General features: G+C 41.1%; 15 protein-coding genes across 30 annotated transcripts in view; 10 read left to right on the top strand and 5 right to left on the bottom strand.

Moving 5' to 3' along the window:
• The window catches only part of grin2ba (glutamate receptor, ionotropic, N-methyl D-aspartate 2B, genome duplicate a), a 100,636-nt gene extending 35,247 nt beyond the window's left edge, over window positions 1-65,389 (top strand). For both annotated transcript variants that reach the window (XM_088316333.1, XM_088316332.1), the window contains 13 exons: window positions 26,107-26,250; window positions 26,818-27,088; window positions 31,687-31,879; window positions 41,411-41,525; window positions 44,463-44,671; window positions 44,848-45,019; window positions 49,266-49,419; window positions 49,964-50,089; window positions 52,694-52,923; window positions 53,018-53,178; window positions 54,651-54,838; window positions 58,158-58,396; window positions 62,332-65,389. In XM_088316333.1, coding sequence (XP_088172459.1) covers window positions 26,107-26,250; window positions 26,818-27,088; window positions 31,687-31,879; window positions 41,411-41,525; window positions 44,463-44,671; window positions 44,848-45,019; window positions 49,266-49,419; window positions 49,964-50,089; window positions 52,694-52,923; window positions 53,018-53,178; window positions 54,651-54,838; window positions 58,158-58,396; window positions 62,332-64,590 — 4,461 coding nt within the window. In that variant the 3' untranslated portion in view covers window positions 64,591-65,389. The remainder of the gene's footprint in view (window positions 1-26,106; window positions 26,251-26,817; window positions 27,089-31,686; window positions 31,880-41,410; window positions 41,526-44,462; window positions 44,672-44,847; window positions 45,020-49,265; window positions 49,420-49,963; window positions 50,090-52,693; window positions 52,924-53,017; window positions 53,179-54,650; window positions 54,839-58,157; window positions 58,397-62,331) is intronic.
• Window positions 65,390-81,637: 16,248 nt separating this feature from the next.
• On the top strand, window positions 81,638-97,360 carry tcf20 (transcription factor 20). 2 transcript variants are annotated; one of them, XM_088316053.1, is made up of 6 exons: window positions 81,638-82,188; window positions 84,697-92,681; window positions 92,828-92,921; window positions 93,073-93,122; window positions 94,056-94,136; window positions 95,910-97,360. In XM_088316053.1, exons 2-5 carry the CDS (start codon window positions 85,731-85,733, stop codon window positions 94,113-94,115), a joined length of 7,155 nt encoding a protein of 2,384 aa, XP_088172179.1. In that variant the 5' UTR covers window positions 81,638-82,188; window positions 84,697-85,730; the 3' UTR covers window positions 94,116-94,136; window positions 95,910-97,360. The 2 variants fall into 2 exon arrangements, with proteins under 2 accessions (XP_088172179.1, XP_088172180.1); XM_088316054.1 differs by having other exon boundaries at window positions 81,640-81,732.
• Window positions 97,361-97,509: 149 nt separating this feature from the next.
• gsg1 (germ cell associated 1) lies at window positions 97,510-104,557 on the top strand. Of its 2 annotated transcripts, XM_088316058.1 has the most exons (7): window positions 97,510-98,950; window positions 99,060-99,171; window positions 100,069-100,368; window positions 101,976-102,023; window positions 102,116-102,280; window positions 102,386-102,497; window positions 103,673-104,557. In XM_088316058.1, exons 3-7 carry the CDS (start codon window positions 100,071-100,073, stop codon window positions 104,139-104,141), a joined length of 1,092 nt encoding a protein of 363 aa, XP_088172184.1. In that variant the 5' UTR covers window positions 97,510-98,950; window positions 99,060-99,171; window positions 100,069-100,070; the 3' UTR covers window positions 104,142-104,557. The 2 variants fall into 2 exon arrangements, with proteins under 2 accessions (XP_088172184.1, XP_088172181.1); XM_088316055.1 differs by having other exon boundaries at window positions 97,510-99,171.
• A 466-nt stretch (window positions 104,558-105,023) lies between these two features.
• Window positions 105,024-109,704, bottom strand: emp1b (epithelial membrane protein 1b). The gene is made up of 5 exons (XM_088316059.1): window positions 109,567-109,704; window positions 108,115-108,202; window positions 106,775-106,883; window positions 106,183-106,323; window positions 105,024-106,095 (listed from the first exon to the last, which is right to left on the bottom strand). Exons 2-5 carry the CDS (start codon window positions 108,190-108,192, stop codon window positions 105,935-105,937), a joined length of 489 nt encoding a protein of 162 aa, XP_088172185.1. The 5' UTR covers window positions 108,193-108,202; window positions 109,567-109,704; the 3' UTR covers window positions 105,024-105,934.
• An 8,561-nt stretch (window positions 109,705-118,265) lies between these two features.
• cd9r (CD9 molecule related) lies at window positions 118,266-125,047 on the bottom strand. 3 transcript variants are annotated; one of them, XM_088317651.1, is made up of 9 exons: window positions 124,880-125,047; window positions 124,629-124,683; window positions 122,945-123,050; window positions 122,646-122,743; window positions 121,382-121,456; window positions 121,186-121,287; window positions 120,448-120,543; window positions 120,275-120,358; window positions 118,266-119,579 (listed from the first exon to the last, which is right to left on the bottom strand). In XM_088317651.1, exons 2-9 carry the CDS (start codon window positions 124,644-124,646, stop codon window positions 119,373-119,375), a joined length of 786 nt encoding a protein of 261 aa, XP_088173777.1. In that variant the 5' UTR covers window positions 124,647-124,683; window positions 124,880-125,047; the 3' UTR covers window positions 118,266-119,372. The 3 variants fall into 3 exon arrangements, with proteins under 3 accessions (XP_088173777.1, XP_088173775.1, XP_088173778.1); XM_088317649.1 differs by having other exon boundaries at window positions 124,595-124,683; window positions 124,880-125,035; XM_088317652.1 differs by having other exon boundaries at window positions 118,266-118,964; window positions 124,595-124,683; window positions 124,880-125,023.
• Window positions 125,048-128,076: 3,029 nt separating this feature from the next.
• On the top strand, window positions 128,077-165,121 carry LOC148322818 (RNA binding protein fox-1 homolog 2-like). 8 transcript variants are annotated; one of them, XR_015846598.1, is made up of 13 exons: window positions 128,077-129,043; window positions 141,267-141,317; window positions 148,651-148,851; window positions 149,168-149,341; window positions 149,713-149,766; window positions 149,978-150,070; window positions 157,405-157,492; window positions 157,654-157,710; window positions 158,021-158,174; window positions 160,226-160,268; window positions 160,689-160,731; window positions 161,944-162,047; window positions 162,392-162,431. XR_015846598.1 is itself a non-coding variant. In XM_088316242.1 (13 exons), exons 1-13 carry the CDS (start codon window positions 128,789-128,791, stop codon window positions 163,041-163,043), a joined length of 1,395 nt encoding a protein of 464 aa, XP_088172368.1. In that variant the 5' UTR covers window positions 128,078-128,788; the 3' UTR covers window positions 163,044-165,121. The 8 variants fall into 8 exon arrangements, 6 of the variants coding, with proteins under 6 accessions (XP_088172368.1, XP_088172369.1, XP_088172372.1 ...); XM_088316242.1 differs by lacking the exon at window positions 160,226-160,268 and adding an exon at window positions 162,999-165,121 and having other exon boundaries at window positions 128,078-129,043; window positions 162,392-162,467; XM_088316243.1 differs by lacking the exon at window positions 160,689-160,731 and adding an exon at window positions 162,999-165,121 and having other exon boundaries at window positions 128,081-129,043; window positions 157,657-157,710; window positions 162,392-162,467.
• Window positions 165,122-167,363: 2,242 nt separating this feature from the next.
• On the bottom strand, window positions 167,364-173,595 carry LOC148322817 (G protein-coupled receptor family C group 5 member D). The gene is made up of 4 exons (XM_088317457.1): window positions 173,349-173,595; window positions 169,440-170,624; window positions 168,513-168,568; window positions 167,364-168,355 (listed from the first exon to the last, which is right to left on the bottom strand). The coding sequence occupies exons 2-4, from the start codon at window positions 170,563-170,565 to the stop codon at window positions 168,266-168,268; spliced, it is 1,272 nt and encodes a 423-aa protein (XP_088173583.1). The 5' UTR covers window positions 170,566-170,624; window positions 173,349-173,595; the 3' UTR covers window positions 167,364-168,265.
• On the top strand, window positions 172,634-204,459 carry mgp (matrix Gla protein). Of its 3 annotated transcripts, XM_088317459.1 has the most exons (7): window positions 172,634-172,749; window positions 179,085-179,177; window positions 196,955-197,139; window positions 203,065-203,175; window positions 203,253-203,282; window positions 203,728-203,830; window positions 203,956-204,459. In XM_088317459.1, exons 3-7 carry the CDS (start codon window positions 197,103-197,105, stop codon window positions 204,113-204,115), a joined length of 441 nt encoding a protein of 146 aa, XP_088173585.1. In that variant the 5' UTR covers window positions 172,634-172,749; window positions 179,085-179,177; window positions 196,955-197,102; the 3' UTR covers window positions 204,116-204,459. The 3 variants fall into 3 exon arrangements, with proteins under 3 accessions (XP_088173585.1, XP_088173584.1, XP_088173586.1); XM_088317458.1 differs by lacking the exons at window positions 172,634-172,749; window positions 179,085-179,177 and adding an exon at window positions 189,989-190,138; XM_088317460.1 differs by lacking the exons at window positions 172,634-172,749; window positions 179,085-179,177; window positions 196,955-197,139 and adding an exon at window positions 201,858-201,964.
• On the bottom strand, window positions 175,128-177,437 carry pde6hb (phosphodiesterase 6H, cGMP-specific, cone, gamma, paralog b). The gene is made up of 3 exons (XM_088317464.1): window positions 177,276-177,437; window positions 176,251-176,399; window positions 175,128-175,881 (listed from the first exon to the last, which is right to left on the bottom strand). The coding sequence occupies exons 2-3, from the start codon at window positions 176,391-176,393 to the stop codon at window positions 175,764-175,766; spliced, it is 261 nt and encodes an 86-aa protein (XP_088173590.1). The 5' UTR covers window positions 176,394-176,399; window positions 177,276-177,437; the 3' UTR covers window positions 175,128-175,763.
• Window positions 204,460-205,629: 1,170 nt separating the features above from the next.
• bglap (bone gamma-carboxyglutamate protein) lies at window positions 205,630-206,734 on the top strand. Its single transcript, XM_088317637.1, has 4 exons — window positions 205,630-205,726; window positions 205,986-206,237; window positions 206,422-206,503; window positions 206,632-206,734. Exons 1-4 carry the CDS (start codon window positions 205,669-205,671, stop codon window positions 206,732-206,734), a joined length of 495 nt encoding a protein of 164 aa, XP_088173763.1. The 5' UTR covers window positions 205,630-205,668.
• Window positions 206,735-208,231: 1,497 nt separating this feature from the next.
• Window positions 208,232-214,237, top strand: wbp11 (WW domain binding protein 11). The gene is made up of 12 exons (XM_088317992.1): window positions 208,232-208,439; window positions 208,856-208,941; window positions 209,035-209,066; window positions 209,157-209,250; window positions 209,378-209,574; window positions 209,703-209,836; window positions 211,235-211,395; window positions 211,512-211,700; window positions 211,965-212,090; window positions 212,178-212,447; window positions 212,689-212,871; window positions 213,107-214,237. Exons 2-12 carry the CDS (start codon window positions 208,878-208,880, stop codon window positions 213,751-213,753), a joined length of 2,097 nt encoding a protein of 698 aa, XP_088174118.1. The 5' UTR covers window positions 208,232-208,439; window positions 208,856-208,877; the 3' UTR covers window positions 213,754-214,237.
• Window positions 214,238-214,778: 541 nt separating this feature from the next.
• ddx47 (DEAD (Asp-Glu-Ala-Asp) box polypeptide 47) lies at window positions 214,779-219,208 on the top strand. The gene is made up of 12 exons (XM_088317929.1): window positions 214,779-214,978; window positions 215,172-215,265; window positions 215,779-215,967; window positions 216,046-216,117; window positions 216,461-216,579; window positions 216,723-216,794; window positions 216,872-216,988; window positions 217,121-217,267; window positions 218,109-218,246; window positions 218,342-218,412; window positions 218,525-218,654; window positions 218,975-219,208. The coding sequence occupies exons 1-12, from the start codon at window positions 214,844-214,846 to the stop codon at window positions 219,140-219,142; spliced, it is 1,452 nt and encodes a 483-aa protein (XP_088174055.1). The 5' UTR covers window positions 214,779-214,843; the 3' UTR covers window positions 219,143-219,208.
• A 1,417-nt stretch (window positions 219,209-220,625) lies between these two features.
• LOC148322811 (myosin-10) lies at window positions 220,626-261,919 on the top strand. Of its 2 annotated transcripts, XM_088317281.1 has the most exons (42): window positions 220,626-220,825; window positions 222,621-222,998; window positions 228,151-228,307; window positions 240,821-240,848; window positions 243,668-243,770; window positions 244,072-244,101; window positions 246,786-246,878; window positions 247,709-247,772; window positions 248,053-248,151; window positions 248,780-248,923; window positions 249,039-249,134; window positions 249,559-249,677; window positions 249,812-249,964; window positions 250,046-250,219; window positions 250,300-250,473; window positions 251,468-251,582; window positions 252,856-253,049; window positions 253,456-253,577; window positions 253,714-253,783; window positions 253,867-254,027; window positions 254,129-254,237; window positions 254,336-254,467; window positions 254,534-254,740; window positions 255,101-255,238; window positions 255,379-255,502; window positions 255,591-255,762; window positions 256,810-257,022; window positions 257,099-257,243; window positions 257,342-257,548; window positions 257,750-257,854; window positions 257,940-258,092; window positions 258,167-258,415; window positions 258,531-258,743; window positions 258,817-259,029; window positions 259,119-259,280; window positions 259,357-259,485; window positions 259,572-259,660; window positions 260,129-260,252; window positions 260,332-260,540; window positions 260,637-260,745; window positions 260,861-261,033; window positions 261,340-261,919. In XM_088317281.1, the coding sequence occupies exons 2-42, from the start codon at window positions 222,654-222,656 to the stop codon at window positions 261,491-261,493; spliced, it is 5,970 nt and encodes a 1,989-aa protein (XP_088173407.1). In that variant the 5' UTR covers window positions 220,626-220,825; window positions 222,621-222,653; the 3' UTR covers window positions 261,494-261,919. The 2 variants fall into 2 exon arrangements, with proteins under 2 accessions (XP_088173407.1, XP_088173409.1); XM_088317283.1 differs by lacking the exon at window positions 244,072-244,101.
• A 664-nt stretch (window positions 261,920-262,583) lies between these two features.
• On the top strand, window positions 262,584-266,580 carry LOC148322810 (serotonin N-acetyltransferase-like). Its single transcript, XM_088317284.1, has 4 exons — window positions 262,584-262,750; window positions 263,225-263,431; window positions 264,760-264,914; window positions 265,846-266,580. The coding sequence occupies exons 2-4, from the start codon at window positions 263,278-263,280 to the stop codon at window positions 266,212-266,214; spliced, it is 678 nt and encodes a 225-aa protein (XP_088173410.1). The 5' UTR covers window positions 262,584-262,750; window positions 263,225-263,277; the 3' UTR covers window positions 266,215-266,580.
• Window positions 266,581-270,385: 3,805 nt separating this feature from the next.
• LOC148322809 (envoplakin-like) lies at window positions 270,386-286,444 on the bottom strand. Its single transcript, XM_088316461.1, has 22 exons — window positions 286,285-286,444; window positions 283,057-283,156; window positions 282,832-282,986; window positions 282,248-282,371; window positions 282,025-282,156; window positions 281,208-281,249; window positions 280,948-281,109; window positions 279,510-279,617; window positions 279,330-279,425; window positions 279,151-279,261; window positions 278,190-278,336; window positions 277,909-278,063; window positions 277,726-277,823; window positions 277,471-277,643; window positions 276,775-276,953; window positions 276,548-276,686; window positions 276,046-276,239; window positions 275,097-275,247; window positions 274,940-275,023; window positions 274,722-274,859; window positions 274,539-274,631; window positions 270,386-274,246 (listed from the first exon to the last, which is right to left on the bottom strand). Exons 1-22 carry the CDS (start codon window positions 286,323-286,325, stop codon window positions 270,737-270,739), a joined length of 6,132 nt encoding a protein of 2,043 aa, XP_088172587.1. The 5' UTR covers window positions 286,326-286,444; the 3' UTR covers window positions 270,386-270,736.
• Between the last annotated feature and the right edge of the window lie 415 nt (window positions 286,445-286,859).

Here is a 286,859-nt window from a genome sequence, read left to right as displayed (position 1 = left end):
ACTATGTCATGATGCGGTTTCCTGCTTGCCTTCTTATTTTTTTGTTCCATGTCTGCTTTCGAGTTTATTTGAATTTTCTCAAATGTGCGTCGCATATTCTAACACACGTTCACACTATCAAATTGTTATAATTGCGTAATAATAATTTCAAATTTGCGAAATCTTTCAATTGAGTCATGAGTCTGGAAAAAAAAGGCAAAGCAAGGGAAGGGATGAAGTCGGAAATTTGTCTTTTGCTCCAGAGTGGAAAAGCTGCTCCTTGCTCAATAAGTGTGGGGTAAAATGATGGCTGATAGCGTGTCGTGCAGCTGTGCTCATAAAATAGTACGAGATTGGGAACTAATCCAACAGTTTAGGGGCGTGCATGTCCTTGTTCAACTTTGTGTTTAATACAAATCGTTTCGTTATTATTTCCTTGCCAGCGTGGCTGGAGTTGCCAATCTGTAAACCGTGGTGGTTTCCAGCACCAGTCTGCATTTTGTCCCGTTAATAGCGTGTGCGCATGGGCGTCAACAATCAGCATATCGAAAGCTGATGACTAATGCTCATATTAGCAAAAACATGCTTAGCCATTTTTCCTTGGCGTGCCTCGAAGGTAAAGACGGCTTTGTAATGGTACAAATAGCTGCAGTTGTCGCCGATCACCCCGAGGCCACCGCATTATATGAACAAGCCAGCTCATCTACGAGCGGCTGCCGCTGGAGGGTGCAGATAGCATCCACTCCTTCATATGCTTTAAACGCAGGATTGTCAGCAATTAAGATTAAAAAAAAATAAAATAAAAAATAAAGCAGTCAGCCGTGATGACCTGAAGGAAACCGTAATGTAATATGAATCATAAATGCATGCATGCAAATACGTGCCAACAGACGAGATCAGCGCTGACATGCACCCACACGTCCACACGCATATTCAATGAGTATACGGAAAAATGTGTGTTTGGAGCGTTGTGTGTCAATTTGGAGGAGATGCAACAGAAATTAGTTGTCTTCTTTTTCTTGAGGTTACTCGCACGTGTTCCACTAGTATGCGTTCGGCGCAGCAAGATGCGATCGCTTAACATTTGCCCAAATAGCTTTGACTTTTTTTTTTTTTTTTAAGTGGCCCTTTATCTGGCAGTTGCCCACATAGCTTCTGGAGTGTATATTTGTTGATTGTCAATCTCGTTTTCTCTTTGTTCGTTATATTTTTCCATTTGAGGTACTTTCACCACACTCCCTGTTTTTCCCTGTGGGTCTGAATTTAAATGTCTGCGCGTATTTTCCCCCCAATTAATGTCCTACAATAGAACCCATTGTTGTGGTAATCACTGAAGTACTGAACTCATTTAATATTTTGTATAACGTGTCTCCTGCTCGGCACCGCCTCGTACTTTGCTTAAGCAGACACAATTAGCCGCATTTGTAGCTGATAAGAGTTCCTTCTGCGCTTTTTTTTTTTTTTTTTAGTTTTTCGTGTCCCGCTCTCGGTTCTCGTTCTGGTCCTATCTCCATTACCCGCTCGTTCAGTCCATTTGGTGTGCTTTGTCTTGTTCTCTGAAGAGTGTCATAAACCCGCACAGAAAGTGTATCTTAAGCCTGGCTGCAACGCGTCTCCCGTTTTCGGATTTTCAATTAGTCCAATCTTCTCCATGACTTTATTTTTGTGGTCGGACACTATGACCACATGCGCACGTATGAAATATTCTGCCCTTTGCAATCGTAATCATGCTTTGAGTTTTGATTGATATTGTCAGAGAGGTGGTTAACAATACTGTATGTTCATTTGTTTTATTCCAGTTTTGAGTGGTGCGAAGCTGTGTGCAATTTTAATTCTTTCATGTAGCTGAATGTGGTAACCATGTTATTGGAAGCAGCTTCTACACTACGTAGGTGTTTCGGAATTTTTACAACATTCTTTGATAATTTTTTTTTTCGTTTGTTAGTAAGTAATTTTTTTCGATTTAATTTTTTTATTATTAATACTTCCATTTGTAAACTCTACCAAAAAAGACACGTTTGAAACAAATGTCAAAAGGAGAATGGAGCAAAAATTAATAGTTATAAAAAATTCTAAAAAATAAAGTGTAAAGTGCGGACTTTGAGGAACAGGATTGAGCCACCCTGCTTTAGCTATTTCACCAAACAGCTACATATGAAATTCAAATGTCAAACATGAAAGGTTTTATGAGGACATAAACTGGATCCTGGAACAGAATATTATTTCCATTTGACGAGACGGTGTTAATGTTTAGTGAGAACCTTGTTGATAGAAAAGCACTATAAGTGAAAGCCTGTTTTCCATTTCCATTAATTCCACATCCCCAATAGATTGTGTTTGACCGTAGTGGTGTGATTATGTCTTGAAACCAAATCTAAATTGTCCCTTGGTGTGAGTATGAGTGGGAATGATTGTTTGTTTATTTGTGCCCTGTGATTGAGTGCCAGTGAGTACCTGGAATGCTTCCCAAAGTCAGCAGGGATCAGCTGCAGCTCACCCACGACCCTGCCGTAATTAGGACAAGCGCTAGAGACATGAATGGATTTTTGTCAACACATTTCTGAATAGAAACCTGAGAAGTTTCCAAAGCGGGTCCAACATCATACTGTAAACCACTTAAGCCGGTGATCCAGGATCAATATTCTTCCTTCTACTGTCCAGATGATTTTATAATCCTGATTTGAAGATGAAAGAATTACTCATTATTTTGGGGAGAATTATTTTTTTTTTTTATCCTTTGGCTGCAAGGCTCGTATTGTCCTGGTTTAGAAAATGTTGACAGCCCACTCTGTTTTCCCCTTTCCTGGAAAAAGAGTTTCTAAAATGAAGTCAGAGTCCTAAATAGATGTGGCCTATTTTCTAACCCTGTTGGTCTCAATTTACGCCGGTCATTTAGAACGTGGCCATTTTGAAACTCACCCGATAACTTTTTTTTTTTTATATCGCCACTTCACTCGGTGCAGTCTTTTGTTTCTCTCTTATTGCTTGAAATCGGAACGAGTGAGTGCTCCCATGCAATTGATGTGATGCCGGCTCTTGGAATGGATGTGCTCTTTTGGAGATGAGAAAACGACAATAAACCAAATAGAAAACGTGCGATAAAATTAAACCGTGTCTATATTCAATTACTGACCAGAACTTTTTCTACATTGACACACTAATGAGCTGACATTAAAACGTACCTTAGTTTCATGCGGCAAAGTTTAATTTGAAGTAATTACAGCTCATTCATATGAACATCACATTTTTATTTCCTGTCCATTGCAAACAAAATCACCCCAAACTGCTTCGCGGACAGCCGTAACGTGGAATAGGACCAAATACAAAAAAGTCATAGGGATCCTTTCATAATTATTTACTGAGTGATTAATGAGCTAAGTTGGCAGCATTGAGTTGCCGCTCGCTTCGTCATCTCGAAGCTCCATCTTCTCTACCAGACGCCGTACTTTGCAATTTCCTGCGCTAGAACTGAAACCCTGCTTGGCTTTTTCCTTTTTCTTCACATTCCCCAAATCCACCGCCAAGTCCTTCTCCTGCTAAGGTCTGGTTCATGTTGGGGCATCTCACAGGAGGCAGACAGAGCGATTTGCAGCACATGTGCGAGTGTTAATTCACTCTTCACCACCCACCCAACCGACCCACACACTCTCAGCCTCCCTCTCCATATTGCTCCGCCATGTTCACATGCCAGTAGAAGAACAATAGATTGGAATACATTTTGTCAGGAGTGAATTCTTCACACAAAGAGGCTGTGTAAATCTTAACCAGCAGACATTTTTTTTTTCCCCTTCCGAGGCATGGTCTGACTCTCTTTTCTTTTCCATCATTCTTTCTCAGAATCTCCCGAACCCATAGCACCCGCTACACCCCCCAAAATGCCACTCCATCCCATCCCGTGTCTCGGGTCTCCCTGTGGACATGCACTTACTCCACACTCTGCTCACACACTCCTTCTTTTTCACCACATGAAAAGGTCTCCTCTTACTCCTCCTTCACCTCTCATCCCACAAGAGGCTGAATATATCAGTTGCTTCCTTTTGCACCCGTCTGCGCCCCCCTGCAGAGACCCTCGCCACCCATAAAACTAACAGCACCAATATCGACAAGCAGAATCACTCATCTCCCCCTGCCATGTCCAGAGGCGGGGAAGGCGATCGGGACACATCTACAGCAGTGGTGCCCAGCTTTTTTTCTGCGGCAGACCGGTTCTTAAAACTCCGTAACTTTTGCAGACCGGGTGCTGGTGGCAAAGTGAGACGAACGGGGGAGAGGCGCTCGCCGCTCTAATTGACGAGCGGGCTATGGACGTGCTATCGTTAGTCGTTTCGTGAGCTTGTGTGTTTAACATTAGCGTAATGTGAACGAAACAATTAGCACCCTGATATACGTCAATTTTTTTTTACTACTACTTTTAACACACTGTTTTAAAGTCCAGAACTTTTAAATAAAGTAGCACCTACAATTTGACAACAACGTTTGTAATGCATGGCCGCTGTAGTCAAATCTGTGACTTCTTCTCAAGAATCTTTTGTCACAAAATGGCACAGAGTCAGCAAAACATAAAATCAATGAAATACTTTGATGTTAACTGAACTGAGCTCTTGTGAGGTGCGCTGAGGTCTCACGTGGCGGGAATTCGATATCGAGTTTGTGAGCCTTTCAAGGAATGTTTCCCTAAAAAATAGTTATAAAAGAAATTTGAATTTAATTACACATGCTTTGACATGAGAGGTTGCACTGCACATGTTTTAGGTTATAAACTGTATGCAGCAATATTTTTCTCCGCCTCATAGTGATTTTAACCCACTCCTCCATTTTATGGGACTTAGATGTAATGTTGGCGTGCTGATGTGATATAAAAAAAAAAATAAGAAAATACATTTAAATTCAATGATTGATTCTTTTTTTTTTTGCTCTCCTCACTATTTTACATTCTTTGCTGATTATGGCTGAAAGCAAATTTATAATACACTTACAATGCACTCAATGGTGCTCGGTGGTTCGTTTTTTTATTTATTTATTTATTTTTTGGACCTCCCATTCTATCCCTCACGAGCCAATTAATGAGATTCTAATACAACAGCTGTATTAAAGATAATGCCGTCACAAAAATAATAATAATTAAGTTTGATTGGCACTCACAGAGAAGTATTAATTAGACTCATTAACATTTTCGGTAAAAACTGAACCGATGAACAGAAAAAAAAACATTGTCAGACTATGAAAATAATGTGGAGCAGTGGGACAAATTGACAGAAGCAGAGAAAATAGAGAATTGCAACAGAAGAAGCAGGCAGAGGTGTGAATGAAGACGGCAATCTGCCTAATTCACATTTATTTATTTTTTGCCAAAATTGATGTCGTCTGATACGCACAACAGCACGAGCGCTCACGACGGCTTTCACAGAATGCACTTCTGTATTTTCACGAGCTGCGTCTCCTGACATATGCAATGGCATGTACAGTTATTCCAGGCGACTCTAAGGTCTATATGCCGGTGTTGGAGCCTGTTTTCCGGAGAGGTGTGCTTGTTAGCACGAATACTTTTCAACCCGAGACAGATGGCAGGTGTGAAAACAGGCCAGTGGTCCAACTGCAACACCACTCGCTCTGTCATTCTTGCAATGACGACTAAATAACAAGATGTACGATAAAGTATGTGGCGATATTTTGTACTGCAGTCAGGCCCGTTTGTTTCCCTTGCATTTTCATTTGGCCTAGAATAAACCCAGCGCAACTGCAACCCTAATGATTTTAGTGATATTAGTTAGATAAATTGTACATTAATAATAAATAAAACAGGTGGAATCCAATAAAATCAGAACAATATCATGATTATGGCTCGTGAAATGAAATGGTATGTAATATTTTGGCTTGTGAGATACTTTTATATTTGTTGTCGTTCCCCAACTTAACCTCGGGTAACGTCCGACTGCAGAATAAAGTATCGGCCCGCCACATCACCCCGTTTCCCACTTTTATCTCAAGTTACAATATTAGGTTGTTCCCATCCAAAGGATATTTCATGTTTCCCTTTTGTAAATTCAGATTGTGTTTATCAATTCATCACCACAAAGGTATTCCAAGGGAAAAAAAAACAAGTACTGTAACACAGAAAAGATCTTTTGGCTCAACCCCATTCTGTCTCATTGCATCTCTCGTCTTTTTTTTTTTTTTTTATCTTGGCTGCAGCTTCTCTCCCCCTTTTTTCTCACATCATGTGGGTTGAGGCGAGGTGAGCTCCCGTGATGAATCTAAATGTTGCCCCTCCCATCACTTGTTCTCCTAAATTACCACAAGCACCAGCGTCTCTCACTGCCTCTGCCCTCATACCCACGACTCTGCGGTCCGCTGATGGGCCTCTAACTTCCGTACATTCACATTTACAGTTACAGCGCACAGATCACATGAGTCAGACGTAATGAAAAGAGTCCACAACTACACTGCCAAGCATGTCTGATTCCAGGGAATGTTTATACATAAGCTTACAAGTCTTCGTTGATGTTGTAAGCAGTTCACCTTCAAACCGGTTGAAACCCTGCAGGCCCCCCCCCCCTGAATTATTATCATTGCTGTTGTGGGATTTTTAGGAACCCCAAACGGCATTTGTGCAGAGCCTTGCGATTCGACATGCATCTCGATTCTCTCGGCCCAACACGAATTTGCATCTAGAAAATCTGACCGGCTTTTACTGGCATGCGACTGATCACATGATGCTGCATATGCTAATGAACAGTAGTTACTTTATTAGGTGCACTTTACCTCCCTATTGGATATCCTTTTGTCCCGAGATTTGTTTAAAATCATGTGCCATCGAGTTCCAAAGAATCCAAATGAAGTTTAGCTGTGAAATTCAGACATGAACACATTTTCCAAAGTGATAAAAATATTTGTTTTTTTTTCCTTTTCTTTTTAATTTATTTTAACTCGTGGGTCGTACTTAAATCAATATTTTATATGAACATTGGCTGGCGTGACTGATATTGGTTGATTTTTTTTATTTTTTTTTTTAATTTTTTAATTAATTTTTTTTAAATGTATTTATTTATCTATTTATTTTTTCTTTACAAACATAACTTTACTAAAATTTATCTAATATTTAATTAACGCAGTGATAACTGAATTCACAGATTTTTTTTTTTTTTTAGCCTACTTGATCTTAGAAATAATTTGTGCCAGGCATTAACAGTTCATACAGGGAATGAGGCGTCTGTAAATTGTGTACTGTGTGCGTTCGACTGTGATATGCACATCTGGAGCTTATGCAGCAAGATATCTATTCTAATCACTTGGTGTAGATTAAATATACGGTTTATGCCTGTTAATGCGTTCAAATGGAATGTTTTGGACTTTGATACTCTTCTGAATAGTGCAAGTGATTGTAAGGAGTAACAAATGACAAAACGGAGCAGTTTTTGCATCTCTACTGGACGCTGAGTCCAATATGTCCAAGTCGTCTACAAGAAGGAATGTTCAAAAGTGAAACTCTTGTTTCCGCTTGCATCAGAGGACTGACTTTCCAGGCAATAATCCTCCTGTCACGTCATCAGATAATAATGTTTATTCAGACTTGAGGAAGCAGCATGTGGCTCATTAAACAATATTGATTTTGCAGTCTCGGTTCCAAGTGATTGTCAACAGTTGTAGGTTTCTTGTTTGAGTTCAGTGTAGAAGCAACTCCCTTGTTCGTTAGAAGAAGAACTTTATACTGCAGTGCGTATGTTTGCCAATTACAACGTCTCCTTTTGTTTTCAGTAATATAGAAAAATTGACACAACCAATGTTGAGTACATTTTATTTTATTTTTGTTTTCCCGTTTTACCTTTGCAAGCAGTGGATTGCATTTAACTTTCTTTTCTCTTGCTTCGTTTTCCATTTTGTTGTCACCATTTTGTGGCCCGGTACTGGTCCGCGGGCCATTTTGGACTGGGCCGCCCTCATGACGAAAACATTTTTTTAAGTACTTCAAATTTATTTATTATTCAAAGCTGAAAAATAAGAGGCATGTCAATATGCGAATGATCTCGGTTGCATTTCGCTCGTATTAAACCCAGACGCTAGCAAAAATGAGTACAAAGCCCGCTCTGTAAAAAAAGTGATCTGCAAAATTTATGGACGTGTATGAACCGGCACCTCAATTTCCAAACCATCATGTGATGTGGGCAGCGCTTTCCTTTTGTTCTAGATGAAAACATTTGAGCGGTATCTTCATCCAAGGTCACTAGGAGGACACTCAAAGCTTGAGGTGTTGCCGACTTACCCGCTCAGCTTCTTTTTGGCTTCAATTTGACTCTGATGTAACCTGCTGGATGACTAAAACATTTGACATCTTCTGGTATATAATGACAATATATTTAAATTAAAATTTGGCTTTAACAAAGTTGGAAAAAGTCATAAAAAATGGCTGCAGGCATTTACTGTTGTTTTGGTACTGTTCCACGCAAATTGAAGCAGAACGAGCCGATTAAGAATGAAAGTGGTTCAATAAAAATTTATTTAAATGATAGGAAACACGAGACAAGTGATCTTTATTTCTTTGAATAATTTTGTTCTTCTTTGTCTGGTAACAACAACTTTGTGTGCAATTGTAAACAAGTCTAATAATTTATTATTATTATTATTATTATTATTATTATTATGGCTATACGTGATACTCTATGGATAAAAGTATCGGGGTCCCTGGCCATTGCAACAACTTAAAATAGAAGAAAATATGGTGTTGTTTCCACTTATGCTGCTAGAACATCTTGACCTCATCCATAATTATTTTTAGTATGTCACTGGAAATTTGCATCCATTCATCCATTTGTGAGGTTTGAATCTGTGTTGTAGTTCATCTCACAGGTGTCTGATGTGGTTGAGGTCAAGGGCCAGTCAAGTTCTTCCACAGCAAATTCATCTCAGCTCAACTGCATGGACCTTGTTTTGTGCACTGGGCCAACAGTCATGCTGAAAAAAAACCCTAAAAATTCTTCACACAATGATGGATGCAAACAATTGTTCAAAAATATTTTGCCTGTGGCATGGTAGTTTTTTTTTCTCTCTGTGACGCAAGCTTGGTAACAGAACAAATTAAACTCTTTATTCAAGGTACCGCTATATCATGTATTACAACACCAAGAACGAATCCAACCCCGATTGCACTGAAATTTGCTTCAGCTCAATATAGGGGCAACAGTCTGCTACTGTATGGAAACTAACTGTAGCACTGAGCAATGCCCAAGGTTGAGAACGTGTTTCCTCTGCATGTGGCCATCACCATTTTTCAACATTTGCGAGCAAATTTTACATTGATTCTGAATTCCTTTTGTGAAGCATAATTGTAAATGCGTTAGAAACCGTTAGAAGTGCTGTCACCAGATAATAGTTCAGTTCCCATTCAGTTTGGATGTGCGCATGAAAATTTGCTTGGTTCTCTTATGTTCTCTCCGATTGACCGGCAAGCCGTTCCATCTCCCCAAAACCTTGAACAGGATCAGTGGATAGATAGATCCTCAAAATTTTTCCTCACCCCAATTCCATCTGATCATATATCACATTACCGTGGCATCATTTTGTGCTGAGCCCTTATAATGATTGCAGGTTAGGCTAAAAAAATAAAACCAGGAGCAAAACTAATCACTTATTTGGGAACAGGCTTCTGTGGTAGCACAAGGTTATGAACAAAGTCTGACTTGACTATTGGGCCCCGCAGTGGAAACTAGGTTATTGTCACTGATGCCCTGGAGCAAAGCAGAGAGCGAGCAACATGCCTGCTGCCTACAGTAATACCAACATGCTGTCTAATATTCAGCCTTAGAGAGCGTATGTGTGCATACTTGTGCTCCTCATATTATCGTCTTCATTTTCTTGACATTAATAGCGAGTTATGGCGCATTTGGAACAACGATCTTACTCTTATATCGATGAAATCGGGACTGCTAAAGTCAAACATTCCATACTGGCATGCTGGTCCATTGCTAATTTGTTGCCATTTTAAAACAAGTTGCCTCAAATCAGTCTTGGGGCGAATTTTCCACCAGTGTATATTCTTCTATTGAGCAGCAGCAGAACAATGATGTTTTTTTTTTTCTGCAAATATTATTGCTGTACGCTGCCGCTAGATTTGTTCCTGTGTGTGCATCAGGATGTGTGGTGCGTCGAATGTCGCGGGCGTGGAGGACAGGTGTGTGCGCACTTCTTTACTCCTTTGCGCTTTTGATATTCTAATGTGTATTGGGAATGCATAAATGCAAATGCAGGTGAACGTTGGCTTTTTCCGTTTTCTGTCTGCGTGCGTCATATAAATGGCGAGTACCATTCTCTTTTTGTTCCTCACTAATGGCATCCTCAGCAGGGGCTATTACGGTTGAAACCACGTTGCCACGGAAACACAGCTTGTCCCTGTGAATCCAAAGTATTTCACTCCCTCTCTTATCTTTTGCTCACTCTCGCTTTCTGTCACTCTCCAAGCGTTCTCAACCGGCTTTCGCCATTCCGCTCTCGTTCGTCGCTTCCTCTGCACCTGTGCGCTGCCAAACATGACAGGCCTGGAGCTGATGTCTAAGGAGAGGTGTTCGTGTATATGAAAGAGAGACGGCGGCAGCCGAACGGAGGGATGGATAGAACTTTAGATGGCAAAGGGGATAATTCGAGTTTTACAACGGCTAACAGAAGGAAGGTCGCATGCAAAGCGGAATCAGCGTAGCGCTCGTATCGTGCTTGGTGCACTCAAGGTGTCAAACGGCACCACACACACACGACGACATCGCCGCTGACAATTGAGGTTGCTTTTTTTTCTATGTGCAGAACTAAAGAATAGCATCGCCGTGTAGCTTTCAAGCCAGTGGGGAAACGGTGCTTTGTCCGTTCTTATTTGAACCAGCACGGATCTGGCTCTAGCACACTTGGGCACCAGAACTGTTACAGCACTAGAACTGAGTTGATGAGAATGTAGCATCACGAGTGCTGGAAACGAGAAGCGGTTAACGGGCAGATGAAATTTTTATTCTGTGGCGGTGGCAAAATCCACAACAGCGCCGCTCCCTTATGCTTTCATGCTCAGCAAATACTAATCGGCCTGATGGAGAAGAAACTTCTGTTACAGTGGAGTCTTGTAACCGTGTTCCCACATAAATCAAGCCGTGCATTTCAGTTTTAGTTCAAGAGTTGGAAAGGACTTAACAGAAAAGAAATTAATTCAGATGATTGGTTGACAGAGAATTGAAATGAAAGAGGAAAAACACACAACATGCCGTTTTCCCCACGTTTCTTTCTGTAATTGCAAATGAAAAGAAGACAAAATGTCTTGGTCTTGGAAACCTTTTCATTTCGTGCAAAGCAAATTGTGTGCTTGATTATGGCACACTCAACACCCTGAGACTGTCATCAAAACTGAAGAGAGACATTTAAGTGAAGCCCAGGGATGATATATTCGCACGAGAAAGGCTTGATTAGAACATAGTGACGAGATGGGAAATTAAAAGCCGAGAGAGTCCCGCTCCTCATCTTGATGGAATATAAACTAGGGTGAGAAAACCGAGAGAATGAGAGAGCGCGAGAGAGGAAGGCAAGGCAAAAGAGAGATTGATTATGTTCTTCTAAGTGCTTCCGGCATTATTGGAACTGTACCGTCCTCCCGACCGGGCAATTTGAATTAACATTGCAGAGAGACTTATTGAGCGAGGGGCGAATGGAGAAGCGGGGCAAGGGGGTTAGGAGAGAAGGGGAGAGGGAAGGAGGTTGGGAGCGAGGTTATGAAGTGGGCGGGTTGGCACAAAGACAGACGGAGAGGGAGCCTGTGGAGGGAGGACAGAGATAGAATAACTGGGTTCAAAAGTAGGACAGAGTGAGAGATGGCGAGAGGCAAAGGGGAAAAGCTGGAGAATGAGCATTAAATGTTTGAGCAAAAGCACAAGACAAGCCAATTTGAAAAGATCAACACACTAAACTCCTTCTTTTATGAATTCCAGCTGGGCACTGTGTATAATAATCCATTTGAACCATAATACGTTTGGAAATTCGACCTTAAATATTCATTCCAAATGCTGAGACAAATCCATTTGGGGAATAACACTAATCCAATCAGGAACGGGAAAGAGCGAGGGAGTCGGTCTTAAGTTGAAAGAAGATGGAGAGATGGGCTCGGATAAAGTTCTGGTGAAGCGGTTTACCAAGCAATACACTTTGATTCAAGACACGAGTGCAGCACACACTTTTTTCACTTCCAGTGTCAGAATTTGGGAGTACAAAATGGCAGATCCACACCAAAATCCGGTGGTTGTTTTTTTTCGTTATCCAAAAGGACGTAACTTCGTTATATAATCGGTAGGTAGATTTGAATTTACACAACTATGTCCAAATTTTATGATGACGACCAATCAATTTTTTTTCTTTTTTTTTGTTGTCTGTGTGGAAAAATACAGAAAAAACAAGTGGGCGGCTCATTGGTCGACTGGTTTGCACGATGGCCTCACATTTCAGAGGTGCAGGGTTCAGTTTCGGTTTTGGTCTTCCTGTGTGGAGTTTGCATGTTCCCCCCGTGCCTGCGTGGGTTTTCTCCGGGTACTCCGGTTTCCTCCCACATCCCAAAAACATGCACGACAGGTTAATTGGACACTCTGAATTGCCACTAAGTGTGAGTGTGATCACGGATGGTTGTTCGTCTATATGTGCCCTGTGATTGGCTGGCAACCACTTCAGGGATGAACCCCGCTGCCTATTCGAAGAACTCATCTGGGATAGGCTCCAGCACCGCCCGTGGCCTTCGTGAAGAGAATGTATGTAGCCTACCTAAGTGGTTGGTGCACATCGAGAAAAGGATGGCAAAACAAATTCGGGGTGTGTGTCCTGTGAATAAACAGGTGCAGGCTGACAAGAAAATGTCTGTGACACGTGTGCACGAGCGGGCAGATTGGTTCAAAGGGAACGAATATTAAGTGACAAAGCTTGAAGAAAGGAAAATTGTAATGAGAGGCCAAAGTGGCACAAATTCAACACGTGAAGCGGCCTCTTCACCTCCCGAGACACGTTTCTCACGGCCGTCTGTTGGCCTTCCACCTTCCTCCTGATTGAGGAGGAGCGGCCCACGGCCCCGCACGGGCCACACAAAGCAAACACCAAGTCATGCTTCGTGATGCATGTGGAGCACATTAGTCTGAAGAGGAAGGGCTTGGAAATGAAATGCCAGTGATGGAGCACCTTGCCTCTTTAGTCTAATGAGAATCCTGAGCAGGTGATCATTTATGGTTGAGAAGAGATTGTCAAGATGTGTCACCTCAGGTCAGTTTTACACTGTTTTCTACATCATATATGTTCCTGGTGCTTGAGAATCTTATTGATTACTAAGATGATCGGCTTTAACACTTTGTTAATTTTTAGCGGGTGGCTTTTGATGCTTAGCTCATATTACCGTATTTTTCGGACGATAAGTCGCACTTTTTTCATGTTGGCTGGTCCTGCAACTTGAAAAGGAAAAAAAATGTAATTTCACAGACAGCCACGAGGGGGCACTCTAGTCTTATGCACCAATATCTCCTACTCTTTACTACGATAACTGAGAACGATTGAACACAACCGGACCGCAAGAGATATTCTGCAAAGTGAATGCGAAACTTGTCCGGGCCTGGCGAAAATGAATGACACTGGAAGCTGGAGGAACGAGTTCACCAGTGGGGGATGAACAATGTGGCGTTTTGTCAACGGTGCAGTTATGGTACGTTTTCGCGCAGTTTGTTGCCAAGGCGATGAGCATAAAGAACTTTGCGGGAGGACCTCCTTGGCGCTTCTGCTTCATGCAACACGACAAACTCTTTAGCAGAGCACGTCCTAAAAACATGAACATGAACACTGGGCAGCGTTTCTGTTCATGTTTATATTTCTTGTCGCTAAATAACCTTCATTGTGTTCGCATATCTTAAACCTTTTCAGCCTGTTTGTTATTCTTTTATCAATGTTATAACTTGGCATGCAAGATGAATTTTCTGTTTTGTAAAATAAATTACCCGCAAAAAATTGCGATTTATAATCCATTGCGATTTATGTAAATTTTTTTCGTACCGCATTATGCGTTTTTGGGCTCGTTCGACTTATACACCGGAGCGACTTTTAGTCTAGAAAATACCGTAATCAGAATGCCATGTTTAGACTAGTAAAGGCACATTTTTTGGGGGGGGTTGACTTCCCCTTTAAAATGTCGTATAATAATGTGACCCTCTCCCAAAAACACATCGTAACTTTTTTAACAATTTTTTTTTCCTATTAGAATGACAACTTTCTTTCTCGTCAATTTAAAAAAATGTATATTTCATGTCCCCTTTCAGCTATTTGTGTGACTGGGATAACAGCCTTACATTTGTGTGACCTGATTTGCTGAAGTGAAGGCCAGCGTACCTTCTCAGTAAATAGTCGTGCCCCACAAGCCTCAGCTATTGATCGTGGCTGCTGCCAGCGCTCATATCCTGAAAACGTTCTCCGAGGCCAAGTTACTCATCACGCAAGCCCGCTCTAATTCAATGCATATGCCTTAGAATGCACTGTACTGTACCTCCATTACCTGACGTAGCCTGCCTGCCTGCCTGCATCTAAATCAAGTTGTTGTAAGCGCTGCGGGGGGCTTACACTTACATGTATCCTGACTCTATTTCAGTTTTGTGTTAGCTTGGTAGCTTTACGCTTAAGTTGCCAAACAATGTGCCACTAAAGTTTTTTCTTACTTGGTCATATGACTAATGTGACTGTTGTGTTGGATTGTTGATGCGTTCCAATGACAGAGTTAAAGCAGCGGACCCGCTGGCTAAGCTGATTGGCATTTTTTCTTTAAAATTATTTTTAGCATCCTTTCAAAATTAATTCATTTTAATCAAGAATTCCGTGCCTCGGATGCAAAAAAAAAAAATGGAGATGTGAAGGTGCTATCATCTTGTGGGACTAAGCAAAAAGTAGCGATGACAAGTTCAAAGCGAGACAACACACACACAGAAAGTATGAAAGTGATTGCACTCAACCACAAACATGGCTTAGACATTTTTTCACATGAAAGCTGTCTGTTAATATGTTCAATAAATGACATGCACATTGTGAACACGTGCATGTGTGTGAGTGTGTGTGTGAATGTGTGTGTGCGGCCGCTTAGCATGCAGGATTGGGCTTGTGTTGGTTGACAGTGTACAGGGAGCAGACGAGGGGAGAATGGATCGGAAATGCGCAGCTTTCATGCCAAAATCTGGCATTAGTGTGGCAGCTGTTGTTTTTGTGCAAACTGTACGTGTGTGCGTGAGCGTGTGTGTAAATGCATACCTGCAACTCTGCGTAAATCATTCATTAATGCGTGCACGCACGTGCTGCCACAGCAAGGGGAAGATAAAGGGGAGCGGAGCAGGCTGTCAAGTGTTTTTAGATGTTGAAAACAATGCATCAGTACTGGTAATACGAAATTAATTACTTCCAAGGGGTTAATCAGTCAATAAACCAGCTGTTGTGGTCTAAACGAGGTGTGATTAAATCAGTATTAAACAAAAAAAGATTATGATTTATTTATATATTTTTTTTGTCGGCTAAAAGGTTTAATTGAAAGTTCACTTTGCATGCTAGGAATTTTTATGAGCCGCTGCAATTGCAATTTAACTTTGTGAACATCTGTTTAATCTTGTGTGGATTAATATTTACAAAAAAAAATATATATATAACCAGAGAAACCTCATGCCGTGAAGTTGTCGAACTAGCCAGTAAAAAAAAAAAAACTAATAAAATAAATTTTTAAAAAATTGTTTTACAAAACAGATGTTGTCGAATGTTGTATTTGTGTGCATATCGGCACTCCCTTTATGCAGTGTTAATCACGGTAATGCTCTTTTTACACTCCAGAATGTTCACACTCACCAGTCTTACGTAAAACCTTGCAATGTGCTTCTCTCAAGAAACCTAACAGGTAAATGAGCCCCAGGGATCCTTGTGTCGCGTGTCAGCAAGGTGGCTTGTTTCAACATTTTCCGTGTGTTCCGAATATTCATGTTCTCCTTTCCAAGAGTGCTCCAGTTTTACGCCGCATTCCAACAAGTTACAACAAATAATTAATTGTTTGAATTGAAATGTCATGATTTTAGTCAGGGTTAAGCTAACCAACCTTGTGATCATTTCATAATTTCTATGAATGTATCCCACAGCTCCTCCTACTCCCGTTTTCACTGATAAAATACAAAAGCAGTTGTAGCACTTTTGATCGGCTCTCCTTTTGGGGGCTGCCGGGATGTGATGCGTTACACCGGACGCTATCCACTTTATTTTAACACAGCACATGACGGTGGTCATTTTGTGCGCCTAGTGTCGCGCTCTGCTCCTTTTCATCTCGTCTTAAACGCAGTGCACTGGTGTGACATCTGTTGATCAATAACATTGTACAACACAGTAAAAAAAGAAAAAAAAGTAAGTTCATACATTAGAGTGAGTGCATCTTGAAAACAACGTATGAAACGGTGCATACTGATCACAAAAAACAAACAAAAACAAAATCAGCAGTCATGAAGAGTCTGCCTGTATATATTTGAATATCTAGTGAGATGTAATGAAACAACTTTTTGTTAACAAGCATTTTTGATTTTTTTTTTAATTGATATTGTCACAGTAAGTTACACATGACTGAGGCAATTATGCTATGAGGCCAGCGATATGTTGGACTGATAGTTCTAAACGCACGGCTGAAGGTTGGCAGTCGCCTGATGACTCGTGTGGGCCGATGTGTACCGTTTTGATACTGTTGTGTTTAAAAAGCTTTGGCAGCCACAGAGGATGTCTGTCACGGCAGCACGCACAGAGAGAGCGAGGGGGACACGGGATGCGCCTGTGTGGAAGCGTAGAAAATAGAAAGAGCGCACAGGCCACAGTAAATGAGCTTGACTAGAGGAAGAAGTGCAGTTTTTCACCAATGGAAAATAACAGAACGCAAACTATCAACACCATTTTTCCATTCATTCATGTATTGTCCTGTGCACGGTCACAGGACAGTGATTGCAATTCTTGAAGAGTTGCTTTAATACAGCGTTAAATAACTGTCGCGAACGAAATCTTTTTCAAACCATGGCCGTGGCAACCGTGCAAAAAGAGGCAGTGTGAGATTGGTTAGGTGAGGTGAAAGGTCACGTTGGGTGACGGAGCACTCAGTGGACTTGGGAGTCCCCTCATGCGTTTTTTTTTTTTTTTTTCAGATTTAAATCAGTTCCCAGAAGCCTTCATGACGTGTCAGTTGCATTCGTCAAACTACTACTAGGATCAAGAAATTTTGTACATTTTGTTTGACGTGACGAGGCCACAGATTTCATTTGCATTATTGTTGTAATCTGATTTATAATTTACCAACGTATATTTCCGCCACATTTATCGTATTGAACACTTTGAAGACTGCAAGTCGAAGTGTTCAGTAAATTGACAACTTTAATGAACTAGATATGAATGCATTTTTTTTATTGCATGAGCCTGATTTAAAAGATCAAAACTTACAAATGATTAATTTGATATTATGGTGGTACAAATTAATGTAGAACTTGTGGTTGTTTAAAAAAAAAAAAGAGGAAGGGGACCTTATACTAATATTGAGAGAAAATGAGCTTTTAGATTACACAACTCAGTGCAGCTCTGCTTACCTTTGGCTTTGACCTAATAAGAACGGTCTCCTGATAAGCTCACCGGCCGTTGAAGAGTTTTCCATGTTCTTCCTTACGCGTTCACGCATTAGTGTCCGTTTAAACACCTGCAGACACCAGCTCGTAGGTGATGTGACACAATGAGGGAGTGTCTCGCGACGTGAACATTATTACAGTCGTCGAGGCTGTAACAGGAGGGGAGGTGGCACGCAGAGAAGATGGGGGGGATTTAGGTGAGGTGGGAGGAAACGAGAGCACACGTATTGACTTATTGTCTCGGTGCATCTTCCAACATGTGGCGTAGTGCAGACAGCCCTGTCACTGTCACGGCAATAAAAGAGATTTGAATTTTAATTTTCATCCCGTTGGAATGCAAGGCCGGATTGTGGATGCCGGGTGGTCTGCACGCAACACGGAGCACTTAAGCACACTTAAGTTTTGCCCTCTTAATTTATTTCCAGCGTAATTCTCCTGAAAACGTTTGTTTTATCTGTCACGGAGCCGTACACCTGCTGTTGTGGAATATATAGAGCTTATTCTGCACTTACACTTATCACCGAGGCAGCAAAATGGCTGTAATTTGAAATGTAGAGAGAATTGCACAGAGGGTGAAACGCAAAGATAGAGAGAAGCTCATGTTTGCTTTGGGATTGGTGAGGAGGGAGATAGGAATAGAGGGAGGTGAGGAAAATTGGTGGTCTTTCCACTGACAGTGACTGAGAACCAGTCTTTATCGTGTTGCGTGCAAAAGCACACACAAAGCACTCTCACTCCATTTCCCTTTCACTTGCTCACCCCTCGCTCCTTCCTTGCCCTCGTGGGATCATTTGGTTCCATGCTTCGCTTCTTTCCAGGGCTGGAAACTGTTATAAGGTTAAATGTGTGCTTGGCCCATGCTTTGTGGATGTGGCGCATCGTCGAGGAGTTCAGATCAATTGTAACATCGCGGATGAGGAGAGAGGAATAAGTTGTGATTGATGGGTCAATGTGACGGATCGTGTTGTGGAAGTGCATGAGAGAACTACCCTTATGTGAGTGGAAATGAATACGCAATTTATTCAGATCGCCGATTGTATTCAGAATTCACACAGGCACGGTCACAATAAGAGGTATTCATTTACCGTACTTTGACGACCATAAGGCGCAACGTATCAAAAGGTTCCGTCTCAGTTAGGGGTGCTGTTTCCGTATTTAAAATATGCAAAAGGCTCATCACCGTATTATTGGGGCCAGGCATGGTAAAACATAAGCCAACTTAAAACATACGGGAGCATGCACGCACGCTAAAACGTACCAGTGGTGGGCGGTCAAGGCCTTCATGGCCTTCTCTGCTGGCCTAACATAATCACGAAATCATGATCATATTCTTCACATTGATCTCATATTATATCCAAGTGTTGAATTTTTAGGTGAGAGTTTTTATCCAATCAGAATTCAGCTAGCTCGTGTTGCCAGGCAGATTTCATTATACCAGTCGTCCGAGGCCTTCAGATACAATCGTGTGGGTGTCTGTTCTGCGTCTCAAGGGGGCTTTTACCGTTGATAGACAGTTGCGATAGCCAATCAGATCGTAAGTTGATGACAGTAAGGCCTTCTCGCTGGCCTTACGTATAAGGTGATGAATGTGTCTTGTGATTGGATACCCACTCGTGAGGGGTTAGCGCTATGCTGCATCAACACACCGGAATGTCGTAACTGGCGACCGTTGAAAAATCTGAAATATATGCTTAATTATTTTTTTTGGTTTGTTTTTAAACCACAACGGCCGAAGGAAGAAAAAGTGTGGATTTAATTGCAAATACCCTTGCGACGCCATTTTCAAGTCTGACTTTTCAAGACAAGCTAGGTCGTCCAGCGGAAGCAAGACTGAGTATGGTTGTACTTTATTAAAGTATTTAACATGACAGGTTCCCTCTCGTCAGTGTCAGTCAGTCTCGTTGCCGCACGGCTCCTCAGAAATGATGCCCAACCCGTGCAAGTGGACACATTAGCGGCTAATGCGGCTAAGGGTTAGCCCAAACATTCACAACCCATTCCCAAATTGTGGCATAACTCACCAGGAGTGCCTCCCGCTTTTTGTAAAGCTGTGTTGGCCATCTGGCATCCATCATTTGCACACCACTCGCATCTTCACTTTGAATGCCCTGTCGGAGTTGGAGTTCCTTTGTTCAGATTCCCAGAATGATGGCGAGTTCCGAGTTTTTTTGCTGCACCACGGTCCCGACTGGGTCCGCATGCTGTCCTCAGTCACGTCCACCTTTCTTCCATATCAGCTGTGTGTTGGCATGAAATGCTCCCAGAAAGTCACAACAACATTTAGAGATTTTGGAACTCAGTGCACACACAAGGCACGCCCGCATTATTAGGAGACAATTTGGAGAAAATTAAAAAAGTGTGGCTTATTGTCTTGAAAATACAGTATGTGATTTGATAACTTCATCCCTCACCCACTCAACCATTCAACATTTAAGGAAAGGTTGTTATGAAAATTCATGAACATAAATTAACATTTTTAAAAAAATATTTACTGAATGACTCAAGAGTAACATCACACAATCTCGTTAGCAGATCCCCAAAAATTGTAATTTTAGTCGGGACTCTAGTGGCAACTTTGGACAACGTGCGGAATTTGGGAAGCCGGTGATTGATTTTCAAATGGCATTCAAGTCATAAAAAGTCCTCAATCTAACTTACATGGTGTCGTAACAGTAAACACGATCCATATCAGCTTCTTTTTTAAGGCTCGAGTTTGTACTATATGCTATATTAAATTAAATACTCTCCAAGCAAATGTGGGTTGCACCGACTGCGTGATGCCGATACACTTTAAATGCTTGTTCTCCCTCTTCTGGAACATGTAACGACTTCAGAAATGAGACATGGAAAACTAGGCGAGCATGGAGTTTTCCCCTGGGATGTCGAGGACGCATCTCAGCCCGTCACTTCACTTCTCGAAGCAATACATATCCTGAAAAAGCCGCCAGCCTCCCTGTTTGGCTCTCTGTAGTGTAGCTGTACGACACACACACACACACAACTATTACCATTCAATACAAAGCAGGGGCACAAACAGGAGCAGCAGGCGCATCAGACTGCAGAGGCCCCTTCGTGGCTCACCTGCTAAACTTAGAGCCGAAATGGGCCACCGAGAAATAATCTTGTGTGAACGCGTGTATGCATGTGTTGCATTTGGACCTTAGTGTTAAGACAAGAAACAGTTCTCTTCTTGTGTCTTTATGTCCTTCTTCGTGATACCTTATCATTCTTTTACAATAGATATCATGGCGAGGCACATAAATTCAATGACATCTTCTGAGCTTTAAATTATGGTTTTAAAAAAAAAAAAAAAGCCTAAAATAGGGTCAGTGTTAATTAGGCGATGCTGTGATAAATGTGTGAGCTAATTAAGCGCGTATAGGTTTGACTAAGGAGAAGGAGGCGTCTGTGATAAGAAAAGGGATGATAAGGTCCAAGCAGCGGGGGGGGGGGGAAGAAGAGAGAGACGCGGGTGTTTTTAATTGAGGTAGAGATAATAAGCGCACACGTGTGAAGAGCGGCGCGGCGAGTTGACGCGGGACAAAGGGAAATGAAGGAGAAGTCTCGTCATCAATACGTAATTTTAGCTCACATGCCGATGCACACGCGCGGGCTTTATCTGAAATGAAAGCACTTGAGCGCAGTGTGTGTGCGTGTCTGCGTGCGCGTGTGCATGCCAGCATCTTCACTCTCCGTGTGCGTATGAGAGTGAAAGAGCCAGTGGCAAGTTTTTCCTGCTTACTGTCTTTTCAATTGACTATATTCAAGTGAAGGCCAGCTGTTCCTCCCTTTTCTCCCACCTCGCTTCCCACTCATCTCTTTTTTTTTTTTTTTTTTTTTTCCCAGCCCTCCAACCTCTCCCCCTCCCTCCATCTCACTTCTCTTCCCCGACTGGCTTCTCCCTGCATCAGACTGTGTCAATACCAGCGCCACTGGCCCACCAGCCCCCTCTCAAGTTCAAAGGCGCCTTTATAGACAGGATAGAAATATGCCTTGCCCAAAAATCCTCCCAGCAGCAGACATCGTCATCGCACTGGCTTTGCTGCTCTCTTCTATCGCTATTTTTTGTCTTCACTTTGGACCATGTTTTTTATTTTTTATTTTTTTTTGCATTGCTACTTCAGACTGGGGAGGCAATAGAAGTAGAAAATTACATAGAAACCTTGACATAAATGATATTGTTCAACCTTGTATTTATACTAATGACACCTTTCTTTAGTAGCCAATCACACTCGCTGGCCTTCACGCTATAACATTGCAAACACCTTCACAATCCAAATGAGTTTCAGGGTTCTAATAATAATGTTCAGCGTTGATTGACGTTCATTTAATTTAATTGAGGCATGTTTACTATTATGGTACCCCACCATAGACACACTCGAATATTGAATATTTCAATCAATTATTCTGACAACGTCCCTAAATGTAAAAAATCTCTCCCTTTTTTGGTAGCACATAAGGTTTTTTTTTTTTTTTGTCTTTACGTTTGACCGATAAGACATTGCGCTATACGGACGTTACCAACTGTTGCAAATCACGATTTGATCATGGTTTTGAAAAAAAAATTCAAACTGTTTCTGAGCCGAAGCTTTTAATTCATAAATATTACTACATAATTTACAACATTGCATATTTTATTATCATCATCATCATCATTATTATTATAATTGTTATTATAAAAACTTGATGTGCTTGAGAATAAACAGGACTGATTCGGAAACAGAGGGGAAAAAAAAGGTGTAGCTGAGTTGTCTTTTGTGTACATACAGTCTAGTCAGGTATTGTCCGTTACATATTTTTAAGTACGTTATTCTGACTTGCAACTAAGGAGGACGAGCGGTTAGCACATGTGCCTAACGGCTCTGAGTTTGGGTTTTCAAAAACATGCCTATACTCCATATCCAGCAAAACAATACCATCGCTGTCTAAAAGCAGAATGGCAAAGTTTGTTTTTATTTTCATGACTTTCTTCTGTCTATATTCAATAGGTGTGTGCGTGTGTGTGTTTTGTGCATGCATGCATATTCCCGAGCAAATTGGATGTGCAACTATTTCTTTTGCACTTGGTGATGTGCCCCTGTGTGTGTAATTGAAATAACCCAAGTTATTGACTGTCTCCCCTCGAAGCCAAATAACTGCTCCAGGAGTGTGTGAGTGCACTCATTTGGAGGCTCCGGGGCCGAGATTACGGTACAGCGGCCACACCAAAGCCTTTCAGCCACGGCATTACACAATCACACATGCAAACGCACATCAGAACCACATCTATGGAGATGCAAAAACTTGCAACGAGGTCAAAAAGACAAATTAAACAATTTTCTTGCCTTCATATTTTTTTTTTTTGGTTAATATGGTGTTTCGTTCAACGCATTGCAAAAAAAAACAAAAAAAAAAACAACTTACAAACTATAATTACAATGATAGACCTAGTATTGAATTCACATATTATTTGGGGTTTGTTACATCTGTTTGGTTGGCTATCTGACGGGTTACACAAGAAGGAAAAAATTAAATGTTGGTGCTAATCTGTAAAATCGGCTCGAAGATGTTAACATTTTGACATTAAAACAAACAAAAAAAAAAACATTATCCATCAGGGAGAAATTCAACTCAGACTCTGCCTCATCGACTATCAGATCACACTAGGAGCACACGAGGTTCAGCATTTACCCGAATAATTGATTAACCGATGATTATTTTGATCATAGATCCATTGTTTTCAGACCTTGTGCCTCTTGATAATAGTTTCATATTTTGTTATTGATTATCACCATTTTTCATCAAATATGTAATTGTGCTGCACCTAAATCAGAGCTGGGTGATGGGTCTGTCTCCTGCTCAAGGGCACCTTGTCACTAGTCGGGAAGCAGACTCGCTTCTCCTCAACAACGTAGTTGCCATTTCATTGCCAGTTTCGTGTTTTGTCGTTTGCTTTTTCTGTGTTGGCAGGTTATGTGGAGAGTAAATGTTATTACTGGGTGTTTTTCTAAAGCATGATACTATTGCATGCATTTTTTTTTTGTTTTTAATGGAAAAAATGAATAAATAAAAAGTGAATTCATGTTTTTGGGGGGGTGACTTGGGTTAATCGCATCTTCCCTCTTTTCAATGGAGAAAATATAATTTGGTAGGCAAAAAGACGAGCGTGTTGTGTCCAGCGCGCGCGCACACACATGCGCACGCACGCTGCTCCTGACTCCTGGCTGCTGTCCCTTCTCTGCTCTGGATCACAGCCGAGTGGCAGCTTGGCCTTATCCTCTCTATTTATTCCATTGTCACATTGTCCTCTGCCTCTGTCCCTCTGGAGGCATCACACCTCATCTACCTCCCACCGCCCTCCCCAGGCTTCTGCTGCAACTCAATTTTCCATTCTCTCTTGTTTAATTCCTTCCTCTCCCTCTTTTATCTTCACTCTCATCTCTTCTCGCTTTTATATACTCATCTTTCTCCCATATTACCACCGGCCGTTTATCCCACTATTGAGGGCCGAATTGTTTTGTGTGTATTGAAGCCAGAGCTGACGTCAGGCGCGCATCAACAGAGGAGACCGCAAACGACTCAGAAGCGAATCCAAGGCCTCACTGGCCTGTTTCCCGAATCCGGCTGAGTGACTCGCTGGCCCCGCTAACCCCTCTGGGAATTTTAATACCCGCTAATCGATCACATTGTGCCAACAAGAGGTGCTAATGTGGCCAGAGCCTAATTATTGTTGCTGTAAATGAAGCCAGAGGTGTTTTGCGGCACTTCATTTTCCTCAAGGTTCCTTGCGCTCAAACCTCCTTCCATCAGCAAATTTTGCATTTTCCCAACCACTTTTCTCACCCCCCGCCTTTCTGGGCTCCAGTATCAGTCTTAATTATGTCTTTTTCTTAAAGGCTAATGGAAATTTGGCTCTCTGAACGAGTGTGTTGGACAGCGTGTTAATGCTGCTCTTAAGAATAGTAAAATAGAAAGAGGAAGCCAGAGGAAACAATTGAGTATTGTGGGGGTGGGGCAGGAGTGTGAAAGTCTGAAAATTCAATTATAACTGTGGTCTGGCAGACTCTCCACCGGTATAAATGAGAGAGCAGAGCAGAGCAATAGTTCTGGATGGGTGATTAAGACGGAGCAAGATAAAAAGTTGAAGCGCAAATGGATTGTGATTAGCAAAGAGACATGACGACAACATGAGTGTGCGCATCATTATTTCATGATTTTCAAACACAAACTCATTTGGCAAGTCGGCGATGCGCCTCTTTTGCGTTTCACTCGCCACCCGATGACAACCCGTTTCCAACCTCACGTGTACCGTACAGCACACGGCATTGTTTTCCGGATGCGCTGTAAATCACAGGCTCCCCCGCTCAAACGCCATAGCCCTGATCTCATTAATGCAGAAACGAGGTAGCGGATCAAGCCGCGTGCATCCCCAGGGAGGGGCAGGTTAGCGTTTGATGTGGGGAGAAGCTTCAAGACAGTCCTAAGAAGCCGAAGAGATTTCAATAGGCTGTCAGCTTGATTGTTACTCACACCACAATCGCACTCAAAGGAGCGGTTAAATAAAGTGACCATACCGCAGCTTTTCCCCTGACATGTCCACTTTTTAAGAGCTACTAAAAAAAAATGCGGCCAGGATTTTACTACTTTTTTTTCCTCAGTCAGCATTTTTCAGTCACTGTTCATGAAATCATGGCTGTTATATGGAGCACTTGCCTGATGTTGTCTGTCACAACAAAAGGGTTACAGCAATACCACTTGGACACACTACATTTTCTCTGGAGATCACAAAGCAAATATGGGCACCTCCTGAAAAATATAATTTTACAGGAACAAGGATTTTGCCAGCGACAGAAAGACATAAAGACTTGATGACCTTGGGCACCACTGGATCTAAGCACTTACTCATGCACAGTATCAAGCTCACGTCCCAGTCTTGTCAAGACTTCGACTTCTCACCTCTTCCTCTTCTGTCCGGATCAATATCTCTCTTTCAACAGTGCTGTATGTCCATGTGTGAATGTCTCCGACTACACCACTTCTTAAGATTAACCTTCTCCACCATTTCGTCTTTGCTTTGCTTTTGTGAATGAGGTGTCCTTCTAAGTTGAGATCATCTATAAAGGTGGTCCATATTCACCACCGTTATTCATAAAGCGCACCCCCTCCCCCTTTCCCTTTCCACAGAGGTGTGCTAGTGTAAACTGATGAGAATGATGAATGGGATTAGGAACAGCAGTTTGAAGTCCCCCTGAATAAGCTTATGTCAGCCCTGTGTACAAACTGATTAAAGGAGTCATAAAGGCAACTAATGAAACTCGTGACTGCTATCATTACAAGCCACCAGTGTCCTCTGCGAGCAAAAGAAAGGCAGCTAATTTAAAGCACCACCATCCTTTAAGTCGTTGACTGGTCGCCATTGTGTGACGCCAACTACAGTAAATCAAAGCGCGGGCCAAATATTTTTTTTACATAACCTTGTCCTTTCTCTCAATTACAGGATGACGACTCCATGTTTTTTCAGTTTGGCCCGTCCATCGAGCAGCAAGCTTCTGTCATGCTCAACATCATGGAGGAATATGACTGGTACATCTTCTCCATCGTCACCACATATTACCCGGGGTACCAGGATTTTGTCACCAAGGTAATGCTGTTCCGAAAATGACAAACATGTCACACAGTTTTGTGTGTGCGATTCCTCCATGAAGTTTCCAAGGAATTGAAATCTGTCGTGTAATCAAAAAAAGATGTTGCAGGTTTATTACATGGCGGAGATAATTATGAACCCGTTTTACGCCCACTGTGGATCCAATTTCAATACGTTCATGTCCGTTCAAGTTTCCAGTCAATTAATTAACTCCGGACTCCAAAATGCCCTAAATTTAAATGCTGTTCTTCCTTCCATGGATTGGCTCCAAATCATGGCCACTCTTCCGCTAAAGTGCTCCAAAATTGATTGTCCAAGTCGATAAGAATTTATTCCAGCTACCTCAATGGAGGAATGAGCTCTGTCTTTCTATCACTCACCATCTTCATGCCATAAAAAAATCTGGATAGACCGTGATCTTTAGTACCTTTAAAATAATTTCAAATACCTGCTAATTAAATGTCAATTTCAGCGCTTAACTAAGTTCCACTTGTTGCTCTTAGTTTAAAAAATTGATTGTGACAAACCAGGTCTTATTTTTCTGCCCCCCCCCCCCTCCTCCAGATCCGCAGCACTATCGAGAACAGTTTTGTGGGCTGGGAACTGGAGGAAGTTTTACTTCTTGACATGTCTGTCGACGACGGAGATTCAAAGATTCAGAACCAGCTAAAGAAGCTCCAGAGTCCCGTTATTCTTTTGTACTGCACAAAAGAAGAGGCCAACACTATTTTTGAGGTGGCGCATTCGGTTGGGATTACTGGCTATGGCTACACGTGGATCGTGCCGTCGCTCATCGCTGGAGACACGGACGTCGTGCCTGCGGAGTTCCCAACAGGTAGGAAATTTTCTTCAGATTATGTAACGGATTATATATTCGCTCATTTCAGTTCAGTATGGGAAGGCAGTTGCAGTTATTGTGAGTAATTTGAGATCATTAATTGTTACTTGCCAGATTTTATTTTGTTCAAAATAGCGGTCCAAGTGTCGAGTCACATGTTGGTACATCCTGTTAACCTTCCGGTGAAGACATTCGGAATTGAAGCAGTAGACCTCGGTTGAGTGTTATTGCTTGTTTCCACCTCTCAGTATTTCTTGTTACGAATTCAGAAGGAAAATAACTCAAATGGATTTGATTTGTTTCGGAATTAAGAGTGGAACTTGCGCTGAAACCGTAAAACAGTTTTTAGGCTCTTTTTTTTTTTTTTTTGCCTGCCTCAAGGAGTGTATGTATACCAGCAACTAAATGTATACCTGCAAAACCAAAACCACTGCATTTTGGCATATTTTTTTTTACATTTTCCAGTGCACTAAATGCGTCTGTCGCATGATCTTGAAGTTTGGATGCATTTGCAATGATCTCACAATGAAATAACTCTCAGCATTTATAGTTTGCTTGGCTCAAACCTGCAGTGGGAATCACGGCTTTGACTCTTTGCTTTTCCTGTGTTAAAACGAATGGAACGTTGCCTGACTTCAAGGACCGTGCATTATATTTCACCCGTGTGTTGGCGTGTGGCCTTTAGATTTAGAATAAAAGTAGACATAATGGCACTGATTGTTGTCAGCCATTTCTGGGGAAAAAACCCCCCAAAAACTCCAACTCGAAAGTTTTTACCTCTGCTTTTGTGGGACATTCATAGATGATATTTTCTGCCATTTTGTTTCCACCTCTTATGAGTTTGGTTTATGTTTGTGTGCTCTTGACTGCTTAATGTTCCGACAAGCAGTATGTACCTCGTTGAGCTCTTCAAACGCAAATTAAAAAAAAAAAAAATAAAATAGTGCATCAGCGAGTTCGTCTCCCTTTCACTTCATCAAAATTGAAATATGACCGTATCAGTTATGCAAATCACACAAGTTTCTTGATTTATGCAGCCACAGAGAAAATCACGACCCGCTCATGTGGTGCCTCGGTGATCTTTCAGTTAACACTGAAATATTATGAGATGAATCATATGGGACATAATGACAGATAGAAGACTAAATGTTAGCTACTCATTTAATGCCTGATAAATCAAATACCGACTGCTGCACCACTGGACATGACAAAAAGCATATCTATCATCCAAGCATATGATACATAGATAGATAGATTTGCAAAAAAATATATATTTTCTGCGATTGTCTCTGCTCTCATTTGTACAGTTTCATGAAAGCATGAATTGCACACATTGGAAAAGGGAGTAACTTATGTAATGCCAGGGAGCAGTTTAGGGTTTTGGCGTCTTGATCAAGGACACCACAGCCGTGGGGAGGGAGTTTGTTGGAACACTTGAAGTCTCTTGATAATTAAAACAAAAACAAAGCCAGAAAAAAAAAACGTCATCTTCGGGTTTGTACCTGAAATTGACATGGAGTGGTTCGCAACCAATTTCTGAAACAAACGGGTGTAGGTACTGCCAAGTCTTGAAATATGAACAATATAGATATTTTTTAAATAACTGTGGAATTCATGCGTCTATAGCAGGGGTGGGCAACCCTTTTAATTGGTGGGCCACAATGGGTTCTAAAATTTGACAGAGGGGCCAGACCAGGAGCAGATGGATGGAGTGTTTTGGTGACCTCACCTCATCAGAGAAAAATAATAATACATTTAATTTTAAATGATAGTGAACAAAAGCATGACAACATAATACCTGTTTTTGACACACCAGAGTATTTAGAAAACAAAACATTAACAATGTTTATTCATTGAATTTTTTTCAAGTTCGGCGGGCCAGATTAAAACTTTTAACGGGCCGCATGTGGCCCCCGGGCCGCAGTTTGCCCACGCCTGGTCTATAGTGGGAAAAAAAAAATCATTCAACTCTCCAACGTTCCACTGTACATTGTGTGCGATGCTCTGTCGGTAAATCCAGTGGTTATGAATTCATTAGAAAGGTGCATGATAATTTGCATACGAGGCACATCTCACGTGTTGCACCATGTGTGAGATGGGCTTCAGCCAATTCTCATGGGTAGCGCACTGGGGGGGGGGGGCTCTTCTCTACTCACTTCCAGCCTCCATATGCCTTGGATTGTACCTTGACTTGAGTTTCCCTTCCCTCCGACACCCTCCTCTGCTCTACTTCAATCCGTTGTTGCTTTTACTTGTTTGTCCTCTTCATTCCGCACTGCTCTTTTCGTTCCGACGGGCTTTTTTTTTTTTTACCCGCTTTTATTGTTCCTAGTCTTCAGTCAAATAACCATACAGCTTCCGTAGATTGGAATCACTTAACCACCCTCTCCTCTCCTTTAACATTGTCATGTGACATGTCTGTGTTGTGACATTTCAAAACATGCCCTCAGAGACATATGAACATATACACTCAACCTATTTCTTCAGTCTGAGCACGTAACACAAACACACGGGCAGATTTATTTTATATCTCATGATAAATAATCGCTAAAGTTAAAGCAACGTAGAGTGAACGAGTGAGTGCGTGTTGGAAACATGTCAACAGCGTGTGGTCCCGGAGGAAGAGAACTGTCAGTGGTGAGGTCCCTACGAGGGAGGCAGTTTGCCAGGCCGCCTGTCTAGTTCTCAACGCTGACATGCTAGTGCACTGGCTGACAATGCGGTCATACACTGTCACACGGAAGCGGACAATCTGATGGAGAGGGAGCGGGCCAGATTAAAAGGCAAACTGAGAGACAGATAGCCTGATAAATTGTTTTGAAGGCAGCGTGGTCTTAGCTGAGAGCTACGTGACCTCGATCCCTGAGGTGTCCGACGGAGCCCAAGCAGGAAGACCACTTCCAAGCTAAGTCAGAAGGGCGCTAGAAGCTGAGAATTTGAGGAGGCAATCCTCCACCTCAACTTTCCTTGTTTGAACTGTCTTTGTTTGTGACGTCATTGGTATTGATAACCCAGGATGTGTCCAGCTTATTCACTTTCAAAACATATGCTGAAGAGTCTTAATTCAAAATGATGATTGTGTCCTTTATGTGATGGGGTGGATTAGGGTTAGTATTTTCTTGGAACACCTGCTAGACCAACACATTTAACATACTGTGGAACCTCTGAGGTGGAACACCATCTGTTCTGGCATGCCAGCACACCTCAACATCATAAAGCCTATACCAAGGCCATTTTTTCCCATTACATGCTCTGTAATATTCGACATAGTTTCATGAGTGAAAAACACAAGCTGGCCAAATAACGGTTAATTTTTGTTTGTGGCCTGATTTTTGTGTAAAGGATAATAGGACACCCTCATTTTCATGAGGGTAACATTATTGAAGGTAATGTGGGAGCATGTTTTACATGTAAACGCTATGAAATTAAAAAAAAAAAAAAAAAGATTTTAGTTATAACCTCCACGTTGATGAGTGAACTTTTTCTTCAGCAGATGAAATAACCCAATCCTGGTTGACAGTATGCACTATTTTTCGTGTCGTATGTTTTCCCTTTTCACGCCAAAAAAGATGTTTTGCAAAATGTTATCCAAAATATGCCCTGTGATTGACCTGCGACCCATCGAGGGTGCAGCCCACCTCTTGATGAAGTCAGCTGGGATAGACTCCAGCTCAAGTGGTGGGATGGATGGATGTTTACAAAATAGACTCAGAACATCCTCTTGCGCCAACCTTCCAAAATTCTGACAGCCCAAAAATTACCCGTAATTTTAAATATGATCCATGTGCTGTTCTCAAATCAGTTTGTTGCAGAAGTCATGATATCATCAATTACTGTGGACTATTTGTCACGAGTTAATCATATGAGGTCAATAACGGGCAGATTATATCAATGGATCTCATTATCAAAATGTCAACCGTATTCTATTATATGGAGGTAATTTTAAAACTAAATCGCCCCCTCGCATTGTGTGACTTTCAATTATCACAGATTGATGGCATACCACAAATACGTGACCGAATTAATCAACAAAATAAGTTTCCTTTGTTTGAAATGAAAACCGACGCCGGGTTGCTTGCATATGCGAGCAGCTTTAATAGTGAGTGGATGGCGTGCAGGTTATATAAAAGAAAGCGCTTAAAAAAAAAAAAAAATGTTCCGAGAGCGACAGATTGTAGAGGGAGAACAGCATTCAGGCATACAGAGGGATAAACAGGATAAACAGGCACACAGACAATACAAAGAGTGACAGTGCTTCAGACTGACAGATGGACAAACAGAGCAAGGTGATAGATGCGCAATCGCTGCGTCGTCGACGCTGCCTCTTGGAGGCTGTTCAAAACATGTCCTCTCTGTAGAGTCAAGCTGAATGATCAACACTCGCTTCCTGTTCTGTCTTGCTCCATCTGTGTCTCTTTGCTCCTCCCTGTATGATCCCTCTCACCTCGCTCATCATCTTGCACTGTTTACCTTTCAGATTTCAATCCTCCCCTAACTTCGGCTCAGTTTAAATAAGTCCGTCTGCCTCCTTCTGGATCTTTCCATCTGTCGCTCGTCTGCGCCCTCTGATTGATCTTGCTGTTTCTTCCATCAAGGGCTGCTGTCCGTGTCCTACGACGAGTGGGACTATGGCCTCGAGGCTCGCGTCCGCGATGGTGTGGCTATTATCACCATGGCAACCTCCACTATGATGATGGATCGAGGACCACACACCTTGCTCAAGTCTGAGTGCCACGGAGCTCCTGACAAGAAGACCCCCATCTCGGGCAACCCTAATGAAGTCCTCAGGTGGGTGATGCTGAGGAAAAATCAATCAATTGCGTTTTCCTTAGGTTTGAGCTCTTGTTTGAGCTCTGTTTCAAAAAATTTGAAAAGGTTGGCACTCAATTAGCCCTGATTCAGTTTACCTTACCTTTTTTTAATGCCCTCACATGCCGTGTCATTGGGTAAATGTGATGTGTGCGTGTGTGTGTTTGTATGCATGTATATATTTTTCATCACAGGGCCATCATTTTTGGGATTTTCTTTTTTTTTCGATTTAACAAAAATGCCGTTAGAAGAATCCTTCCGAAATAATTATCAGATGGCAATGAAAACTTTAACTCCTCCGGCAAAATGAATAATTCTCAATTTTGATTGGCGTTGCCGGAGAAGTATTAATTTAGTAATGTGTTTGTTATTATGCTTGTAATATTGAGAGGGAATTGGATTAGACACCATTGTGACTCTTCAAACCCAATTAGAGGTGGTTATTAAGATGCAAAAATGGAATGAGCGTGATTTAGAAACTGCTTTCCTGCTTTCTATTTATTGCACACAGTTCACATTCCTGTATGTTAAAGAGACTGGCATTTTTAATGCATATTTTATATATTTGGATATTTAGTGAAATAGTAACCAAAAATTTTAGCAGAGCAGTTATTCACGGGTGCAAAAAGCATGCACGACATCATACAATACAAGAGTGTCGATCAAAATTGAGCATTATTGTCCTTGTAAAGGCAATGTTTCGGGTACAGTTCTATTACTTGATTAGATCGTGCAGGTGTTCCTAATAAAGTGGCCTTTTAGATCAGGTTTGGTGAAAATGTAATCTTATGTATGCAAATGTCTCTCAATTACTGTACAACAATCGCCCCAACTTGACTATGCGGTATAGACTGGCATTTAAACTACTCCAACCAGGATAAATAGTACCTCGACTCCCTAGAACACCAAAAGTTGCAACAGACGCTGGCGCGCATACCCAAACACCTTCATCCCCTACATACTGTGATCATTCACCCTCCATGTAATAATAGCCTGCCCACACAAAAGCCCCCTTCGTAGACGCCTTGCCGTGAAAATCCGACCCCGCCCCCTCAGCTGTCCATCTCAGCGGCAGGCCTTTTGAACCGGCTGCGAAGCGCAGCGCGCGGCGCCACTTTACTCTCCGTGCGTCCTAATTGGTCCCAATGGCGTTTCAGTGGGCAAACACAAACCCCTGTCATGCTGTGCTCCAGAGCTCAGCACCGAATTATATTCAGCAGGGCGGCATCGTCCCTCAGACCCTATGTGTGTCTGTGGGCATCTGTTTTTATTGTAGTCCAGAAAGTCAGTGAAGGCTGACGTCTGCGGAGTGTTTTTACCTGCACTTGGCATGGTGGCCAACAGATGATGACCTCACTGAGACAACATGCTTCAACTCTTTCCCTGTGAACTTAATGCACCTCAACTTCTGAAAAACTGTGCGATGTCGCAGCTACAGTGTCCTAGTTTGTCCTAGGTCGCCTTGTTTTCTTTGCGCACATTTGCCATCTCTTCAGTGTCCTTTTTTTTTTTTTTCTTTGCTCTCTTCATTTATGCATGTTCCCTCTGGCTAGCTCTGTTCCACAATGAACTTGCGGCGCACAACATTAAGTACACCTGCACAATCTGTTATCCAAACAAAACAGTCACACTCAGTAGAGTGCCAACCTCTGCCAAGGCGAAACAGTAATGCCAGGAGCGGTAGATTTCTCGCTCTTCCACTCTTTTTTTTTTTTTTTTTTTTATCTTAACCCACCACACTCCTGTCCTCATAAAGGTAGTGCTCATACAGATTCTATTTTATCTTTACTTGAGTACAAACTGCTCGTACGTTCTGGTTGCTCCTGGAATGTGTGATGTATGCAAGATGAACAGCATAGCACCACTGACGATTGTTTCCTTCCCCTTGTCCCAAGACTGACCTGTAAAAGCCAGCATGGTGCTTATTAAAACAAACAAGAAAATGTAGCAGTAGAACGAGAAATAGAAGAAGCTAGATGAAGTGCTAGCTTAACTCGTTTCAACATGATTCTTATTGTGGTGAATGACTTATTTACATGTGCTCATTCAGGAAGAAGGAGTCGCGCTAACCACAGCAACAATATTCATAATAAGCATCACTAGAACTTCAAAATAAAAGCTTACCGTGCCAAATATGTGGCGATCGATGCCGTGGTACGCTTTTATTTTGAGGTTGTTCCCGGCAGAGTAATGGCTGTCTTCCAGACTGTGTTTCGGGCATTAGTAATGCCCGTTCCAAACTGTTAACAACACAATGTCGTCGCCGGAATAACGTTCAATCACGAATTAAGCGAAGGAAATTACTTATGATGGCAGTGTATTGTACGGCGAGAGCCATCGAATTACTTTTCAAAGATCGTTTAATCGACAAACGTAAATGTCTTGTTTAAGCTAGCAAAACATCTACGGCGGTTCTGACGTCCCTTTGTCTCAGAGACCAAAAATCTATGCGGTATTTGTTTAAAAGCTCACTGTGTATTTACACTTTTAACTATTAATATCGGCAATTACTGTCCGTACATTTGCGGTGTGTCAGTTAATCGCCTTTTTTTCACTATTCAATGCCGAGTTGCGTCCCTATTTAAATGACTGTATGTTGTACTAAATATAAAACAAATCAATGTCCAGTCATATGCTTGAAATGTTGCTAAAAAGGCCATGTTGCCACCGTCTTTGTGGAAATACACACACGTTTTTTTTGTCAACAATAATTAAATCCTCCCATTATCGCTTGTGCGATTGTGCGTAGTGAAGTGGGCGCTAAGCATGCGCGCTTTGTCCTTCTCCATCCTCTCCACTGCTCTGCAGCATCACCACAGCCAGCGTCTGGGTTTCGGACGTGCAGTTTTATAATCAACTTAGCTATGTTGTTGATTAGATCAGTTGCAAGCGCCGCGAAGATCCTTCGCCTCTTGCTGCTTTAACAAAATTTGTGCGCCGATAACCTTTGTCTTCAAGTGCTCAATCAAAAGATTATCAATTGGATGCAGTCTATGAAGTCGAAAGTGAATGGCTGCTCGCTTGGTTTGCCGAATGATAGTTTGCCTGCACGGGTGCCCTGATGCCACGCATGACGGTTCGCTACTAAGTGAATCAATGGACGGGGTGATGGATAAAGGCTGCGCGAGAAGAGAAACAACTCAATGAAAGGGAGTGTCACTCTCCAGTGAACTCGTATACCACCGTGAGGAAATAAATGAATGCAGACGCATAAAAATGCTTGCGTTCAGGACAGCCGGGGCGGCTGAATGGTTTGATGAGGATGAAAAGGGTGTGAGTCATGTGCTACGGCCTTTTCAATCACCCCATTTCAACGTAATTGAACACTTGCGGGAGATTTTGCATCACGACCGCCATCTTTCCAGCAACGAATGAGAGATTGTTGTTTTCCCCTCCTGTTTGGGTCGCTCTCCCCACTTTGTTCGTTCGTCTGTAGCTCAAACAGACGGAATTATCAGATCGTCATAACTAATTCACTATTCTCCGAGAGTCTGCGAGAAATAAGTCCGGAAAACAAACCATGGAAAATTGATTGAACCCAGCTGCAGAAAGGAAAACTCATCGGCAAACTATGGGAATTGGATTAGAAATTGTTCTGAGTCGCAAAAACTAATTAGGAGTAGTTATTAATCTGTCGAAATAGAATGAGCATGATTCAGAAAGCGCTTGGTCTATTTCCTGTTTTCTATTTATTCTGAGCAGCTCCTTCTCAAATTTCCTTCCTGAGACGATAAAACCGCACGCTCCGTTTCTAGTGGAGCATATTTTCGCTCAATTGCAGGGAAATCACATCGGTTCTGAGAGAGCAGGCAATCATCTGGAAGCGTTTTGCAGGTCAACAAAACCTGTTTGATTTTTGCTTTCAAGCCGTGACGCATGGCTTTGGTAACGGCTTGTTTCGTATTTGGAGCCAAAATTTGGGCTTTTCCTACTGACTCGAGAGGAATAAGAGGTACGAAGTCCAGCCATTTATGGCATGCTGCACTTTTTTTTTAACCATCTCGCCACATATTCTAAGAATAAGATTAAAAACAACTTGCATCATAAGGTTCAGAGAAAATTGTAAATTTTGATAGGTGGTACGAAAAACAAAAAATGTAACTAAAGTTTAATGTTACTACTTTTACACGTTTTTTTTAAAAATGTTTTAATGTAATAAATGTTTACTAAAAAAAAATTCACTTTTTTTTTTTAAAAGTTCAAACCGGATTGTGTCGAGTGGGATGTGAGGTGGGGTGACCCGAGTCGCTCTATGTGACGAGCGGCCTTCACATGTGCTCTCGGCAGAGCTGGGCACTTGACCCTTTTTTGCCGGTCAGTCCCCCACCTCCGGCCGCGATCTCTGGACCGTATCGGCCTCGACCCGCCGGATCTGCCCTTCCCTGTTTTAACAAGTGGTGAACCTCGCAATTCTGAGGTTCTCGGTTTGAAAATCAGCTCTTAACTATTTGTGTGGCTTTTGCATGCTCTCCATGTGCTTGTGTGTTTGTGTTTTTGCTACCTCATTCCAAAGTCATGCAAGTTGGGCCAAGTGAATAAACTGAACTGAAGTGCAGGTGTGAATGTGAGCGTAAATGTTTTTCTATGTGTTCTGCACCTGGTTGCCAATCAGTTCCTCTTACCCAAAACCAGATGGGATGGACTCCAGCTCGATCTTGACCCTAATGAGGGAAAGTGCTGTGGAAAATGGATGGATGACTAGAAAATGTAAATGCACTTGCAGCTTGAATTTGAACCACACTTTATTAGCGAGAGCAGCAAAATTCTCACAACATACAGCACAAGAAGTGAATGCAAAATGCTGCTTTCCCCCCCCCAAAAATAAATAAATAAATAATTCCCTTTTAGTGTCTCACATTAAACTGTGCAGCTACAATGTACCTAATTTTATGGCTACGGAGTCTATACTCTAATTGTTCACATTCCCAATATTTTTTTTTTTTTATATCTGTAGTTTTAATATTCATCCTCCTCTGTATCCATAAGCAATCAAAATGTAGCGACCAGTTCAGGACAAAAAAAGGACACAGCACACTATGAGAAGGTCACGTCTGGAAGTACCGTAAATGAAATGCACAATACACAGCCCTGTGGTATCCTGACAAGGAAAGATAGCAGAGGGAAGCAGACAAAGCGAGCATAAGACGAGAGAGCGAGGCAGCGATAGAAGCGGACAATGCACAACAGTGTGAGGATCATGAGTTTGACAGCAGGGCCGCTGACCCCGCATGCCGTGGACACGTTCCAAATGAGCTTGAAGTTGGAAAGGTGTCAAGTGCTTCTGAAGCTCTGTGGACACTTTTGAACTTCTGCTGCCTCAGTGGTGCCTGCAAAAGAGTGTGTGTTTATAAAACGGCATTATAACCCGGCTGAGCTGTGTGCAGGTGCACCGGGGTGTGTGTGTGTGGGGGTGTGTGTGTGTGTGTGTGTGTGTGTGTGGATAAGTGTGTGAGCGTGCGCTCTTGACTGGAACTCGATCAGTGTGCTCCTGCTTATTTTTAGGCTTTTAATGCTCTCTATTTTTATCGTAATCTCCTGTTTTCCTCCTACCTTCTTCTCTTCTGGGCTTATTCAGCTTTCTAGTATCCTGTTGTCTTATCTTAACGCCGCATTATGAATGTCCCTGTTTGTTCAATTAGTTTACTTTGATGTCTTAATTTCTGGAGTAACTTTATTTCGGATTTTATGAGATACTTTTATATATATGAACAGCTTTAACATGACTTAAATAAGCATAACAAAAATCAAACAATGAAAAGTTGTGATCTTCTGTATGTAGTGGTGACTGCCTTGAGATGTGCGATATGTTCCATGGCTACGCAAAAAAAAAAGTTTTAATGTGCAATTTAATGAGGAAAAATATCGCTCCATAATTATTCCTTAAAAAAATACAGTAATGATATAATTAAAGATAATAAATAAAAAGAATTGAAGTTTTTGACACACCGCATCAATTGAATTCCCATCACACTTGCTCTTTCTGGTGTGCTCACCTTGACCACTTGGGGTCAGTATAAGACAGACAGATGACTATTTTGTTCTTGGAGACAAGTAAACTCCTCGCAGCTCACCAACATAAATTTTAGTAATCCTTTATGGAGGATGAAGAATTCATGACAAATACGGTTATATTGTCTGTCCATATTGTGTTGCTGCATCATTTGTGTTCACTCCTTTGCACAAAGGGTTACATCAAGATCCCTTTTGGCATTAGCATGAAGCTAGCAGGCCGAAAGTTTGAGCGATGTTATGTTTAGTAAAAATTCAACTGGTTTGAATCAGTTTGAAGCTCCTTTTTTCAGGAATTGAGTGAAGTGAGTCGAGTTTAGTGCCGCAATACAGCGTTTGTATCGCAAATCTGTGCTCGCAATTCAAAGCAAAAAATTTAAACGGGTGACTGGATTGCATCTGCTCTGTCACGTTTTCACGTTTATAAATAACGTTACTAAATGTTGTTTTGATTTGTGAAATATTTAACCATAACTCTACATATTTTGGGATGATTAAAATTCTTACTCTTCTCACTTTTTAATGTTCACTTTTCACACTATATACACATTCCACTGTAGCGCTCCCACGTTCTGTTTACAATGTCCAGATGTACGAATGAGGCCCTCAAGATCAATACATGTTTAAACACACATACACACACACACACACACAGACAAAAGATCACACCTTCCCCACTGTGTGAACGCAGCAAAGGTTCTGCATTTTTTATTTTTTTTTTAGTATGACAGCACCGTGCCAAATGGCACATTTTCCATATAGGTTGCTCTGTGCAAATCTAATAAGTACATTGCGGCACAGTAATTGCTAAGGAGCGTCATTCATGACTAATTTATTCTGGGGTTAATTTATTGAAACTTGCTAATCAATATTTCACACTCCTCCTCCATTATTCACATGAGAACATGCGCTAAAACGTATCTGTGTCAACCCATGAAATTTAGTGCAGTGAGTGGCTTTGTGTGTTCTTTACTTTTTGCTCTCATATGGAACTAGAAATAAGACCATCCATGATGGTGAACAATATGATTGGGTGAAATTATTTTTTGGACTACGTTCCCGTACTTTCCTTCGACAGGCTGGAGAGAGCTGCTGCTGTTACGTGATTTTCATTTGCAGATATCAAATCATGACATTTAGTGGGTGCTTCAGTCAATACAATTCGTGACAATTTTACATCACAACATCAAGGGAGAAGGCAAGGAATGCAATGTGTTACCACGGCAACCACCGTCATCCAGCTTTAAGCAAGGCACGATGACACACAAGCGGGACCTGCGGGTTCTGACCACATTCGTTGGGTCTCAAAAAGGCGGATCTATCTTTTAGGTGCCTTTCACAACTTTTGCAAATGGCAACTTGGAAAACCAAATCATACTGAACCATGTACCGATTAATAGAAATGGAGCTTCGCAGGGCACAGTATTCAACTTGGGCAGAATATGCAATCTAAACACGTTGATATTGAACATACTGAGGATTTTTTTTTTCTTGAATACTTTCTTTAACTCCAGATATTTACAAATTAAAATGTAAAAAGTTCTCAATATGACAGCGTGCAGTTCAACCGTTATAACCACACTATTACACAGTACGTATTGTCCAACTAATTCCTTATTGTCAGAGAGAACAAGAATATGTTGAAAGAAGACATTTGAATCTTAACATCCTGTCCTCTTCCCCTTATTTTCTCTGAATCCCATCACACTCTCTCTGTCTCGTTCCCGCCCACCCTCCGAGAGATTACCGTTACCATAGTGACGCAGCAGATTGGCTCGGAAGTCGCAGTGGTTGTGGGTGCCATGGCAACACACATATGCTTGTGTTGCCGCTGTCAGGGAGGTGTAGGACGCACACGCGCTCGCAAACATGCAATCGCAAACAATGGCGCCGCGCCGCGCCGTGTACCGATAGCTCGCTCAGTCAAGATTAAAGGAACCGCGGCGTCAAGTCATTTTGTAAATGGCCTTTGATTTACGCCGAGCATTCTGTGCACTTTGTATCGGTGCCAGAGCTCCGTGGGATGGGGCTGTGGATGGGACACATGGGGCTGCATGGGACGCCGTTATCCAGGATGTAGCCACCCATTAAAGTCAGTTGGAAAGATCAATATTTAATACAGGAAATCGAATAAATACACGAGCATTAGCGTAATTGCTGGATTATTACCTAAGCCATTCCATTTTATAAAACTGATCAAGATAGGTGGGCAGGTAGATACACGAATAGATAGATGGACGGATGGATGAGTAGATGGATGGATGGATAGAGAGATTTTCTCCTCTCGTACATTTTTAATCTACATATATATGGTAGCCATGGTTATGAGGTGAATGTTTCCATGGAAACTGTCAGAGAGAGGAGGGGGTGGGTGGGTGAGAGACCAGACCGAGAGTAAAGGGTGACGAGTGAAAGAATCAAGAAAGAGATTGTTTTTTTTTTTGTTGTTTATGTGTTGCATCGTTATATCTCTCTGAGGGGCACTGTTTTCGACTCCATGCTCGAACACATTCTGGTTATTTGCCATGCAAAGGCACACTGTCAAAAGGAGGTTTGACTTTAAAGCATTTAGAAAAAGTGAGTTGGGTTAGACATTTTTGTTAGTTACGGTTTAGGTCAGCGGCTATGCATTGTTGAAGAGTGTCCTTGTGCGAAGGGTGGCGGTATATGTTTCGGTGTTTGTGTGTGTGTGGTTGTGAGAGAGAGAGGGGGGGGTTGTGTGAAGTGATTTGAGCTCACCTGACAAATATTCCCATGTACACACACTTACACACTCCCACGCACGTTCACTATAATCGCAGCATAAGAGTGTTTGAAATGTGCGAGGGTGTGTGTGTAGCTGAAACAAGGTGACGGTATTTCACCTGACAGGAACAATGCTGCTTTAGCTCGCTTTCTGCTCCTCCACCACACAAACACACTGTGACAGAAACGCACACACTGAATAACACACAGTTGCGCACCGACAGTTTAATTAGTTTATCTGTCATAAATATAGAAGTTTATCTGCAATTTAGAAAAGTTGTCTATATTGTTAGGATTTATATATTTTTTTGTTGTTAGGCCTTCTTTTTTTGTCTGTATTTCAGCCGGTAAAACGTGCTTCTGAATAGCTTCTGATGATTCTCTCACACTGAGCATTTTTTTTTCGGCATTCTAACACTGTGGCTGGAGGGTGCCAACAAAATAATAGAAATACAATGCAGATGAGCTCTTTTGGAACAATCACAGTCTTGAAATTCACGTGACACAATAAATGTGCTGTGATTGGTCTAGGGATAGGCTCCAGCACATCGCGACCCTAATGAGGATAAGCAATATAATAATTAATGAAAGGACAACAGATGTGCTCAATGGTATGGGATTAAACAGTCACAAAAAAGGAATCCAAATATTCCAAACAAATGTTGGTATGATGCAGCGGTGATTGACAACTACACTGAATAAGCTCAAATCCAATAAAAATCAGATCCAAATTTCTCTTCCCCCCCCCCCACTCAGGTACCTAATGAATGTGACATTCGAGGGCCGTAATCTGTCGTTCAGTGAGGACGGCTACCAGATGCACCCCAAGCTGGTCATCATTCTGCTCAACAAGGACAGACAGTGGGACAGGGTAAGTTTGTGTGCATTTCTCCTCGTAGTTTTGGGTTATTTTATTAAGTGTAGCTGAAGAAAGCAATTTTTAAATAAAATCCTGTCCATCTGATCGAATCTCTTTTTGTTCCAGCATTTTGGTCATGCTCATACTCTGAATTATCGCAGTTGAATAATGTAAAAGCGACTATTAGCAATGACAGCAAGTTAGTTTGGTGATAGGAATGCCCGATGGGGACTCGAATATCTGATTTCCTCATCATCACATTTTCACTTTTGAAGCATTTTAAACTCAAAGCTTTCTAGGAGCCGCACTGATTAGATATTATCAGATTGGTGAAGGTGCCTTTGAGCAGCATGCTGCAGCGCACGCTCCAGAGTGGCGCTTCTGAATGAATATTTGCCAAAGCTGCTAATTATCACAACCACCACCGCCACCATCATGCTGTTTTATAGTATCACCCCTCCCGTTGGTTGTTCCATCATCTAAAACATGGTCCTCATATTAGCCCTTCAAATCATTTTAAGTGCTTTAACATGGTATTTTTGAGCTTGTAGTGGCGGTTAAAAGTTTAATTTGAAAAATACGACGAATGATAAGGTTAAGACACAAGTAATAAAATCCAACGCAGATTTGTCCCCAAAAAATGATTCAATCTGTACAAAAATCATAATCGCTACTTTTGTTTCACATTAACTTTATTTTTCTGGCAGTTGTTGGCGGTTGCGTAAAACTTCACTGCATCCTACTTGTGTTTAGAGCGTCCTGTTGAATGTAGTCACATCACATTGGTAGATCATTTGAGAAATTCTCTTCTTAAGTTCGTGGGGAAATGTACAAGTCTATTTTTTTTTTTTTTTATGAATTTACAAAGTGTTAATAATAAAAAAAGTGTACTGTCCACCAATTTGTTTAATATAGAGGATACAGTGCAGGGTTGAATATGTTATATAAAGATATCAGTAATTTTGACAAGCACCCCTCGTAAAATGTGAAAAACAGCGAAGTAGAGGTTGACGTTTATTAACCATTTTTATTGTTTTTATTTTTTTGTCTTGGGGGGGGATTTACGCCTCTACCCCCTGATATGGTTCGCAACCTTATAAATAATTGTTACACAACAAATTTAGCTTTAAAAAAATACAAAATGAAGAATAAATAAAGAGTTTGAGCCCCCAAATCCCGGCAGCACCCTTGACCCGGCTCACTTTTCTTCTTCGGCACTGTGCCATCTTTTGAACAAAACGTCGAGTTTGAAAAGCACACAGAAGGACAAAACTTTTTTTTTTTTTTAACCTTTTTTAACCTCACAAAATCCTGAAGCAAATAGTGTAATGTTTTCTTGCTTTAATTCTAAAATAATTCAGGTTTAAGAAAATGTCTTGAACAGCTGGAGAAAGTCCAGATGTGGCAGGTCATAGGTTAATAATCCCGAGATGCACTGTCGCACCCTAAAATGAACCCGAAACACTCGGCCACCTGTAAAGTCGCCGCATGCATCCACCTCCTCCCGCCCTTGTAGCTGACTTCTATGACTCTTCCTCCTCTCTTTTCTTTCTATTTCTCTGTCTTCTACCCCTCCCATCTCTATTCTGTCCTCTGATCAGAGAACAAGGTGAGCGTCTCCCCTTCTGTCCCCCCCTCCCCCGTCTCCCGCCCCCCCATCTTCTTCGCAGCCCCTCTCGCGCCACCGTTCTCACTCATGTTTAATTCTCAGCTTGACTTGCAGCTGAACCGCTTGTGTGGATCCTAATGAGTTCCGGCTCTTACAAGCGTCCTTCCTGGCACCTTTTGAAAGAGTGTGAAGACTCTGGAGTGTCCAGTCATGTTCATCCCCACCATCTCCGTCTTTGTCGATATTACACCGTCTCATACATGTTCATAGCCGAGCTCTGCACTGCCGCCATGTGATACGCAGCCTCAAGTGGTCCTCCTGGAGGCAGCTCCGCCAATTTTCCAATATGTGTGTACGCGTACATATTTAACAAGTGTGACGACTCTGCAAACCGGTGCCGTAGCTCCTGATTCCCATTAATCTGTGGGGCCTCTCATTGGAGGATCCATAGCCATTTCCACTTGTATAAGTGGACTGAATGCACTAGACACTTGAAGGAAAAGGCACCAGCGGCGTCTCCAAGAGTGGTGTCATGTGACCGGCAACTGAGGAAACGGACTAATTGATGACTCTTGGTTGGAGGAGAGCCACAAGAGGCTTGGCTAGTCCTCCCGGCGTACAGCTGGACCCTCCACCACGGAGCATTTTGCATCTGAATGACCAGCTGGTCATGTGACTCTTTCACTCCATCCATCTTCCGTCTCGTCTGTTGCTGCTTCTCATAGCGGAATGTGTATCTATCGGATCCTTTTCCTTCTCTTTTCTCCTGATCTGAATTCTCCTCTTTTTCCAGTTTCAGTCTTGCACTTCTGCTTAACCTTCCGCTCATGCTCAGCTCAGGGTCCTTGTTTTCGCTCTCATTTGGATCGTTGCTTTTCAGAAAGATGGCGGGTGAAAAACAACAAAGTAATAGTTGGTGAAATACTGGGAAAAATTTAATGAGCACTATCAGATATGTATAGTATGTTTTTTTTTAGCAACGTTGCAATGACAATATTTATGTAGAATTTAACTCAGTTGAACGCAGACCTCGTCAAAGGCCTACTTGTGATCAGAATTGAAATTGTAGTTTGCCTACATTTTGTTTGTCCTTCTGTTTGTTCATTATAAGGCTACTTTCAGGTACTGTAATCTTACTAATGCAGTCTGTCCTATTGTTTAGATCACAAGCCTTTGCGTTTTTACAGTCTGTGTGAAGCTTTTGCTCTGATTGTGAGTCTGTCTAAAATAACCCTCAATCAAATATGTTTATGCTAGACGACACTTCTTTTGAAGTTGTAGTTTGAAACCCATCTTGCGTCTTTCTTTTTTTTTTTTGCCTGTGTCAAATTAACCTCCAGGTGGGCAAATGGGAGAATGGGTCCCTCTCCATGAAGTACCACGTGTGGCCTCGCGATGAACTCTATGGCGGAATCGCCACCAGGGAGGACGACCACCTGTCCATTGTGACACTGGAGGAGGCTCCTTTCGTCATCGTGGAAGACGTGGATCCGCTTAGTGGGACTTGCATGAGGAACACTGTGCCCTGCCGCAAACAGATCAAAACATTGTGAGATGCTGCGATTATCGTCTGAATTCAAAATAAGATAAATATTCACTGGCTTATTTGGCCGCATAGATCTTACATAGGTTTCGGTTAAATACCGTTCCCTCTGCTCCGTTTAGTTGCAACATAACTCGCCTAAGGGTGCTAATCATGTGATCTCACTTCATCTCCATATGCAGGAATCAGACGAAGGATTCTGGGATTTACATCAAGCGTTGCTGCAAGGGCTTCTGCATTGACATCCTAAAGAAGATCGCCAAGTCCGTCAAGTTCACATATGACCTGTATCTGGTTACGAATGGCAAACATGGCAAGAAGATCAATGGAACTTGGAATGGCATGGTGGGAGAGGTAATTTCAGTATTTCAGTCAGTGAAGCTGTACAGGTCAGGTGTGCAAATTAGTGTCAATTTAATATACAATACCGCTTTATTTTAAGGGGTTTTTATGTATTGTCACATTTGAGGAAAGGGCAATGCTAAAATGCCCTCCCTGCTCGCATTCAAAAGTGTAGGAAATTGCCATTAGCCTGCCGACGCGATTTTGAGTTGGTTTGAATAAACCTGGCCAGAGTATATCACAAGAGACTTGCAATTATGTGTGGGCGAAGGTGGAAAAAAAAGTGTCTGTCTTTCTTCCCCAAAGGCCAAATGAATGCTGCTATATTTAGCATTTGCCCTCTAAAGGATGAATTTCCTCATGGAAATTTGTTTTCATACCTTCAATTTTGAGCAGCCCAAAGCAGTTAGGTCAGCGGGCTCTTAACATCCTATAATAGACCCCGGTCCCGGTCAAAGCTTGCCGTCAGTTCTCGTGCATCAACCCGTTACGGCAAGCCGCACTTGTGCTGTCTGGCTATTCGTTTAGCAATGAAGGCAAAGGTAAGCAGATCAATAGCAGCTTAAAGGTCACAGGTCGAAAACGCAGCTGCGTCCATCTCTGAGAACAGTCAAGTCTGCATAACCTTCACAAGTCATAGCCACCATCGCGACGACATGTCCATTTTTTTCCCCGCTACTGGCTTTTCAATTTGTATTAAACTCACCCATTTCATCTATTATATAAAGCCATTTAAGTTACCCTGCTGGGCCAGCTCGTGTCTTTAGTGTGCGCTGAGCTATAAGTGTAGTCACCTGTAATAAACGCCATCACCCTTGCTAAAAGCGTCATAATGTGCTGTCTTCTTCTCGGCCCCGCAGATGAATGGTCATTAGGTGTGGGGGGTGGCGAGGGAGGGGCGGGCATTTGTCACACTCTCTATTTCGCTTTCCCGCTCTCTCCCGTGCGCACACACAAGCGTGAACACAGGAAGGAGAGAGTAAGTACAGGCAGGAGTGCTAACACATGGACATAAACTGATTATTACACAAGTCGCTTTGTCGATTGCTCTCTCTGAGTTCTTCTCGCACAAACACTCTCACACGCACACGTACACTATGGTTTGTCTGTAGCCTGCGCTGTCTGAGGGACGAGCCGTGTCCTTTTGGAGTTGGAAAACAGCCAAAATGACAGTAGATTTCAAACTCTTAATGGACTGAGAGCTGGACTGATACTCAGATGCAAGTCTGTGCTTACACACACACACACACACAGCAGTCACTTGTGAACGCTTTCCGAGATCACTTAAGGCAGCTTCACAGTACAATAATTCTGTAGACTCGACTAAATAGACTCAAACTATCACGAATGGGAATGACCAAATCTGACGAACTAAGAATAAGACTAAATCTAAGTTTTTGTTCACTGCAGCAAGTGTTTGAGATTGCATTAACATTCATACTCTGCATCAAAAATTTTCCTGACAATAACATAATGAGATCGGCCTCCGACAACACACACCAGCTGAGCCGCTTGCACACACTTACACAAACTCAGATCCTTGCTCACTCATTCTCAATAACACCCACATGGGTCACTTTCATAACACGGAGAGAACATGTCGTAGGAGGAAGATGGAGTGAGCAAATGGAGAGAGAAAGAGAGAGGAAGTGAGTACACTGCCGCACGGGCTTCTTCTCTCCCCCGGGGCGACGTTCACACATTTGGCACTAACGCGTGCACACAGGTGGACATGCACGTTGACTCTTCCTCTTGGCAAATAAGATTGCAAATACGCACTCACTGCTATACCGCGTCGGCGCACGGAGACACTGACAACCAGGACGGCGACAGACAAACTCGTTGAGCAGATGAGCGATCATCTCCCTGCCTTTGGTGGAGAACAAAGGCTCACTAGCATCTCTTTGCGACTCACACGTATACAAGCGCATAAACTCTCTCACACGATGGAGCTTTGACTCATGCACACTTTATTAGCGCGGCAGTCTCAGGCCACTTTAGCACAAATTGGGGACTAAATATACTACCTGTGGCGGGGTACCGCAGCGGTTAGAATTAGGACAGATATTGGCATGCCTATTTGGAGCAGCCATGACCCACTGTGATAACCTACTTTACTTTCTGCTCTTCTCCCCTGATGGGCCGTAAGAGTGTCCACCTTCCCCGACTTCCTTTGTTAAATACCTCCACTCACTGGATATTTCATTACTACCATATGGCTCCACAGTCTGGTGAGAGCCAAGATAAGAACAATCTACAATTTTTTTTTTTTTCTTTATAAGAGGGCCAAATAACTGTAAACTGCAGTGTAGTTTTTAAACAATGCTACCCATGAACAACAATAAAAATCCTCTACTGGATGATTACTTCTTACACGCATGTTAGGTTTTCAATTATATGTTTTATTATTTTCTTAAACTAAAAGACGAAACGCCAACATGAGTCATAAAAGGATTGAACAACTTGTATAAAAGGGTTTTCCCTCCGACGGGGAACTCTGCCAGTACCCAGAACAGCTGATGGCACAATCACATCTGATTTGTGCTTCATTTTTAGCGGGTTTGGTTTTATATAAAACCAACCTGTTATTTGTGACAAAAGAAAGTGCTCTTTATGACCCCTCTCTGCGTGGTCGCTGGATATCAGTGCAAAGTGATCGAAGTCTAGACAGCTCAGATTGCAAGGTCTGCCGCTAAAACCTAATATTTACCCCTGATTTATCACATCATCGAACAGATTTCAGTGCTTTTAGTCTCCACGGGTAATAATAGAGGCCTTAACATCTTAGAGGTGGAGATGTAGGTGGCAAATTGCCATGCTTGTATTTCAAACAAAGAATGAAACTTTGATGCAAGTTGGGATTTTTTTTTCCCTCATCCTAGTGTTAGTAGTTGTGATTATTATTTTATTAATTAGTGTGTTTTATGTTTTTATTTCCTCCAATTTGTTGCATGTACACCCTAGAACGTGACATTAAAAGCGTTCTATTCTATTTTGTACTTGGTTTCGTGCTCTATAAAATAAGTGAATTAAGCATGTCCGAAATAAGCCGTGCAAGCCTATGTTCACACGGACATACGTGTACTGTGAAACGGCAAATGCCTCATTAAATCCGATATGGTGCTTTGATCGCTTCGCCGACACTTGGATAACTCAAGCAAATAAGAACACACATCATTTATGATAACTTGACATCATTTCAACAGATTGATGCTATTGCTATGCGTTAGAACTGGGGTGGGCAAACTACGGCCCGGGGGCCACATGCAGCCCGTTAGAAGTTTTAATCGGGCCCGTTGAACTTGAAAAAAAATGAAATGAATAAACCTTGTTCATGTTTCATTTTCTAAATACTGTGTTCTTTTTCAAAGACATATATGTTGTTGTGATGTTTTCGTTCACTTTAATTTAAAATTAAATTGATTTTTTTTCTCTGAGGTGAGGCTACCAAAACACTCCATCCTTCTCCTCCTGGTCCGGCCCCTCTGTCAAATTTTAGAACCCATTGTGGCCCACCAATCCAAAAGTTTGCCCACCCCTGCGTTAAATGTTTAACATATTTAACATTTAAAGTTGACGGTTCCAACCTGTGTAACGAGCACATCATGGAGGCAAAATCTCCCATAACACATCACCCAGGATAATCTTTCTGAGACGTTCACATTTCTTGAGCTCAGCTTGTTGTCTTTTTATTCAAGAGGCATATCGTAGCAATTTTACAGTCATAACCAGGCGCTTTACAGTGTGCTCATGCCTTTCTATTTTCTCAGAAGATAATTTATACAGACGTTCATGTGTTTGATGGCAGTGAGATTCCCAAGTAGTGTGCAATGAGAGCTCATCAGGTGTGCCACGGGAAATTATCCAATTTCACTTAATTGATCCAATAAATCTATGCCAGCAACACATAGTGACAGGCAGAACCATTAAATTCTCTTCCAATATATGACTGAGGGTCTATAATTAACCTGTGTGTATACTCCTGACATTTTCTTTGTTTATTTGACAAGAGACTATATCTAATGACAAATATTTTACTTTGGTCAATAAAGGTTAGGAAACATTGGTCTCTCAGTATGATATCAAGGCTCCGTGTGCATTTAATGGAAGACTATATAATAGGCAAAACACTCCTTCAGGACACTTGGGGATAGAACACGAGAGTGTCGAATCTGGAGGAGTAAGCATTTACTGGTCTGCATAAATGTTTTTCTGGCTCGGGAGAATGGATGCTAAATGGACTGCCCTTGTTGTCCAGGTGGTGTTAAAAAATGCCCACATGGCCGTTGGTTCCTTGACCATCAACGAGGAAAGATCAGAGGTCATCGACTTCTCCGTGCCCTTCATCGAGACTGGCATCAGTGTCATGGTTTCCCGTAGCAACGGCACCGTTTCACCGTCTGCCTTCTTAGGTGAGCAACGGGGAATATTAACCTTCTCTTCGGCTTTAAACGATGACGTGCCTATGCTCACAATGGTCATGGTGATGGGAATTGAATTAAGATAGTATCATAGTTACCCCACATGTGTTAAGAAGAGTTGAAACGCGACTGTACCACCCAATGCAGTCATACAACTCTGTTATATTCCGCAGTTTAATAATATTTAGTTCTTCTTGGACTCTTTGTCTCTTTGCCATTTGCTTCCCACTCAACTCCAATTCTCCTACTCATCCTTACTTTTCTCAATCTGGCACTGCATATTTGCACATTTCCCTTTTTCTTCTCACACTATCACCTCATTTATTTTTTATTCTCGCTAACGTTCTTTTTCCGGTTCTTCTTCATTTCCCAACATCACCCTTCTCCATTTTCTGGCTCCCTACCACCTCCTTTCCCCCCACCACTGGTGTCTTTTTCTTATCACTATCGGTCCACGCCGCCTCCCTCAACCCATCCACTCACTCGTCTCTCTTCATCTTCCCCTCTTCTCTCTCTTTGCTGTCTTGCCCTCCAGAGCCCTTCAGCGCGGATGTGTGGGTGATGATGTTCGTGATGCTGTTGCTGGTGTCAGCATTTGCCGTGTTCATTTTTGAGTACTTCAGCCCCGTGGGCTACAACCGCTGTCTGGCTGACGGCAGAGGTGAGGGCCCGCAACTCCACACACACTGCACACCTAAACGTACATGCAAGAAAGAGACGTGCTGGTTTGCGTCACTTGGCACTGCTGTACATGATGGTGTGAAAGATGGTGGTAGATTGCTTATGTCTTTATCACCCAACCGCCTCTCTTTACCGCATTTGCAATGACGTCATTCCCCTTTTCAGAGTGTCTTGTCAAAAATGAAAACAGTTATGCACTTAATTGGTTCAGAAACCCCACTTGTAAATCGAAACGTTTGCAAATGAAGGTAACGTTTTGCATTGAAATGAAGGGAAATACATTTAATCTGTTCCAGCCCCCAAATTGTTTATTTTTTATGCGGAAGTAGGCATAACATGATAAAAAAGAGAAATCATGTACAATCTTATTGTTTATTATAAATATATGCACGTACATACATGCATGCATATACACACATACAAAGTACAATATAAAAATAATAGAATATATTCTTCATTATTGAGAAATAACACACTGAACAAACATAAAGGCTAATTATGCTCCTCCATTATTCCTTCAAAATAGCAGAACACTCTTACTCAAATGTTTTCTTTAGTCTGTGTATTTTCTATTTGTTTGTTTTTGTTTTGATTTTCACAAAAAAAAAAAAAAAAGAATTCAGTGATACTCTTTTGGCTAGTTAATCAGAAATCTAAAGGGTTCTGAAATATTTTGCTTCAAGTTGTGTGTCATTTTCATTCAGAAATTGACACATAAAATTGTCACATTAAACAAGAGAATTAAATATTGTAATAACACCAAAATATAAACTGTAAATCAGCTAATGGTCTGCCAGCTTACTGCTCACACAATATGAAATACTATAAAAGGGTCAACAAAAATGAGCATTGTTGCTACGGTTATTATTCACCTTCAAATAACTTGCTCTTTTAACCTACCGAGCGGCAACCCATACAAATAGCGCACACAACATAACTCGCAGCCATATACTGTAGTCTCTCTTGCTTTGTGGGTACAAATAAAATAAAATGCCATAATATAACACGGTCTTACGCTGGAAGGAACTCTTCTTGCTGTTATTTACACCACATCTCTCCAGTCGACCTCATTGCTGCCTGGCAATACTATTCTGTATCTGATATATTATTTTGCATACAGAGCTACAGACGTGCAAAAATACCGTAGGCCGCCTCCATATGGAGATCAGCCGTCCTTGCTGATTTCGTCCCCCTCCTCTTCCTTCTACTTGATGCTGCCCTTTTCATCATTTACAGGTGTTCTGTGCTCCGCTTTCAACACAGCGTCACTGCTTTTACTTCCACGCAGTCCATTTGCAAGTTATTTGCATACATTTCCATACTGCCTAAAATCAAGTTGGCACTGACAGCAAAGGGGGTCGTTTTGTGTTCGATCTCTCAAGCCACAAGGCCACCTAATGTGGCTATATTTAGACGTCGTCTGTCTCTTCTTTCCATTCCAACTTCAGCATATTGTAAAGATGTACACTTCCTTAACTGCTAATCTCCTCTCTGAGCCTCCCTTTTTATCTTCATCTCGCACTCAGGGGGTTTGGAATCATGACGAGTGCAGATCGAAGTTTGGACACAAAGGATTCTACACAAATACACTGCAATCAATGGCTGCGGATTGTATAGTCTCGACTCAATTCGTTTAACGGACTCTCTGGCAAACTTTACAAAGGAGACCATTTGGCACAACAAAGTCTGTTTGTCCATGAACAAAGCCCCCATATCACAATGCAAACCCACACGGAGGGCCCGAATACTGTCTGTCTCTCGCTCCCTCTCTGTCACACGCGCACACTCACGTTCACACTTACCCACACAGACATTACAATCCAACTGCTATATCACTCCAGAATGAGTAGACGGAGACAGTCTGCTCTCAGTTCATGAGTCAGAACTAATTAAATAGTTTTTTCATTACGCCACAATTTGTGATCATTTCCATACAGTTGATAGTGTGTCAAATAATGGACATGTGACTCAATGAATGCAGATCCACTGCAACCTAGAAAAACATGATAACTGTGAAGCCATAAATAATTTTTAACTTTTGATGAGGAGTGCATTATGGCTGGGTGAGTGGGTAACATTTGGTCGGAAATGAACACAAAAATAAACTGGTAAGAGACTATAAAATGCTGTAAAAGAAATTCAATTCAGCTCAGATATGTTGCTATGTAATAGTAATTTTGAACATAAAACAATATATATGTGACTTTTTTTCATTAAGAATCACGCCCAAGGAATATTCATACATGCATCCGACAACCCAGTAGATATCCTGTCCACCGAGCTCAAACTCAGATTTGTAATTTTTCTGTCCTAAACAATTGCCTCAGACTAAAACACTATTGTTATTATTATTATTATTATTATTAGATTTGATGTTCCGTTATTTTTATTCAATGGCTTGATTTATTTTAAATGTGTTTCTACAGTGCCCTTGAGCGCCTCTATGAAAATAATGTTATTATTATTATTATTATTATTATTATTATTATTATTAAGCTAAGGAGCCATCGCATTGATCTATCATGCTCTTGTGTAAAAAAAAAAACAATTATGTAATCGTGAATGTTGACTGTATTTTCCTCAGAGCCACACGGTCCATCCTTCACCATTGGCAAAGCCATCTGGTTGTTGTGGGGTCTGGTCTTCAACAACTCTGTGCCGGTGCAGAACCCCAAAGGTACCACCAGTAAGATCATGGTGTCAGTGTGGGCCTTCTTTGCTGTCATCTTCCTGGCCTCCTACACTGCCAACTTGGCTGCCTTCATGATCCAGGAGGAATACGTGGACCAAGTAACGGGGCTCTCGGACAAAAAGGTAAGATGGTTGTCTGATATGCAGCTGTGTCGTTTGCTCTCATTGCCTCATGCGCCAAGTATTTTTACAGACTTGTTCTGTCTTGCATGTTTAGTTCCAAAGCCCCAATGATTTCTCGCCTCCCTTTCGGTTTGGCACCGTCCCAAATGGGAGTACAGAGAGAAACATCAGGAACAACTATCCCGAGATGCACGCCTATATGACCAAGTTTCATCAGAGAAATGTCAATGAGGCCCTTCAGAGCCTCAAAGCTGGGTGAGTTTTTTTTTTATCTTTAAGATAATTAATCTTGAAATATATTTTTATTGGATTTTCACTATAGTATATTTTGCTTGCAAACTGCCCAATTGCAAGGATAACAAGTACATGCCAATTTATAAGGTGCACCTTCACTCCCGTTAATATTACACTACACAAACTACTTAAACAAATCCAACAAAGATAAAAAATACTCAGTTTTGATTGGCAATATCAAAAGTAGATTCATATATTTATCAAAATAGTTTGTATTAACAGGAGTGGATCCAAACACAAAGAAGGAATTTGACTGGGTGTGATGTGCCTTTGTGATTGGCTGACAACCAATCCAAGATGTACCCTGCCTCAAGCCCAATGTCAGCTGGAGCATAGCCAAGTGACCATTATGAGGACAAATGCTGTAGAAAATTGATAGTTGGATGTTTGGACTGGTAAAATGGTCCCTTGAGTGTGCATATATTTAATGAAACAAAATATAGTAGCACTGGTCAGCACATTTTCACTACATTTAAATAAAATAAATAAAATTCCAGATTTTATTTTTACTAGCACATTATGATTTCATAATGATAATATCATAATAATAATATGATAATATAGTTATATAATTTTTAGGAATTAAGGGTTAAGTTCAGCAACAGGTTGATTTTTTTTTTTTTTTTAAAACAAAACATATCTCTGAATCACAATGCATGTTAAAATCTGTAATGCACAAGCATTTATAAGTTTAACTTAAAAACAAAAACATGAAACTATCTCAAAAAGCTGAAAAATGAAGACACGTTTAATATCTGTGTCAAAAAGGGACACGTAAGGCCATCTCTGATTGAAATTTGCTGTTGAGATATGTAATCAAAATGTTCAAATGATCAATGCAATAGAATCCTAATTGCAATAAAGTTCCCAGATAGCTAAAGATGTAAAATCAACGTTGAATTCGGGTAGAGAAGGTTGATTTTTTTTTTTTTTTAATTTATTTATTTTTTTTTTTTTTTGTTTTTTCTTGGGGGGGGGGGGGGGTTGTTGAACCGCTCATAGTAATTGCTGTTTCAATATTTTGAGCATTTTTTTTATGCTACATTAGAGGAGTTCTTGTTGAACTCATTAGTCTGTTGGTGTACCTAATGTTGTGACCTGTGAGAATTATATTGTCACTAACTGGCTGAAGTGCACGCTTGGTTGCATGTTCACAGTCTTCCCATTTGCACAGTACATGTAAGCATTGTTGCTAAATTCCTAACCTCCCCTTTTTCACTTGGTTTAATTTGGGGAATGGGGGGGGGGCAAGGGGGGGGGTTCGGCACAATGTGTGCCACTTCAGCCATAGCAAACCGTCCGGAAGTCTATTACACTTATCAGCAGCTTAGTGCTATTTAGCAGGTTAATTGGAATGTTGTAGCTGTGATGTCTTGCTCCTAAGTGCTAATTAAGTGTAACCTATCTCACTGCCGTTCCTTCTTTTTCATTAGCAAACTAGACGCGTTCATTTATGACGCGGCCGTGCTGAATTACATGGCCGGCAGGGACGAGGGCTGCAAGCTGGTGACCATCGGCAGCGGCTACATCTTTGCCACCACCGGCTACGGCATCGCCATCCAAAAGGAGTCGCTCTGGAAGAGACACGTGGACCTGGCCATCCTGCAGCTCTTTGGAGACGGTGAGACAACAGCGCTTGTTCTGTTTTCTGTCTACCGCTCAACGCGCCTTACTTCATAAGTGAAGTGAGCAGATTGTTCACAAGCTCTGTTCTTGGAATGATTTATTGAAAGATCCGCTCACATTGAATTTTCAAATAAGACGATCACGGCCGGCCGGTTTCCCCGTAAGGAAGGATTCAGACAACCCTTGAGGGAAATTAAACCTCCTAACACCTAGGAATGACTGCAAGCCAATACTCTCTAAATGTTTCAAATGTGAGATAGCGTTAGCTCTTTGTGATCAGAGCTGTGGCATCACACATCAAACGTCTGCTTTGGATTTATTGCCTCCCCTCAGCACAACTCAGGGGTTACATTGGATTTATAGTCGTCTTTCTGCCACTTGCAAAATTGTGTTTGTGTGCACAAAACGCAGGCCACCGTATTATTTGGATTTTTTTTTTTTCATTGCATTACAATAACCAAACGGAGGTTGCTCATTTGGATACCAGTGCATTATTCTCTTGTGTAGTCATGGTTCACTACTCTTCACAGTCATTTATTCATGATTTTTTTTTTTCTTTGAGACCTATCAAGATCTAGTCTCTGAAAACCTCAAGTGCCATTGGCATTTTTTTTAATCCTCTTTCTAAAACATCCTAAGATGCCACAAGATGTCACCATCCCTTTCCAAAAAGTAAAGTAAAACGTAATATGATATAGTAAAGTCATTGTTGGTAAGGAAGTGTGTTGACTGAGACGCATACTTAGTATGTCAGGTAGCTGTTAGTTTAGCCCGGGTTGTTAGCGGAAGTGACAGTCTACATGTGCTTTTCTTTCATATTAAATTATCTGAAAGTCATTTAAAACTGTTTTGGGATTATAGTTTATACTAAGTAGTTTAAACTCACGACAATTAAATAAACATTTTTGGTGGATGTAAATTACTCGTTTTATCACTGTTTGAATTTAGACCTTGTTTGAAAATAAGAATAACAACGTGAGCAGCTGATTAACAGCAAAGTGCCAGACAATCGGGGAAATAACAATTAAGACAAAAAGTCTAAATGGTGTGAGTGATACTTAAAATTCTACGTGTTCTTCTAAATTCCCGAAAACATTCATCATGTTCATGCAATTTCCTGAACCATAGACCCTCTGGGGCCGGCTATCGTGCGTCCCAGATAGCGTTGCCAGCATAGCTTCTGGTGTATGTCGACCCTGCGTTCGCATGGGTTTCCAGGTTTGTGCGGGTGTGTGTGTGTGCGTGCGTGTTGTGTGTGCGTGTGTGTGAATATGGGTCATCGCTTTTACCACGAGAGTGCCCCATGAAAAGCGATGAACAGAGTTCTTTTTATTTTTGTCACCCTAAAAACAAGAGTGACAGACTGCCAGAGAAATGCGTTGTTTGGGTTTGAAAACTCACTTCAAATTTCAGGCAAATGTAGTTTTTTGTTTTGTATAGGATTTTTTTTTTTTTTTTTGGGGGTGGCTTTGAACATTGCCTTTCAAAAGTGAGGACGAACCAATCAGCCACATCTGCCCACTGCTCTGGATTTCAATGTGACATTGCCACACCTCACCCCACTTACTTCTCCTCGTGTTGACCTAGAAAAAGATCAGACTCACGTGGAGAGCCCAGTTGTCAAGTATTGGGGCTGGAAGGTTATACTGTTTGACACGTGCTAGCGTAAGAATTGATCTTGGAAAAATAATGTCATTAATATAATTAATATGTTGCAGATGGTCTTCAAATAGCCTACGTTTGATCGCCGCTCCTAATACATTGTAATAAGACAGTAACACTCCCTAACCTGCTCAAGACATGTGACATAAAACTGTAATTGTCACACGTTTACTGTTATTAAATGCCTTTTTTTCTTTTTTTTTTTTTTTTACTTTTAATAGTGTTAGTGCTTCCCAGCAGCACCGGACTATGAATCACAGCTCGTGGTTTCCACAGAGGCGCTTTATTTGATCTAAAAGAATTTAATGAAAGAAAGCAGATTGCCTCAAGGTAACTTTTCTCCCAAACCTGACATCTTGAAAGCCGACTAGGATTTTTTTTTTTTTTCCTTTGAGTGGGCCAAGGATATCTCAGGTGGTCCGCAAAGGGGGGGGGGGGTGGTCGTTGCCCCTCAAAGTGTTCCTTTTTCAAGATCCAAATATACAAAAGGTAAATTTCGAGCTATTTTTCAACTGTTCTTGAGATTTTGATCAGGTCTGGTTATTACAGTCAGTTAGCCTATAACACAGCAACTCGCTAACGTGGTCATTCCGGACAATTTCTAGAGACGTTCATGTTGTCTATTGGTGCGAGGTCAACGCTGTGTGACTAAACAACAGACTGAGCAGTCGTGATCCTGTGAGACTTGAATCTGGAACACAGCAGTTACTTGGCTTGTCTGTATAAATTAACCTTGAGGTTGGAAAAATATAAAAGGAACTGATGAATACTCTGAATCAAATAATGAATACAGCAATATGGTGAATAATAAAATGTTGGGATTATCCAGCCTGTCACAGCTGCCTTTGGGCAGTAGGCGGGGTACACCCTGAACTGGTTGCCAGCCAATCGCAGGGCACACAGAGACAAACAACCATCTGCGCTCACACTCTTACCTTTGGACAATTTAGAGCGATCAATCAACCTATCATGCATATCTTTGGAATGTGGGAGGAAACTGGATTACCCGGAGGAAACCCACGCAGGCACAGGGAGAACATGCAAACTTTGCACCGGGTGGCTGCGGCCCGGGATCGAATCAGTCGGCCACCGTGCCGTCTTGGAATAAATGTGGGGGAAAAAACCATAAAATTATCAACTGTTGTAATAGCTTTTGTTTTGTTTTGTTTTATCCTTGAATATGATTCTTTTCCTGTCAGCTGCCACATGATGCAAATAAAATAGTAAATTAAAGATTTTGTCTTGCTTATTTTCATCTACAACATGAAAGTTTTGTTACCCTGACCTACCTATTTTTTTTTTTTAAACTACTGTATATCGTCCAGAAACCATGTGATGTGAGTGAGTTCAGACCCAACACATATTCCTGCCATCTTTTTTCTCTTCTTCCGTTGCATCATTCTCTCCTTCCCCGGTGTCCTCTAACAGGCATCATGTTATTGCATCACATCCCTTCTGCTTGCCACTTAAAACACACGCGCACACACGCACATGCACACGCAGTCTCTCATGAATTATAAAACTATTCTCCACTTGTCATCGCCATGGCCCAAACTGACTGTTTGATCTTGATACCTTCCTCCTTGTTTATCATTAAACCCTTTCTCCAATTTTTTCCCCCTTTCTTCTCTTCCCCATCATGTGACATCCAGGTGAGATGGAGGAGTTGGAGTCCCTGTGGCTGACGGGAATCTGCCACCACGAGAAGAATGAGGTGATGTCCAGCCAGCTGGACGTGGACAACATGGCGGGGGTCTTCTACATGCTGGGGGCTGCCATGGCACTGTCGCTCATCACATTCATCTGCGAGCACTGGTTCTACTGGCAACTGCGTTTCTGCTTCATGGGTGTCTGCTCGGGTCGCCCTGGTTTTGTCTTTTCCATCAGCAGGGTGAGATTCTTACTTTTCATCCCAAGTATTCTGTAACCCACTGCAGAAACTGAATGTATACATCGGCTTCATAGTCCCACTGCACTGCAAACTATTTTTGGGCTCAATCGCAGTTTTATTTATTTGTTAAACTCTTGTGGTGTGTATTATATCATGTAGAATAGTCAGTATTGCAGCAGGAGAAGTTGCTTGCTTTTGCAAGGCTTCAATATCTCTATCTAGAATTCTGCTTTCTTGTTTTTTAGTAGAATAAAGGCCTGTACACACTCCACCAGAACATAGAATTTAGTTTAATTTACTGAGGTGGCGAGAGCTAGAACAGTGTTGGTTCTACTGGGCTTTTTTTTTTGCCTTTTCTGCTAGAACCCACTTCAAATTCTGATAAGTCACGCAATAGTTGTGGGACAACACAAGAAAAAAGGTCTGCCTCGAGGATGTGATGAGGCCAAGTTGCAACTCAATGTAACGATTATATTTTCTCTCAGGCTGTTTTGTCTTGGCAATGGCGTAATACTGGAACGCGACTATAATTTGTGTTAATGGTAGTACATGATAGACGCTGTGAAAATTGTCCATACTGGGTATCATTGCTGTCCATTGAAAAATGTAGAATTACTCCAAATGTTAAGTTTTAGTTCAAACATTGTAGCTTTCAGATGAAAATAAATCTCTCTCGTCAGTTCAATTAGGAATTTGTACACTAAGCGATCTAATGCATTTTTACTGTTGTTTTGCTTGGCTTCCGTGATTGGATTAATCAGATTAGCCCATCGTGATTATTGATAAGTATTGAGCAAAAGCAAAGGCCTTTTTTTTTTTGTTGTATAGGAAATGTTTACGGTCAGACCAAACACCCGCGACGAGTCGGCACTTAATCACATGGCACCACTCCGGGTCTCATAAGATTATGAAAGGCGGAACTGTAGTCTTTCATCTTATGTCGTAATAAAAGTGTTTTTTTTTTGTTTTTTTGTTTTTTTGTCTAGATACTAAGACCACTCTGGTGTCCATAAATTAAATATTTACAAACTATTGAGACAAAATCAATAAGTCACTTAAAAAGAATCTGCCTCCCAACTGTCGACGGTGAATTACAAGATCGCGGGAGAGCAAAGTCACCCGAAGTGTTTGATTTGCATTCCAATTGTTTTGACACGGCTCCCGTGTAATTCACTGTGCGCCTCTGAAGGTGAAGTGCCGCAGGCTAAAACGCACGTGGCTAATTTACGGCACAGGGCCACGAGCGGCTGCTCTTTCCTTCCAGTTGATATGCTGCTATGGCACCCAGGGCCGTCGAAAAACAATCCTACATTCTCATATTATGTTATTTATGTTTTTAAACCTCAGGAGTAGGTCAAAATAAACAGCACACAAGGAAAGCAACTTATGTTGGGTAGACTATTTCTGTTTTGTTACAATATTTCTCGGCAATAAATCTCGGAAAGTGTGTTTGTTTCCCTTTAAAATGGTGCCATATTTGTAAGGAATGTGCATTTGTGGGATGAGCAGCAGAACTGGGTGTGTGGGTTGTGCCCATTATAGATTTTGCCCAATCTACCAATGTCAACTGTAGTATTCGTGTCTTGATGTGTGCCGTGTGCGTTCTATCAGATTTTCTGTTTGTTACATTGACCAAACAGCTCAGTGTATCAGCAAATGCCTCGCTTCATTTTTATTTTTTTTCACTCCATTCAAGTGGCATTGAATCTGAAGCTTGTAGATTGAATTTTGGATTGTGACAAAAAGCACAAAAAAAATTCAACCAACTGATGTCTCGTTTCTAAAATAAATAAATAAATGTAAATGTCAAGGTTTATCACTGTATTGTTAAATTAATATAAGCCTGTTAACTGTGCTAGTTTGTATTGGGTCTCATTAGATTGGGCAGGTTTATATTGTTCACATTAACTTTAATAGCATCTTATTAAAAAAAAAAAAAAAAGTGTTCTGCCTGACATTAGTTTTTTAGTAGACCGAGCATAAAATGTCACCAGCCAACATGTCAGGTGACATTGCATTTTCCAACGCAGGCTGTTGAGTGCAGTTCTTTTTATGATTGCGACATAATCATTTCTATGGGAACATACATGATTGGAGACCCATTCTGTTTGGAGTAATATTCGCTGATTGCTCTCCTTTGACTCAAATTACCTCCATCTCTGCTGCAATGAGGCAACATAAATGAAAGTCGCATGTCCACACGCGCAGCCAGATCATTTAGTATGTAAAAATATTCAAGCAGCAATAATTCATTGAGCAATTTATTTGCATATGCATAACAGAAACCTCGTAAAACAGAAAACAGCTGACGGAAACAGTGGAAAATTACAGTTTAATATCTTTGCACAAGCTCCATTCCTCCATCTTATTTTCTTCCTCGCTTGTGTTCTGCTTTTCAAATTTCACAACCTAATCCACTAAATGTTCTTGTTATTGCTGCAATTAAGAATGGGTGTGGAAAAATGAGTCATCTGTCACCCTTGGTGGAGGGTCACGTGACTTCATGGTAGGTTCGTGTTCCTCGTTTGTTGGCCTTTTCCCGCAGGGTACCTGTTCCACTAGCCTGCACCTGAACCACTGTTGCAAATTAATTAAAAATATCGATGAAGTGGCCCCTAATGAATTAAGACCAATAAATATATTGGGGTTGTTAATTACTCCTTTTTTTCACCTTCATTTGCATCGAGTATCACACGGGCACGACCAAATTATGATCTGCTGCTTGTCGGCACTTTATATGCACTTGTACACAGGAAGCAGCTAGCTATTTGTTGATTTCCTGCCTCACTGTACCAGCTTAATCACTTATAGATTTTACTGTGATTCCCTAGAGGGGGAAAAAAACCCAAAAAGGCCACTCTTATTGCTATTTGCCGAGCCTGCCCAAATAATCAGCATATGCTCTGCATATGAAGCCTGTGTCTTGGAACATTTGATTTCGACACTATTAACTTCTCAGCCATTCCCAACCGTGTGCTAATGCTGCCTATTTGTGTGCATGAGAGCGCTCTCACGCTGGGCTGGTTATATCGCAACGCGCCATGCAGTGACGTTCATCGTTAGTGTGGCACTGATATTAGAGTCAGATTTTCCGACCGATTTTTCAAGCTGATATTACCTCCAGCGTTGGTCTTAGATCCCGTTTCGATTGGTAGTACAGTTTGGAAAAAAAATTTAAGGCGGGTCAATGGATCATAATAATGGGTGAAAAGCAGTGGTTGCGGAGATTTATTGTTTAACAACAGATGAGGTGGAGCAGTTGACAGCCACCTGACCTTTAACCTCTGCACTGATCTATGCTCTTTACCAGAGGACAGCGACTCCGTTTCTTCCCAGCCTTATTTATGTTCATCCAAGAATACTGAGTAAAATCATTACGTGCAATTGATCTGTGCCTTTACTATCTCATCTGTCAAACCGGCTTTGCTCTCTTATACATTCGCTAGTATCGGAATATTGTATCGTGCATCACCGGATGCTAATGAAGCAGTTTATCTTTTTGTCACTGTTATGCTCCACTGGCTCCTCTGCTAGGTATTTCTCTTGACGGGAAGGTGGCTTTTTGCTCGGTGACATTGAAGGGAAGTTAGTGGGATATTTTGTAGGGAATTGTTTGACCAAATTCTAATGGTGTTGATGGTGTCAATTTTTAGGCATAAAACTGCAAGCAAGTTCTCCAAGGATAGAAAGTGGCAAAAGACCTTAAGACATTGTGAAATATTATTTTTCAAGTTTCATTTTGAAAGTTTCACGTCCCAAATTATTCAAATGTGCAATCATAGGTGTCAAACTCAATCGCAGTATGAAAATGACGTCTATTATATCGGCGTTGGCATGACTTTAGAATGCACTGTTCTTGACTTATTGTTTCATTTGACTACACTTTTGAAATATTCACTCGGTAATGTTGCGTCTACCTTCATTTTCCCACACAGGGCATCTACAGCTGTATTCACGGCGTACAGATTGAAGAGAAAAGCAGCTCAGCTTTGAACTCCCCATCGGCTACCATGAACAACACGCATTCGAACATCTTGCGCCTCTTACGCACGGCCAAAAACATGGCGTCTGGGGTGAACGGCTCGCCGCACAGCGCTCTGGACTTCATCCGACGCGAATCTTCCGTTTACGACATCTCGGAACACAGACGCAGCCTGGCGGGCCACTCGGACTGCAAGCCGCCTTACTTACCGGAAGACAACATGTTCAGTGACTACATCAGTGAGGTTGAGAGGACGTTTGGCAATGTCCACATGAAGGACAGTAATCTGTACCAGGACCACTACCTGCACCACCACGGTTCCACACTTGGGCTCAGTGGACCACCTCCCAACAGGCCACATAGTTTGGGCAGTGCTAGTTCCCTGGAGGGTGGCATGTTTGACTGTGACAGCCTCGGCGGCGGGGTGCCGCCCATTTTCACCACCCAGCCCTGCTCAGCACTGACCCACAGAAACATGAGCAAGTTTGACCTTCTGTCTGGACAGACTCCCCCCTCAGGCCCTGGCTTTAAGAGTGGCCTGCCTGACTTGTATGGGAAGTTTTCTTTCAAGGGAGGTGCCTCCAGTTCCACCTACATCCCCGGGCCTGCTTACTGTCCAGGGAGAGGTGATGACGATGGGAATATACGATCCGATGTCTCTGATATTTCCACGCACACGGTGACCTATGGCAACCTGGAAGGTAACGCAAAGAAGCGCAAACAATACCGCGATAGCCTGAAAAAGAGGCCGGCCTCTGCCAAGTCCAGACGTGAGCTGGATGAGATTGAGCTGGGCTACAGGAGAAAACCGTACCATATCAGCCACCACCACTACCACAACCATCGCTCTGCCTCACCACCACTTTTGCCATCCGAACGCAAGCGAGGAGCAGGAAATAATGACACAAACTATCTCTTCAGAGAAAAGGAGAGCGTGAGGGATTTTTATTTGGACCAGTTCCGGCCAAAAGAGGGCGTGCCTCAGTGGGAACATGTAGATCTGACTGAGGGTACTGGAAATAGAGATGGTGGAGTACCAACTTGCACTTCTCTGGTTCCGGTGGAGGACTTCCTCAAGGGCAAACCCAAAAAGTCTGACTCAAAAAGCGGTGGAGGATCTGGGTTGGCAGGGGGAGAATGGGAGTGCAGGAACTGTTGGACTGGAGTAGGAATGAAGCAGATGTCCATGCACGGAGGAGGTGTTGGGGGAGGGTATGGTGGCGGTATGAGCTGCGGGTCCTCAGGGGGCGGAGGAAGCAGCCGACCAAGCTCTGCGACTTGTATGCGCTGTGAGGGCTGTAAAAAGACAGGAAACCTCTACGACATCAGTGAGGACAACAACCACCTCTTGGAACAGATTGGTGGAGGGAAAAGCGGGGGAGGAGGAGGAGGAATGGGTGCCATCGCCCAGCCGCAGTCTCAAGCCCAGCAGAGGAGGAAGGGTGGAGGATTTGGCAAGCCACTCAGGCGGCAGCATTCCTATGACGCGTTTGTCGACCTTCAGAAGGATGACTCGGGCGGCATGGGGAGCATGATGGGAGGTATGGCAGGAGTTGGCGGGATGAGTGGTCCAGGTATGGCAGGAATGCTACCACCTCCCAGAAGCGTTAGTTTGAAGGAGAAGGAACGCTACATGGAGGGCACCAGCCCCTTTGCGCACATATTTGAGCGTCACGGCGGCTCCGAGAGGGAACGGGAAAGAGACAGGGATCCTTCGTTTTATGGAGGCGATGGCCGATTCGGCGGCTTGTTCAGAGGAGGTGAGGGCCTCCACCGTCGCTCCGTAGGCGAGCGAGACATGAGAGACAGAGACAGGTCTTTGATGGAAGGTGGAGGTGGGGCGGCATTCTCTTTATCGAAATCTCTTTATCCTGACCGGGTAAACCAGAACCCCTTTATACCCACGTTTGATGATGATCAGTGTCTCATGCATGGAGCGAAACAATATTACATGAAAAAACAGCAGCAGCAGCAACAGGTTGCCAAAAACAGCCGAAGTGACTTCAGGAGCCAGTTGAGCACGACTTCTTATCTGCCGCCATCTGCCACAGCCGGCGTTATGTCGAATGTGTCCCCCCGGTTCCCGAAAGATCTCAGCCTCGGTGGGTTGAACCACCACGGCTCCATGCTTGGGGTCGGCCCACCTCGACCCTTCAACGGAAGCAACGGCCATGTCTACGAGAAACTCTCCAGCATCGAGTCGGATGTGTGAGACACCGAGGCTAGGTTTGGGATTAGGAATGGAATAGAGGTGTGTAGTGTTAGGAGATCAGGGATGTTTTTAAAGACACTGTCCACACACTGCATCTCTATCCCATATGGAGACTGGAATTTAAGGTGAGCTGCGGGAGAGCCAAATGTGGTGTCGGAAGCAGGATGCAAACTTGAGTAATAGAAAAATCTATATTTTGCAAGCAAATCTTGGTAAACAAAAAAAAAAAAAAAATCAGGACACCTTGATGAGACGGGGGATGTGACCCCGCTCTCACAAATGGCCAAAGCTACTCTACTTTTATGTCCAGTCACAGTCAATTAACTGGGAAAATGCACTCAAGTCAAGCCTCGCATTTCATCCACCAGTGACGGCGCAGTCAACGCACTCGGCCATTATCGCTCATCTTAATTTGATATCGGACGCGTGAGCCCGTTGAGATTTGACGGCAGCTCGAGAGCTCCCGCCGAGCGCTTACGAGGGAAAACTGCAAGCTTGGAGCGCGGAGAGAAGTCCCTTGTCGCCTTGCCAGAGTGGCAACACGAATGACTTATCCCTCCCGCCCTCTCAGGAGGGATCTGATCATATCTCCATCCTGAACTTCTGTTGTTCTCCTCCCTTTTCTCATCCTCCCTGACACCAAAAGATTTGTTCGCTATAAGAAATACAATCATGAATGACAAGATATTCTTCTAGAAAGAAAAAAACAGGGTATAAGATCAACAATAATATTAATGACATTGTGAATAACAAAACATGATTGTGTTTACTCTGCTTTTTTTTTTTTTTTTTTTTTTTTTACACTCGGTGCGGTATTCCATCCCTGTTTTCGGACTGGCAGGTTGCTCAAGCTCCAAGCCAGAATGACTGAACTCTTTAGTTGCCTGTAGGATGTTCTACTTCACATGAGTACAGTACATATATTTTCTCCTTACGGGAAAAAAAGGATCTCAAAGACTCATTCTTGGTTCACGTTTGGAGATATTTCAAATCAAGTGCGTAGAGACTTGTGCGTCAGAGCCTGAGCGCTGCAGATGTTGAGAGAAAAGGACGTGCCTTAATGGTCTCCAATGGAAGTGTCCCCCTGTTCACGTGGTCATGCAGCGGCGCCAATACTTGGTGTTCTCTTCACGTTCGTGCGCCAAAACTGCAGTAAAAATTTTACAAGCGGCGAGAGATGCTGCCTGGCAGTGGTTTAGATACAAGATGCTGCAGAGTTTTATAACTTCGTAAAAAATGATTTTATGAACCTGTACGCCAGTTCTATTCAGGATGTCCCACACTGTCTTGGAGTGGCCCACTTCACAGCACGGCGGCCTTCTACTTAGCTTCTTTTTGATTCAGGTTACATGATAATAGTCACCACCTGTTTGGCCTCTCACTAGTGTCGCATAGGACAACATCTGTCGTGTCCGTGGTCTGGGAGGCAAGTTGAACTTTGTGCATCGCGCACAAAGGGGGGGGGAATGTCGCCCTGTGACAATGATAGTCATAATCCATTGAGCAGAGGAGGGTGTCTATTTGAGAAAGGCCGCTGAGGTATCAGCTTTGACTAATGTAGATAGTTTTTTTTTTATTTAGATTTCTTAAAGCTGGCGCAGCCTCATTATTGCACAGGACCTTTACCTGGTGTAGGTTCAGGCACTCAGTAGACATGCCTTATCATCCCATCGCACACGCCCTCCCTTCACAGGAGCTGTCTGCTAATGACTCATCATCTAACTGTACAGAATAAAAAAGCCTCTATTAGCTATTTAAAGGTTTGATCTTCAATTAGCTGGCGGTGTCAGAAGTTCAAGGGCTGCAAGAGATTGCGCAGGAGTGCTCAGCCAAGATTGGAGCTGCTGGAGTGTGCAGAGCGCTGACATCTATCTTATAACCTCATCTAAATGCACCACTGTTATAGGTGTGTGTGTGTGTGTGTGTGTGTGTGTGTGTGTTGCGTGAGTGATGATGCAAGTCACAATTTAATGATAACAGCATTTTTTTTTTCCCGCCACAGACTTGCTCATTACTATTCATAAATTCACAGATAATAATGTAATCGTGGGATTGATAGTTAGCCTTAAATCAATACACCTCCCATACAACCGTGACTCCGAATAAATAGACTGAGATCTCTGGAATTTTTATATGTGCACATTTTCAGATCAACCATTATCTGAGAAGCAAGTAGGAATATCGGGGAACGGCGAGGGAATTCGAAACTCTTTGGCGATGGCATCCAAGTCGGCATTAGTATGTTAAGCTTTTACTTGTAAATAGTATATTCCGAACCTCTTTTCACTTTGTACAGTAAACAGACAGACAGGATGTAACTTTCATCAAGTTTTACAGCAATTTAAGAAATAAACCAATAAAAAAAACGGAAATAAAAATAGACAGACAAAAATGTGCAGAGTAGAGTTAAGTCGCCAATATTACTCATCTTAAGTGATGTAATTCAACCTTTTTATTTTGCGCTCATGTTACGATAGTTTACCAATCAATATATGGATTATGTTAAGGTTTATACTTTTTTCTTACGTTCACTCAAGTGTTTGAGAAATTGATAATTTACCGTAGGTGTAGATGTCTGGTGATATTCAAGGGGGGGGGACGATTTAGTTTTAGGTCGTTGTTAAGTTTCCCTCGAATTGTGTTAGATTCTCTCTTTTTAAGGCGAGCTAGACGTCATGCTTTTTCTAGCTCAGTTCAAGTATCGACACATTTATGTAATACAATATTACATTGTATGATATTTGCAGATAGAAGCAGCATATTGTGAGCTTTTCATTTTAGCCGGGACTCCTTGTTCCGATCTTACGACATCATTGTGCTTTTGTTTTTGAGCTTTCATTTTCGAAGCTGGGCTTTAATGGTGATTGCACACAGAATTTAGAGCCATCGTGGGCCCGGCCTATCCTGTTCCCTCTTTATCATTGGGATAGACATCACTGTGGTAAAGAAAGATGTATGTACATAAATTTGTGAATGTGTGTCGAACACACAAGTGCACACTGGACACTTTCCAGTGTTGATGCTGTTAATGTTGCTGAGAATGTCTGCACAATAATGTGGAAACGGTCGTGGTGAGAATTCATTTGAAATGCATTGGTGCAACCCCTTATTAAAAGTGAAGCTTTTTTTTTTTTAAATATATATCGTTGCTGAAGGGAAGTCAACAGTTGATTTATTTTAGCTCAGGTTAGTGAACTGACACTACTATGAACTCACATATGTTGGATTTAAACCTCTTTTGTTTGTGTTTATTATACTTCGGAACATGCTTTTTGGCGCTGATTAGTCTCCATCTACTCCAACTGCTTGAATAATACATTAAAAAAAAAAATAATAATTGGGTGTGCAAAATTCTTCTACCACTGTTAATTTGTTGTCTTCAAAATTCTTGAATGACTAAACACACTGTAGCTAAAATGTTACTCATTAGTGCACAGACCTCCGCCAAGGCTGAACTCTTTCCTACGTGCCACTCCACTGTAAAAGTTTTGTACATAAACATGTTAACGTATCCGTCCTACTATTAACTTTTTTTTCTCCCCTACAGCCCTCTGTCCAGATATTCCATAAAGCGGCTCGACCCGTTTGTTTTATTTTTAAAGCAATGTTTTCCATAGAGAAGAATTCTAAGTGAAAACATTAATTCAAACTGTTGCTAACTTCAAGCCATGAAATACATACAGACAATGATTATGTAATGTGTAAAGGTAAATTAAGCACTGGTAATAATTAAACATATTATTGTTGATTTTTGTGCTGATCAGCTTAGTCAACACAATGACAATGAATGACCACACTTTTAACTTACGTGTACAAGAGAGCAAACTGACTAGACGCGGCTTTCCTACGAACTGCTGCCACACACTAATTTTTTTCCCCCTGAGACTTTTCATATAATTCCAAATTTAAGTACATTACAACAACAAACTTGGTGGTGGCCTGAGATTTTCCCCACAGTACGGTGCATCATTCCTCCATATTTGCAATGACCAAACAAAGTCACCTTAGTGCCGGCTTGTGAGGGCTTGTCTGTGGCTATTGTTTGGGAAGTCAAAGTGCACACACACATTCATGCAGGCACTATCATTGAGCACTTCTGCTCTGCTGCCAGCAAGTGCCAGTTGGACAGTGAGTAAGTTGCCTCGTCACAAGTCTTTGTTTCCCTTCAGCCCAAATTGGTCCCAGCCTGGCTTCTCTGCGCACGAGCATGCCACAACACATTTGTTTAGATGGCTCATGTTGAGAAAAACACTGTGTCACTTTTTTTTTTTTTTAACATCAGTAAGTTGAGCTAGGTTTGAGTTACTGGAACATCCTGGAGCTGGAGGATGTAAATATCACCCCAGCTGACATCCATGACAAGCGGATGACAGGCGTCAGTAAAAATCTGTTTTTGGAGGGGATTGTTTCTTAATGATCTTTGTCTGCAGTATTTGTAAAAGCACCTTGGTTTTTAGCACTTGATTTCATCACATGCAGCCAGGAAGACTTATACTGTGATACTACATGACTCATTTGCTGGGAAGTTTTACATAACAATAATAATAATGTTATAATCCTCCCAAGTTCTTTGCAGAATATCTTTGCTAACATTTGATGTTTTTGTTGTGTATGCGTGCGTGTGTATGTATAGTGCTTCTGATTTATACTAATGCATATCATTTCTATTAAAAGTTAATACTGTTCTTTTGTCCATCCTCTTAATTTGTAAAAGTGACAGAAGGGGTTGCTACTAAATGTATTTCACATGGGGAGTGAGTTTATTTACAAAGGCACTCATTTCCACCTAAAGATACACGACCTGATTCAATTTACTGTGGCTCAACAAAATGTAAAATATGAGTACCGTGCTCTCAATTGTATACATAATTCTATACACGAAATTTGCTCTTGGCCACTCTTTTTCTCTTTTTGTGGCCCTTTTCTTTGAAATAATGCCAACATGTTTACATCATGAGAACAAAAATTACACAAAAAAAATTTACTGTACAGGTTGTGTAAATACTATTAGAGAAGACATTACCTTTTTTTTGTATGAAGTCAAAGTAATCTCATTAACAAAAATTAACCATGTCATGGCAAAAATGCAAAAATGCATCACTATGATACTTCTAATAAGGTTAAATACCTACAATTATAAGTGCTTAATTAAATAAGACTATTCTTTCTCTTTGTACATGAACAAAATGTGTTGAGTATTAATAATAAAATGCTACAAGTTTCATGCAACTGGTGCCGAGTCTTTTTAAGCTTTTTTTGTGTTTCGTTTGTCATTATTGTTATTATGGTGGTGTCTTGAGATCCAAGTTTAATCCATTCTGTGACCATATTCATATCTCAAATCATCTATCCCTATGGAATGCAAATGCCATTCATCTTTTCCAAACACTTGCTCACGACATATTTTTTTTAAATAAGAAAAAAATCTCTCTCGCTCTCGAAGATTGTACTTTATTTGAAAAATTCAGTAGTAATTAAATAGAACGTAACGCATTAGGCACTTTATGCATCATGATTTAATGCTGCAGTACAAATCAGTTGACTGCTCTTTCTGATGTGCCCACATTGGCCACTGGGAGGCAGTAATGTATAACTCAGTCTTGCGGACACAAAATGAAGAAGAAGAGACTTCTCCTGCACCTCAGTAAGTTGCTGATATATTCGTCATTTTTGTGGAGGATAAAGAATATATGCCTGTGAATATTTTCATATTGTCTGTCTAAATGTGTTTATACATGTTTTCAATACAAAACTGGGAGTGACATTAAGGAGGTAGATTTTTTTTTTTTTTTTTTGCTTGTTGTAAATTGCCACTATACAGTGCTAGTATCTGAAATTTGCAATAGCAAGTCAAAGTGAAAAATCTGCCAAAAGACGGCTCGTGTATTGATAAACTCGGGTCACTCGATGATGATGATGATGATGGTGTTAATAGTGGTATTTTGGTGTCATTACACTAACAGAGGAGCGGCTTTTTGCATAAACAGGGGCCATATGGTGGAGCGGGTGGGTCTGGGCATATCCCCCTCCACCATCCACACTGCTGCTGGCACTTCACAAAGCCTTGTGGGATGCCATCCAGGCGCCTCAGGGTGCTCTCATGCTGCTCTTGCCTCCCCCTTCGCAAAGCAACACTCAACTGGAGTGCCCCCTACCTTTACTTATCAAATGAAGACTGAGGATGTCTTTTACAAGGAGGACCTGCGAAATAAAACAATAAATAATTATGATCTAAGGTTAGGTTGACAGGTTGAAAAATCCTGAGGATGACGGTCAATAAAGGAAACCTTCCTGTCTCGTCCACATGACATTGAGAAGGACGTTTATCGCAACGCTGTCTCCTCCGGTATTCTGTTGCCACAAGTGTCAAGTACGGTATTTCACTCGTAGCCAGTGGGTCTGCTGTGCAAATGTATTTGAATGTATGAATAATAAGCAGAAAAGTCTACACGCCAAATATTCTAGAGTAAATCAAAGCCGACTACTGCCAAAGTCCTTATAACCTGGCTGAATTTTGCGTCGTGCCTTTGTGCTTATAAAAACACCAGATGTTCATTAGTCATGTGCGATGCTTAGCGAAGACGCAAAGTGTGAGTAATTAGCTGTTTTCGTGATGCCGCTTTGACCTCGTGCCATTTTGAATGCACCTCAAGTCAAAAACCCGAATCACGAAACAGATCAGGCTGCACATTTTTCACGTTGGAGTTGCTCTGGCATTGGCCGCTCTGAAATAGCCACTCGGTGTGCGTGCAAGAAGAATTGTCCTTCATTTTGTTTGCACTTGCATGCTGAGAGCTTTAACATGTGCTGTGCTCTCCAGTTCCTGTCCTGATTTTGAAAATGGAGTTAGCTTCAGAGTTGACTCTGTGTGGTCAAAAGTGCATGTGTGTCCTGATTTCGGCGTGTCCATTCGCTTCCAAACAAAATCATGACCGGAAGAAAATTTTCAGCAAACTGATATGAGTACACAATTTAGGATGTTGCGCCTCCCTACATATTGACATATAGCCGGCCCAAAAAAACATAAGTTATCTTGTGACGCAATATACCCAACGTGTATAGGACCGGGGTCAGTTGAGCCATTTCCATTTTTTCCAGCCCTACATCCCTAAACCTTCGTTTCTTTCATCTTTCAAACTTTTATCCTCATCATCCATCATTTTTCTTCCTCCATACTCCTTCCTTTCATCTATTTGTCCCTTCACATATTTTCACAACCTCCCCCATTTTAATCTACATTCAATTTCTCCAAAAGAACACAGATTTTGCTTTCTCACATCCTTGGCTATTTTGTCAAGGACTTCAGTCGGGCTGAATCCCTGATCTTCTTGCTGCTAGAAAAACGAAGCTTCAATTCCAATTTTATATATACATATATATATATATATATATATATATATATATATATATTTTATTTATTTATTTTTTTTTTTCCATGTTTGAAAAAAATATTTAAAAAAGAAAAGTCGATCTAATATGACTGCAGTCTCGATGCTTAGGTCCAAATAGCTTAACTTAGTGCATGACTACCATATTGAATGTATCTCCCACAACTTCTATTGTGCATAATTATGCCAACTGTAATACCAGTTTTGTTGCTCTTTGATATCCTAATTGACGTATAAAACAAACTTAAAATGACCTTTGGCCTTTAAACAGTCCTCATGAACGTTCCGATGTCTCTTCTGCCACGTTGCTCTTCCCTTCACTGATTCGATGGAATTGAGTCTTTCATTACTCACATTATCACTTTGTTTTTAATGGTCTCTTAGAAACAAAAGGTTGCTCAACTTACCCCACTCTCTCCGAGGTTTGCTAAGTAGTTAAATCTCTTTAAAGAAAAAAAGAGCATAACCCTGCTGTGGATGCTGTCTACACAACACTAATTTATCTCTTAGGGCTAATTATTATTAACCGTGCGCTTTGCAAAGTTAGGATCCTTTGATGTCAGGTGAAAAGCAGAGTTTGAGGGCACCTCGCAGCAGTGGTGCAGCATGTGGTGTCCATTGTTTACTGTACATCATCTAGTGTGGTATTGGTCGGCCTTGTCCAAGTCGTGAGCCTATTTTAGGAGCAGCCTCTTCAGTTGTTGTTTTATCAACAGATTTTTTTTTTTTATGCTTCAGACATACTGATCATTAACATACACGTGTACTTCAGTGTGGTACACATATGGATAATCGAGCCAAATTTAAGCCTGATTTTCACTTCCGATAGAAGTCTGCAAAAGCACAATAATTGGATTTTCCAAAAGATTATCCGGGCTATTTTGTGGTGTAGAATCTGTTCAGAGTTTTCATTCCTCCCCAATCTGCTCAGAAAATGAATAGAACCAACAATGATGAATGTTAACTTTATTCATTCTTTACAATCACAAATCCTTTTGTGTGTGGCCAACATCGAATTGCCCGAGAAACACAATGCATGTTTGTGACATGAGACGGAACAATAGCCAATCAGAGAGTGATCTGGGACTCGCGTTGGTGGTGGACGCAAATGGAGGAGTAACTGGCGACTTCTTCCATTTTTTCTTATTTGTTTTATCTGGGACTTTGGATGCCATGTGGCACCATGCTGCTCCTCACAGGTCAGTCTTGGTATTACACCAGACTTCACAGTTGGGGCATAAAACTTCTGATTATTTAAATGGGGAATATTTATTTGATATATGAGTAAATCTAGTTACAGGCTTGGTCACGGATTTCATTAAACTCAAACTTATTTTCAAATTGATTTTTTTTTTTTTCATATGAGTATACTTCATACACACATTCCTTTTCCGGTCCACTAACATTGCCGCTTCTCGTCTATTTCATCCATCATTCAGCTGGGTTTTGTGGCGTTTTAGGAAATCTGTGACAATCTGTTTTTTCATTGTTATCTCTAAGGCTAAGCCAACCATCCAAGCAGTGCAAAGTGAGCCTCCAGCAGCATTTTGTTGTTGTTAAAGTTGTTATTGGCCAGGAGCTGCCTGGTGAGCTCCCAGTCCTGCAGCTTCCAGCGCACAACATCGCCCTTCGGCAGCTTTTTGCTGTTGGAAATGGGACAGTCATGTGAACAAACGCGGTGTTGAGGATTATTGATAGGGCAGAATGGTCGGAGGAGAGGGCAGAAAATTCTTCTCTGTATGAGATAACATTGATAAACGTTCACTCCTAGAGGAGTGAAGAGCTTTCAAAGAAAAACAAAATCTTCAGTAATGCTTATAACGACTAACTCCATATTGCATATTGAATAACACAAAATAACAGTAACAATTATGTTTTAGCATTTAAAAAAATAGTTTGCTGAGCACAAATTTGGTTATGAGATTCCATTGAAGCAAGCAAAGGAAGAGCCTTTCTCTTTTCTTCCTCTATCAATTAAAAGTGAAAAAAAATCTTATCCAGTGTATTACAGTACAGTACTACCGGATGTCTAAGCACATTTTTATCTCAACTTGAACAACTACTTGAAAACAATACCTCTCGCCTTCGCTCTTTTGCACTTGATGAAACCGAACTCACAGTTTCGAGGCGCTGATTTTCTTGAACATAATTTGTTTACTGTATCCCAGCAGCCCTGCTACCATTCCTTCACATCCTCAATAACACCTACAACAAAACAATGACTTCCTGATAGTTAACACCGAATCGTCACAGTTCTTTAACACAGAATGAGTCAGCGTTAACAAAGCACACGCGTGCAGACAAAATGGCAGGTGTGAGGATGGACATGAGAGTGAATAATCAAAGATTAGGACCAAGCAGCTCACAGATCACAACTTTGTTTTGCAACGACAGAGCAGAGGGATGCATGGCTGTAAAGAAATGGACAGATGGAGTGAGAGGACATCAGCAAAGTGTGAGAATGTGGCGGTGATAAAAGACGGAATGTGAAAGGGATGTGTTGAGGAGAAAGGGTTAAAGAAGTGAGTAGAGGAAGATGGTTGCCCTGGCAACAGCAGCAAGCGTTTTCGGTCTTGTCGACGCACACAGGCGGAGACTGCAAATTCAACACATTTAACCCCACAATTCTTTCACGATTCGCGGTCATTTGTTATTTGTTTTAGGGAAAGGGTGCGTAAATTATTTATTTTGTGACTGCTGGAATCGTTCACAAATATGATCTTAATTATGTTTTATTCTCATCACATATTTGACACGCTTCTCCTTCCACATTTCTCAAATGATTCTCACCACTCCTACAGCAACAGATTGCAAAATATCATGCTTTGCAGGTTATTAGTATTTTCATTCCAGCAGTTTTCTCCTCAATTCCACATTTTTACGTTTTTTACTCCCAATATAACAGATTCACATCATTCCCATTATAAATTTCAAATGACCAGCACATTCAATTCACCTAGGAAACGTTCCCATAATTCCCACATACAAATAAAAGCTTTTCACAATATAAGTCAATATATTCCATACCTTTCAATATTATTCCACAATCATTTCATATCTTTCAGCTAAATCATTCCACATCATTCCATAACGTTCAGTATTCAATCCACCACATTCATTCCACATTATTCTATATCTTTCAATATCGTGTCACAAAAATCATATTGCACATTTTTCATTCCACATCATTCCACATCTTTTGCTTTCCTTCCATTTCCTTAAGTAATAACAGTTAGTTGAAAATAGCAGCATTTTTTTTGTCCACAACTATTATCCAGTTTATATTAAGAAGAAAAGAAATGTTTGTGAAATCAGTGAAAATTAAGAAAAAATGCATTTGAAAAATAGATTGTATGTTGAGAGGAACATATCTATTTCATGAAAAAAAAAACGTAAATATACTTTATTTTCTTTAGTGGGTTACATAAGTTATTCATAATTATGTTGCACCATCACATACGCACAAATCTCCGAGGCCATCAAAGATTTTACGCAAGATTCAACGCAATTCCTTTAAATGTCCGCATCATATTGAATGTCCCGTGAGCTGCTGTCAGCTTTCCCTCCTGTAGGCTCCTGTAGTGAATCCACCTGACATTGATGGCAGCTCAGTGTTCCCGACACACCGCTGTCACTCGTGTATCGCTGTTGCGTATCCTCACATGACAGCCACCATGAGGGGTGGGGGAGGAGGATAAGGAGGAGGGAGGGGTGCGGCATCCCGTGTCTGAGGTCAGTGCCGCATCACACGAGAATTGTGTGAAAGCTTGTGCGCTTGAACTAGAGCATTGAGCGTGTGGGAGCTTGCACTAATTTGCATGACATCATGATGTACCTATCGGGAGGAGCATGGAAAGCTCTTTGAAGAGTAAAGAACAACTATAACTTACTCTTGTTTTTTTTTTTTTAAACGCTACTGCTTTCCACATTTCTGCACTCTATATAACAACTTTGGCATTTGAAGTAAACCAACTGACAACAGCTTGCTACTATTACTATAGTCGTTGTCTATTGTGCCGGTTTTACCCCGAAATAGCCTGGTTGCACCTTGAGTGGTCAATTTTCCATAACAATTTATTGATGCCGAGTGGTTATAATAGAACAGTTCCTCAGAACCTCTTCCAACTTGGTTCTAGAATGCAAACCGCGGACTTCACGATCATCTGATTGGCTGAGCATAGCCTCCACCGTCTAGTGATTGAGAGCAAGCTCCGTCTTTCAGTATATTCACTTTCCTCTTTATTGCGCCTGCACACTGCATGATATCAGTGAAGGAACACAAAGGTTGCTGCAGAAAGAGGAATTGATCTGCAATAAAGACAAAAACAGGAATATATTGAAATACGGGACTCGCTCTCATTTAATTGAACGGACCTATTCACTTGAATAGACCCAGTGACGTGCGCACAGCTTGCAAAATTGTTTACCACAAACGCTACTTATTTCATCCCAATTACATATAAAATTGTACATATGTATTGTATTCCTGAAAAACACTTGTAATATATGTGTATACCGTGTTTTTATGTATTCACGGCGACCAGCTGTGTCTCTTTGGCTAAAACCCGGGAATTGATTTTTGCGTGTGTGCAGGCTTCTGGGCATTTTATAGTCTATCATATCGTGCAACTGTACTCTCATATTTTGAATCACCGCAAAAGCTGTGGCCAAGACGCAGCCATCCGTGTGAAATCTACGGCATAACTCCGTACACTGCAGGGGAGGCTCGCGCAGTTCCGTTGATCATGCCCCAAACCAAATTGATTTGGTGCCTGTTGTAATGGAGAAACAACTGAGGCCAGACCAGGGGCAGAGCTGGCCCAGGCCCTTCTGGAACCTGAAGCGAATTTAGAGTCACGTGAACAGAATGATTATGATAATTTAACTAAATGGGATTTTCATGAAAGAAAGGATGGGCGGTCAAGAAGGAGGTATGTGCTGAGGAGCCCACAAGACAACTAACTATTTTAACAGAGCAATCGTTCACTTTTACCTCCTATTTTATCACGTGACTGAATGTTTGAAATACGATTTCTGTGTGTTCCTAAGAGCCTCTGTCCCCTGGATCAACCCTCCAACCCCAGGTTCCTTCACACAGCACGAGCCACGTCGACAAGAGCCCCATTTTAGTGGTTACCTTGCAATCATGTTTTCTGGTTTACTGCATTGGATGCTGATACCTCAGCAGCCTCTTCTCCTCCTCCGCCTCCTCCTTTGACTCTTTCACACGCTCCACCCTCCCTCCATCCCTCCCGGTATCCGTAGTGATTGGAGGCAGGGTTCTGTGGTTGCTAGGATACGAGACGAGTGTGACAGAGGCAGCCTTGGCGTGATTGAGTTGAAAAAGCACGAAAACTTTAGGCGACACCCCCCCCTGCTGGTGGCTAACGTCCACCGTCACAATCGTGTTGGCGAGCAGCACACTTGCATTAAGGGACACTGGGTGACAGCGCCCCCTGTTGTTTACTGATATTAAAACTGCATTCACTTGAATTTACCAGCGAGTCTCCAGCGAAGAAAAGTGCCATTATAATGACACCATCCTTTGTAATAATCATATTCTGCATTATATTTTTTCTCGCTAGAATTTTTATATATAATTCAATAATTTTTAATGAATCTAATCTAACTTAATTGTAACTATATTTTTTCGAACCATAATTTCTATTATTTCATATGAATATAATATATAATTTGTATCAATTGTATGTATATAATATAATAATATACACCGGCGATGTAGTGGTTACATGCTGTTGCCTTCCATGCAGACAATGAGGGTTCAATTTCCGTTCAATACCCCAATACCCTGCAACTTCTAAGATAGTATTATACATATGTGTGTATCCATCTGTCCAATTTCTATATAGTACTCCTTCTCCTCATTGTGGTCAGGGGTGAGCTCCTGCCCATCCCCGATGACTTTGGGTGAGAGGTAGGCTACACCCAGAACTGGTCGCCAGGACACTTCACTGCAGACAAGGGGTCACCCACCAGACACCACATATAGCCACCAAGTAGAATATGAATAGCCTAACCCACAAGTCGGTTCTAAAAATAGTTCTTCAGAGATGAGACATTGTGATTTCCTTGGACTATTGTAGAAAATCGTTTGAAAATGTTAAACAACTGCCATGCTGTTTGACACCCCTGCAAAGTACAAACTATGACCATCAGAATTTGCATATTGTTAAACGACTGCCTCTCTGATAGTCGATCCTAAATGAAAATCATAATATTTGTAGAGGAAAAATATTTAATACAGCTTGTGTATTGGATATGAGTGCAAATGGTCATGATTTTGTGGCTGGTCAGTATATTCGTTGCTCAGACACTTAACTCCATGTGGTCGTCAAGGAAACTGCTAGAACATCCACTTGGTGGCAAGTTGTTGGTTTTAACAATATAAAATTGTATAGAAAGGCATGAGCTGTAGTGTAAAAGGTTTTGTTTCGATAAAACACAGCTGAAATTTTAAAATTTTAGTTGCTGCAAAAATCATATTCCATTAACACAATTTTAATCAGAATACCATGTTTAGACTAGTTGGGCCACAAAGGATATATTATTGTAAAGAAAATTGTGGAGTTGACATCCGCTTTAAGCCCCTTTTCTAGTGTGCTGGCTCTACCCTGAAATAGCCCTTTTGCCCCATGAGTGGTCAATTTTCCATAACAATTTTTCGATTTTTGCTCGCTACAATGGAACCCCACAGCGTCCTGCCACGCCCCCATACGGTATATTCAATTATATTCATTGTATGCGTGCAAAATATCAGTACCTGTATCCTTAATTAAGGATGCAATTTCAAGTACAACATTTAAAGACGGCCACATTATGATGGCATGTCATAATCAAAATTTCACCAGGGATGGACAATTTAAACAGCCATGGGGGGGGGGGGGTTGTTTGTTGGGTGGCCCAGTTTTTAATCTGCACTACTAGGGGGCACAAAATATTGCACACTCCTAACCCAATGTATGACAAATAAGCCAATTTAAATAATGACAAAACACGTGCATGTCTGTTTTCTTTAAGGAATCAATGCACAGGACAACATCCTAATAAATTTAAATACCCAAATACTTAGAGAAAAGATGCACTCTTCAACCACGTACTGATATTTTTCCCCCGAGAAAGGGCTCTCTTGTATAAAAAAGAAAAAAAAATCACATTCAACGATAGCACAAAACTGCTGAACAGCAGACCAACATTTAGCGCAAAAAATGTATTTGCATAAAAATAAACTCACTTAAAGATTATAGTATTCCGCCAGTTTCTCATCCGCCTTACATATATTTGCTGTCTGTGTCAAAATGTACTGTCTGAGCGATGACTCAAGGCACATGCTTTCATTCCAGGATAACGCAGTATTTATTTGTAAAAATGTATGCAATAAAATGTGACCTTTCAAGCATTGTTCTACTTTTTAAGTAGACGCTCAGCGAAAGGACAACAAGGACCAATGATGGACTGGCCTTAACATTTCCTGTAGCCTATTTAAAACAAAACACTTACAGAAACTGAGGCCCTTGTATTTTTCTGCTAGCATAATAAATATTCTGGCCTGATTTAAGGTCATTTTTACAGCTGGTAAGTACTAGATTTCAAAATTCTGGTGTTAATGGTCATGCCGAACAATGCATATGCACGCAAGAAAATAATAGAGTTATACAACAAAAAGAGAGACAAGTGTTGTGTAAAGGCATACAGCACAGTAACCATCTGCAATGATGTGTCTGCATTTGAAGAGACATCACGGGATTGTTTGTGTACAGCAACCATAACGAACACCCCAAACTAGTTGCATTCTCCACTCTGTGCTTTGCGGCTGCTTAATAGATGATTTTGTGACCTTGTCTGTGATGGAGCGACTGTGCAGATCCCAGCAGGCATTTCTGTTGATTGGATAGGCCTGGCTGGCTGACTTACTGGTTCAGCGTATCAATGCACGGCGCATCTCGCCTCTCAGCTTTTTCTCTTTCAGCTCGCTTGCACAACAAGTGCTCAACCGCATGTTGCATGCCATTCGTTTGGTTGCAGAATCCTACCTGAATAGTGGATGCGTATTAAAATGTGCATGTGAGCTGAAAATGTCGGTAGCCTGAAAAAAAAATTATCCACAGTTAAAGCTCTGCGCTGCAGTTGCTATGGCAACTATGATAGAAATAGACGTGTGTCTGCGAGGGAAAGAAATGCATTGAAGTGTTGTTAAGGAGACAGAATTCCGCCTTGATTGATGGGTTAAGTGACCCATTGAAGGTTAATTGGTTTAACGACCTATTTGATTGTTGTGTTTGTGTGTGTTTGTGGGTGAATTCATGTGTATGTAGTTTGTATGTTTCATGGTGCAGTGTGTAGCAAGTTTTCAAAGTGTCAGACAGAGAAAAATGTTTTAAACAGTGTTGAAATTATGAGACAACGAATTTCCCGTCTTGGAAAAAAAAAAAATAATTGTATTATGTGACATTTATTCTAATGATTGAATAGTGGTCGAGAGGTTAAAGATCTGCCTCTCAGTTTTGAGGTTTGGGGGTTCTTTGGCTTTTTCACCAGCTTGGTCCCATATATATTCTAAAAACACTTAATCTCACCAAAGACTCAAAATTGTCACTAAGTGATTTAAGTGTGAATAGTCTTTTTTTGTCTTTTTGTACCTTGTGATTGTCTGGTGACCAGTCCAGGGTGTGCGCTGCTTCTTGCCCAAAATCGGAAGTAAGTCACCCAAGTCCCTAATGAGGATAAATGAGCAGATTATTTTAGAATGGACAGGGAAATCAGTCTTGAAATATATTGAACCCCCCAAAAGTTGAAATGTTGATTAATCAATCATTTAATATGCCCACTTCGTTGATGTTTCAACAACAACAACAACTACAACAAAAATTTGATCAGTGTTCCAGCACAAATATATCAAAGGAACATACTGTCCTATATTATTGTCTTTGCAAGACTACAACATTTTTTTCTTAAGCTGCTGACTCTCTCAGAAAGGCCATTTGACCAAATTGAATGTTTTTAAAATTTCACAAATAATTCATTTTATTTTGTGAAATATTATCCTAAAATATCACTTAAAATGTAATGAACTCCAGGTAAATTGTAATCAATTTAAAAATGTATATGCCCATTCACATTGCCTGTTATGTCAAAAATTCCCATATTTTCTTTTTTTTTTCTTCCAAGTTGCTTTTTTTTTCTTCACTTAGGCTTTATTTTCAATTTGACAAAAACATCTTTTGCACAATGCATTGAATGCCAGAACAGTTACAATAAATTTGTCGATTAATTGTCGCATTTGAATATCAGAATATAGCAAAAGTTATGCTTCATTTGAAACAAAAGTACAATGCTGCTATCAGTATCATAGCATCCATAAAACCCAGTAACGCCAGGAAAAAAAGACTGCAGTCTTACACATTATTCGCAAGTCTAATTTGAATCTGCCATTGTACACTGGTGACTATTTCACTTTCACTAGAACAAAGGAGCTGTGGTGTGGGAAAAATTAAATAACATCGTCATCATAGATGAGAAAAAAGACGCACGTATTATTAGTCCAATTTCATTTTTTAATGGTAGAACTAAATGAAAATCTGAGCAATAACAAAAGAGATGGAGGGATGTGATGTAAAAGATGAGGGAGGGGGTGCAGGGAAACGTGTGTGTTGTGCATGTTTGTGTGCGTGTGTCAAGGCGGTCTTTCTGTTGCAAGAAAAGAATAGTCTTGGTGGGAAAGGAGCATGTGATGAAGGTATGTAAATGCACTTCAGGGACGTAAAGTGATGTTTGTGCGCTTTGTACGACCGCGCGGAGCCTTCTGTGTTTGATTTTTGGTGGAAGATAGGTGCAGTCACCTCAGCGTGTGTGTGAAAAGGGGGAGCGAGGGGGCGGGGGTGTGTGGACCTCATCGCTGACGGGACCCACAGGCACCCTGAATGTGCCCTGCTCTCATCATTTCTGGAGGTGAGGACAAAAGGGGGGAAAAAGAGGGGGGAAACCAGAAGAGAGGCCCGGGATCCGACTGTCGTGACGGCTCCCCCCTGAAACTGGTCGCCGATGGTCGGGGTTTCCTGGACCCAAAACGGCTGAGGAAAAAAGCGGCGGAGCATTCGACTCAAAACTGAGACTGGGGTTTCCTGCCACAACAGCGGGATTGTCAAAAGGAGCCATTCACTCCGAACAGGGCCTTGTATTGCTACGTTTCCAGGTATGTATCTGTTGAAGGTGTTAGCTAACGTACCTCGACCAACGTTAGCTCTTAAAAAACGCCAAGGAGAGTGATGCTAATTATCTCACATCACGTCTCTTGCTTATTTTCTCCATACAAACTAGCTAAATCATTTTTTTACAGTGAGAGGAAAAACATCTGCACCCAATCATCCCCGTTTTCTAGCTAAACGCAGCCTTTAGCCTGCCGTGGCTATCGTTGTGTGTACGCTCTTAAATAACGTACAACAGCGTAATAAACCCTAATTAGCTGTCTTGCTAAAAATGCTAACCACAGCTTGTAGCGTTGCTAGCTCCCAATTGGCAGTAGATATGAGCTAACGCCAACCTTTCGAAGCTAAAACGGCAGCACGACTAAGCTCATTGGAATGCGTAAAGCTTGCTGTTGGCTTTTGCAGCTACTAAAAAACAGCATCATGTTTGGTATAAAAGTGGTGCAACAATATAATCGCATATGCTGTTACTGACATGATAGCCATGTCTGACATTACATGGGCTGTTTTTATATCTGTGTGTGTTGGTCGTGCTCAGCGAGCTACTGTGATTAATTACTAATCAAGATACTAGGGTGGAGATCAATAGAATCCCTCCAACTATACAGATTTTCTCTCAGCATGCCTCCAAGATTCCAGTGGCATTCTTGAAGACACAACTGCCTAATACATGCACTGTTTGCTTTTGTGTCCCTGCTCACCACTGGCTTATTTTGTGTTTACTCGTGCAATATATTATGAAAGCGACAGACTGAGAAATGGTCTTAGTTACATTAATAGTTTAATTATAATGAGTTGCTTTATGGTGTACTTCACAAAATACAATTGCCTAAATGTGTTGAAGGGCAATTAACCATTGTGTTGGTTAAGAAAAAGAGAATGCAAGCTTGACACTGAAGGCAATTATGGGCCCTGACCCCATAAAAAGGGTGCAATCCCTCAAATTGTGAGCCATCATAATGAAAAGAAGTTAACACACAATAAACTTTACATTTAGTGCCACTATGATGAGGCTTGGCTTCATGAAGTTGCTTCATTTCATCACTTGCAATGGTACTAGTCTTATGTGACTATGAATGTTACTTAATTTCCAGAGTGGCTTGCTCCCACTGCCCCACTTTCACGTCCTCCAAACCTGTTTATCAGTCAAGAGGGAACACTTAGGCATGCCGTCTTTATGTTCCAAGCTCTGTAACAACTGTGTCAAAGTGCATAAAGTTATCTTAAGTTTCATAAATATAAAGAAAGGCTGCATATATATGTATTTGTTGGATTGAGTTATTTTGTAAAGTGTGTAAAAATCTTGTATCTAATCTTTTGTTTGTAAGGCATATTCCTTTAGTATATTTATGCGTAAAATAAACACATTACGACAACAATTCCCTATAAGTGGACAAATAAATGCCTACAGAGTTAAGCACCACCGTACAACCATAGCCACATTATGATCACTTGCACAATATAACTATCTACTACTATGGCTGTATTAAATATTCAGCCTTTTATAAGGATATTAATGTTCTGTTTTGGTTCACACCGGACGAGTACTATTCATTTAAAAATATGTTCATCATCTGGGGAGCTTTTCCTAAGGTTGGTGACTCTCGAGCTACTAAATGAGGACCAAATTTCAGACAAAGAGTTGTTCTCCACTGCAAACTTCAGCCACAATATTAAACATATTGCTTCTTTAGTAATTTTCTGACAGTGTTATTCAAAACTTGGCATTACTTTTTGTAAAGATAGACTATTAGATACAGCACTTGCAATTATCATTTTGCAAGTGGTCATAATTTGTGGTTGTTGGCTGTATATGTTGGTCATGGAGTATACTGTAGTTGTGCTTGCATGTGTTTTTGTTCGCTGCTAAGAAAAAAAATCGAATATTGTTTGTATTTTAAAATAAGTTTGCATATACTGAAACTATACATATACAGTAGAAGCATAAAATAGCGACATGATATGTCACGTTCTGACGACTGAAAATGACATTGCAGTTGCTCAAAGCTCACGTAACGACGAATAAGGGCTCACCTGTTTTCTGAAGCCGAGTCGCGATTGGTGGTTAGCTTTTCATTTTCAGTCGAAAAGAAGTGGCAAAATGGCCGCCTCCTGAGATGAAAAGAAACAGGTGGATTTTACTGCTCATATTCCACGAACGCAATATTAATCAGAATGCCGTGTTTTGACTAGCGGGTGCTGAGAACATATTCTTGTTAAGATTTTTTTGTGGGTTGACTTTCCCTTTAAAGTCCCATCTCTGGTGATTTATTTTTAAAACAGGTCCGTGGGCTGCTCATGTGGTCCTTGGGGGCTACAAAGTGCCCGCGGGCACCTTGTTGGTGACACCTGCTGTAGGGTATATAATGTTGGTGGTGTGTCTGCATTTGAACATGCATTAGTTGATACAATCACAGTAATAAATGTATGACATCTATGGTATTATATTTTGTCCCGCACTTGCTTATTTATACATATGTCTTTTGTATCTACAGACCGCTAAGCTTCTGGTCAGCTGGAAAATGAATTTATCTGCATGGAGTTACTGAGGGAAAAACGAGAACTGGAGTTTGAAAGGACTGAACTTGAAGTGGAATAAATGGATTACCCTCCTTTTGGGAAATAAGTTGCCATGGACCTGGTAGAATTAAATGATGGTTGACACACATTAACAAAGGTAAGACGGCTAAATGCTGAAGTACCAGGAGAGCATCAAGAGGAATCTATGCCCAGAAATAATGAAATAAGAGTGACCAAAGACTGTTATCGCCCAGATGAATGCATGCAGTCACAGAGAAGACAAACAAAACAAGCAACAATATCTAATGAGAACGAACAAGTAAGACAAACGCTAAAGTGTCACACTGCATCCAAGAGTGGATAAGAATATCAATGGAGTTCTGGGAAGTGTTTTGTAAAAGTCTGTTTTCAGACCTTTTTGACTCAAATCCTCCCAAACCCTTTTGGTTCACGTTCTGGCAAAATAACTCGTATTAACAGAAGAAGAAAAAAAAACATCTTGTTAAAATTCTGTCTCAATGGAACAAATATATTTGACACAATTGCGATTGTGTTTTTCCATAATCTTGATCCTAAAACAGCAATGTTCACAGGAGCTGTTGTGGTCCAGTATTTGCTAGTGAGACTTTTGAAGTTGCCTTACATAGTGATGTGTTAGGCATCCATGATATCATATTCTTGATGCCAAACTACAGAGGAATGACTAGAAATTTTAAACCCACTGTGATGTGAGCCTTTTTATGTGGAATCAACCATATGCCAATGCTACACTGAAGTGAGAACATTTTTACTCTTTGATACAACCATCATCCGTTGGCTACTTATAGCATTCAGCCATATAGCCCCTGTGCTTCAGCGTTTTAGGGAATTTATCAAAGCATTTACTTTTTAAAAAGTTCTGCTCTCTTCTGCATCCATGATTCCTGTTATCAGCCCTTCATTTACACATGGGTGGCATTTCCCACTGACATTAATCAGTGTTGTCTTTCTTTAAGTCAAACGGAAAAACATGCAGAATTTTTCAAATAGCCCCACCCCCCATTCTCTGCCGACCGGCTTTAGCATGAGGGGTGGTGGTGCACCTCCATATCCCCCTCAAGCTGCAGACCCCCAGGTCTCCCCAAGGATGACAGAAGATTATGCAGCGATGCAACAGCAGAGCCTGCACAGAGGCCATCCCCACTCCAATCAAGCCAGCCCCATGCTTGCTTACAATGCTCGAAACAGAGGCATTGTCGAGCCACCGCCCACACAGGGTAACCTTCACAGCAGCAGTAACAATCCTTACAGGAAGGACACAATGGATTATTATTTCTCATTGGGCGGGAAGGACAAAAACAGAAGAGGGGGTCTTGTCTTTGGAACAGGATTTGGTTACCCTAATATTGATGGACACATACCTGCCCAGTACAGACATTCTGGTGCTGGAGCTGTATTATCATCTGGCATCATGTCGCAATATTCAGTAGATTATGGGCCGAGCACTGGATCAGGTGGAGGATCCGGAGCATTCTCTCCTCTTCAATACAATATGAGTCAGAACGCTGCATTGCAGGCCATGCCAGCTTCTCAGAGCCGCCAACATGGACAAGCATTCTCTCCAGTCCACCATGGGCAGCAGCATCGGAGTTATCCAAGCTCTGGACATAGAATGACCCCTCAGTACCCACAATACTCTCCACAGGCTGGAGCGTCCACGGGGTCGTCGGGTATGTACAGCCCCCCTCCGCAGCGATATGTTGATGGGACTGCTAACACCGGTTTTGAGCCCAAAGTCAACAGCTCTCACAGTGTCAACTCAAGTGCAAACTCTGCCTCTGGTTCAGCTGCTGCTAACAATATGGGGTCAGTTGAGAGTGTTCAGCAGCGTTACCATGCATCAAACTATGCTGGATATATTCCCCAGACACAAACACTTCACAAGGAGGGCACACTGCAGCACTGCAACACACAGCACAATTTAGGGGTGGGCTATGACAACCCTCTTAAGATGCAGCCACAAGGGCCAATCCCAGGCTCTGTATATGGTAAACATCACCAGGCCTCCACACCCAGTATACCTCATGCAACGTCTCAAGAAATAGCCAAATCCCCATGTCATCCTCAACAAAGTCAGATGACCCAAAACCTCAGCCCGATTTCCAACCCGTCCCCAGCTGCCTCTGCAGTACATTCCCCCAGCTGTAGCTCCACTCCTTCCCCTTTGATGGGTGGTTCAGAAACCTACATGAACCCCTCTGGTCCTTCCCACCCTTCATCTTCTGTTCAAAGCAGCAGTCATGGTCATAGATTAATACAGGCTGTGTCACAGTTAAGTCCAACACCCAACTCAAACAGTAGCATCAGTAGTTGTGGTAGCAATGGCAGTCACAAAGGTCAAAAGATCAGTACTGTTAGAGTAAACAGTGTGCCACCGACAAGCTGCAACAAAACTGGTCTAGGTTCAAGGCTCGTGCCCCGAGAGGAGAGTCCTTCTGTTTATTCATCTCCCCCAGTTGGGAAAATGCAGGATACAGGACTAAATAGTCTTAATGCCTTGAGCTCCCAGGTAGCTAATTTACCCAACACTATTCAACACATGCTCCGCAGTGACAATGTGCTATCACAAAAGAAGGGCAAAGATGGCGGACAAGTGCAACAAGCATCACACAGTGTTCCACCATTGCAACCAAGGAGTAGAAATGCAAGTGCAGTCTCAAGCACCGGCACAGTTAAAGATGGAGCTGTTTTAGGAGTTGTTGAAGGTGCTTGTTTAGAAACTGTTGCAGATGAAGACCCCTCTTTTATGTCAGCTGAGACCAAGATAGAGCAGGAGGATCATTTAATAGAGGGTGGGCATACAAGAGTAAGGCAGATGAGTGGGGCAAGCAGTGGATCTGAACCTATTTTTTATCATCATCCTCACACTCAAACACAGCCACAATCTGTACAAGCATTAAATGCCAAAACATTCACTTACAAGTCACCACCAAAAGAAATGGTCTCAAAAGCAAATGTTCACATTGCTCCTACATTAGCATCTCCATCTGAGTGTCACTCATCAGATGCGGACCCAAATTCACTTTCAAAACCTCCACTTTCCTCATCCACCTCCTGTATTATTACTCCCCCGCAGCCGAACCGGGTCTCACATCCTAGCTTATTAAATGACTCAAAATCTGGCCATAAAAAGAGTGCCGAAATAAAAAACGAACAGATCAAACTCGAACAGGAAGATGGGGATGAAAAAATGGACAAAGGTATTAGCCAAGTCCTCCGAGATGGCGAAATCAGCACAAAGCATGGACAGGACAAAGAAAACATGTTACACACTGCTTCTACAGCACATGACAAGAGTGAACAAAAACCCATATCTGAGGAACAACTAAGTGTTGGTGTGATTGTTTCAGCTCGTTCTGAGGGCAGTCAGGTTGAAAAAAGCAAGCAACCGCAAGACCTCTGTTTGAAAGAAAAACCACAATCCTATTTGAAAGAGTCATCGAGTAACAATGGAGAGGAAGGTATTGACCTAAGTAGATATTCATCTCAGCACCCAAAGTCAAATATTGAACAGGTCCACAATCTCAACCAATTTGGATCGCCTAAGTATGGTTTTGTAGATTCAACATATGGCTCTGATTTGTCCATGATGAAGAAAGGGAGGAGTGGGCCAGCAGGAATGATGGAATCCAGTTTCAGAAACTATCAGCAATCGCACTCCGGTTATGGTCCTGAGCATTCAAAAGAATTGAGTTCTCTAACAGAGGCATTCGGGAAGCGAGGCCATGCAATAGGAACAAAAGGCCAGGAGGACATTTCTCAAATTCAACAATTCCCCAGCCTTTTACAAGAGGTTCTTCAGGGCTATAATTTAGATAGACGTTATGGAAGACCAGAACAGGCATTTCCTGCACATCTCCAAGTTCAACAGCCGTTTCAAACAAGATACTCATACGGTATGACAGAAAATATGAGGATGATGGAAGGTGGAGCCAGTAACAATTTGGCCCTAATGGGCACTACTGGAAAGCCCCAACATCCAAATCACCGACTTGGAAGTAAAAGCAATTTTCCCACGGGTCTTCAATCCTCAATTAAGACGGATGTTTCCAATCCCAAGATATTGCAAAATACTGCAAAAAAAGAAGTGGATTTCCCTGAGGACCATTTACTACAAGCCTCAGATGCACACCCAATCCAACCAAAACATATCAATTTAGCTGACTATTCTCTTCCGCAAAGAAAATCATTGCCCAATTTGTCCACTTCATCATCTGCTGTACAGGAGCTCCTTCTGCAAGAGCCTGAACCACTGAAAGGTTGTGCTGGTCAAGGTGAATCTCAGAAATCAGAACGTCGCTCTGTCATCTGTGATGTGTCGCCAAATAGACGTAGCACACCAGAGAGGGACAGGGAAAGTAACAGAGATCGGGAGAAAAATCAGAGTGCAGCGTCTGTAATTCAGCAGCCATTTTCCTCCCCAGCAGCAACCAATGATATGAGTAAAAAGGACATTCTAGAGAAAAAAGTGGTAAAAATTGAAACAGCATCCAAAGAGATTGGTCCAAATCCTGATTTTCATGGCAGTGGTGGAACTAATGAAAGTGATGTGGAATATTCTTCAAAATCTGCACATTCATCCATTGTGCTAAATTCTGACCCCTATAGACACCTGTCGCCCCATTCTCTGAGCACAAATCCTTTATCATCACCGTCAAGACATCAGTCATATCTTCATGGTGTGGATTTAGCAACAAACAATGCCAACAGTTTCCCTGGTTATCGTTTTGGAGACACAAGAGAAAGCAATATGCCTCATGGCCACTCCCATTTTCCTTCCCACCACCCATACCATAATTTATCACCCCAAGCTCAGACTGCAAATAAGCTTCAAATGTATCCTCACCCTCGTGGGCCTTTCCAGCATTCCCATGAAATAAATGATTGGATGAAAGCAATGAACAGGTCTGCTAAGGACATGATAATGATTCCTGTGTCTTCCCCTGGAAGACATAAAGTTAGCCAATCAGAGCACAGACAGAGGATGATCCCTCAAACAGACATTCACAGTGATCAACATGCAACCAAACCTCTGCTGCATCAACAAAGCGGATATTATGACATGAAAATGTGGGAGTCGGCAGCCCCGGGCAGAGATGGCGTTAGAATGATTGATGGCGATTCTTGCTACAGGACACAAGCACTTCCGCCACCATCATCTGTTCCTGCAGGTTCACAGGGAATTCTGCCTCCTTCAAAGGCTCATGGCCCAAATACAGCTGAACTTGAGGAAACTAAACGCCCCTGTCTTCCTCCTTCATGCAACTCTACTAAACCTCAAACTGACATAACTTCTACTCAACCACAGGTGCAGCGTCAAACTAAGTCTGGTGGACCTGGAGAGACAAATCCTCTTATATTGAGAAGGAGAGTGCGTTCTTTTATCTCTCCTATCCCTGCCAAAAGGCTACTGCAGGATGCATCTCAACAGAGGGCTGCTGCAAACTCACACGCTCCTGGGGCACACTTTGAGTCAAACCATCGCAATGAAGATGAGTCATCCTCTTCGGATATTCCCCGTCTTTCTTCCCCTTTGCCTGGTGACAATACATTTCCTAAATGTCTATCTCCATCAAGTGGAAGTACAAAGGCCGTGCCTCCAAAGAAAGGACGTGGTTTGAAACTAGAGGCAATAGTTCAGAAAATATCACCAAGTGTTACAAAGCCTGCGGGGAATGTTGATGATGGAACGAATCATTACCCGGGCTTTACTAATGCAACAATCCCACCATTTAGTGCTTCACAGGACCAAGACATGACCCATTTTCCTCGAGTTGCTGGAGGGGATGACGGTTATATTGAAGACACTCACTCATTAAATGATCTGATGCCCTTCAGAGGCATAGATGAGACTGGCTCAATGCCAATGTCTGGCTACCCATGTGATCCCCAAACACAACCTCGTAAGCAAAAAGACTTTGACTTTGGGTTAGGAGCTGCTGTGGTGTCAGCGTCTGGTGACAAGGAGGACTTTGCACTTCTCGGTCCTTTACCCCCTCCTCCCCCACTCCCTCGTCCAGTTCAGGGTTCTCCACCTCCGTCTTCATCTGCCCTGTCCGACATTCAACATTTCACTAATACTTACCAGCAGCTTGAAACAAGAAGAGGAGAACAGTCTGCTGCCAACCTTCTTAGACAGAAACTTCAAGAAACTGGCATGGGATTTGATGATTATGCTGGCAGTGACTACTATAGAGCTACCTCACCACATCATAGCCAGTCTCAAGGGCATGTTCTGAGCAGACATCAGATGTCCTCTCCTCGGCCAAATCTGTCGACACAAGATTGTAAGACTCCAGATAACGCTGTGCCGAAAGGCTATTTTCCATCTGGCAAAAAGAAGGGCAGACCAGTTGGAAGTGTGAATAAACAAAAACGGACCCCAAACCAAGCCCAAACACCGATCCAGTCTCAAGCCCAAGCTCAAACCATGAATCAGAATTCTTCTCAATTGCCACCAACTCCCATCACACCTGCTCTACCAATACCTGACACAGTTCAAACCACAACCAGCACAACCACCTGCATCTCGGAAAACAAAAGCACTCCTCCTCTGACGCCACCCATTTTAACCCAGATAGTAAAAGTGGACGTTGAGAGTGAATTGATTCAACCTGAAGTGGAAGTTAAACCTGTGAGACGACGGCGCAAAGGTTTGAAAGATGAAGATGGCTCACCGGAAAGAAGAGGCCGTCAAAGAATAAGAAAAGGAGGGGCACCACCATCACAATCAGCGGCTAGAGATAACCTAGAAACGCTGCCGGGGGCAAAAGGAGTTAACAGCATAAATAGAGCATTCCTGGATCCAAATCTAAAAGGCCTCTTTGTGCCACACATTCATGTGGAGAACAAAATACCTGAGATTGGGTCGGTGTGCACCATTGTCAATGCTGAAGATGACAAGTTGAAAGAGCGTAGTGCGATTGGAGGGAAAACAGCTGTCAGCGGAATTGATTCTCTACCAATCGCAACTCTTTACTCACAGTTATCAAAGAGAGAATCAGAGATGAGGGAGACGGACCAGGTGGAAACTACACTTCAGTCAGGAAAAGCACTTCCTTCATCTGGCTATGTTGTTTCTGGACCTGCTGTTACAGAAACTAAACACTCTGGCCGTCAGCTTTGCTGTCTTTGTCAAAAATGGGCCAATTACAAACACCTTGGAGATCTTTACGGGCCATACTATCCCGCGGAATATGCCGCAAAGCTCCCCAAAAACCAGCCCCAGGTTCGACAATGTCATACAACCACAAGTGCAACCAAAACTGGACCAAACTCCCAAATTGGCTCAAATGCTTTCGACACTTTGCAGAACTTCCAAACACAAAATGTTCCGTTATCCAGATCCGCAGCTACCAGTAACTGCACCGTAAACTTGGATTTAAATTTAAAATCGCTTTCCGCCACAGTAAGAGCTCCTCTCTTAGCTTTTAGAGAGGATATGATTGCCGAGTCCAGTACCTTTGCCTCTTCTTACACCGCCAATAAACCGCCGTCTTTAACCTGGGACATGAATCTTGATATCATACCTATTCCGGAGCTAAAAAGAGAGCCAGACTTTGACACTGAGCAGCAGCAGCAGCAGCAGTTGCCAAAGCAGCCGCCAGCAGAGGAAGCCCAACAACGACCCCAACACAGAAAGCTGACCTCACATCCACGCTTTAAACGGAGGCACAAATCTAGCGAGGACTCCCCCAGAATGGTGCCATCCAACAGCAAGGCCTCCCTGCCCTTCCAACCTCCTCCGCCAGCTTTGGACTCCCTGGGACCTTTGGCACAACTTGCCCAGTTGCCTCAGATGCCCATGGACCCCGAGGAGTTGTGGGTTCATGAAGGATGCATCGTGTGGACCAGTGGAGTATATCTTGTCAACGGGAGACTGTATGGCCTGCAGGAAGCACTAGATGGTGCCAGAGAAACAGTAAGTAGATTCATGTGATCTATTTAATGTCACACTTTTTTATTGTGTGTGTGTGTGTGTGTATCAGTTTCTAAGGAAGCTGCTGAGTTACGTGGTTGCTGTGTCATGTCATGGTTGCTCTTTGCATTTCTGCTTATGTGTCCCAGAGCTGTTCATACTGTGAGATGGTTGGCTCCACTCTGGGCTGCTACAGTAAAGGCTGTATACGTCGCTATCACTATCTTTGTGCCATTGAAACAGGTGAGCAAAAGACTGAGCTAGTAATGAATGAATTATGTTCCGGATGATTATAATTATCTGATCTTTTTGAAAAATCCTGACAAACCTTGTATTATTAATAAATGTATGGCTGACCTGTTGTGTATTGATATTTTTTTCCTCTCCCTTCCAGATTGTTCTCTCAATGAAGATAACTTCTCACTGCGGTGTCCGAAGCACAAGGTAAACTAAGGGGTTTTACAAAGGCAAATTTCATATTTTGTGAAATTTGATACATTTTTAAGTCCTGATAACGAGACATTTCCGGATGTAATTTTTTCTTAAAATGTCATGAAATTAATAGATGTTATCATCTTTTCTCAATTTAATAATTTAACACTATTTAAATGGAAAATATAATATCATATAAAATGCAGCACAAATATTTAGTGGATAATTACCAATCCAAATATTTAGGAGTACAACTAGTTTTAAACAAATGCAATAGTGCAATGAACTAAAATAAATAGTGAAGTACTGCAAATATTTTTCTAGTAGTGTATGTCCACAATTTAACCAGTAAAAGTGCTAATAAATGAACATTATCAGAGGTTTATTTATTTATTAATATATTTTTGCAACACAAGTTTGTCAGCATCATCTAAAGTGAAATGAAACTTTTTTAATAACTTTTTAGCTTTTGGGTCGAGAGATAGGAAGACAAGCTGGCCCACTCTTTCATGTTTTAGTATGTACTGTTTAAAGTGTGCCTCTGCCAATCTGTCATCGAAGTTTGTTTATAGTATGTTTATATATTTATTTAAACGGAAAGGATGTTACCTGACCCGTGTCACAGACTGGTTTGTGTGCTGCGATGAACTGTGGAAGGGTTTCTTATTTATTTATTTTTTCTCACTTTCTGGTCCTAAATTTGTCACCTCCCACTGTAGCTGTGTTACGCTGTTCAAGTTAGCTGAGTACAATAAAGAGAGTTGCTACGCGCGAGTTGGAGGGTTTTTGTCAACGTGACTTTCGATGCTGCTGTACACTTCAGATGCAACATTATTGTAGCAACAGAGCGAACCCAATATATCGTACAGACCAAGTTTTTCTACCTCACAGCATTATTTCGTACTATTTCTGATTGAACTGTTTGGTCAACTGTTCCTCCTGCAGGTTTCTCAGAACCTCCGGCCCGCCAAGTCGATGTACCTGGAGCAGACTGAGAGAGGGTGAGACTTATTCAGTCTGGGAGCAGTAAGTTTACGTTTTCGTATATTACATGCATTGTATAATTCAATTGAAGTCTTCACTGTAACAGTTATGGTTAATTTCGGGCACTTTTGAATTATTCATCTAGATTTATACAAAGTTTTGATGTGATTTGTTTTTTCTGATCTTCACATCTGTTGAGTAAATTTGCATAGTGCCACTTAGTTTAACTGGTCACTGTGACCTGGTTGATCTGATTTGGTTGACCTACAAAAGTACATGTAATGTTAGATGACTATCGCGCTTTTGTGTTTACATCCCCCGTTCATGAGAGTTGAAATCATCCAGCAGACTGAAGTTTTATGTGTTTTGACACTTATTTACATTCTGAGGTCTAAATCAGTTGACGAATTTGTCTGCTTTTCCCGCCGGTTTGGATTCTTTTCATCACATCACTGGTGAAAATTGGCTATCATTAATGAGGTAGTGGTTCGTGCTGCTGTCTTTCACCCAGACGGCTTGAGTTCAATTCCCGGTCAGTGCCTTAACACCCAGCCAATGCTGCTTCTAAGATCATAAATAAAATAAGTGGATTGTGTCTGGAAGGGAATCAAAAATTCAAAGGTCACAGCAATAATATGCAGAGAATGTCTTAAGCAAATGGTCCTCTTCGATACGGTGAAAAAGGCAACACCCTGTTATTAGACAGCATGCTAAGCGGAAGACTTGGTCACTGGTGTCATTTGTCTACCTGTCATTATGTCGCCATTTTGCTATTCAGGGTCCGACCTGATTATTTTATTTGTTAGTTGTATTCGTTTGAGGTCATTTTCACACCACACCCTAACCTCGGCGTGTTCGTTCTGAGGCGTACCACCTAGTAGTGGGCCTCAACCACCATCAAGCACCGTGTTAAAAACAAACAAGAATTTGATTAATATAGTCTCAAGGTTGCCAGTGTGACAGCACCTTATAGGTGCGAGGCTATGAATACCTGTTGCCAAGGCAGCAAGCACCTTGTCGCTGTTGTTCTCATTCTCATCTCATTTTTATCCACGCCTGATCCAGAGCCCTAACTTGTTAGTCAAAGTACCACTATCTTAATTTTCATACTCAGTGCAGCTACATCTGAAATACAAACCGCAATTCCTATGAAGTTGGGATGTAGTGGAAAAGGTAAATAAAAACGATTTGCAAATTCTTTTTGACATGTATTCACTTGAATATCCCACAAAGAAAATATATTTCAACTTTAAACTGATAAACATCTTTGTTGTTTTGCCTGCAACACATTCCAAAAAAACCCTTTGGACAGGGGCTTGTTTACTGCCAGTGTTATATCACCTTTCCTCTTAAATCACTCTAATTGCTGGCGAACGGATTTACTGATTGTTGAAATATTGTTGGTGGGATTCAGTTGCTCAACAGTCCAGGATTTCACTTGTCATACTTTACTGTTGTAACATGTGCAGGTTATGGCTTTGTATTTTATTGCTGAAATAAGCACAAATGTCCCTGAAAAAGATACTTCTCAGATGTACGTATGTACCTTCACAGATGTGTAAGTTACGCATGTCATGGGCACTAACACACCTCCGTACAGGGTGGCCATCGGGAATTTCGGGAAAATGTCTATTTTTCCGAGCGGCCCGTCTGTATCGTGGCCGGTTGAAGCGTATTGCGCTCTCCACAACACCGTTGCCGATTAAATTGCATAGCGTCACGTCATCCGTCACAATAGGCCCCTCCCCCCTCATTTCTCACACTGCGCAGTGCGTGTGTTATATTTGTATCTCAATGTTTTTTCTCTGTGTGCAGGTTTGGACAAAAGTCAGCTAAGAGATGAGACTTGTTGCGAAGACGACTTGCGCGCGGCCGAGCAACAAAAGGGAATGTACAATTTCAGCAGGAATCTGCATCATTTCCATTCAAGACTTTCCAGAAAAGAGGCCGCTATTATTGCTCTTTTACTTCAAAGCAGAAAAACACAACAACACGCGGCTTAGATGAACAAAGGGGAAGGAAAAAGACTTTCAAAAAAGAAAACACTAACTCAGATCCAAGTGGAATAGAATGACAACGGAACAAAGGATCGTTTCAGTCGAGAACAAAATAAGCAAATTTCTTCTCTGGGCTTACTTTGAATTTCTCGAAATACCCTCTTAGTGTTAAATTCTTGTTTGTCATCACCTATTTTAACGTTTACCTTTTGTTGTCCGGATATTCTTTGGATTGTTTTCAGAAAGCCTGGTGGGAGAAAACAGCGTCTCAAATTGAGAAATGAGAGATTATGATTTTCTCTTGCAAATAGTATTATATCTCATGATATCAAGATGAAGAATTAATATTTTAGCCCTTATTATTATTTTTGTATCCTCATCAGTATTTACCCTTAATGATAAAATGGATGTATCTCACTTTATGTTCAGTCAAAACGTTAATTGGCTGCTTTTTCCTCCCTTTTTTTTTTTCTTTTATTCCCGGAGAGGGAGGAGCCAAATTGATGTCCTGGAATGTCAGGGTCGAGTTTGCCACAAAGACATTTATTGCCTTGGAGAACGGACATTTGTTGCCTTTCAGTGGAGTGTAAGTGTGTGTCAGTGTGCGCGCGCGTGTGTCTGTGTGAGTGAATGAGTAAGAGAAAGAAAGTGCTATACCATTCTGGTCCTTTTTGAAAAGTGTTCTTATTTTTCATCATGAGCTTTTTACGGTACAGCAAGTATTCCTGAAAAATTAGATGGACGCTGTCCTATTTTTGGAGTACAAATGTTCCTAATGTGCACGGAGAAGATAAAACGATGGACCAATGTCCAAGGCCGTCTTTGACCACGCGGAGCGGACTAAGATGAAGGACATTGAGCGGTGTCCAGCATTGTGGAACTGTGTTCTACGTAGGAATTGTGACTGTCTGGCGTCAGTCACGCCTACATGAACACTTTGGGAATGAGGCATGAGTTTGCGGATGTCATGGACGGCTGTGATTGGCCAGTTGGCTGCACAGGCCAATGGGGACCAAGCTTCAGCAAGTAGTTATCCAGCGGTAGCACATCGGGAGATTGCAAATCCATTCAAAAGAGGCATTGCCATCCGATTTTAAACTGTAAGTCGTACATGGTGTTGTCTTGATCATTTTTTATTGTTATTCTTGTACAAAAAAAAAAAAAAGAATCAAGCTAAAAGACAGCAGTAACACTATCAGAACCATGTTGTATCACAAAAGTTGTCAATATGTATATGAATTATGAATACACTTAAATGCTTCAACTATGCTCTTTTTCCTGGAACGTATTTTATTGTACGCTGGGGAATATCCATGCACAATTGATTAATTATTTTTAAATATTTCTAATGGGGTGCGAGAATCTCTGAATGTTCTGAGCTTCTGTTTCCGTGCCAGTGTTGTATTTAGCCGAACATTGCCCCCCCCCCCTCCCACAGTCTTTGCGGATGTATCTTAACTTCCCATATCTTTGTTCACCGGAACACAAACTAGTTGTCACTGATTCGACGGCGCCTTTGCAGGTTGCAGCTGAGTAGTGAACACCATTTTGCTTCAATTGCTTCAAAACACGATGAATCAACAGGCAATTCTGCACAGAATTGCTAGTGGTTAATAAATAGATTATACCACCCCCTATAAAATTATCAGTTTCCATTTTTTTATTTTTTTATTTTATTCTTATCAATATACTATTCACGTTCAGTCTTAACAGATTTAGTGCATGCCTTTTTACCACCTTGTGGCATGCATGTTTTTCTTTTATTCACAGCGAGAACTGCCTTTAAAAATAGTTGAGCTCAATATAGTTTAAAAAAAAACAAACTCAAGTGACTCAATGGACAACCAGGTTCCTGCTCAGTTTATTTCCTCCATTTTGTTGGGTGGCTTACTGAGTGTGTAGTCTTCACTCGAATTAATATTTTAAGGCATTCATTTTGGCTGCTGATAGTTAAGTGCAGTGATTTTCAACTAGTGAGTACATAACTCAAAAGTGCATCATGGACCCATTTTGGCTGGGCCGGGGTGCAGCTCTCCAAAAAAATTGGGTGTGGCGTGTCCCAGAGACAAACACAGTTCCTTTCAGTGAAGTATCCATGGTTCCCCAACATATTTGTGATGTACCTATTCAGAGATTTATTTTGAACCTCTACTTTTTTTTGTTGTTTTTTTTGCTAAAACTCATTTTCCCTGATTTGCTCCAGGAGTATTGCTTTTTCTTTCTTAAGGCATCAAGCTGCCTTGGAGCATTGTCGAAGTGAGTTGAAGATCTTCATGTAGCGCTTTGACACCATCGTGTGGCATCTACGGCAATTCTAAAACTTTTGGAGCACATTGTCTCCTGCAAATAGCGGCTTACCTAATGCTCTTTCCACTTGGAAACAAATACACTGCAGCTCAGCCTCTGGCTAGTGAAGTCTAATTGGCATTAATATACAATATTCAGAAAGTGAATGTAAATTTAAAACACTGTCTCAATTTGGAAACTGTAATAGTCATATCCTCCACAATGGAAAAATTAAATTTAAGAATACACACATCCATTATGCGTGTAAGTTGGTTTTTAAAGTGACTGAAAAACAACATAAATCTTATGGGTAGAATGAGCGCTGTCGCCAAATAAGTCGTCCTCGGGGCTTTCCCTTGGTGCCACCACCTCTGACTCAAACACAGTTAGTAATCAGGGAAAATGACGGCAGCGAAAAGCAATGTTCATGTAATACTCTGTATCTGCCACGTTTTCATCATGTCAAGGTCATGCCGATGTTCAGATCAAAACAGGGGAAGGAGACCACACAGGGGACAGGAGGCGGCGGCGGTGCTGATGTGGAGAGACGATGAATGGAAGAGTGGGAAATGAGTTGCGGAGCCAAAATGAAAACAGATGGAAAAGAGTTGTCTGTTTTGGATTAATATGGATTAAAGAAGACGACTGTGTGTGTGTGTGTGTGTGTGTGTAATATGCGCAGAGTTGTCTGACTGCTGGCTTCCTCATTTGGCGCTCCTGACTATGTGATGAAGACTGAGAGCAGACTGGAAGTGGAGCAGGGATGACAAACTAACATTCAGACGCTGCAGGAGGTGAGTACATGTTTCTTATTTTTTATTTAATATTACATGTTTGTTCGTGTATGTTGCGTCAAATTAAATCTGGTGGAGAATTAGGAACTGTCTCTCCAACTTTGCTTCTAATTGACCCCTAATTGCTATAAGTTTCTTATTTTTCTTTTTGTAATTTACCCCTTTGTGAAAGCCTTTAAATTGTGTAAAAGCATGCACCTTTTGCAGAAAATCAAACTAATCACTAATGTAAACTGGATCTTTTTTTTTTAAGTTTGGAAAGTATGCTACATTTTTTGTGGCTCAAAAGTCACCCAAATTGGGCCTTGCTTTCATTCTCTGTAATAGTTATGCTGTGGCGGAAAGAGCCTTTCACCAAAAGTCAAAACAATAAATAAAGGGGAAGTTATTGATTGTTTCAATAAGAGGGTTTTTTTTGCAGTTTTTGTGTGTTAAAACCCTTTAAGAAATTGGTATTTAAACACAAAAGGTGGAGCATCATATGTAGACAAATAACTTGGGGTGCACACCAAAAAAATTACGTGGTTCTCAAATGAGCACCAGAATTTGTTTTGCTGCTCACTTTTTTTCTCAACTCATCCACCAGTGCTACACATTGGCAGTTTATTAAAACAATTTACTGGTTAATAGAAAAAGTTAAATTCATATTTAAAACAATTAAGTTGTATGGCCGATCTTTCACTTGCAGTGTGCTTCATCTTATTTAGCACAGTTCTCTGGGGCAGTTTTTTTTTTTGCATCACGTACTGCTTACGTATTTCTGAAGACATGTTTTGATGGAGCAGCACAATAGACATTGAATTGTAGCAAAAAACAGTTTTAATTCCTCTTGATCTGATGATATACATCAACGTGATTTCTTGCCAAACATTTCTCTTCATTGTCTCCACCGCCCAGGCATGATGGCGTTCCTTCAGCAAATGCGCTCCCCAGCGCTCTCCTTCATCCAAACTGTTGTGTCTCTCTGCCTGGCTGCCATGGCGCTCACATCCTCCTATTGGTGTGTCGGTAAACAGAAGGTACCCAAGCCTCTGTGTTCACCCACCAAGCATAGCAAATGTATCCCAGTTCCCGGCGTGTCCAACTCGTCCAGCATCCAGTTCTCCTGGGAGACGGGGGACGACCGCTTCGTCTTCCCCATCTTTCACACGGGCCTGTTTTTCACTTGCGAGGAAAACATATACACGGATGCGTGGGGTGAGTGTTCAAAACACAACACACAATTCTAACAATGAAAGGACGATGCGAGGTGTTGAGAACATTGATATGCAGTCATGAAAATAAAACAAAAAAGGGCAACATTGGGTACGTTTATGTAATCTAATTCAAACTAGTGCCAGAGCTCTTCACGATTTTGGTGATGATTATCCTTTTAGTTATTAGTTAAATAAAACATAAATACATATTATTAAATACCGCAGTAAAAAAAAAAAAAGGCAGCTTTAGACACAACTATTTCATTGGATGTTATTAAATTGAGCAGACGTACCTGGAATTTAAACGAGTGATCCTTATACACAAAACTGTTCTTGTTAGCAATCAGTGCCTTAGTCGTGGGATTTCCACTGGGATTAACGTGAGCGCAGCCCAGTATTATTCCCAAAGTGCAATGAGGACCCACACAAACAGGAAGTGAAGACAACAAATTGGGTCATAGCGGGAGAGGAAATCCAAGGTGATAATGGGCACTGAGCTCCCGGTCTGTGTTAGTTGGATTTTGAGTGCATCCATGTCTGTGTGTGTGTGTGTGTGTGTGCTCATCCTAAAGGGGATTATCTTAAGTGTGTGTTTTGCTTGTGGAGATTTAGTCTCAGTCAGCAGTATGGCTCAATCATGGATCAGAAATCCGGAGAGCACGGGGTCAACAGGATACACAAGCACGGGCTGATTATTTGTTGTCGTTATTATCATTCTTATTAAGTCACTGGTTGAATGATACTGACTAAAGTTGTGCCTCTAAAATTATTGGATGAGTGAGGGCAGTTCTTTTATATTTGCCGCTAAATAAAAACATTTGGGTTTGACCTTAAAAGATGTTTTGAGATAAGAGATCAACATTATTTCGAGGTATAGCGTTTGTATCGGCATCCAGGATCAACTAAAATATAGCTTGATAATAGGGTGAAAAAACTTTAAAAAAAATAAAATAAATAAAAACAATTGACTGACAGGTGTCAAAATCAGAGCTTCTTCAAGTCTGCCCTTACAAAAATGACACCGTTAATGCTTATCACTTGTATTTCTAATCCCCATTTTTAAGTGGTTTGCAAATTCACCCATTTGTTTTTTTTAACAATGTGCGTTATTATTTGAGCTCTTGGTATCACACTCTATAAAATGTGAAACAATGGCGTCAAAGCCCTGTTTTTATAGGAATTGATCTCAAGAAAGTATGTTAAGGTGATGAAACTCAACTAAGAGACAATCTTTGTTTGTTGAGGAGGAGCTACGTTTAGCCTGGGTTGTTATGTAGAGTCACCGCTGCATGAACATGCACACTTTGAAATGATAGTGAACTGTTTGTTCATAGATTGTGGTTCGCTTACAATTCAAGATATGCAATTGCAAACATTTTTGAGGGTGTCAGTCAGTCATATTTTAGTTAATTTGATTCTTTTTCGTTTTTTGCACTTCGCTGCAGGGCTCAGCCCCCTCTTGATCCTTAAAAAGCCCCGATTCTGTGCAAAATACAACCTTCACTGCTAATTGACCTCAGAAGCATATTTCCCAGAATGTCGACTTCCAAATTGTATGACTTCACTGGTTTCCACTGCTCTATAAAAGTTTTATAATTTCTATTCCAGAGGAGAAGTGTCGAGGGTTCCACACTTTGACTCCCGGTTCGGAAAAAGGTGACTTGCATCGCTCCCTCCGGTCACGTTGTAAATCGCTTGTAAATTCTTTCTGATGCTTTGTCATTCTATTCTCTCATGATGTCTCACAGCCATGATGTGGCTGTCGCTGTCCTTGGAGCTCATGTACGTGGGTCTGCTCTTCATCAGCTGCATGCTGCTGTCTGTGCAGTTGTGCATCAGGGCCTGTTGCCCATCCACGCAGCGCTGGGGCCAGCTGCTCAACGCCTTTGCTGCAGTCTTCACAGTCTTGGGAGGTGCACAATGGCTTGCTGCACGATTTCATGTACCGATGCCTGTGATATTCGGTGGTATTTCATTTGTTGTTGTTTTTTTTTTTCTCTCTGCTTGGGCCTCCCCAGGTCTGCTTGGAATGGTGGGTCACATGATGTTCATGCAGGTGTTTCAGACTACAGTGTCCATGGGCCCAGAGGACTTCAAGCCTCACAGTTATGGCTATTCGTGGGCATTTTAGTGAGTCCATCACACATGGTACACACACAAATAACTCAGGAGGATGGCAAAACCCTGAAAGCAGTTCCACATGCTGTAAACCAATTTTCAACATTTCAGCTGATTTCAAAGTAAGAGAGACCCTACACATTCAACTTTTTTTTGTTTTTTTATAAGCTTGAGATACAAATACTGTATAGTGGCGGTGACATCATCTCAACCCGCTTTTAATAGTGGCACTTTGGCAAATAGTGAACAATTCTTTGAAAAGTGGTTTCAAGCTATTTAATGCCACTACACTTGAAGTCACACTGTCTAATACAAAAGGAATTATACAAATGGTGGAGCAGCACATTTAGACGGTTTATATAAGAATTTTCGCAGGCATATATTGTTTATCCTCTACCATGACAAAGACTAATATTACAATATCTTATTGAGTCACTTACAGTACTGGTGGAAGAAGTATGTTCTTATTCTTTTGTGTCATCACAACTCAAGAAGTATTACACTGCCTCCCGGTGGCCAAACCAGGCACACCTGAAGGAGCAGCCAAATAAATAGTTTGTCATTTAATGCTTCTATTCAGTTTAACTATTTACATTAAATTTAATGAGATATTTTAAGATATACATTTCTCAAGTCCCTACTGTATAAAGTATGTGTTCCTCACTTTAGTTTATCTTGCAACACCCATCCAGGCTTGAGTGTACTCAGGACTTTAATTGTAAGCTTTTACCCTTCCAAGCAATACAGGTCTATTTTGCACTGTATACTTAACAAAGATTGTGAGCGGTACTGTGTCATTTATCATACCAGTGTTTGGCAGCCTTCCCTTGGCGTATCAATCATAATGGAATGGTATGTCAGGTATGCACCCACATGGCTGTTTATTACAAACGGAAAATAAGATTTATTGGCAGGAGGCGTTTATTTTCCAACCCATTCCTGTGTCAAGTGTATCAAGATTGCAACGTTTCTAGCCCCTCCATGCCACTATTGTTGATATTCATACAGAAGCTTGCTAGACTGTGTACAGTAAACTGTAGTTATTGTCCAAACAGAAGATCAAAACAGATTGCAGTTTTATTTGAGTTGTGTGTAAGTTATGACTCAAAGTAATTAGAATCGTTGTGTAATGAATGTGTTGGATGTTTGCAGTCGTTAACATATTCCCTGTATGTGTCTCCTTTCAGTGTGGCCTGGTTTGCCTTCACTGTCTGCATGTCAGCTGGTGTCTCCACCCTGAACAACTACACAAAAAATGTCCTGATGGTGGGAGCCCGACTTAACGCCAGCCTTAACCCCTTCAACTTTGTGGGGCTTCTGCCCCCGGCACCTTATTTCTCTGGACCGGACTCTGGCATGGCCCGCGCTTTTCACCAATCCCACGCACCAATCTCTCATCTGTCCCCTTACTACGAGCAGCCATCACCCGAGTCACCGCCGACCGTTAAGCCTTCCCACTCCGTTCCACTACCCCACTCGGTGTCCTTCCCTCCTCCATCCTCCCACCTTATGTCGCCGTCCCCTTTGCACCGCTTGTCCCTCCCATCTCCATCTCACTCACCCAGATCACCCGTTGTTGTCCATGGACTCCTGAAAGGTCATCAGGAGAATATGGACCCCCTTTACACGCCACAGGAATACTACAGTCCTCTTTGAACTCTTACGGTGCAGTTCATCCAGGTAATGTCTTGTCATAGCGAAGCGTCGGTTCTTTTATTGTAATGCTCCACTGTTGGGGGTGACAGAACTATCTCACAGCTTTAACAAAATTAAGCAAACACAAGAGCGTTATGTTATGTTGTTAAAATCAACTAGAACTATTGTTCTAGCAAAAATGTCCAGTGTTTTCATATTTCATAATCATACATGAGCTTTTGCGGTTTATTTTAAATGTATTTATTTTGGTATGCGTTTCTCTGCAGAAGAAAAGTTGAACAGCGGTTTCTGAGTTGAAGTTATACTTTATTTATGCAATACTGGGGACCTTTTAATTGTGATTATTATTTATGGAATAAAAGCCTAAAACTAATACTAAAACTATTAAAAACAACATTTTTAAAAATTTGAAAAACAAACTATAAATACAAACTCAGTCTAAAAACAAATTCAAACTAACTGAATTAATAAGAAAGTAGTCAAAATGAAATAAAATCTATAATGAAAAAACCTGAACTGTTACCCTGGCTGGAAGTCAGTCACCGGCTGCAGACACTCGCAACCTTTCTCACCGACATTCACGCATGCACCAAAGTCAGACAAGTGCACTACGACTCTATCAATGACCCTTTGTTAGACAAATAAATAATTAAAGGTCAAAGCAAAAGCTATTTTTTTTTCTCCATCTTAAACCTTTTCTGTGATGCAATATTATATAAGCCCGTTAAGGCCAAAAAAAAACCAAAAAAACCTGCAGCTGTGAAAGCTTTTCATCTCCACTTTGTTGCAATGGAAGTACTTTTGATGACAGGATGCAGCGACACAAAAGATGATTCAAGAAAAGTTGCTGTTGCGCAGCATCATAACCTCAAACTGCAATCATTGGTTGGAAATCTCTTTTTATTATAGTAAAAATAATTGTCATTGTCATCCATGGTGAGAAACAACAAAACAGAACAGCATTAGATATACAAAGCATAACAGGAAACATATGTACATTTACTATGTAATGGCAGTTTTACGTGTCAATTCCCAAGTCAGTACTGACATTTTTGAAAGGCAGTAAAGGTGTACATTTGGAGAAAATCGGTTTAAATGTTCTTATCACTGTAGCAAAATGTTAGCATTTTATAGTTTCTTAATGCACAAAATAAAATAAAAAATCACTTAGAGGGGACTTATATGTTTAAAAGATTTATATCTTTAAAAAAATACCAATGTTTAAATAATTCCTAAACAAGCACAAGCTTCAGACATCATTGTTTAAAATAAATTGGCATTACATAGTCCTGTCATTGAGTAATCCTTAAATCCACAACACGTCATTTTGGACTGATGTCATCACGTTGGGGGACAACACCAGAATTCTCTTTAGTAACACTTAACACAAAGCAAGACCATGGAAAATAGATTAATTTTAGTTGATAAACTTACAGGAAAATAATGGGAAAAAATTGAAAAATAATAGACTCGCCCCTTTTTTTTTTTAAATCCACTTATATCCATATTTAAAAGTAAGTACAAAGATCACAGATTTTACTTTATAAATCCTTTTTTTTTGTTGCTGAAAATAATGATGGATCTTTCTCTCTTATAGCATCGTATGCATACTTAGGCCCCAAAAAATTATATTCCACTCCAAAACAACTTAAATTGGTTGTGCCTCTATTTTACTGCCAGTGTGGAATGTTACAATCTGCTATTGCTCAGTAACTAAAGAACTTTTTTTTCTGTTAAAAGAATAGATCCAGCCTAACATTTTTGGTTGGATGGTGTTATTTCTAGCATTATTCTCATCCAGTCTTCTTGCGTAGCACAAAGTAAGTGATGGCGGAGATAAAGGTGAGCGCAAAGGAGATCCATGCGAGGATGTAGCAATGACCATAAGAACCGATACTCTCATCGAGATGGAAGCGGTCTGTGTAGATGGAGGCTGCGATCATGATGCTGAGACCTGAGAGGGAGAAGGTGACACAAGTTATCCAAAGTATGCTCTTGCGCGAAAAGAAAAAAAAACTATGCAAAAAGTACTCTAACTTACAGGCGAGGGCTTGGAAAATCCCAGAGATGGTGAACCTCTGTCCTTTGTTCAAAGTGAAGAGCTGAGCGACAAACACAAAGATTCCCAAGATGGAGAATATACAGGCGAGCACTGAGCTGGCTTGCACTGCCTGGAGGTAGTCTGCAGGGGGAGCCAGAAAGCGCAATACCATAAAAACATGCAATATATTGGCTCGGTATATGAACAAGGTTGTATAAACTAACATCACTCCCACTATTAGAATAATAAACACTATAAATCGTGTTGAATTCATGTTAAAAGATGACATAAGAATAAATATATATGCCACTGGGCTTAAATATTAAAAATGTCTGTCAAACTCCAAACGCATGGCAAATGTTTGACTCGGGTCAAAGTGAAGTTCATTTGACAATGCGCTGCTGTAATCAAATGAAGTTAAAATATTTGACGCTGCCGCTTGCTTCTAACAGACTTGCAAACTGATTTGCACAAATGGGCGAAGCCAGGACTGGTGGAAGAACTGGGAAGTAGCGTGTGTGCATACGAACAGCTTCTCCCTCTGACTGATGATGTGTGTGTGGGGGTGTGTGTTGGGGTGTGTGTGTCTTACCCTGTGGGTAGTGTGAGCCTGTTGGAAGATCAGTGTAGTTCCACTGTCCATTCATGTATATCCACCGGGCCCACACATCAGTGGATAGGGTTTCAGTCACCCACCAAGCCTGAGGAAAATTGTAGAGACAATTTGATTGTTTGTCTAATATTATAAAACTTGTGGTACAATAACTTTTATCTGACCCGTGAGCAATTTGTGACTCAATTTATTTATCAAATCAATATTCCCCATTGAAATGAATTCAAAAGGCGTTAATCTGTTCCAGTCTCCACAAAATTTCAAAAAAAAAAAAAAGGTGTGTGTGTTTGGCAAAGAAAAACGCACAGTGTCACTACAACAAGGGTGGTGCGACGTGTGCCTTTGAGTCGCTTGGCGTGGCGAGTGATGTGAGGAAATTGGCTGGTTAGTCTGCATGAGTGTCTGGGTGTGGATTTTGGCCTACAGTAGCTACTTGCTTGCTTTGTTTTCTATCTGCGTTTGACATACTGTTCATTTCAGTAAACGTCTGTTCTTTTTGTCAACGATAAAGATTATTCTGATTAGGATTCAGAAAGCCGATGCACATGTAGCTCTCCTTCTGTTCACTTCACTTTAGAGACAGTGTAACTGAAGCTCAGTCGTAAGTAAAATTTGGTTAAACCGAATTCTAAGCACAACACCAAATGGAAAAAAAAAAATCTACCAAAATACGTTTTTTAACTTGAAAAACTCGTAAGATTCGGTTCTGTGTAGAGCGGAAAATGTGTTAAATTCCAGGCTTCTTATATAAAAAAAAAAATGTTTTTTAAAAACTGCATAAAGAAGTGTTTACTCCTCGTGCTCAAACATGTTTGGAATCAAAAATCAAAGTGCTGAATGTGTCGGTCAGTGTGGCATTCCACAAGTCTCTATGTGGTATGCAGCACTCACTCCGGCATGGGCAACAATGTCGCATATTTGTGCGTGAATGACAAGTATGTGCAAGCACAGCGTCTCCCTCAAGCGTCACCTGCAATTTAGTAGCAATAACAGAGGAAGACAGCCACGTGCGTCGTCCATCTCTCATCATACGTCAACTCATACCCCACCCCCCTCCTCCCCCAACACCCCAAAAGAGTAAAACAATGGGCTACGGCCTGAGTGAAAACAAATTCTTTGAATCATTAAAGAGTTGCCAATCAGTCACTCGTCAGGGCGTCATTTTGCTGTCAGCAAAACATGCCACTGCAGACGTGCATCTCCGTCATTGGATGTCTTCTGAGGTTTGACGTGCTTTAAAGCCTCGCGGCTATGAGGAAGCTGTGTGTGTGTGCGTGCGTTGTGTGTGTTTGCACGCAGATACGTATGAACTCGCTTACATTGTCGATGGTTGCCACCAGGAGGAGGATGATGCCAATGATGTGCAGGGCAAAGATGGCGGCGAGGAGAATCAGCATGATGGTGATGCTGTGTGAGACAAGGACAAAAAAAAGTTGCTGTGCTGCTTTTTTTTTTTTTTTTTTTTAATGCAATGAAGCAAATATTTTAATTAATTTTGGAACCAAACAAGAAAACATTAAAAGTCAAGTAGTTTTTCTGAAGCGGAGCCAGTAATGTCAGCTTCAAGACACGCACACACCCATCTTCATAAACACACATCAAGTCAGCAAGGCCAAGCAAGTCCTGGCTCACACTCATCTGTTTGGGTTTTTTCTAACTTCTAATTACTTTGAGTTATATCCAAAGCATGAGTGTTGCCATTTATTTGTGAGCACCGAATACAACAAACTAAATCTTGACTACGCTTGAGGAAACTTTGAGTGTGTGAAGGAGGGAAGCTCATGGCGGGAAGATGAGTTTGGACTTGCCTGCTAATGCCTGCGAGAAACTTGCCACTCCTTAAAATAACTGTAAGGAATATTCCCCCGCGTGACTGGGCCTAAACTTATCCCTCCTCTCGTTTGAATTTCTGCAAATAAACTCGCACTCCCAAAGCGCAAAACCACACTGGAACTTTTAAAGTACATTCAAGGCGCGTCATAGTGTCGGTCCGTGTACTTTTGCTGAAAAACTTTCCATTGGTATTTTATTAAATTTTTCATTTTTACACAAATTCATACGGAGCTTATATATATATTTTTTTTATAGTTGGCCAGACTGGGCGTGAAGTAATAGTCACATCTGGAATGTGCTGCTTCTCTCCACAGTAAAAAGGAGTGGTCAAGGGTTGGGCCTTGTCCTTCTGCCTCACGCGCACACGCACACACATCCAAAAGCGCTAATGTGGATGCCGAAAACACGTGTTCACGCCCGACGCTGCTACTGAAATGTTTTCCCACCTTTTATCTGCCTTGCACTGCTACAGCACAGTGAAGTGAAAGATTGAGTTCCCAAATATGCGTGTTGTATAATCTCCGCCTGAGGCAATGGGAGTACAAATACAAGACGTGTTCTTCGGCTCTTTTTCTGTCACAGGGTCAAATTTGAATGAATTACTAGAAAATGATATAAAATGCTCGCAATGCCAAGAAGTTGGAAACTTGATGTGAAAAAAAACACATACAAAATGTTCTTCTACAGTTTCAACAAAAACACGTTATATTACATTACGTTGCTTCTAACCAAATGTTCCAAAACCTTCACTGGCTATTCTACAGAAATAGAACAGTTTGCTAAAACATCCTAAATTTCAATTAATTAAAAGACCCAACTGGAAAAAAATAACCTCTGAACGGATACAAGCACACTATCAACTGCCCATTATAATACGCAACAATTTACCCAACTCAAAAATTTATTACAGAATTCAAAAATAGGAATCCACAACTTACTGTTTGATGGCCGTCTGTGTCGAACACTAATTTCAGACTCAGCCTGGCAAAGTACGAACATGAGAGACTACCCGTCCGCCTACTTTTGCCCCACCTTCTTTTTCAAGTCCACACCCCTCTTGTCTCCAATGACTCAAAAACCAACACTCTGTTTCGCTCTCTCCAGCCCACCCCAAGTTTCTACTCGTCCAGCTCGCACCCCCACAACTCCCTGCTGGCACAGCCCCTCTTCTTTCTCCCCACACACACACACACACACCCAACACACACGCACACACACACGGAGGAGCTCTTATACAACAAACGTTCCTCCTTTTGGTGTCTCCTGACTTTGTCACTCAGCTGATGGTGATTTTGTTCTGGGAGGGCAGCAGATGACTCACTGAGGTTTGGTGGGGGAACTCCCTAACAGTGGACATTGATGAATGTACACCGGTCACCATGGTGACAGACTGGCCAAATCAAAATCACACACTATATGGAAAAAAAGTATCCGTCATTACACATACAAAAGTTCTCCACGTTTGCATCTTAAATAAGTGGGAGACTTACTACTACAGTTTAGTGGGGCGTGTCACCGGGATTTTTTTTTTTTTTTGACCATCACTCCAGAAAGTCACAGGCCAAAATAAACGATTACAAATGATGTGCAACGGTCTTTCTCCTGTGCCTGTATTTTTTTTTTATTCCTTTCGTGTATAATTGCTGTAGATATAAACATAAGTGGAGAGAAACACACGGTTCCAGTAGCATTTCTTCCCGATCAACACCCTTCTTTTCCTGCTTTTGTTTCAGAGGAAGGAGTTTCAGGAAGAAAGAATGTTGTTGGTTGCAATCGAGAAAGAGGTGGGGGCAACTGAGTGCATGTCGCAGCTTGAGTGAGAAAGAAGGCGAGAAAAAAGAAGAAGGGTGGGGAAGAGACGGACGGGTGGAGCGAAGCTCTGGAAGCAAAGGTAATGCGAACTGGAGGAGGCTGCTTCAAACTATTAATTCATTATTATTCCACATTGCTCGTTTATTGCTTGTGGTATATGGTTTTCATGTTTCCAGTGAGTCAATGTCTTATTTCCCTCAACCACATGTAAGGGCATCACATTCCTTTAGTAAAAGGGAAAATTTAACGGGCAAAGTCTCTGAACTCATATCACGTTGCTGAATATAAGTGCATCATTACACGTTTCGTGGGCTTTGCTTTCCGACTGTTGTCAATTTCAAGAGGTAAATCTTAAGTATTAATGTCGCATTTATTGCGGTATGAATGTGAAATCCTCACAGAAGAACATAGCAATCCTAAAATAGGAAAGCACGATTATTATTATTTTATATAATTATATTATATTATACACAGCGAAGCGAATTCGGTAAACAGTGTGATCACACCGCTTCGACAAGTTATTTTAGCCAGCTATAAACTGTCATGTCATTAGGTATCCAGTATTTATTTAAAATACACCAGTTGGACCTGCTTGTGCACTTTTGATACATGGAACCACTTGGAATAATTGCCAGTGCAGGACTGTTCACTCGTCACCGAGCGTTGCACGGTCTCATGTTTAAGCTAGCAGGATGTTAATCATGAGGCAAGTTATTTAACAGCCAGGAAATTGACCTTAGGAGGGAATAGTGGATAACCCAAAGGCAGGTCAGATGAGTGCTTTCATTCTGGAGAATGAGGACAGGGTCCTAGTGTCAGAGTAGGGTTGGGACTAAGACCTGAGGGGGGCGATTAGGGAATGGGAAGATCCAGATGAAGTTGGGACTGAGGGAATGTAGAAGGGAGACTGAAAACTGGAAAGACGTTAAGGCTTGGTTGAGGCATTAGAGAGAAAACAACACACGATAAAAGAGGAAAAAGAAAAAAATATTCATAAAAGCATCGGTTTGATAAGGACCCAACAACACAGTATCGCTAAAACACTATAAAGCAGGGGCTATGGAACCCTTAATATTTTTTTTATTTCTATTTTACTGTACTTATTATAAATCCCTTAAAGGGGAAGTCAACCTAAACATTTTATTTTCGAGAACATGTTCTAGGCAGACCCACAATATGATTGCGTTTGTGGAATATGAGTTAAGCAAAATCCACCTGTTTTTGTCTAACTCAGGGGGCGGCCATTTTATCACTTCTGTTGCTTGAAAATGACACCACAGTTGCTCAGGGTTTAGCTAACGACCAATCATGGCTCAGCTTCAGCAAACAAGTGAGCTGTGATTAGTCGTTACCTGACCTCTGAGCAACTGTGATGTCATTTTCAGTTGACATAAAGTGACAAAATGGCCGCTCCCCTGAGATTGCTAATAATTGGTGGATTTTGCTGCTTAACTCATATTCCACAAATGCAATATTAATCCGAGTGTCATCTTTAGAGTAGTGAAAGTGCATATAATATTTTACTGCAAAGAATTTTTTTTGGGTTGACTTCCCCTTTAAGGGCACAACTTGTGCTTTGTTGTATATTTGTGTTGCACATCACACGCAAAACCAGATCACGGGCATGCCGGCACGCACGAAAGAGATATGCAAACAGTGTTCCACCTTCGAGCTGGGTCGGTGGGGTTTGTACCTTGCTCAAGGGCATTCTGACAGCACTCCGGAAGCAGACTAGCATCTCTCCAACGTTTTTTCAATTGTGAGATTTACAGTTAAGCAACTGCCACCACCGTTATTTGTTACACAGTAGCGACTCGGTGCCTGGGCATTCACCTCCACCTTTTAATACCACCGCTATCATAGGAACCATTAATGCTGTACAAAAACATAATACTCACCCGGGATATTGAATATTAAATGACAATTCTGCTGCTGATAGTTGACTGAACCAAATTATATACTCTGATCACTTAGAACAGGCGTGGGAAAACTACGGCCCGGGGGCCACATGCGGCCCGTTAAACGTTTTAATCCGGCCCGCTGAACTTGAAAAAAATTAAATAAACCTTGTTAATGTTTTATTTTCTAAATACTGTGGTTTTTCAACGACATATATATTGTTGTAATGCTTTTGTTCACTTACATTTAAAATTAAATGTATTTTTTTTTCTCTGATGAGGTGAGGTTACCAAAACACTCCATCCATCTGCTCCTGGTCTGGCCCCTCTGTCAAATTTTAGAACCCATTGTGGCCCGCCAATCAAAAGGTTTGCCCACCCCTGACTGGCTGTGGGTGTGGCTGTGAGGTTGAATGTGAAATCTGATTTGTTAAATGTTCACATGCTTTTAAGTTATGTCAAACAGAATGAATGATTTTGATGGCTCCGGGCAGATTAGATTGTCATGGTAGCACATTGAGGCTAAAATCTTGCTAATCATAAAATAATTTTTTTTTTTAAAACGACACGTGCACTTTCTGGAAGCCCAGCTAGAGAAATGTTACGATAGGAAAGAGAGTAGACTGTTAGAACCAAGTTTGTGAATGCAGGTTGGGCAGAGACAGCTTTGGTTGTCGTGGCAAGCTGCTCATAATATGCAAAAGATCAAGGTTTCGCCATCATTACATTTTATATACAACGATATAGTATTGAAGTATTTTTCAATAAGTTTTTAACTAAAAAAAAAAAAAAAAACATTGCTCATGGGTATTGAGAATTTAAAGTGTGACCAAATATAATGCAAGCTTATATCATTCATTTGTATGCCTTCTCAAGTTACGATAGATATTCTCTCCTCCTACTACAGCATCGATACATATCTCCTGGTTCATGTTATCACGGAATATAAACAGTTTTATCAAGACGAAGAGCTCCACTGGGAAGGGGGGGGGGCGTGCTCGCATCACAACCTTGAGATCAAATAAACGTCATGGTGATAATTGTGTGATTAGAGATGCCTTGTGAGACACGAGTGAATATCATGTGGAGTGCGAAGCAGAGGAAAGAGTGAGACGGGAAAAAAAAAAAGAGACAGGATTGAGAGGAGAGAATGCGGTCGAACCCGATTGCGTCCTGGGCGTGTCGACCCCACCTTTAGGTGAGGTAAACCACGGTTTGCTGTGTACCGTTCATACGGCGTGATAGAACACTCCCTGACGTCTTTTAAAAACCAGTGGACATGCTCATTTTCTTTAGGGATGATGCAAGAAGTGGTCTGCTAGCAATGCCTACTTGTCTAAAGAGGGGGCGGGGCCGACACTTGGCCAACAAAACGCTGTTTTGAACCGAGCACAAGTCAACTAATCACATGCCTGTGTAACTATTGAGTAAACCAATGGGGTAGCTTGCTCAACAAACAGCTCTTTGTCATGCTGCAACGCCAATGAGCACTGGAAAAACCAGAATCATAAAGCATCGTTTGAACACTGTGATATTGTTCGTGTGTGTGATACCAAATGTGCACACATAAAAATGATGAATCCATGAATTGAAGTTCTCCCAAGCAAGCCTGGATGGGGGTTGTTCTGTTAAGTGCTTGTTTGGAATTTACTGGAGGATCTTATGAGAAGTGAACGCGGGGCACAATCCGCTATTCAACGCACACAACTGAGCAAGGCAACTCTTTGACGTTTTTATATTTCCCAGAATGATCTACATGCCCTGTCACGATAAGAATTCCAGTCGCTTTGAACAATGAAATGCGTCCTTATTAGAGGCAGAATGCCGCAGCTTCTCTTTCCAAACGGTGGCATTTTAATCACTAACGTGTGATCTTCATCTCTTTGACACAAGGATGATTTCATTGATATCCAAGGTCAGTCGCATGGCATGTGACAAATGTTTGTTGGATGGTAATTCCTTGATGAAGGTGTTTGTGAAGGGAGGGAGCCTTTCAACATGTCTGTGGGAAGGAAAGCAGTGTGCACATGCCAGACGAGTGAGCCTGACCACAGCCAATCAGACTGCAGCGTTACACCATTGTAAAACTCCTCGTCTGTGGTTCCTTCTTCAATCCACTCATTCCTTTGCTGCCTTGCATGTCACACCCTGCCAAAAGACATAAGGCTTCTCATTTTAAAAAGAAAAGTCTCGATTAAAAGTAGTGGGAGTTTGAAATATTTTGGACTTTGAGGTGGGAGGTTGCGAATTAGAAGGACAAGCGGGAGAGGTTCAGTTTGGAGGCCGAGGGCGCTCCTGGCCTTGCTCCCGGTGTGGGCGAGCTTGCGTTAGATGACGATTCGCCACTGCGCTGGCATGCACCCGAGTCACACGTACACATTCTCACAATGGTAAAGCCACTTGCGGAATACACATCTGGCTCGTGACACATCGTCTCCCGAGAAAAAAAAACAAAGACAAACACTTACTCATTCACCAAGGGAGTGACACAGAAATCTTTTTTTTTCCCCTTTACTACAGCATTTCGCAGCATTGCTCATCGGTTTTATTTCTCTGTATCCACGCCTCGTTTGTTTATTTTGTTGCCTGCTGCTTCATGAAACTTTACTATTGTAGGAAAATGTGAGGTCAAATTTGTGAGGCACAGTGCCACTTGTAGATAGCAAATGCGCCTCACGGTCAAAGGTTCTGGGTTCAACGCTGTTAAAATTCAATGTGTGTGTTATCCCTTTGTCCTTGTTTGACATTGATAATAAAGCGAAAAGGGCAACCCATCATTGTACCCTAGAGGACACCTCCCCCACACACACACACACACTTTCAGATGAATAGTAGTCTGAATCAAGGTTTCATTTCAATGTTAACACACATGTGGCAGCCCATTCCGGCACTCAACACATTTCCTGCTTCATGAGTGAAACAAATGGGCCAACTCCCATTGCCAATATGGCCGCACCCATGAAACCAGGCTTCCCCTCCTGCAAAAAATAAAAAATAAAATAGCCCAGAAAGTTCACTTCAGAGATTGATAGAAGACTCGGAAAGTAAGTAAAGCTTTAGTTTGGGTCTCGGTGCATCTGGATGTTAGTCATAAGCAAGAAATTAATTTAAATGTAATTATTTAATTTCATTTCATTTAAATTAATTAAGTAAACTAAAATCGGATGGTCTACAATATCTGCGGAAATTTAAAAATCAGTGCTAGATAAATCACAATGAAATAAATCCGCCGAAAAATTTGGCTGACTCTTGTGCAAATGACAAATGTAGAGTTATGTAACTGACTCCTGCCTAACTAGAGTAGAGTAGCCCACTCCACTTGTGAGTAGCTCAATTGCATGTCAATGAATTGATGTTGTAAGGAAAACTAATATTTCAGAAGCTTTACAAAGTGCGGAAAAGCTTTGCGGAGAAATTAAATGCAATAAAAATTCAATTAAAACATCAAACATTGAGCAATGCAAATAGGGTCCGAGTCTAATCATTTGCATGTCTCCTATTGGCTGCTTGCCATTGGACTGAAGAAAATTAGAATATTGGGGAATCCATTAAAAACAAGCTGACAGACATGAGGCACTTGTGTTTTGCTACATTCCGGCCTTTAGTTGGGCAAATGTGAGACTTCCAACCGACTCAGTTTATAAAAACAAAAAAAAAAACTCTCACTTGCCCAGGCTAACCCGTTTCCATGGTTACTGGCCAGCGGTTTTTCATCCTTGATTCACTATAACTCACGCCCACTGCTGTGTTTTTCTGTGTCGGCATAACTTCATTCAACTTAAGTCTGTCCTCACGTGATTTTAGTTCTTTTTGGGAACATTTCTGCTCCGCCTGTTTCCGGCTGCGTGCCACCCCTGTGTTTAGGCTGCGCCCACAAAATCTCTCTCTCTCTCGCTCTCTTTCTCGCTCTCGCTCTCGCTCTCGCTCTCGCTCTCTCTCTCTCTCTCACTCTCTCTCTCTCTCTCTCTCTCTCTCTCTCACTCTCGCTCTCTCTCGCTCGCTCTCCTTCTCAATGAAATGTAGACATGCACACTGTATTCTCACTTCAATTTGAAAGAAAACAACTCCAGGCTGTAGCTAGGCAACTCACAAATGTGAGTCATCCAACTGCCGCACCCATGTCTACTGATCTACCCCCCTTCCTGCAACACACGCGGACACACACACGCGCGCGCATGCACACTTAACACACGCAGACACGCAAAAAATGTGATTGACACTTATGAATTCTTCAAATCTAGCAAAACTCAAAAACTAAAGGTTTTGCCATCATGCCGAACAAACTGGCATGATATAAAATTACTTATTGGCGCCATCGTGACCACATGATGACAACCGCATGGTCAAGGCTTGGCTTTGACTGTGTCTGATTGGCAGACAGTGGACAGCAGGATGATGTTATCGAGTCCAATGCAATGCTAATACAGTATAAATAAACAGATAGATAGATAGATGGGGATTTAGTATCTCGCCCAAGGATACTTCGACAGGCAAGTCACAGTAGTAGGGAATCAGACTCACAAACTTCGGTTGGGGAGACCACTCTATCACTGAGCCACGTTGCATCCAATTTGGATGCTTTAGGGCGCCCTCTAGTGGATGGAAGGGAGCATTGGATCAAAACTGCACGTGTGCAAGTTATCGTGCCTAGTTTTCCCACAAAAAAAAAATATATATATATATCGTTGATAATGAATTAATGACACATTTATTTAATTAGTTTTTATTTATTTATTTTATTTTAATTAATAAATGAAACATTCAATTAGTGAAAATTTTAATTAAACATTTACTGGTGTATTTATTTATTTAATTTTGGCACTTTCAATCCTCCATAATTTGTATTGGCATACACGTTTTGTATCATTGGAGTTGGCTGGCTTGATGTCCCTACATCAGCTCTCCGCTAGAGAGCGGAACACACTTGACTCTTTAATGTCTTACACGTGCATCTGCAATTGTAGCTGTTAGTTCCGATTAAACTCACTGCAGCTCTTTTTACAGTCTGAACTCGTTCCTCCTCAGACGTAGAGCTTCGAATACCAACCATGCAAGATTCCTCCCTCTGCTTCAACCGTCCCCAAATCAAATAGGTCTTGATGACACGTGTTAAGTCACTAAAGGAATTCTCCCAGGATAGTGAAATCCACGTTTCCCTTGAATATGAAGTGCCTTTCCAACATCTTTGTTAGGTCCTGGAATTCCGGCTCTCCTCAACAAGACACCCGTTACGAGCATGTTAACACGTACATCAGATATGTCAAGTTTTCACTCAAGTAATGTTTCATAATGCGCTTAAATATTCAATTCTAATTGCTACAGGACTTGTCATACAAAGTGGCTTTTCACAAAAAAAAACTTAGATTAAATGATCTTATAAATGTCTGATGTGCAATATGTGAATGTCCGGTATTTGTATATTTGGCCTCACCTTTGTCTCTTTGTTCTTTTATGTTTCTTATACCTTGACAACAAATCAAATTGGTAACAGTGATTTCAATTAATATTGAGCAGAAAGCCACATTTAAGGTCTTTCCAATTTGCAATCAAAAATCAAATTTTTGTTTCATCTTTCCATTCTATGTTAAGTTGCCCTGGCCGAGGCGGTTCACAGCTTAATACTCAGCTTTTGCCTTCTTTCCGGGTCAAAATCTACTTTGTATGACTGCAGCAGAGTGTGACAGCATTTAGTGCTCAAATTGATCTTGAGATGAAAAATGTTAAAACTTGCCATTTTTTTAGTCCATTAGGCCTACGTTTTCAAAATGACTCGAGTGAAGGTTAGAGTCAATGAAAATTTTAATTGCAATTTAATTTAAACAATTACATCCATGGGGGAAATATGCATGAGTGCGTGTGTGTGTGGGTGTGTGTGTGTGTGTGTGTTTGGAATTAAACAGCACTTGTTGAATTAGACACAAAAATCATTACCATTATATAACAAAGTAGTGGTTTATTTATTTAAAGCAAAAGTGTTAACAATAAAGTGTAACACAAAGTTTTTAAAACAAAAGGAACACCAATAAAAGGCAATGAACAGCAGCAAGTCTTTTTTCAGGAATAGCAAAAGTAAGAACAAAATGTAAGCGTTTGTTGCCCTCTGTCAAATCTGACCATAAATCCAACACTTTGTAAATAACAAATACAGGGTTACACAAAATAAAACAAGTTGCGGTAGTCTCACTATTACTGAAGCAGAAGATTTCCGTACAGTGTGCTTCAGTGACAAATGATGACACTAGCCAGTTATTAACCTGACGTCCTTAAAAGCGGTCTCTGGTATTAAACATTTTTTTCATTGCATTTTATTTTTTCGTTCACATTTTCCATACATAGCATTTAACAGGTTAAACAACTAGTAGGTTCAGCATAGTCAGTGTACCTTTCCTTATCAAATGTTAAATGTAAATCCGATATTAACTTGAATGATGATTCAGAGCAAGCATTTGCATATACAAATATAGACTCAATGAAGATAATGGCATGCGGTGATGATAGTTTGTCGCTGGGTCAGGAATGAAATAGGAATTCTCCACCTAGTAAACCGCAGAGTAGTGGGCAGCGACGGCCATCAGGTTTTTCTTGATCTGTTTCAAGAGGATAATGGTACACGCCAGGGCAGTGATCTGTCATGCAGACACAGAAAGTAGAGTGGAAATAAAGCAAGGGTGAATGAAGCAATGTATGAGCCTACCTTATGGCAGCTAAGATGAAACCTGCCATACAAAGAGTGAAAATATAATTGTACGTTATTTTTTGCCACTGGCCGGGATCAGTGTGGTGGTAGCAGCTGATGGAAAGGAAGGAATATTGCTGAGATTCAAATGGAAAATGTCAAAGTTAAGCGTTTAAAATGTATATGCAAGTACTTATAGCCTGTATTTGATCACATTGGCTTGTCGATGTGTTCAAATGTAGGGAAACTCTCCATTTATTTTTGACGTCGGACTCTCAAGATTCCTGTTTAAACCTGCATTATTAAAATGTGTCCATTTTTATCATTCCATTCGTGTTTAGTCTTAAACATGAGCGTATTAAGTCCGGACAGCAGTGGTGTTGGCCTCAGTGAGAGGAGTGAAAATGATTGGTTCTTGGTCAGGGATTGAGCTGGCGACAAGTTCATGCTGGGACACGTTTGGCAGGGATGGAGAAGCATTGGTCAAGATGATGTACTGAGGAGACGATGGGCCGGACACACGGAGCTTCTGAGTGAGGATCGTGCTGCATATAAGAGCGATGATCTTTGGCAGGGGAGGGAAGGGTGTGATCAAAGGCAAGAAAATGTGATTTAAATGGAGGAAAGGAAAGAGGGGGACAGAGTTTCAAGTTAGATCTTGGACATGACTAAGATCCACCATCAATTTTATTATAAACTTTTCAGTTTTCATGAAGATATTTTTAGTTTTCATTAGATTTTGGGTCCAACCTACAACCTAACAGCATTTGGAAATGGTAAGATTTTTTTTTATTTAAATAAATGATTGGAAAAATATCTCTGAACGCAATAAGTTTGGTGTGTCAGATAAAAAAAAAAAAAAACACCCTCACCCATACCCATCCGATACAAACAAAATGGTAATACAGTGGACCCTTGCAAACCCGTGGTTTGACACTCGCAGTTTTCCCATAATCACAGATTTTCTTCTCAATTTCCTTGCAATATTTTGTAAGATTTTTTTTTTTTTGAGGGGAGTCGCTTTTCTCACAATTTTTAATACAAAATACATATTTAATCTTTTGTTTGGTTTTTAGAGAAATTTTGAGATTAAAAAGTTTTTTTCTTCTTTCCTGAATGCATTTCAATGATCAGCAATATATGAAGATTTATGCTATTTGTGGGCCAGCCCAATCCCTATCCACCATGAATACCGGGGGTCAACTGGAATGTCTTTATCAATTTATTTTTATTGAATTTTCTCTTTTTTTTTAAGCTTACCAAAAGAGCTCCTGTTCCAACGAAGATGGCCATCACCATTGGTGCATTACTGTAGAAGAAATCATTGATAACTCCAGGACATGTCTGAAAGCAAAATAGAAGAAACTAAGCACACTTGCACTAAAGATTTTGGCCAACCATGACCTCCAAAATCTCTCACGGGGGCATCTTACAGGCATGACGATCTTCTCCAAAAACCCTTTTGGGTTAGGGCAGGTCTTCTTAACAGCCTCCAACAACGTGATCCCGGTCACGCCGCAGCAATGAAGCTACACAAAGGAGGACGATAAAGTTAAAGCAGATGATCTCTAAACACTGTCAAGTGAGAACATCTGAGCAATTTATGCCAAATATTTTCTCTGCATACATGAAAGCAGTACCAACTCCACTCAAATCAACCGGCAACAATTATCTTCCTCCATGTTTTGTGGTTGTAGTGGAAGTGGTGTTGAACGGCTCTGCATTGTGAGCGTAGGGTAAGTTTGATTACAAGAACGGGGCTAAATTTAATTAACATTACCTTGACATACGAGTAAAATTTGATCTGTGACCAAATTGTAAACTAAACTTGCTTGACATTTTTTAAACCATGATGAGAATATTAAAAAAAAATAAATAAAGGATCTAATTATAAAATAAGGAAGGAATAATAAGACCGTTGAGGGGCTGAAATTTGAGAATTTGGACAATTTTAAATAAAACATCTCTTAATGAATTGATTATTAAAGTAGTTGATCATCAATTTGGGACACCTGTACTTGTAAAACACAAATCGGGGCGCTCGTTAAATCAAGGTACCACTGTAAATGAATTGGATTCAGAGTAATTCAAGAATTACTAACAGTAAGAGCACAGAAAAAAAAATTTACATAAATGGGGCAGCATTTAAGTACAGAGTTTTTTTTCCTCACCATCTCATGAATGAACAATAATGTGACACCAAGGCCACTGTCTCCAGTGGCTGCAAACAGAGTATACATGCTGCTGTAGAACTCCACAACCTTCGTCCCAACCTTCAAATAACAGGAAAAAATGTTTGGTTACTAAAGGTTAACTGCATTAACCAATTTGTATTGGCAAAGCCACTGTCTGCTGGTTCCCCCTTACCTGTTCTCTCCTTGTGTAAGCGAGCACTCCAACAACCACCTCCGCAACCGCCAGGATGAACAAGAGAACAGAGAACTGAAAGAGCAAGTTGAAATATATCATCATCAGTGAATCATAATCTGCTTCCGAAAGATAGGTATTTTTTTTTCACAATTTTTTCTGTCATTTTGGTAAATGAAATTTTACATCAAAAAATACTTGTGGTATCAGTCTGAAAAAAAAAAGTGGTAGAGAAAATTCTTGATTAAAAATATGATTGGCTGGAAACCAGTTCAGGGTGGACCCCGCCAACTCCCCGAAGACAGCTGGAATAGGCCCCAAGCACGCCCACGACCCTCGTGAGGAGAAGCGGCTAAGATAATTGACGGATAGATAAACTAATTTAAACACTTTTTTCAACACATTGTAATCATATTTAAACAGTAAAAAATGCTTACTGAAAATATTGCATCCATTTTAGCGTCGCTTTTACTGTATATGCCTTTAAGAAAATGTGCTCTTTGGCTCTCCTTTCACGTGCATTACAGTATAAAGTAAAAAAAAAAACATAAAAAACAAAAACAATAAAAAAAAAATAGTATAATTTGCAGATTTACGCGACATAGCTGTGATTTCCATGATAAACTCGTAAATCTGCGATATAGCACAACTCGGTATGTGAACCGTGAGAGCTAACACATTACATTGAGTTTATGAGAGGAGGAAACGACATAAGGCATAAAAAAAAAAAATCACAGTGCCACAGTGAAAGTTATCAGTTACTCCAGGTAACTTGTTGAAACGTAGTGCTGGGGCTTTCCAAACTTCGTATTGAGATGATGAAGATTCCACTTTGTTTCATTCAACTTACTACACAGTATGTTAAAAATGATCACAATATAAATGAGAACAGCATTTCTGGCACTGCCGCGTCTACCCCGGATGGCATACAATTAATTTGAATACTGTGGTCGAATCGAGTTCAAAAAGTGCATGCACTACTTGCACAGTAATAACATATTTGAGAGCACAGACTTGCAAGTTTCCAAAAGCAGTCAGTGTGATTTTTTAACCTTTCTGACCCAATTTTTCTCGAAAGGGGAGTTAAAGAGTTAAATGCCGCTAAGAACCAGGCAACATGAGTTGAATCAGTTTCACATTTACCCTTACATCTGCTGGGTTAAAAATAACCTTATATGGTTACCCTTAAACCGGTTATTTGTAACCAAGCAGTTTTAAGGGCGAAACCTATAAACCCAAAAAGGGTTATTTTCAAGCATCTCACTATTTGAAGAGCACATTTCTTCTCGCTGCAGGCCCCGTAGTCTCCAACCGTAACCAGGAACAGCATCACTGTGCCGAGCGCTATCAGTAAAATCACACCTGTAATTAAACAAAAAAAAAAAAAAAGAGCAAATTTAAGTTCATGAAACAAAAACACCAGCGTTGCAACAAAAAAATTATTTCAATCCGAAAATCGGTTTGGATTTAATCAATCATGTATCAAGATTCCCTATAAATAAATAAACAAACAAACAAATAAATAACGTGTGTGTCAGGTCAAAGGGCAAACACCACACTCACCACACACAAATGTGCTGGAACTGAGGCCGTTTATTTCAAAGATTGGCCTGGTGTTGTCACTGAATCTCAGCCACAGGCCCAGGCCCAACAAGGCAAATCCCAGCACCTGAAAAGCATTAAAAAAATAAATAAATAAATAAATAAAAAAAAAAGAGTTCCTGACTGTGGAGTACACAATTGGCTTCATATTTTTGCATACTTTTGTTCGGTCAGCTGTCGAGACATGCCACACAAATATGCATGGGCAGCTTGCAAAACACCAACAAAACAAATCTAAAACTAAACTACAGATTCAGATAAGCAAGACATTCCCGACCATGGCCTCTTTTAAGAGAATTGTTTGATGTTGTCTGAATAATTCTGTCGTCTTGTGTCAGCCAGTCAAACCACCCACTTGTGTGTTTAAAAAAATGTATAATTACATAATTTATAGGGCTGGGAATTAATATTGTTTTGTGATGCATTGCGATAGGTTTTGTGCCGCTACAAAGTATCGAGACGTTGATGGCGTATCGATACTTTCGCCATTTTGATCTCTGTGATTGGAATTTTTTTTGCCCTATCTTGCACTCCTGTGTGTCGGAAACAGTTAGTGGAAAAGTTTATGCACTTTTTAATCGTGACATTTGAATAAATGTCAAATGGCACTTAAGTTAAAACTTAAGCGTTTTTCGATTTTCAAAATAATGACATTGAATAACACACTGAACATAAAATTGGTCTTATGACCTTATATTTTAATTTGATAATTATTTTGTTAAGGATTTTTGAATGTTTGTTTCATCTAAAATCTTGCATACTCCCTGGAGTTCCTTCTAGTACCCCGAAGGTTACTAGTACCCCATTTGAGAACCACTGCACTATATTATCAAAGATTTTTTTTTTACATTTTCTTTCCATCCAAGTCAGTTTACTATATGACCAAAGCATTTTTTTTTTACATTTTCTTTCTTTTTATGTCTGTTTACCATATCATCAAAGCAATTTTCTTTTAAAAGATTATCTTTCCCTTTAAGTCAGGTACAATGCTAGTGAAGTAAATAAGAGAGTTTTTCTTGTGCCAAGTTATTAAAACAAAGTACGTACATTTCTGAGTCGGATTATTTTGTTAAAGTTTTATTTCAGTCAAGGCGTTAAATCAGTCTCTTGATACAAATAGCTGAAGTTCTGTTTACTAAATGGGTATAAATGCTTTTGCTGCCTCTTTAACACTATTCATGTGTTAGTACGTGTTGTCTTTCAGCCTCTGGTGCTGCGGAGGTGAACCAAAACGAAACAACCAGTATAAGTGCTGCGTTTCCAGAGAAACGAAACTAAATCGAACAATCAAGGCCACCCAGTTTATAAACTTTATAGCGTATTGTGCGATTTTCCCCCAGGCCAGATTAATAATAATAATAATAATAATATTCCCTTTATTAGTCCCACAATGGGGAAATTCGAGATTCGAACCCAGGCCTCCGGGGAAATTGGGTCCTGAACGCGGCGCCTTAGACCACTCGGCCAGATCCAACGTTCAATAATCATAGAAATAGAGTCTGGTGGGTTTACTTCGGCTTTAGATGCCATACTACTACAGAAAAATGGACAAAAAATAATTGTCACGTTCCAAACGGAGCCACGTATATTCCAAGTAGAGCCCAGATTTACCGCAAAAATCAGGTTGAAGATGAAGAGGATATACTTGCAAACGAGGCCACATCCGTCCAAAGCCATGATCAAATCACGATGTGACGAGTCTGCAAGATAACGTCATGTAAACCGCGGTTAGCGGATCAAGTGGAACAATTCACACATCGGAAAAGCATGCGCATGCTTGCATCTCGTCAAATAAACACACATGGCATTTTCGCACGCGGTCTTGAAAGACGTATACGCACTTACAGTGCCATCTATATTTTAAATCATAATATCACACGTGTTTCTTCCACATACCTGTGTGAAGACGACGGCGTACGACTCAGGAACTCAAGTAAAAATGTTCACTCTACAGTCTTCAGACAAACGAAGTGAGGGCAAAACACATCCCGACCCTTTTGGTTGCGTTCAATGACGTGATAGGCTGAGGGACTGGGACCGACACAAAACAAAACCAATCGAGGAACGATCATGTGGGGCGCGTGCGCATGGGGAGGGTCTAACTGCAGAAACGAAATTTAAGGAAACCGTTAGTTGTCTGGTTGTCACAGACAGTTAATTTAAAGGGACAATTGATTGACCCCAACAGTGGCAGGTTTGCATGTAAAAATGACTTTAGTCCTAAAATTCACCCCCCTAAAAGACTGTAGTGATTTGAGGCTTTTTTTGTGAGGAGATTTACAACAAATTGGCCCAAGTAGAGATGTCCACATACATTTTGGGGTTGCTTGGTCCTTATATATGGCCATTATTATTACGGAGCACCATTCAAACACAAAGCAATTGCTTTAGAGCTAAATGCAAATACAGTGAAAAGATTCCAACAAGAATAAATTAAAAGGATAAATGAAATGAGGAAAGAATCTAAAAAGGGAAATGACTTGCAGATTATCAAGTTAAGGTCACATGAAGATGGACGGTCTGGACTATATTTAAATCCGAGAGCATTCAGAGCTTGATAGACCAACCATACGATTTGGGGTTCAGTTTTCTAATAACTGTCAGAACTTGCGCAGCACCATTATGGGCCAGTTGCAGCTTCTTGATCGATTTGATTGTTTTGGTTTAAGTCTGGGATGAGCAACAGCCATCCGCTTCCCTCAAGTGGATAACAATCATCAGCTTGTGAAGAGGAGCCCCTTGGGCAGCAGCTGGATAAAACAAGGATCTGGCTGAAAACCTGAATATATTCAATTCAGTCGCAAAATCTGAGCAAAACATCTGGTTCCGGTATTCACACAGCTCCTCACCTCCCAAAGTCAGTCTTCGAGTCCCACGTCATCATATCATTTGCCAAGAAGCCTGTCATAAGACTGAATGGCTCCAAGGACTGCTGCGCTGACGTCTATTATCGTGAGGTCATTTGAACCACTAATGTTGCATCTCGTGACGTGACACTGACTTAACTCTCTGGCACTGGACTACAAACGAAGCCTTTCCCAAATGCAGACCTGGGCACTTGACCCTTTTTTTGCCGGTCAGTCCCCTGCCTCCGGCCGCCATCTCGGTAATATTTGGGCCTCAGAATCTGGCTTCCTCCCACTTTCTACAAATATGCATGGTGAGTTAATGAAGACTCTATAATTCAGGTTGTAAGCTCTGTTCTCTAATTAAATAATTTTACACGGCTGCTCAAAATATACAGTATGTGAATGTGAATGTGAATTGTTATGTGCTCAGCGATTGGCTGGCAACCAGTCTTGGGTGTACCTTCCTCTTGCCTAAAACCATCTGACATAAATTCAGTTCACAGGTGACCTGAATAAGGACTAACGCTATAGAAAATGAATGAAGGGTGTGCATTGATGTACCTTTTGTGTCTAATAAATGACCACTATTATTACTTCTTAAAATGGGAAGGGTAACTTGCCTTGAGTTTTTAGTTTTCATTCCAAAACAATCCCAATTGGTCTCTCCTCCAAGTGTCAATAGCTCAGTTTTCCGTCACGTCAATGGCTTCCTAACAGGAAACAACAAAGCTGGAGGAAATCACCTCATTAACACTGATAGCCAACAGTGGTGTTACACTTTCTTCTCAGGGGAGCCACCACCGAGATTTCTTTTGCAATTTACAGTACTATAAGATCCACTAGACTGCTAATGATGCCAAGCTCTCTAGGACTCTCATTTATCCTTCCGTAGAATCAGCAGGTCAAGGTCAAAGCATGTCAATCTCTTAAAATGTCCACATTTGGGGAATGAGCCATGATAAGTGTGTATCGCTGCATGAACACAATAATGGTCCTCTAGTGTCTCTGTCAGTGAAATCGGCAGAGCAGGTGCAACCTCGTGCCATCCATCATGGTAGGTTCCGTGGGTGGCAGTGGGATAGGTAGCATGGGAGAAGCAACACTTGACTGAGTGAGTCACACGATGTGAAACGGTGACGAATGCCGCACATGTATTTACACATTGGTTGTAAGCTGAGGTGACAGCAATCATCATCTGCTGGGAGGCAGGCGACTGAGGTGAAGGATCTTGGCACAAAACGGTTGAGTGATGGAAAAGACATACTACTATGTGTGTCTTGCATGTCCTCCTCTTAATTAAAATCTGTGGTGAAACAAATATCTGCAAAAAAAACTACCAAAAACAAAATGGCCAATTGACTTTTATAATTTATTGTACAGTGGACGACTGGTTCTTATTCACCCCTTTTCGGCGCCCCTGATTGACCTTGCTAATGAGCTGATCAGATGTGTTGGAATAGGGATAAAACTAAAACAGGCTGGATAGGGGCTCTTGAGAACCAGACCTAGGCCCCCTTGAGGTAAACCAAGTTTTTCATTCCCAGACACTGCAAAAACTGTTGTTTAAGATCCACCAGGGGGCGCACAAACATTACAAACATGATGGCGCAACGCGTACTGCCAGGCTTTATTTTGCGTGCCTCTTGAAAAGATATGAATATATTTTCTCGACTTTTTTTCCTCTCACATTCTCTTATTTAGGTACTATCAATGTTACGAATAACCCTCACCTGAATATATAGGCACACTCAGACTCAGTTACGTATAGGCCTTATTTGATTGTTTTATGTTTATGGACGAAGAATTTTTTCCCATCTAAATATGACTTTAAAATTGCGTTAGCGTAGGTTAATGACTGTCTGTGAGTATTTGGGTTACATCGCCGCCGCGTGAACGTAAAGCGAAAACTCGTAAAGTTACAGGAATGCGCTGCTTAGATTATTTTATAATCATTCTTTTTCTTGACGTATAAACATTACGCTCAATGAGAAAATTATTAACATGAAATTATACACATGATTCTAATCCAATTAAAACGTATTTCACGTATTGTTTCCTTATTTTTTCATGTATTAACCCCATTTCACCAATTAAAATATTATTTGATGATGTAGAAGCAACGAATGGAATTGCAGTAATTTAATCTAAATAATCAAATGAAATGATGTCTTGGCATTAAAATAAAATGATGGAATAGGAAGGGTGGGGGAGCGGAGTACAGGAGCTGAAGAAGAGATGAAGTACCGATCCCAGACCAGCCATCCTAACTAATGCATGGCCAATAATGGATTCCAATCTGTCCGTGGACCAGCCCACTCAGACTCCCTCCTCACTAGGAGTTACGCCAAGTGGGATTCAGACCGGAGGAAATCGTGCTGGAGCCACATCCACACTCCACAGCAGCCCACGGCGTGAAAAGAGACGGACCGAATCAAGTGAAAGCCTGGTAGGAGCGACACAAAGGTTGACTGAGAAACCATCATTAGACGCGGCAGACATTAAGACTCGTTATTCGCGCAATAGCTGTGGACGATTTTGCAGCTTTTTCTTTTTGTTCCTGCTGGTAGCAAGAGTGCTCTCTCCCAGCCACGTTTATTCAGCGCTAGCGGAATGTATTGCTAGCGAGCTAGCTAAGGTTAGCTAGCTAATTAGCTTGTCAGACAGACAAGAGTCGGACGTGTGGTCTTCACTAAATTAGGTCACATATTTGGCGGCGTTTGACTTGATGGAAAAAGCCGTACTGGCTGTGCTTTATCCATTATCCTGACACGGCCATTATGTTCTGCCTTGAGTAGACTACGTAAGTAAGACACAAAATAATTGCTTGAATACATGAGTTACTAGAGTCACTTTCGTATTATTCATCCGAATCCTTCGTTGAGGACAACGCCAAGAGAAGGAAGGGGAAAACACAACCAAACATTTTTTTTCCTGAACGAGGACTCTCTGCCGTCCAATGTTAATGTCGACCGACGTTGCATCTATAATGCTACCCGTTAGTCGGGGGATAATGGACCGAGAAAGAGACATCGATACATCAGCGGTGCCGCATACAAGCGCTGCCGGAGGTCCGGCGGCGGTCCGGGGGATGAAGCGGGGAGACCCGGAGCCCGACGCTCTTGCAGCAGCTGCCCTGACTGACCTGACCGGGGCGGAGTGCAAAAGACCAAGGATAGACGGCACTGGGAGTGTTATTGGCGACATTGGACAGGTAAGCATTCGTTTGTCACCTTTACATTATTTTATTTGTGCATGATTTGAAATACACGCTTTTGTTTCACGAACAAAAAATAACCGTGTACCAATGCAAACACCGTCATTTGTGTCTTGCTTTTCAAGTGTGGAGCATGAGCGAGCCAGACAAAGGTAACATGATCCTGGCTCCATTGCTGTGACAGACGGCAGTGATCAGAACCATTCCCCCTCCTTGCGTGTCTTGTGGGGAGCACATTGCGAGGCACGTTTAATGGAATATTTTATTCACATAAGCCACAATTACAGAGGCTGTTGGCAATTCACAGTGAGTCACCACATCAAGAACCGATGCACACTCTGCGTGTGCTAATAATCGCGCCGTGTCCCCCCCACTCCTTCAACCTCCTCCTCTTGATTGTCGCTAGGTGTTAAAAGGGAGGCAGACGGCGGATTGGGGGAGGGGTCACCACTGTGAAAGACAAAGAACAGAGCGTTTTGGTTTTAGCTAAAGGAGAGAGGGGCTCAGGGGGGCCTCTATGCTGGTCTTCCCCTGTTTTCATAATTCAACTGCAGAGACTGCAAAGCATCTGCACCCAATCATGACCTCCTCTTAAATGAAATAAATCTGCTTTTGATGCACTGTAGCTCACTCACACATTCAGCCCTATCGTTCATACTCCCATGTGCTTTAATTGGTCCACAATCACAACGATAGAATTTCGAATTTTGGCTGCATCTGGCATATTTGGACAGTAAGACGGCAATAGTCGCATCGCAGGGTAGGTGAATGAGATTTGAGGTCATCTGCAGGTAATTGATTTGTGCAGCACTGGTAAAATACTTGAATTCAACTCATAAGGCAGATCAATTACAATGAAAAAGGAGTCCCGTATTGTGCAGTTATGCTCGGCATGCTTCACAGCAGAAGGTTAAAAGCCGCCAGTAAAGCTGATGTGGGAACAAGCACCATGGCGTGGAGTGGACTTTCCCTGACCATCACTTGTATTGATTTGCAACCACAGTTGTGGGAGGGCGTGTGTGTGTGCGTGTGTGTGTGTGTGCAGGGGTGGGGAAGGCCATAGTTGAGGACAAAGAGAGATGATATTAAGCTGGAAAAATTTGAGCTGCACAGATGCTGTCAGGAGAGATTTATTGGGAAATAAAGAACTGCCCAAAGAAAGGAGATCTACTCCATTGTTTACCTCAACCTGTGATCGCGATGAAGAACTAAAGGGAAGTGATGGATTGCAGATGAATTGGTATAGGCAATGGGCAGCATGTCAACTGGTTTAAAAAGTAGTTCCCCGAGTGGACTTATTTACAAGTTACTTGAGATAGTAGAATGCAGGGACTGACTTGGCTGCTTGAAATTCTTTCAACAATTTTGAGTTAGGGGCAAATATTTAAAATTGTAAATCTTTATATTGTAAACAATAATTAACTAACTTGTTAGATTGGCGGATAAAATAAGACAAGTGATGTGATCCTTTAAAAATAAATTTCCTTTGATTTAATAATGCAAATATGCTGTTATTGATGCACAGTACTGCACCAAAGTAATTTGTTCTTTCAGAAGTGCAATAAATTACAGTATGTTCAAGATCTCTATAATCGGAGCGTAATTCCTCTGGTGATTAAGCTCTAATGAAGTTAACTGTTATGTAAAAAAGACAATGATTAAATCATGCAAAAACGGTTGAAGAAGAAATTCCAGTTCTCAAACCCATTTCTCTGAAGCAGGGTTTACCAACCTTTTTGAAAGTAAATGTTACATCTTTGTTACTGAGTTACGCAAAGGGATACAAGTTTGAAACACACTTCCTAAGTAAAAAAAAAAAAGCTCAAATTACCATTAATAATATTTTTATGTGACTAATAATTAGGGATATTCATTTACAACAAGACCCCAATCATGTTCACAATTTCTCACAATAATTAGGAAACCACAATGCCCCATCAGTGGTGAGCTATTTTTAGAACGGGGCCACAGGCACTTGTATATATGCTGATGTTTACATTTTTATCAAACCGATTGCTTTAAAAAGTTAAGGCAAGGGGTGGTCCCAGACTTTTGCTCAATATTGTTTTTAATTTGTGTAAATACATTATTTACTAAGTGTAAAGAAGCTTGAAAAAGCTATACTGACTTTGTTAACGTCTGTCAATTCTCATATCAAGTTGCATATCCCAGTCTATATAGAGTAAAATGGCCACAATACTAAACCGGTGAGAAAAATATTGCGCAATCTTTCATCAAAATTGTCAATTAAATGTAACAGTCTGAGACCAGCAGATAACGCCCTTCTTGCATTTTTCGCATAAGTCGTTACAATTTCCTTTTTTTTTTTGGTTCTTGCAAATAAAGGACCATACACCCCCCCTTTTAAGTCTGAATCATATAAAATAATAGAACAAATAAATGACAGGGTAGTAGTAAAACCCACAGTAAAAATATTTTGCAATTTTTCCTCACAAAACCAAATAAACTTGATGCACTGCCGTTGAAAATGTGGAATTTGTAATCATATTTGAGCATATCAGAGTTCTTGCTGTTTCTTGGATCACTCATTTGCCTTTATGACTGCCTGCCCGACAATTATACTGAGTTACTTCTGGATCTCAGTGCATTTGCCACACAATAGCAGAGCACAATACAGACCGTGGAAAGGTCACCACTGAAGCAGAGTGTGTGCTCAGGATAAGTGGAGAGGATGCTCGTAGATGCAGCTAGTCATTACTATAGTGTTCCCACTGTGGGTGTGAGGTACAAGAAACACTGACCTTCCTGGCTGCTAATCAACACCGTAATAATAAATGAGATTGCTGCAGGCTGCTTCTTCTGCCTTTTGTTGATTCGCTCTCCTCCCCCCACTTTGACTCATATAAACGTCTCCATATAGCCCCTTTGCATCTACTCCCCTTTAACTGTCCTCTGATTACCCCCCCTAGTCTCCCCCAGGCATATTTCCAGATTGCTAATTGACTCCTAGTTCACAGGAAAGCTACCACCCCTCCCCCATATTCTCCCCCATGTCCCGTCACACTTTGTGATTATCCTCGCCTTGCTTTACTTTGTGCGATCACTGAAATTGGAGAATCTCACTTTTATTCACTCCTGTTGGTTTTGTTTTATTTTTTTTATGACAATGTTCTTCACAGGAAAGCTCACTTCTGTGTCCTCTTTTTGTATTTTGTATTGACGCCTCCCCTCAAGGCAAAGCTACCGTCCACTGGCAGAATCACTGTCAGTACAGTTGTAACTCTGTGCGTCTGTTTTGGAGAGCCGATTTGTCCTATCGTTGGCAGTAAAGAGGCTTTGTGTCATGCTAACAAGATCAAAGCTCATTTAGGGGAGGGCATTAAGTAGACTGATCGCTCTAACGGGCGCAGCGAAGCCAGAGCGGATGCTTGATATGCATGGATAGATCTTCTATATGTTTATGTATATGCTACCTGCTCGGGAATAACACCCGTTATACGCACTCTGAAAATCAAAGGCTGACTTTTCTTTGTCTTCTTGTAGTATACACTCCCCTGATTTTCTTGTATCCACACACCAAAAGAATGGAAGTAGTGTTGATATAGTAATTTATAAATTGAGAATTCTTGTGTTCAGACACATTTTGTGTAAGGACTGCCGTGCTTTTGTTTGAAAAAAAATAAAAGAAGCATTGGGTATTTGAAAACAAATTGTACATCAAAACATGTAGACAGACACTGTCATAATAGTCGGGCATATATTAATTGTCTTCCATGGAAAAAAAAGGCTACTATTACTGCCATTCAATAAAATTATGTTAACACTGGAACTCGGACTTTGACCCCAAATTTGCGTTTGCAATTTGTTTACCGTTTAGGCAGGACGTCCAATTCAACACGAATGGTTTGCTTTTGGTCCTTTAGCTGAAAAAAGCGTTGTCGTCCAAAAATTCAAAATCAGATATGGTGATAATACTACATGGAGTGCACTTACCGTATATATTGCTTTATCGACGCCATCTGTTTCCAAAGTGCGTTGATAAGCGTTATATTCACGTTTTTTGGAAGCATATCATCATCGTGTACACCGACGCGCTAACGCCGTTGCGTCAGCCTATGGCAAGATTTTAGTTTAAAATGGACAATTCTAGTTTAAAATTGAAGATTTTAGTTTAAAACATACACACCTAGACTCAAGTAAGATAGCACTACTCAAAGGTGCAAATTCTTTGCAATCTTTTTAATCAATCTCACCTTTCTTCGGGTATCATTGTGTGTACTTCATCTATGCATGGCACCACACTGGCCGTAAGAGGCCAAAATCTTTTTTCCCCCAATTGCTATTATTGTAATATTCTTATTTTAGTTTCTTTCTAATTTTCTGCTAGTACTTTCAAGTTATATTTGAAATTGAGTTTTGGTAATTAAATACATTCTAAATTCTCAATACAATGAGTCATCAGGCTTATTTATCATGATTTTCAGTATTTTGCCCCAATTGACCGGCCCTAGTTTTCACTGAAGATTACAGGGTGCTTCAGACCACAGATAATAAAAAAGGTCTTCACGTGACGGTGGTTTATTAGTAGCATAACAAAATTAGATTTCAGGTGTGTCGCTGGAAGGCTTAGTTTATTTTTTGTTGTTCTTCATTTACCCTTAATGAGTCATTCAGCCCAGTTTAATGAGTCAAATCTTTCCCTTGCTTAATTACTTCAAGCGGTATACCAGCATACGTATGTGTGTCCGTCCCGCTGTTTAAAGATTACTGCTAAACTTTGAGCTGTAACTCGGGCAGCGTCACACCTGACTTTTGAACGACAGCGATAAGCTAAAAACAACCGTTTGTGTCCGTCCATGAATGCACGCTAGTTTTATTAGTCAAGTTCTTCTCTTAGCAGTCACGAACTGGCAAGTCATATTTTCTATTAACAAAAAAAAAAACATGTCCTCTTCTCATTTGTACTTGTCAACACATAATTTTCACCCCCTTAACATGAGACCCACATGTTAAATCTCCCTCTATGTCTAAGTCCACCTCACACAAACCTTCCCACCCTACGCACTCATACGCCTCCTCCCCACGGCTGCCCCCAAACTGTCATATGTGATCCCATCTCCACCCACACACAGCAAAATGTCAATTCAGTGTTTTCCTCACACGAGGTCATCGGCTACAGTGTCATAAATGGGACTTGAAAGCATTTTTCCCCCCAATTAAATTTGCCGTTTCTTTTTGTCTATTTTTGATCAAGCGGAAAGTAACTGTAGAATTGTGTTATGAGCCAATATCTGCACAAGTAAAGCAGATGCTTTTAAAAATAAGAATGTCATGGAAAAGTGTACCGACTCACAGTTACAGCGCTGCAGTAATGACTATCGACACTGGAATCAAAAGTAATTTACTTTTAGCTGTTTTTCTTTCCATGAGAACATCATTTTGGACCCTGAAAACCAATCTCCAAGTGATTTTTCTTTTTTAAGGCAGTTGTCAAGTGTTCACTCTACATGTCCTCATACATCATAGCTGAATAACATCGGCAGACGACTACAAAGTTAAAAGTATACTTGCACTGCTGTTGATGCAGCATAAAATATATATTTTTTTATTTTAGATTATGCTGAAAAAAGAATTTGACCCAGCCACGCAAATTTTTCAAACAATATTGTATTCCGTTAACACAATTTTTTGGCTCAGCCCGAACATATTCACTTACTACTACCAACAAAAATGTATAATTATTCCAGGATTTAAATTAATATACATTTAGTTCTATTATATTTTCTTACATAATTAACATTTGGCAACAAATATTTCTCTGAATTCTTTCAGTCTAACTGCAATAGAATCAGAGGCTTTGTACTACTGTGACAGACCTGCCTATAATTCATTAGAAATAATAGTTGTCTTATGTGCGGTGATTAAGTTTTCAGATTTAAAGAATAAAAAAGCCACTGTCTTGAGTCACTGACTTGGATTTTTCAAATTTCTAGTGATTAAAACGTTTGATATAACTTGCATCATGGCTTATTGTCTGAAGTAGTGTCAACACGCTGTTTCTTCTTCTCCAAGTGGAGTGTCATGTGATTCCTCCTTTGTTGTGTTCTCAAAATATTCAAGTTTTGTTTCCAGTAAAGATGTTTTCACTTACCCACACTCCACTGCTCTTTGTGTGCTACATTAACTCTCCAGTGAGTTATGCACTTCTGAGTTCCACTTTTCCACGCTGCCAGTATTATTTTATAATGTAGTCAGTTCAAGAGACAGAATCTTTCAATTGATGAGTCGGATAAAACAAAATCATGCTTTCATTTCCAGTCCTTTATTAAAAAAAACAAAACTGTACATTATTTCAAATTGACAGTGAAGAAAATGCACAAATTATGACTCAGTTGCGATTTTGGTTTGTAACATTTCAGAATCTGGGCAAAAATGTTGATCATTGTTTTCCAAAGTAAAAACTGATTTTAGCAAATGTTTTATTTTGATTCAACACAAAGATCAATATGCTGTCATGGTGGAGAATATTTACTTTTGACAGAATGAGATTTCGAGGTTTTGGGCAATTTTAAATTAAACAATAATTGATTAGTTGTTGATTAATTGGTGTGTTTTACTTTCTACCTTTCCAAATTCCACTTTGCTTTACTAAGTTGATTGACTTTGGCATAAATTGCTGTCATTGGGCAGAATACAAAATAATCACTTTTCAGGAGATAAAAAAAGGCATTTTTGTTGAGCCAATAAACATTGCAAAGTTAGTTGTTGCTATTTTCAACTGTTAAAGGGGCGGTCAACTCAGAAATATTCCTAGTCTAATCATGGCCTTCTGATTAAATAATTCGTATTGCACAAATGCAATATTAATCCGAATATCATGTTGAGTCCAGTGGGGCTGCCTAGAACACATTGGAAAGACTGACTTCCTCTTTAATACAGGTCAATAATTTGTGAAAATAGCACACGTTGTGGACTGACCAATAATATAGATTTGGGAAAAAATATTAACTTAACCTAATTTTGACCTTGGAGTTCTCCATTTCCATCTGTCTTAAACTCCAGTTTTCCCGTTTTCCGACGCTCTGCCATGTGGCCTGTTCTCGTACTTTATACCTGTCTGGATTTTCTTCGTAACTTTTGAGACGTTCGTTCATTTTTCTGTGGGTTTTGTAAATCACCTTCATAAGAAGCCTGGAACGACCCCCTCTAATTTACTGTGCACCCCTCCTCCATCTGTCACCATTACCCATCAACCCCCTTCACCATCTGTTGACCTCATGTCATTTTACCTTCCGCCACCACTGCTGCTCTTTTTTTTTTCTTTCCTTCCACTAGTTTGCTCCAGTAACTCCTTAACTTCTTTCCTTCTCCTAAAATAGCATGTTAGTGAGAGAGAAAATAAACAAGAATGATGCCCTTTAGTGTTGGCCTCAGAGTGTGTCTTGTTGATCCATGTTAGCAGAGCCTGAACCTCTGAATGTCAGTCTTCCAAAGCTCCACCTCCTGCTCAAAACTACATTTTGAAGCTGGCCAAGAGAAAACGGCACTGTCAAGTTTTTCGCTTCTATGCATCCATTTTCATGAAAAAAATGCCTAAATTGATTAGATAAGATCCATAATGGTCTTAAGTAGTGCCATATGGCAAAAGCATGCACGTACTGTATGTTTGAGAACCAGGTATCAAATTCAACCACCATTCCACAAACCCTCCCCCAACCCCTTAAGAAAATATAAATCACGCAGCATTCTTCTCCCATGACTCATTGTCTCCATTTCACCAGCCTCATTGCTTTATAGCTCTCCCTTCTTTTTCTTGACTTTTTCCCTGCATTCTTCCTTCTTCTCCTCTGTTTCTCTCTCCTTATTTTCATCCCCTTATTCGTTTTTTTATCCATTGACTCAATCCACCCTGCTCCCGCCCTCCTTTCTCAACAGATTGATTCCAGATGTTGCTCTAATCCTCCTCCCACCCTTTTGTGTTCCTCCCTTTTTTTCTTTCCACTCTGCTCTGTCCACTGCAGAACCGAAGCTCTGTAATTTGATGGTCGTGTATAATTTTGCTTCAGTTTTAATTGGTATTGCGGTTTGACTCCAGGTTTTTGTTGGCAGTGCAACACATACAGTGCACCCTTAGAAGCAGTTTCAACTACCCAGTTGCGAATTGAGATGGAATTCGCGTAGTCTACAAGAACCAGACTATTTGCTGAAAGTTCTTAAAAAAAAAAACTTCACAAATGACGGACGGGTAACATGTTGAGCAAGTTATGGCATTTCAAAGCCACACGCCCACAATGAATTTGCAGAATATGCCGTCAACTCTGAAAGATATATTATATTCATAAATTATATATATGCACCCAGCCGTTGTCTGTGTGACTTATCCTCGCTATAGGATCGCGGGTGTGTTGAAGCCTATCCAAGCTGATGGGGTACGTCTTGTACGCCAACCAATCGCGGGTTATTATATATCCATCAAAAATATAATAAATATCCTAAACATATTTTTATAAATGAATTTGCACATTTAGAAAATAACTGTCTGTACTTAGAATTAAATGTATATTTATTTTTATTATATTAATGTATTCATTAAACAATATTGAATCACGTATTGAACCGTGAGCCATAAAATTAAGTGAGTCCTAATAAATACATAAACATGTTTATATGCTCGAAATGGTGTATACAACAAACACAAGAGCTCATGGTGTGAAGTCTAGTTCAGCTAGACCCAGTAATCTTAGCAGCATGCAAACGGCCTGTCTTTAACCACCAGCTGTTTTTACAAAGTCACTGTGTTGTCCAATATGAAGCGCCTCATTCCCCTCTAAATGTGCCGCACCAAGGAGCGTGTTCCCCCTGGGGACAAGGCGTTGGGGGGGAGGGAGTGGGGGGGGATTGGTTCCAGATGAAACAGGAAGTGGCGAGAGAGCGAGAGAAACAAAGAAAAGGCTGTTTCATATGAGCGAGAGGGGACGGGTTGAAAATGAATAATCTTTTCCCCATCCTTTTCTCATACCTACCTTCACTCAGTGGACCAACCTCCTGGGATGCAGTAAATGCAGTGCTTGGCGTGACGTCCTTAGTTTCACTGCATCTTAATTCTTCATCTTACCTAGACCTTATGAAGAATTCTATGCTTCCAGCTTTGTGAAAACAGTTTTTGGAAGGCCCTTTTCTGTTCCAGAATTACTGTAGTGTTTTGCCAACATTGCTTATACTCATTGACAGAAAGCACAACGTGTATGCGCGTCCTATATAGCAACTGTGATGGCTAAAGCAAGGCTCAAAATAAGTGGCTTCTCACTGCCGTTTGCGAGTTAAAATTATGATGCTTATGCAGTTAGATATGGCTGGCTATTATTGTGGTAAGTAAATAAGGGGCAGTTCACCTCAGATCTCACTTAAAAATTGCATTTTGAAACCTCATCCCTTGCAATTTCAGTGAAATTTTGGATTGGGGTAATTCAACACGGAAAGCTAAAATTTCAACTTGATCAAATCAACGGTCAGTGAGAGCTCACTTTTTTCCCGCACTTTTCTTGCATGTGGCCGCCGAATTTCAAATAGGATTTGCATAACAACCTCTAGCCCGATTTAAAAAAAAAAATAAATAAATAAATAAATAAATAAAGCAATGTATCTCTGGGAATGGTAAATAAGCAGTCCAAATCTGTCATTTGTTTTCGTATCACAGTGAATTTGAGATGAATCGGCTTTTGACCAAGAGTACATTTGGACCTTGAAATTCACAATAAGGTACACACCCGACCTGAATGACACAACTACAAAAAAGTTGCCCATAGGCTGCTTAGTTATTTAGTTATTTTAGTTATTTCTCAGTTGCTCATTTCTGTTACTATGTTATGATAGCCTTTTCCAGGAAAATACTGAATAATCCGAAACTTCGACTATGGGTTCATACAAGGCCATGCAGTCTACATCCATTACAGCCTACATTAGCAGCTAATTCCCACAGAAATCCATTTGAAGTTCTTAGTTCTCAGAGCGAGAGCATGATCATAATTTTTATTCCCCTTGTGTGCTACATCAGCAGTCCGACTGGCTAAATGTAATACTTTAGAGCAATGCGAGTATAGCCGTTATCGAATGTATTAAAATTGCATGTGCTTCTTGCTGTGGAATCGGCACTGCGAAGAGGCTGGTTTCTAAGACAAATTTCTGGAAAATTGGCTTTCCATTCTATGATATACATGCATACGTACACATTTTCTGCAAAATTTAAAAAAGTAGAGTTTCTCTCATTGGTTGAAAAGACCAAATGACCCCTTCCAAGTATGATGAGTTAATGGAAGTCTGACAAGCCACGCTAATTGTAAGATAACCTAAGATTGGCATTTAATTGTGAGACACTAGAATTAAGTGCTTGAATGATTGAGTTCACTTTTCACAGAACTGTGGGTCTAACCACGATAAGGCAGAGCGTATCTAACTTTGAACAACAAAATAAAAGGCAATTTAATAACTATGTGGAAAGAGAATTGGACGCACAAATGATGAATAACGCTGCACACGCAACTCAAATGGACCACTAACCGGAAATTAATTGTTACATTGTGGCATGTGTCAGCTGCGACAAGTGAGGATATCAATTATGTACATTGAATGTTTATATAACGAATGTGGTTTATTTTCATAATTTTCAGTTTTAATTTTGACCTTTGAAATATGTGCAATTGTTTTTCTGTTTTAAAACCCCTCCAAAACAATTTAGCTTTGCTAAAGGACGATAAAATCCATTCAGAAAAATAAAATTTGAACTGAAATGTCTTTGAAAATTGTCCCACTGATTTTTTTTTTTTTTTTAGACATTTTGCCTTCATTCCCTATTTCGATTTAACAAAAAACAATGTTGATTATGTAAAAACAAATTCTTCATTTGTTATATTGTCTCATTCATTTTTTTCTAATCATTCAATAAAACTGGGCATGTGAACAGAGGTGGGCTGACTTCTTCTGTTCTGTATGTGAGCTAATGTAGTTTTACCTCATCTTCGTCTCTTTGCAAATAACTTTGCTAATCCCTGGCTCAATCTAGTCTCATCTGTATCTCATCACAAATGTTTTTTTGAGTTTAGCGTGCATACTTTCAAGCCACAGTTGAACTGCATTACCTCTCCTGCCTCAATCAGTATTCAAGCTGTTGGTCTTTTCTGGTCTAATGTGCCGTCACTTTTACAGATACTTGCACTTGATTGTTTGAGTGAATGTTACTCGGAAAAGATTCCCATCAGCAGGCGGGTGGAGATTAGGGCCAGGAGGTTGTAAGTCTTTTGACTTCCGTCAGAAGTCGCGACTGTCCTTGTAGGTGCGGTGGAATTATTCTGCTCGAGCGCATGCTAAAACATTTGTCCGTTCCTTACTCCCGTTGCTTTGAACCTTGCATATTTGCCTTTCTAAAGCCCGCCAACTGCACCATCCCCCATTCATAACGCTATATTCCGCCTCCCGCCCCATTCCCCCAACGGCAGCTTCATGTTTTTCCTCTCTGTCCTCCTCATCTCCTGTAGGAGAGTCGTGGCATGGGTCTCAGTAGGAGGTCATGTTTTCTCTGCAAGGCATGTCGGCAGGCAGTATTACGCTCGTGTCTTCTGCCTGTCTGCTGTCAAAATATCAGCGTTTGGTTAACTTTCACCCATTGTTCCAGTCCCGCTCTACTGCCCCTCTCTTTTGTTCCTTTTAGCCGCCTCCTCACCTCGCTCTGCAGCAAACAATAGTTTCTTTAACCAGGACAAAATAACACCAGGAAAGAGAAAAGAGGGGTGAAGGGACAAGAATAATCTAATTAAAATTAATTACCGAACACAAAACCGCCGCACTGGTTTCTGGGGGAGGTTCTGACTGTGTGAGAGGAGTTACGTGCCTCTCTGTTTTGAGAGTAGCGCTTGGTGGGTCGATGAATAAAAAATGTTTGTAAGCTGCGCTCATCATTCCGAGTCCACGCTGTTCCTCCCACTTGTTTTCGTGCTTTTCTAGGTTTTGATAAAAATCACTCCAATAATATCTGAATATTACTTTAAAAACGTGTCAACCTTTATCTTTTATTTTTTTGCACCAATTTTAACTATTAGATGCATTCATCGAAAAAAAAAAAGTACTGTATTTTTTTTTTTATATATGCAAAAGCATAAAAAATATCTCCCCATTTGTACGGAACAATTGTAATATAACGTTGTCCGTCATATTACAGCCACTTACATACCACTTGCACTCGTTCCCCTCCCATTGTCTCTTTCAGAACAATGAGCCCTTAAATCCTGGTTTCCATGGATACACACCTCACAATCAGGTAAGATACTGTCAATTCTTGCAAAGCTTGATGGCAAGAAATATGTTTTCAAATGCATACAAAATGTCCATCAAGCATATCCTTCTAATTTGTGGCCCATTTCAGACTTATATAATAACATCGAGCACTTTTCTTCAAAGGGGTGTAAGTCAATTAAAAACAATTGTTCGTGAATATTTTGCTTGTGGAAGTTCATCTATTTACTAGTGGTTGTGTAGCAGCAGGATTTACTGTGTAGCACTGTTTAATTTCCGCCTTGCGTCATCCGTTGGTAGCTCATAATTGAAGCTTGTTGGAGAATAAGATGAAAGAACCAGGTTGCGATTGAGCTCCTCTTTCAAAGGCCCGCTCTCAGACTGCAGCTCGCATCGCTGTTCTCATCTGCTTTAGAATAAGCTCTGCATCCTCCACATGCAATACTCTTTCATTTTGTTTCTATTCCTCTCTCCAACTCATTTGAAGCATTTTCCACCCATGAATATTGCTCGCGGTAATGTGCAGCGTTGTGGAAGACCGGCTGACAATTTTCTTATCTTCTTCTGTGCAGCAGTGCACTTTTAGCGGCTCAGACCAGCTCAGTGTGTGAGCGAGCGGGGGTGGAGGGGTGAATCTGTGTGTATGCTTCTGCAACTTCTATTTTTGGTCCACAAATGACAAAGAGCTTGTGTGTCCCCACCTTTAGTTGCGCCTGCACATTTGTTTCTCCAGTGTGTTTGGGATGTAGCTTTCTGGCGGTGCCACAGGAGGGAAGTGTTGGTCTGTGACTCACTTCTCGCCCCGCAGACTCCTGATAGCCCAACATGGGAAATATCCTCCTCCCATATATGCTCATTTCTCTCCTCGTCCCCTTCTCATCCTTCTCTGCACTTGGCATCTCCTTTCTTGGGAATACAGCGCTCTTAGCTTCCATGACAGGAGCTTATGGAGGGCACGCCTGGAAGAATTTAACTGTCAAGTTCAAAGTCAGCTTCATGTATTTTATCTCTTTCTCAGTTTCCCTTCCACCAAGTATTCTTTAGTGTGTGTGTTCTATTCAGGTCAACAAAAGTTGATTATGGGAATGATAAAAAGCAAGCGTGGGAAGAAGTAAGTAAAGAAAAAAACAGATGTAACCCTATAAAATAAAGTTGTATTCTATTGTAACTTCTTTAATTAAGATGGCTTCCCAGCTGGGAGGCTTCCATCATGCAAATGTTCTTCAGGCAAGGGCGTCAGCTGTTTTTTTTATTTCGTTTGTTTGTTTTACTAGCTCATCTCATGCAATATTCTCATTTTAGTCGCTACAGCTGTCATCAGGAGCACTTGTGCAGCCCACAACAATTTAACTCTTTGGGACATTTGAAAGTAATGCTCTATTTAATCATTGTATCTCATTTTGTTCTATTGTTGACTTTACTATTGAAAGCTTAGGGCAAAGTATGGCGAGAGAAATATATTTTTAGACTTTGATCCTGTTATGTCTGGTAATATAAAAAAGAGCTCCATTAAAAATGCCCCCAAAAAATAGGTTTGTCAAATGTCAAGTAAATGTTTGCTGCTTTGTTGTGTTCTGTTTCTAGAATGAGGAACAAATAAAACAGAGGTGTAAACGTTGTTATCACTATATATTATTATGAAAAATTTAGATTATTCCTGCTCTCCTCTGTACACAAACTCCTGGTTAAAATGCAAATATAGTAAGCCAAGGCCTGCCTTGCTGGATCAGCTAGTTTAGAGTTTCCCAAACTTTATTGACCCACGGCACCATATAAATATTAGAACAAGGTCATGACATACCACCAAGCAAAAATGTCATAAAAAGAGTGCAATATGTTATATTATACTGTTCATGAACTACTTAAATATTTGCTGGTTTAGGCTTATTTTTAAATTGAGTCTTTTTAACTATGGAAAGAATTTGAGTGAGTCAAACTGATGAACTTTGTTTGATTCTGTGTGCCGGCCAACCAAGGTTGAGCAGCACATGATCACAGCACCACATCAATGTGTGCATAATATGCTTGTGTTTGCGTGCGTTTATCGCAAAAGTCAGTCAGTGTGCTTAATCTTCAGATCATCCCTCATTCATCCTCTCATCCTTCTCACTTACAGCCTTAATCCTGTCATCCCTCGCTCATTGTTTTCACTCGGCCCTTTATCCATTTATCTCTTCATCCTGTTATCTGTCACTCGCATCCACTGCCCCATTGTCCTTGCCCCCACTCCGGACAACTCCCGCCAGATATTCCTTTTCCCCACCACCCCCTACTCTGATCCCGCCCTTCCTCCATCCCTCTGGACTCAGTTCCAGCCAGACTCAGCAGATGTCTGAAAGCTTGGCATTAAGGCTTCTTTCCGCAGTGCTCCATCCCTTGCATATGGAAGTGCGGTGCGGAAAACTGCTCTCTCATCTCTGCAACAATACAGTGTTTGGACATGTGGAGCCACATCTAGAATAGTGATGCAGTGTGCTTATGTTTAATGTCAGTTTGGGGTTTAGAGGTTTGCTATTACCATTTTTTCTTTTTTTTTTTACTTTTTTTTTGCGCGGGGCTCCCATCCGTGTTTTGAACGCAGCTGCTGCAGAGGATGGTAAGCTTGGAGCCTACCCACACAGCTAGGTCTTTTCAGTCTGCCCTAGTAGCTAGCTACTGCTGCTTTTTGCAGCCGACGAGCTGTCATGCAATAAATAAATCATCTAAAAAAGCTGCAATGCAGTGGGGGTTGCCTTCTGTACTCACACTGCCAGTGTGAAATGAAGAAAGACTTTCCTTCCCTCCCGTTTTCTCCTCACCAGGGGATTGAGAAGACTGCAGTGAATTCTTTCTGATTCCAACCCAGTGAAGATTTAGCTGGCTACATGGATGCTCTGATCGTTTGGAGAGACTGAGGCTGAGAAGGAGGTCAAGTTTAAAAGAGAGGCGGGAACAAGAGGAAGCTGTGGGAAGAGCGGGCCGCGTAACATGAGCAAGTGAATGATAGACAGACACAGCAAAGAGAGAAAAGAGCAATAGAAGGAGAGGGGAGTCTCTGGCTGTCAGGCGGGGAGAGACGCTTTAAGGCCTGAGGGGATCCGAGCAGCGGCGCCGGCTGGTGAGACGAAGAAAAAGAGGAAGACGGTGACAGGCAGTCGAAGCTCGTGTTTGGAAGAAGCCACGCAACGGAGGGAAGGAGGAGTGGACGAGGGAGAATTTGAATGTAAAGACGGACGTGGACCGAAGCGATTGTTCGCTCATGGTCCTGGAGCCCAGGCCGAGGAGCGGAGGAGCAGGGGGGGAGGTTGGCACGCACCAGGAAGGGGAGATGAGAGGGTCTGTGAAAGAGGAGAGCTGGTCAAGAGTCGTTGTACCAAGTCAGACAATGATGGGGCTGTACTATCCAACGGCACTGCTGGTAAGTTCTTAAACTCAGACTAGCAACTTGGGTCTTAGTGTTGACACTGGAAAGAACAACAACACATAAAGTGTTGATTCGTTTTGTCTTCATGTGGCTGGCTTCCTTAGGCAATTAAGATGCAGATGTCTGCTGTATGAAGTCACATTTTATGTTTATTAAATTTTGCGGAACAGTGAATGTAACTTTGCTGCTTGAATTTCAGCCATATTTTGGACTTATCCTTTTTTAATAAACCGTTTAGCATTTTATTCTTAAACATACCCTTCTAGGGATGGATTTTGTAAATTAGCATTCACTACAAACAAACACACAATGATTTGCATGTGCTGTTCTCGGCTACTGTTGCTGGTTGTTTTCTGTCGCGAATAAATATATCTCAACCAAAGCAAGAATTACAGAAGAGTACTACTCTATTTTCATTGGCATCATTGTTGCATTCAATGTTTATACGGTTGATAGCAGTTGCACGCCTCATTGCTTATAAACGTTTGTGGGTCTGTGCGCCATAGCAAATAGAAGCTTGGGGATTACAGTTTGTTTCATGGCTCTGTTCTGACATGTCCTCTTCTCTGGTTTGAACTTCTTTCCAGCCTTGTGTAGGGTTAAATGAGCAAGCTGAAGTTGCGTTACTGACCTGTGTTGACAGGCATGCACCATGAGTATGACTGCCTTCGTGGCATGTACAGTATTCTGTACGTCATCATGTGTTGTATTGTGCTTCATTCTTGCAAGGAAACATCGTCCACAAAGACTTTTCGGGTAAAATTATCTATTGAGTCTTTGATATCCACAATTTTCTGATTTTGCTAATAGTCAAATTAGTGGTCACGTGTGCATTGTTTATAAATCTTTAGTGCCTTCCTGGTGTTCTGTTGAGCTTATTTGTTGACATTCTGATGCTTTATGGAAAGACTGCCTGATTTTCCCATTAATTACAAAAGGCTTGTTGGTCATACGCAACTTTGGATTTTGAATGGGATCCTCACCCTGGTGCTGCCCTCACTTTATGTTTCATTAGAGTGAATCGATTGAGAATATGTTTTAGTTTGCATCCAATCCCAATTCCCACGCGCACCAACAGCATCATTAGTCAATGTATTGGTGGACGAATGGCATTTTGATATATTAGCTTGTACTTTCTGTGTGTTTTAGCTTGTGACAGTTTTAGCTTTTAAAGTCCCAACCTTTCACACTCATATGTCCCGTCTGTAATTTATAATTTTCTATTTTGTATTTCTCTTGTCAAATAAAGATCTCTTGTCATTTCCAACTGTGAGCCAGTGACCTGCTGATGTGCTTCTCTGGAACATTTTTTGATTGGCCCAAAGTGAGGACGGAGACGAGGGATTCTTCTCTAAATCGATCATATAAGCAGATGGGAAGTAGGCTTTACTTGATGGACATTACAGTGAAAGAGGTTTGAGTGACATGATGTCGTCACTACTTTGAATGGTGGGGTTAGGGTCGATGTTTTCTTCTCCAAGCGCTGGAAAAGACATGAGTGCAAAAGTGCAGAAGAAGGCATGTTAAGTATTTCCATTCCGTTCCATGCAACTCAGTTCAGTTACAGGGAACATATGGGAATTGTTTGATTGATGAGTTGGTGTCAATGGCTGCCACATTCGGTGGCTTTTGCTGATGTGTACTTCACAAGTCAGCAGACGGTCATAAGACTCACGCTTGAAAGGTTTCTCTCGAAGCGGCCGCTTTTCCTCCCCTCATCTGCTCTGTGTTTGGAAAAACATATGGTGTCGCAGGTGAAACAACGGTGTGTACATGAGGTGGGAAGGAAAATCTAATCACAAATAGTCTCTACTCCAAAGCAGTGTGTGATTTGTAATATGAGATTCTGAAAAGGACTGCTGATGCATTATGTATTTGCTGTACTTATCACTTTTTAACTTTCATTTAAAATAGACCTATTAGCCATATTGTTAAAATTGTTTTGGCAACACTGGTGATAAGACCAGCCATTTTAATTCCAAGTCCAAGTTTAAAACATTTCAAAGTAGGAATCCTTCATTCTCTCCTTTGTCAGTGCTTATTAGCGTATATCCGACTGTTGTGTTTTGTTGCATGCACTCGTCACACTGGTCAAATCAGCAATTTTCCGTCACGACTGAAGCCGTCCTCTTTTGTAGTGGTAAATCAGCCACTCAAAACGAGGTGAATGGAGCCGATCACAGCAGTGCCAAACTGAGTAGGGAGAATAAAATTTGACACAACGGCACTGACCACAATTTTCTGATCCTCTTCTCAAGATGACACAGCATAGGAGCTGCAAAACACATCAGCATTCAGCCTTTTCCGAGCATGCGAACAGCCCCAAATCGATAAGACTAAAGGCTTTCCTTTTGGATGGCTGCTTCATCACTCATGACAGCTCAATCGTTTGAGCATAGCCCACCGTAACTGTCTTTGGTGCAGATGGTTCTAAAGTCTGAGCTGGATGTCAGCGGCCAGTGTGGCTGTCACTGCGGCAAAACTGAGCTGTCAGGCTATTGGATTAGGGAAAGAGAGGGACAGAGCTCATTTGCTTTGAGGCAAAGCATCTTCGTTACTGTAATTAAAAAGGCTGTTTCTAGGCGTCACCTAGGACACAGTACTCAGCAGACCACGAGCGAATGTTGCTTCATATTCAATCAATGGTGCAGTCCTCTTAACCTCCATATCCATTTTCAAGGCTGGAAATAACTTTTTTTTTTTTTTTTTAAGCCTTTTGACTTAATTTGCCTGAGCAACTTTAAAATTTTGAGGAGCATTTTTTTGGCAGGGTAATCCCAGGGAGTTGAATGTAAGGCTGCAACAATCATATTTTAATCTTTGGGTCTCCTACTAAAGTTATTTTGAATTATCGCGGAGTTAAAGAGCAGTTATTACAAAGAAAAAAGACATTTCACTTTGGAACGAAAAAAAACCCCCAAAAAATTAATTAATCAACAACACATTTCTTAAATTCATATTTTGCATTAGCTACAATTTTATTCTCTGGAAAGATTGGGAAAAATGGTTTTAAAAAGTGTTTTTAGAAAATACCCTTCATACTGGGCGTCTTTGGTGTAAAGCAAGTTCTGTGTTACGATGATTACATGTCATAGTGCTCGCCTTGCATTTTAGTCCGAAAAGCTCTCGCACTTTTTTTTCCCACTGCATTTTTTACATCCTCCGGCTCAAAATCCAAATAGCTTAGCTTCGGCCTTTTACCTTCCCATTTGTAGGTGACGTAAGCACGTTGCACCACATACAGTTAACACCCGTTGGCAGTTTTGCTATTGAGTGTTTTTGTATGAGGCGCAAAATGCAAATCTGCTTTTTTCAAGCCTTTGACTCTTGTCTTTCACTTTCTGTGTATCCATCTTTTTTATAGCTTTCTACCCAGACCATGTTTGTTCTTATCTTTGCCATAAAGGGGATATGCGTTTAAAAAATAATATGAGCGAGCAATATTGCTGTCACCACACACAAACGCATTCAAGATGCTTTTGATGTGCCGCAGCAGCAGCACAGCTATAAAGAATGTGTTGGCCGTATTGTTGGCTGTACCATAGCAGTAGCGGAAATAAAGTGGATATTATCAGAGTCAACAAGGCTGAGCCGAGACACCTCCATTAGTATTTATTGACTACTGTAGTCTAATGTTGTCTTTAAATTTCATGAATAATGTGTCTTGGATTTTTATTTTTCTGTCCGTCATTACCATTTCTGCATTTCAAAACGAGTATTGAATTTTCAAGCTGTTAATGTATGTGTGCTGTAAATATCACATGGCTGGTTTGACTGAAAACATACCTGCTAGCGATGTGCAGGTAGGAGGTGGAAAGTATAGCAGAAATAGATTGGATTGGAGTACAGTAATGTATTGAAGGAATTAAGAGGGAAATTTGTGTCATTCTACCATTCCGTAGGTCGTGATAAAAAGTGAATTTGTCTTAACCATTTTTTTTTTGTTCTTCTCCAGGGGTCTCAGGATTCCGCAGGAGCACAGGATGGTTTGGTGGCACCAGCCTTCTCAGCATTCCCTCCGCCACCTCCTCCCCAGAATGGGATAGCTGGGACAGAATTTGGCCCTGGAGCGATGTTTGGTGCATCGGGTCAAGGCACCGCTGAGGTAGGCGCTGGTGCTAATGGGGATACCACCAGTACCACCATCAATGACAGTGTAAGCATTGTGTGGTGTCAAAGGGTTTGCTGGGTGTTAAGGCCTAACTTTACATTTGTCCCGCCTGTGTGGAATGAATCTTGTATTCCGCAGAATAGCACAAACCTCCGAATTACAATACATGTTTTACTAACATTCCATTTAGATATGTCAAAATAAGGGCGTGGATATGATTTGGATTTGTGAAAATGCGATTATATGGCATCAAGTTATTTAGGGGAACATTTTGTTAGCCGCCTATTGACTGGCAACCAGTCCATGTTGTACCCCCCCCTGTTTTTCCTCAATCTCTTTTCACCTTCTACTTCTACCGCAGATTAAGCCTGAGGACACCACCCAAGGAGAGGCAGCTGTACAGTGTGGTACTGGGGGGACAGCAGCAGGAGGATCTGGAGGAGAGTCGCCAGAGGCCAAAGGAACCCCCAAACGTCTCCATGTTTCAAACATCCCATTCCGCTTCCGAGATCCAGATCTCAGGCAGATGTTTGGGGTAAGAATTTTGCAAGTGCCGTAGCCTTACACACACACACACACACACACACATTCACACGAGTATCAGTTGACGAGTCAAGATGCATTAGGATCACCTTGGCAAGACAGTGGACTGAGAGGTTCATGGTTGTCCTTTTGATGATTTATTGAGAAGTGAATTTGTGAGTCCATGTGCTAAACTGGGTGGAGGAGAAAGGTGAAACAAAGAAAACGGCAGCAATGTGTCCTATGTGCAATAGTGACCTCTAGTGCAAAAAGTGGACTTGACAAGTCAGAACATTCTGAATTTTAATCAAACTCAAGTCAAAAATAATTGTTGCGTTTTTTTTCTTATATTGTTTTTGTAATTACTGTGTGTTATTTTTGCAGCAATATGGGAAGATTCTGGATGTAGAAATAATTTTCAATGAGCGGGGCTCAAAGGTAAGCAAATCCATCCAATCTGACCTCACCCAACAATCTATTTCACTCTAAAAATATAATACAATATGATATAACATTGGAATATTAGAAGTCATTTTTCTTAAACAGAAGTTCAATATAAACCATTATCAGAAAATCACATACGCCCCAATGTGATAAATGTGTACTGCACCCACATGCCTACTTTCTTGACACGTCCTTTGCGCCACAGGGTTTTGGCTTTGTGACATTTGAGACCAGCGCTGATGCAGAGAGAGCCCGCGAAAAGCTCCATGGCACATTGGTGGAAGGGCGTAAGATTGAGGTAATTTTCCCATCTGTGTCCACTGCACTTTCTGCCCTGTCTCTACTGCCATTCTAACTGTAGAACCCCTGATTGCTAGCTAGCTAGCATTGATAACACTCTGATGCAGCGCATTCATGTCCCACTGCCTGGTCCGCTGTAATATTTGTTTTTTCCATTTTTTTAAAATTTATTTTTGGATTATTTATTTATTTATATTTTTGGTGAGACTGATTGGGGGTGCAAGAACACATTTAAGGCATGCTGGGGTATTTTTCCTCTGCAGCATTTTATTCCCTCTTGAAGCTGTTCTCTCTTCTGCTTTTTGATGTGCTACTTGTAGCCACATTGATACATGTTTTCACCAACAATCGGAATGTTGTCTCTGTGGTTGGCACCGGAGGGCACGAGAGGAATGCAGTGGAAGGATCATGCATGGCAGATTGCTATCGGATGCTCTTAATTTCTTCCCCGGCGTACAATAAATCCAGTGTTCCCCTCTCCTGATATTGTGGCTAAGTGGTGATTGTGGCACCTTGTACAAAAGCAGCATGCAGGGAATCACAGCAGCACCAACGCATGTTCACTTTGTGTTTGTCTTAATTAGTCCGAAAGACCTATTCAGTGCATTACACATTTTTTGTTAAGTTGTTTTGCAATCTGATTTTTGTATCCGATATCTGTTTTGGATCTCTTGACCCAGGTCACTGCAGGACAAGAGCCTGCATGAGCTGACTGTGCTGACTTCAATTTGTGTGTGCGTGTGTTCGTGTGTGTGAGAGCAAGACAGAGCGCGAGAGCGAGCGTTGACAGGACCTGCATGACGGATGAAGGCCGGACCTTTTTCCCTTTCAGTCCCGTATTCTGTTCTTCTGTTGCGTTTGCAAATACAAGATAGCAGCCTCCATCCACTGGTACATCCGCTGCCAGCTCCATTTTCAGTCAGTCGGCAAGCTGAATGGATATAGATGGAGTTACTCGAAGTGACAGCTTGTCTTGTCCCTTGCATTGCTTTAAGCTGATTGTGTCTCAACCCAATTAATGCATGAAAACAATTATGCCTCTGAGAGAAGTTTGTTGCATGCACTGTTGTACTCTTTGTTACAAATAGTCAAGTAGTCGTGTTGGGCTGTAGTGAGTGATGAAGCAGTAGTTGGTACAGTGTTTGTTTATGATGCATGGGCTTGAAGAAACAAAGGGCTGGCACAGGGCACATCTTGGGTTTGGTTTACACATTCTTCCTTCTTTGGAGAAAAGGCCAGGCACTTCTATTTGCAGCAGTGCTGTCTGGAAGTTCTCCTATCTTGCAGGTGTTGCTCTTGTAAACATTTCCTTTAATTGGTCATTTCAGAGTTTGGTGAACTATGTTTTCAATAATAAAGTTGGCAACACAACAGAATTCATAATAGCAAGCATTATAGTTGACAAACTCTGATATATGGGCCCACTGTTTGCAATGGTTTTACTTAAATGTTTAGTGCGTGTCAAGGAGGCTTATTATTTTCCACTGGCATGAGTTAAGTTGATGTAGCCTAATTATGCATGACTAGTATTTTCCTATGGAAACATATCGTCTAACCGAGATCCGATCAGGGTGTGCGGATTCTTCCCTTGCATGCTAATTCTCCAGCTGTTTGTTATACGTATTAGTTTTGGTGATGGAGTTGTTTTGTTAGCATGGAATGTTGCACTTGGGCAGGTCAAAGTCATTGTCTTTTCATTGCAGTTGGACTGATTAATTACATTCTTATTTCGAATGTGTATCTATATTTAAAAAAAAAAAAAAAAGTTTTTTCTTCGGTCAGCCTAACTGCTGACTAATTGTTGGTACACGACACTGTGACTCTAACCAAGCATGTATACGGCCTTATTTTGATAGGTGGAGAATTGTTGCTATTTAAGTTGTACTGTTGTACTTTTTCCCTGGAATAAAACTCTGCGCTCCGAAGAAGTCACTTCACTACACCAATTACAACTAACTGATCATTGATCCCATCTAGAAAGTCTAAAACCATCTGTGACTGTATAATATGCAAAGCTAGACTCAGATAATTTAAGTCAGGTAACATTCTCTAGCAGTGCTCGACTCTCAGTTGGACATTTCTTGCAATGCGAAAATCTCAATATGTTTTCAGTATTTGAACTTGATTATAGCCGTGATCGATTTATGCTTCTATTTCTTTCAATTGAGTTTTCACCAGTCTACAATTACATTGTTAACCAGGCGCCTGTGAAAAGTGCACTTGTATCACCCAAGCATTTAATTGCTAGATATTAAATGCCCTAGACGTGTCAGTCTTAAGTTAACTAGCATCAATCTTCGGTCAAATTAGCGATTAGCATGGCTTGTGTCTTATTCGCTGCTACCAAAGCAATTGCTGCCAGTGTGGTCTGTACACTTACCAAATCCACGCAGAGATACTTCCTTGTTGGCCACTGTTGGAACCTGCCTGTGATGTATACCTCTTGGTCTCTCAGACCACAATAATATTGTCCCACATTTAATTTCACCATGCCTGACATTGAGGCTCAACTCCATGTGTTTAACCGCCGTGTTGAGTGTAAAATAAAGCTTTAAAAATATCTGAACTGTGGCCAATCACATAAGGATCCCGCCCTTCACTACCTATGATTGGGCCATGATATGCATATCCGTTGTGTGTGTGTGACCTTAGAGTCGAGAAGACTTTTTTTTTTTTTCAAACCGCCCCACCATTGTAAAATTGGGGTGCCTGTGTTCCCAAATTGGGTGCACAACCCTGTTGTTTCTTCATCTCTTATCTGCTTTATCCTTTTAGATCATGTCTCATAGTGTATGGACAGCAAAACTGAAATAAGACAAGATTGTTACGAAAAACATGTTTTTGGATGTTAAAATGTCAGTAAACTATAATATTTTTGCAATTTCTTGTGTAACAGTATTATGGCACATATTTGAACAGTGTTTTGTTTCGACAAACAAGCACATTTTCATTTTAATTGCAAGACATAATCGCATTATCACGTATCTCAACTTGGTATACTCAGGTTGGACTCATACTTTGCTGATTAAAAAAAAAAACATTGGTGCATCCGTATTTTCTAGAAAGTGATGTTAAACCTCGTGCACCGCAGCACAGCCCTGGTCAACAAGCGGAAGCTCAACCCCTCAAGGTCAACATCGCATTGTGCTACCATTCCCCGTCACATGCTCCAATTTGTGTTTGGTCCTCCTCCTGTGAGATGGCGTCTTAACAGGAAGTGTCAGCTCCTCCGCAGCGCAGAGTTTTAATCGGGCATTTGAACACAAGCACTAGCGTGAGTCACAAATGGTGGAGTTCTGCATGCGTAATCGCTTTCAAATTGGGCTCATGTGAGAGTGCATGGGGATGTGTGGCGAAATCTTCTTAGCCCCCCCATTTCTCCTGTTCATTTGGGCAGACATTGGCCATAAGCAATTTCAATATTCTTGTGACATATCCGATACTAGAGTAAATACCATGTTTATTAATGACCTCAGCCCAATAAACTGTGGATTTGACGAGCTCCATTTTGATGTAATAATACAGTTACAACACAGTTTCCTTTAAAATGGATCAATGGAAAGCACAAATCAGTATGAGAGTTTTTCCCATGTGTAACATTATTTGTAGCTTTAACTTGAAAGAAAAGGCAAGAGAAATTTTGCACTTTGGCCTTTCCACCCTCTTCCTACTTGCTGTCACATGTAATCCTTGTCTTCCGAAACTCTTACTTCCTTCATTGCCCAGTCACTTTGTCTTTGTGCCATTTCCATCATTGAAATTTTTGTTGCAACCAATTGCCCTACCTTTGTTAAAATTGTTTTGTCACGTTATGTCTCCTTTATTGGTTGACTAGATTCTTTTTTTGCTCCTTTATCCAAATCAATTCTCCAAGTACAGTACATTCCAACTCCTCTTCACAAATAACCGATAAGAAATCTTTACCTTTGTGTCTTTAAATAATGAGGAAAAGTATTAACTCTATTTTACCACCTCCCCCGTGGTTGTGTTAAAGCAAGATTGGCCCAGCACTACAGTCACATTACTAAATTGTTCTTTTGAAAATGTTTCCAATCCCCTCATGGGTCTGATTGTTGTAACGATGCCCAGATCTCTGTTAAGCATTTGAAGGCTACCATCCCCTTTCCCTCCGCTGTCTTCTTTCTCTCTCATTCTCTTCTGAGCTGTAACACTGCTGCTATCAGGTTTTTATTAGACATGGATGGTGAGGGGTTGACATCTAGCTTTCTTTTGTTGCCTGGATTATTTGTTCCTTTATTTATTATATTTTTTCTGTTTCCCTGACGACTTCTGTGTGTTGTTGTCAGTCTCCACGGTAACCGCTCGCTGTTTCCGCTGCAATGGTAAGTTGTGTACAAACCATCACTGAATTGATCCCCTTCCACCTCACCCCTAAAACGGGCCTTTTTTTTTTTTTTTTTTTCAATCAACATGTACAATGTACAGATGACGTTACCACTGTTGTTCTATCATGATACTGGGGAGCTTAAATTCAGGCCCACGCATTTGTTTTACCAAGCTAAACAGCTGTTGTACATATCATTTTACAGTCACAACATGGCACACACGGAGACACTGTATGCAATCGTCTGGATTTGGATTGTGTAACAGTAATACTTTCTGCACCCATCCCCCCCGCACCATGCCATTAACACCTCACTGGGAATGATCGAATGTAATCACTCTCCTCTATGCAATGACACAGCTTTCCACAGTCTTTCTGCTTATCCATCAGTGTATGAAGTATTCATCCTATTGATTCGTTAAAAAAAAAAAAAGAAAGAAATCAGTGAATGCAAACCGCTAATTTCTTCTTTTTATTGACCTGCCAGCATTTTACATTCTAGTAATTTTGACATTTAAAATGTTGACATAGGCCTGATAAATACATTTGGAGATTTCCTATGAGTGATATTGATTCCCAGATTGCAACAAAACTTTGGGATGCTCTTAAAGCAACTTTGAACTCCGTGGTAATAAAACTCCTAAGCAAACCCCCCCATCATTTACCACCTTTTGGTTATTCCGTCTGAAATTAAGCAACAGTGTATGATTCCAGGCAACCAGTCATATCTTTGCAAACCGAAACTGAGGCTATATTTAGAGTTAATTTTCCAATATTTGGGCAGGCAGTGGCTGATTCCGCTTCAATTGTCGTTGACTCACACGAAGAGCCGGAAGGACAACTAAAAAAATGTTTTGATGATTCATGTTTTGTGTTTAAAAATCACATACGAAGCCACGATCCTCCAGCTCACTAACCAGACAGTGTTGTAACCATATGCGTCTCTAAACCGATGCGGGGTTTACCTTTGCTATTTTTGGGGGCTCTATTTTGCTGCCGTTTTTGTTTTCTTCTGTTGGTTTGGTATTCTTGTAGTGGATTGTCTGTGTATTAGTAGTTGTAGTTTCTAGTCATAGTGTACTGGTCTTAGTTTGTGACACACAGTTCGCTGCCTGGCACAGTGTCTCATGTCCATTTTATTTCTCTCCTTTTTGGGAATGAGATTTGCTCTCTCTTTCTCCCTCTCTCCTCTTTATTCTCTTCTCTCTTGTTCTCTCTCACTCTCGGTTCCATCCATCCTTTGGTGCTCTGTTTCTCAACCCACCACATGAGATCTTCAGGAGAATGGTCACCAGATCTAATTGAATGATGCACCTTCATATACTTATGTATATATTTTTGGATTTAGATGTTTTTGTGTTATTCATGTAAATATTATCCCTTGTTTTTTTATTTTGTCTCTATTTTTTTGTTTGTTTATGGACTGGCTCTGTCTCCGTACTTCTCACCTGCATCCTTTCCTCTTAACACCCCTGTTTTTACCATTTCCGTCTCATGCGTTTGATGTGGGAGTGCTGCGATTGTTTTTGATTGGTCTCTATGCTGCATCCGATGCTTGCTGATTGGCTGATTTTTCTTTCTCGTTTTATTTCTTTTTTTATGTTTCTTAACTCACTCTTGCTCATGTGATGCGCCCATATTGGCTGCCTGTAATTTCTGTGTGATATGATTATGATTATTGAGTTTGTAAAACAAATGTTTTTGCACCCCCTTTTACTCTCCCTTGTATTGTTTGTATTTGTTTTTTTTTTTTAGGTGTGTAAACCCCACAAATTTGGTTTCATATGGAAATGTGATTTTTATTTTGTCTGGGTCTGTTGGTCAGAATGGACTGGGTGGGCATAAGGGACAGGAAAGTGTGAGTGTTCTATTAACCTTTTAACATTTTCAGATTTACCTTCCGTTTGCGTCTGTTGATTTGCATGTCTTCCTGTCAGGTTCCATTGATTGGACATTACACAAATACAGCTACATATTGAACACTTTTCAAAGATTACACCATTATTCCTTTAAACTAGCCATAGTTTAACATCTCGCATGTATGCAAGTTTACTTTCATACAAAATGTTCCACATGATCGTATTTACTTCGCTCAGACGCCTACGGCACTTGCATTAGACGACTAGGCAAGCTAAGCTAATTGAATCATTTGCCACTGACCTTGTCTTTTGCAATGAGGGGAAAAGAAGGCAAGCCTCATTTCCATGCGAATGAAGCTTGAGCAGATAAAGAACATGACTCGGTTCGAGAGGCAATATGGATGGCGGTCCTCGCCATTAATGGTCTCTAAATGGGAGCACAGCGTCTATGAGCACACAAATACTCTCATTCCTCAGTCTCGCTCCTTCTTTGTCAGGCACACACTCTCCCCTCATCTTGTGTAAAGGTCATAAATCCTAGGATTGCGGCACAGTCAGATTTAGGAGCTTGGGCAGAGGGCTAGAATCTCTTTTTCTTAAAGCTCTTCAAAGGCAAATGAGGATAAATTATGGAGGGGCAGCATGATCCTTTGAAGCGCCGAGACGAGGAGTGATAATCAACCATCTTGGATTGAATAGCCTCTTTAATAGACTGAAAAATGTACCACCATGCATTTGTGCATGCCAAAAATGTCCTCCTCTCTGTCGTGGCTGCAGCAATATAACCCGTTTAGCTTGTGGCAGCCCTCGTACCTCACAATGAATCATCAGATCTTTACCAGACATCTCGCTCTTAATTGCATGATGACACAAAATAACCACAATTGTTCCCACCCACCTTTGTACACTAACACTGCAATCGCATCCATTTCACGGATGCACAAAGTCTGACCGGGCACGCATACTTGCAGCACATAATCCCAAGCATATCCGTGTAACTATTCTCTCCAAATACTCCACAGCACAGAACTGGCTTTAAAATAAAATAATCTACATTCACGTCTACTTGAGTGTCCTCTGTCCAGTTGTTGTCTTTGTGGCTTTGACTATGTGTCCTTCCATTGCCAGGTGAATAACGCCACTGCCAGGGTGATGACTAACAAGAAAATGGTCAGCCCTTACCCTAATGGAGAGGCTCTGAGCACGCTGCCTTACGGTAACAACCACACTGACCCACTAACGATGAGGCACTGTGCTCGCCTGATAATCCGCTGCGTTATCAGCCCAGTTAAAAATCCACAAAGTTTTTGTGTCTATTCTCTTCATATACTGTAACTCTTCATCTTTTACCCATTGCGTCTCCTTTATGACTTTCAGCAGGGTGGAAATTGAGCCCAATGGTCGGGGCTGTGTATGGACCTGAGCTCTATGCAGGTGAGGCATACTGAGCACCACCATCCTCATTCCTTATTCACATTCATACCCACCTTCTAGTCTTTACTCTGTATTAATGCACTGCTTGCTTAGCAGTTGTCCCCTCTGCTAATTATTAAAATGAAACCCTGAAGGCTGTGATATAACTCCCCCTTCCATCTCTATTTGCTTTGTTCCATTGCTTCTCTGCACCCCGAGCTTCCGACATGTTTAATTTTCTTCTTCTCTCTACGATATATATTCACTTCGCATCCCTGTGCAATACCTTTAAATCCTCCTTTGCTCTTCTCTCGTCCGCCACCCTCTCCAGTCCCAGGGTTCCCCTACACTTCAGCAGCCGCAGCAGCCACTACAGCAGCCGCGGCCGCTGCATTCCGTGGCGCTCACCTTCGTGGAAGGGGGCGGCCTGTCTACAGTGCGGTGCGGGCAGCTGTGCCTCAGCCTGCTATCCCGGCATACCCTGGGTAAGAATGTTACAAGTCTGACGGTAGATGCAAGAGTTGCAGACCTTATATGATTTGTATAGTGGCGGGCGGTGCATTTGGGGCCTGAGCCTTCAGTAGGGGCTTATTTGACTGAATCCACCACTTAATCCCACCACTATCACGTTATTGAAACCATCAATATTAAAAGATAAAAGTATATTATAACAGCGCGCTACTGTGCCCCGAAAGTTATCTGGAGCAGTTCCGTAGCAAAATATGCTGGAGGTGCGCCGACTGACCAATCAGAGGATTGAAAAACACTTTGTCGGCCAGCTCGGTGGCTTTTGGAGGACAAATTTGAAATCTGATTGTTTAGAAGAAGAAGAAAATGTTCGATTGCTAATCTAGTTAATTTACGTTGGCTGGCACTCTTTTACAATTTAGGTTGCAAATATACTGTGGTGTTTAGGCCAGCAGAAAAAGAAGGCCTTGCTGTCCCTGACCATTGTAGCCCCGACTTTATGTTAAAAAATAAAAAACAGTATGATCAATTGAGGAACGGGTCAGTTTTTTTTAGATAGTTTCCACTTTCTGTTCTGAGCAGGGAATTGTTTAACACAGCCATGCTCATGCAGAAGCCCAAACATTATTCACACTCCACTCAGAAATCCATGTGTCAATTGGACAGCAACACTTGAAGCCTGATTTGAATAAACATAGATACAGCCATCTAGGGATTTGCATTCATAGAGAAACAGACATCGGTGGATTGGCACCTACACAACCCATCCACCTGCAGTAATTATGCTTAAGCAGACACCTTGCACACTAATTTGCTCCTAATTATTTATATTTAACTTGTCCCCAGAGTTATAGACTCTCTGCGTGTCAATGTGCTGTGATAGTTGCATAATGGGCATGTGACTGCTCAAATGCTCCAATCAAATCAAAACTGACATCTTTGTGTCATTGGGGCTGCTTGAGATAACATAAAAAAAAACAAGATGAAAATACCCCTCTCCATGTTTGCACCAACAAAGATTTACCCACAAAATGCTCTTTATGACTTGGTTTTTATTTCTCTTCAACAATGCTATCACTATAAAATATATCCACTCCCTTGCAAAACAAAATATGTTTCTAGTTGGCAAACATCACCTTTGAGTGATTGAGTCCAATAAGTTGTCATGCATTGTTGTTGAATGTTTTGGTCGGATCTTATCAGCACAATTTGTAAGCATCTGAACAAGCTAGCCATCTGCCGCACAACAACATGGCTTCACCTCAAGTCACTCAAGCTCAAATAATATTCTCATGCTGTTGACCTGTCAATAGTTTTCAGCATGAGTAGCCCCATTGGGCAACGGGAAATTTAATGTTGGGCGCTTGTATCCACAAATCTATGATTCAGTCGCTGCTCAACTTTTGTGAGCTTTAGAACAGTTCCTTTTACTGAGCCAAGGGACACATTAGAATCATCCAATGGCACGTGACAAAAGTTTAATAAAAAGAATAGATTCTGAAATGGAGATAATCTCATCTCAAATCACTCGCAAAATGACTTTCTCAATGGGATGGTGATATGCTCACATTTATTGTACCTTCTTCCATCTGATGGAAAAGTCCATTAGAATTTGCAATACCTGACACGATAGGTTGCTGGCATAGATAAACAGACATATTTATGAGGAGTATTTAATTTTCCCACAGATTAAATTGATTCGTACTACTGATATGGTGTATTTAAAAAAAAAAAAAAGCTTGTCCCGGTTGTTTACAGATTGTTTTTTTTTTTTTAATGAAATGGTGTTTTATTTGTTCTGCATGCTGCATGGGTGTGAAATAATTCTCTCTCTCTCTCTCTCTCTCTCTCTCTCTCTGTCTCTTGCTCTCTCTCTCTCTCTCTCTCTCTTGCACTTTCTCTCTCTTTTGCTCTCACTCTCTCACCCACCTTGGTTTTTGGGACTGTGCACCATTCTGTTTTTGCACTCCTGGCCCCACTCCACATCCTACCTCTGTTTTTCTCCACATGCCTCCTCTCTGTCTTTTCGTGTTCTTCCTATGTTTCTCTCTGTCTCTGTCTCTCTCAGCGTGGTGTATCAGGATGGGTTTTACGGCGCTGCGGACTTATACGTAAGTAAACTCACCCACCAGCACAGGCTCCGTTCCCCTCCTCTCACAGCTTCCTTCTGCTTTTCCCCTCTGGGTGCGATTCGGCATGTTCGTCCTGTCATTCGCAAACACAGAGCTGCCATCTTACCCGGTGGACATGGCTGTGGTAGACTTGCGCTAAGCACAGCACACTCGCACTTCAAACTCTTTGGAAATTGCCATTTTATAGTTTTGTTAGCAGGGGCAAAAGAAATTTGAGTCTGGCTCTGGTCAAACTTTGCTGATTAATGATTAATTTGAGAATCTAATCAATTAATTTGAAAGTCTGAATACCACTACAGGCTGCTCTGTGGGTGGATGAAGCGGTGTTGCAAGCGTATAACGCAAGTGTGTGTGTGTGTGTATCCAGGTTGACAACGGTTGTTTCTGTTTTCTCTATAGACTAGTGTTTCAGGACTCAGTCCTTAGTCCCAGATTGCCTCAGGTAGGGTCAACTGAACACCAAACCCACAGTGTGCATTGCTTTCCTGTACTCCCTACTCTGACCTTACAGTCATCTTCTGATCTGGTCTGGAACACATTGTCTTTTAGTAGGCGTTCTACTGCCTTAAATTGTGCTTAGTTTTTTGTGGTTGTTACTAACTCACTGAAATGTGCATTTTTTTTTGGGGGGGGGGGGGGGCGGTTGTGGGGTCTTTACTAAAATACTAAATTGCCTTTTTCCCCAATTTCAGTAGAGAGCCTGATCTCATCTGGTTGACTTTTTTTTTTTTGAGGACTTGATACTACTCTTTTTTTTTTTTCTTAATACAAAATGTTAAAAGAAATAATGAAACCAAGATGGTTTGAATTCATACTTTTAAGTTACTGTGTCCTTCCTTTGAAATTGGAGGTTCCATTCTCAGCAAGATGTGGTAGCCTGCGGTGAGACGCTCTAATGGCCTCAAGTTAAAATGGAGAACATGGTCTCTTCTTGGTTTATTCACGCATGTGTGCCGCATGCAGACAAGCTGTGTTTCTGCTAACAACCTCCACTCTTGCACTCACCAAAAGGCCTTGCTTTCTCATGAATAACCCAATCTTATCCACTCCGCATCCTTGCACCGAGCCTCAGTGTTGAGTGTGTTATGCCGCAGAGGGGTTCTTTTTTCTGCTTTTCTGTGCTGTACTATGATCAGGTCACACCGGCGTTTGTCGTGCGTTTCGTTTTGGACGAAATTGTAATTTTGGTCACACATGTCAGTCAGTGTTAGATGATTTTCATGATTGTCAGCATAGGCTTGTGTAAGTGGTGTTGTGCGATCCTTTTTCCAAGTCTACTCCTCCGTTTTCTTTGCCCTGTCCACTGAATTCACATGAAAATGATACATGTTTTAAAAGATTGAAAGATTTATGCGTTCATACTAGCCACATTTGACCAGACTGGCCTGACTTTAATGTAATCTCCTGTTTTTTGCTCATTTGCCACCTATATATATATATACATTTATATATGTATATGTTAGTCTAAATTGAAGATTGAGAAATGGCCATTATCGCATTCTTAAAAACAATTGTCATGTGGGCTAATGACCCTTTGCACATTACTGGACAATACAAACAAAATATACTCCCTCCTTATATTTTCCATACCATACCCCAATAGTCCTCCTTCTGGGAGTCCCTTTTGTCAGTTGTGGTGTTGGTGTGTCTCCAGGGAGGCTATCCGGCTGCCGCCGCCGCTGCCGCTGCCGCTTATCGCTACACTCAGCCCGCGGCTGTAACCGGAGCAACCGCAGCTGCTGCCGCATACAGTGACAGGTGAGGACAAACACACAGCTCACTGTGCTGCAGAGGCGTGTGAGATGCAGCCCATACACAGAGTCATGGGACCTTGTGTAGTTGTAGTGCTACGGTTAATAATGCTGAAACAAGTTGGTAACGTGGAAGGAGATGTGCCCGATCAATATACTTGGGAGAATTAATAATATACTATAGCAGCTCAAGGTTTTTTCAAGAAGGCATTTTGACTGAATTCTTGACAATTACCCAACTCACAATTGATTAAATTGAGTTTGTTCGTAACGAGTGTTGAGCAGCACAAAAGGACATATGGAAACATGTACATTAAGTTCTATTTTTCTGCATTGTGTTTGTGCTCGTAGTTACGGCCGGGTTTACACGACAGATCCATACCACGCTTTAGCTCCTGCTGCTGCTGCCTACGGAGTGGGAGCCATGGTAAGAGAAAATGCAAACACGACCTGCATTTTGAGTTATGTTGATGCATTTGTTGTCAGGTTGAACTTTCGATTTTTTTTAATTTATTTACTAGAGGAAAATATAGAAAATTCTTGTGTGAGCGATTTTATTCCCCCCTTATGTATACTCTCCTTGCTTTATTGTGAATAATTGAATATGAACCAGAAAAAAACTTAGAGGTGGATTTTGCCCTCTAATAGAAAACTAAATTGTTTTAGAGTTACATGGAAAAAAAATATAAATGTAATACATGTTTTATGACTATTATGTGGGAGCAAACCAGTGTTGTTGTCGTCACCCAAATAAATACCAACTCTAAACAACATAAAAAAATAGATTCTACAGAGTCTGAGGGTGAACAATTTTATACATTTACAACTAACATTAATTGTCCGACGATGATTACCTCGTAGTGCGTTTATCTACCCTACCAAATTTCTGTGAGTCCACAGCAACAGTAATATATAAAAATAGCCCTAACGTGACCGTTGTCTCTCTTGTCTGTTTCAGGCCAGTTTATACAGGGCGGGATACAGTAGGTTTGCTCCATACTAATGCCACAAATGACACCCAAGGAATTTCTTGTCTCTCCAGAAGCCCTTTTTAAGCTCTTTGTTTGGCAGACGCATCCTTCCAACTCTTTGCTGGTGGACTAGAGTGACAACCCCCTTTTTTTCTATTGGCAAGAGAGATCGTTGCCACATCATCAATTCTCTTTCCTGTTTGTCTGACAAGGATTAATGAAAAAGCTCTCGGCACAATTTATGACCGCTAACTTTTTAGAAACGCGATTGGATCTGTTGGAAAGAGACTGCTCCTGCTTGATCCTCCACACGACACTACACCGTTTTCTCCCAAGCCTCATTCAAACCCACTCTCAAGTCTCTGCGCACCCACTCCCACAGTGATCGAGCTGCCACAAGAACAGCATTGCTAGTAAAACACTATACTGAAGAAAAGCGACGCCCCTCCGCCTTGACAATGTGGCGCATCCGTCAAGCGCAACAAACACGGGAGCGTCTGACTGACAGGAATTACTAAAAAACAAAAAAACAAATCAAGAACATGGCTTAAATCGCTTGATTTTTGGTGGACTCCCAAAAATGATATGTAATGTTCAAAAAAAAAATTTTTCTTCTGCGTTACCTCAATATTTTATCTCCTGAGTTTTGCTGCCATATATAGTAGACATGCCTTTATTTCTGGTTCCGACATTTCATTCTCAAAATGAGCCAGTTGAAATCACTTCAGTGATGAACTACCAACACTAAGCGGAGGGCGCATGCTCTTCTGCATTCCCACGAAAGGACTCCTTTCATTTCCTCGTTGTCAGACTTCATAGCTCCAGCAGTAATGCGCCGACTTAACATACTGATGGGTTCACAGCCCACCACCACCATCACTTTATGAGATTCAATCCACAAGAACAGAGGAAAACAAGCATCTGCATTTTGGCCTACAAAGTGAGTTCCTCCTCATGCTGCTGGTCTCATGAAGGAATCAATTTCAAGGTCGTTGTCAATTTCAGGACGCAACAAAAAAAAATTTTTGGCAGGATATTTTTCCAGTTTGACCCTTCATCCTGTCTCGGATTTTTGTAGGAGGCCTGGCCAAGTTTGTTCCATGTAACCCACCTCCATATACTCGCACTATGTTATTGTTATTATTTGCCTTCTTTGGTTCCAAAGATTTTTTTTGTTGTTGAAAAAAAAAGCACATTTTAGACTTGATATATTTCTCTTTTTTTGTGGTTTTGTCTGTACTTGACTATTATATTTTTTAATCTCTGGGTTTATGTATTTTTCAAGGTTGAAACAGTCCAGTGCTGTCCGCAAAACACATTTCAAAGGTTTGCGGCACTTTTGGGAACCTGCAGTTAATACCAGTCACAGAATATTTGTACACGTGATAATTGACTTTTTCTCCCCTGCATTCAAACTGTTTTGCTGTAAATCCAAAAATGGTAGAAATTGGAGTCATGAGGGACATTTGGGAGTTGATGGGGTGTTTGGAAATGCCAAAGCTCGAGGCAAAGGGATAGGACTGTTTCCACTTTGAAACATTGGAAAATTATGTGGATGGTAAACTGAGTCATTTTGAGGCGAAGATTATTAATCCTATAGCTGCCAGGACACCTTTTTTTTAATTTTTGAGTTGCTCATGGAGCTGAACCCTGGGAGGATGTTTTGTATGATTGTGACACTGTGTGCTGTAGTGAGTATTTTTGGTGCACTCTTCATTTTTTCTTTTTTTTTTTGTCTTATTACTCCTTGCAAGTATTACCACAAGTGTTGCTATGCATGCTTTCCTGGGAGAGGACAGATGTCAGAACTTTTTGCTTTGTGCATGAATTCAAATCGTAGTGCTGGAAGATGACAAGGTGCGTGAGTAATGTGTTTATTTTATAAAGTAGAGAGATGAGGAAAGAACTTTGGAATGTTTCCTGCTAGAAGGTGAGGGAGGAAAGTAAGAAAAAGTATCCGAGCCCAAAGTTGATTTCAGTCTGCTTTAATAATCTGGCCGATCTCGGCCAAATGCCTCTGAGGTCGTCACGGTAATCAGCAGTCATATCAGATATGTTGACAGTTTAATTTGGGACGTCCACCGCCCTAGCGACCCCCCCCCCCCCCCCCCCCCCCCCCATGTGGGTTTCCTTTGGTAATAATAGTGCTGAGGCAGGCCCACTGTGGGGCACTTCAAATTTTGCCTGCCAGTGAAAATTGAAAAATAGATGTTGGGTGCACAAAGTATTCTGTGCTTTTTCTTTGGAGGGGATGCTATTTGAACAGCTTTTGGAGGGCTTAACAATTTGAATGATAGGAGCCAACTTTTACACACAGCTGGTCCTCAACTCTGACCACTGCGTCCTAGCACTGTGCTCACATCAAACTTGATGATGGAACATTGTGACCAGGGATGAAGAAAACGCGTGTGAATTGCATGTGGCCTCTTTTCTGTATCACATGCTGTTTAAAGTTGCATTTGACAGTGACGTTTCATTTCACTATGTATTTTCCTCACAATGTTCTATTTTGCCATCCTTGTATCTGCCTTCTGTTTATTCTCCATTATTATTGAATGTATATAATAAACTGTTTGGTTTTTGTACTGCTTTGTGAATATGAGTGATTGATTCCTGCTTTTTATCCCCCCGGCTGTGTGTGTTGAGCTATTATATCTGGAGGTAATGAGCACATTTTCCGGTATGTTACTCACTCATGCTCTTTTTGTTTCGGTTTGAATCGCTTGAATGGTGTTATCCAATCGCGAAGGGAGGTTATTTGGCATAATACAAAAGAGAAAGGAAGGCACTTTTCAATCACTGCTGTGAGAGAAATGAGGAATGCCGCAGTCTTCTGATTAGACACGTGAATCGCGTTCTTCATAGCGCATTAGGTCATGTGACCCGGATGATAGTCGAGGCAACCATTGAGCACCATTAATGCTGCTTCTTAACTTTTGCTCTGCACCAAATCTACTGCGCCAATCAGCTTTTTCTCCAGCTCATCCTTTTTAATTTCTGCCAAGGGAGATTGGGGGGGCAATCTGGAAAGCATCTTGAATTGTAAATGTGCTGCTAATGGCTGTAAATGGGTCGGCTGTGGCGGCAAGTCTTGTATGCCCGCTAATTGCACTGATACACAAGAGGACAATTGGCAATTTGATGGCAATTCTTGCTGACTGATTGAAAGGGATGACTGAGTTTGTCTGATAGGAGCGGATTTGTGAAGTGATGAATTGACCTTTCACATTGTAGGCAGAAATGAAGTAGAGATTGCCATCCGTCTTCCGGCCATTAATTTTCTACTTATCCTGTTCAGGGTCACTGGTGAGCTCAAGCATAGCCCATCTGATTTAAATGGACGGGAATCGGGTAGATTGCGCAATCAGGATGTTCCTTTTTAAAAAATGATTTAAAAAAAAATGGAGCGATATAGCAATAAAAATAACTTATTTACAGTATTTTTCATTAAAAAGGGGGACAGCGTGTCACTATTCCAGATTATCGATGTTGACTAGTTTCTCAGAGATGACACTACAATGGGGGTAGGGGGTGCGATAGCCCCCTCAGAAATTTGTGTAGCTCCAGTTAAGACCCTCCAATATTTTATATGATATTATCATATTTTATTATTTTTCCTCCCCCCTATCAATCGGTCAAACCCACCTTGAGACCCAGGAGAGAGAAAAGTCCTTGAGAAACGCCGGCTTTTTGTATTCCATTGGCAGGTTGTAACGTTTTAAATGAACCTTTTCGTGATGCTTGCTGCATATCAACTGAAGTATTCTCCATCAGCGTTGCCAATGTTTTCTATTTTCACATACTTCGCCCAAAATAAATACTTTTCATTAATTACAAATCTCGTTGTTCACCTTACTACGACAATGACTCATACTGACAGCCAAAACAATTACATAATCGTCCTTTAGATGGCAGAAGTTGCATCCACCTTTCATTAAACAAAATATTCTCAGGTTCCTCAAAGTGTATCAGCTTTGAGTTCACTTCACACCAAGGTAAACAAGATCATTATTATTTCAGCATATTATCTGGTGGTACCATGAGATTTATATCGGGTAAAATGTGTGTAATGTATTTTGTGTTTTAGCTCTTTTTCACTTCATTTTTTAGCATTCTATTTGTCATTTTTTCCACCGTTGGATCATTTTGATCACAGCCTTCTGTGATTGCGACCATCATCTTTGTTGGTGTGCAAACAATGCCCCCTCGTGGTTTGCATGCTGCATTACCATTCTGCTGAGTCTGAAGCATAGATCTTGCGGTTGTTGGTGCACCATCTGCATTGTTCGTTTGGGGAATAAGGCTTAACGGAAAAACGGCAGGATTCAGGCTTTATATATTAAAAACCTTTATTGACAACAGTAATATGTCTTGAAAATATGCATTTATGATGCACCCACAGCGGCCAGGAAATGTACTGTAACTTTGAATAAGATGATCTTAATGAATGGGGCTTCACAAATCTAATTCTGTTCTTGCCAGCTTATCCAGCTATTGCTTTGCTCGTTCCCCACCTGTTCTATTGCCTCAGGGTTGCTCTCTATATCACCTCTGATAGAATATAGCGTGTATCATGCATTTGTGATGTGGCTTTACAGGTTTGCATATAGATGCAACAGTAGTTTGAAATATGACAAGAGACAGGATTATGCACAGTGTTATACATATTCTTATTTGGAGTTTTCTAATCTCAGAGGAGAACTCTGCTTTATGCTCTGCAGTATTTGTGTTGCATGAATACAGCCCGACCCACGGAAACAACACCATCGTCAAATTCGCTGAAGATACCACAGTGGTCGGTCTGATCTCAAAAGGAAATGAGACGGCTTACAGAGATGACGTCCAGAGACTAACGGCTTGATGTGGGGAGAACAGAGTACAGCTCAACACTGCAAAAACGAAGGAGATCGTCATCGACTTCAGGAGGAACAAGACTGGCAGGCGCTACAGGTGCATCAAATCAAAGACTCACAGACTGAAAAACGGTTTCTTCCCGAGAGCCATCTCCGTGCTGAACTCTCACTCACAACTAGCCTTACCTTGTTCAAATCACAAAATTCTTATAGCTCGCCATGTGGTATACGTATACCAAATTACGGTTCATGGTTACCCCTGAAGTAGATTATACCATACCTCCAAAAACCAACTCTTAAAAATACACATTTCATGTTTTTCTTTCAGTCATACTGTATTTACAATTAACACATGAATTTTTTAAACCAAGTCAAAGAGCATTTGTTTCAACAGAGAGATTTTAAAATTGTCCATAATATTCGTCATATGGTTCTCTGTAGTTGGTGGTCTGAGGGCGAGGAATGGTGTAATCCTTATTGGGATCAATTTCCTGCAACGCACACACAAACACACGAAACATCAGTGCAATTACAGTAACACTCTTGATAAACGGTGCTGTCATGAAGCATACAGTGCGACGTAACGAGGGAAAGGTCACAGTGTGCAATTACATGTGAGATGGTTAATCCTGACACTTTATTACTTACGGTCATAGAGAATCCGGACTCATAGGGCGATCGCAGTGATGGATCAGATCTCCTGCCTGAAGGGGGAAATGTCACAAATTAGCGCGTAGTGTAATACGTTATTCACTCGTAACATTTTATTTTAAATAATATTTGACTTTCTGCTTTGTCAATTTTTGTTTCTGGTGGCCGTGAGCCGTCTAGGCCTTCTCTGCTGGCCTAACACAATCAAGAAATCATGATCATATTCTTCCCATTGATGTCATATTATATCCTTGTGTTGTATTTTTAGGTGAAAGTTTTTATCCAATCACAATGCAGCTAGCTCGTGTTGCCAGGCAGGTTTCACAATACCAGGAGCGCGCACTATTCGCCCGAGGCTTCAGATACAATCGTGCGGGCAACTTTCTGTCAAACATAATGAGTTTTCAGATTTGATAGACAGTTGTGATAGCCAATCAGATCACGAGGAGGTTACAGTGAGCCTTCTCGCTGGCCGATGAACGCGTTTTGTGATTGGATACCCACTCGTGAGGGTGCAGCGCTAGGCGCAATCAACACACCCGGAAGTCGTAACTGGCGACCGTTTGACAATCTAAAATATATTCTTGCTTTTTTAAACCACAATGACCGAAGGAGGGAATAGTGTAGATTTAATTGCGAGGCCATTTTCAGGACGGACCTTTCAAGAGAAGCTAGCTCGTCCAACACTCAGTAGTGTGTAAGTGTCTTTCTGGTTGTTATTTCTCCAGCTGTAGTGTCATACATTAGGCAATATGAGGGGATTTATTCAAGTCAGACTAAGTACGAGAAGGGCACACGCAGTCAAATTTGTTTTGCTTTCGTATCGGTAACTGGTATCGGCGGCCTTCACGAATACCCAATACCTTGCAATTAGGCCCGATACCGTTACCCGGTCGCTAAGTGAAACTGGTGAAGACTTCTCACCTCTTCTTTTGTCTGGGTCATTCTCAAAGCTTCCATTCTCTGTTCCTGCCTTGGGACTGTTCAATCCTGGGATGTCAGCACTGGGGCTGGTCCAGCCCGCAAAGCTCAGAGGGACCTCCTTGGATTTTGCCTCTCCCCTGCACAGGAATAGAACTTGCGACAAGCCGTGTCCTATCAACAAGACCCAGCCGTTGGCGACCAATGCCACGGCGAGCACCGGGTCGTCCCACTGCGGCTGACGGCCTAACTTGGCGTTCCCTCTGCTGAGCATTGTAATCCACACCACCCAGACGCCGGCGGAGAGCAACAGCGTGAGGAAGACGAGCACGGCCTGTTGCCGACTCTGCTGATGGGTGGCTCCTGCGTAGTTGTAGCTATACGTGAAGCAGGAGCGACACAGGAAGTTCATGGACAGTATCAAGCTGATGGCCAGGAGGCACAGGACGTAGATCTGTAGCATGACAAACTCATCTTGGCTGTACTCGCACGGCTTCTTATCCCGCACCAAAACCAGTATAAGCCACTCCGTGGAGATGATCACCTGCACGGTGAAAAGCCCCAAAGCCATGGCAGGCTCGCCCCAGCCTCGGGCAGCCGCGAAGCCCAACAAAGCCAGGCATCGAGCCAGCAAGCAGGAGAAGGCCAAGGCGAAGAAGACTCCAAACAGGAAGATCCTGGTGGGGCACGTTTGAGGGCTGAGCTGGATGATGAAGGAGAAGGTAATGGCAAAGATGCCACCCGTGGCCAATAAAAACATGGACATGCAGGCCACTGTGCCTCCTATGTTACTGCGCTGCTGCCGTAAGGAGACGCAGATCCACACTGACCAGAAAAGGAGGCCAAGCAGGAGGAATATACTGAAAAGGAAACCGGAGGTGGCCAGGGTCTCCACGATGATGCCCCACTTGGCTGTGCGGTCACACAGGTACCTATAGAGAGGATCTAGTCCTGGGCGGCAACCCGAAACTGCCTTCTGGGAGGTGGAGTTTGAGGAGGACGTGCTTGAAGTGCCATTACTGACATTACTCGTTGATGCTGACTGAGATAAAGATGTGAAGGGGGCGTGGAGGAGGAAGAGGAGCGCAAAAGTCAACTTGCGATCTTCAGGTATCAAGGCTGGACTCATTTTGGAAATGCACACCAGGAATTTGGTCCCTCCTTACGTGTCCTTGGATATTCTCCCTCCTGAAACAAAAAAATACTTTTGTTAAGGAGACAACATACACTCAACAAATTGATCGAAAGCACGATTTGAAATCAGAAGCCACTCAGTAATCGTCTGTTAAACAATTCTTCAATTTATTTTAAAAAGGCGAGCATTGGGAAAAAATAAGTGACAATAGCTCAAATCTGTTGAAAGTGACGAAAATGTGCTAGAAACCGGAAGTTGACGCACATGATTTGCCCTTCGCGGGCCACATAAAATGAGTTTGTGGGCCAGATCTGGCCCCGGGGCCTTGAGTTTGACACCCTTCCCCCTATATAATTGCCCTTTACATGCATGTACGGTATCCAACAATCCATCTTGAAAATTACTGAACAAAGAACCAATGTTTGCAAGATAAGCAGTATATCCCATGATGCATTGCACAGATGTATATAAAAAAAAGACAAGGGGAGCAGAGGGAGCGATCATCGAGAGTTGTGGCCGCGGAATGTATTTAATATAGCAACGTAGAGCAACACATCAAATGGGCGGACATAAAGTGGTTACTGCATTCATTTGTTAAAATGCCCTCACTGTGTCATTTACAGCAGGGATGGGCAACTTAAATGATGGAGGGGGGACCACAGTTTTTCATCAGCGCTTATGGGGGCGCCACATCGAGGGGGACCGGGCTCTCCCTAACCAGATGTATGACAAAAATGGCGTCTTAAATATAGACAAAATACGAGATCCGGTATGTTGTAATTATGCGGCAGCAATGATGTCATTAAAAGCATGCCCGAGTAAGTGTTCAGAAAAAGTTTTTTTTAAATTTTTTTTAACTCAAACTGTGATTGGATCTCCTCTATGATCCTTGCCAGTGTTTTCATTTTGTTAGTGTATTTGTCCCATTCAGTAAATGACTGACGTTACTCAAGTGACAGTTGCGCTAAATTCTTCCTGTACAGTAACTCAAATTTTGCCTTTTAACTGAAAAAACACACGATCGTGCATTTGTAAGTCAAGGTACTTGTGTATTGTGATGAGGGAATCGGGACAAACTGCTTCCACTCTTCTTGGAAGACTTTTGATAAGATTTTGGCGTGTGTCTGTGCGAATGTTTATCCGGATGTTGAACATGAGAGAGAACCTGGCTCTCAGGCTCCTCCTCGTTCATACCAAAGGTGCTTGATGGGCTTCTCCCACATCAAAGTCATTAAAACGTGAAGTCATTGACCTTCCTTTGTGCAATGGGGCGCGGGCCGGTCAAACTGGAGAACAAAATGATCTTGCCCCAGCTGCTTCCGTGCAGTTTTGATCCTCCTATGTGGAATTTGCAGTCTTTCCCTGTTTTCTTTAAGTTCTATGACTTCCTTCTAAAATTCTAACAATGTGGATGTTAGGTCAGTTAACGACTAAATTGTCCGCAGGTGTGAGATTGTTAAGGCTCGTTTGGGCCTTGTGACAAACAGCAGTGGAGGACAGGACTGTCCTGTGAAGTGTAAACGTTTACACTGCTTCCAGTTGAGATGACGTTATTTACATCAAAAAAGGCTACGGACGTTGAGGGCCTATCAGAATTAAAAAAAAAAATTTTTTTCCCTGTCAGTCACTTTATATTTTGGCCCTGAGTTGACCAACCCACAAGCGATTCTGTGCAGCGCCACTGCCGTAGTACAGCGCGCCTGTCAAAAAGTTGCATAGTTGAATGGTTTCATATTATTCTGTTAATATTCACTTGCCGCTGCAGTACACGACGCCCACTCGAGAGGGCCAATCGGAAGCCATTAAATTCCATATTATTTAGTTTTTTGTTAATTGTTTTGTATCTTTGTTTTCCTAAAATCCCAAAGTGAAAATGTTCCTCCTTTGACTTGTTGACTTGACTGTTCTGTGGACATATTGTATCCTGTTCCAACTGATTCATTTATTTTTGAAGGTGTGTCTCAGTCTAAGCGTGACACAGGCTTGACGCAGTCGACGACTTGACAGTGAGGGGAAAGGCAACAGGCACAGAGGGAAGACATAAACATGTCAGAACAAGGAAGAGAGGGTTGAGCGAGGGCCACAAAACGAGATTAAGACCGTTTGGTGTGAGCGTGGAAAATGAAGTGTTCTGTATCAGCTATTGACTCCGCTCAAAATGCGGACTCAGACAGTGAGGTGAGTCAATTAGATTTTTTTTTTGCAGTGCAGTTTGAAGAGGCTCGGAAAGATAGGCCCTCCTGATAGAAGAGGAGTATCACTTCCTGCAGGCACATAAGACAGCCTTTGTTTCATTGGCGTATTTAAATATGATCTTTATTTGCATCAGTGGATTGATATGGCCCAACTTGTCCAGGCCAATGAGAACATGCAAACGCTACACACGAAGGCCCGAGCTGAGATTCAAACCTTGGACTTCTTTACCATGAGGGAAACATGCTAGCCGCTGTCTCACTACTCTCCTCCGGAATGAACAAATAATTGTTGTAACGTGGAAGTGAAACCATAATTGCCATTCATTTTTTATAGAGACAACAATTGGGAAAAAAAAATAGGTGGTTTGAACATTTTCACACAGCTGTTCTGATATTTAGTCCCATTATTCTTACTATACAATAACAATGTCATTCTATACTGCTTACTACAACCACAATAATACATGTTAAATGAAATCTTTACTATGTATTGATCAAAGCCAAACAGTGGAATACCGCTCCTGTCACTCGGTTGTGCAGAATTCGCATAAAACGTATTCAATAACAAGAAGTGATACTTACCGTTAAATCCTTTATCTGACTTAAATTTTGTTGCAGCACACGTTTCGGTGCATTGATGCCTTCTCAGTGTGTAGCCATTTGGACATCTCCTATTGGGGGCATGTGCCCGTAGCACGGCCCGCTCCGAGATAATGGGGAAAACACGAGGTGTGGACGCTATGGAGCCGCTGGGAGTGGAGTGTTCACACCTGGAATCCACAGGTTGGGAAGTGCTGCGAGAAACCTGCATCTCTTCTCATACTTTCCTTTTTCCCCTCCTCCTATCTCGTTGTCTATAGGTGGGGCTCACACACCTGAAGGAAACACACTCACACACACGCATGCAAAGGGAGAGTTCACTCCTCCCCGGTTTTCCTGATTCCCCACAGGAATTTGAATCATGCTTCTTGATAACTGTTCTCTCTACCTGGAGGAACTGGAATGCCACAAGCATGATTCTGCTCTGAAGCTTCGCTAAGAGTGGGACGGGGGTCTTGCAACCGTCACCGTGGTTACCCTGTCACAATATTAACAATAGCTGAGAGTTGATGAATCTATCCTCAGGGTATGTTGTGTCAATAAATGAGAGTGGTGTTCTCTTAAGCAAGCGGTTCGGTTAACTCGTGTCAGGACAAGTCGGAATGTTACCGGGGTGTGTTTGCTTGAATCTCAGCTCTGAATTCGACCAAACTTGGAGCATCTTAAATCAAATACAGAACAAGTGTAACGCTGTAAATATCTTTTCGGGATGTTTCTAAATACTAGAAGCGGAGCAAACAATTTCCGACTTTGATTTTTTATGATCCTTCATTGTGTCCTTGTGTAGCGTTCCAACATTGAGTTCATCGATGCAGATGGCTGAGCTTTATTTTGAAAAGCAAAAGCAACCATAGCAACCCAAATGTGGGAAACTGGTGACGATTACTCATTTGGACTGAAGTTGTGATGTTGTTTTAGTGATTAATTACAGTTAATCACAGAGACCTTAAGAAGACATGACGCAGACTGAGGCTTTGGGTGTTGGGGGCATTTATGTTTTATGTTTATATTTATTTGTTTTATATTACACAGTAGTGATTCAATTACAAAAAAAAAAATAATAATTTGTATACTTTGTCTCATAATTCTTATGATGCTGGTTGTGGAATCGTGTGTCTGCCGGCCTTCCTGTTCAATTGACATCATGTATACTGTGAGTACATGATTAGATTAGAATTTGCCTAAATCCACACCGACAAGACACAAAAAATTTGGTCAGATGAGACACAAAGGGAGCTTTTTGGTTAGTCACATCAGCTTTGTTTTAGAGACTCAAAAATAAAGCATGCGGAGAAAGCAACCCTATATATTCACTTACTTTATTGGCTGGGGTTGCTTTGCTACATGCAGCACTGGATGGAGACTCCATGACTTGAAAAGTCGTTCTGTTTACATTTGAAAATCTTTTTTTTTTCTTTTAAGTATTAAGTAACGAAAGCCACATATGGACTCACGGATTTTATCTGTTTAATGAAACCGGAGAAAAGACAGTAGAAGGTGATGGTGACCAAAACTACCAGTAAATTGGTGTTATATTCTGTGGCGTTTATCTGGATATGCCAAGATGGTCATTTTACAACACATTGCTCTTGTTTTGGTTCTTTATGTTGAGAGGGGATTCACCTGCTATTGATTGCATGGGCAGTCCACAAAAAAATTAGCCTTATCACCTTCAATAGTAAACTGCGATATATCAGCTTTTCAAAAACACAGATAACATAACTCCGAGCAAGTCTCACCACCAAGAAAGGCACACAGCAATTTCAGAAAAGAAAGCCATTTAATGCAACTATTAGGACACGTCAGTTCACAGTACCTTTGCTCTGTTTTGTGCGTGCAACACATACACATTTGCAGTATGGATCGTCTCTACTGAAAGAGGAGCGAGCATCTTAACGGGGCTGAAAGTGCATTGTAATTTTCACCAGTACAGCGTCCTACATCCTCTCTTTTCACCCCATGATGTTTACAGTGACCTTGTGAAGTAATACAATGCAGCATGACAAGGAAGGAATAAAAAAAAAAGGGTCCAACTGGAAAGAAGGTAAAAAGTATTTACACTCAAATAAAACTGCTAGAAGCAAAGCAAACTAGTTTCGACCCGTTTTTCTCGCGTCCTTTGGCGTGGGTTGGGGCGGTGGCACTCTATAATAGATGGAGGATTAGGAAGGAGAGGGGGTGTGAAGTTTTCTCGTCAATCATTCAAGTTTAATATATACTGTTAAAAAAAAAAAACAGTATGATATGTTTAATAATATAAAAAAATAAAAGTGTGATTAAGCGCTCTCTCTACTTAGTAGAGTGAGGCTGGAGGTAGATGACGAGAAGGGCATTAAGGGGGGCGCCGGCCGCCTTATCCCGACGAGCCGAGCAGGGGTTGGAAAGAGGAGAGCGGCTTTAAATGATGCCGTATTTGGCCAAGTCGCTGAGCTCCATGTCGCCGAAGGCTTCCCATGGGCACACGACTGTGATGTCTGTGCCAAGACCCTCCATGCCGGGGATGTCGTCACCAAAGCTGCAAACGAGGGACACAATCACGTCAGAGGGAATGCTCCTGTTTTAGGAATCGCGTACGTCGATTGCTGTGGTTCGCAAAGTGTGCTATGCAAAACAATTGCTGAATTTAACGTTCAAATTGCACTTCATTTTTTTTTTTTTTTCCCAGTCCAGGACACTACATGTGTTAAACTCAGTTCAGTTATATTTAACCTTAAATACAATATATTTGCATGCAATCTTTTCAAAAGGAGTTTAGTTACATTAAGTTTTATGTGCAATGAATTTTAATGAACCATAACTAAAGTATGTTATAAAAAATATAGAAAAAAACATTTAAAAAAATATATAAAACTTTTGTATTTGGTTTGTCTTTTCTTTTTTTTACCCCTTTTGGCCTGGTTTGGGCGCCTTGCTCTTGAATGTGCGAGCCTGCCTCTGCTTGAATTTGGGTGGGCCCTTCTTGGGTGTAGTTGGGCCGGTGGCTCCACCAGGAGCCAAGGCGCTTCCTGCCGGTGGGCTGGCGTTCATTGTTCTCTAAAAAAAAAAAAAAAAAAATTTTCAAGTACTCAAAGATCACAACAACTTTTCGTGTTTTTTTTCTCTTTCTGCCCGATGCCCTGCTAATAATCCTGTTAACGTCTCTGCGCTAATCTGCACAGATTATGCAGATGGGTTTAAACAACCAGATTAACTCTAATCGCTTTGATCCACTGAGATCAAATTTCCGTTCCTCGACAACAAGAACGCAGTTGGTACGCCTGCCTGCACAAACTATTCAGATCGCATCTAAAAATTCCACTTTTACAGATCATAGAGCTAAATTTCATTTATTTATTCCTGCAGTTATATCCGAGGTGCAAAATGATCAAGCATCATAAAGAAATATTTTGTTGCAAAAGTACTGGATTAATTGGAAAGCCGCACTCTGCGCGATTTTCAATTGGGTTCAATCAATGCATGGAGACGCAGTCAAAACCAAACTGACCTGAGTTGAACTCGCATCGCATTATCATGTCAAATTAAAATGAATTAAAATTTCCCTCTCCTTGATTATGTAACACGGCAGAGATGCGCATCTCCGTAAGATGAAGTGAAGATGGAGTGATTTAAGAGCCATCTGTTGCCGCGACTACTCAGGCTCCGGTCAATCCTCTTTACATCTGTCGCTGCCTATTCCTTGTTTGGTTGACTAAATTGCTGCTCTATTTTACGCCATCACGACTATTTCCTTCCCTGTGTCACAGCTTTTCATTCCCCACGAAGCTTAATCGAAAACCATCGTCATCATGAGTGTCATATTTGATCAAACGCTTGTATCCTCTGCTCAAAAATTAAGACGAGTAGTCACAGTCTGAGTTCAGCAGCGAGTTCAAAAGCATTGCAATAGCGTGTTCGATTGTTAATTCTCACCTGTTGGAGATATCCCAAAAGGCCGCCACTGATCTCTCCTCCTCCTCCTGCTTTTTGTCTGTGTCATTTGCGGTCCACGCCGTGCTTTTATATCGTCATTTCTAATCCCTTCAGACACCTCTTCCCAGTCACGTGCTCACCAAAGGTCATCTAAACTCCTGCAGCACTCCCTCGGGCCTTGCCGTGTGAACCAAAGTCAGAGGTCAATCTCTAAGGATTTGATTAGGTTTATCCATCTAAAACCTCGTTACGCCTGACATGAGATTTGCGGAGAGGACGAGAAGCTTCTGGTCGCGTTTTTGGTCCATGTGCTCGGCGGCTGAGCTCCCATGTGCTTCTTGTTGTCACCGCGGCGCTTTTCTGACCGCATGTGAATCTGTGTTTTAGTGGAGACGCAATAAATAAAAAAAAAAAGGGCAACAATAATCTAATGAGATCCAGTGGAGCAGCTGTGTTGAAATATTTCCTCTTGTGACGCTCTGTATCAATCAATATACGATCTCATTATTCGATTCAAATCTAATTTAAATATACTTATATTCATTTAATATGCAGTAAATACGTAGTGTGAGAAATAAATCAGTATTTTGGCACTAATGCTAAAAATAACAGCTCTATCTTCAACATCATTTGGCGCTAATGCAAGAGACATTGTCAGAGAGTTGTTAATTTAACATGACCCACCCCCAAAAAAAAAAAGATTTGAAAACACAAATGGGCTAATTTTGAAGTAATGATGCAAAGTATTGTTTTAATTAAAATTTAAAGTTATTAATTTTGTAAATAATTAGTTGTATCGTTTTGTTTGATTTTGACTCTCATGTAGCTACCGCTAAATTTGAATAATGTAACAAATACAATTTAACAACTACAGTATTGTTGAATCACAATTTCTGTCATCGATGCAAGTAGAAGATAAGTTGGTTATTGTTTTGTGTGCCAACTCCAAAAAAAAATGGACTTTTAAAAGAAAAAGGTCAGTATTTAAACCTAAAATGGACAATGTGACATTATCTGTAGCCACGTCAATAAGTAAGACGAAAAGCGCTGCTCTGCTGTCCAAAGAAATGTGTTTGCAAAAATATCGAGTACATTCTTTCCAGTGGACATTGCCAACTGCTCTATTAGAGCTTTATGACATTTGACAGTTAGGTCGTTCTAACGACTAGCTTTCGGTTGCAAATGAGGGCAGCGCGACGGCTAAGCCTCTTTTGCTGCATGTAGGCTGCAGAGCGGAAAGAGCTGCCCTCTTTAACGCAGCACACACCTCTACATGCATGCGCTAACTGGATCTTCAATCTAAAGGTCAGCAGCCAGGAAGCACCAGGCCCAACTGAGGCAGGGCAGCTGACGCCGTCGATCAGGAAACGCAGAAAATACAAGTTCATGTCCTGCATAAAAAAAGTACAAAAATATATTCAAGTGAAATTATAATATTGTGGATACATTGCTACTTGTGAAATGTTATAGAAGGACAGAGATTAATAGTTGTCAATAATTACAGCCAAGAATTCTGTTCCTTGTCAACAATTTAAAGCCTGGCGCATTTTCGGATTGAAATTGCCACCATTTGGTTTTTATTTCGTATTTCAAAACAGGAATGGTGTAAACGCATCTGATGATGAGAGGATAGTAAAAAGGGAAGATCACTTTTTTTTTTTTTTTCTAAATTTCAGTTTTGTCATTTTTTCTTTTTCAGTTCTGTGTAAAGACCACTAGTTTTGAGCGCCTATATAATTTATTGAAAAAAACAAAAAATCTGAGCGCTATATGTGCAATAATATTTGTATATCATGTTATATAATCCAGTGATCCTCAACCACATGCTGCGAACCGGCACCAATTTGGATCGGGCCGCACAGATGACGCACGTCAAGATGCTAATTGTCCCGCCTGCATTATGTGAGTATTTTACACACAAGTTAGCGAAATGAGTAATGATTGCACGTATGACGCCTGCTCGTCACACCCACTTATATATGCAAGGATGGGCCATGGCTGATGGTTTTAGCAGAGTATCAATTATTACATCATTGCAGAAGTCCTAACCTGCTATTGTGTCAGGAGGAACGTTTGGCAGGGACGCTTCCCATTGCATCAGTAGGCCTCGGTGGAAATTATGGAGCATAAATCCCTACACCAAAGCCGTCTTTAGACGCTCTTCATCCTCTGCTGATTTCCTACTAACAACAAACATGTATCCCAGGATAGAAGAACTTTAACTTGACACTATATAATCGATCAAATGTCATCTAAAAGTCTATCATCTTGGCCTTGAAGCACCTCTTTATAAACTCTATAAAAACAAACATCGATTGACCGTGATAGACGTTATCCCCGTGCTTGCCTGAGATTTTTATGGGGACTCCAGCTCCATCGAGTGTTTCAAAAACATCCCTTCTAGTTTCTTTAAAAGCTCTGAATTGCACCTAGGTGAGAATGTGGGTGTGAAACGGTTGTTTGTTTGAGGCTCTACATGGCCAGCAATTGGCGAGAGAGCAGTACACGGCGTTCACCGCTTCTTCAGGATTTAGAATGTACTTGGTTAAATTAATTTGACTATTCTTGCTGCTGGAGACATGCATCTCTTTATAGCATCTATTTACTCACGTCTCGATATTGTATATCATAAAAATTGTTCATGCACAGTGTCCACGTGCACTGCTGCTCGCTCACTTTGCGCAAAGTCTCATTTACTGATGTTAAAAATATGTATGTACCGATTTATTTTTTTAAAAATCATTGATTGCCGCTGCTGCGGTTGGGTGACTAACATAGACCCTTAATTGCGATCTAATCCAATTCAACTTTATTTGCTAAGATAAAAATAAACACAATACACCAAAATGCTATACAAAGCAATAAATATAAAAGACTATAGACCAGGGATGTCCAAACTTTTTGCAAAGCGGGCCGGATTTGAAGTTGCAAAATGTGGAGGGGGCCGACCTCGGCTGACATTCACTGCATAAACAACAATATATTCAAACACATTTTAGCAAGCGATTCTGTGTTTCACATTTTGCTTTTTTATTTGCATTTAAACCATCAAACATGTATTTTGGTTCATTTGAAATATGAACATCACATGCAATTGAATATTTGCTTAACTTTTTATTCTTAAACAGAAGTAATTATACTCTTGAGTGCAAATAATATTTGAACATGAATTATATTATGAACATGAATTATATTATCATCATGGGAGTTCAATGTCCACAGAATTTTTGAAAAACAGAAATGATTACCACAAGTGCAGGACTAATTTGATATATATGACATATCAAATATAAATGTTGATTGAAAATTTTATTCTGGAATGAAAACCGACAACTTGTCTGAATTTGTGACTGAACAAAACAAAATTAAGTCAGTTATTTTAATGACAAATGACTTGCCTGCATTAATGTGACGGGTGATACTGAGATCTGGACTGCAGCACAAAGGCCAGGTCTGGCTCAAAGGCAGAAGTATTAATGCGCAAGATGTCTCGCAGATGAGAGTCTGTGAGCCGTGTCCTCAGACGACTCTTATTTAAGTTCATTACAGAGAATGTCTTTTCACACAAATACGTCGACCCAAACAAGCTCAACATTTTCTTAGCAAACTCTCGAATCTCTCGAAACCTGCCTTTATCCAGCTCTCTGTAAAAGTTGGCAAGAGAAAGTTGCTGGTGCCGACTACGGCTCTCGGCGTCACACTGCAACTCAATGAGCTCCAGCTGTAAATGGGCTGGAACATTGCCTGTGTCCACGGAGAAAGGTGATGAAAAAAGAGCGATGTCCTTCTCAATAGCTGCAAAATCCCGAAAGCGTTGTGTGAACTCTTCAGCCAAAGATTTCATATCTGATGCGTACCTCTTCGTTTGTGCACTGATATTGCTCTCTGGGAATCTGATTATGATTTCTTGCAGCGCTGAGAAATGTGCAGTATTGGGCTGGGTCTGCGACAGGTGTCTTTCAAACAGTTTGAGCTTGATTCCAAAGGCTTTGATGTGTTGGTTTATGACTCCGTCTGGTCCCTGGAGACTGGTGTTCAGGACATTAAGGTGCTTTGTAATGTCAACTAGAAAACCCAAATCAGCTAGCCACATGGGGTCATTTAGTTCTTGCATAGGTTGTCCCTTTTCAGCCAAAAACTCACAGATTTGCTGCTTAAGAGAGTAGAAGCGCGACAGTGCAGAACCCCGACTAAGCCATCGCACGTCAGTGAAATAGACAACATCTCCATATTCTGCATGAACATCGCTGAGAAACTGTTGAAACTGGCGGTGGCATTGCGCTCTGGAGCGAATATAGTTAATAGCCTTTATCACCGGTTTCATAACATGTTCGTATTGGAGATGTTTGGCACACAGAACTTGCTGATGAATGATGCAATGGAGTTTTACAGCGCTACCCCCTTCTTCACTTACTTTGTTACATATTAGTGTCGCTAATCCACTTCGTTCGCCAGCCATGGATGGTGCGCCGTCCGTAATAATCCCAGAAATTTTATTCCACGGGAGTTTTAAATCATCCACGGCAGCGCAAACAGAAGAGAATAGGTCTGTTCCTCTCGTTTGGGCTTTCAGGCTCTGCAGGTCAAGTAGTTCTTCAGTAACGTTCATTTCATTGTCCACTCCTCTCAAAAAAATAAGCAACTGGGCAGTGTCCGAGGCGTCTGTGCTTTCGTCGCAAGCCAGCGAAAAAAAAATCAAACTCCTTTCCTTGGACCCCCAATTGTCTTTTGATGTCTGACGACACTTCCTCAATCCTGCGTGCTACGGTGTTACGTGCCAGGCAAACTTTGGCAAACTCTTGCTGCTTCTCGGGACATATTTTCTTCGCCATAGTCATCATGCAGTCTTTGATAAATTCACCCTCGGTGAAAGGTTTGCAATGCTTCGCGATCAGTGTTGCTACCTCGTAGCTAGCTTTCGTGGCATTCTCATTTGACTCTCGGGCTCTTGCAAAATACTGCTGCTGTGAGAATAAACCCGCTTCAAGTTGCGCCAATTTCTTGCTGCGTTCCTCCCCGGTCAAATTGTCATACATGTCAGCGTGTTTCGTTTGGTAATGTCGTTTGACATTGAACTCTTTAAAAAGAGCCACGGTCTCTTTACAAATGAGACAGACACAGTTGTTACGTATTTCTGTGAAGAAATAGTCCAATTTCCACACATCTTTGAAGCGTCGACCCTCGCAGTCAACTTTCCTTTTTTTGTTTATTGTCGCCATTTTATAAATTGGGGGTAAAGGTCACCCGGGCTGATGCCTTGTAGTGATACTGCCTCTAGTGGGTAAATTAAGAACAGCAGTTAGGAAGAGCGCGCACTCAGTACTGTATATGTGCGGGCCAGAATGTATTAATTTTATTACAGAGGCTGCGGGCCGGATTAAGTTTGACCCCGGGCCGCATTTGGCCCCCGGGCCGGACTTTGGACATGCCTGCTATAGACGGAGAGTTTCAACCAAAACACAAAGATGGGTAAATAAATAAAAATAAAAGATACAAATAAATAAACATCTCAATCGTGTATACGAAACCTATTCATCTCTTTTATAAAGTATTGATTAAATTGATCTGAGGTCAGCGTCTCGGAACGCTGTCGCAAACATATGCAGCGTTGCACCCTCTATTGTAGGTCATTGGGTCAATCTTCAAGCGCAGCCACACAAACCCGCTAATACTTTTAATTAGATTAACGTGGGTGCCTGGGAACAGGAAAATAGCACCATGACGTCAAAGCCTGACATAAAAAAAATATATGTGTTAGGTTTATTGATGACTCTAAATCAGAAGTCTCAAGCTTCACATTGTAGTTATGGTTGCCCTCATTTTTCTCTGTGAAACTGTTTCACAATAATCACCAGGGGTGTAAGTCACCTTTGGGTACCTTGGTTAAAATCAAAGTTTGGTTCTTATTCCATAAAGCAAAGGAACAAAATTCCGAACATTTCATTGAGTTATTGATTGATGGATTGCTTGAATGGTACAAAAAAAGGAGCAACACTAAATTACACTGATCCAAAAGGGAGTGGGAATAAGATGAAATATATTGAAATAGAACTCCTTATCTTTTTTTCTTTTTTTTTTAAACATATTCGGAATGAATTGTGGGGGAAAAAATTAAAACTGCTAGCTGTAAATGATTGGAAAATTCACAAATAAAAAAAAAGTCAAGCACAATAAAATAAAAACTAAATATTCCAATGATTGGAAAATTCAATAATTAAAAAAAAGTCAAGTACAATAAAATAAAAAGTAAATATTATTCCAATGATTGGAAAATTCATAAATTAAAAAAAGTCAAGCACAATAAATAAAAACTAAATATTATTCCAATGATTGCAAAATTCAATCATTAAAAAAAGTCAAATACAATGAAATAAAAACTAAATATTATTCCAATGTTTGGAAAATTCATAAATTAAAAAAAGTCAAGTACAATAAAATAAAAACAAAATATTTAATTATATATATCATCTTAAATAATTTCTTTTTCGGAAAGTAAAACATAAATAGTTTCTCTTCTCAGGATATGTACAATGCAGACAAGTAATAAGTTCGATCAGTCTGAATCATGATGCTAGCAAAAACATCAATAGTATTAATGAATGTTCTTTGCATTCAAATGATGAGACAAGCTTTGACAAACTACCAAAAAGCATATTGCTCGCTCTAACATCTGCTCGCCAGAGTTTTCGCTTCACTGCGTTTGTTTTTCTGAGTTGATGTTTTTCTTCTGAATGCTGTTTGAATGTTTTCATCACGAAAATTCCGTCTCTGAAAACTGTACATGCCGTGTTCCACACCCGTAATTTGGGGCTGCATCTGTGTAGGTGTTATATTAAAGGGTGTCTTGAATATTACAGCAACATGCACTGAAGTGTGTCACACGTGTCACATTTCCAGAATGTTCACTTACCAACAAGTACAGAAAGTTCATTCAGGAAACTTTTGAATACTTGTGTGTGTGTGCGGTGCGTGCAAGCAAACATTTTATCGGTGGTATGCAATGTGGTTTCTGCTGCCCCCTTAAAGGACCCAATGCGACCACGCATGCCTTTTAATGCCATGCGAACACATCTCGGCTGCACATTTGCGTTCAAACGAGCGCGAGCGAACGGCCATCTCAAATGCTGAACTCTCATTTTATGGCACTCAGATATTTTTAAATTACTAACCTTGTTCGGCGAGAAAGTCTTGCCGCAAAACAACATTCAACCACAAACGCACATTTCCCGCAGTATTTCTAGAATGATGGAGGCGTCACGGATTTATATTTTCCTTTACATGATAGCTAGTTTATGATTATGTACGCGTCTACTGCCAACATGTCGTCGATGCTGCGGAGTTACGTCATCTTTCCCTGCGCTCTCTTAAAACGTGCTTAGACAAACAAGAAGGTGGTCGTTGAGTCGTCAGGAGCAAAGAGCTCAGACTGTCTGCCCTGTGCTAATAACTTAATAACCGAGAGGTTTTGCTCCAGACACGTCGTGAGTTCACTCAGCGTCACGCAGATTTCTTTAAACATTTCCTGGCCTCCTTTTCAAGACTCGCTGCTGCCGACGAGATGCTGATTGGAAGAACCGAATCAAACATATTCTGCCTCGACACCAAAAACAACTTCGCAACCGACTCGCAAACCCCAAACACAACTAAACGACAACACGTCAGGATGGAAACGGAACATTGGGAAGCCAAAGAGGATGGAAACAAATGAATCATCATGTACTCTGACGTTTATCTAAACTGCGTCAAAAGTCGGAGAAAATAATCGGAATGAAGTCATTTGAACTATGTGGCATCCACTTTGTTGGTTTTTATTACTTTTAGTTTAGTTGCTCTTAGTTTTAGTATTTGTTTTAGTTTTTGTTTTTTTTTTCAATATAGGGAGTATTTGTCAAGTATTATGTAATAAAGTGAATTCTCAAACAACCGACCTTCTTCTTCTGTAGCGATGGATGTATAGTAGTGCCAAAATAAATACAATTAAAATGAACCCCGAAAGCATGTGTATGATATTAATTGACCAAAAAAAAAGGACATTTTTTTCTATAATAGTCTGTTTCAGTTAGTTTTCAATGTTTAAAGTATTTTTGGTTTACTTTGTTGATGACAGTATTTATTCAATTTTAGTTATTTTTCTGTTATTTTTTAGATTTTACTGTAGTTATTAATTATAATAACTTCGTTTACGTCCATGGACTGAAGTCTGACAAACAAAGAAAAACAAAAAGGTTTATCAAATTATGCATCTGTACCAAAACTGCCAACATTTTTATTATTACGCTCGTACTTTGCGCTGCTCTTGTGTTGGGCTTCGTTATAAAGTGAAAGTGTACCTAATTAAAAAATATATATATTCCTGTGAGTGTATATCGCGCCAACCTTTCATATTACAACAGTGCCAGGAGCCTATTTCTATTCTTTTCTGTAGCATCCCATGTTGTTCCCATTCCACACGTTCGTCTATTATTCATAAACAGACCACTGTTTTCTTTGATTTTGCATATAAACCGGATATTTAAGTGAATCCTTCCCTGGGGACTTCCCATAAAGCATTTCGATATGTGTTCAGCTCATACACGGACCTCTGCTCACCCGTTGCTCTTTAAATTCAATCACATTCAATTATTTAAATACAACTAATGAGTTTTCTCACTGAAAGAAACATATTATACATTTGTTATCTGCGATGCGCATTTACGCTCACAAGTGCACGAGCCCTTAACGTTTAAACATGATCTCTTTTGTATTATTTGGTCTGATCATGTAAGTTAAAATGTTTCTAATATTCACTTGATAAGGAATATTTCATCTCAGGACATCTGTGTCAGTTATGTGCGTTCATTCGCTGCGTGTTCCTTGCTGAAGGTCCTTTTGTTTTTCTCGACACCTTCTGTGTTAAATCACTTAATAAGCGCTTTCTTTGACATTGCTACCGCTCAATTGGGTTTCCTGACTTCCAGGGATGTTTTTACTTTGTGTGTCGGGGTTATGTAAGAGTTTAAGAAGCCCTGCTGATCAACTAATTGAATGCTGGGATTGGCCTGAATCTCATTGCAAAGGCTTAGAACGCGTGTCGTCATGAGTCACTCACCAAACATTTTCCAGAACTGTTAAGCCCACTGTTTGTCCTTTTTGAGCTCAGAATATATTTTTATACTTTCCACGAACCAGAAAATTAGCATTCCATGAGTGATTTTCAGTCACACTCAGAAAACTGAATTTATTGAATTTATGAAATTCACTATAATATGGCTTCACGTGCAATTCATTGAAAAGAGAATTAATGTATTTTGAATTTAAGATCAGTTCCTTCAGTATGTGTGCGAAAAATCCATGTTACAGATTTTTTTTTTGCTTTTGTTGTGCATTATTAGATGCTATCTGTTATTTTATGATGCGTCAACAAAGTCCCCCTTTGTCAGTCTAAATAATTATGCAAGAGTTTTTGCTAATTAGATGAACTGTCTCAGGTCTCAAGTCTTTAACTGCATCCAAGTGAAAAAAATAAATGAGAAAGTTTCTCCGGGTCTGCTGGTCCTTTACTTTGCTGAGTTGAATTATAAGTGAGGGTGTGCATCTTTTTCCTTAAATGCATATGTCATCCGCTGTTTGAATATATTCATGAATGCATACATTAGAGTACACTGGTTAGAAATATTCTCAACTCTAGCTTCTGCAAAAAACGGTCAAAATTCATGATAAGGCTTTGCAATACACCACAAGTGGACATTTAAATAATTCAAATGTTCTGTATAGAAAATCCAAAAAAGACGCATCGGCCTTTTTTGAGTGCTTTTTTTTTTTCTCCTGAGGAAAATTATCAGTGGTGGTTGTCACTAGGAACGCTGAACTGTAGTCATGTTTTTACCGAGTGATGCAGATGGGTTTGGTTGCATGAGCGCCATAAATAGTTTGCACTAATAGCAGCAGGACAGCATGTAAATCGGCAGAGAATTTAAAAAATAAAAAATGAAAGGCAAAATCAAGAAGCTTTTTTAAATCATCTCTCTGCCATTTAAAAAAAAAAAAAAGCAGATTTCGTTTCGTTACTATTCTGTTCGATCTCATCAGCATGTCTGTGCAGCCATAATAGAAGACCATTGGATTGTTCTTCCCTTCACCATAGATAGATGAAAGCTACATTATTTGTCATTTTGGGACCAGACTGGATTTATCTGCTACTGTATTGCAATTGCAAAATAAAGAGGCGGTGCCCTGGTATGAACTTCACACATGAGCCAGCAGCTCTCGTGAATCAGAGGAAAAAGCCCAGGCTGTTAAAAAGTGAAATGTGTTTGAAGAGTGTGTGGGAACTGCAATCTGGGCTTTGGCTCCCATTAGAATTAAGAGAGAAGGGCGCTTATTAGATTGCCGGGGCGAGCGTTCTCATCTCAGAGGGAGAGACTAATTGGCTATTCCTAAATCAGGGAGCATGACGCTGTCATGACAAAAAAGTAGCGCTGCGGAGGAGGAAGATGCTTAAAGTGGAATGGAAACACACTTTGCTGCAATTAGTGGAGACTGATGATGACATACCGAAAAAAGCCACAATATTATGACCGATTGGATCACGTAACAATTTCCAAGGCTGAGCTGCACCAAATAATCGCAAAACCAAATAGTCACAAAAACGGTGTGCCTGAGTACCTTTAAGGGGCGTGGCCAAATGAGTGACATCTCACTCAAAATCAGTCACTGTGACTTTTTTTTTTTTTTTCCACTTAAAGAGTTGTTAAATTCGGGCACTCAATTTCAATGCACCACTGTATTAAAAATTTTAATAATTGAAGACTAACCTGGCCATCGGTGTGAACTATGTGACAATGAATTCACATGCATTTTGATTGGCAGGCTATGATGTAGCAACTCATTTGTGACCAATGACGACAAGCAGTATAGAAAATGCGCGTATGGAATATTTTCTTCAATATGCGGCATCGTTTAAGGCGGGAGGGAAAGCAGCACATTTGCCATTGCTGTTAATACGTTATATCACACAAACAGCAGCATTGCTTGCAAATTCCACGACACAGCGAGGCAACACTGAGACAGCCGAAGGGGAGAAGAAAAATGAGATAAAGAATGGATTAATGGTGCATGGAGGCAGTATAGAAAGAGAGAGGGGATTAAAGAAAGAGAGGGAGTCGAGTTTGAGAAGTAAAGTGAATAAGCAAAAGGTTATTCGGTGTGACAAGTGCTCTGAGGCTTTGCACGGCAAACCACAGTCCCACTGAGGGAAACTCGCTGTATTGGGGGTGACTTTGAGCTTTTGGAAGCGATCACCGTTCTTTCTTGTCTAACTCTCAGTATTCACTCCGCCTCTTTTCTTCTGCTGTTTTCAGGGCTTCAATGAAGCACCAGGGACTTGTTTTGGTGGCTGGCGTGCGTGCGTGCGAGTGAGTGAGGTCCCATTAGTCGTAATGTAGTCATTACTACTTAACAGAATCCTCAAGCAGCTAATAAAGCCCCAGAAGCCAATGATTGCACATCAAATGTTATGAGCAGTGGGTATAAACAACATATGCAGTAGTTTGCAGTGGAGTCCACCAACACGGCAAGACGCGGCTGGAGCTCATTTGTGAGGATTTGAGTCTTGCTACAGACAAATATGTAAAATGTCAGAACTGGCGTAACTCCTTTTTGATAAATGAAACACTTTCAACGCTAAAATATACAGCACAGTATACATTGAGTTACCACACGTGGGATTATAATCATTAAAATAATCAACGATGACGCATGTGCTGATATCGGAGTTTTACTATTTGGAATGTGAGCCCACAAAAAGGCAAAAATAAGCCAAAGAAAACCCCAATTTATTGCGGGCATTTACGTTCCAGACCCAACCATGGTAAATGAAAAGCTACTATAAAGACAAACCATTTATTAAAAAAAAAAAAAAATAAAAGTCACTTAAACACTTCAAGACAAGTATTCTTGAGTGCCTGTTCTTACTCGTTTGCTGTCTGGAAATGTGAGACTCTCATGTATCACCATTTTGAGAAACGAAAAAAAGTTCTCCACTAGAGGTAAAGCGTGCACTCACCGTTAACGTTTACTGTGAATCTGACATGTAAAACAAAATAGAATCAAGTATTGTTGTTTATTTAAACACCAAGAAGCACTGGATCTCATTTAGTCTTTATGTAATTGCAAAAAGTGTCCAGTTGGTGCCTTCTTGGTTATTGGACCAAAAGGCTCAGTTCAGTTATTGTTGAGCAGCGGCGACTCTTCCCGTGTCTTACTGTTAGTTTAATTTGCCTGTTAGTGTTTAAAATGTTTTTTTTTTTTTTTGCGTGGACAGACTCAAGTGGATTGCGAACAACCTGCATCAATTACAGCACATGTCGCACCCAAGAAATGATTCCCTGTGCGGCCACACATATCGGCACATAGCAGAAACCACCTCATATGTCATTTCAAAGGTTGATATTTTGTGTAAGTATTTAATTCCTGCAAATTTCACTCAAATTACAAATTGTGCAATTGGGACGACTGCATTCAGAGGTACAGCTGTGTCTTTTTTCACCAGTCACATTATATTGACTATAGCAGCTGGCCATGCCCGGATTTTTGGGAAGAAAAAGAGCCAAAATATTAGGTGTGTGCACGTGGGACCTCGCTGCAATTTCACTCGTCCCACTCCCACTCCTGTAATTTAAAGCAACACAGCCGCCCCGCAGCTTGCGACGTGAGGGTGAGGGAGAGATAAGAGGAAGATTGGAAAAAGAGAAAGGTGCCATTAAACCAAAAGAAAGAGGGGGAAAGAAGTACGGCGAATACAGATGAGACACTGCAGTTGGCTGGAAGAGCAAAGGGAATTCAATCTTTACAAGTGAGGAGAGAAAAGACCAATGGAAGATGAGGTAATAACACTTTCCACTCCTCCCCACTTTGCCCTGTCAGAGCAAATATCTCATTACTAGTCTTGGCTGGCAGCTCTCGGGCAGTCAGCAAGGGGTCAGGAAAGCTCCAGAGAGAAACGCAGTGAACAGTGAGACTCTCAGCCTCACAGCGCAAAGTGTGGAGAAAAGACTCTCCAAAAAGCATCTATGAAGAGCTTGCTTGCGTGCAGATTATTGTTGGAATGGTGAATATTGTTTTTGTTGACAGTGATGTACGCAGTGTTTTGAAGTGTGAAAACATGACTGTGTGCGTGTATGTAAAATAAATCCTACCGAAAAATTGCATTCTACTACATTGCAGCGTTGATTAGAATTTGATTAATCGTTCAGCCCCCCTTGTGATACAAATTTAATTAGTTCTGTGACTATGTTTATAACTCAAAACACTTGCATCACAAACCATTTTTCTATTTTGAAATGATGGAAATGCCATTAATCCATGCCTGGCTTAAAAAAACTCATATTTTTGTAATATGTTGGGGTTTTTTTTTTTACAAGAAAGCTAGCGGGCTATAATATTGTAGGTACTTTGTCTTAAATCCGCAAGTGTAATTGTGTTGTAGCTTATTATGAAGTGTGTCGTGTTGAGCTCACTGTAACCATATAGCAGTTGTATGTCTCCTTCCCCTTTCCATACCACCAGGAGGTCATTTTGTCATAAAAGTGACCCCTTATAATGTCCTATTCATACTGCTCAAAGTGAAAAAGAAAGTTTGTTGAAACCCATCCCATCCATACTTAAATCAACAAAATTTCCCTTTCTGCAGTTAAGAAACTCTGCAAAGGAAGGCCAGAGCATTTATTTTAAAATCCTGTACCTGAAAAACTGTGAGCAGAGTTCTAGCAGAAAGTAAAAACACTGCCACCGTTTGATTTTACTCACAGGTGCGTCTACTCAACCAGCAGGTAAAAAAGAAAAAAAAAAGAAAAAAGCTGCCCTTAAGCACGTGTGTAGTGCTTGGTAAAAGACCGCCAATTCAAGTTGCAATTTCTTCGTAGCACCAGCAGGGGGCAGATTAGCGACACTTTGTGGCCGTGCAAGTGCAGAATTTCCTCGTCCAAGTCTGTGGCCGTGGGGGCGAAAGAGGACACGTCGGTGGGGTTCCACGCTGCCTTGCACTTGATGACACTTGAGCATCGGGCAAACATTGTGCTGCAGGCAGCTAGGAATATAATATGTGGTTTTGGGCGCCGGTGCTGTTGACTTCCACTTGTCTGCACCACTTTATATGAGTTTTGAATTCACAGAAGTGGGCTTTACTGGTAAAACCTGAGCCAATTACACAATATGTAGGTTTGTTGACAGCATATGCGTACAACTACAAACATTTAAAGGGCAAGGAAACAAAAAAATAAATCAACATTTCACAACAGATCTTTGTGATTTTTCCCAGCCAATTACCGAAAACAGCTAATACTCCGCAACAACTCACACTCTCTTTGTTAGTGACCAAGATGGATATTATCAGGAATGAGTACATCAGAGGGACAGCACATGTTAGGGGCTTTGGAGATAAAGTCAGAGAGGCCAGACTGAGATGATTTGGGCATGTCCAGAGAAGAGATAGTGAGAAAATTGTGTGCCAGGCAAGAGGTCTAGAGGAAGACCAAAGAGGAGGTTTATGGATGCAGTTAAAGAGGACATGAAAGTTGTTTGGGTGAGAGCAGAGGATGCAGAGGACAGGGTTAGATGGAGGCAACTGATTCTCTGTGGTGACACCTGACGGGAAAAGCCGAAAGGAAAAGAGGAAGAAGACTCGGCGACAACTGACGCATTGCATCACGTGACCGACGCGTTGTGCTGCGTAACACGTCTCCAACGTGTCTGCGCGAACGTCGACGCGAGCATTCTCTCTCCTGATTGGTCCGTTGTGTCACATGCTGTAATGACGTCATCGGGTTTCCTGCCAAATTCCGCCATTTCAAACAAAGAAAATGTGGACCAAGTAGACAAGCGACTTTGCGAGGAGGTGCGCAAATAAATTAATCTACATGATGTCAGCTCCAGCTCTTTTAAAGATGGCCAAATGGAAGCCAACTCCTGGCGTGACGTTTCCTCAGCCATAGGCTTGGAATAGTTGGAGTGCCAGCGAAAGTGGAAGGTGAAACGATTGAAGAAAAGAATTGGCAGGAAGATTGGAGTCGCCGGCGGGCGGAAGATTCCTGCATTGTATTATTTTATGTCATGACTGACTCCCAATATCCAGCATCAAGAGTCGGAGTGAAACTGCAGCGAAAGGCGTTGTACACCCTAGACCGGTCCCCAGCCAATCACAGGGCACAAATATTCCTCATGGCATTCACCGCTATGTGGACCATTTATAACCTCCAGTTTACCTGACATGCATGTTTTTGGAATGTGGGAGGAAGCCTACTCAACATGCAAATGCCACACAGCCAAAAGTGCTGCTACCTTTTGCGCTTTCTATTTTCCAGTACTCTGAAAATAACGCATGCAAATATTTATTTATTTAACCCCGGACTACTACCAGGTGATGCTGAATATACTCATTGCTACTTGGATTTTTCACTCAAAATCAAATATCCACACTCAATCACATTCAGTGGTGTGGTCCTTGCTTTATTTTAGAGCAAAAACTCAGTTTAGACCGGTTGAGAACAAGAAAAGCCATCTACACCCCCCACATCCACACACACGCCCCCACAAAAACCACTCATTTTATTCCTAGCTGTCTGGTATGCATGGTTGAGGCTTAGCTGGCATTTTGCAAGCGGCGGTTTGGCTAAGTCCGCCGCAGATGGACGTACGTCAATATATGGTTCTTTTAAAAGTTGTAAATCAAGCGTGCGTTTGTTCATATGCGTCGAAGACTTAAAGCGTTGTCAGGTGTCGGACCTCATGTTGTTTCCTGCCTGCGTGTCATCGGTCAACTGCAGACGACGTGCAGGTTCGCATCTCTGCCTGTTGTGTTAGTGGCCGGCAAGCTTGTGATTACGCTGACCGCTTTTGTCAACCACAAAGGGAAAGCGACAGGTTCAGGGAGTTTGATAGTTTGAAAGTTTTAAAATGATAGTTAAGGGGGAGGCAATGGACTTGATGATCCCGATCGAGAACAAGTCATCAAATGCGAGTGACAACTCGGAATTTGAGTGGCAGAGGAGAAATTGCATCGTAAGACCGGAAATACAAATTGAGTTTGGCTCAAGGTGCTTTTTACTTTCAAACTTACGACTATATTCCTTATCTGACTTTGCAAAGTCAGCTCAAAATCCCACTGAGGGTTTAAGTTTAGATCACCAAAAGCATGTAAAGTGGAGTCCAAGATGTTGGATAATGAGCAGTAATGCATAAGCCAAGACAAAAGGAGTGCAGTAACTGCATTGTTTTGTTTGCAGAGTTGGGATGAGCAAACAATAAGATTATAGAAAGATGGGAAAAAGAGTTTGCGAGGCAGAAAATGAGCAGCTTGTTACTCTCAGTCCCTGCTGTGATAGGGAATTCCTCCAAAGTCGATTGCAAAGCACATCTCAGCTTCATAGTTTAACACACCTCAGGAGAACATAAAACAAAGCCGCATGCAACGGACAACGCTTATGATTTTGGGCCTCATGAATATACAAAAAAAAAAAAAAAAAGTATTGAAACGAGCGCGCATTACAAACCTCACGTGACCAAACCCAGACAACAGGCGAGCCATGACATTCGCAATGCGAGCATCAGGGTACCTTGACGTCAAGTTCATTGGAAAGGCGGAGCTCGCTCCCATTCACTTGATTGTAACCAGTGCAGTACGTACGTCGCTCGGGTATGTTTTTACCCCAAGCTTTTCTATTTTATCCACAGATACATATGAAATTATAAATGTACTTAAGTGATGTTGGAAAACAGGGGTACAAGGTAGTCTAATTGCCCATGTCACATGCAAGGCCGACCGACTACATCATCCGCAAGTGACAATCTTGCAGTTCACCTGCCAAGTTCATACACCGATCACCGAATTTTGTTTCTCTAATGTCATGCATAGCAATTGATTTTGAGGCAAATGATGGATGCAGCTCGGCTTGGCAGAGAAAATACTACTTCCATCAAAGAAAAGCAAAGAGCCTGCACACAATTGTCATTTCATCACCAAGCCATCAATTTCACTTTACGCTGAATTTATGGAGCGGACCCGTGCTTGTGGCGCATACACCGGACACATCAACAAACACAAGAACCACCAATTGCTTTCAAGCATGTCATTGCCCCTCTGTTTGCCCGCTACGGCGGCCTCGTCACCCTCTCTGTGGTTTTTCCTTGAAAGAGCTCAGCTTTTACGCTCACAACGCAATCTTCATCACCAATGTGCCACAGGTCCCTTCAACCCTCCACCACCCCTACAACCATTTATTTTTTAACTTGAAATTGTGGCTCCATCACAACTACTGCTACATTTGATCACCTTGGTAACAAGCAGGTCCACCCTGGACTGATCACACTGTCAATCAGACGGTGCTTTTTCTAGTGCATAAAAGTCAGCTAACTATTAATGCCCTCCTAACAACCATTTGTGTACTAATTGTGTAATAGCTGATCAATGTAAATATTGCACTCCCCTTCCTTCGTAGCACTTCTACCGCAGTCTATGGCAGTTTGCTTTGCTTATGAATGCTATCTGATGTTGTGCTTTGTGAATGTCTGCAAGTGTGTGTTACATTCCGGACCGAGTATGTGGGCCCAGCTCACGTATTCCGTAGATCACTTTGTTAGAGTTGGCTGTGCAGAGGAGAAGTGAGGCACCAAGGTAAATAGGACGTACCACAAAAAAAAAGAAAAGAAAAGAAAGGGAGACTTGGATGGTGCTGTTATGAGAAGTACAAGCTGAGTTGAGCAACTGGATGGCAAACATTCTCACATACATGCTTGCGTGCATGTCCCGCCGCCCATGTTGTCCTCAAAGGGGTCACGAGTGAGCTGGAGCCGATCCACGACGACTCTGCCGAGAGGATGTGTACTTCCTAGATGGTTTTGTGCGTTGTTTTTGACGCTGCTTTCAAAAATGTCTTTCCAGATTTTTGAGATTTTCATTTGTTTATAAGTTTGACCCCTAAAAGTTTGCGCAATACGGGTTCACTCATGCACTGTAACAGTCGACGTTTCACACAACAAAATCCACCTGTTGCTGAAGTTAAGCTTTAATTTATAATTATTACCAAATATATTATTACATTACATAGTGGATTATTCTCATGATTATTATTACCACGGGGAAAACCTGATGTCGAGGGCAAAAAGAGGGCGGATTTGGAATCACCGCAAATAATTGATCTTGATCGGATTAAAAAATGTATTAAAAATTATTAAATTCTTATATTACTATATTATTATATCATATTATATTACAGCAAACTAAGAAAATCAACATAAACATCCACAAAATAAATAGCCCATATTGAAACAGGTCAAACTAGTCGAATTTATTTAGATGCTACCTCATCACTATTACCGAAGATGAACTCATAACAAAAAACTTTGCATGTACATTTATGCCTCCACCCCCCTCATACACAATTTGTGTACACGTACACAGACTGCACTCCTTTACCAACATACCATATGTGTAACATTTTTTAATACATTGTTTTAAAGTGGTTTAAAATACCTTTAATATCTTACTTATACTGTTTCACAGTTTCACCCCACAAATTTACAAACAATTTTTTGGGTGGTTGTGCGAATGTTGAACATTTTGAAATTGTGTTGACTCCTTAAAATGTTTGTATCATTTGAATGCAAAACTTGTTAGCGAGACATCATTGAGCATCAACCATTCGAGGATGGGCGATAATAGTTTATCACAGTAAATGGCTAAACGAGGAGAAACGTCAACTTTCGGGCATAATGAGGCCATTGGGTTTGTTGTTACATTTTTCTCTCGGTTGTGAAATGACGGTGAAATATTGATCACATTTCTTTTCTCAGGATACTGCATAGGGTAAAAAAGACTGAGGTCAGACAAGCAATTTTTTTCTTTTTCCTCAGCATTTTAGCTAGTTAACAATGTACTTTGTGTTAAACTCTTGGTCTGTTTACTTTTGTCCAAAGATATTTTGGGGTTTTGTTCTGGAATGTCCTCGGAAGTAAAACAAAAACAAATATGTTTTGGAAACATAGAAAGTGTTTGTGTGTGCAAAAAAAAAAAAAAAGCAGCTTGAGCCAATTTGAGTTTATGAATTTAAAGCTTTTTGTATTTGTGCAGTTCAAAGTGCAGGTTGAAGTCCTATTCTTTGCATTTACTTTTTGTTTAAAAAAAAAATGGCATGATGGAAAGTCAAACTTTTTTGTACAATTTCGAACAGAATTTTGTCCACCAAAGACTATTGTAATTTTGAAAATATTTATGGACAAACTGAATTAAGCTTCTAAGTGTTTTTTCTTTTCAGTTTTTTTTTTTTAGCTCCACAACAATATCAATACATTTGCTGTGACCTCAAATAACCTTGATTACTGACTCATTGAACTCATGTAAACGTCCCGGTGACAGTTTCAAATCAAGGATGTCAACGCAAAGTGTTGAAAAAAATAAAATAAATAAACAATCGAGTGGTTGTGGCAAGGAAGTCAATAAAAAAATACCACTCACTTCCAAGTCACACAATGGGAAAAAATTTTCGGGTTATATGTTATACATCCATCTGGATCCCACACACTCAATCTTGTGAAACCTCACTAAAGATAACTCCAAATTCATCCTTATGCTATTCTTTGGTTTGAGTGTGATCTATTTCCTAACCGGGATTATATGTTTTTTATGTGATGGCCTATTTCTGCAACAGGTTGGCTGCGAGAGTTTGTTCACAAGGCTGGAAGTGACAGGGAAGCATCCAAGCAGCTGCCTCTTCTCTCCCCACCATCACTCTAGTTGACAATTTGTGAGATTTGCGACTACGAGGTGTGAGACAACCTCAGTACGTACCTTTGGCAATGTCAAGTTGGAACACAAAGCCTGCAGATTGGGACGGTAAGCGCAAATATTTTAAATCCTTTGTGACAACACGGGGGTCCTCCTTGTTTTCAAAAGTAGAATCACATAACTTAAATACGATGGATGAGTCAATACTGCGGATCACATTATCAATGGGAATATCCCGTTTTCAAGATTTATCTTGGGAACCATTCAAACAGTAGACCACTACGCCCCATTTTAGGGCCCATAAACTTCCCCCATGAGCAAGCGCTTGGCAACATTAGTGATGAACAACTCCCTTTTTCAAATAGGAAGCAGCTTTGGGCACAACCAAACTCACAAAACTGTCTTAGTTTATTGTCTTAAATATTCTGAGTCGTCGTTGATTCGACCACACATTATAAAATCTAATATCTGATGTCTAAATGAAGCCTGTAGCTGAAGATTGTTAATAAATAATGTGAAAGGAAGTATGAATGCTGGGAGAAATGAAGAGGAAATTATTGTAGTGCTAGCTAATATAAGGGGGTTTTGTCGTCGATCTGAGTCACTCACTTCTTTCACTATTTTTGAATATTTTCTTTTTACCATAAATTCTTTCCAGATTTTATGTGTGTATATATATATATATATATATATATATATATATATATATATATATATATATATTTTTTTTTTTTTTTTTTTTTTAAATTGCATATACATGGCAGCACGGTTGCAGAGGTTAATACTCCCTCCCTACATTCCAAAAACATCCATGGTACGTTATTTGGATACTTGAAATTGTCTACAAGTGTAAGCATATGTTACGTAAGCACAGTGCTTCTCAAATAGTGGGGCGGGCCTGGGGAATATGCTTTTTTTCCGCCGTACTACAATAAAGTGTAATTGCACATCCACTCCAGTAGTTGGCAGTGGTGCTTTCCTCACCCATTGCGCGCAGTGAATATTAACTTTATGGTGTAGGTTTGGTTTGCAAAGAAAATTCTGTGGGTGGAGGGGCGCAAATTGTTTTCTTCTTGCTAGGGGAGGCGTAACATAAAATAATTGAGAAGCAGCGTGTGTAAGCATAACATAAAGCAGGTTGTTTATCTACATGTGCCATGTTTTGCTTGTTTTGATCGGCTGGCGAGCAGTTCAGGGTGTACCCTGCATTCCACCCAAAGACAGCTGAGAAAGGCTCAAGCCACTTGGACATGGATGAAATGAGTGACTAAAAAAATTTGTATACATGATTTTTCATAGCCCTGCAGTGAAAATTCCACCAGCCACCACTGCCTCCACGTTTACCTGCACTGAAAAATAAAATATTAACCGATGCTAAACATCTACTCCCTAAAATCACAGCAGGAACTCTTGTTTTAATCTCTTAGTAAAAACGGCACCAAAAATGTATAGATTTGGAACTAGATAAAATACTGTATGTAGAAAATAGCATTGCGTTAAACTAAAATAAAATGTCCCCGCTTGACATGCCGTGCAACACAAATACAACATGTTGATGTTGACATTCAGACGGCAATATTTACAGCCGTGAGACAACGCAACCACCAAAAGGCTCCGAAAGACGGACAGTGGTGCGTAACGTCTGTCCTTCATCCAGTCTGGCCCGGAACTTCCATCATGCCACGCTCACGGAACATGATTACATCACCGCTTATTTTCATCGGCTATCTGAGTCACTCGCTTCTTTCGCTGTCTTTAATTATTTATTTTTTTTTTTTTTTTAACAAGTGAATAGCAGGCCAAATGTCTTGGTGCTCTAGTTGAGGTCCACATATAGCAACTGTTGTGAAATTTGTGTGTATGCGTGAACTGCACCGAACCCTGAGGTACACCTGCGTGGCCACTTTGGGAAACAAGCCAGCACAAACAGGTTGCATTATGTCGCTCTGTTTTTGCAGACATTAGCAAAATAGTCACTCATTTGAGGTCATGCCCTCGTTTGTAAACCCCCCCCAGCATCTTCTGCCATTGTTTAATTACTCCTTCGAGTACTGTTGAACTGTAATCACTTTTGGTGGGCCTATTTTGTAGATTCATGTAAGGCAAAAACATCATGACCCTCCCGCTCTCAAATTGGGCTAAATTTGTGATCCAATACATCCATTTACATAATTATGTTTATGTACCAATGACGTCTTGTGTTAAGTTTTCACAACAAAAATCGAAATACATGAATTTAGGATTACAATGCTTCTAATAGCATCATCGAAATTCCCAGACACCAGGAACAAGTTGTCTAATATGTTGTGCTGTGAGCAAATTAGAAAGAGTGTCAGAGAACTCTGATTGGACGTTCAATGAGTTTCTACTGTTTCCATGCCAGCAATCCCACCTTTTTGCTTGAATGACCATGATTTGCGCTCAAGCTAATAAAAGTACCTGAATGTCACCTGTCATTTAAACAATTAGCAGAAACTAAAAAGAAAAGTTCAAATGTATTTGTGTGAATAATTCTGCAGGATCAAATCACAATAAAATTTTCCATACCCGATAAAAACTGGAAAGTGTGCAGACAGAAGAGTTCAGAAGGGCAACCTCGGACCAGACAGAAGCGATGGCAGCAGATCAGAGGGAACGCTCGGGTGGACAGCCCGTGAACCGAGTAGATAAGTGCCTTTTGCGAGGGCATCCCGGCGGCTCGTGTCAGTGATAAAGGTTTGGAAAGCGGCCTGTGATCCAACAACACAAGTCTGTAGGATGACTGTGAGGTGGCAAAGAGGCTACGAAAGACTGAACACTGAGTCGGCTTTGAAAGCTGGATGAGGCAGTGGGCGCAAAAGGGATGGCAAGACTGTTTGCAAGGAAAGAGCAGGAACGAAAACACACTTGAAACTGCTCCGCTTTGAATCTGGCGAGTTGACAGTGTGGGTGCGGGCTGTGGCTTGTTGCAGGAGGCCGGCCAGGTGTGAGGCCTTTAGGGGCTACAACAGCGACAGTCTCCAGGCCTCCTGGCTTGCTGGCTTGGAATAAAAAAAATATATATGTGGAAAAAAATGGACATCTGCTCACCTTGTTGGTACTGGGATGGAGCCAGTCGCAGCTGATGGCGGTCAACCGGGAAAAAACACCCCGGATTGATCTCCAAAAATGAAAGGGTGCGATTGGGCATTGAGTAGGAATTGATCACATGCCAGGTGCACGGACGTCAGCTATTTGAAACATGAAAACAGACGAAGCACCCCAAAATGCCATTAAATTCTGAAAAGTCAATCACAAAATCAATAATTCATAATAACAGTCAATAAACATTTCATGTGCTTTTTTTATTTATTTTTTTATTTTATTTTTTTTAACAAATATGTGCTGTTAGTCACGCATGGCCACCACCCATTACTTCCTGTTTTTTTTAAAATTTCTCCTTAATGTGGGATGTCAGTCGGCTGTAAACAACAATCAACCCACTCCAATGCTTTTAAATCACAACTTCAACACATTATTTTTTTAATGTCAGTGGTTGGGAAAACATGGCAAACTTACATGGTACTTATAAAAAGGGATGGAACGTTTCAAATGCATTGTTTTTATTGTCTTGGCTAGATAAAGACATCAGTGTTGCCGACAATATGTCACGCTTGAGTATGGATTCTTCGAGTCAGTTACAGATATTAAAAATCCAGGACCAGATGCATTTTTTTCTTTGGACTGATTCTCTGAGTTATTGCACTTTCGCCCTAAGAACTGTTGAATTTGGACATTTAATATTTTCAATGGGCAACGATATGCTCGGCTGCTCTAGAGTCAACATCTGCTCATAACAACACGACTGAATGTGAGCGCACATCCTCGCCACACTCAAGCGTTACAGACACAACATCATCGGCAGTTTCTCTCAATCTCCTCCTCAGGAGGTCTGCAGCCTTTATCTCCATCCTAATGTTGATCTGGCTGTCTGCGTCTCGCCGCTTCCTGGCATGGACTGGCCTCCTATTCTCGTTTGTTTACTGTTGGCAAAGGTCGGCTCTCACTCAGCTATTCTGCCTGGGCCAAAAGTGATTTGGCGTTGCATAACTCTCAGATATACACCATAATCTTACTCCTGCATCGACCTCAGTATAATTGGAGCATTGAGTCGCCGGTGGATTTTGCTGTGAAGCCACCACATAAGTGCTTTTACACCTCAGACATGTTCACAAATAGCAATAAATCAGAGTGATCACCTTTTTTTTTTTTTTCAAAATAAAGCCTTGTTATGCTTGCACCTTTAGAGGTTTGCTTTCCATTGACCATCATAGACATTAATGCTCATAGGAGAACACATCCTCCTTTCATGGCCGTAAAGGAACATTTCCAAAATATACCCCCTCCTCCCACCACCCCCACACCCCACCCCAAGTAAATCTCTGCTGGCTTGCTCTCTGAATCACTCCATCATCAAGAATTGCTGCCCATGCCTTACCACATCTGAATTATGGGGCCTAAAAGTGGAGTGCATCCACTCACGAACTGGAGAGATGGATGGTGGTGAGTGTGTTTCATATAATTTGCTGTTATGCTGTCAAATGGCAGTGAATATTATCATGTACCTGCTATGAGCCAGGTTCTAATGTCCCTGTGCCAGCCTTCATTCAGCCTGCTTCTGGTTTTTTCCCCCTCGTGTTTTTCCTGCCGTCCCAACTGCACTGGTGAATCATGGGAGTTGGGGAGAGTGAGCTAATACTCTGGTCTGAATAAATGATGGGGGCAAAAAAGAGGGTTGATACATATGAGAAGGGAGGAGAGAGGGCAATTGGGGGGGGAGTCGGTGGGTGAAATGAAAGGGTGGAGGGAGGAGAGGTAAGTATAAAAGACTTGCTCTTACGAATTAGGAAATATTCCTCAGGAAAAATAGACTGACTGATATTACCAACACTTCTCACTTCATACTTAACTAAAGGTGAGTGCATTACCGAAGAATATTTTTTATTTTCTTATTGAGTAAGATGTGTTCTGACAATTCTTTGCTGTTTTTATTGTTTGTTTGTTATTACATTGTTATTACACATATTGCAAAAATTAATATTTTTAGCCCAATACGTGTTTATCAACTTTTTCTATTGAGGTGGACTCATTCTAACTACAGGCAGGCTTGTGGGCCATGGACACACCTGTGAAGAATTAAATCACTATTCAATTCTGCAGACGCTGTTGTCAGCAATTCCAAACGCAAGTGCACACATGCGTCTTCTTTTTGAACTTTGGCCTGCAGACTTGCTGTTTCTGTGCCCAACGCTGTGGGTTTTTAAGTGGGGCCAAGATATGCATGAGGAGTTGGTGTTAGAAAAATTCAGCGAGTGTGTAAGCATGTGTCAGAGTGGCCCATGGGTGAGTAGGTTTGCACACTGTATAATGAAAGCATCTATTGACAGTGAAAAAAAAGGGAGGGCGGCATCTGGAACTGAATCTTATCCAAATCCCACAAACGCAAGCGAGGGATGAAAGCTCCCCTGCAGTGCAGGCGTGCAAAAAGAGCAAGTGTGCATGGGAGCAATGTGGGAAAAAGTGTTTAAAAAGCAACAGGTAATTCATCTTGTACAGGTGCTGCACATTCCACAGTGGATCTTTGATGACTTTCCATGTGCCAATTCTGCGTCTCTGTGTGTGCGTGCACACGTCTTTACAACCATAATCTATTTCTCCTTTAGTTGGTAGTGCTGCGTTAAACACCAAGTGCTCTTTTGTGGTTCTTCCTCACAAATAGAATTTTGAACTGCAGAACCCTTCTTGTGGATTGGCACTGGCTTTGAGGGTTTTCAGGATGGTTTTATAAATACAACTTAAGTTAAATTTATCCCATTTGGACATTTATACTGCGTGGGAATGAAGTTTATATACGATGCACGCTATAGATATCCGGCTCTAACTATTTTATACACAAATACACAGGCACATATGGTATAGGAACACTCTAAGGTCAAATCAAATCAGCTCTTCATATTAGATTCTGACAAATGGCATTATATGGACCCCGTAAAAAAACATTTTCTCTTGTTCCAGGCAAAGAAAGAGGCCCAAAGATGAGGAGCCTTGTTCAACTTCTGGCAATCTTTGCTGTGTTCTCACTGTGCATCTGCCTTAGCAGAGGTAGATCTGCCCGGTCAAATTCAGGTACGATACCCCTTCACTGCGTCTGTATAGCCAGTTAAGCGTTTATGAATAACCCTATTCCATGTGTTTGCCTGTAGACTCCAACGAAAGCACAGAATCCAATGAAGGTAACTAAATGTCCAGTCTCCTAATTTTCCTTGAGTCAGGGCTCCAGACTAACTTTTTTTTTTTATTAGGAGCACAGTGGGCCCTTACCTGAAAGATTTAGGGGCACTCACTGTAAATTGACTACCAAACTAAATATTGATCCCACTCATTTTCACTTCAGTATTGATAAATGGGATGATAAGGACGGACGGGATGGGATGGGAAAGAAAGCAAAAAACAGCAAATTTACAGGTTACACTGGCACGAGTAGATGAAAATTGAATTGCACTGTTGCAAATTGTAGCCACCATTTAGGGGCAGTCTGGAGTCCACCCAATAGGTTACTGTTAAAAATCAGTTGCATGTCACTTATGCTAAATAAAAGGCAATTAAAAGATCAGTGGCCTGTTATCTGGTTTGTGCAAAACGTGTGTTTTTGCTAAAAGAAAAACATTGTGGTCTCAGATGTCTTTGTGGCCCCGCGACGAGCCCATTCCTTCATCATGCCGCAGAGACACACCGTATACAACCTTCCCAGAGGAAACGGCTACAACAGTTACTTTATGAGGTAAAAATCCACACCCATACACGCCAGTTCCTGCACATTCAAAAGGTCAAAATTAGATCAATGGCAATTAAAGCACGAACGAATGAGTGAAAAAAACAACACACCTCTTTCCTTTCTCAACTCAGTCGTCGGGTAAAGACTCCAGCGGAGAGACGTGCTGAGACCTGTGAGGATTACTCTCCCTGCCGCTTTTTCGCCTATCACCACGGCTACCAGGTGGCCTACCGGAGATACTTTGGCACCAGCACTCCACAGAGGAGACCATCTGCAGCTCGTCGATATTAAAAATCCGGATCTATGTTTGCAACGGACACATTTCACCAACAGGGACGTATTATACAACACATGACTTAAGTTGTAATGGTGGCCCTTTTGGATGTGATCTTTTTTTTTTGTAACGATGAAATTCTTACATGACAACCCATCATTATTAACGCACCGTCATTTGTATAAGCGCAGGATAACCGCTTTATCCAATGATCACATCTTCCAATCATTTTATCAGCTGTGTGTGTTTTGTTTGCTCCCTATATATTAACCATTTGCTCCTCTAACCGCACTTCATTATTATCCATGATCCACCCGCAGCTCTGCTGTCAGTGAAAAAAATAAAAATCTTTTATTTTGTGTTTGTCTTAGTCTTCTTTTTTTTTTGTCTTTTCATTGGGAGTGTTTGCAAAGCACGGCAGATCTTTATAGAAGTTTGCAATCATCAAGGGAATCCACGCACCTCATAAAACTAAGAGCTTTACTGCTGCAGACTATTGCTCTGACACATTGCCACACGGCACATTTGAAAGCCTAAAAAGCTTTAATGATTTCGTATTCCGTGCTGCCGCATGCCCACAAATGACCCAATCAAGATGTCCCGAAATGGAACTGAAAGTCCGCTGAAGTCATTCACCAAAATACAGCTGAGGTCCAACATCGACCCAGACGGTCAAATTACATCCTGTGTGATTTCCAGCGAGAGCAATCCAAAATCTAATTCAAATAAGGGAGAAAAAAAAAGATACAAGAAGAGCAGGAGCGAATAAGCATTTCTTGATTTTCCATGAGGGATTATACACTAAATAGTCATGGTAGAAATACGACTAAATAGTAATAAAGTATTTTGTATGTCACATTTTCGTATAAACTTTAACAATACTGGACTTATACTAATGCTGAAAGCATCTCTCACATTTCTTATTTCTGGGCGTGAGATATAATAAGTTACAAGCAATCAAAATGAAACAGTTATGCAAAAAATTGGGTTTACTCTGTGTCGAATGCTCCTTGATGTGACCTCTAAGTACAGTTTGGCAAGTGACAGAGGGGAGTCGATCTGATACCTGATCTGATATGGTCCGACTGCTCTAAGGCATCACTATAATGACACGTCATCAAACGCAACATTGAAATTAAAACGAAAAAAAAAAAACAATCTCATATGACAGATTTTGCTCTATGAAAACTGCTTTACAACAACAAAATAAGAAAGAAAAATCCATCCAGATTTTTAGGACCCAAAAATAAGCAATACACTATTTGTTAATCAAAAAAAGCCAAAATAAGATTTTGCAAAAAACAATATCAGTAATTAATCCAGTTTGATTTCACATTTGATTTCATTGAAATCAACTTTTGAAAGTCTCTGAAAGTTAATGTGAGAGTTAATTTTTTTTCCCTACTTGGAGTTTGCAGCATGCGTGCGTGTGCATGTGTGTGATACATGATTCCCCAACCAATCATATCGAGAGGGCCACGTCTATAAATCTGAGTTGGTATATACATTTGCAGAGAAGAACAACAGAGCCGTTCCCATCTTCAAGCATCGTCACTGCCTGACACTCAAGATGAAGACTTTGGCCATCCTGATTTTTGCCTCCCTGGCTGTTGCCTGTCTGTCTTCAGGTAAGAAATCCAAACAAATATTGGCTTTATTGTTTCATTATATATCAGGTACTATAGTGATTTATTAAAAAATATTATATATATATATTTTTTTTTTAAATAAATCAGGATGGATCAAGACATTTAAGATCGAGCATATATCTTGATAAGACAAATTTCCTATCCTTTCTTCAGTTTTCTCATGTATTCATTACTACTTATTTGGTTTCCTTTTTTTTTCTCACTTGACTGACTTTTCTTTTTACCTCATATTTTACAGACTCCATGGATTCCAACGGTGACGACCGTGGTGATGATGACCGTCATGACCGTGACGACCACCGCCGCAACTACAATGTCCGCTATAACAATGACCGCTACAATGATGACCGCCGCGACAACGGCGACCGCTACAACGGCAACGGCGACCGCTACAATGGCAATGGCGACCGCTACGATGACAACGGCGACCGCTACAACGGCAACGGCGACCGCTACAACGACAACGGCGACCGCTATCATCGCCATCAAGGTAAGGTCATGAGTTCACATTTTAGCTGCTGAATGACATATTTCCAATTGCAAATTAAATCTTTAAAGTGTTTTCAATTGGAACTAAAACTGATTAAAAAAAAAGTCAGAAGCTGTCTTTAAATCATTTTTACCAAGCCGACAATGCGATAAGGTTGTGTTTAAATGTGCCTGATGTGCTGCAGTGTTTGTGGAGAGGTCACAAGCCGCTGCCGTGGTGCCACCCAGGAGAGGAACTGTGGAGCTGTCCTTGACCCAGATGGAGAAGTATAATACTTACTACTATCAGCACTGATGGCTGAGAAAAGTCACCTCCAGTAGCTTATCAAAGCTTTTATGAATGACTTTGACCAATATTATGTGGAATAACATATATCTTCTTTATTTTCAATCAGCCTGAGAGAAGTCTGTGAGTCCAACGTGGCTTGCGAGCACATGATGGACACAGATGGAGTCGTCGCTGCCTACAACGCCTACTACGGACCCGTTCCTTATTAGACGCCAAAGCACAAGCAGTTGACTGCCTGTCATGACATCGATTGCTTTATGTTACATTTTATTATCACATTCCTCTTTAACGTTAAACCCTTTTCTATTGAAAAATACCATGAGAAAACAATTTCAAAAGTGTTTTCACCAAAAATATGGGAGCAGTGCTGGGGGAATAGCACTTGCTTGTGAATTTATTTTTCAATTCTGTACAGACCAGCCCATTTGGTTCTATGATTCTATCACCTCTTTCAGTCTGTAGAGTAGTGTGATGAAGAAATAAAAATAATGAAAATCAATGTGTGTGTTTTGTTATTATTCCTCATGTGATATAAATGAAGTTTAAGGAAGACTCAAGCTTTAATTTACAGCAAAGTGCCCTACATTCATTAATATAGACTAGTATAAAGTCTTACCATAACACGTACAGTTTATCGTAGTCATCCATCCAAGGGTGGGCAGGGTAATACCCTGGACTGGTCAAGAGACAATCAGCCATTCACACTCATGGGCTATGGCAATTGCATTACTTTCTGTGTATACTTTTCAATACATTAGCTTATGGAATAACTTAAACTTAAAAGATGTCATCTAAGAGATATTTTTATTTAGCATGACATGGCTTAGTTTACTACTCTCAATGGACCGGGAAGGCACATACAGAAAAGTGCTGATCAAGTCTATAGAGTAAGCAAGCCATCGAATATATTTTTAATATGTGATAGTTTAAAGTGGGATGGTCATGCAGTAATGCCTTTGTCCATTTGCCTACGCCAGTTTATCACAAATGTTGTGTGCTTGGTTTTTGTTTATGAGTGTCATAGGTTATATAAGTCAGCACGATTTGTGCTAAGCAAGATGTTTCATGGCAATAAAATAAGAATAGTTGCTGCTTGATGTGACCTTTTTTCCCCCCTTTTTTTTTTGTTTTCCAAACAACACAAGACGGTGAAATGTCGCCCTCTGCCGTTTATTTGATTTCACGTTCTCCAATCTCTTTGGACGTTACTTGAGCATTTACAAATACGTTCAGACTTTATTTACAGAAAGAGTCAGACATTTAATTTCCTCAGAGGGGCATTATGAGCACCATATAAATATAAAGTCTCAGTCATATTAGTACCTGTCCCTGCTGAAAACATGTACATCCAAAACAGTCACTTTTTAGGAGACCCCAAAAGCGGAAAGTTTGCTAAAACTTTAGTTTCGCATTGTGAAAGAGAGCAAGCAATTTCCAAATTTTTTAGATTTTTCAATAATCTGTAATAAAATAAAATGAAAATCCCACGCGTGTGGACTGACCAATAGTATAGATTCTTGGCAACTAGGGAAGAAATAATAATCTTTACAAATAAAAAAAAAATCTAACTCATAACAATTTATAGGTTCATTTATACCAAGAAAAATTTAAGCCACAGTAAAAACTGTGAAACAAAATGTATTTCATCGTTTTTCTACAGCTTGGCCCACTACGCTTCGGATAGCACGGCCGTCTTATTTTTATGACGTCAGATGATCGACTTCCGGTCTTGTGCGCGGCTACCCGTGCTAACATGGCAAGCGGCTAACTAGTAAAAGTCGTTGTGTTCATTCAGTTATGGGGGACTTTTCGTTTCTGTTGCATGGCTTGAGCAAAAATATCGTGTTTTAACCTTGTTAGCCGAATTCGTGTTTGTAGGGTACGAACACTTCTGCTTGTTTTCTTCTTTATAAGGTAATGTGTGTGCATTCTCTAGTGTTATAGCTAACGCGGCCCTAGCTACATGTGCAGGCTAATGTTAGCGTTTCGCCTAATTTCCAGCATCGTCTTAGTGAGCCGACTTGTTTTTACATTAAATCAGTCTGAATATACTCTGTTTTCGAATATTTGTACCCGATTGTACTTTATGGATAGTGTTGAAATGTCAATTATTTCGTTGATCATGAAGTTTACGAACAGGTACAAAATGTGTATAATTTTAATGCACTACTACTATATCGGCACTAAACTATTAGATTAAATTGTTAATGCACCTGTATAGGATTCGTGATCTACTGCTGTTCTTAATATATGTAGAATGGAAATACGCTGTCTGTATGTCTGACCTTTAATTCAATAAATTTGCTTCACGGATTTTAATGTCTCTTAAGGTAAAAACAGCACAGCATCACAATGGGACGACGTTCAACTTCCTCCACCAAGAGTGGGAAGTTTATGAACCCCACAGATCAGGCCAGTAAGTACCTGCCAGCAGAATTATTTTGTTGCAAATACACAAATTGTCTGTTTTGTCCTGATTAGCGTAACAATGCACACATTTTACTAACAGGAAAAGAAGCCAGAAAAAGGGAGTTAAAAAAGGTAATAATATATTTATTGCACTTTTAAATCGTTAGCAAGACAATTTAATTTGTCTTTACATGTGTCTACTATTATTACTTTTATTTATAGAATAAAAAGCAAAGAATGATGGTGAGAGCGGCAGTGCTTAAGATGAAGGACCCCAGACAGATAATCAGAGACATGGAGAAATTGGATGAGATGGGTGAGAGACTGAATTTGTGCAAAAAATCTTGTTTACAGTTTTCGACTTATGTTGTTTTAGGACCTGCACATTCACTATCCTACAATAATCATTCAAATCTGATGGTATTATTTAATCTCTGCAATAGAATTCAACCCAGTCCAGCAGCCCTTGCTAAATGAGAAGGTGCTGAGGGATAAGCGGAAGAAGCTACGGGAAACATTTGAACGTATTGTCCGTCTGTATGAGCGGGAAAATCCTGAAACCTACAAGGACCTGCGCAAACTGGAACTAGAATATGAGAGTAAACGGGGCCAGCTAGCACTCTATTTCGATTCAGTCAAGGTTTGTATTTGTTTTGAATTAGATGATGCTTTCCCTCTACTTGGTCAAATATGATGAGCAGCATGTTTTGCTGCAAGTTGTCAATGTAATTGTTTACAGCAGCGCTGTTAATGTTTTTTTCCTACCAGAATGCAGAATCTGTGGAGGTTGACAGTATTCCTTTACCAGATATGCCACATGCACCGTCCAATATCCACATTCAAGACATCCCTCTACCAGGGGCTCAGCCTCCTTCAATACTGAAGAAGGGTTCATTTTTTGGGTAGGCTCTCACTTAACTCTAAATTATTTTGAATTTCTTTGCGTATATGTTTTTTTTTCGTTTTTTTGTGTGTTTGTTTTTTTTGGGGGGGGGGTCGTCACGATCAAATATTGGGTGCTCGTTGATGTTTGAATATATTAACCCTGGTAAAAAGAACATGGGTTGTTAGCTGATGTGATGAAAAAAAAACTCCCTTCTGTGTTACGTAGGATTATAACATAACATATATTTAACAAATAACAAATATATTTACTAAAATTGTATTTTACTCTACTGGCCTCTAGCTATATGTTATTATCAAATCACTGTACATCACCACTGACGTTACCTGATATATCTCTGTCTTCTAAAACAAAACAAAAAATAGAATGTTTTAGTGATGGGTAGATGAGGCATCCTGTATCGTTTCGACACAGTGACACAATGTATTGACACTGTGTTGCTGAATACTGACACCTGGTGGACTTGCAGGAAACATTTGACAGGGTCATCTGACACTGATCTGTCAAACTAATTTTATCCAATCCCATTGATTAGCGACGTGATGTGTTTTTATATATCCTATTTCGTATTACTTTCCATCGCACTAATTATTCTCTTATTTATCTAATTTATATATTTAACTAAATTATTGTTGTATTGCACTGGAGAGGGGAGCTCTCTAATCTCGTTGCCCTCTTGAGTACAATGACAAAGGGATTTCTGATTCTGATTAGGCATTTGCTCTCGCATTATTTTTACATACACGCAATTTCATCAGAAAAATCTTTGATATTCGAGACGCAGTTGATAAATTAAGTGAACATCTGTCTGAATGCCCAAGTAAAAGTGTTGTGAATGACAATGGACTCATTGTAATTAAAGTTTTTTATTTTAAAAAAATTAGTTTCTCCAGCGTTTGAGAAGATCCTCTCACAAGGCACTGAAGAGGCCGGTGTGCACAACGCCTGTCTGGCTAATATAAATAGGTGAGGGAACGTTGCCTCCATGGACTTCCAGTATAAGAGCGGGTCTTCCATACGTGCAACGTGTCCTGCTGACATATAGCGCTGCACCTCTGAGTGCGCATCAACAGTGACGTCTTCCATCTTGCGGATATTTAACGCAAAGTAACGCGCCAATAACTCGATGCTTGTTTTGAGCGTCCATCCTGTTGACAGATGCGCTTCCTTATGAACGCAGTTTGGCGCGCGACCGCTGTGTCGACACGATTCTGGTAGTGGTCACTTGACTTTCTTAAAGCGGTGCGCGCCCTGGAAGCTCGGCGGGCGCATCGACGCCTCAGTGTCGCTAGACCCATCACTAGAATGTTTAATTGTGCTTATTGACTTTGGCTCCCTGGAAAAAAATATATAAAGCCTGTGAAATTGACACCATTCATTTATGTGTGTCCCACAGTAAACCACCTCTATCATCTGGCCCAGTATTACCGATATTGCCACCTGTTCCACGTTTACCCCCTGGGAAGAAACCCCCCGGACCTCCACCTGGGCCTCCACCACCACAGGTCTTGGCATTGTATGGTATTCCTTCACGGCGGCCTTATGGCTCTGAATTTGGTAAGACATTAATTCATCACTTTTTCTCCATTATTGACTTGTTTTTATCTTTTGGATGATGTTTGTTTGTTTTACTAATTAGGTTGTTCTTTCTGCTTTTTTTTCTGCCTGAATAGAACCCTCAATTCCTGGCTTAGAAAAGGACCCAACAGACTTGGGAAGAGATCAGGACAGCGGCAGTGGGAGCGACAGGGACGATTTGGACGATGATGACAGCGACTCTGAGGAAGACAGTGATGATGAGAAGGATGAAGATGGCGACTCAAGGAAGGGAGACAGACGTGCTAAGAGAGCTGAGGATAGAGGTGAAACACAGGCTGTTGAGACTGTCAGATTGATGTACTGGCTTTATTATATAGATATATGCCAATAAATGTAAAGAAGAAGCATTTAAAAATAACAATTCTGATCTACAAAATTTTCAACTCTGCTCGAGTTATCAAAAAGACATTAATTCATTTAGTCTTGCGGGATATTTTTTCATTCTTTTTCTGGGTGATTTGCAATTGTTGCTTGTATGTTTGTGTCCCCATACCAATATATTTTTTTTATTTTCTACTGTCAATTAGGTCGCAGTGTTCGCTTTGCAGACATGCCTTCAGATGCATCCCATGACGGAACGAAAACGAAAACCAAGTCTGGGAAGAAGACCAAGGCCATCACGCCTTTGCAGGCGATGATGTTAAGGATGGCAGGTTTGTGTATTGAACTCATGTGGATGTTATTTCTTCACGTGTACTGAACTTAGCTCTGTAAATAATGTAACATGGACTTTTGTTCAGGTCAGTCCATTCCTGAAGAGGACGAAGAAGTTGAGGAAGAGTACACAGACGAATCGGATAGTTCTGACGACGCTGAAGAGAAGGAGCCACCGGGGGACTCGTCCCAAGTGATTCCCAGTCAGCGTCTCCCGCCTCCAAGTGTGCCAGTGGGACAGCCCCCACCCTTGCAGGGTCCACCAATGACTGGGCCTCCACCTATGGGTCCTCCACCTGCTCCACCAATGAGGCCTCCTGGTCCACCCTCTGGTCCACCTCCTGGCCCTCCACCAGGTCAAATTAGGATCCCATCCACCACAGTCAACAAAGCAAACACTTATCAACTCAATGTCTTGTCATCTTATAAGTAAAGATAATCAAATCTAGAGTAAATGCATGTTACAGCAGCTGCACATTAGCACAAACATTATCTAGAACTTGAAAAATACACTGTAACTCATCTATTTAGCTTTTGCTTGAAATCTTTTCCTTGTTCATCAGACATAATTTGTATTATATGCTTTCTTGTCATCAGGTGCTCCTCCATTTTTGAGGCCGTTGGGTATTCCTGGCATGAGGGGTCCAATACCTCGTCTTCTACCCCCTGGACCTCCACCAGGTCGTCCGCCTGGCCCGCCACCTGGTCCCCCTCCTGGTCTTCCTCCTGGTCCCCCACCACGTGGACCACCCCCACGGTTACCGCCCCCAGCACCACCTGGTAAGCTAATGGGGACAGACAGAGTAAAGTCAGGCGTGCTGGTGGCATTCATTGTGTGTTTGTCAGAACAGCTACACCTACCATTAATGTAGATCAATGTCAATATGTGGCCTTTTAACTGATTTTGCAATGTGTCAATGGGCAACTTTGACAATAAAAAATAATCATGGACAGCCAATAGGTCAGTCATGTGCTTAAAAGGTCATCAATATACATAAATTGTTTTTCCTTCCAGGTATCCCACCTCCTCCCCCAAGAGCAGGAGGGCCCCCTCGTCCTTTGGCGCCACCGCTTGGCCTCTTTCCACCACCTCTCAACGCCAACGTGCTTAGTGCACCTCCCAGTCTTGTCCAGCGACAAAAAGGCCCAGGATCTGGCCAGGATGGCCCACAAGGCAACATGCCTCCGCCATCAATGTCCATGCGCTCCAATGTCATGCAAATGCCCCCTCCTCCGGGGACCGCTGCAGCCTCTGCTGTCAGCCACCTCCACGCAGCCACCATTGAGAAACGGGCCAACCTCACCTCTATCGCTGGGGCAGGCGGCCTGGCAGCCGGGGCTGGGGCCACCATCTCTGCCAAACCGCAAATTATTAATCCCAAAGCAGAGGTCACTAGGTTTGTGCCCACTGCGCTGAGAGTGCGAAGGGACAAAAGTGGTGCTGCACCGGGGCCAGCGATTGGTCCGTTGGACAAAGGTGGTGTCGCAGGAAGGAGAGGAGATGACGGTATGGTTAGTGGCCATGGTCACAAACATCACTCTTCCGCTGCTGCCATGGGCATGTCTCACTCAGCTCAAATTGGGGCTGTGGCTCAGCCTAGTATGAAGACCAAGGACCAGGTGTATGAAGCCTTTATGAGAGAGATGGAGGGACTCCTCTGATACGCACCAAGGTCCAACTAAAGAAATGTTGTTTTTGTCTTTGTCTTTTTAAGTGCAGCGTAATAGAGGTAGTGTTTCCATGCTATTCTGGTTCTGATGCTCAAGTTAAGAACCCAAGACTGATCCTTTATAATAAATGGTCTCAACTGTTCATTTTATTTAATTTGGACTATTCATATGGTAAAATAAAATATACAGTTATATGAATAATTTGAAACAATTACGTTAAATTGAGTGATTGCTATTCCTCCACCGGCCCAACATTTTTTATTTTTTTTTTTTTATTGCCAGAAGCCATTGTATACGTTGTCTGTTTTAGCTGTTGCGTTCTTCTGTGTTTTGCTGTCTGGAGTGACACAGAAAGTCACTTTTGTTTTATTTTGAGATGCAACATTTTGGGCATGACTTTTTTTGTAATTCCACTGACGAACAAAAATGGTTCATACTGTTTGATCTGCATCTAAATAAACACATCCATAACTCATGTCTGTGTGATATATTCAAAATACTTGTCTTTATGGCTTTAAATGCCATGTCAATGGATTTCAAAAGTTGTGTTTTAACTTTTAGTTTGAATTTAAGAGTATTTTCCTCTAAATCAGGTGAGCGGTGGCGGAGCTATTAACATGTGGTATAATAATAAATGGTCTTTCACCTTTACTCCTCCAAGGCACTCAATGCACTTTAGACTGACTTCTGTTCTAATATAAAGTCTCACCCCCATCCCGCCCCGTCAAAGATGTCCTAAAGATAAAGATGTCCTTTATTAGTCCCACAATGGGGAGATTTACAATACTATATTGTGATATATTGCAAATATGTCTTGTCTAGTTTCAGACAAATATATTTTAGGCAGTTAAAATTTAAATACAAATAATATATTTTATTTATTATCAAATCAGTAATAGTTGTCGTTTGTAATGATAATTGAACTGCAACGTGAAATAAAACTTTAAGACAAGCATTCAGTGGAGGATTAGCGTAAAAACACAAATTCCCATGAATCTTTGCTCTTTCATGTTGAACGTATTTCCGCATCTGCGCACTGTGGCGCGCGGAAGCACGTTGGTTGTTGGGACAAAAAAAAAGCATGGCGGACGTCAGTGAGGGAAGCTCGAAGATGAACACAGACGTAGAAAAACACGAAGAGTCGAGTAGTGACGATGAGAAGACTAACAACAACAGTGGAGAAAATCAGGAGGCTGTTAAGACCTTCAGAGACTTGGTAGGTTTACCTGAAGCGAATTAAGAGGCAGTGTCCCAGATGACAGGCAACGTAGCCGTGTTAAGGGTAGCTAAAAGTTAGCCAATATCGAAACAGTCTTTGAGAATGCTCCAGATTGGATGTCTAATAAAGTTCGGCAGCTTTTACCAAGTGTATACCTAACTGTTTACGTATTTAATTAACTATTTCGCAGGGCATCACCGATGTACTGTGCGAGGCTTGTGATCTGCTGGGATGGAAGAGTCCAACAAAGATCCAGGTTGAAGCGGTACCAGTGGCACTGCAAGGTAAGACATATTCCATATTGTTTGTTTTCTTAACTCTAAATTAGCGCTAGATCCCTGTATTAAAACACTACTGTGTTATTATGGGGTGGATTTTTCACGTTTAGTCTTGCCTGAAGATTGATAGTTGCAGTTTCATGTTGTGCATTTCAATCTTTTTCATGTGAAGCAGCATGTTTGTTTGTCAACATGATGCGCTTAATGCATTCCACATGAAATCAACCAAGAATTGCCCCCTCACCTCTCGGTCTGAATGACTATAAACAAATCTTCAAATGGTAACCAAATCAGCTTCTTACGTGGTGCAGTTTCCAAAATAGATATTATCCCATCTCGAATTATCTGAGCGATCTTCTCTGTAATTAAGACATTTACAACAAAAGTATTTTGGGTTCTCGTCTTTTATGTAAACCTATGGGATTTGTGTTTATGAGTAAAACATTATTTTTCAGAATGCCATGAAAGATTTGTGGTATCTTTTTTAATATTTTTTTCTCTCTTCTCCTTGGCACGAAGGCAAGGATGTCATTGGATTGGCTGAAACCGGTTCAGGAAAGACAGGTGCCTTTGCTCTGCCCATCCTCCAGTCACTGCTGGCCTCACCCCAGAGGCTTCACACCCTCGTCCTCACTCCCACCAGAGAATTAGCCTTTCAGATCTCTGAGCAGTTTGAGGCCCTGGGTTCAAGTATTGGTGTCAAATGTGGTGGGTGTCCTGTAAAAGACGGATGAGGCACAGCAGCATAGACAATGATTCTGTCCTAATTCAATGTTTTTCTTGCAGCTGTTGTAGTTGGAGGAATTGACATGATGTCTCAGTCTTTGGTGTTGGCCAAGAAACCTCACATTGTCATTGGTAAGACCTTACGTTCTTTTGAAATGGGGCTGCCAAATTGTATTTAATCAAGACCAGATTTATTTATCCAGTTAAGGCATTTGAGTGCCTATGCTTATTTGCAATGCCGGGTGCAGACAATAGTCAAACAAACAAAAAAAAGAAAGACAGAATTGCATTGATAAGCAATGTTGATAATGAACTCGTTAATTGCAAAATTCGTACTAATTCTCATCCCTGCCATTATAACTGCTCAAATCAAATTGTTACGTTGTAATGCATTGGTACTTGTGTTTTATTGATTTAAAATTTAACTTGTCATGGAAAATAGTGCCAACCAAACATTTAAATCATATTTTTACAGCCACACCCGGTCGACTGATGGATCACTTGGAGAACACAAAGGGATTCAACTTGCGAGCGTTGAAGTTCCTTGTCATGGATGAGGCTGACCGAATCCTCAACATGGACTTTGAGATCGAGGTGGGTCATTAAACTTTCTACCCCTAAACAGAATTTGTTTTTGCTCATCAAACAGCAAGACGAATAACATCTATTATTCATGTTTCAGTCTCTGTATTTCATCATGAGGCCCACAATGACATGAGTATGCTTATTTCAACCAGGTGGATAAAATCTTGAAATTGATTCCCAGGGATAGGCGCACCTTCCTTTTCTCTGCAACCATGACAAAAAAGGTATTTGCACGTTTGTGGTCATTTTTGGCTTGCGTTACACTGTAACCCACATTGATCTTCCTTATGATTGTCTGCAGGTCCAGAAACTACAGAGAGCCGCTCTGAAAGACCCAGTCAAGTGTGCTGTTTCTACCAAATACTCAACAGTAGATAAACTGCAGCAGTATTACATTTTCATACCATCCAAGTACAAGGTAGTTCAGTTACTGTAGCTTCTATACACATGCTGGTTTTCTGTCACTTCTCAGCAAACTGCTAAAGGTGGAATTTACAGATGACTTGTTTGCTGTTTACCAACGCGCATGGTTGTGCCGTATGTGTGGCAGGACTGTTATCTGGTGTCTATCCTGAACGAGCTGGCAGGCAACTCCTTCATAATTTTCTGCAGCACATGCAACAATGCACAGCGGGTGGCGCTCTTGTTGAGGAACCTTGGCATCACTGCGATCCCTCTTCATGGTCAGATGAGTCAGGTAGGCTGTCTGAGCGCCTTTTGAAAAACCTTTGTCGACATGCATTTGTAATTTCTGTGATTTAAAAAAAATAATAAGAATTTGCTTAGTAATCAATGTACAACTTGCCTATGGAGTCGCTCTGTGTATTAGTTCAGAAATGCCAAAAATTAGGATTATAAAATTACCAATTCTAACAATGAATAGTTGGACATGTAGGGCAAATTAAGTTAACCTGTAAAAGTTCTAGTGCATTTTAGGTTCATACTGAAATTTCACCCGGATGCCAAATATTTTGTGAATAGTGTGTTTTTACTGAATCTGTTGTATTTACTGTTTATCTGCCGGGCTGATTACCGTGGCTGAAAGTCAACATTTTAGCCCATCAGCCATTTTTTTATTGCAATACAGCAGGTGATGAATGATCAATTAAAAATTGTGTTATTTTGAGATGTTTAATTTCTGCAGGCACCTTATACTGGTGGTGTGTTGACAATGGAATTTTTTAACTTAAAATAGAGATAATGAGTGATAGGTGAAAGATTAAAAACAATTACTGAATATTAATTACTGTTGACAGCTAACTTCAGGCAGCTATTTATTTGTTGATGTTTTCATGCTGTTTATCCTGTAAACTCCTGCACTTTTTGTTATTGCTATTATTATTTTTAAACAAATATGTCCATTTTCTAACGTTGAAACAAAGAACAAACAGTCCGTTCAGCATGTTACCCAGTCCGAGAAAATCCTTAGATTGTGATGTGCACAGACTGATGCAAAACACTGTGGTGTCTTGTGATTTCATGTCAACAAATGTTCTTTTGCTGTATTTTAAAAAAATAACTATTTTCCCATTATCCAGAATAAACGTCTCGGTGCGCTAAATAAGTTCAAAGCCAAGTCGCGGTCGGTGTTGCTGGCAACTGATGTGGCGTCCCGAGGGCTTGACATTCCACACGTTGATTGTGTCATCAACTATGACATCCCCACGCACTCCAAGGTAACGCGGCGCTGTGTGTTCTCGCCACTTGAGTTCAAGATTTCATTAATCTATGCAAATTTGTTGCTGATTCTTGCACTTGTCAACCCACACAGGACTACATCCACCGAGTCGGACGGACAGCCAGAGCGGGGCGATCGGGGAAGTCAATCACATTTGTCACACAGTAAGCACTTCCTGTTTGTCCTACAGCACCTCTTCCTGCTCCAAATAGGCAATTTGTCTCTGATCTGTAATTTGCTCGTAAAAGGCAATTTTGCTCCTTTTTTCCTCTTCAGGTATGATGTGGAGCTTTTCCAGAGAATTGAAAGCCTGATAGGAAAGAAACTACCTGCCTTCCCCACCCACGAGGAGGAGGTGATGATGTTGGTGGAGAGGGTCAGCGAGGCTCAGCGATTTGCCAGGCTGGTGAGTCAGCGTTGTTGCATAATCTTGAAATGTGCGCATAGAGCATGCATTTCATTTTGTATGAAGAAGAGAATAAAGGCTCAGTTTTAAATACCGTGCGACGAACAGTTGCTCCTGTCACATAGGTAAAGAAGGTATACAAATATTAGAAACACCTGTGTGTGATCCAGTACAGTTAACAAACACAATGTTAAACACATTCCTCTCTTACTCTGTGTCTATCTCGCTCTCTCTCTCTCTCTCTCTCTCTCTCTTTCCCGCCCTCTCCCTCAATGAAGTAAAGGAATTTCAAATGTGACACTTTGATTGTGTTCCATCAGGAAATGAAGGAACAAGGTGAGAAAAGGAAATGGCCCAAAGACCGAGCTGGAGACGAAGACGACACAGAGCAAGCAAGCGGCGTGAGGAAGAAGGTGAAAGGAGGCCCCGGAGCAGGGCGTGGAGGCGGGAAGAAGAGGGGCGGACCTGCTTGGAGAGGCAGACGCTGAGGCCTCTGATTTAACTAAAGACTGTAAATAACCGCAACATTAAATAACTTGTTTTTCATGCCACAACTTGATTATGACGACTACGAGTTTTCATGCCTTTAGCTCCGGGGGAGGCACATGACTATTTCAATTTCATAGAAACGTCTTTTGTCATTGCATTTTTTCATCGATAGTAAAATTCTCCCAGCTGAAGCTTTGATCAAGAAACGTCTTTCTTTTCAGACCCTTTTACTCTCGATCAACATTATAGTACAATATATGGGGTCCTCAGTTTACAACATTTTGAGGTTCCGAATCGACGTGGCACAAGAAGGCACGCTACGTTACTGCTGTACTTACTGTTTTTAATCTGATTTATATTTATAGTTTAAACACTCAATTATTTGTACAAAATATTCTAACTAATTTAATGAACTTGGACATTTACTTATTCTGCCTCAGAACAAATAACGCATCCTTCCTCATCTATCAATTGCTGTGATGTATAGTGACAGGCTGGACAATTAAATGCTCTTCCACTAGGTGGCAGAAGGCACAATACAACTACATTTTATTTATATAGAACTTAAAAGAACAGCTGCAGCTGTAAGTGCTGTATATAAATACAAAAATAGAAATCGAACATGACAATTTAACGTCACACAAGGACGAAACAATAACGATGTTAAAACAATACAAATAAGACAACAAAACAAGGAGTATCTAGTGACTAATCGCTTCGTGTCAAACTTAACGGTCCAATTTTATGCAGAGTAAATGGAAATGGGCTCATTATTTCAGTGTATCAGCCATTTGTGGCATTTTTGTTGAGAGTTTTCTTGTCCCCTGTCTCAATGAATGTTGAGCAACACTGGCGTACTAAATTGTAGGGCCTACTAGTTCATGTGTGTTATTGCTGAACAACCACAGAGAACGTAGCGCTGGTGGGAACTTGAGACCAGTGTATTTACCAGTGTACTCTATTTTTTTTTTTTTTTACTTAAAACAACACAATATATGTAAACATGAAAGTAGCCACAAAAGAGCGTCCCAAGATCTAAAATAAATCAAGATCTCAACTGCTGCTGGCTTCAACGTTTTATTTGATCTTTTTTTATGTTGTGTCCTCATCCATTGAAGATATAAGCGAGTCAAGTATTTTGACAAAGTAAGCAGACTGATGCATATATTTGTTTTCCAAATGTGAGTGTGAGTAAAAAGTTGTCAGAAAAGTACTCAAGCCATAGACCCCTGAAAAGTACTGTAGTGAAGTATTTGTAGCGCGTTACCTCCCTCTACTCGCACTTTTACTGAAACACAGGAGCTGAATCGGTACTTTTACCACTGTCTTTGTTTTAAGTATCAGTGTGAGTACTTTTACCGCCTCTGCAAACTGTCTCTTCTTACTTAGAGTAAATTTGCCAGCCAAACAGATCGTGACGCGCTTGTCCGTTGGAGGGGCGCGTAGTGAGTTGGGTGTCGGTTGTAGGCGGGGGCTGGGGCGGTCAAGTGAGTAAAGTGTAGGGTCGAGGAGGGGCCCCAGTGTCGAGGCTGCAGCCCTGCCTCTGTGGTGCATACCAGAGCCCCAACACATGCCTGCATCTCCATTGTGTGCGTGGAGCAGAACGTTACACAGAGGCTGCGCATCACTGGCACAGCGGACTGCGTGGGGAACCGAACTCGAGCTTCTCGGAACGACACCAGGTGAGTTTCGGAGGTCACAGGCCGGATATGGATGAGGGTGAGCGGGTGGCTATGTTTTGGGAGCCGGTGCTTTCGAGATGGAGGGTGTGTTCGGGGTGCTTTCCCAAACTTAGTTGGACTCGGCTCGTTTTCGTGTGACGTGTGTTCAGAAGGCTGATTTGACTGCTTGTTTTGTTATCTGTTTTTTTTCCTTCTCCCAGACTCTTGTTAATCAGATGAACTCGAATTAGACGACACAGCTTGCGCTATAATTAGCACTTTAAGCTAGCAGCAGGAGTGCACTTTGGGTGAAACTAAACAAACAGGTAGCACCGTTATCATCCAGTTAACTGGTCCCTTTTAAAGTTAAATTTTTTATACGACCACGCAGCAACATTAGTTAACCGTTTTGTTAACTTTAGTGGCCTTTATAATGTTATTGCACATTTGTTTGAATGGGTATATTCACGTTTTCTGTTGCATGGTTTGCCACTGCACAGTCATCTTTCTTACATTTAAGCCTTAAATGTAAAAATTGCCACAGTCTAGTGTGGTTACAATTTTTTGTGTATTCCAAATTGCAAATTGGTCGATGGGGATTTTTATATATGCAGGATTTTTATAACGTCCCTTGTCGCGTTGCTGTGCGCTGAGCCGCGCAGTTACGCACAATGCGCAATATCATGATAGAGGCACACTGCACAATCCGGCTCATGCACACTCCTCTCAACTTTGTTGTTGAATACTTTGAATTTATCTGTTAATTGCCAGCAGATCATCTTTGTTTTACCGGAAATTATCCATCAGATACAACTGGACCCCGTACACTGGGGCCAACTAATATCAAATCCATCGAATACAAGCGCTGTAGCAAACTGTAACGTTGTTCAGTTTGTTGCAATTGTCAGAGTTATTTTTACTGGTGGTCAGTACTGGGATTCTAGTATAGTGTGCAGAGTAGTGGTCACAGTTGACGTACTGGTTCATATTTCGACCCTCCTATGTTGCGTTTGCATGTTCTTCCACTACTTGGGTGGGAGTTCACCAGGTTAAAAGGTCTAAAACATTCATGTTGGTTTCACTGAAGAGAATGTGATTGTTAAGATTGTCTCCTTAAATATGGCCTGTGATTGACAGGCAACCAGTAGCCCTCCTCTAGCCCAATGTCAGCAGGGACAGCCTCCCCATGACCCTGAACAGGATCAGCGAAAAAGATGGAAGTTCACTGACAGCTGTTTGTTATGTTTTGGTTACATTAACAGTCACTAACTTCCTTCTGGCCCACACGCCTCACTTCTGTGCAGTTTATTTTCCACTTTGTGACAGTGTGAAAGGTTATCTGTTTCTGTGCAATGTGAGTGACTATTGACCTGTTCAGGTTGTTGTCTGACTGAAAGCCAAAGTCAGCTCCCACCAACCTTGTATAGGATAAGCAATTTATAAAAATGGTTGGATGACATGATGCCGCTTTATGAGCGGGTCAAAGCTCTTGTATTGGATCTGAGTAGATTGTTCAGGTCTAACTAATGAAGTGTATTGCACTCTATGTATTTTGTTGTTTTTCTTTTCCAAATAAATGTATTGTTTAAATGCAAATTTCCCTATATCTGACTTAATCTAGAAAAAGGTTATTTTTCAACGCCTGATAGGAAAGTATTGATTGATGGACTTAAGGTGCTAAAAAAAAAAGCCTACAAAAATGTGTTCCAAGATGAAGTGAAAAGATATCCCAAGGAAACAATGAGTGTGCATTGTGGACATGTGTTGGATATATTTAGTTGTTTACTACATTCAAAGTTCTGCTTTTCTTTTCTAGGTGCCCACATTGCTCTCGTCAACCCAACACAAGATGTTGCATCGAAGTGGTCAAGAGGACCCAGAGCGGTACCTGTTTGTGGATCGAGCCGTGGTTTATAACCCGGCCACACAAGCTGACTGGACAGCCAAGAAGCTGGTTTGGGTCCCGTCAGAGCGCCATGGTTTTGAGGGGGCCAGTATCCGCGAGGAACGCGGTGAGGAGGTTGTGGTGGAGCTGGCCGAGAATGGCAAAAAGGTGGTGATTAACAAGGATGACATCCAGAAGATGAACCCTCCCAAGTTCAGTAAGGTGGAGGACATGGCCGAGCTCACCTGCCTCAATGAGGCATCTGTGCTGCACAACCTGAAAGACCGCTACTACTCCGGACTCATATATGTGAGTAACCTAGTTCCCTCTGTGTTTTTTGCATAACTGTACATTTTCTCACAGGGTGATGATTAACCTTGAAACTCACCTCATATTCAGTGTTTCTCGCACACCACAGTTAACCGTTAGCTGTTTATTATGCAATAGCTACATCAAATATTTATCAGTCTGTGTTTGGGACAGCATGGGACATTGAACTTACTGACCACACATGTTGCACATAGTGAATCTGTGTTGGTGTTAAACCATTGCTCTCTTCCACTAAAATTCTTCTCCTGGATGCTTTATACTGTTCAAATACTGTACTGCATATTCTAAACTATTTATAAATGGAACTGTTCTTTGATGTTCTAGATTTCTCTGATTGTGACCCATTTTTATGGTTTTCAGGAATAGAATGTGGGTTGGTTGTCACCTAAGGGAATATCATTAGGAGGGGTGTTGAAAAAACTCAGACCTAACACGACTCAGTCATAGTTCATTTAATCAGAAGTAGAAGGCTTGTTTCAGATGAAGAATGACATTTCATTGTGTCCAAGACACTTTGTTTGTTATATATGCTGCATTCATATTAGGCATGCACACACACACATAATACGCCACGTCATGTCTCAATCACTGTTCTGTATAAAAGACACCGATGCAGAATGCTGGACTAAGTCGACCTTGCAAGTTTCTACAACAGAGGCGGGAAGGAACCTCTATGTAAGGGAATGTCACAATGTTTAGGATTTGATGACTTGCTCTTGGCCATAACAGTAATGCTTGGAAACTAGAAAAAAATGCAAAAAGATGATGTAGGCCGATAAAGAAATAAAATATAGATATATTTTGAATAAGCATACCGGTCTCTAGTCAGTAACCTTTCACATGCTAAAATGGAGGCAAAATAAGATCATGCATTGCATATATGAAATAACGTTTTCTGATTTACAAAAAAATGGTTAAGAGCCAGCAGACATTACAAGCTACAAAGGCACCTCATCAATTAAATGAGGAGTAACTTCATTTCATCTTTCGTCAGTTTCATTCATGAAATCGGACGATGCAACATCTGGCATACAGACGGATTTATCTTCCTAATATGTGACAGCTGACAACTTTGCAGGGCGCTGCCATTTTCAAACCATTTAACCAGAGCATGCGTTTTGGTCACTGCTCACATAGCGCACAAATGGCAAATGTTTGTTTATTTATTTATTTATTTATTTACCATGTCCGTTAAGGAAGATCTAACGTGTTAAATACTCACCTCAAGGTCTTTCTCCCAATGACCAAAATGGCGGTTGATTCAAATAGTAAATTGCGTTTTATCATATAACAGTTATTGCTAATGCATTTAATTGTTCAGCAGTGGTTTGTAATGATTAAGGCCCGACTGATTAATTGGCCTGTTGATTTAATTCCATTCAACCATACCCCCCCAAAAAAGTTAAAACAACTACTAAAACTCAATGTGTTGTAAAACGGGCAAATGTTCCGCATGTAAATCATATCTTTATTGTTCTTAGTCTTAAAATAAGCTATTTTGTTTATTATTATTTTTAATTAATCGGATGATGAGTCAGTTATCAGAATTTTATTTTGCCAAATAGTGGATATCACCATCGTCTTCGAAAAATCCTTTTTGTTCATTCCAAGACCTTACCGTGCTGCGCTTCAGACCGCAACCATATTAATGAAATTATGCAAATGAGTGCGTCTGTGTATCAGTCTAAACTGAATATTTTAATCTTTTTAAAGGTAGAAAATGTGATGGATCTGCATACTTCCTCCAGCATTGGTGCCTAAAATTTAGCATGCACAGTCTTTTACATCATCCTTGTTCCCTTGTGGATTCCCCCCTTTTTTTTTTTTTTTTTTGTCCTACGGTGGCTTGGTCTACGCTTTTTCATGGCTCATGTTCAGCTTGGGATTTTGTTAATTTGTATTTTGGCTAAGACAAATTGCAAACATGTGTTCTCACTCAGTGGGATTTATTTTTTTTTTCGGACAGGAAGAAAATTTCCGAGCTCAGTTGTTTGACTTACCTCCTCAGAGTTCAACGATCCAGTGCAGACAAGTTGGAAGGCCCCCTTACCGTTTCTCATGATGGGGACTTACAATTTAGCTCATGGCTTCTATATATAAGTCAGCGCAGACATTTGACGCACAGCAACATTTAGGTGCTGCTCATCGTCGTAGCATCTGGACCACTTTATTGGAAGGATTTATTTCGACGAGGCAGTGCGTCACAGGCTAATCAGAGCTCCACATTGGGTTTGACCACAGTAGCTTGGAAACAAGCAGGGCTTTTGTGTTGTAAGATAAGCCTCAGCTGTCAGAAAGCATCAGCATTCTTCCATGACAAAAAGATTGTCCTCGTGTCCATCCGTCGGGCGATGTTCCTTTCTTTGGGGCGGCATGGCTCAATGGTAGAATGGTCGTGTCCCAATTCACAGGTTGGGGGTTCAATCCCCAGCCAGTGTGATCATGTCTAAGTGTCCTTGAGCAAGATACTGAACCCCAGTTACTCCTGATGCTGCGTCATCAATAGGTAGATGAGGTCGGAGCCTGAAGTGCTTTGAGTACTCTTGCTCCTTCGCTTCCATCCAAGTTTAATAATCAGAAAACAAAAGACACGCCCAAATCAGTGTGATTTTGATTCCATGCGTAAAACAACTGTGTTGTGTCTTTTGCGTTGCTATGTAATGTACACGTTGATAGTTCTCTTGTGTACAAGGTCTTCTGTACACCACGCAGACGAGTGGAATGAAGGCACCAGCCAGTTACGTACTACCGAGTGCCTTCTCCTCGACAATGGAGAGCAGCATATCCATGTCCTGTCCAGAGATGGCAGATGGGGTCGGCTGTCGTGTCCGCTGTTGCCTGTGTGTTGCTCAGCTGTTACCAGGCCACAGGATCGCCTGCCCTGGATCTGATTTCACAGTGGAAATATCACCTTCCCTTTCCTGGATGTTGAGATATTTGTATGGTATGCTGCTGCCAGTGATAATGGAGGTTCGCCAGCAGTATCTTGGGGATGTGAGGTTTATATCATTTTTATCACTCATGAAAAGGACACAGCAGCTATATTTCATACAGGAAGGAAAAATATATGAGGGCACATCAACTACAAACCCTCACTCTAGTGAAAGGGGGAGCGAATGCTCCTTTACAAACTCCAGTCCATCTCCCCAGCACAAGTCAAGTTTGTTGTGGCAGGAGATACATATGACATCTGGAAAACATTGAAGACATTTCCCTTCTCAAACTAACATACATATTGTATGTGTATGTAGAAAGCAAAGAATGTATTTTTACTTGTATTATTACTCTTTTTGGGGAAAAAATAAATAAATAAATATATATATATATGTGTATATATATATATATATATATATATATAAGCTATAAGCTGCAGTTTTTTATGTTGAAAAGATTTTGAAAAAAATAGTTGTTTACTGCATGTACAGAACAATTTGCACATAAAGGTACATAAACAGATTGTTAAAACAGTGCCTTTTAACACGGCAACAACTTTGCTAATTAAAACAAAGCCGAGCCAAGAGAAAAAAAAAAATCAAGATTTATTTAGCGTATTTTCTGAACTATAGAGCGCCCCTACAGGTGAAAGAAAAATCCACAGAAATGCTGCACCGTTGTATTAGCCGCATGGTTCAAAATCTAGGAAAGATTAAGTGATGGACCATGTCACTAACAAACGTGATTTGGGGTTGTTACACACACCACCTCTGATGTTTTACCTGCATGTTTCCAAACATTAGCGAGAAATACTTGGGTCCAAAGGGGTCCGAAAGGCTCCAAATTGAACTGATTGACCATGATGGTTGCAGGTCTGTAGGTGAGGGGGGTACATCAGGCTCCTATCTTGGTTTCTTCCAGCCTTTCTATGCTTCGTCAACTTCTTTCTGAAGCATTCTTTTTTTTGTCTGCATCATTTATACAAAACATCCACTTGTTTTCAGTCGAGAGACGCCACACGGAGCTATTATATAACGATTTCAGTATGCTGTCTGGTTCCTGGGTGCCTGCTCCTGAATTCCTGTTACAGCGGACTGTAATTGTGATACACATGTCAGCATGTGTGACAGGGTGACGGTTCGTTGGGCACTGAATGGCTGGCTGCACTCTGCGCGCCAATGAATGGCAGGGGGTCTAAATGTAGGAAGTAAAAAATGAAGGCTTTCAAAATAGGCTGGCAATCACCACAAGACATTTTCCCAGAAACCTTTCGGTAATATCATAACAGCTTGGTTCCAGATGGGGACAGAACAAATAATAAAGGTACACTTGCCTTCAGTTTGAATGATGCTTCTGAGGTGCCGAAACTAATCCTCTCGTCTGTGGCAACAAATATTCTCGACATCTAACAACAATTATCACTAAAGGCAGAAAAGAAGTTGCTAAGCATGTGAAACACCGTGCAAGACGCAAGAACAGGAGAAGCACTCACACTTGAAAACCGAATATTAATCCGTCATCAGTTACATCAGATGCATACAGACATATACGATCGGGGTGGAAGGCAGTCTCCACATGATCACATCCGAGATCTGTGATCTCCCTGGCCAACTTTATATCATCCAGCCTGCCTGCAGTTCCCGAAATACATACTTTTTGTGCTTCGTCTTCTCACCAGAATCATGTCAAGGGCTGTGTGCCTCTCGCTCACCGTTCTAAAACAAAATGAGTGAAGCCGTTTCAATTGGCTGTTAGTCAAGTTGGCAGTGTTCACACCCACAACAGAGCATTTTCAAATGCACTAAGCTGTGTGTATCTGTGAAAGTACCAAAATAAAGTATAGCACAGATTCAACCGCACCTCGCTGGTTGTGAAAATAGATCAACTCTGTCTCTTCTATAAAGGATGCATAACGCCTACAGCAATGCACCACGAGGGCCTCCCATCATTTCTATCTTCTCCTTTCTGGTCAATTAAGACTAACATAGCTGAGAGGCTCTCATACCACACACACATCCTTGGGGGCGAATCACTGGGTCCATTACACAGTCAAATGCAACAGCGTAGTAAGGAAGTTGATTAATTGTTGTTTACATTTCATCAAATCTTTTTCTCTATTGACAAAAGTAAGTTTAAGTTTTTGCTGTATTCTTTGGAATTTGTTTAGCATGTTTCACATTGTATTTTATCATTGCAGACATATTCTGGCCTGTTCTGTGTGGTCATCAACCCCTACAAGAACTTGCCCATCTATTCAGAGAACATCATTGAGATGTACCGGGGCAAGAAGAGGCACGAGATGCCACCTCACATCTACGCCATCTCGGAGTCAGCATACCGCTGCATGCTTCAAGGTACAACCTTTGGGTATTGTCACTGACAGATGTGTTAAGATCTTGCTCTGTCAATGTTAGTGAGACTTTTACAACCGGACATGGTTGCCATGCATGACTATACTCTTGCAATTTGATTTGTCGCTTTGTTAAGAATGTATGAAGACTAATTATTAGAAGCAAAAGAGGTGTTTTTAGCCAAGAGTGATTTCAGAAATGTGGTCACACAGACGTTAGCTCGCTTGCAGGCAGTATTGGGTTTACTGCATACTCCAGGAGATTAGTGCGTGGGGAAAGTGTTTAAAGTGTGTGAAAGGTCACAAGGTCAAAGAGAATGTGAGATCATGGATTATATCTGAGAAGTGCGGTGCATCGAGGGGTCATCAACCTGATGTGTTTTTAGCCTTCACCAGCCGTGGACGAGTCACGTCAGCTTTGTGGCGATTATTTAAGGTGACCACTGATGGCAATACTTGCAAATTATGCTTTTTAAAATGGATGATGAACTCAAGTTCTCAAATGTGATTAGTTGTAACCAAAAATGTCTTTCCTGTCTTTGGACAGTTTTGCCCATTCCTTTTTGCACACTTCTTCAGCTCCATCAATTTGAATGGGCAGTTTTGGCGCGCAGCCATTTTAGCATTTCACCAGACTAGAGGTATTCAGTTGGAAAGACATTCACAGAGTTGCCCTGAAGTCAAAGATGAACTGTTTCCAACGACTGCTTTCGAGAGTGCTGCGGAGCAGGTTTTCATCCGGGATGTCTCTTTACAATTAATTAATTTGAATATATACAATTAATTTGCCCTTTATTAGTCCCACAATGGGGAAATTCGAGATTCGAACCCAGGCCTCCTGGGGAGACTGGGTCCTGAACGCGGCGCCTTAGACCACTCGGCCATCCTGGCATTGCTGTATTTACCTTTTACTCATTCCTGACTAGTCTCCCAGCTCCTCCGTTGAAAAATATCCCCACAGCATGATGTTGCCGCCAGGCAGTGAGCGATGCCTCATTTCTTCAAAACATGTTCAAGAGTTCAGTCTTTGTCTCATCAGACCAGAGAGACTCTGGAGCACTGAGAGTGACTATTGGATACTTGGGCACCTCCCCGATTTGGTTTCTTAGTTCAAAGTACAAAGTAGCAATTTTGTTTTTTGTCATTATTTTGACAAGGTATTGTGTGTAGAATTTTAAGTGGAGAAAAAATATTTTATATATTTCCGAATAAAGTTGGACTAAAATATGCCAACAACTAGAAGCCGAAGAAAAAGAACTCCTTTGACACGCAGATGTTTTTGGGGTAATTGAACAGATTCAGGCTCTTCAGTGTGTGACCCAAATAATACCATCACTCGGAGTCAAATGCATGCAAAAAAAGTTTTTTTTTCAGCTTTCATTTTTTTTTGGTTGTCTCCACACCACAGCTGCACAGCTTGTCCGTGCAACTGATGTGTTGTCGTTACCGCCTTCACACTTGATTTCTGGTGCCTGCAGGACGAACGAGATGAGACCATGACTTGTGGGCCTCGATTGACCATGGCCAAAACCACGCTTAGCACTTTCACTTATGCTCTGCACTTCTGGGAAAGTACTTTTTTTTTTTTTTAAACATACAGCTGTGTTCATATCCTGATGTAACTTGCTGACACACGATAGTCGAGCTGTTGAGAGCATGTGGTTTGCTCACTTATTAAAAACTCTCGACCCATGTTAAACATGTTGCGAGATGGGACAATTCCTGCGCCACCATTCTTCTTTGACCCCATTTTTTCCCTGCAAGAGGTTTCATTCTTTTGAGCCCCTGACCAACACAGTGGGAGGTGCACGGTAGCCAGTGGAATGAGGTCATCACTGTCCCCTCGATAAATACCCTGCCGTGCTAAATTCTACACGCTGAGTCACGGTCAAGTTGTCTCTGGAGCAGTCCATTACCCACGACAGGACTCTTTTGGGGGGGAGTGCATCACCATGGATACTGTATGTGGGTGTGTGTGTGTGCGCACGTGTGTGCAACCAAAATAACCACCCCCAGGAAACTCAGATAAAGGTGTCACTTGCTGTGTGACAGTGTTTTAGCAAGCCATGAAAAAGAATGCTTTTTGTGTTACGGGAATCTCCTTTCACCTGTTGAATACAGCCACCGCTCTGTCGAGTTCATGCAGAAAAAAAATGTCATCCAAATCTCATTCCTAACTGCGACTTCACCTCATTTTTTTTTACTAAACAGCTGGTCCTCTTTACTGCGCTGCTGTCCCCTTCACTCAAGAATTATTTCATTCCTCATTTTATTCTTTTTCCTCAAACAAAATCCTCTGGCTTGGAAAGCTGGAATTTCCCACCACATCCTTGAAGACATTTTGGTCCCCCCTCGCTTGACATGAAAAATACGGCCTCAGATCTGCTGGAACTGTTCTAGATGCTCTGTCCTCTTAAGTCTTTATTTCAAGCCTTTTTATAAGAAAAGATGGCAAGCGTAGTCTGGAATGTGCGCTTTGTCCCTTTTAGGATATGGCCAGTGTTGCCGTGGTTAGGCCTCTCGGTTGCTGACAATGTCGTATGGTGAGGTGAACCCTGGCGTTTTGCCATTCCCATATAAATCGGATGGTACCGTTTTATTCTTCTCAAGTGTGTTACCATTGCACGCATTTTGCAACCCTATTTTATTTGTCAATGAAAGATATATGAATGTTCATGACTAAATTACCTTTCATTTAGAAGGTGTACGTTGGTGGATGTTCTTAGTGTCATCTTTGTTTGTGCAATTGCTTTTATTATAATTTGGGATCTCTTTGTTGCTCCGGATGGAAATTACAAGTTCAAATGCAATTGAGACATGCAAGAGAATTGCTACTTAATCTACGTCTGATTTAAACTATTTTTTAATAATGAATGAAAGCATGAAAACTGTTTGACATGTCTTTTTTTTCATTCGATCTTCATTTTGTAACTATCTTGAATCTTTCGCTGAAACCCCAAATTATTTTAACGGCGTGTTGATCTTGCTATGTGCAGTGAAATGAAGTTGAATGAGATCAAGGAATGTGTGTTTATTTATCAAATATCCAATCAAATCAACAAGTAGTCTCTTTATAAATGAATAAGAAAAAAATTAGAACATTCTGATTTTACTTTTGAGCCTTTTTGGCTTTCTTGCTAACTATCATTATTTCCCATGATTTTTACTTCATTCTCAAGTACTTTGAAAACTTAATTCAATGAGACCGAATCATTAATTAGTTTTTCACATTACAGATTAGGGAACGTCAACGATGAGCACCCGGTATATTTTTTGGGGGGTGTGACAGCAACATACATGAATGAGTTGCAATCCCATTATCAGTCATTTTAGTTGCAAGATGAAACTATTTGTTTGAGAAGGAGGGTATTGGAAGGTGATTGAAAAGCACAGAACAAGAGACCAGGAGTTTTGCTAAAGCAGGAGAGGGTAGAGTTATGGGGGAAAGAGAGCAGAGGGGAGATGGGAAATTCAGAGGGGGCATTGTGCTGGACAATGGAGGCTTTGTGCAGTCTGAAGGGGGCTGGGACTTGTGTGCTCTGTGGGTGCGGATGCAGACGGGTACTCCCGAAATCTCCCCTTGGTAACGAGGCCTTTCTCTGGGGCAATGAGGGCGAGCGGAGCCAGTGGAGGGTACACATATCGTTTGAGTGACAAAACAGGTGTGGTGTGTCAGACGGAGAATGTGTGTGCGTGCGTGCATGTGTGTGTGTGTGTGTGTGTGCTTAAGGAAGGGGGATCATACTCTTCAAAAGGTCTGTCTGTGCACGGAGCATTTTCATGAGATGACATTCAGACAAATGTGAGGGCTGTTTAAACAGTTTGTTGCTCACGCACACACACGCACACACGCACGCACACCTCCACACACACACAGTGTAATACATATTGGATTGGTGGACGCATCTTTTAAGAGGAGGCAGCTGTGTAAACCATGCAGAAAACGGTTATATTTCTGCTGTGATTTTATAGCTTAGTCCTGAGTTATAGATGCATTACTCAGCATATGCTTACGCCTCATTGCCTCCCGTATCATTAGCCTTTTTTCACCCAGATTTCTGAAAGGGGGATTCCCTGCTTTCCAAATCGGCATCACGTACTGTATTTCAAAAGCCGCCGCGGGCATCGTAATCGTGCGCCTGCCCATGGTATCAACTGCGCTTCGCCGATCACTGTCGGGCACAATGCACTGACGGCCCGCTGAACAGAGCAGAGGTGGCCCAAAATTACACCGCCGTGACAACCGGCCACTCTGATGTTGGAAGTGGCCGCAGAAACGCACATGCACACACAGACAAATACATGAAAAAAGCCTCGTTCTGGCGCATTGCACAAAGAGCCTGTGTGAAATGACAAAGCCACCCAATGGTTGCCATCTGCAATCGATTACTTTGCCAAATGCTTTCTGCCATATCTCCTGTAACACCTTACTCTCTCCTCTCATTGGCCGGAAGGTGAAAGCCAGAGAACAACACCCACAGAAAAAATGAATTCTTCGGTACTATTTGTGGAAATACTGTTGGAAAAAAAACAATCATTAAGTGAGATAGGTAAAATAGATTTCCTAAATGGTTCCTGTCATCGAATGTTTGTTTTTTTTTCATTTTTTTTATTTAGCATAAAAACTTGATCTCATTTGGCTGTGCAGTTGTATCTAATAGTGCAGAGGAGTGAACGCATGTTTCCGTGTATGCAGAGTTAATGGTGGCAAATGGTTAAAGTGAGCAGAAGTAGGCTGGAACAACACAATCGAAAGTCCAGACTGAAGTGTGACATCACTCCGTCTGTTTCCACTCTTGCCCCCACTCAACGGATGTTATCCACCCAAATGCCGAGACTTGTGACAAGAAAGTGCAGCCATGGATTTCTCATCTCTCATTGTAGTACTAAACAGTTGAATGATGTGTTTGTGCCCTTTTGCCAAGGCTTATGAAGAGTCTTCATGAGTCACAGGAAATAAAAGGCATTACATCAAAGAATGCATTTCTCAGCCTAATGACGCTTTCCACACCATGCGAGAACCTCACCATGAGAAACATGTGGGGCCTGGATTTCGTCGCCACAATCTCCTCTTTTCCCTTCACAGATTTTTCTTATTTCACCTATGCTTTGAGGAAATTATGAGGGGAAAAAATCTGGCTGAATTACCCCTGAACTCTGGATAATATAAGAAAGGGCCAAACATATGTCCGCAAGACATGGAGCTGAACATTTCATTTTTTTTTTAGCACGCAAGTGAGGTAATCCACTGACCACATTTACTGGTCTTCATTTATTTTGTATGACAACGATTTGTTTTTCTAAATATAGACTCGCTTTTTAGATAATCAATGCAACACCCACAAGTACTGATAACTTGCCATCTTTTTGACACATTGCAAATCATTTTATTTGGATGTGTGATGTTTTTTTTTCTCTGTTTGCTATTAATGTGATGCAAAGTGTGCCAAGTAATAAGAAGGAGGTGAAACAAATAAATAAATCATGATCTGTTTTCAATGTGTTTGTATGGCCATCGTTACATATCTACCTGTCTTAATAAGGTTTTTTTTTTTTTCTTTACTTAAAAGTGCAAAGCATTTCATTGTGATTGACAATTTATTTTCTTATGGCTTGGGGCGACTATTGTTAGTGTTTTTTTCCTGTGCTTTAAATTATGCGTCTCCTCACTAAATAATCACATGTCATATACTGGCTACCTCAATGCTGCATTCATTTTGGTGAGTTTTTATAGTGCTCAGGGGGTAAAAAAAGGGAGCACATAATGATAACGGTGTAACTCTGGGTCATTCACAAGTCAGACGAGGATGTCATTCTGTTTAAAAATCAGTAAGAAATTTTGAATCAGTTATGCCTGCTGTAATGAAAATGGACCAGACAACAAGTGGAAAGGAGTGTCACGCAAGCCCAATTAGGGGAATGGCAATTGGATGTCACGGACCGTTAAGGTCACGGCCACAGGGGAGACAATCCCTCATATTCTCAGTTGCATGCACACTTGAGAGCCACTTCATGACAGTTGACATGTCATTTTAAATGAATTCACAAAAGTTGACACGGGTTTCCATTAATCATTCTTATTATTTTCTTCTCAATGAATTACAATATGTAATCAATAAAGATTTTCAATTGGAATTCTTCACCTTTGAGCTGGAATTTTCAATTTCATTTTTTCTTTCAGTTTTAAACATTGTATTTTTATAACCCAGAACCAAGACCAAGAATTATAAAGTATTTTATTTATTTTTTTTTTTTTATGAACAATACGCAAGAACTGCTCAGTGAGCAATCCGAGGCCTCATGAAGCTGTTACTTACATCTGCAGTTTGAAATTGTACAGCCTAAGTGTGAATGACTATGGCTTCCGCTCTTTTCCTCTCTGTTGGTGTGTGTGTGTGTGTGTGTGTGTAGAAGCCTTGACACACACACAGCACAGGGGGTCCCTAACTCACTGTGCTAATTTCCGCGAGGGAGTGGACGTTCACTAACCCCTGATGACAAACTATTTTGGTCTGTGATCTCAGCTGCCAACTGCCGTCTTTAGTCCCAACCTGAATCAATGCAGAAACCGCCATAGGATTTCATCCGCAACTATGTCAGTGCCTTCTATATATAGCAGATTTACATTATGTGCTCCAATGTGCCACTTTATCACTCCTAATCTGCCTTTCCAGCTGCTCTTGCTCCTATCTGGTGTGTTCCCGCCACATCAGTTGTTTGGTCTCCCGGTCCGTCACTTCTTGAAAGAGTGCCACATTCCTCCTGTTATTGGAAATTTCATGGTCATGTCTTCCCTTATGTTCATTAATTCATCAAGTGAAAACGGTCAACGTTGTTACGCATTACATACAAGCACAGCGACAAGTGGTTGATTAAACACGAAACGCAAAAAGCCATAAAAAAACGGTCGAAATCAGGCGTGGGCAAACTACGGCCCGGGGGCCACATGTGAATCGTTAATTGTTTTAATTCGGCCCGTCGAACTTGAAAAAAATTAAATGAATCAACCGTGTTAATGTTTTATTTTCTAAATATTATGTTGTGTCAAAGACAGATATTTGGTTGTAATATGAGCTGAGGTTACCAAACCACTCCACCCCTCTGTCAAATTTTACAACGCATTGTGGCCCACCAATCAAAAAGTTTGCTCACCCCTGGTCTAAGTGTTCGACATTTTGTCTTGTACACACCTGCTTCTCATTTGCCCTCATCTCGCAACCTGCCGAAAATGACGCCCACTCTGCACCCCAGAGGCCCCGGAGCTGATAGGAACTGCTGAATTCCAGCACACACGCAGAGATTGGTTGACACAAATGGCCAGTCAGCTCTGTGGGGTTGTCTGGCCTGCTCCTCATGGACTCGTGCATGCCTTTGAATGCCAAACTGGCAGCTGGTCCAACAGCATGGAAATGACTAATGCTTAGTCATTCGGCGGTTACAAAAAGCCACAGTGAATGTACTGAAACATGCATCGTTTTACCTCACAAATGTTTCATCTTTGAGCCAGAGGTTTTCAAATATCGCCGCTAGTCATTAACTATCATTAACTGCAAACATTTTCTGATGTAATTTGAAGCGTTTCTTCTTTTTACAGTTATTAAAAACAGAACTTCTCTACAGTAACTGTGGCTACCAAAGTACATTGTATGCCTTTTGAAAAGTGTCAATGTGACTTGTATGAATTAACAAAAATAGCTCATGTTACACTTGGCACAGTTTAAGAGAAACATTCTGAAAAGATAAACGATATTCTTCAAAGATGAATTCAAAGCATGTGCCGGTAACCAGAACAGTGTCCATGTAATTATTGCGACTGAGTACTTCAAATTTTCTCTTTGGCTTTTGCAAAGGACAATTCTGTCTTAGCTTTTTATTTGACATTTTAAAGCAAACACAAAGATTCATAGAGTGCTCATTAAGCAGCAAAAAGCTCGACGCAAAACAAACAACATTGCCAAAACAACAAAGGAGTTCACACCAGGGGGTAAGAAGTGTTTTGGACTGGTCAAGCTTTTCTTCAGACTTAAACCCTATACAGCATGCATTTTACATGCTAAAGAGAATAAGCTCCCAAAGCAAATAACAACTGAAAGAGGCTGCGGTAAGACTTAAGAATGAACTCATTCCTATCAATTTTAAGTCTTGTCTCTTTCAACGTGTTTGCCAAAAAAGTAGCAATTGCTTTAAAAAATGGTGTGTCGTTACAAATAATCCTTTTTTAAATTGTGCATCACATCCACAAATCCAAGAGTGTTGATTCTGCTCTCGTATAAGGTTGAACGGAATAAAGGAATTTACCTCACAGTGTAAATACCTTTTGTAGGAGCGCATACAATAAACATGAATCTTGTTTTGCTTTAAAAAGAGAGATAAGAGTGCCGCCGAGTGCGCAGCTGTGGCTAAATGTCACCAAATCTAATAGAGATGAGTCGCTCGAGTGCTCAGGATTTCTGATGCGTGTGAAGTGGTTGCCACGGTGATAGACCTTCCACTGCATTCAACTGCATTTTACGACTTCTTTTATCAAGCAGCAGCGTGGAAGAAATGTTTTACACAGACCCACTTGGAAGGACAACAAAGGTTAAGAAAAAAAGAAACGTACAATCCAATATCCCCTTGTTTAAATACAGCGTACGTGTCACAGTGTTCATTTGTTCAATTTCTTTAAATATATGCAAATATGTATGTAAATGTCAAATAACATGTGGGAATTGAAATTCAGTTACACTTCTCTGTTGTCCATTATTGAGAGAATTTTTTTTTTTTTAAATGGACCTAATGCTGGCCCGTGTATGCAATTGGTGACTTAAACTTTTGGGATGTTAGAGGGAGCAGGAACATTTCTTAGGACAAAATCTAATACTTTTGTTGGTTTGTTGTTTTTTTTTTAAAACATTTTTGTCAAAGCTGTATTCTATCATTTAATTTTTACGCAAGCTTGATAAATGGGAATAATGAAAATCATTTGGACTTTGGTTTTGGAGTAGTGAGAGTGGGAATGCTGTGGAATGTGAAGAATTGAGGTTTGCTTAATCCTCTTTGGGGATAAATTATTAGCAGCAAAAGGAACCCCGCCGTCCGAGACACACTGTGAACGAAAGTGACATTCTTGTTGAGTATGTATAAATCTTTTCCACCCACAATATAATATTTACATGTGTAATGTGTGTCAGTTCGCAAGACTCCATGAGCCGTGTGAATGAAGTGCTTTCAATTTTACATGAAGCAATCAGTTCAATTCAGTCTGACCGTGTCGAGCAATTAGTTGGCATCGGGCTATTTTCTCTTCAGTGTCATAAGACACTGTAGAAATATTATCTTCTCATCGTATTCACTTCCAACTTGAATGATGAGTAACTACTCTGTCTTATTTCCATAATTTCCACTCTGTCTTTGCATAACTTCTTTTCCATCAAAATTAGTGGCTGTGACATGTTACAGATTCTATCGAGGTGAACGTCTCTCCGTTGGGGATAATGATTGTATGAAGTACTTTTTTTCTTTTTTTTTTTAACGACTTTGTACTTTTTGTGCTCTGTGAGGTTTGAGTGATCTGGCTTCCCATCATACGTGCAGATGTTAGATTATGGGAGAGGTGAGTTGGAGGAAGAGTGAAATGCGAGCCACTGAGAGAGAAGGAAAGCACAAGGGAAAAGAGAGATTTAGTGAGGAAGTTGAGAGATTCTGGAAGGAAAGAAAATATTTTATATGATTGCCCTACACTTTACCAGCATTGCATCCTGGGAAAATATGACCGAACAAAGAGGCTGCCAAGTAGGCCAAGGTGGCCCACCTGGACCAAGTTGACTTTCTCACACTGGGGAAACAACTTTGTAAGTTAATGTAGGCATTAGAATACGTCTTAGCCAGAAGTGCGTGTATCCAAACGCTGAAGAACAGAAGGTCCAGAGAAGAAAATGGAATATCCTGGATGTCATTTTTCTTCTCGAACTGCTTTCTAGTTTGGGGATAGGTTGTTGAAAGCAATAACTTTCAGAAAACCACAGGAGATATGGGATGCAAGGAATGATAATCTCACTGGACGATGATGGATGTCTACTGGAGAGCAAGGTCAAATCGAAGAGAAGCGAACGTGAGCAAGAGAGCTTAAGAGGAGAAATAGCGGTAGAGGTGGAAGTGACTGCTGAGCTCATGGACGTTCAAACGTGCTGTGTACTTAGCAATCACCTACAATGTTTGTCCTTGTACCGCTTGACACTTTTTTTTTTTTAACCCTTAGATGATTTAAATTTTCATGTTGCCACTACTGCCTGAGGACATACACGAGTCCCTTGGAGAGGATTTTCATTCCAGAAAAGCCTTTCCTGTCCCATGGCGATCATGAAGACACTTGTGTTACTGGATATGACTTAAGCCGCACTTGAAAAAAATTCCAATGGTGCTCAAGGCTGTTAATTTTAATTTCAATTTAAATTTAAAACGGATTTGTTTGTCATTTTGTGCCGATTGCAGAAATGATGGAGTGTAGTTTTGCTAGCCATGATGTCATACATGCAAACCAGCCTCTCGCTTTAATCAGTCAAAGCTGGTTGATGCAGCTGTTTTGCGACTGTGCCTGGTTTGGGTTCTCCATTGCGTGCCAGTTAAGGAGATTTAGCAGGACTGGTATCAGGCCATGTTGGTGCAACTGCTAACCATCAAGTTTGTATCGGCTGTGGAAAGCAGACTGGAAGATTTTTCAAAATGTGACCAATCACAGCAAGCTGCTTATTGGTCTTTCCCAACATCCAACACAAAACTGATTATATTTTTTATTCTTTTGTTCACATTTGCATCTGCCGTTCTACCTTGCCCACTTTAGCTTATATATACAGATGAGTGTTCACACTTAAGTGTGAGGACCAAAGGGCATTTCTTTGAAAGACAGTACCTTGACAGTCGTTTGAGCTGGGTGTGAAAAGTGATACACGTGAACAAGGTGTGAGTCGAAAAGCTATGTGCAGCCCCGCTCTTCATCCCATGCTGGCTGTGAACAGAATTTTTTTTAAAAAAAGAAGGAGCTCAAACACAACGCCAGTTTTCCATAGGCCTATTCAGCAAGGATGACCTCATTCATGAACCGGATTCAAGTTTGTAAATCCTACAAATAGACACAGCGGCAGCAGCGTCTTAGATGGTGTAAGATGATGAACGTGGTGGCTTTGCCAGCATTTAGTTGAAAGCATGGAGAGGTGTTTCTGAATTTATCTTCCAGGAAATGAAAAAGCTTCTCACTTCCTGCCACAAGAATTCCAGCAGATATTGAAGAACGCAGGAAGAAAAAGAAACACTAAACCAACTGGTCTTTTTATAGAGAAATTAAAATTTGAACCTCAACTCGCATCTTTGTGATCGAAACAGTTTGATTAACCCCATGAAGGAAATGAAGGAATTATAAGAGAAAGGCTGTTCCGTGAACCTTTTATGTGAACCAAAGTTCAACTTCACAACTTTAGTTGAAGCAAAATGGATTATAATGCAATGTTGGGAAAGTCCAAAGATGAAGTACGTAAGCTGGTCCGTGATTTAGACTCTCAGGTTAGCCTACATAACAAGCATGTCAATATTACCCAATAATTAAGGTTTTAAGCGTCCCGTACCAAACCTCAGTCGGGTTACAAGTTTATATTGGAACCAAGAGGAGACGGCCTGTATTTTGGTGCCGATTATATCCTAGTGTAGTAACTCGCACGCTTTTCTAAGAAAAACAATTGCTTTACATGTAATCTTTGGCCCTAAAAAAATCTTCATTGAAAAGTTCTTGGCTGAAAGTATACTATTAGATCGCAGAGAAACTTTTCACTTCACTTTTTTTTACTTTTAAATAAATCTAAGAGTATTAAAAAGTGAATCACGTTAAGTGGAGATGATTGTTGCTGTTTTGGCTTTGTTGATGGAATGTACGTACTTTTTCACGGGTGCAGACTGCCTGCAGTCCTTAACAGCTGTCGTTGTATTACACGAGGCTTTTAATCATCTGGTTCAGTTTTGGGGTGGGGGGGGAAATTCGGGATGTGGGTTTGGTGAGGGCTTAAATGTGGGTTGTGGTTGTGGATGTGATGACGGTACTTACTTTACAGAGGGATCGTATTAGATTAGGTTAAATTGTGGATTTAATGTTTTCAGGATAAGTCGTGTTGCAGTGTTGATTTTGACTTATTCAAAAGCATGACGACATTTTTAGACGACGTACATTGTTCCCTGCAAAAGGTTTATTTGCCGTCAGCTTCTGGCAGCAAACTTTGGTGAATGCACACCTCAATGAGCAAAGTTAATCCTGTCATCGGGATTTGGGTCTGTATTATGCTTTAATGAAAGGTGAAAGACCTTTCCTTACTAGTCTGTGTGTCAGTAATGTTTGTTACGCTGCAAGACTTTGCTGGAGACTGACCTGGAGCATTTTTACCATTTGCTCTTATGTCACTTTGATTTCTGAATGTTTTTGAGACAACTTGTGGAAAAAAAATGCAAAACAAAGAGATGGTGACCTTTTTCTTTTCTCATCTCTTCTCTACAGATCGTGAGGACCAATCAATCCTTTGCACGTGAGTATAGTGTCTCCTTTCATGAAAGCGCTTCATATATCTATATATAAAAACATTGATTGCGTGAATTATTGTCAAATTTTATTAGAAATGTCAGTGACTGAAACTGATTGGAATTAAAGTCGATCAAAAATCATGTAATGTTTTAAGGCATTCATGAAATTAATTCATTGGAAAAAATATGTTAAAAAATGTATTCTGCATTTTACATTTTACTCACAGTTTTCATTCCAAACAATGTTGAACCTTTGTTGACTTGTTTACCTCTGTTAACAGCTATCAAGATTGGTAAAATTGCACTGCTAGGAATGATGAGAAGCAAATTTCATTGGGGAAAAAAATGATGGAAGCCTTGATAAAAGTGTGATTTTGCGCAAAAAAAGAGTTAGTTGTTCTTTAAACAAAATCATGAGTGGCCATTAAAATTACATTTACACTTTCCTTCCACCTCACAATAACCGTTCGTAGTCAGCAGCAGTTTAAGTCGACCACAAACCCTCGGCATATTCATGCACATCTGTTGCCGGAAGAGAGCATCTAGCAGCTACAAATGTCTGCGTGGGAACATGAAAGTGACCCAAAATTGATTTTGGCTGCTGCAAATATGTTTTTAAAATTACTAAACACAGTTTGGACGCATGTATTTTTGTGTCGACCAGTTTTTGTGGATGACACAACCGAGTTGCCCTACTTCAGATACATGTGATCCAATTTTCCAACTACCATGCAGAAACCATTTAAAGGCAAAATTCCTCTGAAAAAGAAATCCTAAAAATGAAACTTTCCCTTTTGGTTTGTTCAGTTTTGGCCAGAGGAGTTTTCTACTTCTTTTTGCACTGTTTTCTATTGAAATGCAATGACATGCATTTCCAAAAATAACACTACTCACATCTGTGCCTATTATTTGATTCAGTCATCCACTATAATCAATTCGAATTTAAAAAAAAATCCAGAAAACAAATTGTTATATAATTAAAATGTGATTTTTTTGTAATTCATACAAAGCGCCTAATTATTTTTTTCCTCACTCCTATTGTATTTACAATATTTCATCTACAAATGTATCAACATAAAAATGTTACATTGTTAAGTGTTGAAGTCATGAAACAGTATGCATTCGAATTGAGTGTATAGATACAAATAGATGGATAAAATAATTGTTTTATTAGCAACTGTGGGCACGTGCCTCTGTAAAAATGAATTCACTCACTTCTGCCACTCTATGTTGAAAGCTATGTCACAGTCCAGTCCTCTACCGCATATCGTGTTCGGTGTTACAGGCAAGCTGGAGTCTTTCCAAGCTGACTGTGGGTGAAAGACAGACTAGACGCTAGGAGTAGTTTATACGTCATACGCCCACATGTCTAATTAGCTACTTTGCTGTATAAAAGCACACACCATTGCATTAAACATCCCACATGAAAAGGCAAAGGCAGTTTATAAATTCTCTTGCAGCTATTTTGCAAGATTGCTGTGGAAAAGAAGCTGAAGATTGCATAGTGACTGTGACACTGAATAAATGTGGACATTTGTGGAAATTGTATTGGATGTTTGGCACAATAGAAATCCGTCCTACATGTTGTAATAACTACTGTGGAAACGTGTAATTAAAACAAGAAAACTAGTGGTGGAGGAAGCTTTTTGATCTGTACTGTTTGATGAATGTTACACTTTCATTTTGGTATTTGACACAATGAGTTTGTGTCATTCATCATTTTGCTGAAAATACTTTTCAAAGTTGCCCCGCCAAAGTTGCCCAAAGTCAGCTGGGATTGACTCCAGCATGCTCACCACTTTGGTGAGGATTAAGCGGTACAGAAAATGAATGGATGGGAAGTTACCCACAGATTTCAACAAAAATCTTCTTTTGACTGAACAAATATGTTATTTTTCCTTATTTGCATTTATTTGGCATGTAAATTAAGCCTTTGCATGCGATACAATTCACCAAAGTAGTCTACTTTTCTTCGAATCAGCTCTCATATCGATGACGTGTTGATGTTGATAATCACAGTTGCATACAAGAGTTAAAGGGAAGGCTTGTCAAACTTTACAGATGGCAGTAAATCCAAGTTTCAGCTGCCCAACCACTGAAATGCTCGATTTACAGCCCAGATGGTTGTCTGATACGAAATGGAAACACGTCATTGAAAATGCCTCCACGGACGCTTTAAATGAAGAACTTGTCCAATTTCTCACTTTAGTTATGGATGTCACTCAACATTTAAAATGTGAAACATCACTCTTCCTATTTGGAGTGAAAAGCCTGTTTAGGATGGGGCTTAATTCCAGAAATGTATTCCACCATGATATTTTCTCACTCGTGCATAGCAATGAAAACATGCAGTCAAAATGGATGTGCTGACCTTCATTGCCATGTCTGCATCTTGCCTTTGCGGACTCACCCCTTGCATCTAAGCGCAGAGAAGCTAATAACCAGCTTGACTAAAGCCACTGGTATGTTGCCGCATGTAGACCTGCTGGACTGCCTTCTGTCTTGGCCGTGGTTTTCCAGGCTCTGGGAAGCCGAGATGGTCCTCTCTCAACACAGCTATCATTAGAAACTCGCCTGAAAGCAGAGCCTGGAAACTTTGGAGAGTGTCCCACAAAACCACATGGTGGGCCGTGAAACCATTTTGGCAGATGGGTGATTATTTAGAAAACAACAGCTTATGCTCCGTCCCTTTTGTTTCTTTATTTTTCATTGATCTTTTTGAGGTTCAACTTTAATGTTTTTGTGTCTGTACCTACCACAAGTGACGTGTGCCCCCCCCCCCCGCTGTACAGTATATTCACAATTTCAACCCCTTTCCTTTCAGAGGTGAATCAGGCGCTGGGAAGACGGAGAACACAAAAAAAGTGATCCAGTACCTGGCCCATGTTGCCTCCTCTCACAAAGGACGCAAAGACCACAACATTCCAGTAAGAGCCCCACTCTTGACTTTCGATTTTGCAAAGCATTCTTACTCTATCATCCATTCTCTCCCTTTAACCTCGGAATTGAATGGTCATGTTGACTATGTTATTACACGATAGTAATAAGTGAAGTAGCTAACCTAGTTTGCATATTTTACCGACTAGGAATCCCATGCTAATCAACAGCTAACTTAATGGATTTGTGTGTAGCTTGTCCCTGCTTCATGCCATGCAATGGCAGTGTTCATGGGCGGGGGGCTCAGCTTGTGTCTGACATAACTTGCATTTGTTTATCCATAACGAACAGCCAGAATCTCCCAAAGCATTCAAGCTTCAGGCAAGTGCATCTCCCGCTATATCAATATGTGTTATCATCTGTGCGTGTCTGTTTGCATGCCCTTATCTTCAAATACCCACCGCTTCCAAAATGACTTTGCATGATTAATCGAAGCTTCTTTCTTTGTGAGGTATTTGTTTGTGCTGGCTCAGCTTCCCCTCGGGATTATTTGAAGCCCGCTAAATCTGCCCTGAAATCAACTGGCGGATGAAATGAAAGGCCAGAATACAGTTTTAGGAGAAACACAAGTCAAATGTGCTTAAATAAATCTCACATGGCCTATTGCATTGGGTACTGTTTGTCATTTCTTGTGTATTTGATGTCTGTATCACAAACTACCGCACACAATGGTCATAGTGACTGTAATATCGCATTGCAGGAATTGTTGCAGTCTCCTGAAATCTGACACTGCACCGCTAATTATCAGCGCGGTATTCTTTTTTTCATATTTTGGATTTATAACAGGGCTCACCAAAACTGAGGTCTACTTACTGAGATTAATACCAAGGGCTACTAATTCAACGGACTTTTGACCAATTTTGCCCAAAGGACCTTTAATTGTGTCATGTTAATGAGTTCTCGGTGAAGTTTTAACATTTTCAAATGATCAATGATAGAAAATCACAATTTTCCATCACTGGTGAGCTATTAGCTAAGTTTTAGTCGTATAGTGTAGATGCATGTGTTTAGCATAACATAACGAAACTTTTAACATTTATAACTGGGTTTACGAAAAATGAGAATTGGATGGTGGCATCCCTAACTGGATTTGTTGACAGCCCTCAAATTTCTCTGCATGTCGTACTACATGTAATGTTGTCCTAATGTAACCATTGGCTGATTTCCAGCTAACCCAAAACTAATGTTAAATACATCTGTCTGTTGCAAATATAGAACATGATAAGGAAAGGATTCCTTGTCTGCCGCTTTAAGGTCCACAAAAAAAAAAAAGAAGCCAAATGATCGTTTAAAATATGCTGTGAGCAAGTACGGTAACTGTAAACCTTGGGCCTCAGTACTCCCCCTGCCATCGGTCTGACCTCCCATCATAGCGCTCTCCTTCTGCAGCACATTACGGCTGCGTCTGAGCAAAAGCCAGAGGAATGTGGACTCAGTGATTGAGAAAAAAGCATGGTAGGGGGAGAACATATGAGGTAGTGGAGAAACACACCAAATCACTTGGGAATGTCTGTCTATTCCGAAGTAGTACATGTGCCGATTTCCGAGTTATGATATGTAGTAGTCGGCTTCAAAAGACACTGAGTAATAGCTGCATGAAAGACTAATATTTGCTTGTTACTGAATTATGCTCCATTTCACATGTCCACTTCGAAGCCACAAGAACTATTTTCACCCTTTTTGAGGTTGAGTTGATTACACAAAATCTGAAGAAACATGTCGGGTAAATGACAACCTAATTGTCTCTCTGTGATAAAAGAACCAACAATTTCAAATATAAATAAGAGACAGGGTGAACTTTATTCAATTATCCATCCATTTTCTTTAGTTCTTGTCCTCATTCGTGCCGCATGAGTGTTAGAGCTTGACCCAGCTGACTTTGGGCGAGAGGCAGGGTACCCCCTCGACTGGTCTCCAGTCTATCGCTGGGCATATTTAGGCAAACAAACATTCCAACATTAGAGACTTCATTTAATTTACCATGCCGATACTTCGCCAAATGGCCTCCATTCAAAAGTCAAAATGAAAGCTCCCACATGTGGATTGATTGTCCATCAGTGTTCTCCGTGCTCAGAACACAGGTCACATTGTGCTGTGGTCACATTAAAAAAGGAAACGGATTGTTCTGTCACCGGTGACCAACTTTTATTGGACATATTATCATAAACACTGGAATGCGTTGTGATTCTCTCCAACCACGTATTTTGAATCATTAAATAAAAGTCTGGACTGAAGTAGTTGCAATTTGGCTTTGATGAAAACAGATTGTTCCAATTGTCGGCTACAAAAAAAAATGTCTTTACAACATGTCAGAGTACTGTCTCCGTTTTATCAACAGTATTTTCCCCATTTCTCAAAGGTTTTGAGTGTTTCCATGTTCGTATACTGGACTACTGTCTGTGCAGCATCAGTCCAAATCCGTACCTTGAATTCTATTCTGTTTGTTTGGCTTCACAACTATTTGGATGTTTTGGCCCTCTTAACTTACCGAGTTTCCCTGACAAAAATCACATCGTGCTGACTAAAGGAAAACAAGAAGTGCTGCAAGTTGCTCTGCTTTAATCAACATATTTTGCCATTTCATCAAAATAGACTGGCTCGTGTTTTATTTATTTATAATTATAATGTCCTTGCTCTTGCTCCCAAAATGCTCAGGAGTTGTTTAAACTTTCTCTATCGATCTGTGGCCTTGTTGAACCCCCGCCCGCATAAAAAGCTCAAGGGGGTCTTGGATCTGACTTGCGATGTCCGTTTCATTGATTGTAAAAGCTTTTATCACAATTGACATGTTAGTGTTTTTGATGTTGCATGCCTTTCGTGTAAATACACCTGTTTAACCATCGACTGTATTTTTAACTTGATACTCATACCTTGATGTTTACAAATGAAGTCATTTTTGCTTATGTTTTTAACCCTACTTTGGATTTTGGTTTTTATTATTTGGTCAAGGCGTTGCAATTGTTGGCCAGCTAGATGAGCGCTGTCCTTGTTTTCTCTCTCTGCAGGGAGAGTTGGAACGCCAGCTCCTTCAGGCGAACCCTATCCTGGAATCGTTTGGCAATGCCAAGACAGTGAAAAATGACAACTCCTCCCGCTTTGTGAGTCCACCCTTATGCGGAGACCGTCTTTATTTTGAATGAAGCACACGTGCTGTACGTTTACAACTCAATGGAAAGGTTTACGTCATCTCTGCATTTTGCTCCAACAGTTGATGGAATGTGTAACATTCGTACTATGGAATTTACATATTTTTCTCCTCAATTCTCCACCCATATTGTTGATTGTCATCTTACAACCAGAGTATTGTGTATTTGCGCAAGTATTAATTAGTACTTAAATGTAAGCCCCAAATGAATTCTTAACAAAATGCCATTTTAATGAATAGAAAGGCTGTGGGTGTTGTGTGCACACATGCACAGCCTACGGCCCAGGGGCCACATGCGGCCCGTTAAATGTTTTAATCCGGCCCGCCGGACTTGGAAAAAATTAAATGAATAAACCTTGTTAATGTTTCATTTTCTCAATACTGTGGTTTGTCAAAGACAGATATTTTGTTGTAATGCTTTTGTTCATTTTCATTTAAAATTAAATGTATTTTTTTTCTCCGATGTGGTGAGGTTACCAAAACACTCCATCCATCTGCTCCTGGTCCGGCCCCTCTGTCAAATTTTCGAACTCATTGTGGCCCAGCAATCAAAAAGTTTGCCCACCCCTGGCCTACACGCTCTTTTCATAAAATCACTAGCCCGACATCAGATTATTTTTTTTCCCTGCTCTATCCTGCCTTTTCCCACTTGCATTTGTGCTTTGCAGCCACCTACACAAAATACCAGCAGTGTGTGGGTGTTGAAGATGCAGATGCTGCACATATTAAAGACGTTTCAAATCAACTGTTATTTTGACATGAATTATCTCTCTATTTTTGCAGGGCAAGTTCATCCGAATCAATTTTGATGTTGCGGGCTACATTGTTGGGGCCAATATTGAAACCTGTATCCTTACAACTGCCAAAGAAATTGAAGATGAATGCTGGATGACATGTAGTTTGTTTTACCTTGACAATAATAGATGTGGCCGCGGCTGAAAGTGTCTGGTTGCAGGATTATATAACAAAATGATTGCCCTGCGAGGTTTTTGTGAAAGTACTTAAACATTCTTCAATTGCATTCCATATTCTGTGCAATGTCATCTAATAGTTGCGAGAGCCCTGAAAAAGTGAGTCACTTGAACCTTGTCGTAATTCCACTGTCACTTCTTAACATTTGCTGTCAGACCTTCTTGAGAAGTCACGGGCAATAAGACAGGCCAAAGATGAAAGAACTTTTCATATTTTCTACCGCTTGCTGGCAGGAGCCGGAGAGCATCTCAAAAGTGAGTTGATACTGTAGCAAGCAACACAGTCATAGCAATTTATTTACATTCAGCAAGAATAAGAGGCATTCGAAAGATGGTTTCTATTACTGGGGACTTTTAATTCAAGTCTCTTTTTTTGTTGATACTGTGTAGATTCTTTAAAAAAATTGTTATTAATATTACTATTTATTATTATTATTATTTCATTTTTTTTTTTAATATAGAAATAAATGTCAGCTCTAATATTCTTTGGACACAAGAAAGTGTGAGACAGCTTAGGCAATAACAACAACAAAATTTCTATAGTGGGTGAGGAGCATGTCACCAACAAAAATTGCACAAAATAGATTGTCAGTAAATGCTGCTTGCTTTGTTTTTTTTTTTTTGTTTTTTGTTTTTTTTCAATTTTAAAAATCCGGTTTTAATACCGCGCAGTTAGGAATAGGTTGATGTGTGAGTTTTGGGATAATGTTGGGTTTTATATAGTGTTGCTGTTGTTTTTTTTTTGTCATTTAATTTACCCAAAAAATAATTGGGTGTAAGATTTATCCAACTCATCCATTTAATAAGTCCTTAGTCCCTTTGCCTGATTGCAAATAATGTAAATAAGTAAAAGGTCAATAGCAATCTCTCTCTCCCGTTCTAGCGGACCTTCTCCTCGAAGGCTTTAACAACTACAGATTCCTGTCAAACGGTAACATTCCCATCCCTGGCCAGCAAGACAAAGAAAATTTCCAGGAGACTCTGGAGGCCATGCACATCATGAGCTTCTCCCACGATGAAATTGTCTGTAAGTAGTTCTTGACATATTGTTGCACTCCACTCCTCTCTTAACGTTGCTGACATCTATTTAGTTCATCTTCCTTCACACCAATCTCAATTAATATTTGCCTTATTCTCCTCAGGCATGTTGAAGGTAGTCTCAGCGGTTCTGCAATTTGGCAACATTGTCTTCAAGAAAGAAAGGAATACCGATCAGGCCTCCATGCCTGAGAACACGGGTGAGCTTTCAATAAACACGCATTCATGTACATCAACACTCATGTACTTAATAATTCGCCAATCTCGAAAATGAGATGACAGTGTGCGCTCAGCTTTCACCACAACAGATGTTGGAAATCATCTTTCTCATATCTACCAAACAAGAAGTTAGATTGTCTTCTTGGTATTTGGTAGTGTGATGTTCTGATCCATCCTTCAAGTGTCGACAGGCCACATGTTGGAGTGTCAGCGTGATTCAATATCCCTGCAGAAGTCGGCCTCATAGTCAATGAAAAGACTGGCGGAATAATTTGAGCCCTTCCACATAATTTGACCACATTATGTTTTCTGTTTTCTTAATCCTTGTTATATTGACATCAAATCATTAGGCTTATACTTATACAAATACTAAATGTGCACTTTCCGTTTTGAATGCTTTTTCAGCGGCACAAAAGCTTTGCCATCTGCTTGGAATGAACGTTATGGAGTTCACAAGAGCTATCCTCACGCCCAGGATAAAAGTAGGACGGGACTATGTACAGAAGGCACAGACCAAGGAACAGGCATGTTGCTGTTTAACTCTACTCCTGAGAAATATGTGGAAAACTGAATATTAATATAGCTACACCCAAAGATATAATCATGTATTGAAATTGTGGCTTATTTGTAAATTTACTGGATTTCGCTCATCGCACAGGCTGACTTTGCTGTCGAAGCTCTGGCCAAAGCTACTTATGAGCGACTGTTTCGCTGGCTGGTCCATCGCATCAACAAGGCCCTTGACAGGACTAAACGTCAGGGTGCATCTTTCATCGGAATTCTGGATATCGCTGGCTTTGAAATTTTTGAGGTGGAAATGAATCCCTTGCGTGCACGGGGAATCTTGCGCGTCCGACACCCTAACTAATTTAGACCTCTTGTCTACTTGAAGTTGAACTCATTCGAGCAGCTGTGCATCAACTACACAAACGAGAAGCTGCAGCAGCTCTTCAACCACACCATGTTCATCCTGGAGCAAGAAGAGTACCAGAGGGAGGGCATCGAGTGGAGCTTCATCGATTTTGGCCTTGACCTGCAGCCCTGCATCGAACTCATCGAGAAGCCGGTGAGTGCTCCTTGTTTGTATGCATGAAATGTTCAAACCTCGCTGTGTTTATTTGTTTTAAACCAGCTCTGTCTCCTCAGAATAACCCTCCTGGTATTCTGGCTCTGCTGGATGAAGAGTGCTGGTTTCCCAAAGCCACAGACAAGACCTTTGTGGACAAAGTGCTGCAGGAGCAAGGCACCCACACTAAATTCCAAAAACCACGTCAGCTTAAGGACAAAGCGGACTTCTGCATCATCCACTATGCAGGGCGGGTATGTCATTCTGTCTCACTGCAGCACATCTTAATGAAAGTTAGATGCAAGGAATGTTATTCTACTATAAGTCAAAGGAGGGAAAATGTATCTTATGACTACTACTAAAAAAATAATTCATGCCCTTATGTCTGGTTAATGTTTTAAGGCACAGACTTTGATGAGTTATATTATCGCCTTCATACAATAGCCCAGTTGTTGTACTGCCGCCTGTGCTGCCAGTGCTGCTGCTGGAGGATTCTCACATCTGGTTCACATTGACGTGAGACTGACGGCTTCATGCAGCGACAGTTATATAACAGAAGTTTGCAGTTTTCACCTTTGCCTGGTACGCAGTCATCTTTAAAGAGAAAACCATAGCTTAAAGTAGGTCATTCCCATGGGGACGCTTGTCAGTCATGGCTGTTGATTTTAGAGTCTGTGGAGTTTTAATTGGACTTAAATGCCTTGTTCTGCCTTCTTGCATTTGTACATATGAACACGGTGATGAGTATCAGTCCGGCAAGTGAAGCTTGCCACGCCAGACAGAAGAGACTTCATCCAGTATTCAGTCCAGGAGGCAAGCATTTCGTTTCAACTTGTTCAAATAAATCCTCTGAGACAGAGTAGTACTGAAGAGAAAATATGTGCAAACAGTGTGAGTTTGCTTTTCCGGGATTCTGATGAATCCCAGATGGGGAACTGGCATTCCTGGTCTCAGGTTCCTCACCGTGTCAATTACTTGGTATGTCGTGCTGTGATCCTGCACTCTTTATATTATGTCAGGCATCATGGTGTTACAGGCTAATCCAATTAACATAGCACGACCAAACATGAGCTGACATGGTCCCTGATGGACACAGTGACCTGCCGGTCAAATGCATATTGATGCTGCGTATCATTTAGGTACAAGCCCGGTTGTAACTTGAAGTACACCACATATATGTATTAGCGCCGCAAGTGGAAGGAGGTTCACAATCATGGTCCAAATAACACAGGTGTGCTGTTTCCTCAGGTGGATTATAAAGCTGATGAATGGCTCATGAAGAACATGGATCCCCTGAATGACAACGTGGCCACACTGCTGCATCAGTCCACTGACAAGTTTGTGGCAGAACTCTGGAAAGATGGTGAGATGTCGCCACAACTCACTGTTGGCTTTATTGTGGAGATGAAATAATCACAAGGAGAAAACATTACATAAAACATAACAAAGGATTTAAAAAAGGAAGATGATGGGGAGAGATGAATGAAAGAGAAAATGAGTAATATGGAAGAAAGTGGAACGGGAAGGAAAGCACTAAATGATGGCTTGGGAGAAAAAGGGAACGTGGAAGAAAGAAAACATTGTCAATGTCAACTGCATACTCGTGGTGTTTGCTTAATGAGTTGAGCATGCTTAAACTGTCAAGAACATGGTTAATGTGACAGACTAAATCTTTATATTGCTTTCTGGACTAATACCCCCTTTCTAAATAATAGGCTTTTATCAATCATTTAAAAGTAACCATATTAGTGTGTAAATCAATGCAAGTGCAAATGATTATCAGTATGTCAACTGGCAAAAGGTCTACGTAGATGTCCTCCTTTTTTTAACTCACTCCGTTGTTCTGTGTGTGTGTGTGTGTGTGTGTGTGTGTGTGTGTGTGTGCGTGTACTTGTATGTGTCTGTATGTGGGAGCGTGCGTGCGTGCTTGCTTGCACGTGTGGTTGTAGACATTCAGACGTTTCAGAGAGCCTCTTTCTATGACAATGTGTCTGTGCTCCATTCGGCTCAAGGTGAATGATGACATGTACTCGTAGCGATTCCACATCGTCCATATTGGATCACGGATTCCCCATTTCATCAATGGCTGCTATGCGCCCGCTTGAACCGGTGTTTGGCTTCGCATGGCCTATTCTCCTTTTTATATCATTGGGTGTTATTTTGTCATCTTTCCATCATGACTGGTGACTTCTATAAGTATTTCAAGTATTAGATTTACTTTTATAAGCCTTCTAAAACTTATAGTACAAAACATAAAGAGACAATAATATTTCTTAAAATGAATAAGCAATATTGAATATTTTAAATGACTATTTTTCACATAATTTTTGGCTTTGACTACAATGAAACAGTCAATAGACGTTTAAATAAAATCTGCAGAAGTTGGAAAAAGTGGTTACAATACGTGTGTTTGCGGAGTATTAGCTGGTATTATGACAGCTTTGAGGTCAAACCGGTGGTGTGTTGTGGTCTCAGTTGGTGATTTTCACCACTGCTGCACCACTGGAAAAGATTTACGCACATGAATACCTCATGTCATCTTCGTTATACAAAATCCTGCATTTATCATTTTGTTTCAACAGCTTCACCCAATTTTCTCTGTGTATTACTGACAATGTCCCGTTTGTCATCGGCAGTGGACCGAATCGTTGGCTTGGACCAAGTTGCTGGCATGAACGAGACGGCATTTGGTGCCGCATACAAAACTAAGAAGGGCATGTTCCGCACAGTGGGTCAGCTGTACAAGGAGCAGCTGTCTAAGCTGATGGCCACATTGAGGAACACCAACCCTAATTTCGTCCGCTGCATCATCCCAAACCATGAGAAAAGAGTGAGTCAAAAGCTGGCCACGCTCTCCAGCACCCTGTTAAATGGTTCTATTTGCAGTTTCTTACAGTGCATACTACAGACAAACAAAGTAGCTAAACATGAAGCTAGTATCATCTAATGAAGTGTTTTGGGAAAAAAAATGATTTTACAGGAAAAAAAAAGCAAAGCACAGTTTTAACTGAGACTGTCAGATCGGTATTAGATTAACAGTACGTGTATTCGTAGAGTTCTAGAACTATTAGAATGGTCTTCAATCGATTATGTAACTCTAATCTGGCTAGTGCTGGCCAAAGCGTGCACAGTCTGTTACAGGTACCATTTCACACGGTGAGTAAGTCTTCATCAGGTCAAGTTGTCATGGTGGATTTCTTTTTATTTCCTGCTTTTGGTTTGTGCGCCTCCTCCAGGCTGGGAAACTAGATCCTCATCTGGTTCTGGACCAGCTAAGATGTAACGGCGTCCTGGAAGGGATCCGTATCTGCAGACAAGGCTTCCCCAACCGCATTGTCTTCCAAGAGTTCAGACAGAGGTACTTCACTTTCACTTTCTTGGCTTGTGTTGAAATGAAGTCACTTTGAAAATAAATGGTAGATACATTTTGGTTAGTCATACACAATTTTCACCACTCATGCTGTCTGCAAAACCATTCTCACCTTTGTGTCCAGGTATGAGATTCTCACTCCGAATGCCATCCCCAAAGGATTTATGGACGGCAAGCAGGCCTGCGAGAGAATGGTTGGCAAACAGACAATTACAAACTTGTTATAAGCTATTAAGCGTGGTCTCATTGTTGTTTCCAATCATTCCCTCTTTGGTAGATCAAATCCCTGGAGCTTGACAACAACCTGTTTCGCATCGGCCAGAGTAAAATCTTCTTCAGGGCGGGAGTGCTGGCCCACTTGGAGGAAGAGAGGGATCTGAAGATCACGGACATAATCATTTACTTCCAGGCTGCTTGTCGCGGTTATCTGGCACGCAAGTAAGGGGCCGCTTTCTGCAGGATTCTTCGATATTAAGGTTGACATTTGCGGCAACACCATGTCCTCTGTTTATGTTTTTTCCTCCCTTGTGTTGCTTCAGAGCCTTTGCCAAGAAGCAGCAACAGCTCAGTGCTCTGAAGGTTCTCCAAAGAAACTGTGCTGCATACTTGAAGCTGCGTCACTGGCAGTGGTGGAGACTCTTCACTAAGGTATGTGATTCTGTGACCCCGTAGAGAACAAAACTGGTTGTATGTACGCATCATTCCCCAATAAATTCCTCTGAGCATATGACACCTGCCTGTACCAGGTGAAGCCCTTGCTGCAGGTGACCAGGCAGGAGGAGGAGATGCTAGCTAAAGATGAGGAGCTGGTCAAAGTGAAGGAGAAGCATACAAAGGTGGAGGGACAGCTAGTAGAGATGGAACAAAAACACCAGCAGGTCAGATGCAAATGATGCACCAAACTGCCATTTCTGTGATGCTCAATCAGTGTTGTTTCTACGTAGTTAACAGAGGAGAAAAACATCCTCGCAGAGCAGCTGCAGGCCGAGACCGAGCTGTTCGCAGAAGCTGAGGAGATGAGAGCTCGCCTGGCTACCAAGAAACAAGAGCTGGAGGAGATCCTTCACGACCTTGAGTCCAGACTGGAGGAAGAAGAGGAGAGGTCCCAAGGCATGGTTAATGAGAAGAAGAAGATGCAATCCCACATCCAGGTAAGCTCTGAAGATATTGAAATTAAAAAAAAAAAATATATATATATATATATATATATATATATATATAATTTCAAATGTGCGTATCTGTGTAACTACATTCTCTTGGCAATCTAAATTAAGTAGGCTTCAGGTTGAAAATTCATTTTTTTTTTTATATTCAGAAAAGATATTTTAACACCAATTATTCAAAGCTTCACAAATCTTTTCAAATTCCTCTTTGAACTTCATGTCCAAATCCAAATCTGCTTTACAGTTGGTGTATGTTTATTACACCAAAATGCACCCTGCACACAATGTAGATACATATGTTAGGTACTACTTTCCTAAAAGAACTAGTGTGTGTGTGCGTGTTCGTAGGACTTGGAGGAACAACTGGATGAAGAGGAGGCCGCTAGACAGAAGTTGCAACTTGAGAAAGTGACAACAGAGGCCAAAATGAAGAAACATGAAGAAGATATTTTGCTGCTTGAAGACCAAAACACCAAGTTTGTGAAGGTGAGAGGCAGCATAATGTTCAATGTCGGGTTTACTTCATGCCAAATTTTGGTGAATGCAATGGAAAGGTTATGTATAAGGTATTCAAACAAAATGATGAGCAAACAAGCAAGCTAAAAGTTCATATACGGGCCCTTTAGGAGAAAAAGTCACTGGAGGATCGTATCAATGAGATGACCATTTTCCTTGCTGAGGAGGAAGAGAAGGCCAAGAACCTGGGAAAGGTCAAGAACAAGCAAGAGATCATGATGGTTGACTTGGAGGGTAAAGGAGATGCACATTTGTCATGTGACGAGAGACCATCACTTCTCCCTCGCTATACTTTCTAACGATTATCCAATTTTCAATCCAGAGAGGCTTAAAAAGGAAGAAAAGACCCGCCAGGAGCTCGAGAAAGCCAAGAGGAAGCTGGATGGGGAAACATCTGACTATCAGGACCAGATCACTGAGCTCCAGGCCCACATTGAGGAGTTTAAAACTCAGATTGTCAAGAAAGAGGATGAGCAGCAGTTACTTCAGTCAAGGTAGGAGAAGATAGAAAGAAGTTCACCGAGAAAATACTGTCTACCGGAGTCGGAGCTGAATACGGCTTTTAATATTGAGTCACCGAGCGCTTCTAGCATGATGAGAGTGACATGAATGTTGTCGTCGCCACAATTAACATTGATGCAATATGTAGTCTCACCGCCTTTAATTTGCTGCGCGTTACTGCACTGAAAGCGTACAGAAAAAGTATACAGATCAAGTCTCATAACCTGGGTCTGACCCAACAAAGTATTTATAGTCTTATTCTTAGTGTTTTGGAATGTGTCATTGTGTGATTGGTGGCCTTGTCATCAGTATAATATGTCTTGTGTGAATGTGGTGGAGGAAATATGCAACTACTAAAAAAGGGCTGCCAACAAAAGACCAGTCAGGGGAAAAAATGTTTACACAGGATGCAAAGCCAACTGCCCAATTTTCAAGTTGTCAATATGACTCATTCACCACAAATGACCGCGAAAGAGGATTTGGGTGATAATCGTCACTCAGAAGTCAGAATGGATTTGATGCAAACTTCTCATCATTAAAGAATGCAAGCGTGGCCCAAAGTAGAACAGTGACTTTGTCTCTGCTGCCATCCTGTGGTGAGGCTTCCGACCAGATTTTGCTTCTTTTAATAAAAATAATGTCAATAAGGTCACTTTACCATAGCAATTTTTTTTCTTCATCTTACTTTATTATTATAATTGGCAACACATCTGCCTAATAGGTCTTTAGGGGCGCTTGAATGTTCTCTCTGTACTTGTGTGGACTTCCTCTCACATTAAAAAAACAAATTTATTAGGGTCATGGAAGAATTCAAAACTTTTTTTCCATGTGTGTGTGAATGATTGTTTATCTATATGTGCCCCATGTACTGCCAAAAATCTGCAAAGCTAGAATCCAAGGATATCCAGCTCACCCGTGATCCTAATGAGCACAAGCATTGTCGCAAATTGATTGATATTGTTATTTGCAGCGTCCCAGTCTAACGTTAGTAACTATCACACGTTTTAATATTTGATATGTTGTCGCTTGCTGTTTCACAGGGGTGAAGATGAGGTCAACCAGAAGAACAACGCTCTGAAACAAGTGCGAGAGCTTCAGGCCCAGCTGTGTGAGCTTCAGGAGGACATGGAGTTGGAGAAACAGGCCAGGAACAAGGCTGAGAAGCTTAAGAGAGATCTGAGTGAAGAACTGGAAGCTCTGAAGACAGAACTGGAGGACACCCTTGATACAACCGCTGCCCAGCAGGAGCTAAGGTAACAATTTTTGGATTTGTCCCATTGTCACGTATCAGAAATCAAGAGGGTTTGGACTTTTCTGTACTTTTTTTAGGACCAAGCGAGAGCAAGAAGTTGCCGAGCTGAAGAAGGCCATTGAGGATGAAACTAAAAACCATGAAGCTCAGATACAGGATATGCGACAGAGACATGCCACTGCCTTAGAAGAGATCTCTGAGCAGCTTGAACAGGCCAAGAGGGTGAGATGCCTTCCCTGAATACATCGCATTGCGCATTAAAAAAAAATGAATGAACTAAAGAGATGTGAACATCAACTTTGCCTAAAACCTCTCTCTAGTTCAAAGCAAATCTGGAGAAGACCAAACAGAGTCAGGAAAGTGCCAACAAGGAAATGGCTTGTGAGGTCAAAAGCCTTCAACAGGCCAAAACGGAGTCCGAGCACAAGAGGAAGAAACTGGAGGCTCAGCTGCAGGAGGTCACAGCCAGAAACACCGAAGGCGAGCGGACCAAGGGCGAGCTGACTGAACGAGCGCACAAACTGCAGGTGACGTGCATTTGCAGTGGGGAAAAAATGTGGTGTGCAAGCGTAATTGCCTCTACCAACAAAAGGAAATTTATCTAGTTCATTCATGACGCGGGGCTTCTCAAGAAGCACCATAAATTTCAGAATTGCCGTCCTTTCAATTTCATGATTTTTTTTTTTTTTCAAATTTTTTGAACGACTCTATGTAATTTCCCCATGCAGACTGAGCTAGACAATGTATCCGCCATGCTGGAAGATGCAGAGCGAAAAGGCATCAAGATGACAAAAGATGTTTCTGGACTGGAAAGTCAGCTCCAAGACACACAGGTTCTCCACACTATCTTTCAGAAAATGAAATGTGACCAACATTTGTTGGTCAGCTCACTTGAAAACGCCTCCTGTTTTCACACAGGAGCTGCTCCAAGAGGAGACCCGCCAGAAACTGAACCTCAGCAGCCGCATGCGCCAGTTGGAAGAGGAGAAAAATGCCCTCCAGGAGCAGCAGGAGGAGGATGAGGTGGCTCGAAAAAATGTGGAGAAGCAGTTGCTGACCTTAGGGTCTCAGGTAGGCCAGATCATCTCTGACATTGCAGGTGGATGATTTTCAATTTGAGTTCCGCTTTCTGTTTCTGTTTGTAGCTGTCCGAGAGCAAGAAGAAACTTGAGGATGACGTGGGGACAATTGACGGCCTGGAGGAAGCGAAGAAGAAGATGCAGAAGGACTTGGAGATGTCAGGCCAGCGTCTGGAGGAGAAGACCATCGCGTTTGAGAAGATGGAGAAGACAAAGACTCGTCTGCAGCAGGAGCTGGATGATCTCACTGTTGATTTGGATCACCAGAGGCAAAGCGTGTCCAACCTGGAGAAAAAACAGAAGAAGTTTGACCAGGTGAGACGTTAACTGGAGAGCAAGGTTAGATTTTGCTAATTCTGTATTTTGACAAAATGCAGCAAGTCACGAATATGCTGTCTCTATTTTGACCATGTTGTTTTCTATCCTGTAGTTATTGGCTGAGGAGAAGAGCATTTCAGCCCGCTATGCTGAAGAGCGTGACCGGGCGGAGGCTGAGGCCAGAGAGAAGGAGACCAAAGCTTTGTCCATGACCAGAGCGCTGGATGAAGCTCTGGAGGCCAAAGAGGAGCTGGAGAGGGTCAACAAGCAGCTGCGTGCCGAAATGGAAGATCTGATGAACTCGAAGGACGACGTGGGCAAAAATGTGAGCAGTCGATCCTTTTTGCCGCACAAACAGAAACCATCATCACAGTCGTTGCTTCTCCTCTTGACTGAAGGTTCACGAGCTGGAAAAGTCCAAGCGCACTCTGGAGCAGCAGGTGGAGGAGATGAAGACTCAACTTGAGGAGCTGGAGGACGAGCTGCAGGCCACCGAGGACGCCAAGCTGCGCCTGGAGGTCAACATGCAGGCCATGAAAGCTCAGTACGAGCGTGATCTTCAGGGCCGTGACGACCAGAACGATGAGAAGAAGCGAGCGCTCATTAAGCAGGTGCGGCATCCAGCTTGGCTTTGACGTTTCATAATGACGCCCTTATGTGTAACGCCGGCCCACTGTATCGACTCGGCTCCTCCTTTCAGGTCCGAGAGATGGAGGCAGAGCTGGAGGACGAGAGGAAGCAGAAAGCTTTGGCCGTTGCTGCAAAGAAGAAACTGGAAATGGATTTGAAAGACGTTGAGGGTCAGATAGAAGGCGCCAGCAAGGCTCGAGATGAAGCCATCAAACAACTGCGCAAGTTACAGGTGCGCGTTTGGATCTGATCACTTTGTTTCTTTCACATCCGTGCTTATCACCTAAACACCAACATTTTGTCTTCAGGCCCAAATGAAGGACTACCAGAGGGAACTGGAAGATGCCAGAGCTTCCAGAGATGATATTTTTGCATTATCCAAGGAAAATGAGAAGAAACTGAAGAGTCTGGAGGCTGAGATTGTGCAGCTGCATGAGGTGGAGAACTTTTTTGCAAATGGAATTGTCCCTCGCAAACTTAGCATAAAGACAACTTTTCTTTTCTCAACTTTTTTTCTCTGTAGGACCTGGCGGCATCAGAGAGAGGACGACGTCACGCTGAGCAAGAAAGAGATGAGTTGCAAGATGAAATCTCCAACAGCACATCTGGAAAGTACGTTCCTTTGAACCAGACAATCGCAGTTCACTGGTAGAACGCCCACCGCGAGGGGCGTAGGGAGTCGAACATTTTTTGGTGCATGTGTTATTAATACAGCATACTGTACAATTGTTAAAAATATAGTGCATCTGGAAACCCTTGAACCAGCGCAAAATATTTTTGGGTTTAAAAAAAAAAAAAAAAACTTTAAACATGCCATCACTGTCTGATTTATTGAACTTTAGAACCGTTGAAACTTAACTTGTACTTAATACTTTGTTGATGCACCTCAGGCAATAATTACAGTCTCAAGTCTTTTTGAATATGATGCCAAAAGTTTGGCACAACTATTTTTGGGCAGTTTGGGCCATTCCTCTTTATCGCACCAGACATTTTTTTTACACACCACATCAATAGCCAAGTATATATTTGCTTCCGTCAGCCATCACATTTTCTCTTCCTCTCTCTCTGCTCGTGTCGAAGGACTGCTCTAATGGATGAAAAACGGAGGCTGGAGGCCCGTATTGCTCAGCTAGAGGAGGAGCTAGAAGAAGAGCAGGGCAATATGGAGCTTCTTAACGACCGCTTCAGAAAGACCTCTATGCAGGTGCGTCATTTGCTTTACATTTTGCTAAGAAAATGCATTAATTCGTTCTCCGGCCCCTGCTTCTCTTTCATCTCCAAAGGTGGACACGCTGACCACCGAGTTGAGTGCGGAGCGGAGCGCGTCGCAGAAGAGCGAAAACGCCCGGCAGCAGTTGGAACGTCAAAATAAGGAGCTACGGGCCAAGCTGGGCGAACTGGAAGGTTCCGTGAAGAGTCGCTTCAAGGCTTCCATCACAGCGCTGGAGGCCAAGATAGCTCAGCTGGAGGAACAGCTGGAGCAGGAGGCCAAGTAAGACATACAACAGTCAGCTTGACAAAATTTGCCATGAGGGGAAGGTGTCAAAGCCCTAAAACATGTACTTTTCGTGTTCCATGTTTTCTGCAGGGAGCGAGGAGCAGCTAACAAGTTGGTGAGGAGGACTGAGAAAAAGCTCAAGGAGATTTGTATGCAGGTGGAGGACGAACGCCGCCATGCGGACCAGTTTAAAGAACAAGTATGTTTCCTGCTATTTGAACGTGAACCTCTTCTTTTTTCTTGATCTCACCCAGTGCATTTTGCACTTGAACTTACTGGTTTTTGTTTGCTTGTTTGTTTTTGTGTGTGTGAAGGTGGAAAAGGCAAACTCTCGCATGAAGCAGCTAAAGCGTCAGCTGGAGGAGGCAGAAGAGGAGGCCACGAGGGCCAATGCGTCACGAAGGAAGCTGCAGAGAGAACTGGACGACGCCACAGAGGCCAGCGAGGGTCTCAGTCGGGAGGTCCACACCCTGAAGAACCGTCTCCGGTACGCTTGCAAAAACATGCACAAAGTTATCATGAACTCATGAATTCAGTCTTAGCTTTTTTTATATATATATATATATATATATATATATATATATATATATATATGTGTGTGTATATATATATATATATATATATATATGTGTGTGTATATATATATATATATATATATATATATATATATGTGTGTATATATATATATATATATATATATATATATATATATATATATATATGTGTATATATATGTATTCCTGACTATGTGGTTAAAATGGAAAAAAATTCTGCTCCTGTTGCTGTTGTGTAGGCGTGGTGGCCCCATCAGTTTTTCCTCCAGCCGCTCAGGCAGACGTCAGTTGCCGGCCGAGGGATCTTCCTTGGACCTCCTGTCCGATGACGAACTAGAGAACAAGGTCACAGACAACAACGCCAATGAGACACCGACCCCCCAGCCGGAATAAATGGCAACATGCCTTAACTTCAATAAGGAACTATGTCAGCTTCTTGTGTATGAAGGCCTTTTCCTATCACATGCGTCTTAGCATGTCGCTTAAAGACACCAGCGGTTGGAAGCTCGACATCCTCTTTTCCCAACAAACATTGCCTTATTGGTCTTGTAGCGCATCATAAAGTCAAGACTGCATTCATCTCATCCCTAAATCCCTTTGAGATACATAAATTATTTTAGATGCGTAGTATTTTTCCAGCCCTGTACAAGAATGCTTTGCTTGTGTATGAAAGTTGAGATTTGAACTTCTCGCAATTAGCTTGCGTTGATCATTTGTGCCTTGTTCCTCACCCTTCAGATACATTCATGCCATGTTGTACTGTTCATATATGCATCATTTTGTGAAGATGTATTTTAATAAAACATCCCTGTTATGATATTTTAGAGAAAAGCTGCTGCTGTTTGTCTTTGCTGCTCAATGAGTAATTCAAAGTGTAAAGTTTAGACCTACTGTAGACTTCAAGACATCAACCATATTTATCTGCTTTCGTATCGCAGTGATTCCCATCTTTGCTGTGGCACATTGATAGCTCAACCATTAAACTTTCTGTTTTTCATTCATTGAAAAACTAGGCCAGTCATGTCTAATATTAAAAAAAAAAAAATCTTTCGTTAGGGGAGGAGTCTAATTTATTCCGGCTGTCCCCTTGTCTGATAGGGCAAAAGTGCTTTGCTCTCATTTTGTGGCATCTATCGCCAATTAAACCGCTTTTAGGTGGGGGTCAATTATGTGTGGCGTTTCACTATTTATGATGCACTCAATCTGCTTTGTATTCAACTAAACAAGCCCAGAATTCAAACGAACATTTTTTTCAGAAGCATGCTGAGATTTACCTTATATGTACATTGGCTCAGCAAAAGTTCGGTATTGTATATATGAAAAAGATTCAAAATACGTCCGTGTCTGCATAGTTTTAAGAGGTTATAAACATGAATAAGATTTAAAGATGGTCGCCAAACCATTCAACTTTTTGGCCGCCGCCACCCTATTGTTCATTTTCCACGGCTTGTCCAACGTGTCCTGTCGCAGAGGAGATAACGTGTCTGTTAATGCGTCGAGTTGTGGAAACAACTTCTGTAATCCTCCATCATGTGACTCATATTAATAATCACTCCATAATGACGAGAGACGTGCGTAAGTGCTGCTAGTGTGGCAGGGAGACAGACGAGGAGAACTGCTCCACCTGAGGATCCAAAAGAAACCTCGCAAGTAAGTGATCACGTGACTCTTTCTGACCTGCTTATTTTGATTATTTTAATGATAGTTAACATTTTATAAAAGTAACACTTTGTAAGAAAAATAAATTAGGACAGATACCTGAGCAATCAACTAATGAAGAGCAATGAAATATTTGTACTTTGAGACTTGGAGGTTCCAAATGTATCGAGTCCATATTCGTTCTCCCTCCTGTCTTAAATTATAAACCATAAACAGCTGCTTTTAGTGGCTCATGTGTGCCTCCTGTGAATGGATGTAAATGAATATGCTGGAGGAGGAGATTGATGATTATATGCCTCGCAGAGACAAAACCTAAATGGCATCCATGTGAGTACAAACAAATTATCGGCTTCAGCAGAAGGCCACAAGCAGCTGAGCCCTTCGACCAATATTCAAATGCAAATGAGACCATGAATCACACGCGTGCTTTAAAAACTCAAAGCATGACTGCTCTATATACTTAAGGCCCACCGCAGCAAGCCTTTGGCGAGGGGGGCTAACGGGTGTTCAAGCGCGTGATGTCCTCAGTGGTCGCTCATCTCTCCGTTGAACCGATGCAGCCGTTGCCCTCGGTGTCGCCCGGCATCCAAAGGAGACACACACTTCCCGCCAGCGAAGTGAGACCTCTCAACACACAGGATGCCATCAGTGTGTTTGAGATTGAGCGAGAAGGTAAGATCTCAACATCGTCATTCCAACTCATTCTTTTATTAATTGGCTTGAGAGGAAAAAAAAACTGTACTTGGATACTGCTGTCCCTGCCTTAAGTAGAAAGTGTGTGCTCCAAATCGTGATTTTTGACTACTCACTCAGCTTAGAAAAATTGGTTATTAAATACTAGATATTTATTTTGTTGAATGTATTGATTTAATTTCAAAACTGCAATTTTACTATTCAAAAAATTTCTTTCAAAAATCTTCTACAGTCCACTAATATGACCTAAGAAGTCAAACTTTTAACCCCAGAAAATTATTGCAGCTCATCCCAGTCATGTTTTATTGTATTATCTACATTTTAAATCATTAGAGATATAGCTTATACCATGGGTGTCAAACATACAGCCTGTGGGCCAGAATTGGATTCTCAGGGTGTCCAATCTGGCCCGTAAGGACGTAACAGAAACGGCAGCTTTTCACAAAAATTAATTGGTGTGAATTCTGTCACCTGTACAGCACACTGACAACCACTTAAATTTGGCCGATTCTCAAGATTGAATACAAATGTTATGCTCAGTTTTGCTAAGAAATTTCACATTACTCTGCAATAACATAATGATAAATGGAAGCGAAAAATGATGGCCTTGTAATTCAGAGCGAATCTGCCCATGAATTGAAAAACGTTTGACACCAGCACATATTTTATAATAATATAATTTAATATTTTTATTAAGTGGCTTGTTGTCCTATATTTTGACTTCAAGTTACCATATACGGTTACTTTACCCCTTAAGGGCTATTTGTTTTAATTCATTTTTGTACCGTTATTATCATGTTTAATAATAACAATACAAAAATGGCGCATGATGCAGTATATGCTTGCCCTATTATTATGGAAACCAATCCAGTGTACACACTCACCCAAATGTCTGGCCACTAAAATTCCAAATACTATCACTTAGAGGTTATGTGCACGTGTTTATTTTTATTTCTTATTTTTTTTACTCATTTTTGCATCATTGCATCTACCACAATCATTTTCTAGCCTTATCTTTCAACTTAATAGATTTGCAAGATAACGCTTGAGAAAAATGCTTTAATGTCCATGAATACACTTTATTCCTGATTTACATATTAGTGTGTAGTTACACAAATAATAATCTCTTTATAAATTATTTATAGCCCCTTAATAGGTTGACCCCAACTGTAAAATCTCAACAAATTATAATAATGAAAAAAATAGACCACTGGTTACAATGACACACCGTGTAAAGCTTTACAATGAACGCCAGTAAAAATGTGTGTGTGTGTGTGTGTGTGTGTGTGCGTGTGTTGTCACGTCAGCGTTCATCTCCGTGTCTGGCGAATGTCCATTACACCTGGATGAGGTGCGTCACTTCCTCACTCTGTGTCCTGAATTTTCCATGGGCTGGTTCGAGGAGGGCCGGCTGGTGGCCTTCATCATTGGTTCACTGTGGGACCGCGACCGACTCACCACTGTAAGCCATCTGTTGATGAATGTCTGAAAATGTGGTTTGTAAGACGAAGGGTTGCAGGTTTAACCCCCACCCCCCAAAGCCCCCCATGTCAATGTACAGTGCATCCAGAATTTATTCACAGTGCTTTTACACAGTTTGTTGTGTGGTTGCATGTTACTACTACCACATTTCAAAATTAAACAATTTACAGTATCTTAATCCTTAAGATTCTGCACACAACACTGTATAATGACATGATAAAAACATAGTGTGTAGTTATATTAACCTCATTAATAATTCAAAGTGTTTTCATTTGTCATTTAGATAAAAGCAATCGACAGAACAAAAGGTAATGCAGATATTCACATCACTTTGAAAGCAGCTAAATCATTCAGTGTGCAACTACAGAGTGTATACTGTCGTTGGATATCAGAAAAAGAAAGAATCAGGTGGCACCGTGCAAAATAATGATGGTTATAAAAAGGTATTTACAAACTATATGCAAATGATTATTTATGCTTTATAAATGTGTCATGATGGTATTCACAAAATGCCTGACTAATGCTTATTACTGTGTTATAAAGTGTTAACTTTGTATTATTCATCTTGTTGTCATGGTGTGTATATATATATATATATATATAGAGAGAGAGAGAGGGGGGGGGGTTGTATTTAGTGTACAATTTGTATTTACTGATAATATGAACTAAAGTCCTGAGTTTGAATATGACTGGTTAATTCAAATGCAGCCACAGCCCCAGTTGTAAGCTTCTCCTCTCAAAATATATATTTTTTTAAATTGAGTTGGACAGGTTGTAGTCCATATTAATGGTGGAAAAGTTTTTAAATTGTCTTGTTTTTTTCCTAGATACACAATAGCCTTACAATTGAACGGGGATGTGTTGACTTTTTCTAGCCCACGGTAACTATACGTCAAGTCTGTATTCCGTAGGAGGCCCTAACGCTTCATAAGCCGCGCGGCTCCACTGCGCACATCCACGTGCTGGCGGTCCATCGCACCTTCCGGCAGCAGGGCAAAGGTCCCATCCTGATGTGGCGCTACCTCCAGTACCTGCGCTGCCTGCCCAAGGTGCGGCGGGCCGTGCTCATGTGCGAGGACTTCCTGATCCCTTTCTACCGCAAGATGGGCTTCAAGGTGCTGGGCCGCTGCGCCATCACAGTGGGCACCATGACCTTCATGGAGATGTGGTACCCCATTAGCGGCCATGCCTACATGAGACGGAACAGCGAGGCCATCCGCTTCCCCAACGCTCCCTTGACTGTGCCACTTGCTCACACCGACCAGCATATGGACATATGATGTCATCATTTGACACTGAAATGCACACGACATTCATCAGTATAGAGAAACTATTAAAATATGTCAATAAAAAATAGTTTAAATATAGATCATGCGTTGGATTTAGTGCAAGTGTACCTCATCTGTAGTATGTCGAAGCACATGAGTGTGTGAGTGAAGTTGTTTTTTAGTGTGTGAGCCATGATAAGCCTTGTCGTGCGTCAGTAAACAGGTTTGAGCTGCTCAATCGCAGCTCCTTAGCACGCGTCAACGGTGGCGGATTTAGCGAGACGCCCATTTGGTTACTCTTGAGTCACTAAATTAGCTATAGTGCTGTTTGTCCGCATGTTACTGTGAAAATTCAAATAAAATGATTAATACTATAAAGGGGCTAAATGCAGCGTTCTGAAAATAATTCGTGTTTTTTTACCCTTAAGTTGTAATTATCACTTTTTTTTTAAGATAATAGAATAAACTAAATTATAGGGTGGAGTGATATTGTTCAAAGTTTAAATGCATGAATGAGTCACATGTGCACCCGCAGAAAGGCATCATTCCAGATGAAAATGCTTCTTTGTTTTGTGGCTGATAACAGCTTTGAGAATTTACACATACCAGCTGAGGACTGCCTGTCTGGGAAATCGGAGATCTACTCCATTTGCTTTGTGCATGCAAACAGCTTGAGGTACTTTTTAAGTGCACGCATTCACTTTGGTGATAAAATGGTGCAATCGTCCTTTTCGGCGGTTTGGCTGCTTGCTGAGCTGTGGACATGAGATAGGACCACCCCTCAAAGCAGTCCAATTCCAGGGGGGCAAAAATGAATACAAGTTGACAATAATTATAACAATTAGTTATGGATTATAATCATTGCACCACATTCACAGCATTTAATTGAAAAACATGACTTAGGAGGGAGAAACTACAACAGTAGTTTGAATGTCAAAACATGTGCTTATTATTCTGTAAAAGGTCAAATTGGCTTTATTGGAACGAATTAGGAAATTAGAGACACATTTCCCCATCATGAAATTCCTTTTCACACTGGTCTTATTTCTCGGCGTGGATGACATCACCCAAGTGGAAGCTTGCCCAAATTTGGAAGTGCTTGTAATTCCGGGTGGACGTGCAGTGGAGTGTCCGCTGTCACTTTGTTTTCAATGTGATGATTTTAACGCAGGGTTTTCGACCCGTGCAAAGTTGGCCACCCACCCCATGCAAAAGTAGGAGGAAATAGTCCATCCGTTACCAGCGATGGTGTGGGAATCCAGTAGCCAAACATACAACAGGCAGACGGGGGCAAAATTTAACTCGAGTTGAGCATTTTTCAACTTCATGGTGAAAAAACACAGCCCTCGTAGCACATACACAGCGAATGGGTTCTTTGGCGATACGTCACACATTGCTAAGTGCAGTGTCAAAAGGTTATTACCCTCAAAGACTTGTCTTGCTTTAAAAATACGGACCAAATGAATTGTGCCAATTAGGACTCACGCCACTAAAATTAGACCTATCCGCGCATAGGCACGAGAATTTTCTATTTAGCAACATACAATGCGAAGACGAAGGTGTTAGTGTGTTACCGTGAGGCCAAAGTTACGTTTCTGTCTTGGCATCATGCTGGATGATGACACAACCTTTGCGAAACAGACTGAGAGGAGGGGTCACGTCTGCCTCCAGACAGGCTCATGTGGAATAATCCCAAATAATCTGCCAAGCAGACATAGGTTCTATCATGCTGTTGGCACCATTTACTGTAACCAGTATAGAGCTTTATAAAAGCATACAGTAATACATCAACAGAGTGGAAAGAATTCAACAGTTGGTGCATGCGTTGATGCTCCACTATAGGCAATGTGCGCTAGTGTCGCAGCCTTGGCCACCAGGGGGCAGTATATTATATTGCTCTAAAATCCCGAGAATAACGCGAGTTTTTTTTTATACTGCTATGTTATTAAGAAATAACAATTATAAACATTATTTAGACGTTTAGTATATTGGGAGTACTTATTTTAGATTGTTTTATATCTCATGTCATACACAACGTAACTCAATATGCTTCACTGTAGTTAAAAGTAAAAGAGTTGAATGCATTAAAAAGGAAAGTAAAGGGGGACAAAAGGCTTACATTAAAATTACTCAAAGAGCGTGCAGTGTAAGTTTTTTTTTTAAAACAAAAGACGATTTTAAAAACTACCTTGGAAAACCAAATCATATGGCAAAAGGGCATAGTGTTAACCTGGATTCAAATGCATTGACACTTTATTGATACGTTTTGAACATAGTTAATGTGGTTTAATAAATTGCACAACGTGGGATTTTTCAAGTGGGCTTGACAATGAACAGCTTCAAGCAAGACAAGGTACTGTTGCATTACCTGTGTAGAAGAGTATTTCAATATGATGTGTTGGATTTCAGCATGTGTGTGCGTGTGTTTTTGTGACTGTGTGAGGTCATCCTGAATTATGTCCCTGCCATCCCCTCATTTAAATGTTTAAAGCTTTTTTTTTTAAGAAAGAATTGCTTGGTGGACCACAGATCACATTTTCAGCTCCGTTCAGTTGAAATGTGCATACTTTAAAACAATGACTGACCCCATTCGAGATGGCGCACCATGCCATTGTAGTAGCAACAAATAAAACTTCATAGGCAATGGAAGGAAATTTTAAAAAGTCCCAAAGAGTTATCCCACAAATGAATACAATACTATATTTTATAACTCACATTTGTCGTGGTGTATCACATTTTTTATTATAACGCTAAACAGGCCTCTGATAGGAAAAAGGTACCCCGCCCCTGCGGTAGAGTTTGGCCTCGTAGTCTATGAGTCATATCTAATCTGTATCCTTAATCCATTCCTCAAAGCGTATGACTCACACGGGTTAACGAGCATTTGCGACTAAGAACAGTTATTTCGCTGCGAGATGTACTTTCTAAATATGTCGAATGGCGCGTCAGCCTTGACTGACTGCTGAACTGATGCATGTGATAAGCAGTGCATTCGTTGGCTGCTAAAATCTCATCAAACTGGTTGTTTCTGCGATGCCTCACAGACTGACTGGCACCAACCAAAATGCAGATTCAGATAAGATATTTTTGATTAGGTGGCAAAAGTACTCACGCGATGTACTGAAGTAACGTTTAGATAATAATAATAATAATAATAATAATAATATTCCCTTTATTAGTCCCACAATGGGGAAATTTGAGATTCGAACCCAGGCCTCCTGGGGAGACTGGGTCCTGAACGCGGCGCCTTAGACCACTCGGCCATCCTGGCAGCTGGTGGAAGTAGAAGTACTGATTCAACTCATTTATTTAACTAAAACTGAAAAAGTGAAGACTAATGTACTTAAGTAGAAAAGTAAAAATCAATCTTTACGGTGAGTTTGATATTAAACCTACCGTGATTAAAATGTGTCCAAGAACATATATAAATTTAATATTTTGAGAAAAAGGGGCGGGGGGGGGATTCCATAAATCTAATATATTGTAATCATAGTAACCAAAGTAATTTTTTTTAAAGAGCCAACATCCCAATCAATAAATCGCGACCTCAACTGCCATTGACATATTCATTCTCCACATTTCTTTCTTACATTCTGCCATCATCCACGAAGTTGGAAATAAAAACAAGCACACTGTATTTCAACAAAGGAAAAAAAAAGTAGAGATATCTGTTTTTAAATATAGCAAGTAAAAGCAGACAATCGGCAAAAAAAAAAATAAATTAAAAAAAGTAAATTCCCGGCCTATGTGACATGAAAAAGTATAGGAACAAAAGATTTACTCTGTTAATTCCGACCGTTAAAAGCCAAGCAAGTAAAACATGTAATGTTAGTTAATTCCCTTTCATGCGCTACATTAATGCTACATGCAGTGGCAGTTTCGGATTTGTGCAATTTTGCCGCGGCACAAAGTCCCATTTCTGGCATTTCTGCAACACGAAGATTGTGCTAATTAATGGTTTGATGAAATCTTACATGCAAGAATACTCGTCTGCGTTTTAAAATGTGTGAGGAGTCTTACATGGTCAAATGAAAAAAGCTTTTGTAAAGATATCTGGGGGCAAAATACTGCGGACTGAAGTGTTTGTTTTTTTTTTCCTCCATTTGCTGCAAAACAAGCCTTGTGTTTCATGCTCTGAGGAGCAATCATTTATTTACGGGCATGGACAAAAAAGATGCAGACATAATGAAGATTGTCATTTATTAAGTATGTATATAAAGTATGATTCACATTTATGCAATATACATGCATATGTTTTGAAAATACAAATACTATTGTTGAAAAAAACAGGTCTGTAAAAAGCAATGTGTGGATTCTTGGATTTGACTTTAGAATGCTGAATGGAAAAACAAACTTGACCCTGATTTTTTTTATTTTTTTTTTTTTACAGCAAATCCCCACATCAAATTCAAACCAGATCCACAATAGGGTTATCAATATCAGTATGTTAATGTCATCTTTTAGTTACTAATAGAATGAACCCTCTAGCACCGGAGGCCGTGTCAAACATTTCACTCATCTTCAAACTTATAATCTAGATTCCGTTGTTAGAAGACATAAACCGAAAGTTGGAGAATGACGGTGAATCGGTTTCATCACCCGAGGCAGCAGGCAGGAGCAAAAGTCCCGTGTTCTTGTCAACCGTACACTTATCCATTGCCTGTTTATATGAGATTTTCTCTTTGCTGATGGGGTCGATCAGAACTTTTGGGTAGCGCGACTCATTCTTCAGGTCTTCGGCTGTCTTGCTGTCGATCACATTGGAAGCTTCGGCTTCCAGGAGGGTGATGCGGCCAGCTTTGGTGGGATCGACCAACCCTCCAGTCAGGTATTGCGCTTCAATATACCACCTAGCGTTATCGTCGGGTATGTATCCTTTTAGCGCCGCCTTTCCCACAGAGAGACGCTCTTTGGTCAGAGGGTCCTCAATCCCGGTGAAGGCCTTCTGAGCGTTAAGAAGTTTGTACATGTGACTGTTGTCAATGAGGCCGTGTTCGGCCGCTTTGTGGACGGAGAGTTTGTCCTTCTTGTTGAGATCGACAATTCCGCCGGAGGCCGCCTGCGCTTCCAGGAGCTTTAGCGCTGTGTCAGCATCGATGAGCTTCCGGGTCAAGGCGCTTCTCACGGACATGCGGCTCTCCGTGGATGTGTCAAAAATTCCGGCGATTGGGAATTGCTCATCGCTTAAAGAAAAGAGGTTGTTAACACTGTCGCTGTGGCTGTTCAGACTGGTTCGCGAGGACATCAAGGATGTTGGCATTGAGTTTAAGGGAGAGTTGGGGATAGATTTAATGGGGGATTTGGGGCTTGTCACCGGAGGAAAAAAGGAAGTTGTAACCGGAGAAACAAAAGGACTTCGAGATTCCCCTGCCACAAGAAGAGCAAATTCAGAAATGGGCATTTGGCCATCTTTGTAGCGCATCACATCATACTGGGTCAAGCGGCCGTCTCTCAGGGCGTCTTTGACAGCGTACTGCCTTCCACTCTTACGATCCTGCAGAATTGTTGAATCCCCATCTGGACCAGTGGATGTGATTTCTTCCCAATCGCACTCCAGTTCTGACAGGTGTATGTACTGATTGCGGTCTATTAACCCTTTCACATAGGCGTCATAAGGAACCAGGTTGGTACCAGTGTCGGGATCCAAGATGGTGACCCTTGTAGAAAGGTTGGTCTCTCTCGTGTGAGTTTCAGCCTGATCCTCGGTCCTCATGGCTTCTTTCAGCTCCATAATGAGCGTCTCCATTTGGTGGTGTTTGTCTTTTTCATTCAGGATCTCATTCTCCAGCCGTTGTACTTCAGAGGACGCCTTGAGACTCCTCTGCCTCGCCATCTGGGTTCTCTCGCTCATGAGCTTGGACTGTTGCTGGAAGGTGACGCTAATGTTCTGCCTATGAGTCTCGAGCATTTTCAGCTGTTTGAGGAGGTCTTCCTTCTCCCGATGGAGGCTATTTCTGTTGAAAACCAGAGTTTTCTCCTCTTGGGAAATAACAGATACGGATGTCTCCAGATGGGTAATTTTAACTCTCAAGCTTTGAAGGTTGTCTTCTTTGTCACGCCTCATATTTCTCTCCTGCGCAACAAGATCTCTCAAATGGTCTCTCTCGGCTTCCACTGCCGGTTCTTTCTCCACACGGACAACTTCCCTGTAAACAACCTTTTCTGTTGTCTTTTCTTTTTCCAGAATTTCCAACTTCATTCTCAGGCTGCTGATTTCCCTCTGTAGGCGAACGAGATGGTTTGCCTCTCTTTCCATTTCAACACGTATATCATCCATGATTTTCTCTAGCGTTGGGTCCCTCTCCACTTTCAGGACTTCCTCAATGACAATCTTTTCCTCAACAGGTTTTGGAGAAGTCTCAAACTCATGAATGTGAGCTTTGATCTGCCGCAGCTCGGATTCGATCTGGATCTTCTTCTGGCGTTCATCCATCTGAGCGACAGTGTTCTCTTTTTCGTGAATCAGGGCTCTTAGCTGTCTCACTTCGATCTCAAGCTTCCTACGGGCTTTGACTTCCTCATCTAGGGACTTGTTTAACTTCTCATGCTCTAAAATCTGCTTGGGGTCCCTCTGAAGACGCACCACTTCCTGTACCACTGTCTTCTCCTCGGGCTTCTGGCGCTCAAGGACAATGTATTGGTTCTGAAGGTCAAAGAGAAATTCTTCCACACTGCGACGTTGTTGAGTCTCTTCTCTAAGAGTCCTCCGGAGTCTGTTCACCTCTTTTTCCAGCAAGGGGTCGTTCTCATATTTGATAACCTCTTTGTTCACGAGTTTGGTCTCCACTTTGGCTTTATCAGCTTTCAGCTCATCTCTTTCTTTGCGAAGGTGCATCAGCAGCTCAACAGTGGTGTCATAGTTGACTTTAATACGCGACACTTGGTTGCTGAGCCGCTGTAACTCCCGAATGACCTCGGGACTTTTCTCTTCTTTGATAACGTCCTGGGTCACCTCCTTGTACTCGACTTTGGGTTTCTGAGTACGCAGCGTTGTCAGCGAGGTCATCACCACGTCCGTTTGTTGCTCTATTGCTGTACGTTTTCGGCCACAGTCCTGCAGCGCATTCTTCAGACGTTGCAGCTGGACTTCGGTCTCAGGGTCAACTCGGAAAATCTCATTGATCACCTCTTTGACCTCGAATTTAGGCCGCAGTTTCTCCACTTCGCCGTATCTCAGCTGAAGAGTGGTCAGGTCCTTCAGCAAGATAACATTCTCATCCTTCTCCTCTTCCAATGCCATGCGTAGTTTCTTTGACTCACTTATCAATTCTGGATCTTGTTGTACTTGTTTCACCATCTTAGTGACAATTTTTGGTTCAACGGTGGGAATGATCCGCTCCAGTGTGTTTATCTTACTCCGAATGCTGAAAATAGTGTCATTGATGGTAAGACATTGGGCTTCTTCTGCTGCTATTTCGCTCTTGAATGTGAAAATGGCTTTGATCATCTCGGGATCCTTTTCAAGCCTTACCACATCCTTCTTCACGAGCCTCTCTCTGATTTTGATTTTCTGCTGAGACACGAGAGTAAGCTCCTTTTTCACAAGAATGATCTTCGACTCTTTCGTTTGGATCTCCTGTCGTATCTTCTGCATCTCACTTCGGATCCGTTCCAGTTCTACATCAAGCTGTGGGTCTCTTTCATATTCCGTGACTACTTTTTCTAACAGTTTAGGTTCCACACGAAAGAGCTGCTTTTCCATTTGAAATATTTTCTCATTGAGAATGTCTATATCCGAATGCGTCCTCGACCTCTTATAACTTTCATCTTGAATCCTGCTTTTCAGAGTCTGTAGCTCTGCTTCCACTTTCGGATCACGGTAATACTGCACGACCTCCTTCTCTTCCAACCTCTCCACTCCTCTCCTGCTCTTCAAGGACAAGTACCTCTGTCTGTACGTTTCCAAGTCTTTTTCTGCATGTATGCGACGGGACTTCTCTTCATTCAGTTCTTTCGTGATTGTCTCAGCCTCTTCCATGTCCATCCTCTGGCTCTGTTGTTGCAGCTGCTGACTGACGACTACACTGCTGACTTTGTCTTCATTCTGTTCACATATCAAAGATCAGAGAGAGAGTGCAGAACTGTAATTTAGTTATGACGGAAGCGCATCTAAACTAACGATGACAGAGTTACGGACTGATGATTACAGTTTCGGTTCAGCCTGAAATCATGATAGACTGTCGATGACGAGCGAATTGACGAATGTATATCTCCCGTAGTACGGATACATTATCCCAATATCTTTCATACCCTAGACTAAGAAAATGTCCATGTTCTTGTCATCCAGTCAAAAGCCAAATAAGACCTTAATGATGATATGATTGTTTCTATTTTACCCTGAGAATGATGTTCTTGGCAGTCCCCATCTGGCAGAGAAGCTGCTCATTCTCCGCAGACACCTCAGCGAAACGGTTCAGTAAATCTTTTTCCTGTAGGACAAACACAACTGAGGTTTAAACAACATGAAACATAGAAGGAGTCTCGTTTTAAGATGAAATTAATGCTTGACGTTGATGTACCTTCCTCTGCACGGACTGAGCCATCGTTGAGGTTTGCCGCTTTTTCAGAATGGGCTCGTTGTCGTCGTCATCGTCTTCATCTTCATCATCGTCGCCATATAAAATGCCGCGGTATGTGTTGGATTTAATCTCGTATTCCTGAAAGTACATTTGTTTAAGAAGGACCGTGTGTGTATTACAAGTACGGTAGTAAACGGACGGCACTAATGACAACTTACAATTAAGGTGTTTTGGAGTTCTCTGGAGAGATCCTTGATGCGGCGCACATCACCTGACTTTTTGTGAATGTCCTCCACCACTTTCTAGACACCAAACAATATTGCACGGAAGGTTCACAAATTCACATTTATTTGGTAAAAGGACATTTTCACTCACCTTCTGAGAGTTGTGTTTGGCTGTTATCTCGCCCACGTTATCAGTGGGCCTGATTGTGTTATTTGGTAAATTGACCAAAAAGAAATCCAAAGACTGAGCCGCATTCTGGAAGTCTTGGTTTTTATTGCTGGCTTCCTGTATGAGGGTAGACCTACAGCAACAGAGCAGCAAAGACATGAATTACTAACCGCATTTTTTTAAATGTCATCATGACACACATGCACAATTGCACAATTGCACAATTGCACGAAGCATTGGCATTTACAACACATTGTGGAAACTACGTAATATATCAAACACAATTGCTTCCGCTTGCTTTTTTTCCTCCTAGGAAAATATGATAGTTAGACAAACTGCTGCCATTATAAAAGCTTGTATTGTTCAAGCAAGGTTTTAAGTCAGGGGTGGAAAAACTTTTTTTAATTGGTGGGCCACAATGGGTTCTGAAATTTGACAGAGGGGCCGGACCAGGAGCAGATGGATGGAGTGTTTTGGTAACCTCACCTCGTCGGAGAAAAAAAATACATTTAATTTAAAATTAAAATGAACAAAAACATTACAACAAAATATCTGTCTTTGACACGCCACAGTATTTAGAAAATAAAACATGAACAAGGTTTATTCATTGAATTTTTTTCAAGTTCGGCGGGCCGTATGTGGCCCCCGGGCCGTAGCTTGCCCACGCCTGTTTTAAGTAATAGCGTAACTCTCTTTACCATCATGCAAGTGTTCAAATCAGTTAACCTCAAATGATCTGGCAAAATACTCGCACTGCAATTTAGCATGTATGGCGAAGGCAGTTCCAAGTGACCAGAAACGGACGTACTTCCTTGCGAAAAAAATTACTTTCCTTTGCGTCGTTCATAACTTGTAAATGTTGTATGTCGTTAGTCCGTGTATTGTTCCTGAAAGCTTTAATTGAATTCCGACTTGAATTTGTAACTCTCACCTGTCCTGCAGCTGATTACTGACACTGGTGAAGCGGTTCTTCAGACGTTTCACTTCATTCTCCTGGCGGCGAATGTCAGGGCAGTATTCATGGAAATTCTGCTGCAGGGAGCTGCACGCTTGCTTGGTCAGGTCCAAGTCTCTGCCTAATGTGTTTAACTCATCCTTCTTTGAGGAAACCTCCTGACGAATGTCCTGTTTGATGACATGAACAAATAGCGTTGCAGCTTTAATTCAGTGGGCCTTCAGGAGGGACTTATTCGACTAAATCTACACCACTATTACAATGCAAATATAGAAAGCAGCAATATAAAAAAATAAAAAAAATTAAACAATACAACACCAATGAGCTGGCCGGGTTAGAACTCAGGACAAATATTTGGTTAGTATGGCGGCACATAGAGGAGGATATCGGATTTGGTCAAAACAAATGCAAATGCAAATGACTGCCCACCACTAATAAGAACTAAAAGGTAAAGAGGTAAAGTCAAACTTTTCCGCACCTGCAGCTGACGGTTGCGACTCATCAGGGCATTTTTTTTATTGGGAATAACGCCATCTTTTGCGAGCTGCTGCTCGAACCCGGAGACCACACCTTCTACCTTCTGCATCTGCCTCTCCAAGAACATAGCGGCGGAAGTTCTGCGTGAAAAGGAGCAGAGGAACAACCAGTGACGAAAATGTTTCTTGTGCGAAATGGAGAGCAGCGGCTTCACACTGCTCCTCTTACTTTTTGTCATAAAGATCAATAAGACTGTAGATGTCGTCCATTTTGGAGTTGGCAGCAGTGAGTTTGAGCGGCAACATTGAGGCATTGGGTCCAAGTGGTTTCTTGGCCAGAACGGGGTCCATTTCTCTCTGGGTGGCAGCCTTCTCCGACTCCAGACTCCTCGCCGTCAGGGATGAGTTCTAGAGTGCAAGCATACAACGTGTATATGTAAATTATAAAAGCATGGGTGGGCAAACTTGTATGCGCAAGGTCCACATTAGATTTCTCCTTTATTTGAAAATAAAATGCCGGATTATTGCTGATGTAGTAATGCGTGTCAAACTGATTTCGTTTCCCCTCAGAGGCCAGTCATGCCTGTCATATAAGTTTATAATCACCTCAGGGCCGAAAGGTTTTGAAAAATTATTTAATTGCGATTTCCACCATACCGCTCCAGAATATTATGATTGGGATTTAATATGCGATATATTTTTCCCAATATTTTCCTTTCATGTACTTTTCAACAATCACAATTAATAATTAATTTGTAATTCAAGAAACAGCATTAGATTTATGATGCATCTATTTTAGGGTCAGATTTTATGCCTAAGTGAAATGAAGAAGTCCAAATGAAAATGAACACGAACCGAGCAGTCGTCGTGTCGTCAGCAACAACAACAGTCCAATAGGTGAAGGTTGCAAATGTTGAACTCTAACCTTGAGATCCTGCAGCCTGTTTTCCAGGTCTAGCGCCGGGTTGCGGTTGTCCAGAGGGGCCCTGAATCGTTTCTGGATGTCCAGTTTGCACAGATCCAAATTGTGGTTAAGCTCGTCTATTTGTCCGGCGAGCAGGGCAGCCTTGGAGTCTTCTGGAGCGCTTTGTACGGAAACTGGAGTGCGACGATGACAGCAAATTGACAGGAAATAAAAGGTCATTCTGCAGGCGGCGGTAAGAAAATCTTCCCTTCTCACCTGCACGTTGAGGGCGAACCACCTCGCCGGTGGGGTTCTTCAGTGAGCTCATTTTAGCTGATCTCTCGCTCTTCAAGTTTAACAGAGTTTTCTCGAACCTGAACAGAAAAAGACATTTTCCTCAATAATGGGCTTGGTGATCCTGAAGAAGAAAATCTCAAGTTACAGAGCGTCAACATGTACCTGTTTACTTTCTCCAGAGCTTCAATGTCAGGTGGTGGCACCATGAAACACGCCCCGGGGAGCCTTTTGGCTTTCTTGCCGCCATCCTGCATCTCCCATTTCTCATTATCATAAATGGACTTTAATGTTAGCTCATCACCACGCCTCACGGCTCCCTAAAGTAAGCACATACGATATGGGGATTAACAGGAAATTTGTCCGGACAAACCAGGAAGTTTACAGTTAAGATACATATCGTGGCGTTATCTCATTTTTATCATCATTGTAAAAAAAAAGCTCACGTTTTCATCATTCCAGTCACAAAGAGCTACGACTTTGGTGGGTTTGGTGGGATTGCTTCGCCGTAGCTTCAGAGGCGCGATGTTGCGACTGAGCTCTCTGAGAGCCGCCAGGCGCTGCTCGTTCCTCTTTACCGCTGGCTCATCTCCCTGGAGGGAAGAAATGACACATCACAACAATAGTTGAAATGCCACTCAAACATCGGCATGCTTCTTCAGACATTCTCGCAAAGCTCAAGATCGTGACATTAAAATCTGGCACTCGGACAAAAAAAGAAAAGCATCCGTTCTGGTTTTGACGACGGAGATAATCCAAAGGAAAGCAGCTTCTTAAAACAGACCTCTGCAAACACATGGGACTGAACAAATATTGTAGGTCAACACGGGCCGAGACTTGGAAGAACCTGATTAGGACTCCTAACTTGCCCTTCTGTCACTTTTACGCAAGCGGACTTTATTAAACGTATTCTTCCGATTATTGTGACGAGCCACCGTGTAGTCCTTCTACAGTCAGCTAAGATGGACACACATACTGACTAAATCAGTTGTTATTGTCATCATTATTACGAGTGGTATTTGTATTAGTAAGTAAAATGAATCAGTAAATCAGTAAAAATTATTATCATTACTGTCATTGTTGATATTATAATTAGCAGTACTATTATCTGGTGAAATTACTTTTTATTTCTTTGCTCTAAAATATTTTATTATTTTTATTATTATTATTAATAATAATAATAACGTCATTATTATTGCCATAAACATCAATATTCTATTTCATTCATCTAAAAATAAAAAGTTCTTATTTTTATTATTGTTGTATCATTATAATAAAACGTTTTGTCATCAAAATCAAATCTAAAAAAAAAAATACTTGCATGTCTGATTTAAAAAATTGTTGAACAGTGTTCTCTTATTGCTACTTGGTTCATGATGACGTTGATTGTAGCAGAAGCCAGAGCACCTGAAGTTCCAAAAGGGCCTCCGAGTTGCTCTTGCCATCCAATAACCTTGGGTCCAGATTGGAAGTGAGTCTGTCCAGGGACTCAGATAAGGTCTCAGCGTCCAGCTGGAACTGCAACAAACATTTGCTGGTTCACAAGAAGTCATGCGAACGTAACAAGTCACAGAAAGGTGACTTACCTTCTTGTAGTCTTCAACGTTGTCCAGGTGGATTTCCTGCGCCAGACACAGGTTGAGGAACGACTGCCAGCCGCTCTGCATGGCATCTTTATGTGCCTGTCAACATTGACAGACATTTGTGTGAAGACTTGTGGAGGAGTAAGATTAACTTAGACTCGGTGTCAAGGAGCGGATGTTGACCATTATCGCTGGGTCGCCAGGATGTTGCATGTTTGACAGACGATCTCCTTCCTCCAGGAGCTGGTTGACCTCACCCTCATGTGACAGCAGCCCATTGCTTTTGAATTTCTGCATGCAAACAAAGAGCAAACAGATATGGAAAGAAGATGTCACGTCGTGCGCATAGCCAGCGGCAGCATCTAATTCATCACTGGTTGTACGTGTTTGCAGCAGAGCCCCCCGAGGCAAACTGACAAACAAAAGAGAGATATTTTTCGTGTGCACAGGCATGAACGTGAGGGAAAATGCTTGATTGTGCAAAGGCACTCTGCGATTGGCTGCCGGGCAACCGGGTCGACCTCTCATTTAGTCAAACCCGACCACTATTCTTACTCCTAACCGGACACGGGTTTTACTGAGCTACATTTACTGTATTTCATTTATTTAAGTATCGCCACACATAGGCAACATTTTCAAAGTGACTAATTGAAGAGGAACATGTTTAACTGACTGATCTATCCCAGTGGTGACCAAATAAGGGATAAATACTATAGAAAATGGACATCGGAAGAAAAAAAAACAGCTGTGGTCCCCAACCAGCGGGCCGTGGGCTGGTACCGGGCCGCGGGCCACTTTGAATCGGTCCGCACAGATGAAAACAAAATGTGCAGTTGACATTTACATTACGTTAATATTAAACGCACAAGCTAGCGAATGAGTAACAATATCACGTACGAAGCCCGCTCGTCACGTAGAGCTGTTCAAGCCAAGCACATAAAATACAAGACAAATTCATGACTCAGTCAGACCTGTTGGGTTCAATTCATACTATATAAAAACATTTACATAGTCCAAAGGAGCAGGGAAGAAAAGCAATCCGTAAAGCATGCACAGCATTGAAGATAACGAAATAAGTTTGCCGTTTTCGACTGATTAAACAGATGTCAGCATTGTTGATAAATGGAGGTAAATCCACCTGTCAAAGTTTAATTCTATCCTGTAGCCTATAATTAATTATCTGTGCCAGCTGGCACGCACCGCACACACATTACATTTCTACACTCATTCCTTAACGTCTTTGTTTAATCTACAAAGAGGACAGCACACAATTCCCACTTCCATAACAGTTTCAGGAGCATGACCGAGAGCCTATTGTGAGACTTCACGAGTGTAAACAAAGAAAGTTAATTTAAGATGATTTATTGTGGCCGAACTCGCCATAGTTTATGCAAGTTGGACAAAAAGTCGTTCCAAAGTGATTTCATTGGGCGATATTTAAATTTTCATATATTTTTGTCTGTCATCCTTCCGCTATTAAAACAAGAAATCAGAAATGACAAGTTTCTCAGTAGTTGAGCTTTTTTTTTTTATTTTCTGATGGCAAAATGTCCCAATACTTTTTTTCCCATACGATGTATATTTACGCCACGTCCTGAAAAAAAAACAACCCAAGACTGACCTCATACTCCATGCGGACGCTGGGCGGGTCAACCATGCGATCACTCCAGTCTCTCAGCAGGATTCTTTCCTTCTGCTGAGACAGGTAGTCCAGCTCTTTTCTGCAGCTTTGCATGTACTCGTACAGAGAGGCCAGGTGCTTGCGCCTGTTTTTGGAACTCTCCTGCAAAGATGGTGGACAAAACATCAGAGGAAAAAATCCCTCGCACACGAACGCAGCGTGGACAAATGGAGACCGTTGGATTGAATGACACAACTCACCAACAATTTATCGTACTTCTCTTTAAGTGTGGCATATTGGCCCTGTTGGAAGACGAAGGCAAAGGAGTCAACGGTACAGTCGCAAAGCTTTCGCATGTTTTCTGTTACAACCTTATTCCAAAATGGATTCCATTAATTTTTTTTTCTTTCAACATTCCACACACAAACCCCAACAATGGCAACGTGATTAAATGTTGCAAATGTATTCGAGATAATAATCGAAGAAATCCCGTGCACAAACAGTACTTAATCTTGCATGAATGAGAAAGTGACCTATTAACACAAATGGATAAACATATTACGCTTTGCTTTTGTTAGCAGTTCAACCTAAAGAATGCTATTCCAGTTAACACACCTGTTATGTAAATTGGAGATTAAATACTGATCCACCTTTTACGTTTGTAGACGTGTGTCTGGGGGTGGAGCGCTGTAATATATATATATATATATATATATATATATATATATATATATATATATATATATATATATATATATATATATATATATATATATATATTTTTTTTTTTTTTTTTTTTTTTTTTGGAGGGGGGGGATATTTTTTATTTATTTATTTATTTATTTTTTTTTGCAAAATTGTAAAAACGGTTCAATGTGACCAGCAACATAACAGGAGTGTTACAACTTTTTTTTTTTTTTTTTTTTTTTTCGGAGGGGGGGGATATTTTTTATTTATTTATTTATTTATTTATTTTTTTTGCAAAATTGTAAAAACGGTTCAATGTGACCAGCAACATAACAGGAGTGTTACAACTTTGTTACTGAGAACATCCGAACATAAATGCTCTAAGTCTACCTGTGAAGAGGTTGTGCTCGGCGTCAGCTGCTCGCTGTAGGCCTCAATCTCTTTATGCAGGATGTTGTGAGCTGCAATCTGTTTTTCGACGTCAGAAAGACTGCGACCGTATCCTTCGGTGTCTAGACGTCTCTGGAACGTGGCAATGCACAGAGAGGAAATGTGACTTGTTCACAAAGTCGACGGCAGTCGTCGGTATGGGCTTCAAGGTTCTTCGACAGACCTGTTTGTCATCCAGCGCCGGACCCCAGTCTATCCTCGCCTTGGGTACCAAGTCTTGCACCTGGTCGTACAGTTCCCTGTAGGTGGCACAGTCCTTCACCCAGCGGTCGTGAAGGTTCTTCACACTGAGAATCAGAATCGGTGGAAATGTGTAACATTGGTTGATTGTTTCTGTATTAGCCTCAGATCAAAAGGATTACTCTGAATAACGGAATGGAAGACTTAGGACAAAACTACTTATGACATTCTTATTCCCATTCTTCTTTTAACCACTGTGTAATGACACATGAAAATATTCCTGAAAACATATTGAAGAAAAAAAAAACATTTGAATATCCAAATCTGCTGGTGCCGAACTGCGAGTATGCAGGGGGGCCAACTGTGAAGTCAAAATTTGCCAGCTTAAAAAGGAAACAAATAAAAGCTACAAGAAATTGTTTCCTCACTAGTGACGAGGTGGGTGGAGAGCGGAAGGGAATGTGGAAGTGATGGTTTATCTTGATGTGACGGTATGCGAGGTGTGCCCCTGCTCGACATGTATGTCAACACGTTCCAAAGAAACATTTGCGACGCCAGTCAACTCACTCGCGCTCGATCTCGTTGGCCTGCGGGTGCTGCAGACGCTTGGCCTTGTCCACGTCCATGAAAAGATCCTTCAGCAGGCCCTCGGCCTCTGCCAGTTTGTCTGCGTTGACCTTCTGGTGCATCAGAGTCTGTTTTTTTTCCTCACGCTTGGCGTCCTGCACGGCAGCGAGCTTTAATCTCACAAATTGTTTTTTGCAAAGCTCTGTGTGATCGAGCCTTTCATACCACAGCCAGCAACTCCTCTGCGCCCAGGATGTCCGTCTCCACCCGGTCTGCATTCTTCTGCATGCGGGCAATGACCAGAGCCAGGTCGGTGGCCTGGCTCCTGTGGAGAACACAACAAACCAACATGACGTTCAAAACCATATTGACAGGCGGCGGTAACAAAGTACTAACACTACTTTATTGTGTACTTGATTTCTCTGGTACTGGACAGACATCTTGGTGGATGGCGAAATGGCAAAAAGAGCTCCGCGAGGGAGTTAGTCACGGTTGAAGGGTTGAAAAAAATGGAAGAAGCAGGAACGTGACCCAGGGAGCATTCATGATGATGACCGAACATGTTTCCATGGCCACATTTGATGTTGTCTGCTCTAAGAATGGTTTGTAGCACATGCATTGTGTCTTATGACAGCTTAAAAATCACAAGTTTCTGGCATTCAAAACAGTAGACAGAAGTGACAAAATAAATAAATAAATAAATGAATATATAAATAAATGAATAAATAAATAAACTAAAATAAAATAAAATAAAATAAAATAAAATAAAATAAAATAAAATAAAATAAAATAAAATAAAATAAAATAAAATAAAATAAAATAAAATAAAATAAAATAAAATAAAATAAAATAAAATAAAATAAAATAAAATAAAATAAAGAAAAGTTAAGTGCTATATAAAAATATGAATAAAAAATAGTGAAGTAAAAATAAAAACATAATGTGCTCAAATTTATTTCAATAAATCCCCTGTAAATGTTTTAAAGGTAAAAACTGCAGTGCGCAATTAACATGTGAGCAATTATTTAAAAATTTGTGCTGGAAGGTATGAATTATAGTATATGACAGCATCAGGATAAACCAGTCTGTTTGGTTAGATATTTTGAGGTCCTTAAGAAACAAAGAGCAAACAATTTTTACAAACAAAATTGCCCACTGATGTTAACCTACCTGGCCACTTCTCGAGCGACACACAAACCGAATGACGTGCAATAAAAGCTGCTTCTATAAAGTTAATAAAGTTCGACACTGTCACAAAGGTATGAATTGGACCAGATGTGTATTATTGAATATAGAAATACATTGCTGTTTGTTATGCACAGGTTGATTATGCCTTTACGGAATGTTTCGAAATGACATGTCATCAGACTATGGAGCTAATGTTCACCCTAGCAAAGAATATTTATCAGCATGTCACTAGCAAAGTGGTGACCTGTTGTTGCTCTCGGTGTGTTTGCTCTGTCGTTCCCTCACCTCGGTTTTATGAAAAGCAACTAGTGACACACCCGCAGCAGGACACAGGAGGGGTATGCAATTGCCGCCCCCGTCGCTTAAGACACCTGCCGGAATGTTGTCCGACTGAAATGTACATGAATGGCAGCATTCATGTGCAGCAATGTGGAGAGATACAGAACCGGTCAAAGCATACGCAAGGCGAGCACCTGCTTGCTAATAATAGTTGTATTGAGGAAGGTTGACTTTTTTGTTGTTTTTTTTTTTTTTTTGCTATTTGTCGTGAGCTAAAATTGTAATTACTTTCAAACTTCAGGTGTGCTTGAGGCTGAAGAAAAAAAAGGGAGAGCCTTTTGAAAAGTCAAGCACACACATACAAAATGAAAACACTCACAAGAAGCATGGAGAAGTCGCTCACACTGAACTAATCATGTGGTTAATGGCCAGTCAGCTCTCCTTAGTTCACTTCCTAGACAACGCCCCCTTAACCACGTACACGCAATACTTCAGTGTAGTAATAAGGCGACAGAAAACCAGTTTTATTTCTTTACTGGGCTGGAACTGATTAATGGCATTTCACTGAAGAAAAATGATTTGCTGTACAGATGATTGAAGTTAACAGCTTGGTCACAGTGACTTAAACTTGTAAGTCAAGGTGCCACGATTCAGTATTCGACTTAGTGCTTAATCACTTGGAGTGTTATTTAACTCAACCTCGGGCTGCTCTCATTTGTTTAAAAGACCAATAATCAATACAACTTGCAGAACTCGAGGGCCTCGTAGAGGCCTGGGCCAGCTCTGGTGAGACACGACGGCTCGTAGTGGCTTACCTCCTGTGGTGCGTTCCCTTTTTATTGCTCCTCAAGCCGTTATCTGTGCTGCAAAAGTCCAACATGTGCACAAGTGTGCATGCAGCCCTTTAAACATTACCACAATATTGTCGATGAAAATAAATGGACTGTTAATAATCTTCCATTAGAGACCCCCCCCCCCCCGGACACTGCCTGGGCCCCTTGTCACTATTTTATTGGGTTGCATGGAACGCCCATTTACACAAGCAGGACCTCTGACATCCACCCAGGAGCTGGGTGACAGGTCAAACTGAAAAAGTGGAGATAATCGGCATGTTCAGTCGCAAGAAAAAAGCTTGTTGCACAATGACAACCCAGCACAATTATTGCTATGAAGGTGAGAGAAGCAAATATTTTGACAGCAAAAATGACGGCCTCGCAACTAAGGGTGGCGTGTTTTATTTATTTATTTATTTATATTATTTATTTATTTATTTATATATATATATATATATATATATATATATATATATATATACATATATATATATATATATATATATATATATATATATATATATAGTTTTCCTTCTTAATCATGTCTCTTTAAATGCTGCTTAATTTATTTATTTTGAACAATTAAATATTAAGAATAACATTTTTAGATATATTTCACAACTTTAATTTACATTATTAAATAATTGTGTTGTTGACTAACTTATTAATCAATTATTTGTAAATAAAATGTACAAAAATTATTATTGGTACAGTATACATACTACATATTTTATGGCCATATATATTTTTACTTTTTTTAAAAAAAATTATTTAATGACCTGGCCCATCTGTCCATTTAAAAAAAATGTAAAGTGGCCCTTGCACACAAAAATGTGCACACCCCTCGTATAAGTCAGTGAAGTTATGTCATGATGCCCCACCACTTAAAACAACTGTTTTGTTGCCATGACATCGACAACACACAATTACACTTATAAATAGCATGTGAGATTGTTCATTTGTAAAACACAGTGACTACTGTATATTGTAGTTTGCAGCTATGCATAATTAACTTGGAAGAGCAGATGCATGCACTGGAAAACGTGACAGGTTAGACCAGTGAGAGTAGAATGAGACACCTGACACACACGCACGCACACGCACACACACAGTTCCACACATACACGTTTAAACACTTGGAGGCCCAACTCACTTGCTGATCTTCACAGGGCCGCTTTCCTGATTCTTCGACATGACGGGAAGCTGTTCAGGCCCGCTTGTGTAACCGGAGTACGAGTGTGTCTCGGCGCGCTCCTCCTTCCTCCCTTCCTTCCTTCTTCTCACTCTGTCCGTGTCTCTGGCGGAGTCTTCCCTCAGTTAAGGTGCGTCTCTCGGCTCCGCCCAGGCCAGCAGGTGTGTTGCCAATAAAAAGCAGTCAGCAACGAGGGGCAGACCGGGCAGACCTGTTCCACGCTCCTCAAGATGACATATATGCTAATTCACACATCGGGATTTTTTTTTTCCTTTTCATGTCATAAGGTTCTGAGCTGCCTGTCACTGAAGAAACAAGTCACAAAGGTGCGGACTTCCCTTTCGAAAACACAGGGAAGGGGTTTCCATTGGGCCACAAAAGTATAGTCATATTATATTAAGATGTTTGTCGCAATCTATCGTCATCGTTTCGACCGGCCCACATACTCGTTTTATAATTAGCAAATAAAGTGCATTGGTTATGTGTATATCTATTATTGTTTTCTTGTAAAAATGTTCTACTGTCACTAAATGATA

The sequence above is a fragment of the Idiotropiscis lumnitzeri genome, chromosome 15 (assembly GCF_059441095.1).
Source record: "Idiotropiscis lumnitzeri isolate Australia: NSW breed Sydney's pygmy pipehorse chromosome 15, RoL_Ilum_1.0, whole genome shotgun sequence".
Classification (NCBI taxonomy): domain Eukaryota; kingdom Metazoa; phylum Chordata; class Actinopteri; order Syngnathiformes; family Syngnathidae; genus Idiotropiscis; species Idiotropiscis lumnitzeri.
The sequence above is the reverse complement of the archived record's forward strand: the minus strand, read 5'-3'. Positions and strand labels throughout refer to the sequence as shown.

Bases quoted from the DNA above. Each gene is read 5' to 3' on its own strand.
- tcf20 (XM_088316053.1), top strand. From the start codon at position 85,731: ATGCAGAATTTTTCAAATAGCCCCACCCCCCATTCTCTGCCGACCGGC. The intron at 92,682-92,827 runs GTAAGTAGATTC...TATGTGTCCCAG, and splicing joins TAGATGGTGCCAGAGAAACA to AGCTGTTCATACTGTGAGAT. The intron at 92,922-93,072 runs GTGAGCAAAAGA...TCTCCCTTCCAG, and splicing joins TCTTTGTGCCATTGAAACAG to ATTGTTCTCTCAATGAAGAT.
- gsg1 (XM_088316058.1), top strand. From the start codon at position 100,071: ATGATGGCGTTCCTTCAGCAAATGCGCTCCCCAGCGCTCTCCTTCATC. The intron at 100,369-101,975 runs GTGAGTGTTCAA...TTTCTATTCCAG, and splicing joins CATATACACGGATGCGTGGG to AGGAGAAGTGTCGAGGGTTC. The intron at 102,024-102,115 runs GTGACTTGCATC...GATGTCTCACAG, and splicing joins GACTCCCGGTTCGGAAAAAG to CCATGATGTGGCTGTCGCTG.
- emp1b (XM_088316059.1), bottom strand. From the start codon at position 108,192: ATGCTGATTCTCCTCGCCGCCATCTTTGCCCTGCACATCATTGGCATC. The intron at 106,884-108,114 runs GTAAGCGAGTTC...AATTTTCCTCAG, and splicing joins TGGTGGCAACCATCGACAAT to GCTTGGTGGGTGACTGAAAC. The intron at 106,096-106,182 runs GTAAGTTAGAGT...TCTCCCTCTCAG, and splicing joins GATTTTCCAAGCCCTCGCCT to GTCTCAGCATCATGATCGCA.
- cd9r (XM_088317649.1), bottom strand. From the start codon at position 124,660: ATGGCTTTGGACGGATGTGGCCTCGTTTGCAAGTATATCCTCTTCATC. The intron at 123,051-124,594 runs GTAAATCTGGGC...AATGCTTTTCAG, and splicing joins TCTTCAACCTGATTTTTGCG to GTGCTGGGATTTGCCTTGTT. The intron at 120,544-121,185 runs GTGAGGAAAAAA...TCCTTTGTGTAG, and splicing joins TATTGTTCATTCATGAGATG to CTTCATTGCTGCGGCGTGAC.
- LOC148322818 (XM_088316242.1), top strand. From the start codon at position 128,789: ATGTTAATGTCGACCGACGTTGCATCTATAATGCTACCCGTTAGTCGG. The intron at 158,175-160,688 runs GTAAGAATGTTA...TTTTCTCTATAG, and splicing joins GCTATCCCGGCATACCCTGG to ACTAGTGTTTCAGGACTCAG. The intron at 162,048-162,391 runs GTGAGGACAAAC...TTGTGCTCGTAG, and splicing joins GCTGCCGCATACAGTGACAG to TTACGGCCGGGTTTACACGA.
- LOC148322817 (XM_088317457.1), bottom strand. From the start codon at position 170,565: ATGAGTCCAGCCTTGATACCTGAAGATCGCAAGTTGACTTTTGCGCTC. The intron at 168,569-169,439 runs GTGAGAAGTCTT...TTCCCCCTTCAG, and splicing joins TGACCCAGACAAAAGAAGAG to GCAGGAGATCTGATCCATCA. The intron at 168,356-168,512 runs GTAAGTAATAAA...TGTGCGTTGCAG, and splicing joins AGTCCGGATTCTCTATGACC to GAAATTGATCCCAATAAGGA.
- pde6hb (XM_088317464.1), bottom strand. From the start codon at position 176,393: ATGAACGCCAGCCCACCGGCAGGAAGCGCCTTGGCTCCTGGTGGAGCC. The intron at 175,882-176,250 runs GTAAAAAAAAGA...CCTCGTTTGCAG, and splicing joins CCCAAACCAGGCCAAAAGGG to CTTTGGTGACGACATCCCCG.
- mgp (XM_088317459.1), top strand. From the start codon at position 197,103: ATGTCAAGTTGGAACACAAAGCCTGCAGATTGGGACG. The intron at 197,140-203,064 runs GTAAGCGCAAAT...CTCTTGTTCCAG, and splicing joins AAAGCCTGCAGATTGGGACG to GCAAAGAAAGAGGCCCAAAG. The intron at 203,176-203,252 runs GTACGATACCCC...GTTTGCCTGTAG, and splicing joins ATCTGCCCGGTCAAATTCAG to ACTCCAACGAAAGCACAGAA.
- bglap (XM_088317637.1), top strand. From the start codon at position 205,669: ATGAAGACTTTGGCCATCCTGATTTTTGCCTCCCTGGCTGTTGCCTGT. The intron at 205,727-205,985 runs GTAAGAAATCCA...CATATTTTACAG, and splicing joins TGTTGCCTGTCTGTCTTCAG to ACTCCATGGATTCCAACGGT. The intron at 206,238-206,421 runs GTAAGGTCATGA...GATGTGCTGCAG, and splicing joins CCGCTATCATCGCCATCAAG to TGTTTGTGGAGAGGTCACAA.
- wbp11 (XM_088317992.1), top strand. From the start codon at position 208,878: ATGGGACGACGTTCAACTTCCTCCACCAAGAGTGGGAAGTTTATGAAC. The intron at 209,837-211,234 runs GTAGGCTCTCAC...TGTGTCCCACAG, and splicing joins AAGAAGGGTTCATTTTTTGG to TAAACCACCTCTATCATCTG. The intron at 211,701-211,964 runs GTGAAACACAGG...ACTGTCAATTAG, and splicing joins TAAGAGAGCTGAGGATAGAG to GTCGCAGTGTTCGCTTTGCA.
- ddx47 (XM_088317929.1), top strand. From the start codon at position 214,844: ATGGCGGACGTCAGTGAGGGAAGCTCGAAGATGAACACAGACGTAGAA. The intron at 216,118-216,460 runs GTAAGACCTTAC...ATATTTTTACAG, and splicing joins GAAACCTCACATTGTCATTG to CCACACCCGGTCGACTGATG. The intron at 218,247-218,341 runs GTAACGCGGCGC...CAACCCACACAG, and splicing joins ACATCCCCACGCACTCCAAG to GACTACATCCACCGAGTCGG.
- LOC148322811 (XM_088317281.1), top strand. From the start codon at position 222,654: ATGTTGCATCGAAGTGGTCAAGAGGACCCAGAGCGGTACCTGTTTGTG. The intron at 259,486-259,571 runs GTGGAGAACTTT...TTTTCTCTGTAG, and splicing joins AGATTGTGCAGCTGCATGAG to GACCTGGCGGCATCAGAGAG. The intron at 260,746-260,860 runs GTATGTTTCCTG...GTGTGTGTGAAG, and splicing joins CGGACCAGTTTAAAGAACAA to GTGGAAAAGGCAAACTCTCG.
- LOC148322810 (XM_088317284.1), top strand. From the start codon at position 263,278: ATGTCCTCAGTGGTCGCTCATCTCTCCGTTGAACCGATGCAGCCGTTG. The intron at 263,432-264,759 runs GTAAGATCTCAA...TTGTCACGTCAG, and splicing joins GTTTGAGATTGAGCGAGAAG to CGTTCATCTCCGTGTCTGGC. The intron at 264,915-265,845 runs GTAAGCCATCTG...TGTATTCCGTAG, and splicing joins ACCGCGACCGACTCACCACT to GAGGCCCTAACGCTTCATAA.
- LOC148322809 (XM_088316461.1), bottom strand. From the start codon at position 286,325: ATGTCGAAGAATCAGGAAAGCGGCCCTGTGAAGATCAGCAA. The intron at 282,987-283,056 runs GTATGAAAGGCT...GCTGCCGTGCAG, and splicing joins CAGAGGAGTTGCTGGCTGTG to GACGCCAAGCGTGAGGAAAA. The intron at 282,157-282,247 runs GTCTGTCGAAGA...GCCACGTTCCAG, and splicing joins CGGCGCTGGATGACAAACAG to AGACGTCTAGACACCGAAGG.